Source organism: Carettochelys insculpta, chromosome 3 (assembly GCF_033958435.1).
Source record: "Carettochelys insculpta isolate YL-2023 chromosome 3, ASM3395843v1, whole genome shotgun sequence".
NCBI classification, from domain to species: domain Eukaryota; kingdom Metazoa; phylum Chordata; order Testudines; family Carettochelyidae; genus Carettochelys; species Carettochelys insculpta.
Window position 1 is genome coordinate 56,190,896 of NC_134139.1, and position 246,917 is coordinate 56,437,812.

At 44.0% G+C, this 246,917-nt stretch overlaps 4 protein-coding genes and 1 long non-coding RNA gene across 7 annotated transcripts; 3 read left to right on the forward strand and 2 right to left on the reverse strand.

The window, feature by feature from the left end:
- Positions 1 to 15,479: 15,479 nt before the first annotated feature.
- Positions 15,480 to 41,396, reverse strand: FBXO28 (F-box protein 28). Its single transcript, XM_074989902.1, has 5 exons — positions 41,181 to 41,396; positions 24,574 to 24,683; positions 21,324 to 21,462; positions 18,950 to 19,145; positions 15,480 to 18,210 (listed from the first exon to the last, which is right to left on the reverse strand). Exons 1-5 carry the CDS (start codon positions 41,394 to 41,396, stop codon positions 17,816 to 17,818), a joined length of 1,056 nt encoding a protein of 351 aa, XP_074846003.1. The 3' UTR covers positions 15,480 to 17,815.
- A 96-nt stretch (positions 41,397 to 41,492) lies between these two features.
- Positions 41,493 to 48,582, forward strand: LOC142010290 (uncharacterized). The gene is made up of 3 exons (XR_012644757.1): positions 41,493 to 41,697; positions 42,293 to 42,351; positions 48,388 to 48,582. It is a non-coding gene; the product is annotated as an uncharacterized LOC142010290 (long non-coding RNA).
- A 2,548-nt stretch (positions 48,583 to 51,130) lies between these two features.
- TP53BP2 (tumor protein p53 binding protein 2) lies at positions 51,131 to 113,688 on the forward strand. 3 transcript variants are annotated; one of them, XM_074989903.1, is made up of 18 exons: positions 51,131 to 51,459; positions 69,071 to 69,218; positions 76,009 to 76,122; positions 85,703 to 85,782; positions 86,965 to 87,066; positions 90,888 to 91,062; positions 92,583 to 92,764; positions 93,153 to 93,317; positions 93,693 to 93,930; positions 96,816 to 96,944; positions 97,729 to 97,877; positions 98,997 to 99,486; positions 99,838 to 100,610; positions 102,584 to 102,721; positions 103,407 to 103,540; positions 105,899 to 106,065; positions 108,554 to 108,753; positions 112,830 to 113,688. In XM_074989903.1, exons 1-18 carry the CDS (start codon positions 51,433 to 51,435, stop codon positions 112,869 to 112,871), a joined length of 3,453 nt encoding a protein of 1,150 aa, XP_074846004.1. In that variant the 5' UTR covers positions 51,131 to 51,432; the 3' UTR covers positions 112,872 to 113,688. The 3 variants fall into 3 exon arrangements, with proteins under 3 accessions (XP_074846004.1, XP_074846007.1, XP_074846005.1); XM_074989904.1 differs by lacking the exon at positions 51,131 to 51,459 and adding an exon at positions 51,565 to 51,700; XM_074989906.1 differs by lacking the exon at positions 96,816 to 96,944 and having other exon boundaries at positions 51,132 to 51,459.
- Positions 113,689 to 114,995: 1,307 nt separating this feature from the next.
- On the reverse strand, positions 114,996 to 168,366 carry CAPN2 (calpain 2). Its single transcript, XM_074989907.1, has 21 exons — positions 168,026 to 168,366; positions 162,189 to 162,258; positions 148,472 to 148,590; positions 146,879 to 147,012; positions 145,523 to 145,691; positions 142,230 to 142,313; positions 139,344 to 139,429; positions 138,347 to 138,421; positions 137,778 to 137,938; positions 136,766 to 136,935; positions 135,278 to 135,289; positions 134,067 to 134,278; positions 131,995 to 132,031; positions 130,839 to 130,904; positions 128,610 to 128,667; positions 126,722 to 126,786; positions 125,185 to 125,253; positions 124,275 to 124,353; positions 122,555 to 122,671; positions 121,091 to 121,149; positions 114,996 to 115,870 (listed from the first exon to the last, which is right to left on the reverse strand). The coding sequence occupies exons 1-21, from the start codon at positions 168,260 to 168,262 to the stop codon at positions 115,847 to 115,849; spliced, it is 2,103 nt and encodes a 700-aa protein (XP_074846008.1). The 5' UTR covers positions 168,263 to 168,366; the 3' UTR covers positions 114,996 to 115,846.
- A 26,144-nt stretch (positions 168,367 to 194,510) lies between these two features.
- LOC142011070 (calpain-8-like) lies at positions 194,511 to 239,868 on the forward strand. The gene is made up of 21 exons (XM_074989908.1): positions 194,511 to 194,807; positions 200,393 to 200,462; positions 210,040 to 210,158; positions 211,284 to 211,417; positions 211,734 to 211,902; positions 213,887 to 213,970; positions 214,733 to 214,818; positions 216,908 to 216,982; positions 218,336 to 218,496; positions 219,510 to 219,685; positions 222,793 to 222,804; positions 225,741 to 225,952; positions 227,540 to 227,576; positions 228,391 to 228,456; positions 229,646 to 229,703; positions 230,804 to 230,868; positions 233,805 to 233,873; positions 235,044 to 235,122; positions 235,830 to 235,946; positions 238,642 to 238,700; positions 239,626 to 239,868. Exons 1-21 carry the CDS (start codon positions 194,571 to 194,573, stop codon positions 239,647 to 239,649), a joined length of 2,109 nt encoding a protein of 702 aa, XP_074846009.1. The 5' UTR covers positions 194,511 to 194,570; the 3' UTR covers positions 239,650 to 239,868.
- The last annotated feature ends 7,049 nt before the right edge of the window (positions 239,869 to 246,917 follow it).

Below are 246,917 nucleotides of genomic sequence, written 5' to 3' on the forward strand. Positions count from 1 at the left end.
AGAGTTCATAGGGGCGGTGGAAAAGGTGCCGGAGCAACTGCAAGGGAAAGGGTTCTACTCTCGGTATTTCCTGACGGAGAAAAAGACAGGAGGCTGGAGGCCCATCTTAGACCTTCGTGGCCTCAACAGGTATCTGCGCAAGCAACGTTTTCGGATGATCACTATTGCCTCCATCCTTACAGCACTGGACGATGGAGACTGGTTCGCAGCCCTCGATCTACAAGACGCGTACTTCCACATAACCATTCATCCGGCTCACCGACGTTTTCTCCGGTTCATGGTGGGCAACGAACACTTCCAATACAAGGTCCTACCGTTTGGCCTTTCCTCGGCCCCCAGAGTCTTCACCAAGTCCTTGGCAGTGGTGTCAGCCTACCTGCACAGACAGGGGGTGTTTATTTTCCCGTATCTGGACGACTGCCTGCTCAAAGGGACCTCGAAAAGGGAGGTTCTCCGCATGATACGCGTCACAGCAAACACGTTCTCCGCACTTGGCCTGGTTATCAATATGGCAAAATCAAAGATAGACCCCTCACAGGACATAGAGTTCATAGGGGCTCGCATAAACTCGGTCTCAGCGAGAGTATACCTTCCAGAGGCTCGCTTTCGAGCCATCGGTTCCCTCGTGCAGGTCATCACCTTCAGCCCTACGGTGCCGGTCTTGACGTGCTTGCAGCTGCTGGGCCACATGGCAGCGGCTACGTTTGTGGTACAGAACGCCAGGTTGCACATGCGCGGCATGCAACATTGGCTGGCAAGTGTATACAAGCCGGCAGTACACACCGTTCACAGGGTGGTGTCGCCCCCACCTGGGGTGCGCGAATCCCTGCAATGGTGGGTAAACCCCGGGAACTTGCTAACAGGGGTACCCTTCCATCAGCCGCAAATATCGGTTTTCCTCACTACGGATGCCTCCCTCATAGGGTGGGGAGCGCACATGGGCGAAGAGGTGGCTCAAGGACTGTGGTCACCCACGGAACAGTCTCTGCATATCAATGTTTTAGAGCTCAGAGCAGTGTTCAACGCCTGCAAACACTTTCGAGACCATATACAAGGCAAAGTCGTCGGGATCAGTACAGACAATACCTCCACCATGTTTTACATAAACAGGCAAGGAGGAGCTCGATCCCGTACCTTATGCGCGGAAGCAATCCGCCTATGGAACTGGTGCATCACCCACGATATAATCCTGAGAGCCTCCTACTTGCCGGGCACGCACAACGTGAAGGCAGACCAGTTGAGCAGACGTTTTGCGCTCACCCACGAGTGGCAGATCCGTCCCGATCTACTACGGCCCATTTTCCACGCATGGGGGTTTCCCCAAATAGATCTGTTTGCCACTCAGCACAACAAACAGTGCCCACGATTCTCCTCCAGAGCAGGGCTGGGCCGGGGGTCCCTGGGGGACGCGTTCGCGATCCCGTGGGGAGGCCCCCTGCTTTACGCATTTCCCCCCGCAGTGCTAATCCACAAGGTTCTGCAAAAAGCCAGGAGAGACAAGGCTCGGATGATCCTGATAGTCCCAACATGGGATCGCCAACCATGGTTCCCCCTACTCCTGCGCCTGTCGGACCGCCCACCGATGCCTCTTCCGGTGGCGCCGGACCTGCTCACGCAAGCCCAGGGGTCCATAGTGCATCCGCACCCCCAAAGCCTGCGACTGCAAGCGTGGCTAATCCATGGCTCAGCTCCCTAGAGAGCACATGCACAGTGGAAGTACAGCAAGTCCTAGAAAGTAGCAGGAGGACTTCCACTAGGAAAACCTACAAACAAAAATGGACTCGCTTCATGGCTTGGTGTTCTACCAAGCAGCTGGCCCCCCTTTCGGTGCCTATACCTACAATTCTAGAGTATTTACTGGACCTCAAGAGAGCAGGACTCTCGCTATCCTCGTTAAAGGTCCACCTGGCCGCCATCTCGGCGTTCAGACATGAGGAGGGAGGGCACACGGTGTTCGCCCACCCTATGGTTACCAGGTTCCTCAAAGGGTTGGTAAACCTATACCCCCCTCGGAAACCGATTCCACCTTCGTGGAGCTTGGACCTGGTGCTTACCACACTCATGGGACCACCGTTCGAGCCCTTGGCCACGGTTCCCCTTCGCCTCCTTACAGTAAAGACGACCTTTCTTCTTGCAATTACGTCAGCCCGTCGGGTGAGCGAGCTTGCGGCAGTCATGGCAACGCCACCCTGTACTGTCTTTTCCAAGGAGGCGGTAACCATACGGCTGCATCCAGCCTTTGTTCCCAAAGTTTCTTCCGAGTTTCACATCAATGAACCTATTGTTCTACCCTCGTTCTATCCAAAGCCTCATAACTCCAGCGAAGAGGCGCGCCTACACCTCCTGGATGTGAGGAGGGCGCTAGCCTTCTACGTAGACAGGACCAAGTCCTTCCGAAAAACGGATAGACTCCTGGTCTCCCTCGCTCCCAAATCTAAAGGAGAAGGTCTCTCATCGCAGAGAATCTCAAAGCACATTGTATCCTGCATAAAAATGTGCTACGAGCTCAGAAAGACTCCTTTGTTGGCCACTCCCAGGGCTCATTCCACCAGGGTGGTGGCAGCATCAACAGCCTTTTTCAAGGGCGTTGCATTGAAAGACATTTGCAGAGCGGCGACCTGGTCATCCTACGACACGTTCGCCAAACATTACGCCCTTCACAGGGTATTCCAAGAGGATACCCGTCTCTCTGCAGCGGTCCTCTCGGGGACCAGCTGCACATAATCCGATTACCCACCACCTATCTGGGTTACTGCTGGGTAGTCACCTATGGTGGAGCACCCACGGGGACACTCAAAGAAGAAAGAGAAGTTACTCACCGTAGTAACGGTGGTTCTTCGAGATGTGTCCCCGTGGGTGCTCCACTTCCCGCCCATCCTCCCCGCTTCGGATCTCTGTTAGTGTTTTGCAGGGGCAACCGAGGTGGTTGGTCGAGGAACTGGCGGGGACCGGATCGCGCACATGGCCAGGAGCGCGCCAGGGAGCGGCGCACGCCGGCGCATGCGCGGTCCGGCAGAAACTGCTTGGAAGATCCGATCTGCGGCGCCGGCCAAGCCGTCACCTATGGTGGAGCACCCACGGGGACACATCTCGAAGAGCCACCGTTACTACGGTGAGTAACTTCTCTTTCTTAATAGTTTAAACATAAATGTAAAAATAATTCATAATTCAACCATAATGACAACTGAAGAGACCCTAAAAGCTTTTCAGGTGGGGCAAACTGTGAGGGAAGTCATTCATAAAGCTCAATCATAAAGTAACACATTTTCCATTCTATTTTTTACCTTCTCTAGTCTGAGCCTTTTGGAACATTGTGAACATTAATAAGTAAAAGATATAGGGAAGAAGAGATAAATAAGTAGAAGGACATGATTTCCCAAAATAACATAGCTAAACTTTTTAGAAATCACTACTTGGGACCTTTTCCTGACAAAAGGTACTTATGTGGCAGAATGAAAGCTAGCTTATGGATGAACCTGGGGCAACTTTACAGATCTTCTGTTAGGTTTGCTGTCTCACAATATCATTGTGGAGTTCGTTGAATGCATTCTGATCACTTCTGGGACCAGCTTGTTCTCACCTGTGCACGTTTCAGTGATGCTGAGCCTAAGCCCCCTGCCACTTATAAAGGATTTAGAGTTCAAGCTCAGACTTTTTGTTTTAATTTAGCATAATAGTCAGCTGAGATTGAGAATTGGCCTCCATTGAGATAGGATGGTATAAATATAGAAAGAAGCTGGGTCTACACTAGCAGCAGAAGATCAAATGCTTAGATTCGATCTTCAGGGGTGCCATTTTGAGCATGCACAAAATGTCACGTTCTGCAATCAATGTCAAACCCGGAACTCCTTGTGAGCTGGAAGGATTAAGGAATGTCGGCAGGAGGAGCACTCCTGTTGGCATTCTGCAGCGAGGACAGGGACCAATGTCGACAGCTGCAAAATCAATTTTTGGTATGCAGTTGGAATACCTAAAATAGCGTACCAGCTGTCGGCATTCCTGGTAAGTGTAGACATAGCCTAAGACTGATCCTGCCCCAAAGACAAGAAGTAGAGGGAAAAAAAGATGTATAACATACAAGAACGTGATGACTATAAATGTCATGGAAGTTCCAAATTTATTTTCTTCTGGTATTGAAATGCCTTTAATGGTATTATGTTAGGAGAGGATTAGTTAGCAGAAAAGATGAAGAAAGAGAGGAGAGGATGAAGAAATTGGACATTAAACACGGGTGATGCAATATTCAGAGTTAAAACTGGAATAAAAACAGGCCAGTGACATCATCAGTGGCCATGAGTCCTGCCCAAATGGATTTTTTGAAGTTGTTTTCTGGGGTTCAGTCTCTGGTTGGCTCTTCCTTATAGTTTCTTTCCCAAAAATCATATAGCTGATTTCTCAAAAGAGACCATTTGGGTCCTAGTGCCCTGGAAGGGGCTGGTATTCTTGGACAAGCGCAATTCTGGGTTCAGCGAGTGCTAGGATGTAGAGTGAAATTAAACTAAAAGAAGATGTTTTCCTGAGCTAGTTGCTATATTTTAATTGCAGGTCTCACACATAAAACTGTTAAGACCAGAAACTTCAGAGAGGAAAGAACTCTCACCTCCCTCAACTGTGAAAAGGGAAGTGCTGCCTTAAAGATACTCAATTGCATAAAATAGCTACCCACAAATCCTTTAGTGACTAGCGGGGTTGCCAACTGTCAGTAAATTTACAGACAGTCCATAAAAAATTAGCCAAAATTGGACATATCTGTAAAGCCTGTAAAAAAATTTAGGTGTCCGTAAATTTCATAAAAGTGCAATAAAATTTTAAAAAACAGCAATTATTCTATAGAAATTAAATTACTGCAGAGCAGTGGAAATTGGAAACTTTAGTTGTTTATTTAGCTCAATGACTGAGGTGATATAACATGAATCATGTGATCTATGTGATGTTATCATCTGCAGTTCATCCCACCAAGTTAGCATCAGCACATTGGCAATTTATGTAATTTAAATGAAAGTGAGTTAAATAGTATATTGTTCTTGTGATGTATGAATGACAATTATTATTTTTCACTTTTGGCCATTTATGTTGTCTTAATATAGTATAAAAATTTTGTCCGTAAAAAAAATTGTCTGTAAATTTTTCCCATTTCATCCGTAAATGAAATTTCTGTGGGTTGGCAACCTGGTGATTAGCCATGTGTCTCCCCAGATTTCTGCCTTCTATTTAGCAACAGCTTCTACATAACTTCAAACTGTGGGGCAGGTCTCCTTGGGAGGCACAGACGAATGTTTGGGGGTGGGGGTGAAGCAGCAATGCCAGGCAGCTCAGGGAAAAGTCCCACTTTCACCTCCTGATTCACCTCAATCAGTGGGCCACGCAGTCTGTGAGAGTTCATGGGGGAACGCAACCAAAATTTAACTCAAAGGATTTTCAAACATTTGAGTTGAGTTCCTCACTTGAGTTAGCTTTTGGTTGTGGCATGTCTCCCTGATTGAGACGAACTAAGTGGCCTGCTGAAGTGAGTTGGTGTGGAGCTGGTGCTTCCTCCCCGAAACCTCTCTCTGTGGAGTGCGTGTCCTTGCTCACCTTCCTAAAATTTCCTCTGCATCCCCATTAGAGGAGTGTGGCCCACATTTTGAAAAATCTGTGATTCTGAGCCAAACAGTAGAAAGGAAACAAACAGTGCCACTTCAGTTTTAATTGAAGGGATATTAAATGTCGATCGCTAAATCTTTCTAAACAAAAAGGTGCTGTCTGCTATGACAGGATTTTTCTCATGCACCCCTACAAGAGCACATGTACCTGGCATAGGGGTTCATGTTCCCCAGTTTGAGAACCACTATAGCAATTTCCTTGTTTGTGCACAGTCTAAATGCTTGCAAGCCTGGAAGTTCTATCGGGGGCACCCATGGAGACTGCATTTATTTTACGTAGGCTTATGGGGAAAAAAAACCCCAGTCCTGTAACATCTTAAAGACTAACAATTTTATTTATTAGGTAATGAGATTTCATGGGTAAAATCCACTTCTTCAGATTCTGATCTTATCCATGAAAGCTCATTACCTAATAAATAAAATTGTACTCCTGCTCCCATTTGTATACTGCCATTGAAAACATACTTTCCAATAGTCTCTGTAATATTATTTTCCAGAGCTAGGCCGAGAAAAGTTTTGTCTGCTACTAAAAACACTTTCCCTACATCCAACTTTCATGAAAAGGACAAACATTTAGGTTCAGAGTTTTGAAGGTATTTTGTTGCTCTGCTCAACATTGCAAAGCCTTAAGTGAATTAGTAGTAGTAGGCATCCTTCAGTCTGCATAGACTAGGGATCGCGCCCTTTATAGTTTCAACTGAGGACTTAATTTACAGCGTCTACTGTGACTATGAAGACCCACACGAGAGTGACAGTCCTTGCTGCATCTCTTGCAGATGTGGTGGGTGTCTGGCAAGTCCTTAGTGTGCTTTCTGTGCACTCGCTTCTCCTCTGCTAGCTGTCTGATCCTCATCTTGCCCTTCTGAAGGCCCTTGTATAACCTCTGCCTCCATCTGCTGCAGTCATCTGCTAGTTCTTCCCAGTTGTCCAGCTCAATGTCTACATCTCTGAGGTCTCTCTTGCAGACATCTTTGTAGCGCAACTGGGGGCGTCCGGGAGGTCTTTTGCCAGAGGCTAGCTCACCATACAGGATGTCTTTTGGAATCCTTCCATCATTCATCCTGTGGACGTGGCCAAGCCAGTGGAGCCGACGCTGCCTGAGGAGGGTGTGCATGGTTGGGATTCCAGCTTGATCGAGGACGGCTGTGTTGGTCACTCTGTCCTTCCATGATATTCCAAGGATGCGCCTGAGGCAGCGCAAGTGGAAGACGTTCAGCCTCCTTTCCTGGCGGGCATACAGGGTCCAAGTCTCGCTGCCATAAAGGAGGGTGCTGAGGATGCAGGCTCTGTAGACTTGCATTTTGGTGAGAGTGTACAGCTCTTTGTTATTCCACACTCTCTTGCTGAGTCTGGACAGAGTTGTGGCCGCTTTTCTGATCCTCCTATTTAGCTCAGTGTCCAACGACAGGGTGTCAGTGATGGTGGACCCAAGGTAAACGAACTCGTGGACGACCTCTAACGTATAGTTGTCAATGCTGATTGATGGGGATTCAGCAACATCCTGACCGAGTACGTTTTTCTTCTTTAGGCCGATGGTAAGCCCAAAGTCCTTGCACGCTTTGGAGAACTGATCCAGCAGTTTTTGAAGCTGGTCTTCTGCGTGAGACACTACAGCAGCATCGTCTGCGAACAGCACGTCTCTGATGAGGACTTCCCGCACCTTAGACTTAGCTTTCAGCCTTGCAAGATTAAACAGCTTCCCATCAGATCTTGTGTGCAGCTAGTCCATCTATAATTCAAGATGGACATTTAAATTAGAGCTTGATAAGAAATACCATGCCAGTGCTCACCAAGCTAGTATGCTTAAAACGATTACAGCTGTGATGGGGACAGGCTAGCAGTCTTGGGTATATGCCTAGTGCCTTAGATAGGTACATATTCGGAATAGCTAGCCCCTCACAATCCCATGGCTATACTTTTTTTTAAGCATGTGTAGGTTTGAAGGGCTAAGATCCTGATATTGTATTATGCTGGATTCTGGCCACAGTCTTTGTTCAAAAATCTTTAACACAAAGTGACACAGAACAGGCCCCAAACCTTTAATTCTAAGTGAGCCAGACATGGCACATTTTCACAAAGGCTTGTTGTAGTTACTTAGTGTAAACCTTCAGTGTGAAAGTAGCAATTGGGGCTTACCTTGAATTATAGCATCGTAATTAATTGAAAAGGCACCCAAAAGTCTGCTTACTAATTGAAAAGGCGAGATAATGACTCTTCTTCAGCCCAGTTCAAGAAAAGTTCTAACATGTCAATGTGAACAATAGTGCATACCCTTCACAGACGCCAATCTGAGCCCAGAAAGTGGGGTAGCATTTATAATTGTACCAGTACGTGTATTGCTTATTTGTTCCTTTATGGCTTTATCTACACTAGCACCTGCCTTTCAAAAGGGGGATGCTAATGAGACACGTTGGGGTATGTTAATGAGGCACTGCAATGAATATGCACTGCCTCATTAGCATAATGGAGGCTGCGGCACTTCAAAAGTGCCACTTTCGATCATGCACAGCTTATCTACACAGGGTCCTTTTCGAAAGGACCCTGCACACATTGAAGTCCCCTTATTCCTATAACCAAATAGGAATAAGGGCATTTTGAGATGTGCGGGGGCCGTTCGAAAAGGACCCCATGTAGACAAGTCACGCGATAGAAAGAGGCACTTTTGAAGTGCTGCAGCCGCGATTATGCTAACGAGGTGCTGCATATTCATCTCAGTACCTCATTAGCATATCCCAAAGTGTCTCATTAGCATCCCCCTTTTGAAATGGGGGTGCTAGAGTAGACATAACCTATGTCTTGAGACCAGATAGGAATGTACCTATAGAAAACACCTACTAGAAGGTGCCACCTGACACTCCTAAAGACTGGAAATTGAAATTTAACCTATCTTCTACAAGAGAAAACTTAAGGGATACCTTTGTATTCACTTGTAAACCTGAGCCATGGGCAGAGCACTTAGGTAATCTTTTAGATGATTTGCTTATTTGCACTCATCATGTCTTGTTGCTGGCATCTGTTCAGGGGTCTTGGGGAACACACAGCCCCTTTGCTTCCCTCTGCCCATTGGCATCCTATGTAATTCATTGTAATCAGCTGTTTGTCAGTCTCACTGAACCTAACAAGCAAAGTGACACTCCACCAGCTGTACGTAATAAAGGTCTCGTGCATGAATCTACCTGGTGTCAAACTTCTGTTCCTTCAAGGTTGATCAATGCTGGTGAGGATGTGTTTCCTCAAGCTGGAATTTACACGTCCAACTTGAAATGTAGACTCATTCTAAAACAATTTGCTAAAGTGTCTCTTGAAAATGGGACTCAGCTATCTAAATACTTTGGCCTTGTAAAACCGAGTAGATTAAGGACTATCATGCTGTTAAAAATTGGACCTTAGCACTTTTAATCTAGACATATTCATCCTTCCTGTGATGTACAACAGGATCTAGGTCCCTCAGATCAGTAGTGATGGATGTCTCCAAACAAGGGAGCTGTTGTCAGGAATTTCAAGGCAATGAAGTATTTATAGTTTTGAAAATACAGGAAAGCTTTCTATTTTATAATCCATGATCTCAAAGAAGAGCTCATGTTCATCATTTAGCTGAAAATTTGATTTTACAAGTCCTAATAGTGAAAAAATTTCCGCACATTAAAAAATACAAACAAACAGCTGTTTAAAAATATTCCTGTGTAGTGTTGACTCTGACTCCAAATACAAACGTCATTGTTTTAGTATAGGTGAGCTACAGCCACAATAAAAGCATTAGTGTCTAGTCTAGCTTCAGTGAAAGAGTAATTTAGCATAAATGTTAAAGGTAAAGTACATATTTAAATTGTATCACTAAGAAGTCATAAGTAACATGGATAAACACTTTTTACAGTTCTGATAGTGTGATGTAATTCCTGCTTTTGAAGCGTCCTCCAAGGTACATTGAAATAAATGATGGGAAGCATCTCATTAATTTCAGTGAACTTTTGATAATCCACTTAGAATAGAATAAATAACGCATTGCATCCATTTAAAGTCTTCATAGAAGATTACTAAATGTTAACAACTGTCTTTTACAGCAAAACAAGAATACTGCTTCTATGCTCTCTTATGATTTTGTACTCATAATGAGTGATTTAATTGAAATTTACTGTTTACTAGATACTTTGTTATAGAAAATCAGTAAATTTAGGACTCGCTTCAGTACTAAATGTCATCTTAATTTATGTATTAAGAACTACAATTTCTCCAACCTGGAGTGCCAGATTGATGTATTTTAAAGCCAGACTTGCTAATAAGTCCACTCTAGTGAAGAACTACACATCACAAAGACTACATCTACACTTGAATTCCTCTTTCAAAAGAGGAGTGCAAATGAGGGAAATTGAAAATGCAAATGAGGCACTGATTTACATCTCACTTCACTTGCATAATCTCTTTTAGAAAGAAATTCTTTCAAAAGAAAAAAAGCAGTGTAGATGTGGCTCTTTTGAACATAAACCCCATTTTCGAAAGAACCCTTATTCCTTAAAAAAATAGGAATAAGGGTTCTTTCAAAAATGGGGTTTATTTGCAAAAGAGCCTCATCTACACTCCTTTTTTCTTTTGAAAGAATCTCTTTTCAAAAGATTATGCAAATGAAGCACAATATATGTAAATCAATGCCTCATTTGCATTTTCAATTTTCCTCATTTGCATTCCTCTTTTGAAAGAGGAATGCAAGTACAGATGTAGCCAAAACGTGTAGCATATTAGTGGAGAAGTAAGGGAATATGGGTGTAGGGGTAAGGTGATTGCACGAGTTCAGAGATGTCCAACACATGATCCGCAGACCAGAATCTTGTCTGCGGAGCCTTTTCATCTGGCCCATGGAGCCCGCAGCCAGCTTTCAAAATGGCACTGCTAGGTCGCGGAGAGCCACACGTGGCTCTTTAAGGAGCCATTTGTGGTTCCTGCTGCTGCCGCTGCTCACTCCTCCTCCAGCTCCCTGCCCTGCTGAAAAAAGTAATACTCAGTTTAATTGGTTTAACGGCCATATTCCTCCTGCTGGCTGTTAAACCAATTAAATTGATTCCCATTATTTCAGCACAGTAATGCAGAGTGCCACACGCACTGATGGGGGGAGGAAGTAGGAGGGCTAGGGAGAGCTTCACAGCTGCAGAGAGGAGACGACAGAGGCCTAGTGAAGGTCCAGTGGTGGGCTGCAGCACCTGGAGCTCCTGTTAAGGTAAATTAATCCTGGGTTTGGGGCTGTGTGAGGTTAAGCCTGGGGGACAGGGGTGCAGTGGTTTGGGGTTGCAAGGGGTTTAATCCTGGGGGGCTGGTGTTTGGGGCTATTTTGTGTGGGCCCCAGAACATGTAAAAATTTGCCATGTGGCCCCCCATGAAAAATGGTTGGGCATCCCTGCACTAATTTAACTCGGAATAAAACCAGTCAGTACCACATTAAGCCACATTGACATAAATGTATTTACACTGAAGAGTCTACATGGGCATTTGCACTATTTCAAACTATTTTAACTGGTTTTTACTTAAACCAGTCCAAGGAGAGTGTGTGCGTGAGAGAGAGAGAGTGTAGAGACTAGCCATATAGACTTACGTTGAAAAGACATCTGTTCCATGCATATGCTTTGCCAGATGGTTAAGATTACTGTTTTACTGATGTGAACTCCATTGCCACTGAGTATTTCTCAATTCATCTCATAAAAGTATTATCGTATAATTCCTTTATCATGAAAGTTGGACTTAGAAATATAGAATTATGTACAAAAAATAACTGCAGGCAAAAATAAAACGTAAAACTCTAGAACATATAGGTCCATTCAGTCCTACTTATTGGTCAGCCAATTGCTCACACAGGTTTATTTACAAAAGATGATGCTGCCTGATTCTTGTTTATAATGTCATTTGAAAATGAGACCAGGTATTTTCGTGGACTCTTGTAGCTGATGTCACAAGTTATTTATGTGCCAAATGTGCTAATGATCCATATGTCTCTTTATGGTTCAACCACCATTCCAGAGGATGTGTGTCCAGGCTGATGACTAAATTCTGCTCATTCGCAGTCGAAAGCAGTGCAGATCAATGCATGATCATTTTAATCATCTGAGTCAGATGTCACCAGGAGAAAGCTGATTTTCTGTCTTAGTGATTAGGGGTCTGTAGTTGACACATTGGAGTGTTGCTCTTAAGATTTCTGAAAGCATGCTTCACACTTTGTCCCTCTGATTTGGCAAAACACTTCAGGTTCTTAAACCCTAGGTAGCATGCTATAGCTGTTTTTTAGAAATCTCACACTGGTAACTTCTTTATGTTTTGTCAGATCTGCAGTGAAAGTATTCTTAAAATGAACATGTGTTGGATTATCATCCAAGACTGCCATAACATGTAATATGGCAGAGTATGGGTAAAACATCAGGAGACATACAATTCTCCTCCAAGGAGTTCAGTCACAAAGTTAATTAATGCATCTTTTAAAGCAAGCATCATCAGTATGGAAGTATGTCCTTTGGAATGGTGACCGAAGCATGAAAGGGTATACAGAGGTTTAGTATATATGGTATGTAAATACCTGACAACATTAGCTACAAAAGTGCCATGTGAATGGCTATTCTCACTTTCACCTAACACTGTCAACAAGAAATGTCAGCATTATCTCCTGCAGACTTGTTTGTCTTAGCCATTGGCTGAATAACAAGCATGGCTGAATAACCTTGTAGGTTCTAAAGTTTTACATTGTTTTGTTTTAGTGCAGTTATGTAACAAAAACTTATTTGTAAATTTGTAAATTAGAGAGAGATTGAACTGCAGATTGCAGCTCCCTCATCAGGCACCCTTGGGACCTGAGTGGTCCTGAACAAGGGAATTTGCTAGATGAGGGGATGTCAGGCATCCTCCTTTCCCTGCAGTGGGGGCCTTGCCAGCTTGCTGGCCAGGCTTCCTTTCTGGCCGCTGCAGGTTCCCTGCCCCCAAGCTGCCTGGAAGTAGGGCCCCACACCTGCAGGGCTTCCCCACCATGGCTGGGGTCTCTGATGCTGCTGGCAGAACTCTGTGCCCCAGCTAGCTCCCTGCCATCGTTTGTGGGGTTCCCCCAGCCCTGGCCAGCATACCCCCCCCAGCTGTAGGGCTGACAGCAAGGCTCCATACCCCAGCTAGCTCCCTGCTGCAGGGCTTCCCCTCCCTGGCCAGGGTCCCTGTGGTTGTGGGGCTAATGGTGGGGCTCCATGTCGCAGTCAGGCTCCCCACTGCAGAGCTCCTGACAGGGATCCCAACCAGGGAGGACTTTTAGTGAAAGTTATGGCGTGTTAAACTGAATAATTAGAAACGTTCTTATTTTCAAATAGCAAAGTTGCTTCAACTTTAAGAAGCTACTACGTTCTCTTCACAAATCACTATGGCTATGTCTATACTACAAAAATAACTTCTGAAGGTGCTAACTTGGAAGTAAGCAACTTCGAAGTCAAGCATCTACACACACCCTACTTTGAAGCAGGGCACTACTCTATTTCTGGGAATGGAGTAAGGACTTCAAAGTTGGGCTCCCTTTGAAGTAAGTGAAAATGTGTGTAGATTCTCTACTGGCGACTTCGAAGTAGTGGTTAACTTCAAAGTTAGTTTCTAGTGTAGACACACCCTCTGTGTATTTCTAAAAAGCTATGTAATGAAAATCTGAGGACTACAATGCCTTCAGTTTCCTTCTACTCTGATATGCATTACTGTAGCCCTAGTAGAATTTTTGAGGGTGTCAAAAAGCACCTGGTGGAGAAGGATGATCCACTCAAATATAGTGTACTTGGATTTTCAGAAAGGCTTTCACAAGTTCTCTTGCCAAAAGCTATTAAGAAAACAGTCCTGGGATAAGAGGTAAGATGCTGTCATAGGATGAAGACAGGAAACAAAGGTTAGGAAAAAATGGTCAATTTTCCCAATGAAGTAAGGTAGACAGCAGGGTCCCTGAACCATCTGTACCGGGGCATATGCTGTTCGCTCTTTTCCCCCTTATTAATGAATATGTTAAATAGCAAAGTGGCAAAGTTTTCAGATACCTACCCTAAGTAAGCCCAAAATTGGTGACTGGGCAACAAATTGGCAGATGGGGTGCTAAGTTTTGATAAGTGTTAATTCACAAACACCAGAAAACAATCTCACCTAAACATATATGATGATCATTTTAATTAGTTTTACCATTCAGGAAGGATCTTGAAATCACTATAAATAGTTGTTTGAAAACTTCAGTTCAATATGCGGCAGCAGTCAAAGAGGCTAAGAGAGTGGCATAAACTACTACGGAAGGGACAGAAAATGAGAGAAAATATGATGCCTGGCTTTGTACACTGTGTCTAGTTCTGTCACCCATCTCAAAAAGGATATAGCAGAACCTGCAAAGTTAGAAGAATGGTAACAAAGATTACCAGTGATATGGTCTAGTTAACTTTAGAAAACAGAGGAGGAAAAAGGTGAGAGGATATGATAGAGGAATACTGAATCATGAATGCCACGGAAAAAACGAATAGAGAAGTGGTATTTACCCTCTCCCACAATACCAAAATTAGGGGTTACCTGATTAAATTAATAGGCAGCAGATTTAATACAAACAAGACGAAATATTTTTGCCTCATAACCACGGTTAACCTGAGGAAGAGATCCCTGCAAATCTCTAATTGTGAAAGCAGATATCCACAGCTCATTTTTGCAGATATGGTGTAGATACCAATTTTATATCTAGAATTCTGCAGATTTGCAGATATCCACTTTAAACCATTTTTGCAGCAACAGATATGGATACAAATTTTGTATCTGTGCATGTCTCTACTGAGGAACTCCTTACTATGGAATGTTGTGATGGCCAAAAGTATAATGGTAGTCCAAAAAGAACAAGATAAATTCATGGAAGGTAGGTCCATCAATGGCTATGAGCCAAGATGGTTAGGGATATAACCCCATGGTCAGAGCCACACTAAATCTCTGCCTACCAGAAGCCAGGAGAGGAAGGGAGAGGTGAATTACTCACTCCTCTATTCTTGGCATTTCTTGTGAAGCTCTGGTACTGGCAAATGTCAGAGGCATGCTACTGGACTAGACAGATCTGGGCCATTATGGCTGTCCTTAGAAAAGTAGTCACTAGGAAACCTGAAAGAAATTGAGATTTAGAGAAATATATGCAAATACTTAGCTATAGTGTAACACTCACCTCATGAGAACCTATATTAATATGGCCACTGCTCACTTGTCTTACAGGTTTCAACTTAAGCAGTGTTAAGTAAGTTGGAAAGAAGCTAAGAAACTTGAAAACATCTGGGACTTAGCCTGAAAACAAAAATTGTTTAAGTCTTTCAGGGGAAAATTTCATAGCATGACTTTGATTTGAGAGAAGTATATTAGATTGCTGGTATCATTTATGCCAAATGAAAAAAAATTGGCTAATTCGATAACTACTATAACTTTGCTTACACTAGGAATACCTCCCCTGTACTTCAAGCTTAATTCAGTACCAGCAACAAGATATGAGCGAAGGAATTTATTTTATAGCAACAATTATTTACTTAAAGAAATTAAATACCAAGTAACTAAATGTTTATAGTAAGCTTCCTGATCAGGTATGATTTATGTTTGTTCCAGCTACACAAAATGTATCTCAACATTACTTTTCTTCATTAATGTGATGCAAAACTGTCAAACAAGGAATACACTTAGGCTATCTCTATACTACAGAGATCTTTTGAAAGAAGTCCTTCCAGAAGATCTCTTCCAAAAGAATTTCTCTCGGAAGTCAGTCCACACACAAAAAAGCAGATCCAAAGAGTGATCTGCCCTTTCAAAAGGGAGCATCCACATAGCCCCTGCTATTTTGAAAGAATGGGCCAGGGATCAAAAAATCAGGCCCTGTGAGGACTGCTCTTTCGAAAAAAGGGCACATGGAGTGTCTACACACGTTTTCTTTCGAAAGAAGGCACCCTTCTTGAAAGGGGAGTGGCAGAGTGCTTTTGAAAGGAGCGCTGCATTCTTTCAATTTAATTTTGAAAGAACACTTTTTGTGTGTACGTATTCTGCTGGATATTTCAAAAGAGCCCCTTCTTTTGAAAAATATTTCAAAAGAACTTGCTAGTGTAGACATGGCCTTACTGTACAGGTTATTTAATGATTTCTAAACATGAACCTATTGTAAAGGAATATGCCCATTACGTGAATTAAATCTTATGTATCAAGTCATGATGCATAGAGTAAGTATACCTATTAAATGATAGTCATTTTATAACAAAAACTTTTTTTTAGAAATGAAGGAATATTCAAGTGTTTAGTTGACAACTATTCTCTGCAACAGGCTTTTATCAAAAAACAATGTTATAGCTCAATTTTTTTTCTACAGACTAAAACAGCTAAAAGAAAGGACATCAGCTATTCAGCTTTGTTACAGATTGACATTTGAATGACTACCCGCTGCTAATACATTTTGTTTAAGGAAATAATCCATTGTAAAATATCTTTGAACTAGCCAAAAGAAGTTTATTTAAAAATGAAACACTTGCCAAAAACTGGACATTAAATTGTAATGGTATGGTTCACGGGAAACATTCGATATGAGCTAACTGCGTTTAAAATCTTGGATTAATAAAATTTAAAGAAAAAGTCAACTGTCACAAAAAAAGAGTTGACAGAACAAATTCTGATTTCTGTTTGGTTAACTTGAATACAAGAACCACATTGCATGGACAGGCATAGAAGATATAATAGTGTTGAACTTGCACTTTAACCCATATTACTTTTCAAAACCTTAAGATTATCAGCAGTAAGCAGCATTTTTCAGTGTGATAACCAAATCTGATTGAACCTAAAACCAAGGCAGCAGTTGATTAAAAGACAACGTAAGTCGAATGATAAAGTTACATAGTTTAGTACATTAAAATAAAACAAGGACAGTGATATTTGTATAACGTTCCAAAAATATACAACTGGAAAAAATAATCACTGTACACAACAACTCTGAGGTTGTTAAAGTGACCAATCAAAAGACTGAACAGTGCAAGACATGCTTTTCCAGTTACAAGCTCAAAACAGAAGTGCAAAAGAAATTAAAGCTCTTTTGTCTGAAGTGATTTACTTTTTAGGATAAGGAAAGCTAGACTATAGTTAAGTACTACAGAGAGCTTTTTTCCACAAATTGAATTTTTTTTCATACTACAACATCTCACTCAAACTGTGTCCCACCAAGCCTGTTTTGTTGAAGAAACAGACAACTTTTGTCCAATACTCATTTCATTTTGGCCTATAAACCAGAGAATCCACAGGCAAAAAACAGCTGAAGTCTCACGCTTGGGCTTAGCAGCAACTAAGCTTGCTTAAATATACTTTCCCTTCCTGCCATTGGTTGACAAGTGGTCTCACAAGACTTTCTTGCTCTCAGACAGCAGCTGTGCTGAAAGCAGATGCTAAGCTGTGGCTGAGGGCTAAGAAATTACTCTAAACCTCTGTGAAACTAGAGGTTTTAGAGCAACTCCAGGCAAGTGCTTTTAGCGAGCTGACCAAGCAATGCATGCAGCTATTCATGCAAGTGTAGAATATGGCTCCATAGACTTAGAACTGGGGTAGGTGTATGTGAAAACTGGATAGAAGTCCCTTGCTTATTAGTTTACAAAAATATATAGCCAATATTGTAGCGTAAGAAGTCACTTTTACTCATTACATAGATTCCAAAAAGTATTTACTACTTTTCAGACATTCCCAACAAGGTCACTTGTAACAAAAAAGTCAACTTTTTAAAACTAGAATTAAAAAGTGGGTCTTTTCTTCAAGTGAACAGGACATCTGTTTGTAAGCTTAACTTTCTAATCAGTCAAGACTGGATTGATTTAAGATCTCTTATGTGAATATAAGCATAACACAAATAAGTTTACTTTAACACATATCATTAGCACAGAAAAAATGTTAACTCTTCAAAACATGATAGAGCATGTCTGGTTAGTACAAATCTATTGCAAATTATAGAGATCCTGTGCATTAGACCCACCCACACAGAAGCAGAGGGGGAAAAAAAAGTCTCAATAATGAGAAAAAATTACTGTTCAAGTCTATTGGTGTTTTGAAGAGCCAGCAGCCTAAATGACACCATGCTGCTAATCACAGTATCCAGACAAGCAAGTCTGCTTGGGCTACTAAAGCAGTGTAATCTTCTGGAGGTGTCATTTACTCCAAAGTTATTTTCTGTTTCGAAGGCGTTTAGATTTCCTAGGAGAGTCTATGGATTCGACTGCCTTTCTCCGTTTCCTAAGGGATTCCTCATTTGAGCCAGAACCTGAGGAACTTCCTACTGCACTTTCCATTACTTCTCTAAGTTTACGTTCAAGCTCAGCCAATCGGGCATTCTGTTCACCTATGATCTGCGTTTGCTCTAGCAGTTTCTGGTCTTGGTCTTGAAGTTGTTTCTGTTGTTCTTGCACTTTGGTGCGAAGCTCTGAAATTTCCCGCCTTAGTACAGTCACACCTGCACCATTCGTTTTGACTTGCTGCTGGAGTTTGGTGACTTCCTGCCTTGAAGGGTTTTGCTTGGAGAATAGCTGCATTGTTGTTAGAGCTGCAGAAGGACCTGGAACTTCAGAGAAAGTGATTTTATTTTTTTCTACCTTGTGTTTAAACAAAAAAATGTATCAAACTATGCCCCAATTTATACTCTCTGTTCAATTCTACTGACCAATTCAGAATCAGAATAGTTAGTGGTCTGTAAAATTGTGAACATGCAAATACCATTTACAGATACTCTATAGGAAAATCAATAAGTCTTGCCCCTGGTAAAGGTCAGGGTACAATTAGGCCCAATGTTTAGATTTTAAGAGATCAAAGCGTGAGCTATTTCCACTATTTAACTATAGAAAAGGCTACTTTTTACTTAAAATAGATTATATTCTACACCACTACACTAAGATAGTAAAGATACAAATTGCACAGAGCCAAAAAATTAGCCATCATTGTGACTAGACTTATTGCAGGATATACATCCATCTTGAATTGTGTTTTTGTACCAAATTTCAGCCAAGTCTGAATATACAGTTTCATTCATTAGTGTCACAACAGTGTTTAATGAATATACACTGTCCATAACTATAAAATTCATTCAGGTCTAGGAGAACAAGGCATTCTTAAATTTTCTTTTGGGATGCAAAATTTTCATTGGTAGGTTGTATTATAATGGCATATTCCATTGCTGAGAGATGCAAACAAGGAAGTAAATGCTTTCTAGAAAATGGAATTTTGTGAATTTTCAGACAGACAATCTAATAGATAAAAACAGCTAGATAAAAAAAGTTACAAATACTGGAGGTTGGAAGTAATACCTGGGGCAGCTCCTATGAGACGACCCGATACATCTGAGCCAGGTAATTTTCTTTTTAGAATTGGAACAATCTTCTCATCAAAATATTCCATAGCCATGGACGATATGTCTCTTAACTCCTGAAGGACTTCATGGGCTCTCTGAGGGGCTCTTGTAGAGTTTACATACCTTAGCACACGATAAATTTCGTCAATCACCTAAAACATTTAAGAATCATTAGATGTTCTGTAAGTTCAAGTGAAAAACTGAGAAGATGTTTATTGGTATAGTCTGAAATTATAGCACTGATGGGCAGGTATTTCATATCCATTATACCAGTGGTCATCAACCTTTTCAGTAACATGGCATACTTTAATGAAACAATTACATGGCACACCCACTTTTTCTGGCAGTAGGGAGGGGGGAATTGATGACCTTGCACCAGCTCGGGGCTCAAGCAGCAAAGCTGCCTGAGTCCCAGCTAGCATGGGGTCATCAATTTCCCTCTGGCAGCCCTTTGCAAAGCCTCTGTGAGGGAAAACAGACCACTACCATGGCAGCTGGGAATCAAGCAGCCTTGCTGTTTGAGCCCCCAGCTGGTGCAGGGTTGGTCAGTTTTTTCTCCCCTCAGCTCTTTGCAGAGCAGAGTGGTGGGGGGAACTGAGGACTCAAGTCAGCTGGGGGCTCAAAAAGCAAGGCTGTCTGATTCCCAGCTGGCATGGGATTGGTCAATTTCCCCTCACAGAGGCTTTGCAAAGTGGCTGCAGGAGGGAAGTTGATGACTGTGCCAGCTGGAATTCAGGTAGCCTTGCTGCTCAAGTTCTGAATTGGTGTGGGGGGTCAACTAAGTGTGCTGTGAAATTTCATCAATCCCCTGGAAATTGATGAAATTTCCACAGCACACTTAGGTAGTCCTTGCAGCAGTCCGGCTGAAAACCACTGCATTACACTATTCTGTTGTGCTCCTCCTAATTTTTACTACTCACCTATAATGAAATACTGTATGTTTCAGTAGAGGCAGAGTCTGACTTGTCATTGTATATTAAACTCACTCAGCAAATTTACCGTAGTAGTTATTTTTGAATTTATGAACTAACCTGCATAGCCCCTGCATGAAATTAATGGAACATTCCATAGTAACCTGGACTGCAATGAGCAGCATTTTCTTTTATTACATCAATTGGTACACTTCTTAAAATCTTTTCCATAAAGTTTATACTCAGTACAGTATGCTTAGTTCTTCATGGAGTCTCAAAAGCAAACTATAAGCATATACACTGACCATCTCTGCAAGGCAGTTACATATGGCAAAACCACTCTGTTGTTGTAGCTGCAGCCACACCAGAAATTTTGCTGGCATAGCTAAGTTGACCAAGTGATAATTTTTTTTTCATATACTCTTAGCTGACAGTTATGCCAGCAAAATTTTGTTATGCAGGCTAATCATCGGATATAGTGCTAGGATAAATTGTTTAATGCTTTGCAAGCATTCACATACTATAATGATGTAGAGATTGACACCTGAAGTTGTTTGCCAAAGACAGGCAGATGTGATTATGAATATCATACTAGTGTTTATAATTAGATTAATCTATTGTGTCATATACTTATGAAACACTGTAGTGGATGTAAACAACTAATGTACATGACATTTGGACAAATATGCTTAAAATAGACGTATCACCTTGTTTTATTTAGATCTAACGTATATGTTGGGTGCTACAGTACCACCTATTGCATATGCTAAAATAGCTAAACAAGATATGCCATTGGTATTTCTACTCCGAGGGGAAAAAGTTAAGTGTTCCTCTCATGTTCTAAAAAACCCTTAATTTCAATTTTTCTTTGGCTTAAAACACTTAATATCAACTGATAATCACCAGTTGGTGTTAGGAACACATTAAATATACATTTTTATTACTGATCCATATCAAAACTATTGTACAAGATAGCTCATGGGTGACATGAGTTTGTGGTGGAAAGGACTCCCACTGTTGTTCACAGTTTTTAAGTCTGGACTGCTCAAACTCTTAAAACCAGTATCCACATATTTTTAAAGGAATAAACTGTAAGGCAAGATCTGTCTGTTCAAAAGGTCTCAGACGCAGATACAAACAGCAAAAGTAAACCTGCAATGAACAGTGACTAATTTAAGCATTTTTAACTATTTCTTTAAATGAGCACATTTATTATTAACATACAACCCAAGATTGTATTTCTTTCAACTTTATTCAGCATGCCACAGTTATTTTCTATGGTGGAACATTAATATAAAACCAAAAACAACTAATTCACAGTATATCATTCACAGGTATCCATTTATAGTACATAAGCATCCTATAATATGTTTAGGTACATCCAGAATGCATTCATACAAAGCAATTTTATATTTTTACCTTTCCAGGTATGAAGCAACAGAGATTGGAATCCACATATTTCATGAAAGTCATATTTAACAGAGAGAGCCTCGTTTCTACAGCAGCAAGGATGTCTGCATGGCGAGCTAATGAATGGTTCCTTCTCTCTGACTCTCGCCTAGAAAAAAGCATACAGAAACCATCAGACACACACAGACTTAGCAATTTTAAGCTACCAAAAAATGAAGAAATGAACAGTAGTTATTTTAAATATTCTGCTCTTAAGAGCCCACAGGTGTAACTCAAGATTCAACAGGTAGCATTACTCAGTTTCTGAATCTTGTATTGCTCAGCCATTTACCTCCTGAGACTCAAAGAAATACAACTACTTCTAGTAGTTTTGTTCTTCTCAAGTGATTGCTGCCATTGTCAAGAACCAGTTAGCAACTACTCTGCGTGTTTGCTAAACACTGGAATAATTTTTAGATTTCTCAAATTTGATTCTCCAGGAAAAATTATGTTGTTGTTTTTTCAAATTCAAATTATATGTATTTTTAAACACATCTTAATTTAAAAAAAAATCCAACCAGAAGACTAGTCTTACAGCAATACATCGGGGCAGAGTGCTTGAATGTGGTTTTGTCATCACTACTCATTTGCATTCTGGCAACTGACCTAAAAACCATGACCAACACTGAAACAGCAATCCAGATTTCATATTTGCTCAGTCCCAAGCTTCACATGAGCTGAGAGAACTGATGACTGTCAGTTATTTTGGTGCAGGGTTATAATCATGAAACTATTTAAATCATGACAAATTATGCTAAACTGAAGAGAAGCAGTTGCTCTGATTCACTTAGAGAAAAACATTCTTTTAATCTGAGTTATATTAATGGATACTGTGTCTATGCATTTGCTCATTGGCCTTTAGCTCAAAAGGGAATGTGTAAATTAGATCCTGCCTTTCCAATCTCAGGTTACACGTAAAAGATGCATCACGTCTACCCAATCATTCAGGTAGATAAAAATCCTTTTAACCAAGGCAGGTCAGTTGGAACTCCTTTTGGACCCAGTTATAGCTCCTATATTTGCCAGAGTTGATTTTGAGTAATACTGGCTACCTCCTCCCTCTTCTGAGAGGACTTGAATTCCTGAGAGACTGGGAAACAAAAGAAACAGGATGACAATATAGATAAATGCAAGGAGTTTTCAGGATTGGGCTAAGCATTTTTGCAAGGAAAATAACCTATGGAATTTAACCAACTAAAACCAGATAAGTCCAATAACAGCCAAAATATTGTCAATGATTTCTAAAACATTTTTTATTTAACTGACTAACTGAAGTTAAATTTTTACAGTCTTAGCTTTCAGTACACATAAAAAATAATGTTATTGCATTCTTACATATTTTAAGATACATTCAGCCCTCATTTAACAAGTACTTTACTAATGAATACTCGCTAAAACAAGGAACATATATACCTACCTTTATTCACTATGGCTGTGTCTGCACTAGCCCAAAACTTCGAAATGGCCATACAAATGGCCATTTTGAAGTTTACTAATGAAGTGCTGAAATACATATTCAACGCCTCATTAGCATGCCAGCAGCCGCGACACTTCGAAATTGCCACAGCTCGCCACCGTGCGGCTCATCCTGACGGGGCTCCTTTTCAAAAGGACCCCGACAACTTCAAAATCCCCTTATTCCTATCAGCAGATAGGAGTTGCCAGGGTCCTTTCGAAAAGGAGCCCCATCTGGATGAGCCATGCAGCAGCACGCTGCGGCAATTTCAAAGTGCCGCGGCTGCCAGCATGCTAATGAGGTGCTGAATATGTATTTCAGCGCTTCATTAGTAAACTTCAAACAGCCATGCAGCTAGTGTAGACATACCCTATATGAGTGAACTTCCCCTACTTATATGAGCAGGGTCCCTGGCCGGGGGCAGGGAGACCCGCAGCCCCGTGGCTGGAGCGGAGCCAGCCATGGGCTACCTGACTGGGAGGCTGGGAGACCCGCAGCCCTGTGGCTCGCTCTGCTTCAGCTGTGGGGTCCCTGGCCAGGAGCAGCCCTGCAGCTGGAGCAGAGCCAGCCACGGAATCCCAGGAGGTGGGCAGGGAGACCCACAGCCCTGCAGCTGGAGCGTTCTCCCTCCCTTCCCTCAGACATGCAGCTGTCAGACAGCCCTTGGGCTGGGGGAGGAGAAGGATTAGGCTCTTAGCCTGTTCCCTCCCCTGGAATGGCAGGAACATGAAACCGACCAGCCACGAGCTGATCAGTTTCCCGGCTCCACAAGCCATGGGGAGACTGGAACCAGCCTGCCTCTGGTTCCCAACTCCTGTGACTCTGGAAGCCAGGAAACTGACCACCCTGGTGGTTCCTTGCTCCCCTCCTCTTGCAGGAAAATTTGAGTTATGCAGGGGTTTGCAGGAACAACCCCTGGGTAACTCCAGGGTTTACTGTATTAGACCCCCCCCCCCCCCGCCTGCCCCACAGACCTCACCCTCGGCCAGGTTTTAAGCCCCCCACAAAGGTCCCAAACTGCCACCAGCCTTAAACCTCCCCCAGCAGCCCCAAACCACCTCCAGCCTTAGAGTCCCCCAGCAGCTCCAAACTGCCCCCAGGCTTACACCTCCCCAGCATCCCCAAACTGCCCCCAGCCTTACAACCCTCGTGCAGCCCCAAACTTCCCCCAGTCTTAGACACCTCCCCCGCATCCCTCAACAGCCCCAGCCTTAGACACTCCTCCTCCTCCCACAGCCTCTTCACCAGCACTGCTAGGCTAGGCGACTCGCCCAGCCCTCCTGTTCCCAGCAATTAACTCAAGTGTTAAGGTTTCAGCACGTAGACATAAGGTAATTTTTATCCCTAGTGATAGAGAAAGCTGCCATCTCTATTGACAGATATCTGCCTGAGGCAGCAGTGTTAAGAAACTGCAAATGTCTTCTTTAACAGCCACATGCAGCTCGGAACTGCCCAGCTGGCAACCTTTAACAAATCTAATGGGACCCATAGGTTGGGAATCTCTGCTCTACATACATATACTACATCCTATTTCTGGTGCCATGCTATTCAAATACATCAGAAAAATACCTAAACAACTGGTTTATGTCAAGTTACAAGCCCTTGAAATGAATTGGAAACTTTTACATGTATTTTAAAGGGAATTTAGTGTCACTCTTATGAGTTTTCTCCTACAAGCAGAAATTTGGGAACCAATTGTGCTCGTATAGCGAGGGATGAGCGTATAGTATTTTGAAACCATTGCTGTAACCATTGCTTCCATACCTTGGAAGTTGTGCTTTGACCTGTTTCTGACACAAGTTGTGGTATCTCTCCACTTTCAGAAATCCCTGATTTAACATACGTTGGCAGACCAAGTCCATTCGCTTACAAACCTATTTGTGAAATAAAAAACAAAGAAAAATTTATATCAAACCAAAGTACATGTTGTTTTCATGATTAATCTGTGCTTGTTCAGTGGTGCAAGATAAGCTTTTATTCTTATTTTCAAACTAATCCTTAATTGGATAGAAAGTCAACTAGAATACAAAATAAGTGTTTGCCCATTGCTGATCCTTTCTTATTAAAAAAACAAAACACAACTTCAAAACTTATTCAAATCTATATCACTTCTTCCTTCATGTCAACAAAAGTTAGCAGCAATTCAGTTTAAAAATCATTTAGGTCCACTAATAAGCCTGTCCTCGAAAGACAGGTAGGACCCGATATTTCAAAATGTTGAGACTGTGTTTGATACACCAGTGGAGACAAAAATCCCTATTTGCAGTTAATCTCACATTTGGAAACTTTCTGCCACAGTATTTACTTCCTCAGAGATGTCTAAAGGAATGCAGAGGGACAGAGACTGACCTTGGACTTCTTTGCGAATTATCCCACAATGTGGCAAGGGTTATCATAGGCAAGACTTTCCAACCTTATAGAAAGGTTTTATAAGGTAACTAGATATATTCATTTATCATAAACAATATTTTAAAAAAAATCTGTGTCCCAGCTCATGTAACATATTGCTGTTGACCATCACACTCACTAGTCATGCCAAAGGCAGGATAAGACTAGTGGGTAGCATCTGTCTCCAAGGAAATTGTAGCTCGTTAAGAATGGACCTGGGATGATGTTGGACATCAACCTCATTGCACTCTGATGGTATCCTGATTGAGTATTACTGACTAATTACAGAGGTTTAGAGTCTCACAAAAAGGGGATTCCTTCATACACTCTTAAGGGGCCTTTGTAAGTTGAACTGCAATATTGAGGTACCTGAGGTTGAAAATACAGTTGCATTGGAGTCCAGAGGCCCAAACGTTAAGGTGGCAGGGCAGCTGAGTTTTGTTTTAATTGACACCAAGAAGGCCAAAGTGATTCAGAACCTGTACAGGCCCGTGTTATCTCAGTCCCCTTTGCTGTTCAGCGCTGAGTCCTGATTGGTTTATCACTAGCTTGTCCCGAGATGTTCAGTAGATGTTAACAGAGTAAATACCACTTGGTCTGCTATAAGCATGTTACCCAATGGCTATTGAGAAAAGAGAGACAGTGGACCCCACTCCCATCTTCCTTGGATCTTGTTCAAGTAATTGTCAAAACTACTTATTAAAGGACTAACTATTTAGGGAGCCATGCCTTCCCATTTGTACAGTGTTAAGTGTTTATTATGTTGTGTTAGAAATCAGATACTAGGTTACGCAGCAGAGTTTAGGGTTAAAGTGAATAAAACAGGAATCAGCCAAGACTTCTGGGAATCCTGCTGTGGTTGAGCAAGGTTTCATATGGATGAAGCACAGCCAGACTATTTTTAATAACCCCAAACTGTGGGGTTTGATCATATGTTTAATATAATGATTAATATGTGATACGATTAACATGGAAAGCACATGAAGCAGTGTCAAAAATATCACAGACCTTTAATGCCCATCAGGGGATAAATATTCAAATGGGAACTTTGAAGCAAAGAGAGTACATAAGTGCTGTTTTAAGTGTAACTCTAACTTCCACCGAAGTAGGGCATTAAAAATCCACGAGACTAAATTAAACTATGGAGGAACGGAGGAACAAGGAGTCCCAAGGAAATAAGGGAAAAAAACCCCTCCACTTCCAAAAAAAAAATACCCCAAACTCTGCTCCCCTCCAGGCCTTAAAGACTGCAATCATACATTCTGTGACTCATATTTTGTTTTTAAGGACTCACAGCTTAAATGGTTTATTCCTAAAGTATGAAGTTTGGTTGTTTGATATCAGTCTCTTGCTTTAGCAAACCCTTTCACAGTTGCAAGGTAATAGGTCATTGTAAATGTATAATGAACCTTTTAAGCTACGATAGGTAGCTGTATTAGTCTGTATTCTCACGAAACAAAGAAAGCAGTCCTGTAGCACCTTAAAAGTCTATTGTCTTTAAGGTGCTACAAGATTTCTTTACTTGTCTTTTAAGGTAAGTTATTTGCCACTTAAGGCACATGATGGAAATAAGACTCCTTAGAGAGCATAGGTTTTCAGGGATAGTGAAAGGCATTCATATATTGAGTCAAAAGCTGGTAAATGCCCATAACGCCCAAATGTTGTACCAGGAAAGGGACATGTCTTTACAGGTATTCAGCAATGATACAAAATCCTCAGAGATCCAAGCCAAAACTGACTTTTAGTGCTGGTAGCTTATAGCACTGTTCCTCCATTGCAGCAGCCTGGATGTCCTGATAGTTCCATGAGGCACCTAATGCAGACTTGTGAGTTCCAATATTTGACTACCATATGAAGGAAACTGAGGGAAAAGAAAAAAAGACTTCTCTGACCAACTGTATATGGTGAACTCTACCACTGTGGTAACTGCAGTCTGGAACCAAAAGTGGCGGTCTCTTGTAAGAAGATCCACTGGTGTGCTAGTATCCCCAGATGGCAGTATACTGAATTAGGGAAAAGGTTAATAAGCAAAACATGGGACAGCACCATGTTTACTGTCTAAATTAATGGTGTCAATGTACAAATATATATTAGGAAAAAAATATCTAAAGGGATCCAATGGTCAAATTATTTCCCCAGCTCAGTGGTTAGAGCACTGGCCTTGTAAACACTGGGTTGTGAGTCCAATCTGTCAGGGATGATGATATTCTGCCATGAGGGCACAGGACTGGACTCGATGACTTCTCTAGGTCCCTTTCAGTATCCAAAAAAGAAAAGAAAAAAAGATTCCTGTTGTAGAATCAAGGAAGCCAACTACTAGTAGGTCCTATCAAACTGTATAGTATATTCTAGATGAAAGAATGACCTTCAGTTAGCAGATGTAACCATGCCACTTTCAGTAACAGAGGAAAAGGTCTGTCCTCAATCAATCATTCCAGTGTGGAAAGTGGCTACATCTATACCAGGAATACTAATGATTACAATATACCATAAATCAATTGTGTATACGTTATATAGGCTGAGCACCATGACAATGGGTGTTAGGTAATAATCTATAATTTTAGAAATGGGAAAAGTACCATGCTTAGATCAAGGATAAGCAGTTGCTAAATTATACTGTTAAAACTGTTTTTAAAACATAACAGGAAGAGCCACTTGTTTGATTCTTGTCTGGGTGCCACTGAAAGCAATTCAGGCAAATCTGTGAACAACTTCTTAATTAAGGCTCCTGTTTTTAACTAAGATTACATCATCATGGAAAAACCTTGTATATCTCATCCTTAGTTTTTTTCCCTGTGTGTTTAATCCAGATGAGGATGTGTTCAGTCACCTGACAGCCATCCACTCTAAGTTGCCTTGAAGGCAACATTTATAATGAACACATCAGAGTTACTCTGAAAAGTGGTATCAGTGCATTAGCAGATACCATATATGTGGAAACACACTCCTATGTGGCCAGAACAAAGATACTAACAGAATCCATTGCCACTGGTAGCCTACTAGGCTAACCAAGCCTGGTGCTCTTATGAGAAGGGTGACCGCCAGTACTGTGTAACACCAAAGATCTTTTTATGGTTAACTGGAGTGTAGGACTACAGCATCAAAAATGTTGTTATACCTCAAAGGCACATATACTAATTAGGTGAGTGGTAATTCCCCTTTATGTGCCATCTGTTGTATTATGTAAAAACCACCGTTTTAAGCAAAAGTGTAAGGCCCTAAATGTATATGATAGGGTGATTGTTGAGTCTGTCTTTATTATATTCAACAGTATTGCAAACAAGCTGTAGGGCATGTATCCTAAAATACATTAGCTTCAGTAGTTAACATAAGGCTTTTGAACTTTAGCACAGATAAGCAGCCCAATGGTAATGTCTAAGTTTTGGAGAGCTGGAAATAGATTGTAACAGAGAATTTAATGACATTAGCGGACCACAGCAACATGAGCTAACATAAGCTTTTGAAAACTTCTGGAAAGAACATCCAACCACAAGAGTTCCATGGCAACAAACTGATGTATATGTTAATAAGTTGATATCATTAATACACTAGCCTATAGAAGAAGGGCACCCTGACATTAGTGTCAAGTATCGGAGGGGTAGCCGTGTTAGTCTGGATCTGTAACAGCAATGAAGGGTCCTGTGGCACCTTATAGACCAACAGAAAAGTTCTGAGCATGAGCTTTCGTGAGCACAGACTCACTTCATCAGATGCTAGTCATGGAAATCTGCAGGGCCAGGTATAAATAAGCCAGAGCAAGGCTGGGGATAACAAGGTTAGCTCAGTCAGCAAGGGTGAGGCTTACTACCAGCAGTTGATCTGGAGGTGTGAAGACCAAGGGAGGGGAAGCTGCTTTTGTATTTAGCCAGCCATTCACAGTCTTTGTATAAGCCAGAGCTGAGGGTGTCGAATTTGCAGATGAATTGTAGCTCATCAATTTCTCTTTGGAGTCTGGTCCTGAAATTTTTTTGCTATAGGATAGCTACTTTTAAGTCTGCTATTGTGTGGCCCGGGAGATTGAAGTGCTCTCCTACGGGTTTTTGTATATTGCCATTTCTGATATCTGATTTGTGTGCGTTTATTCTTTTACGTAGAGACTGTCCAGTTTGTCCGATGTATATAGCAGAGGGGCATTGCTAGCACATGATGACATAAATTATATTGGTAGATGTGCAGCTGAATGAACCCACGATGGTGTGGCGGATCTGGTTAGGTCCTGTAGTGGTGTTGCTGGTGTAGATATGTGAGCAGAGCTGGCAACGAGGTTTGTTGCATGGATGGGTCCCTGAGTTAGAGTGACTGTGGTGCAGTGTATAGTTGCTGGTTAAGATTTGCGTCAGGTTGGCAGGTTGTCTGTGGGCAAGGACTGGTCTGCCTCCCAAGGCCTGTGAAAGTGGGGGATCATTGTCCAGGATGGGTTGTAAATCCCTGACGATGCGCTGTAGAGGTTTTAGCTGAGGACTGTAGGTGATGGCTAGTGGTGTTCTGTTGGCTTCTCTCTTGGGCTTGTCCTGTAGTAAGAGGCTTCGTGGCACACGTCTGGCTCTGTTGATCTGTTTTTTCACTTCCTCAGGTGGGTATTGCAGTTTCAAGAATGGTTGGTAGAGATCCTGTAGGTGTTTGTCTCTGTCGGAGGGGTTGGAGTAAATGCGGTTATATCTTAGTGCTTGGCTGTAGACAATGGACTGTGTGGTGTGTCTGGGATGGAAGCTGGAGGCACGAAGGTAGGCGTAGCGGTCAGTGGCTTTACGATACAGGATAGTATTGATGTGGCCATTGTGTATTAGCACCGTGGTGTCCAGGAAGCGGATCTCCTGTGTAGACTGTTCCAGGCTAAGGTTGATGTTGGGGTGAAAGTTGTTGAAGTCCCGGTGGAATTCCTCCAGAGTCTCCTTCCCATGGGTCCAGATGATGAAGATGTCATCAATGTAGCGTAAGTAGAGACGGGGTGTTAGTGGACGAGAGCTAAGGAAGCGCTGTTCCAGGTCAGCCATGAAAATATTGGCATACTGAGGGGCCATGCGGGTACCCATAGCTGTGCCACTGATTTGAAGGTATATATCATTGCCAAATCTGAAATAGTTGTGTGCGAGGATAAAGTTACAGAGCTCAGCTATCAGATGTGCTGTAGCATCATCAGGGATACTGTTCCAAACAGCATTTATTCCATCTTTGTGTGGGATGTTGGTATAGAGAGCCTCTACATCCATGGTGGCTAGGATAGTGTTTTCTGGTAGGTCATCAATGTATTGCAGTTTTCTCAGGAAGTCAGTGGTGTCTTGGAGACAGCTGGGAGTGCTGGTGGCATAGGGTCTGAGGAGAGAGTCCACATAACCAGACAGCCCTTTGGTGAGAGTGCCAGTGCCCGAGATGATGGGGCATCCAGGATTTCCAGGTTTGTGGATCTTGGGTAGTAGGTAGAATAGCCCCGGATGGGGCTCTAGAGGTGTGTTGGTATAAATCTGTTCTTGTGCTTGTGTAGGGAGTGTCCTGAGCAGATGGTGTAGTTTCTTAGTGTATTCCTCAGTGGGATCTGAGGAAAGTAGCCTGTAAAATCTGGTATTGGAGAGTTGTCTGGAAGCCTCCTTCTGGTAGTCAGACCTCTTCATGATGACAGTAGCTCCTCCTTTACCTGCCTCTTTGATTGTAATGTCAGAGTTGTTTCTGAGGCTGTGGATGGCATTGCGTTCCGCACGACTGAGACTGCGAGGCAAACAATGCTGTTTCTCCACAATTTCTGCCTGTGCGCGTTGGCAGAAGCATTCTATGTATAGGTCCAGACTGTTATTTGTACCCTCAGGAGGACATTAGTGCTGAGCATTGCATTTTTTGTGTGTTTAAGAAAAAAAAAAAGGACGTACTCAGCTGGTGTTTCCTCCCCACCGGCTGGTATGCAGTAGGCTAGAGAGAGAGAAAGATGTAGCCAAAATGCAGAGAGGTGCTAGAATGATGGCTTCTGGTGATGAAGAGAAAGTTGACAGGTGAGAAAGAAGATAATGGCTAACATTTTAGATCATTCTGCAAGGGATAGTGTATGGATGTTCTGATGTACTTTCTGTATTATCTCCTTCTACCTTACTGAGTTAGTGTCTGTGATCATCTTAAGTATATTAATAAATTATTCTAACTATAGAATAGTTAGAATTCTATAACTAGTTCTAACTATAGAAGAGTGCTATAGTGTAAGTGTTGCAGCTGTGCACCTCAAGGTTCCCAACTATAAAATAATTTTAACTACTTAAATTAAATTACTTAATTCTTGGGACAAGAACCTGTTAACCTTCAAAGTGATGACTAGGAATTCTTAAGTAATCAATATAGTTAATATAGAATCTACAGGTCGGGCTGCAATCCTGGGAAATGGATGCTTGAGAAAGTCCAGGAATTGCTACTCCCATTATATGGATATTCATTAAGAAATTAAACTGCCACTAGCCATTATCTTGCATCTTTATTCAAAAAATAAAACTGGGCCAAATTTTATCCTGGTGTAAGCAAGAACAATTCCTATTGACTTCAATAGGAGCTGCACCCATTTGTATCTGGGCTGAACTTAATCTTCAGAGAGGTTCCAATGGGTCATATGAGTACTTCAATCTCTCAAAACTGCCAAAGGCCTGAGTCAGAAGTTGAAATTTAAAAAAAAATGTAGACACAGAAATTGTTAAGACAAAAGTAATAAAATGCAGAATTAAAGCATCCCAGATACATTTCTGTACACTTTAAATTGATGACAATCAAAAATGCTTCCTTAAAAGCTTAAGCACATTTATTTTAATCAAAAATATTTCTCTATTTCTAATACAGTCTTTCCTTACAAAGATCAAAGAATACCAAGTATACGACTTAGCAAAAACCATTTACAAAAACAGAAAGATAACATGTTGAAGATTTTCAATATATTATATATTTGTAAACTGAAAAGCCAATCTACAAATTATAACTCGTATATTTTAGCCAGTCATGTTTTCAGCTTGTATGTAATTGATATTGCCCCTTCAAAGGTTGACTACAAGTGGGAGGTAGAGATTTTTTTAAAACTACATGTGCCAAATGCCCCTCCATCCCCCATTCTGGAATGCATTCAACAGCAAAATATATTTTTTTAAAAGAAGATGAATTTTAAAACTAACAGCTCCTCTCTGAAAGTTATTACCAGTCCAATTTACTTGATGTCTGAATATTAATCAGCAGCAGTATGAACTCAATATCTATAACAGACTCACATCATGGAAGGAAAAAAGTGTGTGTGTATGGTAAAGATTTTTAATGAGAAGTTAAAATATATGCACCAAAAGCCCACATAGCGGTTAGTGAAGACATATAACAGCAATGAAGGGTCCTGTGGCACCTTACAGACTAACAGAAAAGTTTTGAGCGTGAGCTTTCGTGAGCAGACTCGCTTCATCAGATGCTGGACATGGAAATCCGCAGGGCCAGGTATAAATAAGCCAGAGCAAGGCTGGGGATAACAAAGTTAGCTCAGTCAGAAGTGACTGACTTCCTGACTGAGCTAACCTTGTTGTCCCCAGCCTTGCTCTGGCTTATTTATACCTGGCCCTGCGGATTTCCATGTCCAGCATCTGAAGAAGCGAGTCTGTGCTCACGAAAGCTCACACTCAAAACTTTTCTGTTAGTCTGTAAGGTGCCACAGGACCCTTCATTGCTGTTACAGATCCAGACTAACAAGGCTACCCCTCCGATACTTGAAGACATGTAGTGCACAAATCTAGGATTAACTCAACTGCATTTCCCATTATATTTATTTCCTAAAGTTGAAACATCAACATTCACTTTGAATTTACTGGTTTGTCACTCTCAGCACTATACTCACTTGGTATTCTCACGAAAAGGAAGCCTCTAGTTAACAAGCTTTGAATAGCTAATCTAGTGTATGAACCTGCAGTCTTAGCTGAAAGACTTGTGCTCCATTTTATTTATCTGAGAAACTACAAGAATGGTGCATAAACACATCTTAAACTTAAGGACGCATTTATCTTCTGGAACACCTCCATATTTGGGTTCAAGATTTTAAAATCAGTATTTAAAATATATTTTGAACAGCTTCTCATTCTCCTAATAACAAGTATATATAGGCCATGGGACAGCTCCAGAAAGATTACAAGGAGTAAAATTTTTCTGTATTTAACAGAATGGGAAAAGCTAGCTGCTAGTCACTAGTATTTTGTCTATGAAAAGAATCATGAGATTGTACCCCAGATTTTACTGGAGAACCAGAAAGTGCAAAATCATAGAGAGTTTAATGCTTTAATAGTTAGTATAAAGTACATCTCCCTCAAGCTCTGTGTCTGATGGCAGTGTTTCTCAACCAGGGGTATGAATACCCTTGGAGATACCCACTGGGAGACCTCAGTGTATGTCAACTCATCTAGATATTTACCTAGTTTTACAACAGGCTATATAAAAACACTAGGGCTACATCTACACTACAGAGATCTGTTGAAAGACGCCCTTCTGGAAGATCTCTTCCAAAAGAACTTCTTTTGAAAGAGCGCATCCACACATAAAAAAGCAGATCAAAAGAGTGATCTGCTCTTTTGAAAGAGAGCATCCACATAGCCCCCACACTTTTGGAAGAACAGGCCAGGGATCAAAACATCAGGTGCCATGAGGACTGCTCTTTCGAAAGAACAGCCCTGCGGAGTGTCTACACACATTTTTTTTGAAAGAAGAAGCTCCTCCTGAAATGGGAGTGGAAGCGCGCTTTCGAAAGGAGTGCTGCATTCTTTGGATTTATGTTTGAAAGAACAATTTTTGCGTGTAGATGATCCACAGGATCTTTCAAAAGAGCCCTCTTTTGAAAAAATCTTTTGAAAGAACTTGCTAGTGTAGGCGCAGACTACGAAAGTCAGTACAATCTAAAAGTTCATTCAGACAATGACTTGCTTCTACTGCTTCATATGCCTTGTACTGAAATGTCAGAACAATATTTCTATTCCAATTCATTTATTTGATAAGATGGTAGAAAGTCAGCAAGTTTTCAGTAGTAGTTTCTGTGATAGTTTTGCATGTTTTTGTAAGTCAGTAGTTTTTAAGTGAGGTGTAACGTGTTGGTATGCAAAACAAATCTGACTCCTGAAAAGGGTACAGTAATTTGGAAAGGTTGAATGGCACTTGTTTCAAGACCTCAGATTACATTAGGACCATGTTTCTCAACCAGTGGTACACGTACCCTTAGGGGTATGCAAGAAAATCTGAGGGTACTTATAATTTCTTTAAAGGGGTACTTGATAAGCAAGGTTGAGAAACACTGTTCTTTAGTGCTTGCTGAAGACTAGGAAGATCCATGGGAGGAGCGGGGAGAATTCCTGAAAGGTAACAAGAACGACCATTGATCTTTAATTCTAGTGCTGCTCTCGCCCACACTCATCAACAGAATGAATTAAGTGGCCAGTTTGATTTTGAGTTTTTTGTTTATCTTTATTTGTTCCAAGAAAAATTATTTTGATCCAGAAGCTGGGTGTAAATCTACATACTGCTGATACAACTAAATACCTAAAGAATTCTGGTTTTAATTCGAAGATGCTTCAATCCTTCTGGTGCCATACCTGGCAAAAGCTAGTATACAAAACATGATTTGTCTAGCCAATATATTGTAAAGTTTGTCATAGATTAATTAAAGTAACACAGTAGACAAATAAGCTTTCTAATTTTTTGTGGCAAGACATGGGGGAATATTCATAATCAAGATACTACTGACATCTAGTGGTATATCTATACAAAAAAAACAACTTTTCAAGTGTGTTCGCCTATCTCCCAGGCAGTAAGCTTCAACAGGCAATACAAACTGTACTCAGAATACATTGAGATATTTAAGTATGGGATTTACTAATCTTACATAGATCAAAATAAGAACAAGCATCTCTCTTTGTGCAGACAGAAAAAAATTCAGCTTTGGCGAACTGAATTCCTGTATATTACTTAGTTTTAGTTGTGACAATAATCACAAGTATGAATCCAAATGCAAATCGGTCAAGAGTGACAACTGCCATAAAGAATGTTTGAATCTATTCAACTGATGCAGCCCACTGTCCATCATTTAAACAAAATTTCTATGCTATAGAGCACAACTGAAAATTTGCATTTCCACTTGGAACTATTAGCCTCCATTCATAAATCATTAGTAAATATGAAATAAAATGCACTCGTAAAAAAGAATCCTCTATTTTGTCAGTTTTATTATTTTCAAAAACCAGTTTTGTGAAACATCATAGGAACATTAGTCTCAAACAGAAGGGTTTTCCTCTGGCGAGCAGCAGCAAGTGAAACAGCATTACTGTACTATGTCTGAAATGGTCTGGGCTGTTTCCTCAAGAGTCAGAGTACTCAAGATTGGTTGATAAACTGGACTCAAAGAAACCATTTCTGTTTTAATGCAGCTAAATGTAAATTTAAATATTTAGTAACAAAGAATGCAGGCCATAGTTAGAGGATGAAGGACTCTGTCCTGGGAAGAAGTAAGTCTGAAAAGGATTTGACCATCATGGTGGATAATCAGCTGAACATGAGCTCCCTAGGTCAAAAGGGCTAATACGATTCTTGAATGTATAAATAAGATTCTCAAATAGGAGTGTTAGTTTACCTCTGTATTTTTCAGAATTTGAACTTTTTCATGATTTTGACAGAGATCAGTATTTTAGTTTTTTTATTTTTATTGGTTTAAATGTTCATAGTTGTGCACAACTAGGGGTTTTAATGTCAGTAGACACATTTAAAAAATTAAAGCTTTATATCTGTTAAAGCACACTGTTAATGACACGTGTCAAAATATACATAACAGATACACTTTGCCTGACTGGAAATTTCATTTATTATCAATGAAAATATTTTTCATTGGTTTGTCTGGGTGTATTCGCAATGACCAACTGAAAAAATCCAATCCTTCCAAGTGTGCTTCTAGTTACCTGTCACCTTCATCACGTATAACTTCCCCAAATTTTTGAGTCATCTGCAACTTTTGAGTCATCAGTGACAATTTTGTTTTCTTTCTGGTAATTGATAAAGAATGTAATAGTATAGATGATTCCTTATTTACAATTTGAGAGCTGTTCACCAGCCACCTTTTAATTCATTTAATAAACGTAATGTTAGTTTTATATTACTCTACTTGCTTAGTCAAAGTGTTGTGCAGTATCAAGTCAAAACCCCTACAGAAGGCTAAGCATACTACATTAACACTATAACTTTTATCAACCAAATCTGTAATCTGATCAAAACAAAATGAAATTAGTTTGACAGGCCCTATCTTCCATAAACCAATACCGATTAGCACTAATTTTATTACCTTCCTTTAATTCTTTATTAAATAATTCAGGTATCAACCACTGTATTGTCAATGCATTTCTACCAGCTTAATTGCTTTCTTGATTGATGTGCAGATGGAGAATCACATATGGGAGTCTATGATCATCTTCAAATGGCATTTTCCTCCTCAGAACCCATCATTACTCTTAGAATATAATATTCTGTAAAAGAGGTAGGCTACTTTGGGTCAAATTTATTATAAATTACATTTATAATACATTTATTATAGATCTGAACATCTCAGATCAACAAATACCATTTGACGTGCTTGCTCCCTGAAGGGTGTATTTATCAAGATGCCACATAGCACCAGACACATTCACTCTTCTCTGTTTAGATATGCAGTTGCAGCTAATAAATATCCAGAAATTTAGGGAGAGCCTTACACTGAAAATGATTCTGTGACTGAGCAAGTTTGAAGAACTTCAGATAGCAGGACCTTGTTAGCCTGTGAATGTTGTATGTCTTAGATGACATCAGTAGGTATTGACACACACTATAAATAAATACTACATGGATGAATATGCCAACTGAATTGCATTGTTCTTCCCAAAATGGTGTTGACTTTTGGCATCCCCCAATACCTACAATGGTACAACTCTGAGTTTTACATAAATGAAAAGGAACACGTCAAATGCAAAATACACTAATAGTCTGCCCTAGTGTAAGTTGGGAAGGTGCATTCATGGAACAGTACTTGGAATGCTAGTATTGGTAAGAATGATAGAGAACAACACACTAAGGAAAAAAGTACAGTGGTGAGGTGGATCTTAAGAGATGCATAAAGTGCTTTCTAATTTATAAGCAACTGTCCTAGAAATTCAAGTGGAATGGGGTGAGGTATACCTCTTAAGCACATTTTCTACGTAAATATCCTACAAGAGCAGAATTAGTTCCTGGAAGATGAGCATGTCCATCTGTGTTTTGTATTGTTTTTGGACAATAAATTTGGGTCAGTTTGGTTAGTTGGTGTCTAAAACATTTTTAGCAGCAAACTGCAACTGTGGGCAAACAATTGGCTACAATATTAATTAGCACCTGATGGGAACACATAAGCCTTTACCAATTCTACTGATGTTATTTAAGGCCACCTCATTCTGAGCTTACATTTGAGCATTTGTTGAAGGGTTTAAAGCAGATTACTACCTGAACTCCACAAGATTTGTAGGGAACTCTGGAACAAAAGATGTAATACAAACATTGAAATCTCACTGTCTAGAACTGGCTCTACAGCTTCCATACAACATTGAAACCCTGCATAATACCTCTTTACTGGATTAGCATGGTTGATGACTGAACGCTTTTAATAAAATATTTTCATTTTCAAGTGATCCCTTTAAATACTCTCAGACAAAGTGAATATGATTATGTATCTCCATTCCTGAAGGAGAGAGGCCAGAAATGTCTACATTGAAATTCTTGATGTCAGTGACTGGTTGGAAGAGAGATGTCCTCCCTTTTTCTTGGAATAATTCTCCTCTGAATCTATCACTAGAGAAACGCCTTATGAGGAACTGATTTGGTGAAAGGATTTATTTTTTGCTTTCTCTGAATCAAAAATTAAAGATGGAATAGACCCATTGAATTATTTTGTTCATCCTTCATCCAGTGCAGTATTGTTCCCTACAGTGTATTTATTAATGGTTTATATAACATTCCACCAATAGGGCTTCCATCACCTCTTCTACTGATAGAAATCGTCCTCAATATTAACCAAGCTTTCAGTGTAGCCAGTAGTTTTGAACCCACAAAAGGAAAATTAATGCCATTTCCCCCTCAATAAAGATAGTCAACCATCATTCAGGTAAATATAACACATTGCTTTCATTCAAGAATCTCAACATGTTTACAAACATTCATGTAGTTTCACAAACAAGTGTCCCCAATTTAGAAGGGAAACAGAGAGAGAGAAGGGTCATATCATTCAGGCACTGTCACACACAAAGGCTGTGGTGGGACTGAAAGCTGAATCCCACAATTCTCAGAACTATAATCAGGTTTCTTTCATAAGAAGGCATTAATGAAGTTTGCCAAAGTAGTTTTGTACATGCAAAGATTATATTTAGGTTTCTTCATAATTGGGAAGGTCTGATATATAGTCTAGTTTCACAACAACACACCCACACCTTAAGTTAGTGATGACTGGTGGACTTCATCCATCCTGCAGGAAAATACTTACTGATAATCAGCATGCTTGGTGCTGTATAAACAGAAACTGAGTCCTTTCTCAAGGAGGTTCAATTTAATATTAGAGCCAAACAAACACTCTTTCGGAATACTGGCAGATTTTATAAAATGTAGTCCAAATATATTGCAGAAATGTTTGCAATATTAGAGTTCTAATATTTATTTTGTTACTCAGCAAGTCTAATTACATGGTTTTAAAATAGAAACAGTAAGGCACACAAATTTAGTGAGGGTTACATAAATTTCCTAATCCTACTTCATTATCACAATTAACTGTAATTTATTGGCTAGATTCAGAGTTTATAGTCCCTCACTATTCAGATACTACAAACATGATGCACACTGATCTCAGTTACATCCCTGCACATTTTTTGCACCTTCACTCTTGACCTATGTCTGAGTGACACTAGGGTTGTGATCCACAGAGATACTCAGGCACTTAAGTCCTGTTTTGAGTCACTAGTGCAATGCATAAAACCTCCATTCAGCTGCCACCTCACCCTGTAGACGCCTGAATTCACTAAGTGGCTAAGTTTTTCCCTTTCGACAAGTGCACCGCAGCTTCACCCTAGGCACCCAAGTGCCCAATACCTACCAAAGCACTAATGTCAGATGCCTATTTCCTGCCAAGCCCCAGAACAATTCACAAGCCAGGAAAGACAAGTGTTCAACTGCTTAAGTCATGGCTAGAGACCTGATCTGGTATGCAACCTGGAGGCATGCCTATCATATTGTGACCCTCAGGCAAGCAGGAGGTAGGAAGAACCTTCCTTAAATCTTTTACCTTAGTGAATACGGTACTCACCTGAGGAAGAAAAGGGGATTTGAACAGCTACCTGACTACTCTCCTATGAGCAGCCTAACTACTTGGCTACAGAATATTTTGACATGGATCTTCCCCAATTTCTCTTACTGAAGTTGTTCTAATTTAATAAAACAATTTAATGATTAAACATTAATTGGGTCAGTGAAAAACTTAAAATGACTCTACAAACCAGTGATTAGACCAATAACCTCATAGAGGCAGACCTCTGTTCAAATCTCTTTCCTAGCAGGAACGAGGGGAACTAGCACCAGGACTCTCACAGATCCTAGGTGAGTGCCCTAACTGTTAAACTAAAGATTATTGGGGAGGACACCCCCAAACCCAGGCTTCTAGTCATTTTGTTTCAAGCCACACAGAACAATTCAGACTGCACAAAAGCCTATGTTCTCCAAGTTGCTAACAGAGCTGGGCATTTCTGTACAGCCTGGACTTAAGTACCTATCTCCGAATGAGGGCGGGGCTTAGCGCCCAGCCCTCTGGTCAGCATCTCCCATTGGCTGTCTTACGCATCTTCCACTCTAGCACACTGCCTTTGTGAATCCTAACAAAACAAACCAGCAGTCATGCAACACTTTAAAAACTAACAAAATAATTTATTAGGTGATGAGCTTTTGAGGGACAGACCCACTTCTTTAGATCAATAGCATTTGCAGTACAGACTGACAGTTATATAGCACAGATGTTATATATATCTATATATCCGTATCTATGTATGTGTAGAGAGAGAGAGTATATGTATATGAAACATATACATGAAATGTGTATATGAAATAAAAACTCACAAATCAGATACATGGAACTGAGTGGGCAGGTGAGGGGGAGAGATAGTGGATCTCAGTCTAAGGTGCCTATTTCTCCCCATTCATTCTATACAGGGAGCCCAGGAAACTAACTTAGGCTTTGTGGATTGGAGTGTAGCTCCTGCATTTTTTGTTAGGTGTTGCAACCCCGATCATTGCAGCACCTAAGTCTCTTAGTGGATGTGAGCCTAAGCTATTTGCAGCAAAGTTCTTGTCTTCCTAGATGTGTTGTATTATGCATCATGAACACTTAATTGTAGTACAGTAAGTGGACATGTGCATTCGGTAAACTACACCCACAAGGAAGCCTCTTGCAAAGGAGAAACAACCTTGGAACACAAGGCTACATTTCTAAAAAACATAAAAATGTACCAATTAAGTAAGGAAACTGAAAAAAATACAATTATACCCTAAGAGGCAAATAAACCAAATGCGTTCAAACACAGGCTTTTGTTCGGGGGGGGGGGGAACAAGATAAATGCATCCCCCAGCCAAGAAGTTACTGAACAGAAGAAGCTAACGTGAGGCGGCAACTGCTCGGCTTTCCCCCAACCGCAGCACAATACTCAGGAGCGGTCGGGCTGCAAGAGAGGGAGATAGGTCGCCCGCCCCCTCCGGACAGACCCGAGTAGCTGCACACAAAACGCGGGGGGTGCGTTACTTCACCCCAACCCTCCCAGCAGCAGAGAGGGACAGGACGGCCTCGGGGGGCGCCAGCTGCAGCACCCGGGGCTCAGCCGGCCCTTGGCTTGAGATTCCCCCTTCCCCTGTGCTGCCGCCGCGGCTCTCGCCCCCCACCAGGCGGAGCTGCCGGCCTAGCCCCGCGCCCCCCGGCCGCCCCTCACCAGGCGGAGCTGGCTAGTCTCGTCGTAGGAGAGGAAGCCGAGGATGCTCTCGATGGCCACAATGGGTAGCCCCACCAGCGTGTTGCTCTGAGGCAGCTGCTCCAAAGGCGCCGGGCCGCCCTGTGGCTGCGGAGCTGGGGGCGGGGAGAGGCGCGGCGAGCCCGCGGCGCTTCCTTCCCCCTCCGACAGAAGCCGTTCCTCCGCCACCGCCGCCATCTTGGGCCCTGTCCCCCTCCTCTTCGCTTGGGGGCGGGGGGACTTCCTGTGACAGTACTTCCGCCCCCGCCAAGCCTGAGCGCCACTAACTGGGAGCCGGCGAGAGGGTGGGTGGGTCGGCTGCTCTACCCCTCCCCCACTCATCCGGCGTGTGTGAGGCCCTGCTCGCCCTACGGACTCTGCGCCGTCGGCGGGATGGGGCTGGAGGGAGGCGCCCTCATGAGTACCCCAGTGTCCCCCTCCCCGGACTGTCCCCTTTCCCCAGTCTCTGGGGCCCAGCGGGGCTCCCCGGGGGCGATAGGTGAGTGAGCGGCCGGGAGCGGGGTGTTCGCCGAGCCGAGCCTCGTGCCAGCCCCTGGGAGCTGCCAGCTCTGGGTGTGGGGTGTCGCCGGTGAAGCGCTGGGCGGCCCCCAACCAGCGCCCAGCGTGGCCCCCCTCCCCCACAGCTGCGGGCGAGGAAGCCGCCTAAGAGTGATGGCGTTGGGAATGGATCCCTCGGCCAGCAGACTTTCCTTGGCTGGCTGAAATACCCCCGGCCGCCCCTCCGCGGTGCCTCCCAGTTGAAGGAGCTTGGAGGGGAGCACTTGAGAGAGCTGCAGGATTGCCCCAAAATTGCCCCATACAAGTCCTAAAGAAAGTGCCCGTCTTCCCTCTGTAGGGCTCTGCTTAACTGTTCGTTCATATTTTCATTTTTTTAACTGTACCATATTTTTTGAATGGCCAGTTCGTAAATGGTCCATAGTTTAGTCTTGAAAACATACCTCATCTTTGAGCAATTGATGTGAACTGCCATAGATAGGGTTAGAAACCTTTCTCCTCCAAGATGAGGTGGGGAGGAGGATACCTGGAACCAAATTTTCTTTGAATTTCTGGCCAAAATTGTTCTCTCTTCTAAGGAGTGTTACTATCAGAGCTGCAGGCCTCCAGACACATAGGCATTGCCTAATGACCACAGGTAAGAACTGCAGTTAAGAGGCATAAAGAGACAATTACAAATAATAGCTGTGTAAATTCTCAGTTGGGTATGTCTTATCTTATCCAAAACTAAGTAGACATTGGTTCGATGCTATTTCAGTGGAGAAGTATCACTTGTAAAATCTCCACGACTTCTGAGATCACCCTGGATGTTCCTTGGAAATCCAAGTTTCTGCAATTCAAGTACGGAGCAGTCCAACCCTAAATCTACTTATTAACTGGATTGGATTTGTGGAGGCACCTTATGGTCAACTTGAAAACTACATGGTGCGAAATCCGATAGAGGGCCACTCCAAGCCTTTTGCACCATTCCAGTTCACTTCCAAATAGGGCCAGTGCTGAGGAATTGGTATGGTAATACCCAAAGGCTGCAGCTGGGACTGAGGCCCTGTTGTGACAGGCACTGCACAAACAATCCCCCCCACCCTCAAAAATGAAAGAAACTGTTCTTGCTCTTCTTTGCTGGGGGAGGGAAGCATGTGATTAGATCATATGTGTGCAGCCAGTCACAATAGAGTGACAAAATACAAGGTTGGGGTAAGCTGTGCCTCTGCATTTTGAGGAGCAGTCTGTTTTCCCCTCTCCCTTGTTTGGGGCTTTTGTTTGTTAATGTTCTGAATTCGGAGAATAAAGTAGTATTTGCAACCTTTCAGTAGGAATATTTTTTTTTTGTAATCTAACACTTCTGTGTGTATGCTATGAAAAATAACAGATTTCACTATATCTTTCTTTCCTTGACTTCAGTGGAATGCTCATGTGAGTTAAGGGAGGTAATTGGTGGTTGGGAATGGGAAAGAATCAGCAGGTAGGGGTCATAGGCAGCCAGTTATATGGACTGTTAGTGCCTCAGCACCATGAATATCCACAACTTGGTGCTAGCTCCAGTAATGTTCAGAGACACAGGTCTGTCAGGCTACAGCACAAAATCAATTTTAAGGCACTTAGCTCAATTTTACAATGTTTTCAGTGTGAATGCCTTTAGGTTGATTTTTAAGGAGCGCTAAGATTGACATTCTTGCATTGACCATCTGAGCTGGCGTAATGCCAATTTTGAATTGGAAAGGTTGAATTAATGCTAGTGTGGAAACAGCATTTCTTTAAATTGATTTTATTGGTCTCCAGAGGCATCCCACAATGCCAAGAATTTGTACGTTCTGTCCACTGTCGCCTCCCCTGCTCTCCAGGTGTGCAGGAAGTAGGAAACGGGAAGCCCAGCATTTTTGAATTAATTTCTTTATGATCATTGTGGTGATTGCATCTAGCCAGGAAAGAGAGCCCCATCAGGGAGCCAGGATCATGGCACAGCAGCTTGGCTGGGGGGACCAGACAGTGGTACCTCAGACATCGGGGTAGGGCATGTCCTGCCCTGCACGGGGTGAAGTCTTCTTCCCTGCATATGAGAGGTTGAGAAACTTCTTTTCTACACTTCATATTTGTATGGGGAGCATCCCTGCACCTCAGAGATGCTATGCAGTTGGTGGTCTAGCCAGTCCCTCCACCCCACCAGTCTCCGTGCTGGTGGAGGCTGGGATGTGGAGGTTGTGCTTGCAAACAGCAGCATGTCCTGCCCTGCAGGGAGTGAATGCTTCCCCCCCGGCACAGGATTTAGCAGGAGAGGCCGAGAAACTTCTTTTCCATGCTTCACATTTGTATGGAGCAGCCCCCCGCTCTTCCACAGGCACCATGTGGCTGGCAGGCTAGCCCCGACCCCACTGCACCACATCTCAGCTGTGCAGTGTGGACCATGCTTTCAGGCAGCAGCATGTCCTGGCCTGTGTGGGGAGAAGGCTTCTGAGCTTCACATTTTCCTGGGGCTTACCAAGAGCTGGGGGGCTGGCTTCTCTGGTGGCAAGTATTTTTGGGGGCTGGCTCCCCGGTGGCAAATATTTTTGGGGGCTTGCTGGCCTCTGAAAGGCAACATGTGCTGGGGAGGGCTGGCTCCTCTGGCAGGAGTCATTTTTGGGGGCTGGCTGGCTGGCTGCCCTGCATAATAAGAAAACCACTGACTGCACCATATCAACTGGTAGTTGTAGATGTGGGATTGACAGTTCCCTGATGCACTGCCTTAATACGGAAGGTGTTTTTTCACCCTGGGAAAAGTAGCTGAACAACCTGTTGACATGGCACAGTCCAGCTGGGTGCTCCCAGAGCCCATATACTGTAGTATGTGGGATTGACAATTTCCTGATGTGCTTCATCTTTACCTTCTGAAGGCAACCTATTTGGTTTTCTTTCACCCGGGATTCCCTGCTTTTCATTCCTTCCTTCTGGAAAGTGTCCATTTGCGTTGAACAGGAGGAGAATGAGGGCAATGCAGTCTGGGAAGATGACGATCAGTGTTCTCAGGACCCATTTGGTTAAAAGGTTCTTAATGCAAACGACTCTAACAGTTTCTCATCTGCAAAAGAGACTTCTGAAAAAATGGCTGTTTGCCCTCATTCCCTTCCCATTGAAAACAATGTGGTTTGGGAAGATGACGTCACACACCCACAACCACTTGTGGGGCATCTTTTTTCCATAACACACCAGCTAAAGAACCCAGCGCAGAATGCTATGGGGCTGAGGGAACTGGGGAATAGGCAGCCACAATGCACTACTGTAACAGTCAAACTTTGGTGACTCAGTGGAGACATATCAAGTCGACTTCGTTTGGAGATGCAGAAACTCAACTTTGACTTTATAAAACCCAGTGTTACAAAGTCGACTTTGATAAATTCAACTTTATTTTGTAGTGTAGATGTAGCCTTAGAGTCTGAAAGCTGCTTCATGAAGAGTTGCAAAGAACTGGCCATTGGGAACCAGCTGCCTCAGACACTGATCAGCAGCTGATCCTTGTCTTCTCTACTTGTGAGTGAGGAGGGAGGAGGATGGGACATGATTGGCAGCCCCCATTTCCCAGCCCCTTTACCCCCAGGGATGACAAGAAGGGTGTTTCTGTAGTGCTGGGGAAGAGGGTAGACTGGGGTCAACTGCCTTTCTGAGGTAAAGCGCTGAAATTTGACGTTTTGAGTTCTATGTATGGTCCGAGTGACAATGATGCTTTTTAAGGTCACTAGCAGTCCTGCTTACAACAGCTTCATTAATAAATAAATGAAGATGCAGGGCTTTAGCATGTAGGTGGTTGTCAGTAGCATTAGGTGGTCTTTTGTTAATCCACAGGTGATGTGGCTTTGAGCAAGCTCCTGGCTGCGTGGGGGAGAATGGTCAGGGCTAAGCTCCCCCTCACATTCTGATGAAAATCAGCTTGCATGCCACTCTTGGCATCCGTGCTGGGGGTTGCTGACTCCTGAGATAGACTTTGCACCTGACCACCTGCTTGCTGCCTGAGGGGGCTTCTTGGGTGAATGTCTTGCACAGGGCTGGCCTTATGGAAAATGATACTCTGGGCAAATGTGCATGTTGGTGTCCCTGTGGTTGTGGTGTCCTCCATTGCCCTTAGTCCCCCATAGGCTCCTCACATTTCCTTCCCCCCAATCCTTGCACTTTCCTCCCTGCATTATGCTACCTTTGCCCTTAATGCCTGCATTCCCTCCTGTGCTCCTAACCCCTGCATTGTGCCCTCTGCACTGTGCCCCTTCACTCCTACCCATTGTACCTCCTGCACTCCCTTCTGCAGCCATGAGGGGAAACTGACCCAGCTGGAAGCACAAAACAGCTGGCTTTGCTGCTTAGTCCTATGCTGGACTGCTGCTTCTTCACCTCAAGCAGCCTAGGGGGTGCATGAGGACAGGGAGGAGAACACAGCTGCTGCTATCTCAGCACAACCCGGGTTGGGAAGTGATCTGACTGTAGGAAGCCTTGGTATTATGTATTGAGGGGATGGGGAGAGACTGTTTCCGGTCCAGCTTTGTTATTTTAAAAAAATATAAATCAACTTACAAGTTAGGTGTGGGGGGAGACTTGTTATCATTCTGTGTAGCATCAAAAATTATACAAACCTGCTGCTCCTGGTTGGGGGAAGGAATAAAGTTTCAGTATTCTTCACCACAAATCTCATGGACACTCAGCTTGGATGAATGTTCAGCACCAGTTTGTGGCCAACTGGTACCTTGGGGCAGGGAGCAGGTTATGTGGGGAGAGGGTGGCAGCCACAGTTTCAGTCACAGGCTGAATAAGGGATGTGGTTACTCAGCACATTCTTCAGATGGCCCAACAACTCACTGGCCAAATGTCAACTCCACTTTTGCAGCCCGTTAGTGCCTCCGGGGAGAAAGGACTTTGTGCTTCCTTGGATTGCTTCAGTTGCTCCAGAGTCCAAACACACACTCTGTTGCACAGGGCTTTCTGCCAGGGTCTGTGCTGACAGAAGCTGGCACAGGCCCCAGACCGAATCTGGTCTAGTGCATACAATTCACTATATGCTGCATATAGGGCATCCATTTGCATCAGATCAACTTTTTTGTGGTGAATACAAGATGTGGTATAGGAAAAATTGGTTTTTCTGTGCCTCATACACATCAGTCTTTTGCTAGCAACATGTTTGGTTTGTGTATTATCTGTCAGAGGAAAAAAAGGCTTTAAATTACAGAGAAGAGTTTATGGGGAGAAAACTAGGATTTTAATCTAACATATTTTGAGCACATTTTCAGAAAAATTGATTCCTGGAAATTCACCCATCTCTTGGTTGGAAGAAGTGAAAAAAAACTATAGTCATTATGAGCACTGTTTGCATGTGGTGGTACTGACAATTCATCCTCCATGTTTGTGGAATCCCCTTTTGGAATCTTCACAAAAATTTCAAACCAAGAACAAAATGCATTATAGTCTAGCCCGATACAAGTATCTGCAGTAGTTTCTGGGTGCCACTGGCTCTTTGCTTGTAAATAATTATTAGCTTACTCATTGCTATGATTTTACATATGTGTATTGCAGCATGGATTCACATGGCATTTTACGGGGATAATTTGGTATGGCATAAATGGTTTAAAATAGGTCTCCAGTGTCTCTTATTGCTGCTTACTTTTCAGATTAAAGATCTAGTGAGTCAGATGCTGCTTCTCCATTCCCTTACGTGAGAACTAGGAAGCCTCTATATAGACTAAATGTGTGTTACAAATGTTCTTTTATTATTTGCTGCACTATATTTTAAATTGGCTAAAATTGGTCAGAGCACTGGGACAGAGTGATAATGCCCATGAAAAGGTTAATACCAGCTTTCAGCAGCTCTAAGGAATTGCTAAGAAACATTGTCACGTGCACTTTCTAGGTCCAGTGAGAGTCTGCATAGATGATGTAATGCTCAAATTATATGTTTCATTGGTTGGCATTGTTGCCATTCAGTACCCTACTGCAGGGTTTTTAGGCTAGAGTACTCTGAAAGCCTGAACTTTTCTCCACCTTCCCCAAATTAGCTAAGCACTTATTAAATAAAGTTGCCAATTATTTTTCTAACTCACCTCTGAACTGTTAATTACTGTTGCTCCAAACAGAGCAGTAGGCCTGTATGAAAGGATGATTTCAGATGAGTGGTAAGTGTATACACCCTTTCTGTGCCTTCCACAGAGGCAATCTGAGTGCCATGAAAAATGCTTTGACGTACAGAAATCTATAACAAACACACATTGGTAAGGTATATTTGACTGTTAAAGGATTGTGGAAAGATATCTGTCCCAGAGTCATTTTGACCCTCCAAGTGACTGATAATTTAGGAAGCATTTTTATAGGATCTTTTGCATCATCTTTTACATCTGTTGACTCTTAAGGACAAATATTTGTGCAGCTCTCTGTTGCCCAGATGATCCTGCAGATGTGTAATGTCCATGTGTCATTGTGTGTAAATTGCTTGACGCAGCAGCAAGCTGGCTGCCCTAGAGAAGATGGCAGAATCGGTGGAGGAGCTTTCCATATGTTCAGTTAATTTCCTGCTGTATGCCAGGGCTCTTCTTTCTCCTGTGCTGGTTTAAGAAAAATCAGGAACAAGTTTCTCAGTATGTAGATTTTTTTTTTTTGTCTTTTTCCTTCAGCACCCTGTGATCTTGTCTTGCCTTCTGTGTTGTATTCTCTTTTTGTTCTACAGAGACAGCACGTTTTAATAGACTGAGCACAGAGCTGGGACTGGAGTCAAGAGTTTGTGAAAACTAATTTCAGTCCTGCCATCACTTATTACATGGATGTAATTTCCAGGACATACTTTGTTACATACATATGTTTAAAGGGGGCTTTGTTAAACAAATTGTAATTTTTAAAATTAATTAAAAGATGAAATAAAGTGAAAATATCCCTTTAAACTCTGTTTGCATCTCAGTTTCTTTGTCTAATTCAGGAATAATAGTGCGTCATTGTCTAACAGGCAGGTTATGAGGATAAATGTTCTAATAATATTGTTACATTTTCTGTGCCACTTAAATATATATTAAATATTCTTATTCTCCTTGCATTTGGGGATTTCCGTCTAAAAATACTTAACATGTTTAATTGCTAGAAATAATAGGTATAAAGAGCACCATTTTTGCAGGGTCCTGAAGGGTGACTGGTTTACCACACCTTCGATTACGGGACTTTCTGGCCTTTAAATTTACACTGCCAAATGATTTGGGCCAATAATTTATGCCCTGTCCTACAGGTTACTCTGTGCAGGTGGACTCCTGTTGTTGTACAGTTTGCAAGGTAGGGCCATTGAATTTTTAAATAAAATAATAAATAATTAAAACAATATGGAAAGACAGTTTCTTTTTTTAAGCATTGCTCTGCAAGAGAATTGGAAAGTAAAAATAACTGGAAACAAGGTAAAGGTAAAATTAACCATTTTAACATCACTAGCCAAATTGAGTAATACGAAAAAGCAAAAGGAGGGAATAGATAAGGGAGACGGTGTGGTCTAGCGATTAAGACACTGCAAAATAGGGCAGCTGCAATGTTACCTCTAATCTTTTCCATCCATGCCTGGATTTTTTTCCATCCACATGCTGAATGAATTTTTAATGTGCGTGGAGGCATATGTGAGTGTACACCACCAATGGAAATTAAAAGCCTAACTGTGAATGCTTTGCTAAATCAGTTGAGCAGCATTTGAATCTCTCCCAAGTGGCTGTACAAGCACACAGCTTACAGGAAACTCTGTTCAGGAGAGAAGCGATCCAGTCTGGTTCTGCTGCTGAAGTGCTCTGTGACTTTGGGTGGTCACTTCACGTTTGTTTTCTCTTTCACCTTTATGTCTTGTCTGTTCAGATTATAAGCTTCTTGGGGACTATTGTGGGTTTGTACAGTTCCTAACAGAACTTGACCCTATCTTAGTTTGGACTGCCTGGTGTTACAGAAATTTAATAACCTAAGGCATTTTTACTATGAGGATTTTTATCATCTTGCCATATCCCTTTAATTTAAGCTTTGATGGCAAAATAAAAAGCATAAAGATTGTTTTAGGGCCCTCCCTCCTTCCACAAAGGGATGTTGCTAGGCTCACATGAACAATGCATCCTGTGGCAACTTAATGACTAACAAATGTATTTAGGCATAAGCTTTCCCTTTATGCCTATAAATTTATTAGTAAGGTGCCAAGGTCCTCCTTGCTTTTGCTAAAAGAGACTAACCCCGCAACCCTTCTGAAACTAGGCTCACGTGGGCTGTGTCTACCCCAGCAAGTTATTTTGGAAAAAATGGGTCTTTTCCAAAAGAATCCATAGAGTGTCTATACACAAAATGCTCCATTTTGCATCTGATGAAGTGGGTCTTTGCCCATGAAAGCTTATGCTCTAAAATATCTGTTAGTCTATAAGGTGCCACAAGACTTTTTGTTTTTTGAAGATACAGACTAACTCAGCTACCTCTCTGATGCTATACACAAGATGCGCTCTTTGGATCTGAAATTGAAAGGATGTAGCACTTTTTTCCAGCTGCCCTCTTCCTCTCCCACAGGAGGAAAAGCATCTTTTTCCACAAGATTCTTATGGGAAAAAAGTGGGTAGGCATCCTGGGGGCCCCTTTTTCTAAAGAGCAGTCTTCATGGCACCAGATTTTTTTGATCCCCAGATCGCTCTTTTGAAAGAGTGGGAGCTGCGTGGATGCTATTGAAAGAGTGGATTCATTAGCTGTGTTGCTTTTGTGTGTGTGGATGCACTCTTGAAAGTCAGTGGGGCTGTGGGAGAAGTTAGGAGTCTCTGCACATGCTGAAATAATCTTGCCCTTCAACTATACTTCAACTTTGGGGACCAGCTAGGCTCTGAAAGTGATCATGAGTGAATTTCCAAGAGTTTGAGATTCTCTGCTATCCTTATATCACAGAGATAAGAGCGTATAAGTACCGACTTTCCTGTTCTTGCCCCAGGGCAGGTTTTGAATTTGATTTATAGATAGCTACCTCTAGGGCGGCGTAGGAATTCGTTGTCTTGTAGATACACCCGAATGGGCCCACTCAAAACACAACGTTAAATGAGAGTGATTATGCCAAAAGGCAAAACGTGTTATCCACTCTGCAGGTGCCCTCAAGAGAAGGAGTAAGTCTGCAGTGCTGGTTCAGCACCTGCTTGTGAAGCCCAAAGCTGGCTGAGCTATTTCTGACCTGACCCAGGGCGTTAGAATGACTCTTTCCATGAGGAGCTCCTGGTGAAAGCCGGGGAGGGAGGCTCACCACACATGCCCAGAGAGTTGGGGGGGAGAGGGTGAACCCCTAGGCAAGTGAACTCAAGATGGGGGGGAATCTCTGTGAAGGCGGAGCCTATAATAGAAGACGCTCCGAGCTGCTCCCCTCCCGCCCTACGCAAGGCAAAGCCCCCGCTGTCGTGCCCGGGGACGGAGCCGAGGAGCTGGCCCGGCCTGCACCAGCCCCTCCTAGAGGTGGGTTAAGGGCGGGGCTGGCTCCGGGCTCCTCCTCGGCAATTGCCGGCGCGGCTGGGGGTCACTCGAGGAGCGGAGCGCTGAGGAGACAAAGCGGCGGCGAAGGAGGAGAGGGCCCGGCGGGGATCGGGCTGAGAGCGGCACAGGCCGGGCTCCGCCTCGCAACAGGTCCCCAGCTCTGCCCGGCCCCCGTGCGCCGCGGCAGGCAGTGCAGGTCGCTCCGCCTCCCCAGGCCCGGCCAGTGGGTCTCCTCGCTCCCGGGCGGGGCTGCCCGGCACCGTCCGCCTCCATGCGGTTCGGCTCCAAGATGATGCCGGTGAGGAGGGGTCCGGGGGGTTGAGGGGAGTCGGACCCTGACCCCGTCCCGCGTGGCATGGGGCCGCCTCGGGTCAACGCCTGGGGGCGCCGCCATCTGCCGCTCTGCCTCTCTGGCCCCGAACACGGCCCTCGGGGCGGGGAGCGGGGCCCGGCCCGGCGCGGGCGGAGGCTGGGCCGGCAGTTTGGCGGAGAAAGTTGGCGGCTGCAGCTGGAAATGGCCGTTGGCGCCTGACCCCGGGGTAACTTGGCGGGTTTCAGAGACTGGGGCGGGGGGGGCGCGCGTGCGTGCGTGCGTGTCTCGCTCCCTCCCCCCGTTCCGGGCGCGCGGCGGGGGCAGGGCTGTGGGAGCAGCCGCTGATCTCGCCAGGAAACGCGGCCAGAGAAAATGGATCCCGCCGTGGTGTGGCGGAGAGGGAGGCGCGGGCGGGGCGGGGCGGGGGCACCATCCCGTTAGCGCGGCGTGCGCTGGTGCTGGGGTCCCAGCTGTGCCGCCCGCTCCCGTGTCCCGCCGGGGTCCGCGGAGCGCGCAGGAAAAGTGCCCCGGGTTAGCCTGCGAAGAGCGGCGGGCGCCGGGCGGTGCCCTAGGGCGCTGTTGAGCTGCGGGGGGTGGGGGACAGGGAGCTCGTTTGGTGAAACGGCAGCGACGGCAACCTTGCACGCGTGTAAAGGGACGGGCAGCTTGGGGCGGGGGTGGGAGAAGGATTTGCTGTACGCCCCCCTTCCGCCGCCGCCCCCCTGCCTGCGTCAGCTAGAGCGCCTTGACTCTAATCCCGAGGAGTTAACCAGCTGTCAGTCCGAGTTCTCTTCAGACGCGCAACGGGCTCCAGCGGTGGAGTTCGTCCCACTCCGAGAATTATAGGCGCCCTGCTGGCGAGGAGGATGGACTGAATAAGCTAAACTGTTTTGTTCTCTCGAGCTTATTCCATGTGTTTGCAGCTACCGAACAATCTCCTTAACAATTCTTGGCAAATTAGAGTTCCTAAATTTATCTAGACAGACACAGGTCCCTGGTGCAGTCTTGAGACTTTCTGTAGCTTTTGAGGGGTGCCCATGTTTACAAAATAAATTGGTCATGGTCAGTTTCAGGATATTTTCCTTGTTTGATACTGAAGTAGGAATGAGCAGGAGGAATATGTAGTTTATTAAAGTTGTGTCCATACTAGGTAAAAAGGGGTGTCTTTTTAATACTTTGATTGACTTTACCAGCCAACTTCTGTTAAAAGTATAAATTGCTTTGGGTACCCTGTGGTTGTAACATGGGTTTGAAAACTCATCTTTCATTCTTAGTGAAGACAAGGCCGAACCCAAATACAAGTTGAATGAAGGGTGGCACAAGACCTCTGAAGGTGGGAAAAGGAAGGTCTTTTATCCCTGTGTAGCAGTTGAGTCAAATGAGAAGTAGTAATACCTCTGAATATTTGGTAATATCAATAACCAGTAGAGCCCCAGATGAGCAAACCGTTGTTGTTTTTTAAAATGACAGATTACAGATAAATAAAATGCTGGGAGCTCTTTTGCTTGTAGGAAGGCCTAAATGGAGATTGCTTTAGGTATTTGTTTGCATGCTGCACGTGTTCTACCTACATATCCTTGCTCAACAAGAGCTGGCAAAATCAGGGCCAACATGATGTCTGTTTCTACACAAGAAGCCTCTGTTGACAAAAGTAACTGTCGGAGGGGATTTCCTGGCGCAACTTTTGTCAAATGTGTCTATGCATAAATGCAGATTGAAAGAGCAATCTGCTCTGTTGACAGAGCAGCCAGACTGCCTGGCCCTCTCTTGACAGTATAGCCGACTGGAAGCTCTGCAAATGGCTGCCTGGTGAACTGGAAGCCCTCTCTCTCAACAGAAGTGTCTCCATGGGGACTCGGTTGGCAAAATGCTGTTGACAAAGCCCCTAAACCTGATCAGTGAGAGGTATAACTTTGCTGGCTGATCAGCTGGATTTTGTCAGCAAACTCCCAATGGCGTGCTTTGGGTGTGTAGAAACTCTGCAGGTTTTGCCAACAAAAGCCTGGTTTTGTCGGGAGAAGCCGCCCATGTACGCATTATTCATGAGTAATTATTCTTTACAAGTATCTTTGTGGAATAGGGGCATTATAGTCTTCTGGTGAAGCATATTGCCAATCTTAAAAACACCTTCCCATTACAAACCCTGGAAACTGAAAGAATCAAGTAGGAATCCATACCCAAGAAGAGAGCCATCATTTATTTGTAGTGACATGGCATTTGATTATCTTGGGCTGAGGAACATGTGCTTATTCTAGGGAAGCCTAATATCTTTTCTCTTTTCCTGTCACGCTTTTCTCCCCATTGAGAAGGCAATAACAAGTGTAAATTTATTCCAGTAGAACAGATCCAGGAAAACAGCTGACTTCTATGGGTGTAATTAAAGCATGGCAATCAATATTTGTCTAAAGTTTAAAGTAATGAAAATTTTGAGACTTGTCATCAGCCCATAAAAATCTGAGGAAAAATAACGAATGTATATAGTAGCAAGGTGTTATGTTCATTGTGATGATCTTTAAATAAACACTTTATCATCACACTGTAAATCTATCCAAGAGATCACTCATCAGCTAACCACTGATCTCTGAAGACCATCTCATAGTATCCCCAAACAGTTCTGTTCTTCTGTTTCAATGCTGCATCTGTTTAAAACCTACTTTTGCCTGCCCTGTGAGTTGTTGGTTGAGTCACGTGCCAGTGCAGGGGTCAGCAACCCCCTCCCCCCCAAGGGTACCAAGTGTGGTGTGTGAACCAATTTTCAAGGGGATGCACAGTGGGAGCTTGACCCCACCCCTCTCCCATGCAGCTGGGAGCTTGCGCAAACCTATGCCACCTGTGGATTAACAAAATATCAGGTCATTCTACCAACTACTACCTACACAGTAAAGCTCTGCATCTTTATTTATTAATGAAGCTGTTGTAAGTAGGACTATTAGTGACTTTAAAAAGTATCACTGGCACTCTGACTGTATGTAAAGGTCAAATTTTGGCACTCCATCTCGGAAGGGTTGTTGACCCCTGTGCTAGTGCATGAATTGCTGTGGGTGCTCAGTCATCTCTTTCATGATGACTCAAATCTTGGCCATTCTACTTTGAATTAAGAAAATAAAGGATCCTTGCAACCTTTACCAGACCATATTTACTGTATAAAGCAATGGATCAGTCTAAATTAGACCAGGTAAATGGTTAAATACCAGAATGCAAATATAGTAGATTTAAAACTCCACATTTTTAAAGCTTATAACATTTTATTGTTCTTCAGGTTTTCATTTCTAATGGTTACATTAATTGGGGGCTGTAGGAGGACATTTTAAAGGGCACAAAGATTAGTTAGCTTCCTACTGGGACTTGGTGTTTAAACAGCCCTTTGACAATCTCTTCTGTTGTAAATATATTTCGAATGGATAAAAACAGGAATGAACTGGAACCCAAAAAGTGCTAAAACCGCCTGGGAAGATAACAGAAAACAAGTCTAAACAATTTCTTGCATCTTTTTTGCAGTTTTTCACCCTTTGTCCTCTTTTGAGGATCAATGCTGTTTTCTGCATGGAAAAAATTATACCTAAATGGTGAAATTTTTGGAGTCTGGCTGAAAGCATAATATTTGATATGTCTAACCAAACATACATCTCCCAGGAATGATATTGAACTAAAATGTACCAAGCTTCAGGAAAGTGATCTACTTCTTGGTGTGATGATGGAACTTAAGGGCATAAATATCTTCATCCATGCTATTGAATGAGGAATAGAAAGATGCTTAAAGACCACTTTACAATCCCCCTGCCTTTTTACATTAATTGTGTAATAGCTATTATATTTTCCTGTGCTGCTTCCCTTTCTTATCTCTTCCTTCCCCAGTACAACAATCTGTCAACTGCTGGGCACCAGTCTCAGCCTCTCTCTTGCCACAGCCAGTGCAATGGATACATATGGTGTTAAATGACAGAGTAACCACTTTGGTCACCAAGGGACATTATAATTGAAGTCTCTCTCGTAGTGATGTGTGGTAACTAGGTTGCTATTGTAACTGTATGCCAGATGAGCATTGTTAAATTCTGCCAGAGTGTAATGATGTACCTTCATATACAGGTAATTTGATGGCACCTTAGAAATGCATGCAGATGTACTGAGTGGGTTAAAGTAAGCAAATCAAGCGACCCATATAAAATTGTCTCACTTTCTATCTGCTGAAGGCATGTGGGAGTGCGATTTGTGCTGTTGCGTAGCGATGAGGAGCTGGCACATTTTCTAAAATAGCGTTATTTTTTTTGCAATGTAATTGGTCTCCTCTGCATGTTTTGCATTGTTACCACACAGATGAGTAGATGTTGGGAAATAATTTGCATCTCTCTGTATGCTGGATAAATAGCGTTGCTGAAAGGGTGAGAGATTTCATGGATGAAGCTAATGCAAACTTTGTCACAGCCAGAGGCTTCAATTCAGTCTGAAATTCTTTAAGTTTTGGATCTGGGTGTTGTGAAGCAGAGCGTTGCAGTGCCTAATGTTCAGGCACCCAGGTAATCAGAAGAACAAAGCTGCTACACAAATCCCGAGGTAGGCACTAGGTTCCGTACATGGTGAATGGGGGCTTCAGAAGCTAGCATACTGGATGGGGAGTTGCCTGTCCCCTAAGCAATCCGGTGGGTGATACCAAAGAGAAGCGTGCGTCTAAAGGTCTACCCTTCTCATGCACCTGTGATCCACAACTGGGATTATCTCTCTTAGTGTCAAGTTGCACCAGTTGGGTCTGTGAGAGAGAGCCTGCTGCCTGCCTCACTCAATGTAAAAAGATGTGTGCCGTGGGGGGGTGGGGAGAAGTGGTGGTGATGGTGTACAGAAGAGGAAGGCAATAGCTCTCCTATGTTAAGTTCTAGCTCTGTGGTTAGAGTCCCAAATCTGGGATTTGGGAGATCCTAATGGAAATCCTTGGTCCCCCTCACACAGAATCTGGATCTCCCACATGTCTGAGTGCTCTACCCTCTAGGCTATGGAATATCCTGATATTGATCTTCTTCATTCTATCCTGTTGAAGATGTTCTGTGCTTTTAAATAACTAGATAAGCAGTGCAGGGTTGCATCCTCTTGCTGTCCATGTCTGTCTTCTGAGGTGGAAGTGATAAGGCTTATCACTAGGTTACAGGTTAGTTCTTCTATGTTTTTATCTGCAGTGGAACACCACCAACACAAGTATCTCATAATCTATTGATCAGTATTCTAAAGAAATAGCATTCAAGAACCCCTGAGTTGTTCAATTGAATAGTAAGGTAGGAATTTCCATATTGGATGGCTACAGTTACACTTCCCTGAATGGCCGGCAGCAATATGCAAGTGGGTGGTCTCGAAAATGCAAATTTGCGTGCTGCTGCCAGTGGTTTGGGTAGCTTAACCATAGTCAATGAAATCAGTGGTCCATTCTAGTCCAACTTCCTTGACTGTAATAATTCCCTCTGTGATACTATGAAAAAGATCTTGTTTTTTAAATACTTGGGGATTTACAGATCCATCTTAATATTTAAAGTGTATCATATAGACATTCATGTTTGATAAGTATTCACTATCTTGATGTCTGCCTGCATTATAATGCAGACAAACAGTTGCTTTTATTATCTTGAACCTTCCTTCATCTGCCTGTTGCTTATGTAGGCTCCAGTCTTCCAAGAGGATCCACACAGACAGAATTGTCTCTGGCACCCAGGTGACTTCAACTGACTTTAGTGTAGATCTGTCTACTGACTTTGCCAGACTGGGGTTACATTGTAAGCACCCCAGGGCCGGAGCCTTGTCTCCTAGTTTGATTAAAGGCTTGGTATATGTTGGCTGCCATATAACAATATAATTCTGCACTTTTTAGCCAATGCAATCCTTAGTAATGTTGCCAGAATATTATCTCAGAAAATCATTTGACACGGTATTCCGGGTGTTAACTTCAGCTTACAATGCTGAATATTTCTGAATATCATATTTTGCTGATATTTTCCTGCGGTCTCTTGGTCTCAGAGGACATTTTAGACCATGAGCTGTCATGATTCAATGTAGTGAATCATGATAATGGAGACTCATTGGGTTCCCTGTACACCTATAGTTCAGCAGTTTTGGTTAAAACAATGTTGTTTTGGTGGGGGGGTTTTGTTTTGTTTTGGTGTGTTTTGTTTTTTTTTTTAAATCCATTGAGCAGTAGCTGCCTATTTAATTTGTGAAAATTTGTATTTAAAATTTTTGTTGTCCGTCTTTGCAAATAAACAACCCTTACCACCCAGAAAAACTCCCCTGAAACTTCTGTTTTTTAGTACCTGTATATTACAATTCATTCAGTATGTCAGTTTCTTTAAGTGCTTTAATCAGAAATGATTTCTCTCCCTGCCCCATACTAGATAAGTCTGCAGAAGTCCTGGGTAACCACTTATTACAGTTTTGATTGATTGGTCTGTTTATCAGTAATTCATTAAGACTGCAAATGCCTTGGGGGTTTCCTATTACTGTTCCATGGATCAGTCCAAAGGAGGATCAAAATGGGGGGAGCATTTTATAGAAGACATTTCCTTTTCCTCCTTGGCTGTCACTAGATGGGATCTCTACCTTATTTATTAAGGGCCTTTCTGGGTTTGTTTTCAGCTCTCTCCTGCCTGGAAGACATCCTTCCCCCACTGTGCATGTCTCTGAACTTGCTGAGCTTGTTCAGTAGGGACAGGGCCTTGTCCCTTTCAAATGGAGGCCCTGTGAATGAAGGGGTGAGAAGCCCTGCAGAAATGACTTGGTTAGAGTAGCTTTCTTGGCTAGGCTGTTACAGCATCAGGAGGAAGGGAAGTAACTTAATTTCCTCATGTTCCTGTCACCTCCCTGGGGAAGAGTCTGGAGGCTCCCTTTGTTCCCCTGGGAATATAACACACATCAGTTTTAGTAGCAAAGAGAGGGTTATTGAATACAAAAGCTAGAAGGTGCTTACATTCATGTGGTCATGAGACCATCAAGTCACCCTGCTCTTTGCTCTGTCACAACATTACTGCCTTTAAAGCCCTGTTGTAAATCTACTTACCTTTTTATTCAGGCAAAACTCTTACTGGGAGTTTTGAGCTCCTGACTCTGTTTTTACCGAGGCAAAACAGCCTTTTGCTGAGCTTTAAGCACTGTATTATCTTGATTTAAAATTGAGTTCTTTGGTGTCCTGTCATGTGACAGTTTCTGTATGATGCTTTTAGCCACTTAGGTTGAACTGCTTTTAGCAACTTGGGTTCAGAAGATTGAGCTTTCGGAATGTGGGAGACTCAAAGAATGGTGGCAGATGGTGTGGGGTTTGTCATTTGGGCTAGAATTTTAGACTACAGGTTGAACTTTTCTAATCCAGAACTCTTGCCCGGCAACATCCGTAATCTGTCTTGATGTTCGTCAGAAAACCACTTGTGAGTATGGCCAAGTTTCCCATGGTTTCATAAGGCTTGTTTCCAGCCACCAGTCCTGGCTCTCAGTGTTCTGTGCTGTTAAGCTTTAATTTCCCCTACATGTCTTCTAAGAGCCCAGTAAGTAGTGGAAGTATTGGTAAATCTGGTGGACAATATTGACCTCCTGTGGTTTGGCAAATTCTCTCATCCGGCACTGGTCAGGTCCCAAGGGTGCCTGATAAGAGATGTTCAATTTGTAGTAATACCCTGCTACAATCCAGGAAGGTGGCTAGATACCAGCAATGATAAAAAGTAGACGAAACCTCTTGCTGTTAACCACTGATATATTTGTTCTGCCTATCAGTCCTGTAATCAGTTTAAAATTAGTTGCACCAAAGACATCACTTGTTTCACAGTTACTAATAGTGTTACAGTAGCATTTAATGCAAAGCTACTGTTGCATATGTTTAGAAATCTCCAGTTTCTGTGTTTAGTGATGTTAGTCTCAGGAATGTTTTCTTTATGTGGCAACTGGATATAAATCATCACTTCCTTTTCTATTTTTAGCAGTCTGAGATATGTGTGCTAGGTATTTGGCATCCATTTGTTCTATATTACAGAATCAGCCAATATGCTGTAAAACTGATTACGACAAAGTGATCCTTTTGAGAGAGGACTATGTGAGTAAATGACAAAACTAGGCTGAGGTAAGTGTGTGGGAGCCATTTAAAAAAGAGGGACAAAGAAGTCTTTGATTTTCTTAGTAGTTGTCTCTGTTTTAATATGTATAAAAAACAATTATCTGAAAATAAAACATGGATTTAGTCCATTCACCTGGCCCCTCTCTCGCCATTTAAAATGCACATCTTAGTTTTGTTATATAAACTAAGAATTAATCTTCAGCCTTAATATTCAGTTCTGTTAGGTTAACTGTTAAACATGATTTGTAATTAAATTTTAAACTATTACTCTGTGTTGTAGTGGTAGAAAGCTAAAGTTAACTCTTTTGAGCTGAGTTTCAAGGGAGAGTGTCTGTCTGGAATTGTATGTCAGTTTCTTTGTGTCACAGTACCTGCTGTGTTGAAGCAATGAGGTAGTGTTTCTTTAGTAAGATCTTATCTGATGAGCTTTATCTTTAATACATTCCTTGGTAACTCTGTTCCCTTTGTTTTTACCCTGGGGCTGGAGGTTCTCAACATTACTCTGAAAATTTCCTTGTGTGTGTGTAATTTTTTTTCCACTGTTTGCAATGCATGACTGTGCCACTGTTGACAAGCCTGTTTTGGTGAAGAGATCTCAAAGCACTCTGAACTGTGTGTGTGTACACATTGATATTTTATAGGTCATACAGCTGAGGTAGACACATCAGAGGGAAGCTGTCCACTTTAAAATTTCATTTCAATTTGAAAACTTTGTAGCTATTGTTTTAGTTTGGTTACGCTGTATTTGACAGCTCCTTCTGTCCCTAAGTTTCATTGACCCAGAAAGACAGGGGTATTCACCTGTACCAATGGAAGAATAGGTGACAAGCAGGCTTTACTGAGAGTGAGGTGAGAGGTGTTGCTGTCAAGTCTGAAAGAGATATTAAAACAGTAAGAAAGCAGAAGAAGAATCCAATTTGTGAAAAAAGGTTATTTAAAAAAAAAGTCCCTTTTTGAGTGGCTTTCACATTGCCAATCATTTTGGTTTCATGAGAGAACTTGGGTAGAGAACTGTGGTCTCCTGATTTTTTTGCCCAGTGTTCTGGTAAATGGTCTGATTGCTCTGTCCTGTAAATCCTGTATTACAAAGTTTTTATTTAAAAAAAAAAAAAAAAAAAAAAAAAAAGGCTGAAATGTGAGTCTTAGGAAAAAGTTGTTGGCTTCACTCCAGTTCGTGGTGGCGGGACTAACAACTTGCTACGGCTGGAGTACCAAATGGTATGTTTTAAACATTAAAAGTGGAATTTATTTGAAAGCACTCAATACTAGCTTTATTCTGCTGTAATTGATATTGTGGGGCTAAGATATATAGACACTGAGCAGTTTTGATTTGTGCCCTGAATCCTTGTTCTCCTAAATGAGAATTTGTCAGTTACTTTTGCCAGTAACTTCTCCCACATGACTCTTGCTATAGCTGTTTAGGTTTCACTAAAAGAGCTATGCTTTTAAAAAAAAAAAAAAAAAATTCAACAATAAATTTTTTGCTACTTGCCTTAGAAAGAGATGCTAAATTCCCCCGAGCACTGGAAATATTTTCCCCTAATTACCAATGGGCCTCTTGAAAGCAAGTTTATGTACAGATCATGGCTGACATGGAGCCTTATTCCTTTGCTATTGACACTGAGAAATATTTAGCTTTTACATTGGGGGAATATATGTGCCTTGAAAGGCCAGTGAGAACAATTGAGATTTTTGCAACAGCATCCCACAGGAACTCTTTGAAATCCTTACTGCTGGCCTGTTGCCATCCAGGAGGCTGCTGACGCAACAGCATCCCGATTCCAGGGCAAGTGGCATGATAGCTGAGTTTCAGGAACAGTTAAATAGATTTCTTTATGGGTTTGTCAGAAAAAAGCAAGACAATTCAGGCTTGAAGTTGTTGCTTTGCTTTCATAACTCTACTCATGCTTACAGGTCATCTCTATCTTTAAACCAGCAGTAGGGAAGCTTTTTTTGGTCGGAGGCCACAGGCCCACAGAAAAATCACTTGAAGGCTGCACACGAGCAAAAACCACATGAATATTCAGGTGCTTCCAAGGGAGAAGCAAAACTACTTCTCACTCATATTTAATCCGATGTGTTGGGGAGGGTGTAGAGCATGGGTGTCCAACCTTTTGGCTTGCCTGGGCCGCATTGAGTGAAGAGGAGTTGTCTTGGGCCGCATATAAAATAGTTAATGTATATAAATCACATAATAATGTTAAAAGTTTACGATCTTGTGTGGCCTCATTACTAGCTGTCCAGGGCCGCGGGTTGGACGCGCCTGGTGTAGAGGCTTGGGGCTCCCCTTCCACCAGCAGAACAAGCTGGCTCTCATGCTCCAGGTGTGTGTGTGTGTGCGCGTGCGTGCGTGTGCGTGCGTGCGCGCGCGCAGCTGGCTCCCAGTGTCCCCCTGCAGTGACTTGCCATTGGCTGGAGGTTCCTCACCCCTTCATTAACCCTTTTGTTCTATGTGCAATATGTTGCTCCACAGGAGGAAAGAGAGCTGCAAACTTCCTTGCTTGTGATATGTTAAATTCTTCTATTTTAGGGTGGAGAATCTGTGGTTAGAAATGGATAGTATTGAGTTGGCATGTCTGAAAATTGTATTAACTGCTCTTCGAACGTTGATTGTGCTCGACCTAGTACGGAACTTAGACTGGGCTGAGCAATGCAGTGTCTGCCAGAAGTGCCACATGACCCAAAGTCCTGATCTGTATTTTGTTGACTTCAGTAGGAGGATTGAGCTCTTATTTAGACAGTGACGGAACTTGATTCAACGAGTGACTGAAGATCAAAGCTTTGTGCATTCTATTTTACTTGTGTTTTTGTTAAGTATTAGTGATATGAAATGGCTGATTAGGTGTCACTGACCAACTGCCCAGTAATAACTTCTGCATGGCTTCTCAGAACATCTGCAAGAGTGGAGTTCTGAGGATAGCTGTTGTTGTGAAAATAAGATTGAAGTTGTATGTTCTGCCATACAATCTCAGGAATGTATTAGGGTTTGTTAACATTTTAGGATTTCTTTTTAGGCACTGATATAATTCAGTTGAAAAACGAATTTAATCAAATTGGTTCAGCTCCTTAAATTGGGTGCAGTTGTATTTATATACAATTTCACTGAAACTATAACAACATAAGACCCTTTATCCCGTGTAGCTTAATCCATATTATGGGAGTGCATTAATTTCCCTAAATCACTTTTTTTGATCAATTTACTTAAAACCATGACAACTGCATATAGAAAAAACACTTGTTCTCTGTGTCATCTAGCCTGTGTAACTCTTAAAATCTGAAAATAAAACACTTCTAAAAAGTGCTTTGCAACAGTTGCAACACCAGTTCTCATGAATCATGTCTTTTGGTACTGGATAAGGGTGTTCTGAAAATTTTATAACCAACCTTAAAAAATGCCCTTGATCCGAGGCATGCTGGGTTGTAAATTCAGATCCAAAACTGAAGTACCATGTTTATGTAGGTGTAACTTCTGGCTAAATACTTGCCATTAGTATTGAGGCAAAATGTTCATGTCCTGTAATTGAAGTTGTAGTTGAGCTGCTCTCTTCCTTATGTCCTGCTTGTGGATAGTCTGGCCTGCGTGTTCTCTGCTTGCACCCAAACTAATAATAGAGTAAGTTTTTAATAACAATAATTGAGTGCTTCTGAGATGCAGATTTTTACATTGCTCAATTCAAGAGCTGACAATAAATGGAAGAATGTCTTTCTCAGTTGTGCTTGGTCATGTGCATCCCATTACTCACATTTGATCTAAGCAGGGCAGTTGAAAATTTTGACCATGGCTTTGGTAAACAGCCCTTTCCGTGGATTCCTTCCTCTTGTCTTTCCTGATGGCACAAATAAAGAATATCGGACCCAAGAAATCAATGGGTTGCATGGATTTTTAAGCAATTCTAGGGTGACATTCTTCAGAAAATTAATATGGCCAAATTAGATGATGCAGAAAGAGCCTGTAATCAACACGGTATCTGAGCTATAATTGAGTGTCACTTCTGTCAGATGTACAACAGACTTGAGATTTCACAAGTGATCTGCTTGAATACTTGCTCAGAAATTGCCATCTGTGAGGTAGGAGGGGTGCAGCCAAACCTAATGTCATTGTGCTCCAATTATAACTGTCTTCACTAGGGAAATTAAGTCCATCAGTTTTGGATTGCACAGTCTCCAAATAGTTCTTGATGCCACTGATGCGGGGGAAGAAAAAACATTAAAATAACAAATATAGTCACAAAATACCTGTTCTGTGTTGTAGTGCTTGAAAATCAGTTTTTGCTCTTGTCGATCCTTAAAAAGTTTCCTCTTAACTGTTTCACTATATGTATATAGGAAACAAACTGTTTTTATATTTTTCAAAATAGAACACGTTTCTCTTTAGGTGAGACTTTTTCTTTAACCCAGTTTAGGCAACGGAAACTTCTGTGTCTTCTGGCATAAAGGCCTAGAATCTTGTATTCTCTTGCAATATAATCAAAGGGAAGAAGACCTGTCCTTTTTAGACCCAGAATAATCTTAACAATTATACAGTACTTCCTACAGTTCCACACCCACCTTGCATCATGGCTTCCTTTCTCATAGCTCTGGCTAAATGCCACTGTAATATAAATTGAGCTGTGTGCGCAGTTGATGAGAAGGAAGGATTGTACTTTGTGTATCAGGTGCGGCTGTAGGTAAATATTAAACTTCTGTACATTTCCATTGAGTCTTTTAAAGTGAACTTGCCAAATATAAAGGGTCCTGTGTTTCTTATAGGAAGGCTCTTAAGTAACCTCTTGCCTTCCTGAACAGTCTGGCTGTGGACAAATTGATACATGTTCTAAAGAACTTGAGATGAAAGGAATGTCTTTATTGATCCAGATTTTGTATAACAACTTTAGATACTGTCTCTCTTGCCTAAAGCTATGTAGCAGGATGATTTCTGTTGACCAGAACATAAGAAGTCTGAACTCTGCCATTGGATCAGCTGCCTTTTGTTTAGACAATTGCATTCAAGTCAGCCAAAGTGTGTGTGATTTTAATAGCTGATATTTTCATTAGTTGGCTTGTGAAGATGAAGCATCAGTGTTTTCTGGGGCTAGGTAAGATCCAGTGCTTGTTTTAAAAAGGAGTTTTTACTTAATCAGTAAAATGTCACTCCAAGCTGAAACTTTGGATGCAAGGTCACTGCTTGGAAATAGTTACATCTATATATTTCTCTCATACATTTTGCTTTTGTAATGTAATAGTGGTTTTTATTCATCTCAAATCATTGTAGGCTGATGTTGGTTTTTTGTACTCTAACTGAAAATAACTTTCCATTTATTTTAGTTCAGGATATAAACCTGGCTCTTGTAATTCTTTCACCTCCCCCACACAGGTTTTTTAAAAAAAAATCTACCGCACCTCTGAAATTATGGCCGTTCAGTATGCAGCTAAAATGTCCTTATTCATTTTCACCATAACATGGAGTCATTGGGGAAAGCAGAGGTCCCATCACTGAAGAACTTGTTCTAATTTAGAAACAATACAGTGCTGAGTGTCTCTTATACATCATTGTTCATCTAAATAGTTTCATTTGTCTGCCTCATTTTGGTGGGCCATTAAATTGTGTGCTGTGAAATATCTCCATCACCGTTTCCTATTGTTGCTATAAAAATACAGGGACTCAAAACTAATTTTTTGAGGGTTAAGTAGATTGATGTTAAGGATGTGTTTTGAATTCACAGAGCGGAGAACTCAGAGTTGGTGCTGAACTGACATCGCTCACTTAGACTCATCCAGGATATTAAAATAGTGCATGTTTTCTTTGGAAGGGCAGTGTTTTCATGGGACAACTTGGTTCTTGTATGTCTGCCGATTAATTGTGTGCTCAGTTTTCCCACTTGTAAAATGAACCTATTATGAGCGTATCTGTTTGTTGGGCTTTTTTTTTTTTTTTTTTTTTTTTTGTAAAGTGCTTAGATGAAAGGTTCTGTCTAAGTGGAGAACATTACCATTTGTGTTGCGTTACACGTGGGCAGAACAGGTTTGGATATTTTTTTACAGAGATCAGTTGTAGGAAGCTTCCTTTGACCGAGTTTTATGTTGATGAAGGAGACAATCTTAAAAGCCCCCAGGTGTGGACTATGGTGGTGGTTGTCCCCTTTAGTGACCAAGACACATTCTCTTGCTCTTGACTGGCTGTCAGCAGGAGGAAATGGTCAGTAATTGAACTGAAAGACCCATCCAGAAGTGACTTGTCTTTGTCTCAAAATCTGGTCTTTCACCAACACACGTATCTTTTGCTGGACTCACGACCTCCCTCACCTTTTCTCTCCCGTAGCCTGGGACCATCATAACTACAACAATTCTGCAAATGTTATTTTTGTAGGGAATGTAAGGCCCTTGATGAACTCTGTATTTGCACATAATATTTTGTGTGTGACTGTGTGTGTATATGATAATTATACAAAGTGTATGTGTGTGTACACACTCATGTCTCTTTGTTTCTGCTAATTAAAAGTTGAACTCCAAAATTTCTGCAGAAAAGTTTTGATTAGAACCTGTGGGAAAGTACACAGTATCCATTTTATTTAGGCAATTCCTTAAATTAACCTAACCTATTCCATCAGAGAAGATGCATAGTGTAAATTAATTGAGCTTTCCAGTCTGCACATAGAAATAGAGGTGACTGTGTAACAAGGGATTTAAAATATTTAGTATAACTGAATGTTTAATTAAAATGTTATGGTGATTAGAAGTTATGTAATTAAACAATTTTTAAGAAATTAGAGATTTTTGCCACCGTCTGGTTTCAAAGGCAGAGGAAAGAAAACCCAGGACCTTAAAAAGGGATGTTGCCAGAGTTAAGAACATACCTTCAGAATGGCTGTACTGGATCAGGCCAATGGTGCTTCTCTATACAAGTTAAAAAGATAAATGTATTCTTTATGGTGACAGAGCTGTAGTTGAAACCTCCTGTGGGTGTGGAGATCTGCATTTTAGCAGAGCTGAGCAAATTTTTTTAATAGAAGTAATTATCTACAAATGTGAGGAAGCTGGGCAGTAAGAATGTACGTGGTATTGAACTACACATAAGAGCTTGCCTGAAATGGTTTTGTCACTCAGCTTTAAAAAAGGGCCAGGTTAGGAGGTAAATCCCAGACAGTTCTTGTGGGTGTATGCTGCATGCTGATGAGACAGAAGAGGGTGAAATTTTAAAGTAGGGTGAGGCCTACTTTAATGTACACCTTCTTATATCCTCTTTATATTTGTTTGTCCTGCCATGCTACCTCCCTTTCCGGCCTCTTGTGTGGGTGTTTATGATTCAGATTTAGTGGGCTGTGTTCAGAGATGATGTGTAAGTTACATGAATTGAAATCAAATGCTGTAACTCGGGAGGGGACACCAAGATGGATGTTTAGATTTGCCTCTGAATCTGCTCCATTCTTTATAGAAAAAAGTTATCTTTGCTAGATACTCCCTTCAGGCTCAGGCAGACCCAGGCAGGCTCTTACCCTTCTCTCCCTGGAGCCTGTCAGGAAATAGAGCAGCTAATGCTGCTTTCTCTTCTGTCCTCTGTGATGGAGTAGGTTGCCTGTGTGGGAGCTGTTGGATAGCTGCAACAGGGAAGGGGGGCTTACATCAGAACAGCAGGTAGTAAGGTGGTCTGTTCCTCCCTCCTCCCCGAGATCCTTCAGGGCTGATCCAAAAACTTGAGTTTAATTGCTGGGTGTTACTCAGAGAGTGTGCTTTTTGTCATTAGGTATTAATATTCTGGACATCATTATCACTACTAGTGTTTAGATACCCTTGTAAAATATTTCATCAGGGGTTTTTCAGGTTATAGATGACAACTTGTGATCTTTTTTCTCAATAGATGCCTCTGTGTGTGTGTAAATGTCAAGATTGACAGTGGGAGTTAAATATGCTCATTTTGAGGACTCTTGTTGGCTGTTTAAAGTTATGAATGATACCCATGTCTATGCTCTGTTTTTAATTTAAAAAAAAAATCCCATCTGAAATTGAATTACTGAAAAGAAATGTTCCCAGATGCAGCACATTTTGCAGATACACAGGACCTGAGAGAGAGTTCGTGTGCTGTGATTTTTAAGTGTGAAGTGGTTGAGGCAGGAGTGAGCTAATTCGTATTCCTGTAAAACTCCAGGTTTTCACTGCAGCTGCAAAGCTGGCTGAGTTTAAAGAAAACAAAACTGTTTTTCCTGTTTTCTGCATCAACTTCTGTGATTACGTGGTAGCTCTGCTTGGTGGAATGTCACTTCCCCACCTCCAAACTTTCCTTAAAATAGTGGCATAAATGTGTGTTTTGTCATGGAGCATTGTTGTAAATTTAAAGTTGAAATTCAGAGCTTCAGTTTGAAAGTTTTAAATAGATTGTCCCCTCTATCGTTGGCATTTCACCGATACTTTCCCGTGAAATGCACAAAGTCAGGTGGCCTTTTCTACTTTAGATAAATATGGAATGCTAACCACCCTAACATAGCTGTAACATACCTCTGGTCTTCATGGAAATCTTCCTTCCCAAAAGCACCCAGTGTTTCAACTAAGTTTTGCTGAGATGTGTGTCTGACATGTAGCATGAACTAGATGCACCTAGTAAATGGCAAGAGTAGGGGCTTCAGGGCTCACAACTACCCCACTCATGATTTTAGTTAGTCGGATGACCACTTGTCATCAGTGTGGCCAAGTTTCCGGTGGTCCCATAAAGTTTGTTTGCAGCCACTGATGCTAGCTCTGTGTTTTGTGCTGTTTAGCTGTAATTTACTTTTAAATGTCTTGTAAGAGCCCAGTGAGCCGTGGAAGTGTTGGTAAGTGTGCTAGAAAATATTGACCTTTTGTCGTCCGGCAAATTCTCTCATCTGGCACTGGTCAGGTATGCAGGGTGCTGCACAAGAGAGCTTCAACCTGTATATAAATCCAAAATGTCACTTCTTGTTCAGTAGAGATGTCTTTTTACCCCACCTGTCCAGTAGGTTTATGTCTCTTACTCCACCCTCACCCATCCAGACTTTAATTACTTTTGTTCTCCCTCATGCAAAGTTGTTTCTGGTTAAGAATACTTCTAAAACTTTGCCGGACTGTTTCTGCTTCTCTGTCAAATGTTTATGCAGTGTGTAGAACCTTCAGAGTGATGCAGAGAGTTTTGGCACTTTCCTTCTCCTCTCCCAGCCTGAAAGAACAGACATCTCCAGGGTTTTTTTTTCTCCAGAACTCTTCTATCTTAGAAAAGGATGGGTGTACAATATATAGTACCAGTTGTTTTAGACATGTAGCTAATGTAAAAAAAACCTGTTTACATGAACTGAGAGTGACTTCTGTAGCATCTAATTTTGCTCATTACTTTACTGTGAATTTTTGTGTCTTAGGACTGCGTACCTATGATGGTCACTAGTTAATGTTGCTGAGTGCTTTAGGTTGAACATGTTGAACTTAGCAATAAGAACATGGCTGTGGCATGCAATTTAGCTTTTGTTTTGTACTGTGTACCTTACTTTTTATTTCTTCCAGATGTTTCTTACTGTGTACCTTACTTTTTATTTCTTCCAGATGTTTCTTACTGTGTACCTCAGTAACAATGAACAACACTTCACTGAGGTGCCAATTACGCCTGAAACCACTTGCAGAGATGTAGTGGAGCTGTGTAAAGAGCCTGGTGAGACTGACTGCCACCTGGTGGAAGTGTGGTTTGGCTCAGGTATGAGAGAGACAGCTTCTGTGATTATTAGATATCCTTTGGTTTGTTTAGTATTTTTATTACCATAGCACTGAAGGGTGAATGTCCCATTGTCATAGGCCCTGTGTAAATATCCAGCAAAGAAGAGTCCATGTCCTGAAGAGTTTACCATCTGCCTTCCTTTCCATATGCTCTACACTGAAAATACTGCTATTTATGCAAGACTGTGTGGTGACTGGAGACTGTGATATCCTTGAGGGTTGAGAGACTGAAGGATGAGCAACTGGGAGGGGATTTTAAACAGATTGTAATTCCAATGCTTAATGAATGTTTTGGAGACAGGATGAAAAGGTTGGGGGGTTTAAATTTTGAAGTCATGGAAATTAACAGTACTCATATTTAGCAAGTGCAAAAAGTTTCTCCAATAGAATGAGCGCAGAGGAGACTTGGCATTCCTGATAATGCCAGATCTTTAGAGCAAAGTATCCATGTTTTTTAAGTTATGTTAAATAAAAAAGCTTTCAGGTTTTCCTAAATAAGCAAGAAAGATACAAATCTAATTATGTTTCCTTCCATGAAAGCATATTTATTACATAACTTCATCGTTATCTTAACCATCACAAAGTCTGGAATGAAAGACAAGTTTTTGGTTCACTTTGCTGCTACTTTTTGAATTCATAATCGCTAAGAATCTGCTCTGATTATCTTTCAAGTAGTGGTGTAATACACTGGAAGAGAACTGTGTATATGTGCTTTAACTAACGAAAGAGAACCTTGAAGTTTGCATGTAAGTTAGGGTCTTGATACAGGCTCTCACCCTGTAAATACTTCTGCACATTAATTTTACTTTTGAGCTCCATAAGACTTCTCCTGTGTGTTTGCAAACACAGGACTGTAAAATATAAGGGGTTTCATTTGTAAAATCCAGTCTTCGGCTGTATCAGTTGTACTCTGGAGAGCAACCCTTTACAAAACAGGTACAGGAAACCAATGCACTTTCCCACAATTGCCTGTGTGTACAGTTTTACATGTTGCCCATCTTTGTGGTGCCTCTAAATGTTTGTACAGCTGTGGTCCTTAGACATATAAAAATAAAGCTGCTATCTCTGAGGTGTTCTGTTTTTTGTAAGGAGAAGCAAAAGAAATTGTTGTTGGCAGGGGGGAAATTGAACTAACACCTGATACTCTTCTTGGAACCCTCTATTTTAACTAATGTAATTTTTATATTCATTTTCAACACAGCGTTTGTTTACCTTTTTGTATAAAACCAGTAGTTTAACAGGTCATAAAAATAATATTTATCTGTATGTTTCAGATCGTATTTCTAACAATGTAAATAAGGTGTACATTTTTAATCGGGGGTCTTGGTGGATTTTATCTCTGACCATTTTAAAATGAAGATGAGAGACCCCCCCCGCCCCAAAAAAAAAAAAAACCTCTAGAAAATGTTTGTGGCACATTCTAGTAACATGTGGTTTGAACCGGGATGGGAATTTTCTAGGTCATTATAGGGGCTCATATGTATACTTGGCTTTGTCTAATTCTTGACTTCCACGCCCCTTCCTTCTGCCCCTCTACTCACTGATTTGCTCACTTTGATATTATTTTTCTGATTTGTCAACCTTGATTACTATTTTTTGGTTCTGTGCCTTAAATATTGAGTCTGTTCTGGTATGGCTATGATCTGAAGTGGATCTGTCCCGCGAAAGCTCATCACCTAATAAATTATTTTGTTAGTCTTTAAAATGCTACTGGACTGCTACTGGACTGCTTCTTTGTTTTGATAGTATACAGACTAGCATGGCTATCTCTCTTACTGTTCAACATATGAGTGAAGATGGTGTAAAGCACCTCCCGAAAAAACAAAAAGACACTTTGGTGCAGTGTGAAGTAGAAACATAGCTCTTGGATCAAATATAATGTTGCCACCAGTAGAAACCACTTGCAGTTATTTTAAGTTCATGGTAGTTTTGTTCTTTGAGAAAATAACTGCTCAAGTCTTTTGACTTTTTAAGATGTGGACTTATTTTGCACAGAGCTTTATTTTACAGCAGTTTTGAAAGCAAATTTTCTAGCTTCTAATGGCAGGTGGCTCTGGAAATGTATAGTTATTAAAACTGTAAAGTGACCTAAACACAGAGACGGGTTCTCCTACTGCTGGCAAAAAGAAACAAAATATCAGGTGCATCTTGGAAAAACAAGGCCTGTCTAATTTGCTGGGATACTCCTTTCAGTCATACTTCTTCCAGCTTTTTGTCTGGTCGCATTTTTCAATCAACTTTTCCCCGGCTTATGTTTCTGCAGCCTCTTGAATCTGCTGTAAGTGCTGGTCAGTGGATTTACTGGAAACTGACATAAGTTCTGCTTTCTGCAGGAGCTAGATGCCTGCTATCTCCACAGTGCCTCCATTCTCATTTGGTTCGAGGAATAGGTAGGCAAAGTGGTGCTCACCTGTGGGCATCATACACTGTGCTCCTAGATCACTGAGTTGCCCATAAAATGGTTCCGACTTCCTTAATTGCCAAGAAAAGTAATTGGAGGAAGGAGTGAAGAGAGGAAACAATTAAAACAGAAGACCTCTGAATGATCCTGTTGGTCCTCTCCATGGTCATCTTGTTTAATGTTTGATTATTTTTATTAGAACTTAGGTTGAAACAGATTTTTTTCCCCATTCGTGAATACATCAGTTGAGCACTGACGGTATACTTGTGTAAAGGCATCTTCTTAAAGTTGATTTACACAGTTCTGATCGAAGTATTGCCTAGTTTTGCTAGGAATGTGCCTCATCAGCCTTTTGTTTGTGAATCTGACAACAGTACTATTTATGCATTGGGGTTTAGCAGCTGAAGAGCTTTTCTAGCTGTCTAGACAAGTAAATGCTGCAAGAATGCTTTTTCTGTAACAGTGACCTAGTTGTTTATACTGTAAATCTAATCTCTTCTGACAATGACTCCAGAAATTTTTCCTCTTGGCTCAACATAGCTGAGGAATTTTCACTTAAAGAAATGCTTTTTCTATTGTGAAAATGCCATTCAAATATTGTGTGTGTTCACTTTCATATTTGTAAGGCAGCATTTGCACTTAACACCATAAATTCCTTTTGGTCTAAAACATAACACTTTTTTATCTCGAAGACCAAGGTTTTGAACAAAAAAGGTCAGTTCAAGATGAAATGCTTTCTGACTTAAATCATTTCCTAAAAAATGGAAGACCCCCAAACCAGAGGCAATAAAAAATGTGCCACCATCATCATGGACATTAACTTGTATATTCAGGGGTGAAAGTAGCTGAAACTTCTGACTTGTGAAGTCCCATTGCAAGTGGGGGGGGGCACTGTATGCAACCCTGTGTGGGGGAGTTCAGGATATGGGGGGGTTGGGTTGTGGGGAGCTGCAGGAGTAAGGGCAGGTGGTTGGAAGATGTGAAGGGCTTGGCTCAGGGCAGTGGGTTTGAGGGGCGCTTGGGTCAGAAAGTGCAGCCTCTAGATCCCTGAGGCTGCAACAGCCAGGCTCTTACACAAAGGTGAAGGTAAGCCTGTGCACCAGTATGTTCTGTCACATCAGTGACCCTTTTATGTACTCTAGCTTTTATTCCAGAAGACTATTCAGATCCAGGACTGTCTTTTTGCCTATCATTTGTACAGAACTCAGTGCAATGTGACCCTGATACATTATTAATTGTGGCAGTCCTTCAGGTTCCACGTATGTGGGATTTACTGTAGTATCTCAGGCATTCACTATGCTCAGAAGAAATCTGTGTGTTTACAAGGCATTAATATGTTGTTTTAAAAAGCCTAGTGTAAACAAGGCAAGTTGTAGCCTCTTGTTGGCAGAGCTGGTCAAGGTAAATCTTAAGCTAAAGTATCAGAGAGGTAGCTGTGTTAGTCTGTAGCTTTGAGAACAGCAAGAAGTCTTGTGGCACCTTATAGGCTAACAGATATTTTGGAGCATATTTTGGGAGATATTTTGCTCCAAAATATCTGTTAGCCTATAAGGTGCCACAAGACTTCTTGTTGTTCCCTAGGCTAAAGTTCACCTCTGATGGCTACACCATGATAAAACTACAGCTTGTTGTGCCTACCCAAGGATTTTACAATATTATTTTATTATAAACCCAAGCCTATTTTTCAGCATGTGAGTGATGCCTCAGACTATGCTGCTGCTGCTGTTTGTTCTTTAATAAAAAACACATGCAGCTAGTTAAGATCTAGGAGATCATGCAAAGATGGAAAGTCTGGAAGTCAGTCTAAGGACTTTCCACCTATAAATCGCCAGTCATGAAAGAATAGAAAAATTGCAGGAGAAGAATATGTAGAGGAGGAAGACAACAGGTAGCTGGAAGTAGAATATGCGAAGGTAATCTACTGGGCCAAAGACTGGTCATGCTAAAAACCCTGCAGGAGTCACAGAACCAAAGAATGACGGACTTAGAACTATTTTTAAAGGCCTGATTGCTGGTTGTGGAAGTGGGGTGCTTGAATGGGAGAATTAATTTATGTATGTAACTTTAAATTAAAGAACCTATATTTTAAAAACATAGAGTAGCAAAATCTTGGATATTTGCCCTATGAGCTCAGACTTCTCATTGTCACCTCCCTCTGTTTTTCTCTCTGAGGCATGAAACTGAGATGTTAAGTGTTTGTCCTTTTCAAAATTCTCAGATATATTAAGCTTGGCATCATCCAAAACGCGTTTGATTTCGCAGGAGATAAAACTGGCAACAAAATCTGCTTTGTGAGGTATTGTGTCAGGTCAGTGCTGATGTAAATCAGCATAATGACGCTGAAGTCAGTGGAGCAAGGCTGACGTATGCTATATGGATATCAGGCCCAACAGCTTTTACAAGAGAGCATGAGCAGCTTGGGGCATGATCAGGAAAAGATGGATGCATTAGTCACTGCAGAAGAGCTTTTTCTCTGTCTGTCTGTCCTTGTTTTTGTTGCAGGATCCTTTTCCCTCTCCCCCTTACCAGATATTGAAGAGGCATCATTAGAATCCAATAATATATGATCTTGTGAATTCTGTGCCATGTGTGCCTTTTGAAATGCAAAGGATATGAGGAAGATGTTTTTAATATGTAAAAGAGGTTCAAAACCTTTCTCTTGTTCATATGAGCTCTTAATGGCTGAATGGTGTTTTTAATAATTTAAATGTATAGTTTTGAGCATACGGTCTTGCAAATTTTGACCTGGATGTCTACAGCGTTAACCTCTCTAATGCGGAACTCTTTTCTGTCCATGTCTGTAATCCAGCATGATTTTAGTTAGCTGTATGACCACGTATCATGGGTGTAGCCAAGTTTCCTGTGGCCCCATAAAGTCTGTTATCAGCCACCAGTCCTCGCTGTCAGTATTCTGTGCTGTTGTTTAGCTGTAATTTACCCCTAAATGTTTTCTGAGAGCCCAGTAAGCAGTGGAAGTGTTGGCAATGCTGCTAGACAATACTGGCCTCCTGTGAGCTGGCAAATTCTGTCATTCAGCACCAGTCAGGTCCCAGGTGTGTGTGCTGGGTTAGAGAGGTTCAACCTGTATACCAAAAGTCTTCAACTGAGCTTAAGTCAAGCAGTGAGTCACCATCTCTTGGTATCATTACAGAAGGAAGAATTCCTTCTTTGGTCACCCTTTCTTTTTTTGTTGCTAACCCTAGTTAACAGTGGTATTGGTTGCAAAAGTTTCTCCACAACATTAGCTTCCTGCCAGTCCTTTCATCATCATCATCGTCAATAACCATGGGCTCAGTGCCTGTTGGTGTCTGATGCCTCTCACTATTTCCTTTCGTCTTTCCCCATCCCATGCAGAATGGCTTTGGTGTGGAGCTAATCTACAGAAACTATCTACTACATCTATCCATTCTCTGTGGGGTCTGCCTCTCCTATTCAAACCATGCATTATGCCAGATACTAGGGTCTTGATTTTTCGTTCGTTCTGCAAATATGTCCAAGTAGTTGTAGCTTCCGTTTTATTACCTTCTGCAGCAGGTTCTCTTTCGGCTGTATCTTCTTATATAATTCCTCATTGGTGACTTTCTGCATCCCTCCTATTCTCAGAATCTTTCTATAACAGCTCCTTTTCAACGCCAATATTCTTTTCGACTCTTTCGTTATCACCCATGTCTCACATCCGTACAACATACTGCTGAATATGCACGTTTTCAAGATGCCCAGCTTTGTTCTTATGCTAATTGCTTTGCTTTTCCGGATCTTACCCATCACCTTCAAACTTGCTCTTGCTTTCACTATTCTCATTGCTATTTCCTTCTTACAGTCTAGATCATATATTATGTTGCTCCCCAGATATGTGAACTTCTCTACATTTTCTAGTTCAATACCATCCACACTGATCTTCCTTCCTATTGGTGGTCAGTCCTTTGGTTGTCCTTTTAAATGCATGAAGAAATAGTCTTATCTGAGGTAACATAGAATTTGGAGGAAAAAGCAAGTTAACATGGTTCTTTGAAATGTTAAAAAAGCTAAAATGATTTTGGAATATAGCACTAGATTGCATTAATTCCAAAGCTGTCCTGCTGGCAACCACTTGAGGCTCATCATTGCTTGGGAGGCCAGTTTGCAAGCTTATCTTTCATAGCATCAGAATTTTGTGGGTTACTTCTTTCTTTTTAAAGGTACATATATGCTGACAGGAAAGCTGGCAATACAACTATGTTTACATGTTATGTCAGTTAATAAAGTTTTGAGGATTTTTCTCCACCCTCTGCCTGCTCCACAATGTTTATGGTGAGCATTTATGTGAGGCATGAAAAGCATTGGATGGATGTGAAAGAGATCTTGCTATGTTGGTGTTGTGCTTTTTCAGAGCGCCCGGTAGCTGATAATGAGCGGATGTTGGATATTCTGCAGCACTTTGGTGCTCAAAGAAATGAGGTTCGTTTCTTCCTTCGCCATGAACGTCCCCCTAGTCGGGATGCAGGTATGTGTGACCTGAATTGCTTAAATCTGACTTAAAAGTTAACAAACTAATTTCAGACCTTTATAAACCTAGGTTCTTCTACGAGTGTCCCTGTGGGTGCTCCACAATAGGTGTTGGGCTCGCCCAGCGCCGCAGATCGGAATTCTTCCAGCAGTTTCTCCTGGATCGCACATGCGCCGGCGCGCGCCGCTCCCTTGCGCATCCCCGGCCACATGCGCGATCCGGTCCCCGCCAGTTCCTTCTCAACCGCCATCGGCTGCAGATGGAATCCACTCAGGCAACGGCCAGAGTCAGATTAGCTAGAGTTTTACGTGTAAATTGTTGTTTTTTTTTCTTTTCTTTCTTAAAAAAAAAAAAGAGAGAGAGAGAGAAAGCAAGAGAGTAAAAAAAAAAATAAATAAAAAAATAAAAATATATAATAAAAAGAGAGAGAGGAGCGGAGAAGACGTGTGGACGTGAAGGCCAGTAGGCCTCCCGCTGCTGCAGGCCGGTGTCCGCGACGGGTAGACAGGCACGAATTAAGTGCTAAGTGCCCTATTAACAACAAAAAGACTCACCGCGATGTCCTCTTCAGGCCTTAGAAAGTGTGAGTCCTGCCGCGAAGCTATGCCGGCCTCTGATGGGCATAGCGAATGCATTCGGTGCCTGGGGAAATCACACATTACCCAGAAGTGTTCCCACTGTGCTAAGCTCACAGCCAGGGCCAGGAGAGACAGAGAAATGCGGCTGAAAATGCTCCTATTCGATAAGGCTCTCCAGCCCAACTTGCCGGAGAGGCCTCAACCAGAGGGGCCCTCTGGGCTCCACAAGAGGAAGGCGGCTTCCCTCACCCCCTCGGTGCAGAAACGGAGGAAGCTCTCCCCAGCCTGATCCCTGCCGGCGGTCTCAGCGAGCAGGACGGGCGGAGCACACAGCCACAAGCAGCAGCGCACGTGGCAGAGGCTGAGCCTCCGATTACCAAATAGCCGGCACGCACGGCACCTAAAGCGGCGGCCAGGTAAGCGCTGGAACCGGCGGCACTGCCACAGGCGGCACCGACCCCTGCGACGCCAGCGGTGCAGGGCCAACAGGCACGGAGCCTTCAGGCACCAGAGGACGTTATCCGTGCGGCACTGCAGCTGAGCGGGCCGAGCGCAGCGCCGACAGCGGGGCCAAGATCACTGGCACGGCAGGGGGCGGTGCCAGCCCCGCAGGGGATGGGAAAGGCAAGAGCAAAAACCCGGCACCGCAGCCCTTCTCCGGACAGGGCTGCAATGCTGCTATCAACAAGCCCTCCCCTTATGCTGCACACGCCACCCAGAAGATCTGGGTCTCCACTGGCCTATCCAGAGCCGCCTCCTCCGTTCCTCCAACCTACGTCACCATGGCTTGGGCCACCTTCGCCCTTTCTGGGATTGGATCCCTTGGAGTACTATCACAAACCAGCTTCACCGTTATCTGTATCATCGCGGAGATCTTGCTCTCCCAGACATCGGGGGTATGCACCCCAAGAGTGGTCCAGGTCTCCATCCCCGGGCCCGTGCTGCCATGGTCGTTCTTATCATGCTGGACACAGACACCCCAGGCCTACACCTAGGGGCAGGTCCCCCCCCGGCCGTCCAATACCCCCGTGGACACTCCCGGCCGGGGACGGAAACACAGCTATCTCAAGGAGAGTTAATTTGAGAACCCCGAGACTTTCCTTCGCAATCCTCCAGCAAATGGGTGTACCATCGGCCACAGGAACCTGAGAGTTCGAGGGAGGTTTACCCTAGTGGTTCCTCCTCGTCCTCCCCTGACAAGGCCACGGCCCCCGGGGACGTTGCTCCCCCGGACGACCTCAAACAGTTTCAGGAGCTGTTTTAAAAGGGCGGCTTTCACGCAAGGCATCCAAACTGCAGAAGTGCAGGAGAAACATCACAAACTCCTGAAAAATTTGAGACCCCCGGCTTCATCCAAAATAGCTATCCCGCTTGACGAAGCCATTATGGAGTCAGCCACTACCATATGGCAGACCCCGGCCTCCGCTCCACCTATGAACAAGCGAGCGGATAAGAAGTACTTCGTCCTGGCAAAGGGCATGGAGTTCCTTGTAGTCACCCACAACCAAATTCATTGGTGGTAGAATCGTCTCAGCAGAGATCAAAGACTTCTTAGTACAAATCGGGGGGTTCAGATAAAGATGCCAAGAAGCTAGAGCTGTTTGGCAGGAAGATATATTCCTCCTCCACCCTGCTATTGAGAATGGCAAACTATGCAGCACATATAGCGAACCATAATTTTGATAATTACTCCAGGCTTACTTCTCTCATGGATTCGCTTCCAGAGATAAGCCGGTGCTAAAGGCAATTGTGCAAGAGAGCTACGCAGCTTCGAGGACGGGAGTCCAGATCGCCCTGGACGTGGTGGACACGGTGGCACGCTCAACGGCTACAGCAGTGGTCATGCGTAGAGAATCCTGGCTCCAGACATCGGGTATCCCGAGGGATCTGCAGGCGAAGATTGTGGATCTTGCCTTTGACACACAAGTTGTTTGCAGACTCAGCCGACTTGGTCCTCCACTCCAGTAACGACTCCAGAGCTACACTTAGAACTCTGGGTATTTATACCCCTCCATATAGGAAGAAAAAGTATTACCCTCAGCAAAGACAATACCCGTACCAACCACAGCGTGCTCAGTACCAACGGGGCTACGACCAAGGGTGACGTCAACAGCAGCAACAGTACAGAACTCCCAGGCGACGTTCTCAACAAAGCCGTGCATCCTTGGGGCAGGCCCAAAGGCAACAAGTTTGACGGGCATGTTGAGGGCTGCACTATTACTACCATTGTGCAATGCCATTCCCAACTCATGTTCCATCATCGCCTCTGACCGTTTCACTCCCAGTGGCAAAAGATCACCCTAGACAAATGGGTACTGGAGATCATAGCCACGGGTTACATGATCCCCTTCCAGTCTCTCCCACCGCCGAAACCTCCTCCCAGGCCCCACCTCAGGGACACTTCCCACAAGGCGAGACTCAAACAGGAGGTGGACCATCTTATGTTCATAGGGGCGGTGGAAAGAGTGCCGGAGCAATTCCAGGGGAAAGGCTTTTATTCACGCTACTTCCTCACAGAGAAGAAAACAGGAGGCTGGAGGCCCATCTTAGATCTTCGGGGCCTCAACCAGTACTTGCGCAAACAACGTTTTCGGATGATCACAGTCGCCTCCATACTCATGGCACTGGATGATGGAGATTGGTTTGCAGCCCTCGACTTACAAGATGCTTACTTTCATATAACGATCCACTCAGCACACAGGCGCTTCCTCCGTTTTATGGTCAGCAAGGAGCATTTCCAGTACAAGGTTCTCCCGTTCGGCCTCTCCTTGGCCCCCAGAGTCTTTACCAAAACCCTGGCAGTGGTGTCAGCCTACCTGCGCAGACAGGGGGTATTTATATTCCCATACCTGGACGACTGCCTATTGAAAGGGGCCTCGAAGGCAGAGGTCCTACGCATGATACGCGTAACAGCAGACACGTTTTCTTCGCTGGGCCTAGTCATCAACCTCGCGAAGTCAAAGACCGACCCCACACAAGACATAGAGTTTATAGGGGCATGTATAAACTCTATTACAGCAAGGGTGTATCTACCCGACGCCCGCTTTCGCGCCATCAGTTCCCTGGTACAAGTCATTACATACAGCCCCACGGTGCCGGTCTTAACGTGCTTGCAGCTGCTGGGCCACATGGCAGCGGCGACATTTGTGGTGCAAAATGCCAGATTGCACATGCGCAGCCTACAACATTGACTGGCGAGCATCTACAAACCGGCATCCCACACTGTCCTCAGGGTGGTATCGCCCACGACAGAGGTGCGCAGATCCCTGCAGTGGTGGGTAAACCCCAAGAACCTGCTAACAGGGGTACCCTTTCACCAACCACAAATCTCTATTTTTCTTACTACCGATGCTTCCCACATAGGATGGGGAGCACACATCGGCGACAAGGTGACGCAAGGACTATGGTACCCTGCGGAACAGTCAATGCACATAAATATACTGGAGCTCAGAGCAGTGTTCAACACCTGCAAACATTTTCGAGACCACATACAGGGCAAAGTAGTCGGGCTCAATACAGACAATACCTCCACTATGTTTTATATAAATCGACAAGGGGGAGCCCGATCCCGTGCCCTATGTGCGGAAGCAGTCCGGCTGTGGAACTGGTGCATCACCAACAATATAACGTTGAAAGCCTCGTATTTGCCGGGCGCTCACAATGTGAAAGCAGACTAGCTGAGCAGGCGCTTCGCACTCGCGCACAAATGGCAGATCCGCTCCGATCTGCTACGTCCGATCTTTCACACATGGGGGTTTCCCCAGATCGACCTGTTTTCCACTCAGCACAACAAGCAGTGCCCCCAGTACTGCTCCAGGGCAGCATTGGGGCGGGGGTCCCTGGGGGACGCATTCACGATTTCATGGAAGGGTCCCCTACTTACATAAGAACATAAGAATGGCCATACTGGGTCAGACCAAAGGTCCATCCAGCCCAGCATCCCATCTGCCGACGGTGGCCAATGCCAGGTGCCCCAGAGAAGGAGAACAGAAGACAATGATCAAGTGATTTATCTCCTGCCATCCATCTCCTGCCCTTGTTCTGAAGGCTAGGGCACCATACTTTATCCCTGGCTAATAGCCATTTATGGACCTAACCTGCAAAAATTTATCAAGCTCTTTTTTAAACCCTAATAGAGTCCTGGCCTTCACAGCCTCCTCGGGCACGGAGTTCCACAGGTTGACTGTGCGCTGTGTGAAGAAAAATTTCCTTTTATTAGTTTTGAACCTACTACCCATCAATTTCATTTGGTGTCCCCTAGTTCTTGTATTATGGGAAAAGGTAAATAATTTTTCTATATTCACTTTCTCCACACCATTCATGATTTTATATACCTCTATCATATCGCCCCTCAATCGCCTCTTTTCCAAACTGAAAAGTCCCAGTCTCTCTAGCCTCTCCCCATATGGGACCCTTTCCAAGCCCCTAATCATCTTAGTCGCCCTTTTCTGAACCTTTTCTAATGCCAATATATCTTTTTTGAGGTGAGGAGACCACATCTGCACGCAGTACTCAAGATGTGGGCGTACCATAGTTTTATATAGGGGAAGTATGATATCTTTTGTCTTATTATCGATCCCTTTTTTAATAATTCCTAACATCCTATTTGCCTTACTAACTGCCGCTGCACACTGCGTGGATGTCTTCAGAGAACTATCCACTATAACTCCAAGATCCCTTTCCTGATCTGTCGTAGCTAAATTTGACCCCATCATGTAGTACGTGTAATTTGGGTTATTTTTTCCAACATGCATTACCTTACACTTACCCACATTAAATTTCATTTGCCATTTTGCTGCCCAATCACTCAGTTTGCTGAGATCTTTTTGTAGTTCTTCACAATCCCTTTTGCTTTTGACTGTCCTGAACAACTTGGTGTCATCTGCAAACTTTGCCACCTCACTGCTTACCTCATTTTCTAGATCATTGATGAACAAGTTGAACAGGATCGGTCCCAGGACTGACCCCTGGGGAACACCACTAGTTACCCTCCTCCATTGTGAAAATTTACCATTTATTCCCACCCTTTGTTTTCTGTCTTTTAACCAATTCCCAATCCATGAAAGGATCTTTCCTCCTATCCCATGACCTCCTAATTTACATAAAAGCCTTTGGTGTGGGACCGTGTCAAAGGCTTTCTGGAAATCTAGGTATATTATGTCCACTGGGTGCCCCTTGTCCGCATGTTTATTAACCCCTTCAAAGAATTCTAATAGATTAGTTAGACACGACTTCCCTCTGCAGAAACCATGCTGACTTTTGCCCAACAATTCGTGCTCTTCTACATGCCTTGCAATTTTATTCTTTACTAGTGTTTCTACTAATTTGCCTGGTACTGATGTTAAACTTATCGGTCTATAATTGCCAGGGTCTCCTCTAGAGCCTTTTTTAAATATTGGCGTTATATTGGCCGTCTTCCAGTCATTTGGTACCAAAGTGGATTTAAAGGATAGGTTACAAACCACTGTTAATAACTCCGCAATTTCACATTTGAGTTCTTTCAGAACCCTTGGGTGAATGCCGTCTGGTCCTGGAGACTTGTTACTATTCAGCCTATCAATTAACTCCAAAACCTCCTCTAATGTCACTTCAATCTGAGTGAGTTCCTCAGATTTGTCACCTAAAAAGGCTGGCTCAGATTTAGGAACCTCTGTAACATCCTCAGCCGTGAAGACTGAAGCAAAGAAATCATTTAATCGCTCCGCAATGGCACTGTCTTCCTTGATCGCTCCTTTTATCTCTGTCGTCCAAGGGCCCCACTGCTTTTTTAGCTTTATGCGTTTCCCCCCACAGTGCTCATCCACAAGGTGTTGCAGAAAGCCAGAAGGGAGAGAGCCCGCATGATTCTAGTAGTCCCATCGTGGGATCGACAGCAATGGTTCCCCTTGCTTCTGTGCATGTCGGACCGCCCACCGCTCCCCCTTCCAGTGGCGCCGGACCTACTCATGCAGGCCCAGGGGTCCATAGTGCACCCACACCCGCAAGGTCTGCGCCTACAAGCATGGCTAATCCATGGCTCAGCTCCCTAGAAAGCACATGTACGGAGGGAGTACAACAAGTCCTGGAAAGTTAGCCGAAGGACCTCCACCAGGAAGACCTAGAAGCAGAAATGGACTCAGTTCACTGCCTGGTGTTCCGCCAAGCAGTCAGCTCCCCTTGACGTTCCTATACCTATAATACTAGAATACTTATTGGACCTCGAGGGGCGGGCTTTCCCTGTCCTCGCTAAAAGTCCACCTCGCCGCTATATCTGCTTTTCGGCATGCAGAGGAGGGGCCCACGGTGTTTGCCCATCCTATTGTTACCAGGTTCCTGAAGGGGCTGGTAAACCTGTACCCCACCTTGGAAACCGCTGCCACCATCGTGGAACTTGGACCTGGTGTTCAGCACGCTAACGGGCCCACCGTTTGAACCCTTAGCCACGGTTCCCCTACGTCTCCTTACGATAAAAATAACCTTCCTCCTTGCAATTACATCAGCTCGCAGGGTGAGTGAGCTCGCAGCAGTTATGGCAACGCCGCCCTGCACAGTGTTCTCAAAGGAGGCGGTAACTTTATGGCTGCACCCAGCCTTTGTTCTGAAAGTTTCTTCAGAGTTCTACCTTAACGAACCAATAGTTTTACCCTCGTTTTACCCGAAGCCTCACAGCTCCAGCAAGGAGGCACACCTACATCTCTTGGACATGAGGAGGGCGTTGGCCTTCTACATAGACAGAACTAAGTCCTTCCGGAAAACGGACAGACTTCTAGTCTCTCTCGCTCTCAGGTCAAAAGGAGAGGGTCTCTCTTCACAGAGAATCTCAAAGCACATTGTGTCCTGCATAAAAATGTGCTATGAACTTCGAAAGATTCCTTTGCTGGCCCCTCCTAGGGCTCACTCCACCAGGGCGGTGGCGGCGTCAACAGCCTTCTTCAAGGGCATCACGTTAAAGGACATCTGTAGAGCGGCGACCTGGTCATCCTATGACACCTTCGCCAAACATTATGCACTACATCGGGTATACCAAGAGGACACCCGTCTATCGACAGCCGTCCTTTGGGGGACAAGCTACACATAAACCGATTACCCACCTCCTTACTTGGGTTACTGCTGGGTAGTCACCTATTGTGGAGCACCCACAGGGACGCTCGTAGAAGAAAGAGAAGTTACTCACCGTAGTAACGGTGGTTCTTCGAGATGTGTCCCTGTGGGTGCTCCACCACCCGCCCATCCTCCCCGCTTCGTATCTCTGTTTAGTGTTTTTCAGGAGCATCCGAGGCAGTTGGTCAAGGAACTGGTGGGGACCGGATCGCGCACGTGGCTGGGGACGCGCAAGGGAGTGGCGCGCGCCGGCGCATGCGCGATCCAGGAGAAACTGCTGGAAGAATTCCGATCTGCGGCGCCAGGCGAGCCCAACACCTATTGTGGAGCACCCACGGGGACACATCTCGAAGAACCACCGTTACTATGGTGAGTAACTTCTCTTTAGCTGTTGAACGTGTTTATGTTTACAGTCTCTGTGACAAAGAGTTAGGGTCTGTTTGGTCTGACCTTCATTTTGCCCACAAGAGAATGCTACGACCAAAAAAACCCTAGGCTTGCTGCGTACACTCAATATGACTTCTGTCAAATTTCAAGTAGAATTGGAATGGTTTAATTTCCCTCCCCCACACCCCAGCCCTTCTTGCATGATCTACAGTAACCCATATTTCCCAAACTACTTCCTCTCTCTGTGGGTTTTGTACAGCTGTCCATGACCATGGTGTATGAGAAGATTTCTCTGTCCAGTAGATTGGTAGTAGTGAAATCCCATTAGGACTTTGATATTCCTCTCAAGAAGTATCTATCTTTTTGCTTTGTTGTAGTGACTCTGACTATTGCCTATTTTAGCCTCTGTCGGCTTATAATCTGTTCTGTGCGTTTTACATTGAGAATATTTTACTGCTGTGTTGCAGAATCAGTAAATGTTGTTTGGACAATTTAAAAGATGTAATAGTTTACCCTTTTCCAATGGCTTATAAACCTGTACGTATTTTGGTGTTCAAATGAAATTCACATGCTTAGAATGTGACAATAAAATTGCTTTGAGTCTAACTGATAAAACACACCAGCACATATTTTGTTTGTAAATGTTCATAATTATCTGAATTCTACTTTACAGTACATTTAAAAGTAAATGTGTAAGGCAATGGTTTGGGGGTGGGATTTTTTTTCTTGTGATACTGTCTTTCATTCAAGTTTTGTATGTACATATAAAGTCAATATGCTATGAAATAGGTAAGCAAATATTGAAGCTCAAGCAATTTCAATTTGATGGTAGAGGAGAATGATAAGCTTATTAGGTAAGACTTCTGAGTTATTCTTTTGAAAATATTGTATGTGTATTCAGAAATGTCACTTGGACTATTAAATGATCTGAAATAACTTTTTTTTTTTTTTTTCAGGGAGTAGATGACTTCTTGTTCACTATGTGACCTTGTGGCTTTTTTCAGTTTTTGCCAAGCCAAACCACTAGGTGTACATATATTTGCATCAGAGTAGAGAATAAACTCCCTCTTGTTGTTTTGGCTCATTGGGCTGCGTTTTCAAATTCTTATCTGTCTGCCCATATGAAATATAGATTTCTCGTAATGAGAATACATGGTCATTTTACTGTTGAAACATCAGATCCTTTTTTGCTTATGTGATGAGGAGGGTGAGTTCATGGCTTGGTGCTAGATCTCCTCATTTTCATTTAGCATTGTCTACTTGAATTTCCATGGAGAAGTAAGGCATCTATTTTGCTACACTCCATGTCATACAAGCTTATTTTAGTTCAATTTTTAAAAAAAAATCTATGATCTGCTAGTACTTTACTTTTTTAGTGTTGATAAACCTAGGGAGAAAGCTAGTCAGTCCCACCAAATCTAAGCTGGAAGTAAATTCACTTTCTTTCCTTTGCGAAGAATGTCGTGTTTTAGAGATCGGTAGAAATATTTCCAGGGCTGCATTCTCCTTAACTGTTCTGTGCGTTAACCTAGGGAGTGGACAGAGGTCACAGGATCTGAGCCTAAAGAGAAATGGTGTAAAAGTGCCTGGTGATCGACGTCTAGAGAACGGGGTAAGCATTCAGTTTAATGCAGCTCTAATGCCATTAAGTAGAGCCTTACATTCTGAATTAGTGGTGCTGATCCAAACCTGGCAGACAAAAGGGAATGGATCTCTGATGATTGCTCTGAAATATGCAGTCAGTCTATACTCCGCCAAAACACTGTATCAATTGGCCCGTTTGTTGGCAGTCTCTGCAGGAATACTACAAGGTGGAAAGGAAGAAATGGAACTGCAGAGTGCCCTCAGATCATCTCCACCAGATTGCACTGCAGTGGTGAAGGCACTGAAGGGAGATGTGGGCTAGAGCTGTACCCATTCTGTGGCCAGTCAGAGCATTTCACTCAGAACTGTTCATCAGATTGCTGTCACCAGCATTAGATCTGCAGCATGATGGTTCTCTTCATGAACACTCAATAAGCAGAAGGAAAGGATAAATTTCATTCTGTCCCTTTGTTCGGTTTTTTGCTTATTTTTTTACCAAATAGTGCCATAAATATTGTTCATCTTCATCCTATGCTACAGAACAAGCTCAGTTGATCAGTTTTAAGAAACCACTTAGTGTTGAATCCATTGCAATCTTAGCTGCTTGCAAGCAAGGAGGTCTTAATTGCTAAATCCAGGTTTAGTGTATGCTAGTTACATAATATGAGGGCTGGGCTAATTTCAAATGGTGTCCTAAATGCTGATTCCAGAAAACAAATTGGTCTTAAGCTGCTTTGTATATTAATGACTTCTGTATTCTCAGGGATCCGTCCTACAAGATGCTGTGCATTGTGGCCTCAGTCCATCAAAGCATTTAATTTATGCAGAACTCAATCCAGATAGGTTGTTACAAAATCATGCTATTTTGATTTCAATGGGCTATTCACCCAGTGATTTGCTAGGTTGGGGCTTGTACAATGCCTTTGTGTGCTCTTTTGAAAGATGACCAGACAGGCCAGATATTTCATAACAGATTCACGTGGCATTGGTGGTGGTGGTTGGTTTTTCTTTTTTTTTTTTTTTTAAAAGTAAAAAGTTGCTTAAAGCTTTTAAGGAGATCATCATCTGGCACTAATTGTAAATACATAACACTGGTAGATTAAAAGGAATATATTGCAGTCAAATTTAAGTCCTTACTTTTGTGATAACTGAAGAGAAGACACATTGTTTGAAAACATTAGCTATAGAGTATTCTGATTTTCCTCTGCAGATCAGCGTCCCCAGAATGGATATGACTCTGGCTGAATTGCAGGAAATGGCGTCGCGCCAACAGCAACAAATAGAGGCTCAACAACAAATGTTGGCTAACAAGGTAAACTTTTGAAATGCTTTTGCTTACAGTCCATGAACAAAAGATCAGAGGAGTCCTTTTTTCCTTTACTGAATGCTCTCAGTACTTTGTCTCTCTTTTAGACCTTTACCTGAGCAAGTGTTGCATTCCTACCAGTATTTTCTGTTCACAGGCTTAACTACAACATTTTAGAGAGCCACCTGATTTAAAATAAATTGCTGATTAAATCAATCACACTGGTTGCTCACATGATTGAGCACAACATCAGTGTTGTAATTTATTTTGATGGCTCTGCCAACCCTGTTTTGCTCTGTATATTTACTAGCTATTCACTCGATTTCATCAGTGAGCTGTGCTTTGTCTCTTGGTGTAATGCTCTCCTTTAGTGACCTGGGTTTTTCATTGTATAGTTTAACACGTCTGGCTTCCTGGGGCCGACATCTGGAAAAGACACACTGTCATTCCTAAAAAAAGGAATTAGAAGAGTCTTTACAGAATAAATCTTCAGCACAGCTAGTGATGGAACAAGGGGTACTTGTGACTCAACAAAAATAGTTCTGAACACTTCTGCAAAAATCAGAGCACTAATTTTGAATTTGATTCTGGGATTGCTAATACATGCTGTTCTAGAGACTGCCCCTCATCAGCTGATGAGCAGTCACCTATAAATCTATGACATGCTGGCCTATCCTGACATACTTCCTGTTATCAGGTTTGGTCAATGTTCTGTGCTTTGGAGTATACTGTATTGGTGCTCCTGGGCAGAATCAGTCTCATCCCACCTTTCCTTTCTGCTAATAACCCTGCTTCACTCTGCTACCAGGTCCCACCACTGGCCTGTCTGTCTGTGCTGGCTGTGATTGGAGTTAGGATGAACATTCTGCAGAGAACAGTGTTGGGTGGGGGGCAGTTCAGGTGGGGACAGGGTGGGATGCTTCTGGGAGGGGGAATGAAGAGTGGACAATGACTATAGGCAGGGAAGGCTGGAGAGCAGAGAGTTTCCTGGGTTTATAGCCCTCATTTTATTATCTGCATCCAGTTGGTCTGTAGAATTCAAAGGGTTAACACATGAAAAGCTTAAATATAGGTATTGAAACTCTTGGCTGTCATGCCAGTTTTAAGGTTACTGGAATTTCAGGAAGTCGTCTTCTATTGGGTCGTAGAAGCCATATTTCAGAACTCAGCTGTAACAAACACGAAGTGCTTATATAACCCACATAGCTAGAAGTGTGGTTCACGATCCTCTGTAGTGAAACCTAAAGCACTGATGGAGAGAAAAGTTTCTTCTACAGCCTTAGCTGAGAGCCAGTGGGCTTCTGGCTCAAACTGTAGAGGCTCTTGTACAGAGCACCAGAGGTCTCCAGTTCAAGTCCACCTGTGGGCAGTTATGCTATAATGGCTTTTAATACCAAATCTTGCACATTTTAAAAACATCCACTGAGACTTAGACTAACTTTGTTTTTTTGTTTGCATTTGGCAGTGCAGGATGGCAGGAATAATCATATGTAAGCATCTTGCAGGATATAGTGATTGGAAGCATTACATCATTACATCACTCCTGACTGAATCTGACTTTCTTGAAAAGTGATTGGGGTTTTCTCTTGGAAGTTAACACTCCTTTGTCTGGCTGAATTAGTCAGGGGCAAAGCTTTAAATCTGTAAATCTTCCAGATTAGAGAGAAGGCTGTCATGGGTTATCAAGGATCAATCACTGTTAAACTCAACTCACCTGGTTATATAACCCGTAAGTTTTAATAACTAGCCAAAATAATGGGCACTAGCAAGCGGTATTTGAAATAGCAGTACATTTAAATCAGCATGTCTTCTGTAATTCACAAGGTTTATATATTTGTTTACTCATTGCAAAGGAAATCAAACAGGAAAAACTGGATTTACAGTTTTTCAGTCTGCCTGCCCTGTAGTTGTCCTGCAATTTCTGCGTAAATAATCTGGATGACCATCCATCAGGCAGGTTGCTCTGTGACCCGCACCATGTAAATAAGTTGCCTATTGGATGTCCTGCAGAAGAACTTGTTTCAGCTGGGATGCCCCTCTCTCTTTCTTGGAGGATTATTAGGAAGTCCACGCTGTTCCCACACCCAGTCTTGCCAAGCTATTCCTTTCATTTGCACACAAGGCCACTTTCTAGCTGTATCCCTGTCAGAGCATCTATGAAGAAAATAAACCAACCTCTGCTATTTACAGCAGTGGTTTTTCAGATGAGGTTCTGCAGCCTAAGATTATCCAAGGCATCCATAGCTCCGTTTTGGAAAAAAAAGATTGAACTGCATTGTTCTAGAGTGGCACTGGGATATCACTAGTTGGTATTCCCAAGCACAGGGGCAACACACATCACGTGACTGGATTTTATGAGGTCTGGAAGATATTTTAATGCCCAGTGTGGCTATTGGCCCCAAATATAGTGTTAAGGGGGTCATGTGAGGTGTCTAATGAAAACTGATTATGCCCTGAATCTATGTATGCTACTCATATGTCTCTATCATGTATGAAGGTAGAGTTATAGATTTTAGCTACATAGCTGTGTTAGAAATGTTGAGTGCTAAGCTTCACAATAGGAGGTGTAAACTCAGCTCTAGCCAGGATGAATGGACTATAAACAAGGCTCAGACAGTCAAATCCACATCCCAGATGCTTGGGACTTGTCAATGGCATGCAGCTCACTGGTCAAGTGACCTGAACTGAAACAAAGGAACAGGTCCATTTCAGAAATTTGAGACTGTCTCCTGGGATTTGTACAATGGCAGTTTGCGACAACAGCTCACCTGAGTCAGGTGAGGGTAGACCCACAAGGGGAAGAAAAAGGGACTTGGTCCCTGAACACAAAGGAGAAATAAAGGAGAGACCAGTGGTGTGGACTTAGCAGTGTCCATCTTGGATCCTTTGTCTTTTGGCCTCCAAGGTCCACGTCCCAGAATGTGAACCCCAGCGGGCCAGATTTACAATGTCCCAATATCTAAATCTATGTAACCTGAAATGAACTTTCAGAGACTTTCAAGAATCCACAAATAAGACTGCTGGCCTGCACCAGTAGTTACGACTGTGTGTAAACTGTTACTTTAACAATTCTTCTCTCTAACCCTGTTTTTCTTTAATTAATAAATCTTAGATCTAAAGAATTAGTGAGCATCTTTTGGGTAAGGTCCAAATATATATTGATAGGGGACTAGGGCTGGGCCATTTGGGGTCTGTGTGGTTTTTGGTGAAACAGGCTTAAGAGCCCTTCACCTGAATTTGGGGGTTGTTGGTCTGGGCTGGTATAGCAGCTGAGAAGTCTGTGGGTTTGCTTTTGTGGCTTCTTGCTGGCCAAGGGGCTAGCAGAAGTGCTGTAGTGACTGGTTAGATTTGCCTTAGTGAGAAGGAAATCCCAGCCTGAGGCTATAAGTAGCCCGAATTTTAAGCAAAGATACCTTGGATTGATTTCTCTAGCTGTGCCCATAAATTGTATTTTCTAGTGCAGCACCAAGCATACTATGGTTTATATCTCTTGGAGAGACACATGCACCTTTCCTGCCAAGGCTGCGACTGGAACACAGATGTAGCCAGTTCAACACATGGACCCTCCGTGTGCTTCTCTCTTGGTTGGAAAGTCTTTCCTCCTTTTTTTATAATCATACCAAATCACTTTTGTTGTAGTAGCTCTGATAGTTACTTTCCTGATCTGAGAGGTCTGTCCCACAGTGGCCAGAACCTTACTATACAATATGTGACATGCTACTTTGTCTCAAGACTAATACATCTGAGATGATATGTATCAATATGATACCATGGTGGAGCATGTTGTCTATTCAAAATATTATATTGCTTCCTGTCTCTACCTGCAGGAACAGCGTCTGAAATTCCTGAAGCAGCAAGATCAGCGACAGCAGCATCAAGCTGCTGAAAAGGAGAAACTTAAGCGACTAAAGGAAATTGCTGAGAATCAAGAAGCTAAGTTGAAGAAAGTGAGAGCGCTCAAAGGCCATGTGGAGCAGAAAAGACTCAGCAATGGAAAACTAGGTGAGCAGCTCCCAGGAGCTCTAGAGAGGACATACTGGAGGGAGGTGGGGGTTGCTATCTGACTTAGCTCAAACATTCTTGGAATGTGGAAGTCTCATTTTAAAATTGAAAGTTAAAATGTTCCTGTGCCATGTCAATCACCGTTTTAAAATCTGAGAAGTAGTTTTGAAATATCTATTAGATCATCTGCCTGCAAATGGTAAAATGATGCTTAAAGTACGTTTTGTCGTCTTTCCCAATTTAATTTTAAATGACCAAGTGATGTTTCCACTGTATCTCTGGTAGTGTATTTTCTTTAAGCTTCCTTTATTATACTCTTTGAATCGCATTCAGTATGTTTTTCCATCCTTGATATTAATATCCTTTAAATATTTACATTGTTACATTCTCCTCCATTAGTCATCCCTGAACAAAGCTCTACATGGTGGAATGGCATACGATCCTTTTGAACCAGAGCTAGCTTCTTAGCCACAGGGGATATTTATTGTTATAGTCTAGTTTATTTTTTACACTTTTCACCAAACAACTTTTCGGGGTGGCACATTTTTGGGCTATTGATTGTAGTATCACCTGCCGATTTCAGATTCCATATAGGTTCAGACAGTTTCTTTCCCCTTCTATGTGTAATGCCGTGCAGTGAGACTACAGCAAAGCTAAAAGAAAAATACCATCTTAATACTGTCAGAAATATGCATGATGCTTTACAGATTTTTAAAAAAGCAAGGTCCTGGTCTTGAAGAGTTCATGGTACAATTCATACGAGTTAGACATCAGATAATGGGTATGGAAGGCAGTAATTGAGTGACAAAACAAGGAAAGCTGGGAAAAACTGCTGGAAGAATATATTTAATATATTATGGGTGATGATCCATTTTGAGTTGTCATGTCTCATTTAGCTACTTATACCACATACAGAAGTTACACGCAATACGTTCAGACAATGGACGTTCATGATTAGCATCTCTTGGTAGGAAGCTGTTTGCATAAGCTTGTAAGTCCCTTCAGAGATCCCAAGAGACTTGCTTACACACTGAGTAACTTTATACTCCAAACTCATACAGACTACCTAAAGTTAAGACTTTGCATGTCTCAAAATCACCTATGAGTGTTATGGGGTTAGTTTTCTTTGAGCCATTCTTGAATTATGCTGGCTTTTGCTTCCTCCTGATAACTCAGTCTGATCAGTTTGTACTTCATATGATCAAAGCAGTATTTCTTTTTGTTGTTTTTATGTGCATTGGCTTCAAAGAATTAATGTTAGATTTGGAATTTACTGGGAGTAACTTTCCTTGCTGTATATTTTTTTCAAAGACCCAGAAAACAGATAAACTTTAGTCTATGAAGGGCCTCCTAAAGGATTTGTGTGTCCAGTTGATTTGTAACTATCTGTTGTAGACACAATTCCAGCACTGGTATGAAGAACTGCAGGGCATTCTCTGTTCCCTTAACTGCTACCTTGGACACAACCCACACTTTTGGTTCTTTTTCAGCCACATCTATTGTGCTCTCTTCCTTTCTAGTGGAGGAAATTGAACAGATGAACAGTTTGTTCCAGCAAAAGCAGCGAGAGCTGGTACTGGCTGCCTCAAAGGTGGAGGAACTTACCAGACAACTGGAGATGCTGAAGAATGGCCGGATTGATGGTTACCATGACAACCAGTCTGCTGTAGCTGAGCTTGATCGATTGTACAAGGAGCTACAGGTAATGACAGATCTGCTTTGCAAATAAGAACTTCCACTAATAGCTAAAAGTTGGTAGGTCCAGCTCTTATCTGAGAAATAAAGCACCTTTCCATTCTTCCCAAAGCCATAGAGCTGCCTGAGAGGTATGTAGTCTTCAGTATTGTGAGGGCAGCATGTCTGTCATATATTCAGGCTAGCTGCTGGAATATTCTGGATTGAACAGGCTGTATATAGTAAAGCAAAATTGATTGATCAACATATTGTAAGGTAAAAGTAACTCTGTTTGTATGTGAGACTTTACATTTTAAAATTGTGTTTATTTCCTCAAGTGCCTCCTGGTCTTACTCCTGACCGCTGATCAGTTTTTTTTGTTCTTGATTTGTTTCCCCCCTTTTGAATATATTCAGTTGAGGAACAAACTGAACCAGGAGCAGAATGCCAAGCTGCAACAACAGAGGGAGTGTTTAAACAAGCACAACTCAGAAGTGGCAGTTATGGATAAGCGTGTTAATGAGCTGAGAGATCGACTGTGGAAGAAGAAGGCAGCACTGCAGCAGAAGGAGAATGTACTGGTAAGGGCTGGAGAGTTCGTCATAATCCTGTTTAGACTGCTGCCCAAACAATATTAACGTAAGAACGCTGCTTGTGGGGAAGGTTGTCAGTCTGTATTCCATGGTGGTTGTAGTCTTGTGTTATTAAAGTGCTTTTTATGCTTTGTCAGTGCTAGACTACTTAATGCTCACAGGCAAGAGGTCTTTTGTACTGCCTTCAGATTTTTCAGATTAGCCTTGCTCTTTTACGAAACTGGTACATTTACTTGGATTGTAAAGAAACTTTACTTTTAAAAACAGAATGCTACTGCTTTTCTGTTTTTTCCCCCCCCTCCCCTTGACTCCTGTGCTGAACATTGTCATATTAAGTTATTTTTATTTGCATTCTTTATTTAGGTTTCCCCAGATGGTAATCTATCCCAGCAAGTGGCATCTGCCCCAAGTCGAGTGGCAGCGGTAGGTCCATATATCCAGTCCTCCACCATGCCACGGGTTGCCTCCAGGCCTGAACTTCTAGTGAAACCTGCATTTCCTGAGGGGACCCCAGCTTTGCAAGCACCCGATGGTCCACTGAAAACACAAACTCTGCCGAACATGAGAGCTGTTGGTGTTTCTCAAGCTAAAGCTCCTGGCGGTAATTTTATCCAGTGCTCAGTTTCCATTAAATTTTCACAATTGTTTAACTTTCCTCTTCTAATATTAATGTCTTTACATTGGTATCTCCAAACAGTATTATAACTAGACTAAAAATGTTTCTGCCGTATTTTTAATCTTGTATTTTCTCTGGAAGTTGAGACATTTAATGTTGACAGGTAGTAGTCTGTTTATAAAAAAAACAAATATTTTTAGACACAATTTCATCCCCTACCTCCCCCTTCCCCTGCAGGGGGAAGGGGTTATAACAGATGTTGCCAGGAAGTAGTTTCTATTAATAACAAATAACTCACCATGTAACACTGCCAGATTCTTCCTTAAACTACATGATAAATTTTAAACTAATAATGGCATGTAGCAGATACAGTGAGTGCTTGTTCTAATTTTTTTTTTTTTAGTGGTGGTTAGCAATTATACTCTCCTTACAAAGGAGGAGACCAATTCAGCATCCATGTAACCTAGCAGGTAGGGAGGAATCCTGAAGATGTTAAATTGATCATCAAACAATCCACTATCCTTTGTCACTCATTCTAGGAATAACATATGTAACATTGGCTGGTTGTTTAGTTGACTCATTAGGGGTAAAGCAAAGTGGGGGACATAAAACATCTGTGTTTCTGCATGGACTGACGACCCCCAAGAGAAATGCATAAGAAAAAAACAACATATCATGAAAGGGGGGAAACTGCAGTAGTCATTGCATGGCAATGGTGTTGGTGGCCTTAGCTGTTGGAGTGGAACTCAAGGCTTGGTGTAATGGGGCAATCACTTTTTGAGTGCCGCCTTCTGCTGTCTCCAGTACTGCAGGTTCTTTTTCTCCCTCTCCTGAACCCTTCACAGTGTGGTTGCCAGCCTAACTGGGGTGCAGTGCCTTGGCCCTCTGGCGCCAAAAAAAAAAAAAAGTGGGGGGTGCAGGAGGGGGCATTTCTAGGGTAACGGAAGTCCAGCAATGCTGTTTACCTGCCATCACCAGCCCTAGCTCTGAAGCCTTTAAATTTGGCTCTCTGTTGGGCCTTCCACACAAGCCTTGTCTCCTTCTGAGGTTTAAAGCACTTCTACCAGTGGGGGGACTTGAGCCTATCTACCATTCTGGGCTCCAAACAGCTTACAAACAGCAGCCACGTACTGCTCACTTCAGTTTGTTACTGCTACTTACCTGAGCCTTTTCCTACATGGCCTCTTTATCTTCACCCCTTAACTTAGGGTTAAAGTTTCAGGACCTCTCACTCCAAATCTAAGCAAATGCAAATACTGCCAAATTCTGGCAGTCCCTCCAGTGCCTGCGCCTGCTTTGTCTCTTGGATTCCAGCACAGACCTGACTCACTAAAGCCCTGCAGCTCCATTTTTCTTACCCTGCTGAGGGTCTGACTGGCTATTTCTGTCCAGGCTCTCTAGGCAAGCCTGGAGGACCCACCTTGGTTGCTCTGACTTCCAGCAGTAGGCCACCAAGGGTCTAATACAGAGCATCCCACTTTAACCACTGTGGGGTTCTAAATTTTAGTTGCCAGGGTTCTTTGTCCTGCATCTCTCTTTGATTCCCTTCTCTTGAACCCATGACCTCACACCTGCTCTTGTTTCCTCATTTGTTGTACAGATTGAACCTCTGAAGTCAGGGACTTTCTTGTGCAGCAGCATCCATGGTCCTGCTGGACCATGGATATTGCTGGACTAGAGAGTTCCAGCAGCTGGGAGCCCAGTGACTGGGAGTTGAGATGGGGCAGCTACAGCTGGGACTGGACTGGCAGGAGCTGAGAAGTGGGGGGTGGGGGTGGGGCTTGAAGCCACCACCTCAGCTGTTGGCCCAGAGGGGAGCCCAGGAGTGGGGCCAGCAGGGGAGCATTGACCTCCCCTGGTCCAGCAAAATTCCTGGTTTGGAACCACTCTCGTCTCAAGAGTGCTGGACAAGGGAGGTCCAGCCTGTACTCGGTTTTGAGCTGATGGATGCTTCTGTGGCTCCTTGATTGAAGGGGAGAGGGCTTATAGTTTTAGGCATTAAACAGGCTGCTAACCTTGCTTTCAGTAGTGAAAGTTTGCTGCGTGTTAGTGCTGTGCTGCTTCTGCACAACATGGATTCAAATTCTAGTTATTTCTAGCATAGTCACTGGTTATCCATAGGTACAACGTTTGATACGTTTTTGTTTAGGACAAAATTTGTCATAAGTTTGTCCTCTGTTAATATTTGAACTGGCTTTCAATTGCATTAGCAGGGTTATCTTGCACGTACTACGAAACTCTGCATTTCTCCGATAATACTGAAACTGAGAACAAGGTGTGCATTGACTCAATTTATTTCTGAAGCAGACTTTTTATTTCTGCTTCAGTGAATTTAAAGATCATCCCTCTCTAATTCAGTGCCTGTCTGCGCATTGAACATATGGATCATTTTTCTGCTGGTTTTGAATGTCTCTAGCTGGATGTGCTGCTGATTTAATGCATCCTATTTTTCATGGGTTTGCATGAAATGTTTCTCCCCATCACCTGTTTTACAGACTATATTTTATTAGCCAAGGAAAGTTTTTAATACCAACCAGGAGAAGGCCAGTGAAAACGCTAGTCTAGGGGATTTTGCCAAAAATGAAAATTGCAATCTCAGCATTTTGGCAAAGGCTGACATTAGTGAGCTTCACTGCTCTGGGAAATATAAAATATTTTGTTTTTTATATTAAAGTTTAGATGCAAAATGTGTCCAAGCTGGGCAACAGCGTCTTTGAAAAGCATGAGAAATCTAGAGTGACACTGCTCTTCAGTTCTAAACTGTATGCTGGATGAATCCCATTTAACTCAGGGTCTAATGAAAAATGGTCAATAGATTAAAGTGGTTGATTTAAAACTTTTTTCCCCACCCTCCTCTCTGTCTGTGCCAGGTCCTACAATCCCAGGTTCAAAACCTCCACCATCTGTCCCTGAATGGTGTAATTCAAATGCAGACAACTTTATTAGCCAAGGACTAGTCTCTTCCTCAGCAAAAGGAAGTATGACTAATGAAGGGCAAGGTGAATTCTTACTTGTCTTGTACAAAAGTGTTGATTCTTATTTACTAATCTATATGCCAGTGAGAAACCAGTTCATGATAAACATTTACAAGCGGATGTCAGTGTTCCCTCTAATTTTCTATTAATCCATAGGCAGAGTAACTTTTATGTGCGCCAAGGCATGGGCAGATGTGGACTGCCAGTAGAAACACAGGTTGTCAGTGGCTGTGGGCACTCTGCTAATCAGCTGGGTGGCACCTGAATCTCTCCTGCCTGGACTGCCTATAAGCACTCAGCTTACAGGGAACACTGGTTTGATGTCTGTAGTTCAAGTTTAGTAATAAAAATGAAGAAAGTTTTTTTGTGCAGGTAGCAAAGTTATTAACAATCTGCTGGTTTTTGCTTTTAAAGCCCCTAGTTTTGGGTGGTGGTGGTATAGTAGAGAATATTGTTGGGAGACATGCTTTGTTTTGGTTTGCATCTGATCATGTCCAACTTTTCTGGGGGGGCAGGCAGTAGAGTCGTGGTATCCAACCAGTTCTGAAGCAGTATCTGCTATAGTGACTACTGCTATAGCAAACTAATCACATTATTCTGAAAATATGTTTAGTATTCAAGCCAATTAGCTATACTCAACTGACCAGGTAGCCACGTGCGCTAGTGTGTAGGACAATACAGGGATGGGGGCAGGATGATGTAAATGTTTCCCTATACGAGTTCATTCTTCCATCACTTTATAGAATAGGCCTCTTATTGATGCAAATGGATTTTAGATGTTTGAGTTAATTCTGCCCTTCTCCGTCAGCTGGCGATGGAGAGACTCCACTGAGAGAGAAAGAGAAGAAAGTACGTCCTTTTTCAATGTTTGATTCTGTGGATCAGTCCACTGGAGTGCCAGCACTGGGCTCGCTGCGAAAAAACCAGAGCAGCGAAGATCTCCTGCGAGATGCTCAGGTATGCAGAAAACGTGCAGTCCTCTTCTAGTTGTACACTTACTTGTTTTGCTGCATTCCAGGAAATCCTCCTCCTAATGACTGCTGCACAGCTTCACAAACATAGCCATAAAAATGAGAAAAGGGTTCTGGTTCTTTTAAGGAAACAGCAGAGGAAAGGAATTGTATGTTTGTTTGTTTGAGTTGGTAGCTCTCAAAATCAACACCTAGCTAATCTGCATGTTTTATCATGTGCAAGTATTTGTGCTATTCACATTTGTCTGCATGCAATCAATATTTTCTTGCTTAGATGCTGTACAGAACCTGTGCTTTAAAACAAACCATTTAGGTTTGAGTATGTGTTTATAATCAATGCTTGAACCTTTAATGTGGCAACCCTGGGAAACAGTATGCCAGATTAAGGAAGTTTGCCAGCCAGGGAGGTGGGAGGGTGCATGAGGGGAAGTGGAGTAGGGGACTTACCTGATGATCTGTTCCCAGGGGTACATTTGACTCTGTGCCCCATGCTGCTATGGGAATAGTGGGGAAAAGACTCCACTACCACTTCCTTCCCTCCCACCTCCCCCCTGTGTGTGTGTGCGCGTTTGTGTAGGGAGAGGGGCAGTACACAGTCGCTACTTCCTCCCCCTGTCAGGGTCTGTACTGGGGTGTGCCTGGATCAGGGACCCAAGAGTACAGAGATTCATGTGTATTAATACAATTCGGTAGCATCTTTCAGATCAAATCAGAGTAATTTTGTTACTAAAAATTTAAGTGCTACACGTGTACATAGAAAGGACACAAAAGTAGTAAATACTCCATCTGGCTTTACAGAACTGTGGTTCCTATGTAATTTGACCACTTTTTTAACAGAGCCTTTCCATTGCCAGATATTTAAAACTTTATGTAGCCCATTTAGGAATAGTGTATAGCAACTGTGATTCTAATGCAGATCTTTATATTTTTGTTTAGTCTTATGAGTAACACTAAAAACCATTAACAGCACTGCAGAAATGATCACATCTGTTGCTATTGTGCTGTCTATGCAGTATCTTTCCTGTCAGATCTGTTAAAATGTCCCTTTTTAACACACACAACAAGATTACGCATTCATTGATTTAGCTGTATTTTTGTCTTGCAGATTGCTAATAAAAATGTGACGAAATTACCACCTCCTGTTCCCACTAAACCAAAACAGATAAACTTGCCTTACTTTGGTCAGGCCAGTCAGCTGCCTCCCCCTGATACAAAACCTGAGGGAAATGCACAAAAGCTGCCTTTGGCTAGTGTAACTATGGGGAACAAACAGAAATCGACAACCCAGCAGCTACCCCATACTTCCCAGCCAATCCAGCAACGAATCACTATGCCTCCTGGTGGCCCATCCACTAGCCAGGACCCAATTCTTGCCACATCCAAACAGGAGAGCCCACCTGCAGCAGCTGTGAGACCTTTCACCCCTCAACCATCCAAAGAAACCCCACTTCCATCATTTCGAAAGCCACAGACCGTGGCTGCAAGTTCAATATATAGCATGTACACACAGCAGCAGACGCCGGGGAAGAATTTTCAGCAGGCAGTGCAGAGTGCTTTGACAAGGGCACAAACCAGAGGCCCACACTTCCCAAGTGGTAAGGATGTGGAGCTGTCTCTTTCCTTCATAAAGTTACATGGGATCTGTAATATCATTGTGTCCTTTTTTTTTTTTTTTTTTTTTTCCCCCCCCCCCCTCTCTGCCCCCTGGGGCATCCGAGAGGGATATGAGCATGGTTATATGTGTGTGTTCTTGTATCCTCATCTCTAAAACAATACCTTTTTTGCTAACATTTGGGCAAGGGGAGGAGGTGTTAAATATCTAAAGGATGAGACTGGCTCAAAGGATACAATTATTCAACTTTATTACTGTAGTGTAGAGGGTTCAAGGCACCTACTGCTTTTTGTTGGTTAGATACTTAGTTTTTTCTTTCTAAATTGCTCATCAGTATATGGCAAGCCTGTGATTGCTGGAACTGGCACACCAACTCAGCCCCAGCAGACAGAGAACGTCTACTCCAATAGCCAAAGCAGCGTGGAGCCTGAAATGGAGACAACAGCTTCTGCCCATGAGAATCACGAAACTGAGCGAATTCCTCGCCCGCTCAGCCCAACCAAACTGTTGCCTTTCTTATCTAACCCTTACCGAAATCAGAGTGATGCTGATTTGGAGGCCCTAAGGAAGAAGCTGTCTAATGCCCCAAGGCCACTGAAAAAGCGTAGCTCTATTACTGAGCCAGAAGGTCCGAATGGGCCGAACATTCAGAAGCTTTTATATCAGAGAACCACTCTGGCTGCCATGGAGACTATTTCAACCCCCTCATATCCATCTAAACAAACCTCTGCATCTGCCAGTCCTGAGAGCCCAACAGAAGTCCAGAACCCTTATCTAAGCACAGAATCTGAGAAAGAAGTGGTTCCTTCCACACCTGAGCCAGCCATCACAGAGGAAGCAGAAGACACAAGCACAGATCAGAATGAAGCATCTGTGCCTTCAGCAGGACTAGATAGTGTGCCTGAAGTAACATCAGATAATGATGCACGTGTGCAGTCTGAAATGGAAGAACCAAGTCTAGAGTCATCAGAACCACTGGAACTATACATGGAGGAATATCCTCCATATCCACCACCTCCATACCCTTCAGGAGAACCAGAGGGACTGGGAGAGGACTCATTCAGTATGAGACCACCTGAAGTCACTGGACAGTTTTCCTTACCTCCTGTAAGTACCAGCACCTCTAGTTAGCTTACGATTTGGCTGCTTCATGGGTCATTTTAGGTTTTACCAATAAAAGCTGTGCACTGAACTGTGGTTCTCCTGCCAGCATGTGGGAGAACATTCACCTTAATAAGCTAGAGATCCCTCTCTGTCCGTGTCCAAACTAGCTCTACTGATATATCCTGTTTTCTCTAAAAGTAGTTACACTGGTTAAAAACCTTTAAATGTCATTCAGTGCATAACAGGCCTAGATCGACCGTCTTAAAAACTTTAAGAGGTACTCTTGTTTCATTCCAGTCACATCTAATTTCATCTTGGAGGTAATTTATTTTTGAAATGGTAAATCCTTTTGAAATATGTACTTGTTGTTATTGGTAGAGACTAATATGTGTGGTCCTAGATCATGCCATATATTAGAAGCTTAATGTCCAAACAACTTGTTAGTGCTAAAGGCTATTGTCAACTTTTGTTCTAAATTTGGTATCCACTAATTGCATCCATTTTACTGAACTTCAGATGGCTTCTCCAGAAATTGGATTCCAGCTGATTAGGCATCCATCTGTGTAGGTTACCTTAAAACAAAATTCATATGGGTTAATGGTTTCACTTATGAACTACTAAAATAAACTATAAGAAAAGTGAGATGACAAAAACATGCCTCACAACCACTGATTTAAAACAGAAATGAGTCATGTATTCTTTTTAGTAGATCAGTGCGTTGTCCAGGCCTGAAACAAATGCACTGAATAGATTTGTACAAAAGTGGGGGAATTGCACCACGTCAGCTGAAAAGCAGAGGAGCTAATACATTTCAGTCAGGTTCACTTTCCATTGTCTGTTGCATGAAGTACCAGTTACATTCACTCCTTCTTCTTCGCCGCCCCCACCGCCCTCCATTTGAAACAAAATTTGCAGGTGTGAACAACTTGAACAATTGGAATTTCGTATATCCCTAGAGCATGATTCAGTTGATCACCTTTTGAAGACATTTTGTGTGTGTTCTGGGAGTTTTTCTCTTTGCAATACTGATTCTAGTTTGATGTGAAGGAACGAGGCAAGATGTTGAGCCCACATTTGGGTTTCCTTGACAAGGCTTTTTTTTTTTTTTCCTTGAAAAATACCAAACCTGTTTTTCTGGAACCACCAAGTAATGTCAGTTTACTTGCAAATCCTAGATTGGTTCTTTTCATCTGCTTCATGTTTTGATTTTGTTTTTCCTTGTGTTTTTAAACACACAGACACCAACATGACTCATTTCTGTTTACATCTTCGCACTGACGTATGTCAGTAGAAATTTAAATAGCCTTATGAATAGCGACCATTGCTGCTGCACAAGCAGCTGGAGATATCACCCTTTTAACATATACATGCTCTCAACAAGAGACTGTACAAATACAACATGCAATTGTTTCTAACCCAGCTGTAAAAATGTTAATTTTAGATCTAAATTTGCATCCACAAAAATCCCTCAAATTACTTTTAACATAGTTTGCTTCCATAACACCTGTTCTTACTAATGAGTTTTTAATAATTTGTGGAAATTCAGAAGGACTATAACTAATGCTGTTTGGTGGGGGTGTGCGTGCGTGCGCGCCTAATTTTTCATCCTCATTTCATGATAGAGCAGTGAATACAAAAAAGTCCTCATTTAGCCTGGTTAGTATTTTTACTGAATATTTGTTGGCTTTTGGTTGTATGACTTTGCTACGTTAGGGCCATAGGAATTACTTTAGTAGACTGGATCATCAGTCCAGTCTCTAAGCTCCAACTGTTCCCTTTATCTGAGGCTTCAGAGAGACAAATCTCTCATTGTGCATCTATCTGTGCAATAATATCTCGCCATACCACCACTCTTCAGTCTAGGTTTCACGTACTAGCTCAGTCACAAGTTTCTGCAATTGTGCTCAGTGTATTGGTTTTGTATTCTTGTTCTACCTAGGCAAGAATTCTTATTGTCTGGGTTGTTTTTTTCCCAGGGGAAGAGGACAAACTTACGCAAAACTGGCTCTGACAGGATTGCTCATGGAATGAGAGTGAAATTCAACCCTCTAGCACTACTTTTAGATTCATCTTTGGAGGGAGAATTTGACCTTGTGCAGAGAATCATTTATGAGGTAAAAATATTATTAGAGAAGGAATTAACATTGAAGTTCACATTTTAAAAGGCGAAACTGACAGCTAGAGAGGTCAATGTTCTTTCATACTTAATGTTGATTTTGATAATGGGTCCTTGAGAGGTGGTGCTACTTGTAGGCCATTTCAGATGGCAACATATCGACAGTGTTGGTTATGGATGTTCAATATTAAGTCATCTTTAGGAATAATTTTGCTATGTTATCATCAATGTGTTGATCTCTTCTAGTGTATAATCTATAATGTACCAAATGACTTGATATTACATAAGTACAAATCACTTACATTTCAAAGTGGAAATATTCAGGAATCCTGACTTTCTGTCCCCAAAGGCTGCCATGCCATGTGTCTATAAAACTTAGCTCTGATCACTTCTGCAATGCTGCTTTTTAGCTAAATTGTCTGGACACTGCAAATATTCCCTGTAAATCATTTTCAGTGTTGAAGTGTTACAGTGAATTAAAGTGTACATGTGAGACTTTTGTGGGGGATATATTCATTTTGTGGCTGGTAATGGCCAGTGTTTTTCACAGAAGCCTCACGTTTTAAAAAAATCTTTCAAATCGGATGACAGCCTGCCCATTTTTCTGTATGGTGCTATCTGGTTAGTAATGCTGAAGACAAAACCATTTGCATGTGATTAACTTCTCATTCTGTACCATATAGGTTGAAGATCCCAGCCTGCCCAATGATGAAGGAATTACGGCACTTCACAATGCCGTGTGTGCTGGTCACACTGAGATTGTAAAGTTTCTAGTACAGTTTGGTGTGAATGTAAATGCTGCAGATAGTGATGGATGGTAAGGGATAGTCTTCAGTTTCCTATTATTGATATTAATGTGAAAACTGATTTCCAAAGAACTGCTCCAACTGGGCTGCCCCAGATTAATCTAAGTTTGATGTTCCAACTCGGAACCCTACTACTTGAACAGACAGACAGAAACTGGAAGTATTCCATTCACGAAGCTCTGAGGTCTGGCCAGGTGGGATTTCAACTGTTGCAGTACGAGATGGTAATGGAGAGAATGTGCTGATGTATTACAGAACTAAGTAATGATGGTTTTTCTTGCTGGAGAACCTGGTTGGTCAGAAGCAATTCCTGGTAAGGTATCAAGTAGGGAAATAGGGTGAAAATGTGTCTTATTGATGAAGCCCTGCAGTTGATGCTTCTGAATCGTGCTAGATCAGTTTTCCTCACCCAATTTTGGTGACCATCTTGAATACGACAGGAGGAGGAAGCAATGGGGCAGCTAGGTAGACAAAATCCTGATTAGGAAGAGGATGTGGCTCAAAAAGACGCTGGTTATAATGCTTCTGAGTTAGTCAGTAGTTGGTATTGGCCAATGTCCCCCACAGAAACTTCTAATAATCTAATAATGCTATGCTTTGTGTAGAAAACATGTTCCAGTTTCTTGTTTGAAAAGGAATATTTTCTAACAACTGTCAGGGAGGATCCGTGTGCTCTTTAAGTGAATGTTGAATGTTTCTTTAAAACTTTTAGCTAAAGCTACTTATTGTATGAGGAACAGTTTGTTTGGTAACTGTTCTGTACAAAAGTGAAAGCCTAATTCTTGCACTTACTGTCCTGTGCACAGGGTGGGCCTTGAAGGGTTTTGTCAATCTTCTACTCGAGTGACTGTTCAGGACGAAATCTTTCATGCATCAAACAATGAAGACTGCTTTATAGGGGAGAAGAATTTCTTACTAGTAAAGGCCCAATCATAGGCTGCTGGCTTTACTGTTGTTGTTCTTCTAATAATATCAAAAGTGCCTGGAATCCAGGAATAGTAAGTCCAAACACCCAAAGTAAAATAATTAAGAAAGACCAGAGGAATTTGTAGTTCGGTGAGTCAGGCTCTAGTGCTAGTTGTCTGTGTCCTTGAGGCATGTATTCAGTAGGATTAATGAGGTGGTTTGATTTTCCCTTAATGAACATTCTTGTGATTTTTGACAGAGCGGAAAAAGCATCATTACAAATTAGACTTTTCTATTGGGCAGCAGAACTGCTAGTGCCACCTGCAGGCAACTTGATGCCTTCTAAGAAATGCAGTTACTGTTGACTCTAGGAATTAATTTTTTCACATGTGGGGTACCACATCTAAGCTGTGTCTACACGTGCACGCTACTTCGAAGTAGCGGCACTAACTTCGAAATAGCACCCGTCACGGCTACACGTGTTGGGCGCTATTTCGATGTTAACATCAACGTTAGGCGGCGAGACGTCGAAGCCGCTAACCCCATGAGGGGATGGGAATAGCGCCCTACTTTGAAGTTGAACGTCAAAGTAGGGCACGTGTAGACGATCCGCGTCCCGCAACATCGAAATAGCGGGGTCCGCCATGGTGGCCATCAGCTGAGGGGTTGAGAGACGCTCTCTCCAGCCCCTGTGGGGCTCTATGGTCACCGTGTGCAGCAGCCCTTAGCCCAGGGCTTCTGGCTGCTGCTGCTGCAGCTGGGGATCCATGCTGCATGCACAGGGTCTGCAACCAGTTGTCGGCTCTGTGGATCTTGTGTTGTTTAGTGCAACTGTGTCTGGGAGGGGCCCTTTAAGGGAGCAGCTTGCTGTTGAGTCCGCCCTGTGACCCTGTCTGCAGCTGTTCCTGGCACCCTTATTTCGATGTGTGCTACTTTGGCGTGTAGACGTTCCCTTGCAGCGCCTATTTCGATGTGGTGCTGCGCAACGTCGATGTTGAACATCGACGTTGCCAGCCCTGGAGGACGTGTAGACGTTATTCATCGAAATAGCCTATTTCGATGTCACTACATCGAAATAAGCTATTCGATGTAGGCTTCACGTGTAGACATAGCTGTATTGTTGTATCATGCATAAAAGCTGTCTTGTCTACATTGCATCTGGGAGCAAGTCTCCCAGCCTGGCTCGTGTGCTAGAAAGATCTGTGATGATATTGCTTCGGTGCAGACTTATGCTCTAAAGCCCCCTTCCTTTCTGGGGTTCAGAGCTTAAGTTCCAGCCTTAACCACTACATCTATACAACTACTTAGCGTCTTCCAGCATGAGCCCAACTGGCAAAAGTCTTGCCTGCCTAGTGGGTGACCCTCTACTAGACACAGGGTAAACCTACCCAATAAGTACTACTGTCAGTAAAACACCTAAAAAGTTGTCTTGAATCTTAAGTCATTTTTCTCCCAATTTATAGGACCCCTTTACACTGTGCAGCATCTTGCAATAATGTCCAGGTGTGCAAATTCCTAGTGGAATCAGGTGCTGCTGTGTTTGCCATGACCTACAGTGACATGCAGACGGCTGCAGACAAATGTGAAGAAATGGAAGAAGGCTACACCCAGTGCTCTCAGTTTCTGTATGGTACGTGTTAAGAGTTCACTCCTGTAAAATATCCGCTGTTCCAGCAGGTTTTTAAACATGTTTGGGTTCAATTACTGAAACGAACAAAGTCTGAAATGAGCAGAGGATACCTTGATTTAATTGAAGAAACTGAGTTAGCTCACTGGGAAAAGTCCACCTGAATTCACTAATGTGTGGTGACTGAAGCAGGCACAGAATTCTCCTCTTTGGGTTGTAGTACTTGTTGAAAGGTTACTCTCCCTGCTGGCTTCCTTCTGGGGCCTTCCGTGAGCCCCTGCTCCCTAGCAGCTCTTGCCTGCCTTTGCTGACTTGTCTGCTCTGTCTCACTGGGATGCTTTCCTGGTTCCCTTCATGGACTTCCTTTGAATGGGTCCTTCTCTGATCCGTTACGGCACTCCTCCCCATGATCTCCTGCCCTCTTATTTGGCAAATGGGAGCACCCGTTCTGGCATAAGGGAGCTGGGTCTGCTAAATTCACTGGGGCCAGCCACCCAGTGACAGGTTCCTTTTGTGTAACTTGAGAGGTTTGTGCAATAGTTGGTGTCCTGCCCTACTGCAGTGCACCATCACACATCTGTCCCCCAGCTGTGCCTAAGAGGTACTTATACACAACATAAATGTTGTTGCTACAAATTCAAATCTCCCTCTGGGGTCTGGCTTACTGCATTTTTTTTAAAAGGCACCCAACGCTTCACCCTTGTATTCAGGCTCCCTGTATTCTTGTGTTAGGGCGTCTGGATAATCTTGCTCTTGAGGTCCTGCCCGAGCTCCTTCTATGCCAGGAGCTTTGCTGGCCCTTTGGATGTCCTGGCTCTTTCCAGTCAAACTGTCCTTTGGAGTGCTCTGGAGAAACCCACACCAGTGCTTTCTTTGTCCTGCTCTCTGAAATGTGTCTGGAGCTTAATTAGGCACTGGGGTAGTCACCTAACTTCCCAGGTCACAAGACATGATCTCTTTCATCAGATTCTTCACCAGTCCTACCTGAAGGAGCTTTGCTACCCAGAATTCCATCTTTTCAAGGGCCAATAGCCTCAATAGGCATATTGGTTATTCCTGTTCAAACACTGAAAGAAGCTTTCCATTAACAAAAGGATGGGTCTTTATTCCCCACACTGTGCTTTCTGTCTCTGGACACTAGAGGTGTTTTGACTGAAATTCTACATAACCTGAATTGTGTTTTTTTATTTTTTATTTTTTATTTTAAAAAAAGAGCATTCCCTACCTCCCTTTGACATTTGACTGACTGGAATCTGACTTTTCCTGAACTGCTCTTGTTCCAAAGGTGTACAGCATTTACATTAGATTTACGTTAGCATGTCTCTGTAGCTGTATGGAAGCAGGGAGGGAGGTGATAGTTTCAGGATTCCACAGCTTTCACTTGAGGTCTTTGACCAACCCAGAAGATGTTGGGTCAGCTAACATGTTAAGGCTGCTAACACTTCAGATTCTTTCATGTGGGGAGAGTGAGATATGCACGCCACATCAACCAGTACAATTCTGTAAAAGCTAGGGCTTGTCCTTTTAAGTAGAATAAGTAAGAGGAGGTCTGCATATACAGTATTTAGTTTGTCTACTCCAGTTAAAATTCTACTTTGGTTTCCAGTCTGGAAATGGAAGAATGCATAGAGGAGACATTCTGATGTCGCCAGCTAAAAAATTAACTATGCTAACTTATGAGGGTAATAACACACAGACCCTAAGAAACAGCTGTAATTACCTAAATCTAGATAAAAATAATGGTGCAAGTTTAGGAACTTGGGGGGGGGGGGGGGGGGAGAGAAAGATGTATGATAATACAAAGAAAACATGCAGTTACTTAAAGATCAAGCAGAGAGGGCCAGCCACATGCTTAGACAGAGGATAGAGCGTGAGTCTGAGAATCAGGTCACCCCTCTATTCTTAGTTCTGATATTAAGTGAAATTGCAGAAAATCACTTAATCTTTCAGTACCTTCCTTTTTCTTTCTCTCCCCAATGTGGATAATAGTTCTTACTTGAATACCATTTTCACTTTGCTACTGCTGAATAAAAACATAATTCTTCTTGTTGCAAATAGTTAATAATCACTCTTTTTAAAAATAGCCACTAGTAGTTCTGCAAATATTCACTTGATAAATGTTATTGTAGTGCCCTGGTTTCTTATGTTTACCTTTAGTATTAAAACACTCTCTCATTGTATTGTCTTTACAATATGTCCATTTCTTGGGCTTTTCCGTTCTACTTAGTCCGTGCTGCTTGTGCATAATGAAGTAGGATATTCTGTGTTTTAAAATTTCTGGAAGCTTTCTAATGCCTCTTGCTCCTTTAATAGCTTTTTGGGAATGCATGATTTGTTTGCTGATTTGTCTCGGTAGTTAATGTGATGACTCCTGACTTCCTTGTGCACATCCCTTGTTTAGCTGCCAGATATGGCCATGTGGGAACTGTTGTACCATGGCACTGAGATACAATTTAGTTTGAACAGCTTTGTTTTGTCTTCCGTGTTCCAGGAGTGCAGGAGAAAATGGGCATAATGAACAAAGGGATAATCTATGCACTCTGGGATTATGAAGCACAAAATGATGATGAGCTGCCCATGAAAGAGGGAGACTGCATGACAGTGTTACGCCGGGAAGATGAAGATGAAGTTGAGTGGTGGTGGGCCCGGCTAAACGACAAGGAAGGATATGTACCACGCAACCTGCTTGGGGTGAGTTGCTGTTGATGTTTAGCCTGCTAACCCTTGAAGTACAAACTGCATGTATGTACAAGCTATCACGTAACCAACATGGCAGCGTTGGCTTCTACAGTCATGTACAATCTTTTTTTTTTAAATCATATCAAATAATTTGCAACTAATGAACATGTGACTTTTTTTTACTCTTTTTAAGCTCTGCTGTGACCAGTGTCCGTTTTGTTGCTATAGGGAAAGCAGGTGTTAGTGTTTTTCTTTACTGATAGTGATACTCTCTCTGGAAAAAGGCATCTTTAAATACAGCCATTTTATAAGCTTAATGAGCAGCAAATTTGATACTTCGTTTAAGGATGTCATCTATTTTGGCTCCTGTGACAATGCCTAGGGCATGTCATCAGCCCTTCTACATCCCTCCAGGGACAACGGGGGGGTGGGGGGGCGTGTCTAGAATCTGGATACGCAAATTGCAGGACAGAGCATGTCGCAAAATTCTACATTCTAAAATAATTCCAGTATTGAAGAGTGTGGTCATGAAGTCAAAAAGCCACACCTGTAAGATTCTTCTTGTATTCCTTGTATTTTTCAGTTAGGCTACGTTTACACTAGAAGCATCTGTCTACAGAAGTTGCTGTCAGAAGAGATGTTCTAACAAAACTTCTGTCAATAGATCGCATCTACACATATATCCACTTTTATCTTTTGATCTGCTTTGTTGACAAAGGGCCCCCCAGAGTGTCTACGCAAGTTTTGTCAACAGAAACTTTTGACAAAATACATTTTTGTGTGTAGATACTCCGAGTTTTGTTGACACAACCCCTTTTTTCAACAAAACCATTCTAGTGTAGACATAGCATTAGTGTCCAGCTATATCATGAAACTTCTTGTGCTAGCGCAGAACTTAAAAAAGGCCAGTTCTCTACACAGTGAACTTTCAGTAGGGGACCTTGTAATTCATACCTTGTGACAACTTAAGCCTTGCCCATGCAATTTGTTTTAGTAAGAAATTGGCAAGTTTGAGATTAAGATGTCTGTCCTGGGATGGGATGTGATGTGTATATACACACACTTGCCTCCTGTGGATCAGAGACGCTGCCATTCAGTCTTGTAGGTTAACTCATTTCCCCACGTGTACGTTTTGAGCCTGGAAAAATACTTCATTTTCTACTGGAGCCGCAATTGTTAGATAAAGTGAAGCATATCGCTGAAATCCTGTTCTTTACCACACTGTTTAATGGGGAAAGAGGGAAGATCTCTTGACAACATTGTCTCGTCTTTCCCTTATTCCACGAATACTCAGATTCCCAGGGAATGGTAGCAGATAGATAATTGCATTTCTGTATTTAAAATGTTTCCCTGTCAGGCTTTTCATATGCGTCCAGTATCCCTTGCTGCAGAAGATAATCCTTCAGTGTTGGCGGAACTTCTTAACTGTTCTGAATTTCATCTGATTTGATTGGCTTATGCTTTAAAGAGCCTGTATTTCCTTCTTTGTGCATACAATCCATGCACACAAGATGGCTATGATGTCAAGTGATAGTTTCACAAATGGATGGGGGTGAAGACTGGATTTCTATGCCTTTTCAGAACAGGCCTGCTTGTAACACTTTAAATTCATCTTCTCATGATGTACCTTCTTTGCATGGCCTTGTATTTCATAGAAAAATCTCTTCTTGCTTCCAGTCCTTTCTCAAATAGCCTTAATATCTTGGAATCTGTAGGCTGTATTTGTGGCATACAATCAAAAAGAGAGAGGATCTTAAGTACGGAAAATTTTTTTTCTGATCCATCTACTCTTTGCTCGTACACTAATATTGAATAATCAGGCACCTGGAAAAGCGCTCTTGCCAAATGGTGTTTTAAAAAAACAGTTGGGGATTTAATTTCTTGGTGGTGGTGGTCCCTTCCTATCATCCCATTTAGTTTTTTAAAATGGGCTAAGGAGAGGAGGGTTTGATTTCTGTTACTAGTGAAACAGGTGAATGGGAGGAGACTTTTTTTTTTTTTTCTTCATCCATTCAAGGTTGTTGCAGTTTGTCTGGTGTGTGTTTCTGTGCTAATGTTAAATCCTTTAAAGCAATAAACCTTTGCAAGTTTGTTAGCTATTTTGAGTCTAACCACAGTGGCATTCCTGTCTCCTGCTCTGGAGAGACTAAAAGATCTAGCATTTAAACATGCTAGCCATTAAATTTTTAGTGCTGCATATTCAGTCTTCTTTTGATAAAATATTCATTAGTCAAGTGAGCCTTCCTTAACCTCTTGAAAAGGTTAGACACTGGATTTGCCTAGGGCGTTGGTTGAAACTCAGGCCCAGGTATTCAGCCAGAGAAAAATGTTCAGGAGTTTGACACATTCTCTCTCTCATTTGTAGCACTTCAAAGACTAGCAATATAGTTTGCCATCTTGTGCCAGCAATGCCCCTCTGCTATGTATATTAATAGGACAAACTGGACAATCACTTTGCCAAAGAATAAATGGACAAAAATCAGCCATTAGGAATCTGAATGCACAGAAACCAGTCAGTGAGCATTTCAATCTAGCAGGTTGGCACATCCAAAACTTAAGTCCTGCATTCTCTAAAACAAAGACTTCAACACCAGATTACAAAAGGAAACGTCTGAATTGGAGTCCATTCTCAAGTTGGATAATTTTCACCTTAGGCTCAAAGATATCAAGTACCTTACTCATTACAAGGACAGTTTCCCCACCGTGGATATTTGTAGTGATCGCAGGCAGCCCACTTAACTTAAAAGACACTCGCAGAAACTATTTCCCTGCAATGCCCTTTTGTCCTGTCTCGCTGACTCGTCAGATTTTGTTTTGTTTTTACTTCCCCATCTGTTATCGTTTATCAGGATTTTCCAGGTCTGAAGAAGTGGGTCTGTCCAACAGAGCTCATCACCCAGTAAACTAATGTCAGTCTTTAAAGTGCTACAGGACTGCTTTTATGTTTTGTGATACAGACTTTGAGATTATTCTGTCATTTGTATGATATCATAGCTGCTTTCCCCTTTAAAGTTAAGTGTTTTCAGTGAGGCTAGGATAAATGATCAATTGCCTCAATACTTTAATCTTGCAGATAGATCCTTGCCTCTCATGTTAGTGAAACTTACCATGCTATGTGAGAACTCTGCTGAATCCTATGTGAATGGGATGAGACTGGCAAAACAGTCTACAAGTTGTAATTTATAATACAGATGCTGACTAGGTCTATGCAAAATAAACTTTTTGTGGTGGTGTCAGACTGTTTAATGTACAGTCTGTTGGTAGATTTAATATCTGATTTTACACCTGAGCTGATGGTGAAAAAGGGCCAAGTGGATTTGAGAGTTCTGGTGGCTGTCTCTGGTTCTTCTCTTCAGATGCATTTACTCACTGTGAGGGAACTTCCTATATTCACACACTGAGACAGTTTTATTTATAATATTATGTGATTGAGATCTTCCACAATCCAAAACCTTAAACTATTTCAGGGCCTGGCAATTTAAAGGGGTCTTATTGACCAATATTCAGTGATCAAAGTAGGGAAAAATTCATACTCTCTCCTCACAGAACTAGACAATGGGTAGAGAGATCTATAACATAGGGGTAGATTTCTTCAGATTACTTGTTGCCCGTCAAAAACTGTTTGTGCACAGAGACTAATGAATGTGGATAGACCTTAGACTATGACCTCTTCTCTTGTTTATAAAATAGAATAGAAATACTGTCTGAAGTTCACGGCGCAGTAGCAATCACTCTAGGCTGTCATGCAATACGAAAAGCTTTGGAGATCTATCTCACTAGGGCTGGCTGTTTCTAATGGCTGATAATTTAGAATTGTTTTGCTTTTCAATTTATTGCTTTTTGACATTCATATGACTGTTACCATTGATACATCCTTGTAGTAGTTTTATGCTTGCCGGGAAAACTTAGAAATGTTTGCAATTGCTACTTTTTTGGTTTTAATTGCCTCTGGGAATTTTATCTACATACTATATAATTAGATCCTGGTGGTACTTTGTAATCATGATTTGAAATACTTGTCTATATTTAAGAATTTCTGTCCCTTTATGATTCTTTTTTTTTTCCCTTCCTCTCTTTCCCTCTCTCAGCTATACCCACGGATTAAACCAAGGCAAAGAAGCTTGGCATGAAATTTCACAGAATCCTCAATTTATGAAGTTCTAATCATGGGTAGTTCATCACGCCTATAAAAAATTCATTTTGTGTTAATCCGTGTCATGAGACTTATTAAAATAATGTAACTTGAACACAATGAAGAATGCGCTTAAAAACAAATGAAGGATTAATGGATTTGCAAATGGAGGAGGGCATTGATAAGCTGAAATGCTGCTGATAAGCAAACAGAACTGTGCTACATCTGGCTTAAGTAACCCTAACATTGAACTAGTGCCCACTTTGCTTTTTGGTCTTTCTCCAATGGCACAGATGTACGCAGGAACAGAATTCACGTTTTATTTCCTGCATGAAATGCAATGAACTTTTCAGTTGGTCAGTGAGGGAGTTCATGTTCCATACAACTGGCTTTCTCCAAATCTCTTTGGCTTTGTTCCTAGTGGAGGAAATTAGTCATCTGAGCTACCTACAGAACCTGAAAGCACATTTCTATAAGCAGAGTATTTGTTACAGTAGTATGAAGATAAGTGTGTAACAGTGAAGGACGTTTTGACCAGTTCATTGAGCAATAACTATAAAATGCTGTAGCATCTTAGGAATTTCATGTATTCAAAATACTTTGTGCTATATCAGAGGTAATGTAGTTTTAGAATTTCTTGTTTTTACAAAAAAAAAACTTGTATTTATTTTGTTTTGTAACTGAAAATTAAGCTTAAACTTTCTGTAGCCTTTAAAACTCACAAACTTTGTTATAATCGTATGTTTTTATTTTTTGTTAATTGTGATATGATTAAAATGGCGTCTCCTCTAAGTTTTAATGCTTTGGTGTTCTAGTGTCAAACTCTATCCCTGACATCATCCATGTGAGCACACGACTGAGAAACCTCAGCCTGCTATGCAGATACATAACACAATGTTGTAATATCCTGGCATATGTCAGTATTCACCTATTACATTATCAGCATGGAAAACATTCTTTGACTTACAATTTTTATGTAAAAAACTGTGCATGTGATATGCAAACTATCCATTTATTAGCTCAAGCTTATCAGTGAAGGTTATAAGTGACAAGCTCTGTTTAATTTCATGGAGCTATGCTGTACAATATTTTTAAAGGGAAATCTTTACAGGAGAACTACTTCTAACTAGCCTTCTCTACCAGGGTAATCTTATAGGAGATACTATTGTACTAGTCATAACTGTTAACGACATCAGTAAAACTTGAAAATCCTTGTAGGAAAGGAGTCTCAGGGCATAAACTGAATGTATAATTACAGTCTACAACTACCAAGTTCTTAGGTCACAGTGCAGTATGATCCTTCTGCAGTTAAGGGTTTGGGAATTGTTCTGACAAGGCTCTGTGAATGTGTGATATCTCAGTGAGCTCAGTTTACTGCAAAGATCTGTCAGACTGATACAAGCATGTGGAATTGAGTAGCTCAGGGGATTGGCAGGGGGTAAAAGTGTTTGTCATCCATAGGACCAGGAAGGGATGGCAGTGAGAGAGTAAGTAACCATTTAGTTTGTGTGGTGTTCATGTGCATTCCAGCTGGGTGTCAGCTGGACAATTTATTTTTCCCCTAGCAGCTATCCATGGTGTCGGCCTGGGCACCTCTCTGGAGTTGTGCTTCCATGGTGCCCAACATAGGGCCCTGCCCTCCTCTGTCCCCTTTAGGTCCAGCTAACCATTACTGGCAGATTAGAAAGGGGTGGGGGCCACTAAATCGATCAAAAAGACACACCAACATATGGGGGCTTTCAGTGGAAAAGTCACATGCAGCAATGGAGCAATCGCTCCACTGCCCTACAGTTCCTCAGCTAGTTTAGATGACAGTAAATGCTACTTGGTGATGATGCTGAAATCTGTTCATGTTCATAATCTCATGCTTTTTTAAAAGGGGGACATGCCCTGGATATTTGTTCATTTCCATGTGTTCAGTGTGCAAGGTAGTAGTTTTCTGGCCTTACAGGTGCCTTTCCTATATTTCAGTTATCAGCACTGTTTTCTACAGCAGCCTTCAAAGAACATGTAACGTGATGACCGGACAAACACACACAGCATATATGGAAAATGTGTTGCAGCCAAGCACAGCTTTATCCACCCAACTGACCCCATTACAAAGAAACACCTACTACCTGGGCCAGGCCTAACTGTCTTTATTTAAAACAGTATTTGAAGTGAAGGCAAGAATCGAAATATTTTGTTATTCTTTACATTCCTTTTGTAAAGTTTAAGCAATTTTATTTTATTTTTTTTTAAGTTCATAACCAGTGATAGTCCCTACCATGCATGGCAGCAGTTGTCTTGATGTCTTTGGTTGCTGACACAGATCTTGCTAGTAGCTATACTTGCAAGATTGCAATGTCAGCTTACTCATTGTATTGCTTATTTTAAAGGCCATATTGCCCATACTTAAGAGAACATTGTTCTAATTTCAAAAGACACTATGTTTAAGAGGTGATAAACTGAAGGGCAATGAGCCTCTACTGCACCTTGTCCATTCAGCTCATTTATTTAAATGAGGGCCACCCCTCCCTAGCAGTTTAAAAAAAAAAACTGGCAATGAATTTACAATTTTAAAATACATTTCCTTCTAATTTACAGTGAAACTGTTCCTCAGAACAGTGATATTTAATTGCACTTTAAGTAGCTCCTTGATTAATTGTTAAACAGATCACTTAAGCAAAGTTGTCAAAAGTAGCACTAAAGAATTATACAAAATTAGAACTTTCATGCTGAGATTATAAAGGTAATCAAAACTATCCTGTCAGTGTGCATCTATAAGACTGCAAGCTTTCATATTCATATTTCAGATACTTAAATATTTTACCTATACCCTCCTACACATTGTTTTAAGCATCCATTCATAGACACACGGATCAGGCTGATGTTGGGGATACAGTTGTGTCCCTATGTTCTTGCAAGTTGTATGAAAATTTTTGCATTATCTTGATTCCAGGGGCCATCTTCAGGTTGAGGTCAGTTATTGCTTCAAATGCAAGTAAAACACAACCACTAGTGGAGAGAAGGAAGAACATGAGTTAAGGACTGTCCTCACCTGCCATACAACGTGAAGCATATTGAAAATTTAGGAAGATGACTTATTACATCAAGTTTAATAGTAAGAGAGAGCCGTGCTAGTCTATATACTATCAAAACAAAAAAGCAGTCAAGTAGCACGTTAAAAAGACTAACAAAACAATTATTAGGTGAGCTTTCGTGGACCAGACCCACATCAGACCAGACCAGACCAGACCCAATATATAAGGCACAGAGAACCAAAAACAGTAATCAAGGAGGACAAATCAGGAAAAAAAAATGATCAAGGTGAGCAAACCAGAGAGTAAAGGGTGGGGGTCAAGAATTAGATTAAGCCAAGTATGCAAACGAGCCCCTATAGTGACTCAAACCATGTGTTAATGTGCTGAATTTGTATTGGGCACATTAACACATGGCTTGAACCCGGATGGGAATTTTCTGAGTCCACTATAGGGGCTCGTTTGCATACTTGGCTTAATCTAATTCTTGACCTCCCCCACCCCTCCCTTCTACTCTGATTTACTCACCTTGATCATTTTTTTTCTGATTTGTCCTCCTTGATTACCGTTTTTGGTTCTCTGTACCCCTTAAATATTGAGTCTGTTCTGGTATGGCTATGGTCTGAAGAAGTGGGTCTGGTCCACGAAAGCTCACCTAATAAATTATTTTGTTCATCTTTTTCAAGTGCTACTTGACTGCTTTTTTTGTTTTTATCAAGTTTGTGAGATGATGGGATCTAGACAAGAACCTATCTAGTGCAAAGGAGGACAAATCTGTCTGTTCTTACAGAAGACATTGTGAGAGAATATTTCCTGAATGCCTGACCGTTGTAGACTTGGTTTAGGTTACAAATACATACAAAATGTAGAAGATTATCTGCATCCTTATGTGCTGAAGTATATGAAAACATTCTCGTAACATTAAGATCTGAATTAACTTTTTCATAATAACCAACTTCAGCAATTCTCTAGTAGTCGTGTAACTGGATTATGCCAACACCAGAATCCTACTCCAAGTATAATTCAAATTACTTGGAGCAACATTCTCTTATTTCAGACATTGTGGATTTGATCCCTGCAGGGATGATGTTAATTCATCTTAACTAGACTTGTGAAGCACAATAAACCCATGTGTGCACTCTCCTTCAGAGGTAAAGTGGCCTGACTTGACAGTTGTTGAATCCCTTTTTGAAGAATAGAAGTAGTAAAAGGATAAAATTAAAGTTCTCCTTTATTCCCTGCCCCTATATGGGAAGATGGGATGTACAGCCATTGATGGGAAAGACTAAAATGGGAGAGCTAGTAGTAGTAGCATCCTTCAGTCGATGTAGACTATGGAACGCGCCCTTCGTAGTTCCGTTTGGCATCCTCATTTGCAGCATCGGCTGTGACTGTGAAGACCCACACAAGAGTGACAGTCCTTGCTGCATCTGTTGCATATGTAATGGGTGTCTAGCAGGTCCTTGCTGTGCTTTCTGTGGGCTCGCTTCTCCTTTGCTAGCTGTCTGATCTTCAACTCGCCCTTCTGAAGGCCCTTGTATAGTTCCTTCCATGATATTCCAAAGATGCGCCTGAGGCAGCGCAAGTGGAAGGCATTCAGCCTCTTTTCCTGGCAGGCATACAGGGTCCAAGTCTCACTGCTGTAAAGGAGGGTGCTGAGGATGCAGGCTCTGTAGACTTGCATTTTGGTGTGAGTGTACAGCTGCTTGTTCCACACTCTCTTGCTGAGTCTGGACAGAGTTGTGGCTGCTTTACTGATCCTCCTATTTAGCTCAGCCTCCAAGGACAGGGGGTCAGTGATGGTGGACCCGAGGTAAACTAACTCGTGGACAACCTCTAACGTATAGCTGTCAATGCTGATTGATGGAGAATCAGCAATGTCCTGAGCAAGTACATTTGTCTTCTTTAGGCTGATGGAGAGCCCAAAGTCCTTGCATGCTTTGGAGAACTGATCCAGCAGCTTCTGAAGCTGGTCTTCTGTGTGTGACACGACAGCAGTGTCATCTGCGAACAGCATATCTCTGATGAGGACTTCCTGCACCTTAGATTTAGCTTTCAGCCTTGCAAGATTAAACAGTTTCCTGTCAGATCTTGTGTGCAAAAAGATGCCCTCTGTGGAAGATCCAAAGGCGTGTTTAAGGAGGAGTGTGAAGAAGATCCCGAACAATGTTGGAGCAAGGACACATCCTTGTTTGACGCCGCTCCTGATGCTGAAAGCATCCGATAATGTGCCATCGTATTGGACGGTTCCTCTCATGTCTTTGTGGAAAGACTGGATCATCTTGAGTAACCATGGCGGACAACCTATCTTGTGGAGCAGTTTTGAACAGTCCATCCCTGCTGACCAAGTTGAAGGCCTTGGTTAGGTCGATGAAGGCAATATAGAGTGGCTTCTTCTGCTCCCTGCATTTCTCCTGCAGCTGCCTCAGAGAGAAGACCATGTTGACAGTAGATCGCTACGGGCAGAATCCGCACTGTGATTCAGGATACACCCTCTCAGCAATCTTCTGGAGTCTCCTGAGGATGATGTGAGCAAACAGTTTTTACCAGTGATGCTTAGGAGGGAGATTCCACAGTAATTGTTGCAGTCGCTTCTGTCTCCTTTGTTTTTATACAATGTTATGATGTTAGCGTTGCGCATGTCCTGTGGAACCTCTCCCTCTCTCCAGCACAGACACAGTAGCTCATGTAGGGGTTCCAGGAGAGTGTCCGTGGCACACTTGATTACCTCTGGGGGTATACCATCCTGGCCCGGGGCCTTTCCTACTGCAGTGTTGTCAATGGCTTTCTTCAGTTCATCCACAGTTGGTTCCTGGTCCAGTTCGTCGGCATCGAGGGCTGAGTCGACCACAATGTTCTCACGTGAGTACAGTTCGGAGTAGTGCTCGACCCAGCGCTCCATCTGTTTTGGCTTTGTCAGTGATGACTTCACCAGATTTGGATTTCAGAGGTGCCATCTTGTTCTGGGTGGGTCCTAATGCCTTCTTGATGCTCTTGTACATTCCCCTGAGGTTAACAAAGTCAGCACTGGTCTGGATGCTGCTGCATAGCTTGAGCCAGTAGTTGTTGGCACAGCGCCTGGCCATCTGCTGTGCTGTTTTTCTGGCTGGTCTGAGCGCCTGCAGGGTATTCTGGCTCGGCGAATGTTTGTACTCCAGGAGCGCAGCGTGCTTTTTTCGATGGCTGGAATCATCTCATCGGAGTTAGCTTCGAACCAGTCATTTGTGTTTCTAGCTCTTCTTCCAAGCACTGACAAGGCCGTGTTGTACGTTGTATTCCTCAGATGCTGCCATCTGGTGGTCACATCAGCACCCCCAGGGTTGCTGCGCAGATTCTCCTCGAGGGTCGCTCTGAACTTTTCAGCTCTCTCTGAGTTAGCCGTCTTTATGGCATCGATGCGGGGCTCTCCAGTTGGTTTAGAGTGGTGCAGCTTCTTGGGAATCACCCTGAGTTTGGAGCAAACTAATGAGTGATCTGTATCACAGTCAGCACTCTGATAGCTGCATGTCAGAAGGACGTTTTTGAGGTTATGTCTAGCGATGACCACGTCTAGTGGATGCCAGTGTTCTGAGCGTGGGTGTCTCCATGACACACTGTGCTGTGGCTTGGTTTGGAAAAATGTGTTTGTGATGCACAGATTGTGGTACGTGCAAAGTTCAAGAAGACTCTGACCATTTTCATTCATTTTTCCCACACCAAAGTGGCCTAAGCAGGAAGGCCACGAGTCACGATCAGCTCCAACTCTCACACTGAAGTCACCCAGAATGTACAGTTGTTTGCGAGCAGGTGTTTGCACTATGGCAGCACTAAGCACGTCATAAAACTTGTCTTCTACTTCCGGTGCAGCATACAGGGTTGGGGCATAAGTGCTGATCAGGCGGACAGGACTGGCATGAGTTTGAAGTATGACCTGAAGGAGTCTCTGATCCACCCATGACTAATTCCACCATTTGTAGAAGGGTGTTTCTGATGGTAAAGCCAACACCATGATCCCTGGGTTCTTCTCGGGGTTTACCCTGCCAGAAAAAGGTGTAGTCCTTTTCCTTTAGAGATCCCGAATCTGCGAGATGTGTCTCTTGCAGAGCAGCTATGTCAACTTGGAGCCTCTTCAGTTCCTCATCGATGACAGCGGTCTTTTGGGTGTCGCTGGTGTCCTGAAAATCTTCAGTCAGACCTGTCAGCGTGGTCTGCACATTCCAGCAAGCAAGCTTAAAACTTTGATGGTTTCCTTTTCTTGTTGATTTTCTTATTGGTTTGCCTGGTGCTCCAATTTCAGGTTACTTGTCAGGTTTGGGAACCTTAAGCCTCATGCACCCCGTGAGGCAGGTGACCTGTGGCGGGACAGTACCCTACTGGCTGGGGGCTACCCAGCTTGAGTGACTGTCCAGTGAGATGCGACGATCCCTCCCACCGTTGGAGGCAACCCCTGGCACTCGTTCTCTATGCCAATCGAGCAGGAGCTTATAACCAGTATCTGTTACCTCCCATGTTGGTTCAACACTGTTAGCGATGCTGGAGTATCTCTCCAGGTGCGAACTTGGGCGATTATTGGGACCCTGGGCTACCCAGATGCCAGTGTCCCCCTCTCGGCTTTACTGCTATAGTCCAAAGGAGAGGATAACCTCTATGTCTGGTACCAGCTCAGCTGCAGGAGTTGCCGGGTCAATGCCAGAAGTTGGCACAGAACTGCCTTAGGACTCCCCTCCGGATTTTCTGTCAGGGTTTACTCCCTTAGCCTTGCTCCTTTCCAGGATAATCCACAAGGCAGTGGGGTAAAAATGGGAGAGCTAGGTAAGCTGGAATTGACATTAACCCCAGTAGAATATAAGGTTATCTAACTAGAATGCAGGTGCTCTGGGTGCAGCCACACACTGTAGCTTGAAGTGATTTCCATTATATGCAGAGTTTACACACTGGTTCACTGGCTCTCAGCATCCCTGACTGCAAGGTTAATATGAGGAAGCAGACAGTGATTTGCCTTCTTAAATCACAAGAACAGAGAACTGTAGCCACAGAAAACACCAGTATCTTACTTGTGCTTAAATTCCCATCACAGTGTGAAACTGGAAAACAGAGTGCACCAGCCATCCCTACTGCATAGAATCTAGTAGTACCAGGGTAAACTGCTTTTAGAACTGAATCACAATTTTCTCCAGCAAGCCACAGTTCTGTTGATCTTAAGCAGACATTAACTTACAGCATTCAGGTTCAGCTCCACTGTCCCACTCTTCTCAACATCCAGTTTCTTAAATATTTCTGTGGTGGAGGGGAGGGAGAGAGAGAAATAAGGTGTGTATGAAGAAAGCAGCAAAAACCAGAATCTGATTTATCCCTTTTGTCTTTGATTATGAATATTTTGTTTCAGATTTAAAAAGGGGGAAATTTAGGGTTTATGAAAAACAATTTATAAAACCAAACCAAGAGGAATTGCATCAAAGCTGCTTCCTCTTTTAAAAACAGTCCACTATTAGCAAAAACAGCAGCTTTGTACTAGTGCATCAAAACTAGTGGCTGTTTAAGCTGAGCGACATTAAAAAAAACTAAGCAACATTTAGACAGTAATGTTGAGTTGTCTGAATAACTTTTATGGTCCATTGTATATTTAGAACAGTGATAAGTTCAGCAAAAGTAATTTTTTAAACCTGTCACTGTGTGAAATGCTTTCTATTTTTGTCATGTTAATACTGGAGGTGCCCCGCTACCACTTCAGGCACATGATGCCAATACTAATCACTACAGGCATTCAGAAAACCTGCGCTCAGCTACCACTTCACCCTGGGGGCACCTAAAGGCCCACATTGGCTAAATGGAAAGCTCCGATTTGTGCCTCACTGGCACAGGTGAGCACGTGCAAAACCAGGTAAGTCCTGACACTACTGAACAACTGGGTACCTAATTCAGGCCACAAGAATTCACAAGCTAGGCATTCTCATGCCTAGGTTGCCTGCAGTCCTTGACTCTAAGCACACTCATGTTAGCATCTAAGAACCACATCTACTAGACTGAGCCCTGCACAAAACACAGTGGAGGTAGTACCCCTCCTCTCCCTGCCCTGCTCCCAAAATTAAGTTTAAAGCATTCATCCAAGAGTTGTGAGAGAAGAATTTAAATCTTCAGGCTGGCTGGTTCATTGCTGGGACAAACCCTTACCAGGTGCAACCACTAACTAAAGAGTCACTCGTACTCTGTCCCAATGACTATTCATAATAAGCAGAACAATTTCAACAGATGAACGTGATAGATCCTGCTCAGCATGCCAGCTTCTGTAAGTCCTATTTTTAAGGCATTAATTCTCCCTCTTCACCATCTGCGAAGACTGGGCACTTAACTTGGGGTTGTAAATTCCACTAGAAAGGGGGAAGGCTAGATGTTAAATGTTTTAATGCTCAAATCCCCCTTATGAATTTAGCTTTTGAATGTGGGCAAAAAGAGACGCAAACAAAATGGTCTAAGCCCAATCCTGTAGTCTGACCCACCCACACTCACTTGCATCCTCAGCCAAAATTCAGCGGGCTTTCTGCACAGATCAGAGCGTAAAAACTTGTTCCTTTACTACTTACTCTGGTGCAAAGCAGAGAGCCTTGCATTAAAATAAGCTGGATCTTAAACAGTGAGGCAACAGGCTGCTCACAATGGAAAGCTTTACTAAGAATATACTCACTGAACAAAGTTTCCAGCCGAATCAAGCACCTGACAAAATTATCAAAGTCAATGATAAGCTGCTCATCTGCAAAACGAGCCACAATGACTTGGTGCAGCTGGCAAGTCAGCTTAAACCCTGTAGAGCAAGATGAAAGGCGAAAACATTTGGTCAGCTAACAATGTAGCCAGATGGTGGTGAACTAACAGAAACAATGTGACTGGTTTGGTTTGAAGATGACAAATGTTCGCACTATCGGAGCAAAGGTAGGAAATTTTCATATCTATATTGGTCACATTTGTGTCTTTCAGTTTTTTTAAACTATTGAGCTGGGTCATTTGTGATGGGTCACATCTTTAACATTATCTGTGGGTATGTCTAAGTTGTTTGGTAATAGTGCAGCGTGCTGAACCACTCCATGGGCTCAGGAGGGCTAGCAGAGTTCATTTGTAGAGGGAGCGACTCATCTAGGGAGACGTCAGAGAAAACTGGTGGTGAGGTGTAACTGTACTGTAGCGAGTTTGTGGGCAGGCTTATCCAAAAACCACTCAGAGTATGAGGGGTACAGAAGTGCTGCCTGTTGGTTCCACCAAAGAAGCCAAACTATATCAGGTCTTACCCACACACAAACAAAAGCCAGTGGGGATGATCGGAGTTGTTCCGGCAGTGTGCTGTGGGGATCGTTGTCAAGACCTGTGGCTTTGCAGAACTGCAGCCCTGTGAAGCTTTCCAGCAGTTTAGATTGGTGTCCAAACTCTGACACTTGAACCAGCCACAGTATGTATTTAAACATCGTTGAAGCTGGGTTATAGGATAACTTTGCGCTGATGCTCGTTTCTAGCATGCAGCGTAGTATGGAGAACTTGCGTGGATATTGTGCTTTTATGAGGAGCTTTGTCTGGGCAGTGGTTCTTCTATGGGATTTTCTTACTGGGAGCCTACATTCGTAGTGGACTCATGAATTTATTTTACTTCCCTTGTAGTCACTGTGCAGCAGTACTAAGAATCAAGTATACAAAGCACTGGCCTGTGTCTCAGGAGATCTGGTTTCTATTCCCAGTTCTGCCCGTGAGCTGCTAGGTGACCTAGAGCAAATTTTTCCCTTGATGTGCCCCAGTTTCCCCCTCCATAAAATGGGGATGATGATACTGCTCGTGCATATTGAGATCTACTGCTGAGAAGTGCTACAGAAGAGCAGAGTATATTTATTGAATGGTGATTCAGAGGAAGTGCTTGCACTGATTCCTTGTCTCTTCCCCCAGGCAACCTGACCAACTCTATCGCTAAAGGATGCTGGTGTGTGGATCCCAGCTGTTAATAGTGCATTCATCACCCTATTGTGTCAAGTCCTAAGTGAGAGTAACCCCCAACAGGAAGCCACTTCTCTGAGCTGGTTTTAATGTGCCTGCTCAGCTGCATATAACTAGATACCATGGCTAGCCAATGAGGACAGAATCCATGACCTTTTAGCACCAGTAGCCCAAGACTCCTTTAACAAGACATAAAAAGCCATTCATCCCTGTGGCCAGCCACAACAGGGAGATATGATTGTATGTGCTAAATACAGCATAACCATGTCAGTGATCTTTACACTGGCTTAGATCACTGAAATAGTTCCCCTGTATCTTTTACCAGTGCCTACTGACTTTGATTCTTGGTCTAAATGAGGGACTTGAAATGTCCTAACTCTATATGTGGGCAGATAAATGTTGGGAATACAGCAAGTGAGGAACAGAAGTACCTGCTGCTTCTAATGCTCGCCGCATCTCGTAGGAGTTCATGGTACCAGAGCGATCAACATCTATTTCCCTATAGATTTTCTGTAAAACAAAAGCCACTGTTGGAGCTCATTGGTCATGCAGGGCTGGTTATTGTGGCTTCAGCTGGAAGTCAGATAAGTGCCTGTGGAAAGCAATGTCTGTTTTTCATGAAGAAAGGGAGCAACCTTTACTAGCACCTATAATGGATTTTGGATTGATTTTAATTAGGGTCAGTCACACAGCTCCTCAAGGGGTCTTGTCTTCACATACAGCACTACAGTCGCTCAGCCCCTCACAAGAGACATGCAGCATCTTACAGGAGGAGGATCGCTGCCCTTGTACTGCCCCAGGCTGCTCTAGTCCCAGTGAGCCGCCTCCTGTAAGATGCTGCGTATCTCTTGAGTGGCTCCAGCTCCTACTGATTAAGTGGGAATGAAGGCAGTTCAGAGCCTCAAGTAACTGGACAGGGAAGCGGGTTTTAGTGGCGAACACAACCTTTTAGTTTAACAGCAGGCAGTCCTGAGATACCTGAGAAACTAAAATATATTAGGTCATGAGCTTCTGTGGGTTAAACCCACTTCCTCATATGGGTTGGGGTGCAAACAACAGAATCCACTCCAATCCATCTCTTACCCATAAAAGCTCATGACCTGATGAATTTGCTAGTTTCTAAAATGTCACAGAACTGCTGGCTGTTTTTGAAGTTACAGACTAATAGGGCTGCCCCTTGGAGATTTTTAATACTGTGTACTCAGAAGTGCCCCTAGAGATAGTGCCCATAATATACATATGGAGTTATACCCCACAGCCATATATTATAGGGAACAGATCCAGTCTACATCCATATGAATAGTACACTGTGTGCTCCCTTACACTGAGGTTATATCTTACTTGATATTTCTGGATCTTTCCCCAAAGTATGTGGAACTCCTTCAGTCCCAGTTTACCGCTTCCATCAGACTGCAGGATGAGTTAAGGCAATGTCTTCAGACAGCAGGAAGGAAAAGGTTTTCCCTCTCCTACATTTGGTTTGCTTTAGTATAAACTCAACCTCATTTTCTGACACCCATTTTAGAGAAGGCTTACTAGCTCACCCTGGAGGATACAGGAACCCTTTTGTTTCTTTGGGCAGTGTTTGAAGTTCTGAATCAGTGAGGCTGGATGAATTTAAGTTGAACCTCTGAATACTTTTCCAAGCCTTTTCAGTTCTTCCCATGGACAATCGCTAGCTAGTCAGCCTGTGTACAGGGGATGCCATTCTGTTCCACATGCAGGACTCACCTATTGATGGGAATCTGGGTCATAACAGGTTTGGATTTCTAAGCAAACACAACCAAAAGTAAGAGCTGCTGTTTACAGAATTTTTAGTGCTTCAGAAACCCCTTAACAAAAGCACTCCAACATCACAGTCTTACCCTGACAGCAGCAGTGGAATTCTGGGCTCAACCACATTTCACAACAAACAAGCAGTGACAAGTGGGAGAGTCAAGAGCAGCCCTCTACCCCTCCTCAGATACCTGGGGGGGAGGCACATTCAAGGAGCAGAACATGGGTTCTCTCCCTCTGACACAGTTGTACCACCCCCTGGCCTTTCTTCAGAGTTGTCTCCTGGTGTGTCTAAAGCCCACCATCGGACAGGGCTGGGGACAGTACAGCTACAGCTGTGTCCAAGCAGGTGCCAGCCTGGAGTGCTGGCTCAAGGGAGCGGTTGCGCTTCAGTTCCTTCCTCTGCTCCTGGGAACCACTAGAGGGAAAGCAGCAGAAAGGAACAGCCCTAGACCCCACTTCCCTTGAGCCAGGAGCTCTTACTCCGCCTCTGGCTCTACCTCCCACGTGTGAAGAGGCAGCTATCGTTACTAGAGATTTCCTCAGAGGGGACTGGGCTCAGAAAAACCTGTGAGATCTGGGGAGTAGAATTTCTGGGGTTGTGCTTCTAGTTTGTTTCTAACTGTGAAATCTTTGGTTTTTTTACATACCTACTGAACCTGGCATGGGTGGAGTCTGTAAACGCACAAGATTTCACGTACTCACTTTGGCACTTTTGATACACATGTTTAGGTCCTCAATGAGCTATGCTATTGATACCATGTTGGGAATCAATCTTTTCATAGGCATATTCACTGCTGCCAGCTGGACGAAGCAACAAAGATGAAATTCAGACAGGATCTTTGAGCTCTAAGATGACAGGCTTGTACTGCTAGAGATACTACAGATTCATCATCAGCTGGTGGTACTATTAATATGTATGGTCTCTGTGCAAGAGAGCCTTTAAAGGGCAGTAGCCACAAGCAGAACTAGCTTCCCCCCCCCAACCCCGCAGGGCTTGCTGGAAGGAAAGGACAGATGGATAGGAGCACCCCATTCCCCTAGCAGATCCACTGCAGCATGACTAGAGGAGCAGAGACCAGCTCATACACCTGTAGGATACATCTAGCAGATCAACCATGATTTTGCACGTCTCAATACTGAAGCCATCTGATTTAATATCTTGGCCTGTAAGGAAAGCAGAAAAAAGGCAGGTTTGGTACACATTGAAGTGTATAGGAGTAGGATCATAACTCTTCAGTGTGGGAGTCTCCAATGGGCCTTCCTGTCTTCAAGCACAGAAACTATCAGACCATAGCAGGCTCATCAGTGTAGCCATTTTGTAGGTTTGCATAGCAGGCTAGTGACCAGCGCTTTGGAGCCTCGGTGTCTTTTTAATGCTGCCTAGAGCACCAATTCATGCTAATAAAGCTCAGATTTATATGGGCTTTTCTACTACCTGTAATGTTCATTAACCAGTAATTCTGTGTCTGTGGAGTAGTCATGTTAGTCTGTAGCTGCTAAAACGACAAGAAGTTCTGTGGCACACAAGACTTATTGTTTTTGCAGTAATTCAGAGTGTGTTTGTGACCCTCTCTGTCAGAGATGCCCTAGACAGTTGGCTGTGCTTTCACTGACCTTGGAGGCTTAAAATGGGCAGCCTGATGGGATAAGTAGCTCCCTCTCTAACCGAAAGAGAGGAACTGAAAGTGTCCTAATGTTTCCTTTCATTCAGTGATTCACATTAGTCCCCTTCTCTTACACTTTCCCAAACCAAACCAAGTTCTCTCAGATGCTGGTTCATCATCAGAGCAACAGATTCACTTTTAAGTAAGTCTTATGGCCAGTAACTTCTCAGGTGGACCAGTCCCCCTTAAGAACAGCAGCATTGTCTTCCACGTCCACCTCCACTATGAGAACCTGAAGCCAGTTAGTACCCCAGGCTGATTTGTGACTGATTCAGGTACAGAGAAAAGTGGATATTTTTTCCCCCTATCAGTTGGGCAAGCCATGACCTCATTTGTTTCATGAAGAACTTGCCACAGCAGTTTATGCTCTTGTGGCCCTTGACGGCCAACCCTGATTATTGTAATTCACTCATAAGGTTTCTGTAGGGCTTCCTGGTATTTGCATCTTGATCAGAATACAGAACCATTTTTGCTCATTGGTGTGTGTAGAGTGATCACATAATCTGATTATTTCACATCATTATCAATCTAGGATGGAGTCAAACCACTAGAGCATAGCAACACTTGTCCGTTAAGCTAACCGAGGTGGGGGTGGGGACACTTTAACCTCCCACAACACTCAAAGGATTTAAAAGTAACCATCCTTCTTAAACAAAAAAACACCAAACCCTTGAACTCAATGATGAAGGAAAACAGTTGAATTGGAGTTCATTTGCGAAGTCACAACTATATCATTAGGACTCAGTATGGTTAACACTGAACAGAAGCAGCTTCCCGTGGATGGACATTCACATTTTCTCATCAGCTACACTGAATGGCCACAATCACCCTGACTGATCACCCTAATTCATAATGGACTGTAACTTTCTTTTGCAGTAATTTTCTTATATGCACACACTCCTGATTTTTGTATTGCCACTCCAGTCCAGCCAATGAAGTGGGTTTTACCCACAAAAGCTTATGTCCTTATCAGTCTGTTAGTCTCTAAGGTGTGTCAGGATTCCTCATTGTTTTTAAGCTAACTAGTTTGACATGCTTCCACCTGACTGGTGAGACCCATTAACACTTGTGCACAGACACACACGTGCTTCATTCAAGTAGGTGTGGTGTTGAGCACTTTGGTGCTCAGAGGGCTAAGAGAGTCCTCTGGAGTGTGCAGTCTCACCAAGCAGGGGCACAGGTAGTTTAAGATCTCTATGAAGCACAGGACTGGGATTGAGGTCTGCCCCTTTGACTTTTCAAGGGGGTTGTGAGTGCTTTGTGCCTTTAACCAGCTGGTGGCCATCAGAGAAAATGTATTCTCAGAGAAGAGAAGACACTTACGTTTAGCAATGATTTTTCTCAGAATATTGCATAATTCAAAAGCAGAGATCTCTGCATCCTGTGGAAATGTAACACACCGTTGTAACAAAATACGAACTGTAAGTCAAGCCAGCTACGGAAGCTACATAGCAGGGAAGGGAGCTAGACGGTTAGCAAGAAGATCTGTTGCATTTATCATGACTAAATGTTTGAAAAAAATGAAATCAAAAGCTCTGCAATGCTTAGAAAATGCAGACAGCTTAAATGTGGCTAGCACGTAACTAACACAAGCAGTTCCAGGGTATGCTCTGGACTCCTTCTGATGAGTTTACCAAGTCTAGCTTTTACCCTATTGCCTCTTGCGCTCTAAGCCCACTCTGCCTTGGACTTTGTCTCTCCAGAAAATCCACCCCTCCTGTGAGACTTCTCTGCACTGATCTCACTGGGCAGTTCTGGATTCCTTTTCAGATTACTGTACACCTTTCAGGAGTCTGATGCATCTTGGGGACCCCCAAGTTTCACTTCACTTAAATTCCTTGCTTACAACATCAGACATCAAAACAAAGTATCAGAGCACACTATTACTGAAAAATGACTCAGCTGCTCTTTCCAACATAAATCAAATATAATTATTGTATTTATATTTCAGCATGCAACCTATAGAGCAATATTAACAAGCCATTGTCAGTATGAAATTTTGGCCTGTAGTGACTTTGCTACTGCTTTTTATGTTACCTGTTGTAAAACTAGGCAAATCACTAGTTGGGATGATGTAACCCTGGAAGACCTATGTTTATCCACAGGAGTATGTGTTCCCTGGGTTGGGAACCATTAAGCTAGAGGACAGATTCAGCAGAAACAACCACTGGTGCAGACACCATAGGAATTAACTGGTGTAAGTCTACACAAGATATCCTAACAAGAGTAACAGTAGTTCTCCCTGCCTGGGGTTCTCTCCACTCATAGGAGCTCTATGTCAGGAAGCTTTCCTTTGAGCACCCATGCAAGAGGCAAAGGGGAGGCTCAGCTGAGCCTTGTTTTGTGGGGATCAGATACTGACCCTGTGCTTTGTCAAACTCAGTTATTCTTTAAGCCAGATTTTCAAAAGGATGTGCTCAGCAGGTATACAGAAGTGCACGTCCGACTGGCATATCCGAAGGCATGAATCTAAAAAGCTAAGTTCTTTAGCTGGAGGCTATATGAGGCATCCACTGGCATGTAAGGGGTTAACGGAGCCCTCAGGAGACCGTGGGGTATGCGGCCAATCAGAAAGGGGCTGTGAGGAAACAGAGGTTGTGTACGAGCAGCCAATCAGGACTGAGCTGGCCTATATAAGAAGAGCTGCAGGTCAGAGAAGAGGCAGTAGCTGCCTGGAATTTTGGGGTGGCAGGGAGATTGGGCTCTGAGCAGGAGGCAAGCATGCCAGCACTTTGTACAGAGCAGTGCTGCCCGCAGGGACCAGGAAAGCTAGTAAGAGCTCCTGGCTAGTGGCTATGGCTGGCAGAAGCAAGGTAAAGAAGGTGCTGGAGGCCACATGGAAATGCCCTTTGGAAATTAACTGAGGAGTTGAAGAGAATGCAGCAAGTGGTGACTATCGACAGGGTCTCTGGGCTAGGACCCAGAACTGTGGGTGGGCTTAGGTTCCTGCTGCCCCTGTTCATCACAGAGGAAGTGTTTGGACTGAAGGACTGCAATACTGTCCCTCAAAAGGAGGGGCACAGCCAGAGGCTCATGTCAAAGATGATGATGCCTGGTGGTGGTGTGGGTCCTGGAACAAAAGTGACTGTGACAAGCAGGGGGTTCCCCCTAATTTTTTCCATCCCTGGGCAGAATAAGTTGTCATGTGCCCCACCACATACGGGAATGTGCACCACCAAAACACATGTTGCTGGCTGTGGGCGGTCTGCTAATCGGCCGGACGGCACCTGCCTCTCTATTGGGATGGCCACCCAAGAGCTCAGCTTACAGAGACACTGCTGGCAAGAGGAGGATGCACTGGCTATGAGAACTAGTCCCTGCCTCAGCCATAAGGAGGCACCAGAGTGGTGAGAACCCCATTACAGAGACCCATTGCCTGTGGTAAGTAGGCACACAACTGAACATTTTGGCATGCACAATGTTGCAGATACGTTTTGCAAATCTGGCCAGCCCATCAGAGTTCAACTGCTCTTTGGCACAGAAGTCTGTGTTTTATGGAGACCCAGTGCTAACAATAATGGGCCAGAGTAAGTAAGTAAGAGAAACACCCACCACTCCAGCCAACTGCCCAAAAAGTTTTTTGAAACTAGGTTCAATGTCCTCTTCCCGGATGTCATTCTAGAAAAGAGTACAAACGATAAAAATTACCCTGTTATAAGGAGGGACATTTTGTCAGAAATGCGGTTTCATGAGCACAGTTAAACAAATGCATTTCCTTAGCTATTGTGTAACCCTGCAGATTATTGCAATGGAAAGAATTTTTTAAAATCCACATTCTTCTGTTGATTGTTTTTTTAAAAACAAATTTTGGACCAAACTGAATCTGATAATGTCCCTTTAATTAACAAAACAAAAGTAAAACAGTAAGATCCCAACTCTGCAAAGATTTACATATATGCTAATTAAGTAATCCTCTTTCAACTACTAAGACAAGCTTTTGCTAGCAAAACTACATATCGTATCATTTACCCCTTATACAAATAGTCTCATGATGTCCATGAAACAGCTCATGACTACAGGTTGCCCCCATATTCAAATATGGGATTAATGGGGGAGTCAAATTTACATTGAAACATGCCCCTTTGATTGGGGGGCAGCTGCCTGGGGCCTAGCGATTCAAAAGGACCCAGAGTTTCTAGCTGCTGCTACAGCAGCACCAATGGCCACCAGAGCCCCAGGACCTTTAAATCACCATTGGAGTGCTGTGGGGCACATGCCAGGCGGCTCTGAAGGTTAGCTGGCTTGCGGGGGTGTGGAAGCAGGTGCTGAGCTGAGGGCTGGCTGCTCCATCCCTTTCACCGGAGGCCCCACCCCTTCTGTGAGAGATAAATCCCCCCACCTTGCCCAGGGACCCAGCACTTCTGTCAGGACCCCCTGCATTCAGATAAATGGGAAAAAAAGTATGATCAATCAATAAGGGTAAGATTCTGTCACCGGCATTTTTCGTAAATGAGGGACAAATTCCAGCCTGGCGCCACTCCTACAGCAGGGGCTGACTGCCACAACCTCAGGTGCTGCTTCAGCCCTGAGGCTGCTGCTCTGGCAGTCCTGGGTCCAACAGCTGCTCCAGCCCTTCCCCAGAATTAGTCCTGGAAAGTCACAGAATCTCTGACCTCTGTGACAGAAATATACGCTTAATTATTAAGTTCTGTCCGTGATAGGCTCACCGCAGTTAGCAAGATTAAGGGGGAGGAAGGAAAAGATATACCTCATCAATGTTGGCCTCAATTTCATCGTCAACGATCCTAGAGAGATAAGGACTGATGTTAAAACAAAAACAAAACATAAACCAGCATGCTTAAGCAGAAGCTTTACGTCATTACTCGTTTTGACTCCTGTAATATGGCTTTACAAAATACTAGAAAAACCTATTCAAATATTAACTGAAAATGAACAACAACAATAGAGGCCAAGGCTCAGTGAATTTTGTGGATGACCACCCACAGAAATTGACTTTCAAGCACACCAGTGCCATTAACATTATGTTGTCATAACTGGAATAGTTTTTAGATCATTCCATGTCACAAAACACTTTACTTTTACAAGCCATGTAATGCCCATGTTGGTCTTATAGATTCAGAGAGGTTCATTTTTAAGGGCAGAATAAACCAGTCTGATCCTCCAGTCTGATCTCCAACATAGATTTTATCTCCTGGTAATGTCGCATCAGATTCATATCTATTAACTTCCTTATCTCAGAGATATTACTGGGTGATAAAATCTGTGTTGGAGGTGCATGGCTTAGAGAAGTAAAGTGAGATGATTTAGTTGGGTGTTGGTCTTGCTTTGAGCACGGGGTTGAACAGGTGGCCATGTAATATACATGTCTCAAATAAAAACAAAAACAGTGGTCATGTAGCACTTTAAATACTAACAAAATAATTTATTTGTGGGACAGACCCACTGCTTCAGATCATAGCCTACTATGTCTAGAATAATCAGCCTTCTGGGCTAGTTCCTTGGGCCTCTTCTCAGCAAGACTGCAAAGGTGTGAGCTCATGACTAATTGTATCCATTTGTGGGCACTAGTCCTGCAACTGGGCTTTAAGATTTAACATTTTCATGTGTCAGAGTCTAGCTTGCTATTATCTGGTGCTTTCTTTAACACTTAAGACTCAGAGGGTTACTGCTTGATACGCAGTGCCTACACTGCCTGGCACAACACAAAGTCTACCCATCACCTTCCACTATGCTTAATTAGACCTCTCATCTCTGGTGGACAGAAGTAATTGGCAATGGGTTGCATTCAATCCTGTGCTAAAGAGGAAAATGGAATTCAGGTGATGCTCTGTCTTCCCAGACTCTCATCTGGATGGTTAAGTGCAGCACTAGCTCCAGACCTGAAGAAGTGGGTCTGTCCCATGAAAGCTCATCACCTAATAAATTATTTTGTTCGTCTTTAAAGTGCTACAGGATTGCTGGTTTGTTTTGTTAAGTGCATGGTTTGCGTGAAGGACAAAGATAGTCTTGCATTAGCTAGGCCCTGTTGGTTTCAGTAAGACATGGGTGGTTTGGTTAGGAGGTGAATTTAACAGACAGCCATGGAAACTGAAGACTCATCCAGTGCAAGAGAAGGGGAATCCATACACACTTCACCTCAGTCTTCACATCCGCCCTAGAGCTCTCTTCCTCATCTCATCAGCTCTCTGCCCCTCGCCACTCCCTTTCCATGTCTTTCCATTGAGCTAACTAAGCTGCCTTTGCAAACCGTGGAACTCATGTGGCATTGGCAACAATCACACTGATCTCTCTGCTTGCATGGGTATGTTACTTCCCTTTCCCTTACAGGTTGTCTGCCTCGACTATTTGAGGGCAAAGCTGTACACTATTTTGCTTTGATAGCACCAGGTGCAGTGGGGCTGATGCTGGTAGGACCCTGGCTGCTGTGATAAATACGATTAACAACAAGAAGAATCTTCTGCATGCTGCCCAGCAAATAGTCCTACCTCCTTACCAGAAGGAACCACCACTAGAGATTGGAGGGTAATTCAGATGCCCTGGTGCCTTTGACCCTGGCCTCCCAGAAAAGGACTTCAGTGGTTGTGAGATTTTTCCTTTAATGTGGATACCTGCCCCCAGGGAAATGGAATTACGCCACAAGCTCCTTTGACATGGGCCACAGCGGAGTTGTTGCATGAGCAATTTTTTTATCATTCTAAATTTAAGGGGATCCCATTAGCAATCCTCAGGTCCATCCTGTCCCTCAGAGACATCAGATGTATTGGGGTCATACTTCTGGATTACCATAAAGAGGTGAAAGAAGGTGCAGTGGCTACGTACTGTGAATCTGCATTCTTTTCAGAGAAGACTCGGAGGCAGAAATCTCCATCCTTGTTGGGTTCAAAAGTGGATGGAACAATGACATATTCTCCTGGTGGCAGTTTGAATCGATTTAGCACCTCTCGGAGGTTGATGAAGGTGTTCGATCTTTCTTTGGTTCTGCTCGTCAGGAAGAAGTTTTTGCTCAGATGAACATTTGTCTGGCCAGAAAACTTATTCAAACAAACAGAGTTATTTCAGTTCAGAGAGAAGCCAAACACAGAACAGTAACATGTTACCCTTCTTCACTTGGGTAAAGAGCAATACTACAGAATTAGAAGAGAGAAGAAACAACAGAATGGTATATTGTAACAGAGAGGGAGCCGTGCTAGTCTATACACTATCAAAACAAAAAGCAGTCAAGTAGCACTTTAAAGACTAGCAAAATGGTTTATTATTTATTATCTAATAAATCATTTTGCTAGTCTTTAAAGTGCTACTTGACTGCTTTCAGAATGGTATATGGGTGCCATTAGTGTGAGCTTGCAATTGTCATCTCACACAGGAGTTTCAGGGCTGGTGCACATTACACAGGTCATCCCAAATGAGGATCAATAAAACCTTTGGGCTGCCAAGTTCTATAGATGTTACATAGTTTGGGAGAAATCTGGCAAAATATTTAGAACATTAAAGCAAAGTGCTACGTCCTTTTCTTCACATTCACTGCCACCTGGAAAGCCAGGGATGTCTAAGGGTCTCTTTCTCTGGTAATGTGGTGTGTATATCTTAATATTATCCAAGTTACGGTGTACACTGATTTAGGACAACACAGCCTAACCTTAGGAGCTGTTTGATCCCCTGGACACTATCCTGTTACAACTACCCTCAAATACGGTCTTAATATAAAAAAGCCCAGGCTTGTATTAATTAGATGCAATTGACAAAGAGAGAGAAACAAAGACAGACAATAAGAAATTTTTATTTGGAATATTTTTGTACCAAATCTGAATCCTGTACAACCCTGAGAAAATAGAAATAGAAACAAAAATGGTATACAAGTGCAGAGCAGCAATACAACAGAAACAAATAAATTGGGGCCTCAAACATTTGCTTATACACTTAGCAAGATCAACATTGTCTGTCCAGTGGCCTTTCTTCAGTCATCCCATTAAACCCCATCAGTGAACATTAACCATCGAGAATGGAGGAAAGAAAAAATGTTCATTACATACCTGTGAGGGGAGCTGCAGAAAAAGCAGAAAGAGACACAAGTTACTCATTCATTCTCTGTATGAAAACCAGCAAAGCTGTTCGTTGATACTTATATTACTATTATCCAAAATCATGACATTTTTCTGCTGACACTCCCCGCTACATAGCTGGTATAACACACGTCAAGAGACAGGACTATGCACATTACTGATAGCTGAGGTATATTCTTTGTGGTTTTGTATTAAAGTGGAGCACCTAAGCTTTATCTAACTGAGGGCTGTGTGGCAACTTGCCAGGACCCTGAGATCTGCACATAATCTGTATATAATGGAGCCATTAGGAGTCACCACCTTCTTCAAAAGGCAATACATCTTTCGGAGACTACAGATGCCATCATGCAGTGCTGTTACGATTTGAGCGGAGGACCTCTCACATCGCGTTGGGTACTGTATTCTCTGTAAGCTGACGCATTACATCAAAGGTGAGCAAGTGCTGGCTCCATTGTAGGTATCCATGGGACACACTCAGTTTGCACATCCAACCTGGGTCATTTCATCTCCTTGTTCCCCATGTTACTGAAAGGAATCAGGAATACTGCTGGTTTTGGCTCCCTTGCCTTGGCATGAAACTGCCAAGGATTCAACCTTCTCAAACAGTGGGAGGTTCCAAGCTGCACCCAGGTCAATGTTCTTCCTCTGGGATTTGCACACAAATCTGTAGAACAGCTGCTTGCTATCCCCCACAAAACATTCAGGAGTGGGTCCAGGCTGTTCGTTGACTGGCATTACAATAATTAGTACAATCCTGCACTCAGTCTAGCAACTTTCTTAAGAGAATTTCAACTTGCTTTATGCCTCACAAGACCCAGAGGGAGCCCATGTGTGACATCTATTTTCCAGCCTTGGAAGTGGAGGCAGAAAGCAGTTAAGTTACTTGCCCAAGCCCATACAGCAGACTTGGTGCACACCTGGGACTAGAATTTGGGGAACTAAGCCCTGGATGAGACTACTATGCCTAAAATAAGTACCAGTGAGCCTGTGTGTGTTCCTTAGGAAACAGATGCTAGCCACTTTGTGTACAGTCCTTCACTCCAGCGAGTCTTACACATACTTGTAGTGATTTTGCTCCTGGGCTGATCTTTATCACAACAGCCCTGATGCCTGACAAATGGTTTATCCCGTGACAAAAATCACTGCCAGCCTGTCACCACACACCCTGATTTGATCAACTGAAAGGCTGACATGAGTGGAAGCCAGAATGGATTTCTGCTTTTAAGTGCTCAACCCCTTTCCTGCTCCTGTACACCAAAGGTGTTCAGCAACTGGCACTCAGAATGGATGAGACCGGTACTGGATGGGCACTGCAGCAAACGACTGTGTGTCCTGATCCTGAAGCAATAGCAAGTAGGGAAAAAGACAACAATCTTCCCCTTTTGTGACGTTCTGGGAACATTTTCTATTTTCTTCTCCTCAAAAAACTTGCGTGTACATGTGCATTGATCTCCTTGCCTCATAGATTCCAAAGCCGATGGTGTGCATATCTTCTCCCATCTTCCTCTGCCTCCTGCGGTGCTTCTGCATCAGGCCAACCAAGAAGGTGCAGCCCTTCTCAGGATCATCAGGATCCTCATCTTCTTCCTCCAGCTTAATCAAATACTGCGGATTCATCCAGAAAGTATCTGAGAGAGAGAGTTTGGGATAGAAATCACTCAGAGCCTTCCTGAAACCATCCCATTCTGACTTTTCTCTGCACACACTCTAGTGTGGACCTGTGCTTAAAGATCTACAGCTAAAGTTTCAAACCTGGGTGCATAAAGAACAGCCACAATGTCCTGATTTATGCCCCTGTACAAGTGGTCTGAGTTGCAGAGACAATCAGCACCTACAGCTCCCACTGAGCCCAATTTCCTATGAATTCAGTGGGAGTTCTGGAGGACTCAGCACCTCTGGAAAAAAAAATCAGGTTCTAGGTGTCTTAAGATGAGCACTCCATCGCTGGGGTGCCCCTGCTTGGTGGATACCTGAAAACATTGGTTGAAGGGATTTGCCCAAAGTCACAAAATAAGTCAGTGTGAGAACCAGGATGACCCTACCCCAACTCCCTGGGGGCCAGTACTGTGCTTAGACCATTAGTTCATAGCTCCCTGTCTAGACAACGCCCTGGAGAAAGAATCTAGCAGCTGTTTGGCAGGGGCTATTTCCAGGCCCACTGAGGGAGCATGTGTGTGTGTGGGGGGGTGACATCGTTGACTACTACTAAGCCCCACCCCCGACTTCCAGGGGTGAGATGATGGGCCCCCCTCCTACTGTGCCCCTAGGCCTGCGCCCTCCTTGAGAGTTTTAAACAAGGAATGAACTAAGACAAGAGCAACTATCCAGATTAAATGGGTGTTTAGTGGAAGCTATGACTGCCTCAACCGAGGGGATTTTATGGCACTCCACATGCCCTAAGGAGATCCTAGCTAGGATAAGTCCACGTCTATTTTCTGTGAATGCAGAAGTGGCACGTCAGAGGTCTTACTTGGGTAATTCCTGCAACCCCCAGCAGTGGAACCACGCCTCCAACTCCCATCTAGCTTGGTCAGGCTCCACTTCTTGTATATTTCATTCATCAGCGTGTCCGGAGTCAGGTTACAGATCTCCACGCGGGAGTAATGTCTCAGGAAATCACTGAATGACATCCTGTGAAGGGCAATGCCACAGACAAACCCTGCTTAGAATGGGAAACTTTTCCACATGCTGCTTATCCTAATCCTCCCTCTCATAACTTTAGTTATGACCTGACGCTACAATTGTTGAGCAAGGTGTTGAGGTGCTCTATCCAGCATTATATTATTAAAACTGCTCCCCCACTGATTATAGCGCCACTTCACCAATCCATCAAATTTCTGATGATCTGGATCCGGGGCCCCACATCCAATGGGATAGGTTACATCTCTGCCAGGTTTGCAGATAGCAGTGAGCTTCCATGTTATCCCCAAGCCCATTTATCCAGGTCACTGTTTGTTGGCTACAGGTACTTCATGTTCAAAAATGAAGGAAAACAATCAGTCCATCTCCCCTGCTGTTAAAAACCCCACGGCTTCTTACCAAAATTCTCCATCCTCATGTCTCCTGGTCAATCGGTCTCTCACCTCGGGAGCGACGCTATTCCAGTTTGGGCAGCTAGAACATACACGTGGGAGTTTACTTAATTGTCAAAGGGTAGTTCAAAGCCCATCCTTAATGCAGTGACTTTGATGATGTCTCTTAGCTCTCTGGGGTGCCGTGTGATTAAAATATGCAACTGTGCCCAGCTCAGCAGAATACCCAAACTCTGTGGAGCATGGTAACAATTTAGATCACTTACCTGTACAAATTTTCATAAGTAACTAGTGATTTGGGGTGTCTCACTACACCAGCTTGCCATGACTTAAAGGTGCCTGAATTCAAGAAAATGGAAGTACCTGCCTGTCCCCTGCAAATCAGGCTCCTGTGTGGTGTCTCACGTCTGGACATAAAAATGGAGGTACCTAAACTCAATAGGTACTTTTGAAAAACTTAGCACAGTGTTTTTAAGAATGACAGTTAATTTAAACTGTCCTATGAGTGGACTAACTTTAGGAAAACGAGGAACTGGCACACAGAAGATACCCTCAAAATACAGAGATGCTATCTGCAAATGTTAAGTTCCTTGTAAAGTTATTAAATTCTTGACAAATAGGGGGTTTCCTGAAAATAGAGCATCTTCTCTGTGGAAGACCATATTGGGATCTAAGGCTTTAGAGATTTATGTGAGGTAGAAGTGACACACGGATTTATAGAGTAGGCAAAATACTATCATGTACCTGAAAGTGTGTTACAACAGGCTTTATAAAGAGAGCAGAACATACTGTAACGTCTGGGTGAGAAATGCTATGGTCCTTTTGAACAGCACAAAGCAACACCACACCACACAACAGTTTAGGATAGAAAGCATGGAGAACAGGGTCCAATTTTCACTTCGGGGTAATGTCAGGTAGATAGAATGCAGTTCCCAGGGGGAATTTAGCCATCACCAGATGAACACCCTTTTACAATGTAAAAGTCCTCTACATCTTTAACTCACTTATCATTCCATTTTCCAGTCCACTCCACTTCCCCCCAGGGATTTCGGATTCTGATCAGCTTTTGCATGCTTCCTCGGCAGTTCACCTGATGGGATTAGAAATGCAGAAGGAGCTAAGTTACAGAGGAACCTGTTTTGCAATTGAATATGGCAGAAAGCACAGTGGTTGAAATACTTGCACCCCATTCCTTAGCAATATAATTTTGTACCTGGTTATGTAAGCAGAGGTATAAAGACACATTAACTTTGGATAAACTCTGATTACCTAATGGAAACAGACAGGAGATTTAAAGTGCATGCACATCAAATATTTGAACGCTTGGGAGCAACCAAAATAATTTTTGTGCTGGAAGAATGACACATCTAACAGGTTTAGTGACAAGTGGAGCTGCAGAGGCAACCTGTGGTTATTCACTACACAGACCAATCCCTACCATGTGGTTTTACTCTAAAATGCACCTGAATACGAATGGCACATTCCAACCCCACCCATCTGAGCCCCACATCCAGAGACAGACTTGCAACTGACTAGACAGAGGACACTGGGGTGAGCATTCCTGTTCTTGTAAAAAAATGCCACATGCTCTTTCCTTACCACACATGCTGTGGGCCTTGGCAGTGCCAACACCAACACTGCAGTGCCTGGTGGAGGCTTCCTAACCCTGCACACTTATCAGGGTTAGGAACCCTTGGAACTTTTAAAATCCCAACGGGAAACCAAGGTTATTTTGGGGCAGCCCAGGAGTCACCGGAACTAGGAAATTATAGGGTGTGTCACCTTGAAGCTGAGAACATGGACATGCTTTCTCTCGAGCACCGTGCATGCAGTAGGTGAAACAGTACAGAGAAGCACATGGGGCTTACTGGTGTGAGGGAGGCCCGAGACGGGTAAGGGGGCTGGTCTGAAATGAAACACCCAGTAGGAAATCTGCACAGATTTCTGAAGCCTGGCTCAGCATTTTTAACGTGAGAGTCAGGAAAGGAACAACTCTCCACTGACTCCCTTCACTGGGAGAGAGAGAGCCAACTGTCGAAGGCTAGCTGCAATCCCACTTGCTGCCAATTCCCATTTAGCTTCATCAGCCTGGCTGCAGCTTGGCAGGGAGCATCAGCACTTTCATTTGAGGGGCAGGAGCATTTCAGGAGCCGTGTTCCCTGTCAGCTGAGTGCTTGTGCGGCTGCTCAGGAGAGATTCCAGTGCCGCCCAGCGGATTAGCAGAGCACCCACAGCTGGCTTTTTGTTTCCACTGGTGGTGCACATGCACATGCCTTGGTGCACACAAATTTATTCCCCACACAGATGGAAAAATCCACACATGGGTGGAAAAGATTAAAGGGAACATTGTTCAGGAGTAATTAATAGAAGCCTGACCCTTTCAGTGGAAAGGCGCCCCGTGTTTCCATGATCTGTCTGCTTCTTTTCTATTCTCTTCCATCTTTCCTTTACTGAGCCAGGCAGTTCCACCTTCTCTTACACAGATAAATATCTCTCACAGAGTGAGATCATCAGTCCCTCCAGTGGACAGCTATTCCCCGAGATGCAGAGGCCATTCCCTGGTGTGTGCATTCTTCTCTCTCACCTGCACATCCTGCTGCTCTCTGAACTGCCTCATTACTCCAGGTATGGTAATAATCACACCCAGTACAGAGTGCTAGGCTTAAAACGCCCATTGGGAACTCTCAATATTGCCAGTTCGCCATGTCAGGCCCCAAGATTATCAAGAGGCAACAGGACAATGTAGCATAACACTTTCAAAATGTAAATCCCAAAGGCTGTAAGTCAGTAAGCCTAAAACAAAGGGAAAGTTCTCCTGCATGATGACTGGGGAGAACGCGCCTTTCTGTCCCCAGTCCGTTAACATTGCATTGGAAAACAACCCAGCTGTTTGCAGATGGTGCATTTGAGGTTCTGTGTGAGGCTCTGCATATCATCTGAGTGATGCCAATCCAGGGAGAATAGTAACTGAGAGAGAACCATGGTAGTCTGTATTCTACCAAAACAAAAAAAGCAGTCATGTAGCACTCTAAAGACTAATAAAATAATTTATTAGGTGATGAGCTTTTGTGGGACAGACCCACTTCTTCAGATATGAAGAACTGAGTCTGTCCCACAAAAGCTCATCACCTAAAAAGTAATTCTGTTAGTCTTTAAAGTCCTACATGACTGCGTTTTTGTTCCAATCCATGGAGGAACAGAACAATGCAGAATGGCTAATAGCTTCAAAGGCAGAGAGAATGCAACAGCTTTATCCTCTGCACCCAGTTTTGTGCACTGCACATTGTTTTAGTATTTTTCTTTAATAAGAAGAGCATTCAGTTAATAAGGGATGTTAAAAGTTTTGCATACTGTAAACGTCTGAGAGGTAATTTAACCACAAGAGAACAACAAGAAGTCTTGTGGCACCTTAGAGACTAACAGATATTTTGGAGCATAAGCTTTCGTGGGCAAAGGCTCGCTTCATCAGATGCCACAAGACTTCTTGTTATTCTTGAAGCTACAGACTAACACAGCTACCTCTCTGATACTTAACCACAAGAGGGCAGTGGAGCCACCAGTTTTCAGTACTGGGCACTCACTGCAAAGGTAGTAATGGGAAGAAAATGGGAGGGAGTTGGTATAAAATATTTCTTGCCAAATTTTTCCTTTCAGCTGTAAAGTTTTCTGTTTTTTCAACAAAATGCTGAAGGTTGCCACGGAAAACAGACATGTTTGTGAAAATTGCCACAAAATCAAACCCAATTTTCCATCAAAAGAACAGCTGACAGAAAACGTTCAACCTATCTAAAAGGTTAAAACAAACAAACAAACCAACCAGGAGTGAGCTATGACACAAGCAAGCAGGGCAGCAGACAAATACAAGCTGTGAACAATGTGAGCAAGGTTACCTCTTCAGCTCCTGTTACAGAGTATGCATGGCCTTTGACTAGCTTCTGAGAAGTGACTGCCTCTGTCTCAGCGGCACTTGTGATCTGAAAGCACAGAGCAATTCAGGGGTGCTTAGCTGCCTGCAAGTCTGAGGACATGAGAAGTTACAGCAGCAGACAGCAACCTTTCCAAGGTGGAGTGCCGAAATCTGACCTTTTGTCCTCTATGTACAATCTGAGTGCCAGTGATACTTTTAAAAGTCACTAAATACCTGTACTTAACAACAGATTCATTAATAAACTAAGATGCAGAGCTTTACTGTTTAGGTGGTGGTTGGTACCATTCATAGAAACATAGATTCCTCAGAAGCACTAGCCAATCTTTGGTTAATCTGCGGCCGACGTGGCTTTGAGCAAGCTCCTGGATGCATGGGAGAGGAGGGGCAGGGCTGAGCTTCTGTCTTGAATGCCGATAAAAATCAGCTTGTGTGCCACTCTAGGCACCTGTGCCGGGGGTTGCTGACCCTTGAGTTACTGCTTTCATAAAGCCCCTGTGGAGGAATAGTTTAGCTGCTGCACCGGAATACTAGGAGGACCAATTGGGTGTGTCTAACCAGAGCTTTTAATGTATGTGTGTCCCAGAGCATTCTAGTAAATGAAATCTAAACTCAGTGTGCCATATAGTGGACATCTGACACACATTCTCCAGGAGATTGCAGAAAGCTTCTGTTGCAGGGAAAGAGTTTACTTCTAGACGTGACATGAAGTTCCCAGTGCCCACAGGTGTGCATAGGCACAAACAAAGGTATGACTGGCCACTGATTTGCTACAGAATCACAGGTCATGGTATATGCTATGAATATCACAGATGTACATTTCAGTGCAATGCAGCGTAACACAGGTTTTGCAGAGGTAGCATTTGGAACCTTGATTGTCAAAATGGCAAGGCTTAGAAGAACCACGGAGGCAAGAGTTTGCATTCCAGGATACAGTGCAACTTGCTGCGCACAATGAACATTCATTCTCATTCAAAAGCTGTTTATACACAAGCTATGTGGTCTTAAAAGGGCTTGGCTGCAAATCTCTTATTTTTTGTTTAAGGTACCTAATCTAGTGTGCTCCTCAGAGCACTGAAATCAGGATTCCTGGGTTCTGATTTGTGCTCTGCAACCAATTTGCTGCATAATCTTGGGTACGTTGTTTAGCATCAGATTCCTACTCTGTACAATGCAGAGAATGTTTCCCTATCTCTCAGGGCTTTCTGAGGCTGAACTAATTGAAGTATTTAAGAAACTTTACACTTCTCTAGCACCTTTTAACAAAAGGAGCTCAGTTTATAGATTCTCTCTCTTCCCAGCTACGAGACTAGAAAACCTAGATCATTCTGGGGCAGAAACCCAGATGCTTATCAGGCTGCATGCTAGAAAAACAGGACCTAGACAATGCAGGGAAATTCTTTGTAGGGAAGTGCACCGCCATGAGTAAGCTATTTTCCCCCTTTTGAAGTTCCCCTCCTTTCTTATGTGTCTTTAACTAAAATTTGGAGGAAATATTTGGGATTTATGTTGTGAATGCAGGTTTTAAAACTATTTACCCTCCCACTTAAACCCCGCATCATGATCCCTAAGGCTACATCTACACTACCATGGAAGACTGACCTGCTCAGGGTCAATCTTCCACGGTTTAATTTTACGCATCTATTATGCACAAACAAAATCGAATTCTCAAGGGGTCACAGTCGATCCATGTACTCCTCATGGGACATCTCCCTGTACTGTCTCATGAGGAGTAAGGGAGGTCAAAGGGGAAACTCTTCCATTGACCTTCCCAGTACACACAGACAAGTTAGCCGAGTGAAGATACGTCGATTTTAGCTATGCAATTGGCATAGCCAAAATTGCGTAGAATCACAGAACACTAGAACTGGACGGGACCTCTAGAGGTCATACAGTCCAGTTCCCTGCCCTCTCAGAAGGGCCAAGCACCATTCTAGACCATCCCCAACAAGTGTATACCTATCTAACCAGCTCTTAAAAATCTCCAGTGATGGAGATTCCACCACCTCCCTAGGTAATTTATTCCAGTGTTTAACCACCCTGATTGTTAAGAAGTTTTTCCTAATGTCTAATCTAAACCTCCCTTGCTGCAGTTTAAGCCCATTGCTCCTTGTCCTATTCTCAGAGGCCAAGGAGAACAATTTTTCTCCTTCCTCCTTGTAACCCTCTTTAAGGTACTTGAAAACCACTGTCATGTCACATCCCCTCTTCTCTTTTCTAAACTAAACAAGCCCAGTTCTTTCAGTCTTCCCACACAGTTCATGTTCTCGAGACTTCCTCTATTTGTGGTCAGCTTTCTTAGCCTAGTATAGACATAGCCTAAAAGAATTGATGGCCACCAAACTGTCAACACATAGTAGGCATACAGTTCTTCACACTTAGACAATCAATCAATCTAGGATACTTAAGATACATATTCCAGCTCAATCCTCCTCGTCTTTAGGGCTTTTTCTACTGGACTATATCCTTTAGATATTCTTTACTTAGTGTTAATTAGGGGTGTATGTTTTAGGCAGCACTGAAGCTCTCTCTTTTGTTTATATACAGCTAAAATGCACGATGACAGATATGGCAGTGGGTGTACTCTATTAAAGCTATATTTGAAATACTGTCAATGTATCTTGCTTCCTTTTTTTTTAGCCTAGATTTCATGCACCACTTAGGAATGATTTCTGCAGCAATAAGGTAGAGATTTCTGCAATGCTAATGGCTGTAGTCCCATCTCTGCAATAATCATTGCTAGCAGCACAATTCTGGGATCCCTGCCTAAGTATTCTGACATTTCTTTTTTCCCAAAATCCAGGGACAGGAATAACTTTCTGCCAGCTCAGGAGGATTTATTTAACCTGTTCAGGGCATTGATGCACAGTGGAAAGCAAGGATGCAGAATACTCAATACCATTATATCCAATTCCCATGCAATCTGAGAATATCAGAAGAGTTAATACATTATTCTTCTAGCTGCAGAGAAAAAAAATGAACTCTGGCTTTTCTTAAAACTAAAACACTGATCAATAATGGCTGAGTTTTGCATATTCTGTGATCTGAACCCCACAGCATTTATTGCATTGCCTGCAATACTCCTGTGCCAATCATTTAGTTATCAAATAGAGGACATGAGGCCTCCCTGAGCTAACTGCAGGAGTAGAAAATTCCCAGAGCTGTGTAGTGACTGAGCATAGCAATATGCTGATAGCTACCTATCTACTCCTGCCAAAAAGGATCTTGACCATCAGGTAGAGAGCTGGACTGACTTACATCAATAGAGCATCCAAGTAAGGAACCTCTTAGAAGAGCTTTCTGAATGATTTTGAACAGGTCGGGTGGTGCCTTTTGTAGCTCGTACCATTCTGCAATCCCACCAGTGAAATCCTCAAAGCCTTCAGTGGTAGTTCCCCCAGAGAGAGCTTCATAGGATCCATTCACCCTGCACAAAAGGGCATTAGGACAATTACTTTTATTTTTTCTGAGTCTGCTCCTCATCAGTTATAAATTATCATTAGTAAACTGAAGTTAAGGGAGTTCCACTGATGTCAATGCAGCTATAACAATTTAGAACAGCTGAGAATTCATTCTATATCTTTCCCACTTCTTCATGACATTAAAGTCCAACACAGGAACCAACATGCTGAATGTCACGAACATGTGTTGCAATGCCAAAACATGCAAGTTACATAAGCTCAAGATGCATGCAGAAATCTCACACTCCCTCTGCTTCCAAGTTTGATATAGAAACTAGACCTCAAGGACAGTGACCTTGATTCTTAACTGAAATCAACTATCTGGCTCTGTAAATTCAGGCTAAGGTTCCCAATAACAGATGCAAGAATTTCTTTCTGTCCTTCCTGAGACTGGTACATCAGACTTTGGTGTCTTCACCATGAATCAGAAGTTTGTACACGCTGGACCGGAACACTATGCGTTCCCCAGAGCCACCAGAAACAAGGTACAGTAGTCCCTTGAGTTATGTGAGGGTTGCATTCCTACACACCCTCGCATAACTCAAATTCTGCATAACTGGGGTGGGGGGGGCACATTTCTACCCCCCCGTAGAACACATGCTTCATGGCTGGGGAAGCAGCAGGAGCACCTGGATCTCCTTTTGTAAGGTAAGTCCTGGGGTTTTGGGGGGCAATTGGGAAGGATTAAGCCTGGCAGTGGGCCAGGGCTATGTGACCCTGCGGGGGTTGAGCTGGAGCTGTGCTGGGGTAAGGGGGTATGAGAGCCAGAGCCGCACATGGGGGATTAAACCAGGACTGCAGGGAGCAGGATTTTGAGTTGCACTTAACTCGCATTAATGTGAGTTAAGTGCTACTCAAAATCGTGCATTTTGAGGGATCGCTGTACAGAGAAAAGCTTGGGTCTCAGAATAATTCACCAATATTAGCATTTTCAGCTACAGCTTATAGCATCTGTCACAAACACACCTTATACAATCAATAGACAGAGTCCATGTAGAAGTTTTAGAAGACTAATTAGTTTGACTCCATCTCCGGATAGTTCCAGCTATAAGACAGATACTCTACCAGATACTAAAATGGGCATGAGGAGGTCACAAAAGTGAAGCAGAAAGGAAGAAGTCTCTTTTGATTTAAAAATTGGCTCTTCACTTACTTGGCATAGGCCTTCTCCAGCAGAGCACTCCAAAACTCGCTCCCCTCTGCCGAGTGAACGAAGAGCAGCTCCCCATTTTTGGAAGGCAGCCTGTCGTCAACAACAACATCCACCCACTCTCCATACTGCCAGAACTGAAAGAGAGAGAATAAAAAGGAGCTGGTTGCTGATGACTGTCCTGTGCATGGGTTACACAGCCATGCCCTGGACAGAACCTATCTTGCTGCATGTCCTCTCTCACATTCTCTTCTATTCTCCTTGGTTTTGTCTCCCCGTTCTCTGCCTGGCTATTCATTAACAGCTTTCTTGAGCTTTTAACTCATTTTAACAGTCTTGCATGGCTTTTTGTCCTTTGAGCATGTAGAGTATGTATTGTTATATGGCTGACTACATAGCACAAATACTACGAATCATGGAACTTAGCAACTGCATGTGGGCTTTAGGGTTATTTTGTTAGCTCTTCTTGCTTCATTTCCAGCAGAGATGGATAAACTAGTTTGCATACATTTAAGAGTCAAGCAGATCCTTCATTCGAGCCTCAGCCTGAACAAGGGTGGGACTTTTCAGAAGTTCAAAATGATGTGGATAACTCACACAGCTGGGCTCTCTTGGGAAAAGAGGAGTCAGAGCCAAAACAGTGCACAAAAAAACATTTTCCTGGTATTTCCGGATCCACTGGTAGGAGGAAGTTCTGGCAAGTTTGTTTTTATCAGATTAACAGCTCAGAATGGAAACTTTGAGTCCCTAACCCCAGTTTTACACCAATGAGATTCTATTGAATTCACTGGATTTACTCCAGATTTACATCAGTGTCAGAGAGAGCAGAATAAGCTGCAAAAAGTTTGGAAAGTTCGGGGTTTGGGTAAGCATGAGCTTTCAGGTAGTTTGTGAAAAACTGGCATGCTCGGATCTTTTGACATTTGTTTGCCACAAGCCTGCGGTTCTCTGCCATGGACACCGAGGGATATGTCAGTTACCACAAACAGTGTTAATTCAGGTTGCATTACGATAAGCAGTGAGAGGGCTGTTGGCTGAGTATTTAGAAGGACATGCTTAGGACAACAGTACTAACTTAGCAAGCACTCCACCCCCATCACAAGGGGAAACTTCCCATCAGAGCCCTGGTTTGCTAATGCCTTTATCCTAGTGTGAGGAAATCTAAATTTTTCTGCAACTCTCCAGCTGGTCAACTCATGCTGATGATCTTGGCTGGAAGTACCTCCTTCTGTTTTACTCTCCAAGCAGATAATCGTGTCCATGTCCAGGATCAGTCTGGTGGGGTCCCTGGAAGACTCCTATCTTATTCTGAGGCACTTCTCTTCTTTGGAGTCAGACTCATGAGAGTAACTCTTTGTGGGAGTTACACAATGGATCTGGAGAACACTACAGGACTGAAATGTAAACCTCGCTCTACTCTGACAGACACCACTGAGTTTTTAAGAGACAAAATAACCAAAATATACTGTTTCAGTTCTTCAGCTAGTATAAAATTGGTGCAGTTTCATTAACAATGGAACTATATCAATTTACACTAGGCAATTCCCTCCATTCTGACAGTGTTTGACTCTTTAGCAAAAGGCAAAAGCCAAGTACCTGGAAATGGAAGATTCCTGCATATTTATCCTGGAAGCTCTGATCTTTGGGAACAACTCTGGCCAGAATCTCTTCATTGAGGGTGAGAGACGCAATGGCTGCTAGCAGCCAGCAGTCACCTGCAAATACATCAAAGTGTTATCTCTCAGTTCTTGTACCATGAAGGAATTTTGTGCTTCTCTCAAGCTTAGAGACAGGAAAGGATATCACCTCTACTTCATTTGATGCTTTTACTTCTCTTAGGAGCTTAGGGACTCAACATAACCGATCAGACCTTCAAGGCTCTACACAGGCGGTCAAGTCCTGGGTCTGACAGAAAATCTTACTTCATTTCTTAATGAAAGGGAGGTGTACTATAATAAATAGCCAACATGCACAGCCCTGCTCAGCCCAAGATTTTAATAATGCGTTTGACAAATTTTACAAATAATTGCAAACTTTCTGCACCAACATTGCTTGATCCATCACTGAAATGCAAATTGGATGCTAGCTCTTATCAAGGCTTTAGGCTTCAGCTGAGCACTCACAGATTCATTACTGGAAACCAGCCTGTTTCCCCAAGTGTTAGTACAGTTCAGATGAGTATTGAATTTATGTTTAGACTTTATGAAATGCTTGTAAGTTGCTGCGTGCTTTGCTCTCATTTGTAATAGCTTTATCACATGCTATTAGGTAATATTTAAATTATTGCTTTATAACTGTAAAAAAAATATAATGTTTGGCCTGACACTGTCAGAAGGGATCAGCTTTTGCCCATCAGGAATACCTAAATGGGCCATTGTAAGACACCACAGTACAAAGACTATTAAATCACCCCTTCACAGCCATAAAGACACAATGGCCGTGTCTACACTAGCCCCAAACTTCGAAATGGCCATGCAAATGGCCATTTCGAAGTTTACTAATGAAGCACTGAAATACATATTCAGCGCTTCATTAGCATGCGGGCGGCCGCGGCACTTCGAAATTGACGCACCTCGCCGCCACGCGGCTCGTCCCGATGGGGCTCCTTTTCGAAAGGACCCCCCCTACTTCGAAGTCCCCTTATTCCCATCTGCTCATGGGAATAAGGGGACTTCGAAGTAGGGGGGGTCCTTTCGAAAAGGAGCCCCATCGGGACGAGCCGCGTGGCGGCGAGGTGCGTCAATTTCGAAGTGCCGCGGCCGCCCGCATGCTAATGAAGCGCTGAATATGTATTTCAGTGCTTCATTAGTAAACTTCGAAATGGCCATTTGCATGGCCATTTCAAAGTTTGAGGCTAGTGTAGACGTAGCCTATGTGTCAAAGGGCTCATCCCAGCAGTTTGAATGGTGGCAGAAAGAAACTGAGAAAGCAAATGAGGAAATTTTTAGGTCTCATGCTGTTGGACTCTCACAGGGCTGGAGCTGAGATACGGAAACAGATCCCCTTGGTCCAACTGGGTAAGCCTGAAGAGGCATTCAGTGCTGACAGATTACTATAGCTCTGTCACCTTTTGGAACCATAGGCTGTTTCTCATTTGTGTATGTACATTTGCCTGCTTTAACCACTAAATAACTTTCTTTTTCCTAGGTAATAAAACCTGTTTACTCTAGGGTCAGCTACCAGTGTTGCCTTTGGTGGGAGATCTGAGGTACCAGTTGATCTGGGGCAAGTGATTAGTCTTTTGGGACTGGAAGCAACATGAATCTCTTGTGATCTCTGTTGCATAGCAACCAGCTAACACTAAGTTCAGCTTGCTGGGTGGCAAGACACACAATCCCCCTGGGCACACCAGTCTGTGACTCCATGGTAAAGCTGTTACAGTGCTTCAGGAGTTCACTTTTGTTACTGGGTTTGGGAAGTCCAATTGTAGAATATAAAATTAGTTTGAGGTGTCTGCTCCATTTTTTGATGGTCTGCCTAGAGGTTGGCACCCGCAGACATGAACCAGTCCCAACAGCATGACAGCAGCCACCACAGAGGCCTTTACAAAACCCTCTGATGAAAGATGCTGGATTGCCAGTCCCAACAAGCGAAGTTCTGTCAGTCAGTCAATCCACAGCACAGGTAGTAGCACTTCAAATATCTGCACTCACTGCCCTGCCACTGTGCCTCAGTCCTGATCTGGAGACACATCTTCTGGGAGTGGGAAAGTAATTCCCAGTCCAGAGCTCATTCGATTCTACACCTCTCCACTGAGATTGCCAGTTCAGGGAGACTTTTAAACAGCAGCCAGGAGTACATTATGCAACGCCTTCAGTGAGGCTCAGCCTAGTGTTGACGAAAACAGCAATGAATGAAGCTGGCTTCAAAATACACATTTAAAAAGAAGATGCAGTCAGAGCTGGGATCACAAGCACCCTGCATCTTTCCGCTACAAAGATAATGCTGGTTCACCTTGCTGAGTCAGCAAGAAGATTCCTTGGCTCCTCCAGGCCTGCAGGGCTCCCTCTCCTTTCAGCAACTTTGATGCCTGACTTATTCAGGAATGAAGAGCCACCTCCCCTGTTCTAAGCCATCATTTTTGCCTGTAGGCACAACTGACAAATAAGCCTAACTGTAGGCCATTTCCACACAAATGCTGCATCATATCCCAGAAAAGGTGGAAAAAGGCTGTTTGCGATTCTTTAATACTGTTGTCTACACTGGGGATGGACGCCTTTTCCACTGCTTCTGGAAGAAACGCAGAAGCCCAGCGGGAGTTCCATTAGTTTGAAAAAAGTTAGCTATCATCTCTGTAGCCCTTGGAATAGTTTGTTGTAAACCCTGTAGTGGGACGCACAGTCTTCTGTGTTCGTGGATATTTACAGAACTCTGTTTTTAAGGACCCAACTTGTGCCCAGGTTTCCTCTTCATTTGTTTGTTCTGTGTAAGGCAGCATGTACGTGAGCTCCACTGCAGAAATGCACTTTATAGAAAATGAGATACTCTGTGGTGACCTACACATTAGGGGACAGAACTGCACAGGGAGGAAAAAGTGTGGTGGCTCTGGATACATGCTGCAGCTCCAGGTATGTTCCCCATTTGTAGGGCCACTGCCTGCTACGACAAGCAGAGGACATATCCCACATAGCCTCGCACACACACACTCTTCTCCAGATTTGAGCTCAGGAGCAACTGCAGATTTGCTCTTGCAAGGATATACCCTAGAGACTGAAGCTCTCACAAATCCCCATGTCCAGCACCCTTCTAGATGATATTTATAAACCAAGGTCTTTCCATCACTAACCCTTCCTTATTTGTCTCTGTGCAAATTCACTGGAGCCCTTCTTATCCGGCCCAAAGTTCCAGCCTCAGAGATTTGCCCGGCCCAAGTCAGGAAAGATCTGAAGGCCAGTACTGTTTTGTAGCATGGTATGTCCTTCTGCCCTCTCTGGGATAAAGCCAACATACACACTGGCTGTATGATGCAGCCTCACATTCAGTACCATCAATGCTGTACTTTTCCAACAGACAGGCAGGCAAACATGCTTTTGCAGTGGGGAGGGAAAGGTGACAAATGCCATGAAACAGCAAATTTATTTTTTGTCGTTATTCTGGGAAAACAATGAACAGGGTCCAGTAGCGAAAGATTATCTCTATATGCAATGACGGACCCTTTGAGGTGACTTGGGCTTTTAAGGAGCTCGATGATTCCATGAGCCCAGAAAGCTGAGTTCCAGGACTTGGGAAATGCACAATATTCTCTTTTTACTGTACTTCTCTAACTAATTTTTTCCTCCTATAGCCTGTGACAGAAGGGTCTGGTGATTAGAGCAGGAAGCTAAGAGTTAGGAGTCCTGGATTCCACTTCTGCTATTGCCTTGTTCTATGACCCTGTGAGAGATACAATGTCTATGCCTCAGTTTCCGCCATTGCTAAATTATGTAGTGTTCCTCATCTTCCTCATCTTTGCTATGCACCCCAAAATATAGCAGACAGCCTTGAGATGAGGCACGAGAGAACAAAGGACAGTTGGGATTGTGGAGGTCTAGACTCAGAGCAGTAGGGGGCTGGGTGGAGCAGCAGATGAAAGGCCCAATAACCGATGCCAGTTGCCAACATCAGAAAGAAGAGCAAAGACTTGTGAATGGGAGGAAAAGAAGGGCTCATATGGGTGGCTGGTAAGAAGTATGGAGTGGGTCATTTAACCTCAATCCACCAATGAGTGTTGCCACAGGCTTAACTTTTATAGCACAAGCAGCATTCTTCAGAGAATTAGAGGAATCCTGTAATCTCCTTGCATGTCAGGTCAGTAGAACACAGTGACAGGATTTATCCCTCAATATATTTTGGGAAGAGCTGGAAGAGCTGTATTTTTCAAATAATTCACAGACCTGAGTCACTCTTTTACCATTTTCTATACCACTCTGCATGAAATGTAAATAAACCTTGAAACCTTAAATAAACAAACCTTAGCCCAGCCCCAATGGCTGACTCTATTGCTATAGAGGAGTCCCTGCTAGTTGGGATATTATTTTTCCAGAAAACAAAGCCCAAGAACATCCTTCCAGTTGGAATGATTCTAGCTATAGCTTTAAAGGACAAAGAGCAGAAGTCAATTTCCCATGAGAGAGCACAGTGTGTGCGTCTCCTCTGCCTCACAAAATGACATTGCCCTTGCAGACTCCTTAAAAGTATAATGGTAAAGTACAAGGGAAAATCATAATAGGAACAGAGTTCTGTACACTCTAGATCCATTCAGAAACACTATAGTGCTCTAGAAATGGGCAGAGAATATGGCCACAAGACATGGTGGGTGGGGGTGGAAATACTTTCTTACAAGCTAGTCACATGCCTTATAGGGATAGATTGAGCTCCATGAATCTATTTAGATTAACAAAGAAAAGAAAAGAAAAAGGGGTGACAATTTCCATCTATATGTATCTATACGAGGAACAAATATTTAATAATAAGCTCTTCAGCCTAGCAGAGAAAGTCATGTGTTTTAATTCTCTTTCTTCTTTTAAGGCTTCCATTGCTCTCTTTCTGCCAGGATGTGACAGGTCATCTTTATCACAGTACGCAACCAGCCCAGGAGTGGCTTTCCCCTCCATTTGCAACACAAAGTACTGAAAGCAGCACTTGGACACAGCAAACATCCCATCCTTGGCCGAGGAATTTGGAGCTTTCACCTCAAGTTGCCCAGGACAAAGCCGACGCAGTTTGGCAGTGACTGAAGGGCAGTGACTGTCTGATTGGCATCCTGACCTGAGCTGATTAGTCCACAGGAATGAAACACTCTGGGCTTGACACAGACCCACCATTACACTGATTGGCCCAACAACCTCCACAGAGAGGCCAGACACGGAATGGGTCCTGGAGTCTCACCCACCTCCTGCTTAGGGTTAAGGTTTATGAGCAGACCCATGCGTGGGAGCCACACACAGACTAGATTCCAGCCTCTAGGACTGTCAGTTGGCCAGACACCTTCTACCAGCTCTTAGTTCACGGCCAATGGCTCTGTGCCAATCGTGAGGTCAGCCTGAACAGGAAGATGAATACCGGGGCTGATCCGGACAAGCGTAGTGCCTGGTAGGAGCGGTGGATAAAGCTGCATGTGTCTGTGAGTGGAGGCCTGTAGGTTGGGTGGGGCTGGCTGGTGGCAGGTTCTACTGTCTTAGCTTGTGGAGGTTTTGGTTAGGAAGCATTTTTCTTCTTCATAGCTCAACCCACAATGTAGTGGGGTGCTCTGCATTATAACAGCTTGGGGGTGAGCTCACTTCTCTGAGTCTACCTGCTGTGGCTCATACTGCCTTCCCCCCCGGGCTTGGTGGGGCTGGTCTTGGGTCTGACATAGCTTGGAGCTGGTACCTATGGATCTTCTGTATGGGGGTTTCTCAGACTCTAGGGGTATACCAGGCAGGCAACACTTTCCCATTTCACACCCTGAAGCCCAAAAGTGAAGGGTAGCAGGAGCCAGACAGTTCCAATATGAGGAAGGATATGATCACTGGGACCACCTTGGGCAAGAAATTGTTACTGGACATTTGGCCCAGTAAGTTATAGTAACTTGAAGGCAGTACAAGAGACAGTGATTTTAGCCACATGCCAAGAAAAACCGGTGCTGAAGGGAGACAAGGATGACAAGCAGCTGCATTACCCCTGGAATCCAGGGACTGGCCTCGTTACATGCTTAGCTACCTGACAAATTTGGATAGATGGGTGTGGCACTCCTGTCTCTGCCCAAAGACAAAGGAGGTGGTGGAGACTTTGCATAGAAGAACAAACTGTCAAACAGACCCCTGGGAAAGAAGGGGTGGGTTACAGAAACCCTGCTGGGATTCCACCAAGAGTAACCCTGCAGCTGAGGTGCGCGGACCAAGCCTACACTAGGAACAAACTGGGGATGCACAGCTCATGTGGGAAAGTGCTGGAGCACAGGGAGACCAGGTTGCTGTCTATGCACGCTCTGCACAGAGCTTCCTCTTAGCTAAGCACGAGGAACTGGTTATTTTTGTCATCTTGCTGCTGCGTATAAGGTAAAGATAAGATGAGGTACACAGCTCTGAATGCATTAATTCATGGCTATTAGAAATATTAAACACAAGACTGATTGTTCATTAATAATTAGAAGGGTTTAGTGACCCATTAAATATGGACAGAGGAGGGAGTCTGTGCTCCCCCACGAGTCATTTGCAGGTGTTCAGTGGCAGCATGTATTTAAACTTCCCTCTAAGGAAATGCAAATAAGTCAGCACAGCTGGTATTGGCTAGAAGGAAGCAGCTAATTACCTGCCACAAGATCTCAAGAATCTGGGAGCATTTCTTTGGGTAAAGAAAGAGACAAGCAGAGGGGTAATGGGCGAGGTCCTAGTGTTGCAGTACCATGGGCTTCTGACTGACTGGATCACAGATCTGAAATGTCTTCACCCTGTACTGCAGGGGGCCTAATGCACAGCAGCCCGGCACATGCCTCTGATGCTAATGACTCAAAGTGAACATGAAAACTGCTAGTGCCTTTATGGGTCTGAGCACAAACTTTTACGAAATTGTGTCTGTGTTACAAGAGACTCAGAGCAAAAAAAGACACCCAAGGTAGTATCACTGTGAGCAGATGGGGAAATTAGTGTGTCAGAAGGTCCCCTTTTACTTTGCAAACAATTCACCACACCAATTACATGCCTTGTGGTATATTTATCCATTAGGGTAATGTGTGAGGTAGCTACAGAAAGCTCACAACACAGCAAGACTAAATCATTGTGAAATGTGTGTATTGGTAATATTTAAGGAATAATGCAACTATACTGAAAATGTTTTATGGGCTTCAGGAAAAAGGGAGACCATGACATAATGGCTGTATGCCAAGACCAGTATTTCCTAATTTTATTTGGCCACAGAACCCTTTTAAACTCAAAAGAATTTTGTGGAACCCCTAATAACAGTCTTATATATGGCTTAACCCCTCTCAGCCCCAAACTCACCCCTCCCATTCCCACAATTAACCCACCTCAGCCCCAAACCAACTCCTGGGACTAACCCTTCCACTCAAAGAGGCCCCCGGCCTAACCTCACCAGAACAAACTCTGCCAACGTTAGCTCCTCCCATTACCTCACCCAACATGGTGGATGAACCTACCTTAGCCACCATTGCTCCTCCGACACTAGTCCCCATTTCATTGTCCACCCTATGGCAACTCGAGAGGCCAGTTGCAGCCAATGAAAGGTGAGGATGATGCAGGAACTGCAAGACCCACCTGGCTCCCCTTCAGGAGAGCCACTGGCTTCCTTAGCCCTGCCCCCATTGTGCACACGTTGGCTACTTTGCATGCGAGGGGCTCTCTGCAGCTCCCTGCCCTGCTGCCGCAGAAATAACGGAACTAAATTCAGTTGGTTTAATGGCAGGAACCCTCCCACTGGCTGTTAAATCAATTACATTTAGTTCGACTGGGTAGGAAGCCGCAGAGGAGTCAGCAGCAAATGACTCACTCCAGAGCCACATCTAGCTCCAGAGCCACAGGTTGCTGACCTCTCACCATTTTCTCACAGAACACTTTCTCTCTCTTTGTGGAACCCCAGAACACCATTTGGTGAAATACTGCCCAAGACTAACAATGGAAAACCATCTGAGACAACAACTGCAAACAACAGAAGCCATCTGGAGGTATAAAAAGAACATTACAACAAAAGAGATGGAATTGCCTAAGAAGAAGGACAAAAGACCTTCTTGGCACAACAGGAGTTGGGGAGAGGCACTCTGTAACCATTCAGAGTGTGCAGGATGCCTGATATTTGAGAAAGTTTGGATGCTGGTTTCTGTGGAGCCAGCCAGCTCTGCAAGAGACTGAATTTTGCAGGGGAAACCCATGTTATGAGAGAGGAAAGGTAACTGTTAATAAATGTAGGCCCTTGCTCACATTTTCTGATATTTGGTTTTGTTTCACCATTTTATCTCTGCCATGCTGCTGCTTTCAGCTGAAGCTCCATTTTTTTTTTTTTTTTGTAGTGAACGAAGAGGAGGTTTATTTCAGTGGTGTACACTGGTAACCTGGGGCACATGGCTCCTTTAGGGCAGACGATCTGGAATTTCTGTGAGTAGTAGTATCAGGCGCTAGACATCACAGGAAAATGCTTTAAGGGGGACTCAGTGACCAGAGTGCACCTAGTGTTAGCCTGCATGGCACAGACCGGACTAGTGTAGCCTAGAGGAGAATCTGTTAGGGAGTAGATACCCGGCTATCACCAGAAAGATTCTCTCACACTGCAGACAGGAGTTTATAAGGTGACGCCGAGAAATTATAACACCATACTAGTGCTAACTTGGCACCTAAAATGTTTATGGGCTTTACAGAAACAAATGAAGGCAAGGGCCAAGTTCTAGCCCCCTCCCCCATGGCACTTTTATGTCATTCTTGTGCTATGAAGAGATCCCTCTACATCAGCGTTTCTCAACTTATTTTTTAAAGTACCCTCAGTATCCACAATTTTCAGACATATATAATTTATACATTTTACACACACACACAAATATGCAGTACATGGTTCATTGTCCTCCTCCTCCTCCAGAGCCAGGCACTCCCAGCCCTCCCTCCACTCTAACCCTATGCCTGGGATTCACTGGAGCTGCTGCCCCACGCCTATTTCTCCAGGTGCTCAGGCCCATGCACAGAGCAGTGGTAAGCACTCCCACTGTGAGGCTCAAAGTAGGAGCTGCATTTCATTGCTCAAAAAGCTGCATATCGCTGCCCACCGAATTCTCATGGATCCCTAAGGAGATGCCTATCACAGGTTGAGAAACACTGCTCTAGAAGATATCCTCACAGCGGAGCAGTGTAGGAATGGCATACAAATTCCTAGCCCAACTCCTTCCTGTTCTGACCTAGGAGCAGGGGATGGGATGGACCAGGAGCATGGGAAGAGAAGCAGCCAGTGGGCTTTGGGCTCTAGCTGTTCTCAGCTGTGGAGCAGTACATGGGCCAGAGAACAAGGCCATAGTAAATTAAGCAGCCACTGGGGCTGCTCTAACTTACCCCAAGGGCTCTCTCTCTAAACCACGCAAAGACATCATAGGGCTGCAATGCAGTCCTTTCCCAGTCATTCTTCCAGTCTGGAGACTGGAACGGCTGTTGTTCCTGGTGTTCTCTATATGCACGTTATTGGTTACTGGAAGAACTCCATGGAGCACTTAATTATGGTGCCTTGTGTGAGTCCTCTACACTTGGTTCAAACATGGCATTTCAATTAGTCACAGAGAATGACTCTTGCTGTTTCTGCAACTGCTGCTTTCTTGTGAATTCACTTACATCTTTCAAGATATTGTCTGATTGCTCATATTTGTGTATGGTCCTTTCTGAATCCTGATGCATTTAGCCTTTTAACTTACTCCCCAGCATACCAGCTGCACCCACACATATGCTCCTGAACATACCGGCATACTGCCACAGGGCAACAGAACCTTCCCAAAAGTGGGGGGTGGGCCAGGGACTCCTCAGCCATCTGGCCTCCAGCTGTCAGTCTGTATGAGGAGGGGCAGAGCCTCAGGGGAAGAAGATGGGGCCTGTGACAAAGAGGGGATGGGTTGGTCCATCCCTGTTCAAAGAGAGAGCACCATGGCCCCTTAATTCCCCCTATTCTGACACTCCTGGGCATGCAGCAAACCAGGAGCTAAAGGTGAGGTGCAGTGTAGTGTGGTAAAGGGGATACTTCTGAGAACTTCCCCAACCCCTGCCATGGTCAAAAAAAAAAAAAAAAAAAAACCCACCCACAAACCACCCAGCCATCAAAGACAGGATACAGCTGATCAAGTAAAGATAATGTGATACACACACAGCACAGAGGTGAACTGCACTATGATGTCCACCATTATACTCCTCTTTCTGTAGAGGAGCTTTCCTTTGGAAGCATCTAGCAGACATGATCATTATGTGAAGCACGGTGACTTTTTTTTTTTTTTTTTTTTTAAAATAAGGCAGTACCATATTTTTAATATATAAAATTAAAACCAGGAAATCGTAAAGTTTAGCTGAGGCACAGAGAGGAGTGAATGGTTTACTCACCCTCTAGTAATCCTAATGTAGGAAAACATTTAGGTTTTGTGACTTTGCCCTACCCAAATTTTTGTTATGTTTCTCAAAACGTTTTCTCTAGGGAGGAAACATTTGTGTCTAAAAACAGATGAACGATCCTGTGTTGTGTATGCTCCAGTGTTGTGACACCATGGTGACTTCCTCTTGAAAAAGTGTAAAGCATGAATAAGTTTCCTCTATGCGATTGCCACTGTTTCCTCTCTTCTGCCACCATGAGTCACAACATCCATGGGTTTTCCAGCCATATACTACAGCTGAGTAATGTTACATTTGATGTTGCTGATCTAAATACAATAACATGGTACCACAACTGTTAAGTGTGGGGTAATAAGTAATAAGCACCTCTCCTGAAGAGACACAGCAACCCTGAGAGGGGAGATAGTTGGTACTTTTGAGAACATAAAGTAGTATATATTTTTACACTGTAATGAATGGCTAGAATGTTGCCTATCACTGCCCTGTACTGGATAAAATTAAAACTAACTATCAACAGGTCCATACGCTGAACAAATAAGCTGAAGGAGAGAATCTCCTTTAAGCAATAGGATCTGGTGCTTTTGGAGTTCTCTATTTCTGCAGCAACAGCAACATTTTGGGTGGTTATGATATTCAGAATAACAATGCTGGAGCCATGGGCGGCCACAGGTTTGTCACAAAGCAATTAGGGTTTCTGGTTTTCAGAGCTTTTCACAGATATCACCCCTTACAACGTTTTGAGCAGGAAGCGCTTTGATTGTCACGTATAACAGGTTTCCTTTCTGAAATGAACCAAAACCCAAAGTTTCCTCACTAGTGCAAAAATTGTAACCATAAATTGAAAACAGCAGCAGTAGGATCTGAAACTAACCACAAAGCACATCTCGCCTGCAAGTTTTTCTGAGGGAAAGAAATCATCCCAGCTTTTAGCTTTTGTTTGCTAATTCCAATTGAAAAAAACAAAACAAAACACAGTAATGAAAGCAAGATATTGGGAATGTCCATCCCTTTATTCATATTTCGTACTAAACACCGAGCCTCTGTGTTTTCCTTCAGTAACTTGCATTCAATCAATCAATCTATAGAGAGCTTTTACAGCTGAGTAACGGGGTGGGAATTGTTTTCCTGCACTTCTGACCTTACATTCACTGTACTTGCCAGATCATGCCACGGAGACTGCACCTTGTACACAGAAACACACGCGGGGGAGGAGACACACTGCTCAGGGCAGAGTACCTGTACTTCAAAAAATGATATAAATAATAAATATCAGAACTATACCCCAGAGCCTCATCTACTTCAGAGGTCCTCCAAACTGTGCCCCACTGCAACCAATAGGGCATGCAAAGGAACTTGTGCTCTAGGGATGAGAGCACAAAGTTTGATGCTACGATTGACTGAGGCAGAGGATCTCTCTCATCGCACCAAGAGTGGAGCAAAGTTGTCAGGAGCCTGGCAGATGAAGACAAGGAGCTTGAACTTGTTGCAGTGCAACAGGAAGTCAGGGAGGAGTTCAGATGTGTGTCTGGGAGTGGTGCAACTGTAGTACCCAGAGGCACTGAGACCTCATACTAGAGTGAGTGAAGTCTCTGCTCTACAGCCTCAGCTGAGTGCCAGCTGGCCTTTAGCTCACGCGGCAGAGCACAGGGCTTTAGCCCCTACAAATGCAGGTTCAGTCCCTGGTACTGGCAACCCAGGTCTATCACCACAACAGACAAACAAGATGACTCCGGTTGTGTGCACGTGACACAGGAGTTAGGTGGTAGAACAGAAGGAATTAAGCTTTTCAGGGTAAAGGCCATCATTTGGTTCTGGGTATCCACAGTGCTATGTATGCTGGGCTCCTCGGTGCTATGGCAAGGCATGTAGTAAGAAGACAGTCATGAGATGCTGGAGGAGAAGAGGGCTGAGAGTTCAGACAGAAAGAAAAAAAAAAAAAGAATTTTAAATATATTGTGAAGGAAGAAGCGTCAAGATGAGACCAAGCTATTCCCAAAGGCCTTCATGTCACTGAGCCCCACTCTAACTGTTTTAAAATAAAAATGGGCCAATGCAGCAACAGGTGAATTATGAGCTAGTTCCCCAGAGAATGCTCAGAAGTGCTCCTTTACCCAATACAACTGCTTGATTTTTTTTTAAAAACTGCAGGACTAGCGGATTCACTTGGTACAGTTGTATTTTAATTAAGACAAAAACAAAAACATTCCACTGCACATTGGAGAGGATGACAGAACAACCCCTATACAACAGCTGTTAGTCATATCACTTAATGCACTATGGGGAATGTGCTCACACTAGAGCCACTACCAAAACAAAAAAGCAGTCCAGTAGCACTTTAAAGGCTAACAAAATAATTTATTAGGTTATGAGCTTTCGTGGGACAGACCCACGTCTTCAGATTATAGCCATACCAGAAGAGACTCAATATTTAAAGCGCAGAGAACCAAAAATAGTAATCAAGGTTGACAAATCAGAAAAATATTATCGAGGTGAGCAAATCAGAGAGCGGGGTGTGTGTGTGTAGAATTAGATAAAGCCAAGTATGCAAAAGAGCCCCTACAATGAGCTACAGCCCCCAACTCAAACCACTGCAACGCATTACTACAGACCTAGAACCTAATGTGTTGCAGTGGTTTGAGTTGGGGGCTGTAGCTCATTATAGGGGCTCTTTTGCCTACTTGGCTTTATCTAATTCTTCACACACACACACACCCCTCTGCTGTCTGATTTGCTCACCTCGATAATATTTTTTCTGATTTGTCAACCTTGATTACTATTTTTGGTTCTCTGAGCCTTAAATATTGAGTCTCTTCTGGTCTGGCTATAATCTGAAGTGGGTCTGTCCCAGGAAAGCTCATCACCTAATAAATTATTTTCTTAGCCTTTAAAGTGCTACTGGACTGCTTTTTTGTTTTGATAGTATATAGACTAGCACGGCTTTCTCTCTGTTACTATTCTACAGATGCTACAATGAGGAGAGTGGTACAGAACTGATATAGAACATTAACTGTGGTGTTGTCATTAATTCAGACAGTGGTGTTGTATACACTGGACAAAGAAAACACAGTGCCAATGTGGAGGAGCTTTCAATGAAGGTCAGATAAAACATGATCATCAGTGGCACAAGAAGAGATGGCGAAAGGCAAGGGGAAGGAAACCAGAGAGAATATTAAAACATGAAAGTAAGAGTCTATCATGAAATGCTAACCATATGGGACTTGTAGCAGCATAAAAGGATGTCCAACTGAAAATTGAGCAAGTGATCTCTGTCTTACCCAAAGCTCCTTGGCAGATATCTGTGCGGGTGGCACCTCCAACAATAAACTGAGGATTGGAACACAGCTCCTGAAATTAAAAACAAAGTAAAAATAGATAGTGTATTTAAAAACAGAGATCCAAAGTGCGATCCTTACCAACAACCTTAGTGTCGGTATGAGTGTAGCTGGAGTGTTACGATGGCCCCTCCTGTACAAAGCTGAAGGGATGGGGTTGGAGCCAGACAGCTCTCAGCACTCCCCTTCTTCCAGCCAGCCCTTAGCGTTGCCTGGAGTGCATCACATGGTGCTCCAGTGGCAATTTAAAGGTCTCTTGGTTCTAGCTGCCACTTCTGTTGCAGTAGCAATGGCTGGGGAGTCCTGGCCCCTGCCCTCTTTGCCACCCCATGGCAGTGAGTCTGACTGAAGGTCTACTCACTTTAGTTTGAGACAAAGGTTTTACCTGCAACAGCGTTTGAGAGTAATATAGAGGAGTTCAGAAACTGGGATCAGCACAGCCTTTGGGGTAGGGAGTTTCTTTATAAATTAAAGTAAATTAAGGATCCTTAGATGATCCTAAAAGCATTGACAGGCATTCCACTTAAAAAATAGGAAATAAAAAGGTAGAAATAAATAGCGAGAATAGAGATCTAAATGGTCTCTCTCCACGGCTGTTCGACATATTCATAAATAAAAATTATCTAGAAAATGGGGTATGCAGTAAGGTGGCAAAATTTACAGGTGATACAAAATTAAAAGTCCAAAGAGCTACAAAAGGATCTCACAAAACTGGGTGACTGGTGAACACCATGACAGACGAGAGTCAATGTTCATAAATGCAAAGTAATGCACATGTCAAAATATATTTTCAACTATACATACAAAATGATGGGGTCTAAATTAGCTGAACCTATAAATAAAGAGATATTGGAGTCACTGTGGTTCTCTGTAAACATCTACTCAATCAAAATAACTAACAGAATATTGGGAACCAGTAGGAAAGGGATAGAGAATAAAAATCAGAAAAATATATTGCCACTACATAAATCCATGGAATAGCCACATTTAAATACTGCATGCAGATTGGTCACCCCATCTCTAAAAGGATATTGGATTTGGAAATGGTACAGAGATGAATAACAGAAACTTATTAATGCCTTCTCTGTGATGAGAGATTAAAAAGACTGGAATGTTTCAGCTTGGAAGAGATGACTGGGGTGTGGAGGGATATAATAGAGGTCTACAAAATCATGAACGCTGTGGAAGGATTGAATGAGGATTTATTCCTTTGCATAAAACACAAGAGTCAGGCTCACCAATTACTTTTTGTTAGTTTTAAATCTTCTGCCTATTAAATTATTTCTTCATAGTCAGCCTGCAGAACTGTTTGCCAAGGGATGTCGTAAAGGCCAAAACCATAATAGCAGTTCAGTAAGAACTAGGCAATTTCATTGAAGATAGGTCCCTCAATTAGCCAGGGTAAGCTGGGATCCACCACCACATTCTGTGTGTCTCTTGCCCATTTGCCAGTAGCTGGGGATGGATGATTGATCACTTGATGATTACCTGTACCGTTCATTCCCTCTGGAATACTCGGCATTGGCCACTGGTGGAAGACAGGATACTGGGGTAGATGGATCTTTGGTCTGATCCAGTATGGGCAGTCTGATGTGCTTATAAAAGCCCCTACTGTACCTACATCTACTGTAACCCACTAGACTGTAACCAGGAATCCTGACAGGACCTCTCTCTCCACTGAGTTAGTAACAAGATAAGAATGTACATTAACTTTTAAAACCCAACCAGTGTCCTTTAAGTGACTTGCCACAAGATCTCAGAAAATATTAGAGCAGAATGGGTTTAATATTTATTTTTCTTTTATAATCAGAGTAAGATGTAGCGGTCCTGTCCGCCGCTTGCAAGCGGCCTGCCAAAAAAAGAGTGTTTTGAAATGCCTAAGTACCCACTGGAATCACAGTTAAAGTTGCCTCCTCCCCAAATCTGAAATGGCTCCATGGTCCAGAAATGTTTCCTGAGTAAACAGAGGCTGGGAGAGCAGCCCCTTCATAAAACAGCACATTGACTGGGCTCTAGTTTTCTGGCACTTACCCCGAAGGAATTTTCCATTTGTTCTTGGCACTGCTTTAATGCTCTTTGGGGCCACTTGGAGCCAAATCCCTTCGTAATGTAGTTTCTAGTATGCCAAGGATGAATGCAGCCTTTTGCAAAGCATGCAGAATTCAGAGTAAAGAAAGCTTTGACCAGCTTTATTAATTTGTAGCTCTGCAAAAGGTAGGCACTAAACAGAGTGGTAAGGGATGCTAGACTGTTGGCAGAAAAAACATACCCTCACTGTACCAACTAGGGTACAGGAAAAGGCATATGGTGGGGGAGGTGCAAATGTGGAAACTGAAGTGGGAAAGAATCACACTGATTTGTAAAATGAAGAGTGAAGCAAGCAATGTTAGGATGAAAATAATAAGAAAAATAGGAGATGATGGGGACACAGTCCTCTAAACTTGACAGGTATGTTTCATCAGAGAGTTGTGTAGCTGTAGGGAGTGGATCTCAGGGTGGGGATGGTGTGGGAGTTGGGATGTGGATTCATACCTGTCCACACCTGTTCAATATGAAAAACCATGCTGAATTAGTTTTGTAGCTTGGGAATGCAAACAAATGGAGTTAACAGAAGAGAACAACCCACCGGCACTAACTGTTACTTATAAAAAAAACCTGTCTGCAGCTGAACATAACATAGGAGGGCAGGGGAATATAAATGAGGATTGCTATGAATCTTTCCCTTCATGGAGCTTTGCACTGAAAAACCACCCATGGCACTGGTTGGCTTCAAATACTCCCAACTTTAAAGTAAAACAAATATTTACTGTATTGAACTTAAGATGCACAAGAACAAGATATCTAGAACAAACATCAAATGTACCTGAGAGGAAGCTCAGGGCCCAAATTTTTTCCAATATAACTCCTCTGACTTCTGTGGGGGTACTCTTGCCGCTCACCAGGGTAAGTGAGAGTGATTCAGACCATTGAAGTGAATCTCTTTCAGGTTCACAGACTTAACCTTCATGTTTATTCTTTGGGCATCAGCATTGCAAGCCCATAAACTCACATAATTCCCACAAACTTTCCAGATAGTTTTCTTAAGAGTAAAATTTTCTATAACTTAGGTACATCTACACTCATCAGCAATGCTGACAGCTGCTACACAATTTTAGATATGCCAACTGCATACCGAAAATTAATTTTGCAGCCATCGACATTGGTCCCTGTCTTCATTGCAGAATGTCCATGGGAGCTCTCCTCCCACTGACATCCCCTAATCCTTGAGGCTCACAAAGAGTTGAACGCACCATTTCCCTACATGCATCAAACAGCACCTTGGAAGATTGAGCCTAAGCATTCGATCTTCTGCGGCTAGTGTAGACCTAGCCCAAGTCAGGGATAAAATAACCTCCTCCAGCTGGTGATGGGCTCAAGCCAATAAACATGGAGTCTCCCGAGCCAAAATCCTCAGCCTCTTTGGGGTGGTCACATCCCAGAGGTTGGGTTTGGCTCATTAGTAAAGAGAAGGCCCTAACGCAAAATTCAGAGCAGATTCTCCCCACATCCTCCCCAGTACATTGCCCCAAGATTCAAAGGTTAGGACAGGGGTCTACAACATGTAGCTCTGAAGCCGCATGGGACTCTTTAAGTACTTTTTACAGCTCCCAATGCTATAATTGCAAAGTTAATCAAAAAAGCCTGATTATTTTATTATTAACATTTAATATTAATATAATAAAATATTAATAATTTAATCAATTACATAGCACATTCTCTGTATCTGTATTGGTACTCCACGTAAGTGGAAGCATTGTTATTTCTCATGTAGTTGCTAAGAACAAAATGCCTGCATGTACTTATTTTCTATGTCTTATCTCAGACCTCCAGGGAGAAATCACAGCCAGTGTGGCCACAGGCTGTCCAGCACCGTCCCTGATTTGGTGGGCGTGTCACGATTATGAGGGTTAGCCAGCAGCCTAGGAGCAAAAGGGTTAACCTCCTTAGCCAGGTGGGGTTGGCCTATAGGAATGTAGGTAACAACTGAATTTATAACAGCAATGAAGGGTCCTGTGGCACCTTATAGACTAACAAAAGTTTTGAGCATGAGCTTTCATGAGCACAGACTCACTTCATCAGATGCTGGTCTTGGAAATCTGCAGGGCCAGGTATAAATAAGCCAGAGCAAGCGTGGAGATAACAAGGTTAGCTCAAGTATTGGAGGGGTAGCCGTGTTAGTCTGGATCTGTAACGGCAACGAAGGGTCCTGTGGCACCTTACAGACTAACAGAAAAGTTTTGAGCATGAGCTTTCGTGAGCACAGACTCTGATGAAGTGAGTCTGTGCTCACGAAAGCTCATGCTCAAAACTTTTCTGTTAGTCTGTAAGGTGCCACAGGACCCTTCGTTGCCGTTACAGATCCAGACTAACACGGCTACCCCTCCTCATCATTGAATTTATGGCTCCTCCCTCTTCTGTTCTCTGCCTTTTCTTCTTCTTTCCAGCCATGAGGGAGACAGACACACAGAATATCTCCCTCCAAGAACAGGCCCTCCAATCTTCTGTAAGTAGGGTAAAGTTTAGATAGATCCGTTCGGCTTTATTATTTTATGGTTTGGGAAGTGGAATTTAAATAACTAAATATTTTATTATTTTAGATAGATGCTGAATGTCTAAGAGCCCAAAAATGAACAAGTCATATCTAAATAGCAAAGGATGTGATCTCAAAACGTTGTATAACTCTCCCAGCATCCTCCAGAGAGCAAGAGAGAGAGGTTTGGAAGTGGTCAGGAAGACAGTGGTACAAAACACATAGGTAAATGGTGAGGAAATAGAACATCCCACAGTAAACATGTATCATGTTACAAATCATGTTACAAGTCAACCTCTGGAACTCCTTGCCCGAGGAGGCTGTGAAGGCCAGGACTCTATTAGGGTTTAAAAAAGAGCTTGATAAATTTTTGCAGGTTAGGTCCATAAATGGCTATTAGCCAGGGATAAAGTACGGTGCCCTAGCCTTCAGAACAAGGGCAGGAGATGGATGGCAGGAGATAAATCACTTGATCATTGTCTTCTGTTCTCCTTCTCTGGGGCACCTGGCATTGGCCACCGTCGGCAGATGGGATGCTGGGCTGGATGGACCTTTGGTCTGACCCAGTATGGCCATTCTTATGTTCTTATGTTAAATCAATGGTGTGTTGTTCTTAAAATAAGGGGTTACAAAAAGCATAGTTTGTCCTTAATAAATAAGGTCAGTCTCATATCCCCATGTACTGCAGCTCTTGAATTACTGAGTTTATTACCAAATTGGAAAAAAAATGGCTCTTCTTGCTAGTTTGGTTGCCGACCCCAGGGTTAGGCAGTATTTCCTGTAAACTGAGTGCTTGGATACCCACCCAGGAGAGAGACAAGTGCCACCCAGCTGATTAGCAGAGCCCCCACCTGTGTTTCTATTAGTGGTGCACCTCTGCACATACCTCAGTGCCCATGATTTCCCCTCCCCCCATCCAAGGGCAGACTAAAATTAGAGGGAGCAGTAATTAGGGGTTACGATCAGGGGTGGGGCCCATCTACACTTCCCCATAGGTCATGCTGCACTGAGAAGTCCAGCTGCTGTTACAGGAGGTATCTTCCTGACCCTACCAACCCACCTGAGACTGGGGGGGAAGGTGGGACAAGTGCTCTCGAGTATCTCTGCCCTAGCCACTCCCGACCATGCCATGGGTTTGCCCTGCCCTTCACACTGACCCCCCCACTCCTTTCTCTCTCCCTCCTCCCCACCCATCACGCCGCTCTCCTACCGTCGGTCTCTTCCACGTGATGCCCTGAGTTTTGTAGGAGTTTGGTCCCAGCTCCTTGTACCCCAGGGAAGAGGCACTAGCTGGGAAGGAAGAATCTTGGAAGAGCTTCCCAGCCTGCAGGCACTCGCTCCTCAGCGTCTCAAACTCCTGATTGAGGTACTTAAACGCCTGGGCGTTGGAGCCTAAGCCCCTAGCTGTTTCCCGCTCCTTGGCCAATTTAGCTGCAATCCCAGACATGTTTGTCTTCTCCCGCAGCTGCGGATGGGTCGCTGCCGTCTGCTCTCCGTTGGTTAAAGCAGAAATGCAGCTGCTCAGCAAAAACGTAGGAACCTGAAGTAAACAGCGACTAGAACAGCTGGTGAATCAGCCTCAGAGGAGAGAGAATTTGCAGCAAAAACTGGGTGTGGCAATGCTCGTGCTTAAAGCTGCAGCCTCCTTCTAGTGTCTCTCTGAGGCTGTTTACCAGCATTGCACGTGTTGGCTTCTCTGTCTTGCTGGTTTCCTAAGGTGGAATAGTAGCTGCGATGTATCTGTCCCAGGCGACCTTTTCTCGGTCTGTGGTTTTGAACAGCTTCCCTAGAAGTCTGCAACAACTGGCCTCCAGCACGGGGGCAGAAGCTGGGACCTTTTGGTTCTAAAGCACAGACCTGTGCCATTGGAACTGAAGGAGTGACTTTGAGCTGGCAGGAATCTGCTCTGAACTGCCGTGGGGACCAGCCTTTAGAGAGAGACATGACACACCTGTCCACTGCATTACACGCTCCCACTATCAGGCAGAGCTCCTTCTGAACAGCTGAAAGTCTGCAGGAGTGAAAATCCCATATGGGCTATGGCTTTTTCTTGGTCACTGGCCTGTGTTATCAGCGTGAATAAAACTCAGACCTCTGGCCTCTACCACTTCAGCTGAAGGGATAAGTGTCCTGACTATAAGGCTCCTTCTATTTGTTGTATTTCCTCTTCAGTGCCTCCCCTCCAAAAGTGGATGTGCTGTGTTTGAAAGCGATGGGGACTGTGCTGCTTATATTTTGTAACATGCTTTGGGAGCATCTGGAATTTAAGGCTCTGGATGATTATTATCATCTTTCCCTTTGACAAGGTAGGCTTCACTTTGAGGGGCTCTTTAAATCCTGAAACATTTTCTACAGGTACTGCACAAAGTACCTAGGAAAAGGAGCAAACTGCACAGTAGCTGTTGAAATGCCATGCAAGGTTCTTCCCCCTTTGCATTCTTCTGTTGCCTTTCCTGGAACTGCAGGTAGTTAGTGTCATCTGCAGTTACCTCTATTACTGTTCATTATTTATACTTAAGTGCCACTTAGTGATCCCAACAGAGGCCCTCTTGTGCTAGGCACTGTACAGGTGCAGAGTAAGTCCTTGGCTGAACAGCCTACAGCCTAAACAGACCAGACAGGAACAGGATGCATTGTTCTAAATCCATTGCAGAGGTCAGGGGTGGAGGCACAGGGAAAATAAGTAATTTGCCCAGGATCCTACAAAACATCTGTGGCAGAGGCTAGGAAAGGAACCTAGTCCATCTGATTCCTAGTAAAAGAGCTTACCCACAGTCCAGGCTTCCACACAGCTAGTCTCCTGCAGAGTGTGGTTATAAGTAAAGGGTTCTGGCACTTAGACTCACCAGATGGTGCTGCCATCTGACATGGCACATTAGCTGAAAATTCACCCCCACTCCCCACCAAGCAAGTTATTTATGACAACCTAACACGAGCAACATAGCTACCACTTCTTGGGGAGAAGTTCACCCCTCATCATAGACAGGGTCTTCGGTATATGCTCAAGCTTTGGCTTTCGGTCCTGGGCCCCAGCCAGTCTTACATCACCAAGTCCTCTCTGGTTTATTTTGGTGAATCCCCAGAAATGTGCTTGCTGTACCCCAGGGGGTGCTGGCTCTCTAGAGCAGTATAAAATCAGCACAAAGAAGATGCTACTTCTGCACAGTGTGTATTGTAGCTATTGTCCTATTCTAAACAGCTGATTGGCCAATGTGCTGAAGGCAGCTCCCTGCCCAATATTTCAGCCTTGTGTATTGGGAGTAGGTCCCCCTACCTTTGTGTACCTGTGATGGCATGTCACTCTCAGGGTTCTGTGTGGATTTACGGCATGTGCAACCTCAACTGGGACTGCACACGGTGTGTGCCAGCAGCACAGAAGTTAGCCCAAAGTATGGTAAGGGGTGCAGTGATGGGGTGTTCAGCTGACGTTGCCACTGAAAGGGTTACCAGGGCTCAGACTAGGCAGTGTATTTGTCAGAATGGGCTATTCAGCCTCAGCCAAACTGACCCAGCTGGGCTCCTATAAAACCAGAGAGGGGCAAGTAAGAAGGGGCCTCTGCAGTGGAAGAGAAGCAACAATTCATGAGAGAATCAGCAATAGGAAGAAGCTGAGGGACTAATCAAAAGCAAAGAGCCCTTACAGCTATTTTCCCCAGGCTTTTTTCTCCTTGCTTGCTCTCAGTGTTCAATAACCACTGCTGACTTTCTCCCCCTGCAGCAGCCTCTTTCTGGCTGCATTGGAGTCCAGCCCCTTCCTGCCTGTTGCATTAGGTTTAGTTCAAGCTGTATAGCTGGCTTCCACTTCACTTTGTGCAGCCCATCCTGCCAAGTAGCATCTTGTGAGGCATTGTAACCCTTTCAGGGGTGGTGTGGGCTGACCACCCTGCCATAGCACAGTTCTTGTCGCAGACTGAAGTGTGATAAAGATACCACACCACACCTATCTCTAAGCAGATCCGCCTTGCTGGTGTTGCTTTGTTTACTTCTACAGCCTGAACCACAAGTGCAATCCCAGGTTGGGCAGATGAGCTGTAGGGTTTTATTTAGCTCAAGAGCTACTTTGATATGTTCACATTCAGGGCCCAAAAATAAATGAAAACAGTGATTTTTTTTTCAGCTGGTTGTTTGTCTTGCAGAAACAGCAAAAACAAATCCCTGATTGCTTCAGCCAGCCCTTTCCCATTTGGAAGTCTCCCCTTGCCAGCTCCCTGGGCTGCTCCCACCCACTCCCTGGCAGCCAAACCTTAACCCTCACACGCATCACCCTGCACGTAGGAGCCTGTGCTCCAAACTTCTGTTGGGGTGAAAGGAAATTTTGCATGACTAAGAGTTGGGCCATCCTGAGGTTGGGTGGGGCTCGAGGCAACACCTCCTCAGTCCCCCAGGCACAGCCCCTGGGGGAACCCCTCCCCTCGTGACACATGCCCTGCCCATTCCCTGCTCTGCCCTCACCCTGACCCCGAGCCCGTCCCCAGCCAGCCTGGCCAGGGATTAACTGGGGCAGGGGGTGAGCAACAGATGACAGCAACAACCACAGGCGGTTGCCTCCCTCTGCCCCCGCCCCTCACCATGTGGCGCTGCACCGCTGCCTCCCATCTGCCTGAGCCCCACTTGTCTGTGGGCAGCTGCAAGCAGAGGCCCCCAAGCCACCCCCGCGGGAGAGTGGCTTAGTGGGCTGGGGGAGGTGCCATTCTCTTCGCGGGGTGAGTGCAGAGCAGGGCCGGGGGAGGTGACTCTCTGTGGCTGCGGCTTCTTCTGGTTGCCCCGGTGCCTGTGCCCTGTTCCAGGTAAGCCACCCTCCCAGCGCGGCCCCCAATGTACAGGGCCTGGGATGGCCTACCCCTCTTCAACCTATGGCTCTGCTAAGACTACAGCATTGTCCAGCACTTTCGGCAGTCACAGTACAAACAGCCTGTAGAGAGGGAGTAGACTACTCAGAGAAACACAAGCCTTTTAGGATGAGTTGGATTCTTTATTTGATGATTCGAGCCATTTTGGAGAGTAACTACTTTGTAATCCTGTATTAGTCTCTGCTCTCAAGTCGACATTAATCCGGTTTGTATCAATCACTCACATGCTTGCAAATTCCTTTCACGGCTTTGCAAAGGAGCTATTAATAACCAGCCCTACAGCTAGTGAGGTGAAGCCCAAAGCCTTGTGCCCATGGGCTGCTGGTGATGGGAGCTCACTGAGTAGAAGGGAAGGGAGGAGTGACTGAATTCCAGGGTTGTTTTCCTTAGTCATGAGATTGCAGGGATTCACTTTTTCCGTGTGATTGCACCACAGCTGGCCAGTTCAAGTAACTTTTTCTAGAGAAGGGATTAGCTGCTTGCTGAAGGAAATGGAGAAGCTTGTGCTACAGGCTGTTGTTAGTCTGTAAGCAGGGCATGTATCATGGAGGGGTAACATTTTCTTATGTGCTGGCTCTATAATGTGGCAAACCAACTTCCTGTCTTCCAACAGAAGGTCTGTTGTGTCTCCTGATTCCCACCTCTTTTGCTGCTGAGTGCTGTGAAAGCTCAGGGAGAGGGGATAGTTTATAGTTTCCATTGTACAGGGATGAATCATAAACCCCCTATATAAGCTCAGTTAAGTGAATTTCTCCTTCCAGAAGGACTTTGTGTCTAAGTCCTTGAGAATCCGTTTCTGAATGGTGCGTGGTTTCTAGGAGCTAGGTCTTCGCCTCTCCCATGCAGATGAGGAGCAAGATTTAGCTTAGAGAAGTCTTTGCCTTTAAACTCTGACTGTGAGAAGCTCCTTCCTTTTGATGTATTTAAATCCAGAGCCTATGGGTGGTTCTCCAGGGGTGTTTGGCTCAACTGATGTGCCACACATGGACAAGTAAAAATCTTGCTTACTGAAATAGGAAGTGGCCATTTCCACATCCCAGGCAGAAGAATCACAACTCTTAGGCAAAAAGAGTCACAGCTGATAATTGCCATTATCTCCACGGACAAAAGATATACAATCAAACCAAAGAAAAAGTAAATGACAAATAATAAGAAATTAAAAAATATACTGACCAGACTAGATTAGAGATCTTGCTCAAGACGATGGAGGTGCATATTCATGCCATAACAAATCCTTGGGTGGACTTTCAAGTTGTCACTGCATTGCACACCATAGCCTTGGAGATGTTCAACAACAGGAGAACTCAGATCCACCTGTTCCAAAGTTACAGGCTGTGACCACTTTCTCTCCAGAGAATTTTCTTTGGACAGATGCATTATAGGGCCTTTGGCCTTGTCTATACTTTCCACAGCACGTAGGGAATACATAGCTATATACTGCAGTGAAAATCAGGTTGTGTCCACACTGCAGCGTGCAGCTACCTCTGGCAGCGAAAGGCTTTAGTATGATGGCGGCAAGGGGAAAGGCTCTGGCAGAGAGACACCAGAGCTGTGAAAAGAGCAGTGGAGACGGGACTGTGCTTGGGCATTTAGATATTTGTGTAGGGTACGTACTCTAAGATTCTGGCATGTCTTTAATCGACTCACCAAAGCCAAAGCAGTGCCTCATGGTCTCCACTGCTATTTGTACCTGTGCTAGGTGGGTGCATGGTGTCAGGTTTCTGTAAGTGTCCGTAAGCATGGAAGATATGCCTGTGACGTGCAGTCGAGCAATTCTCTTTCCATCCGGCAGAGAGCAGCAATACACATACACAATATCCAGTTCATTACTCTGTGGATATATCTAAACTTGCTGGGAGATTGATGTAGTCAGGGTCGATCTTCCGTGGTTTGATTTTGCATGCCTAGTGGGGAGGATAAAATTGAATATCAGGGCTCGGCAATCAACCCCTGTACTCATTATCATAAGGAGCAAGGGAGATGGACAGGAGTGTTTCTCCTGTCAACTGCCTTTAGTGAGGATGGCCAGATAAGTTTATCCTAGATAAACCATTTCCAGCTATGCAATTGTCATAGCTGTAATTGCATATCTAGGACCAACTTTCAGGTCTAGTAAAAACAACAAGAAGTCCTGTGGCACCTGATGGACTAACAGATATTTTGGAGCATAAGCTCTTGTGGGCAAAAACCCGCTTTGTCAGGTGCATGGGCGGGGGGCATTTTCAGAGGAGGGTTTAAAGAAGGAGTCTCAGTCCAGGGGTGGGCCAGAGTTGACAAGGTCTGTTCAGTCACAGAGGATGTGGCCCATTATCATCAGTTAATGTGGAGTTGTGAACATCAAAAGAGGAGAAAGACCTGCTCTATCTAAACAAAAAACAGTCAAGTAGCACTTTAAAGACTTGCAAAATTTTCACACCACTCTTCAAAGAGAAGCAACCGAGCTGGCTTTTATATTCAAATTCAGCACATTAACACGTGGTTTGAACCGGGATGTGAACTTTCAGAGTCACTACAGGGGCTCATCTGCATACTTGGCTTAATCTAATTCTTGACCTTCCTCCCCCACCCCTCTACTCTCTGATTTGCTCACCTTGATTTTTTTTCTGATTTGTCTTCCTTGATTACTGTTTTTGGTTCTCTGTGCCTTAAATGTTGAGTTTGTTCTGGTCTGGCTATGGTCTGAAGAAGTGGGTCTGTCCCACGAAAGCTCACCTAATAAATTATTTTGCTAGTCTTTAAAGTGCTACTTGACTGCTTTTTGTTTTGATAGTGTACAGACTAGCACGGCTCCATCTCTGTTTCTGCTCTATCTAGTGTCTCCTTCTGAAGGTGAAATAATAAGCAATTCATACCTTGAATAATTATATTGATGTTTGCACAATCTGAGTTCAGTCACCTTACACCCTCTGCAATTTCCTGCTTTCTCCCTGGTAACTGTTTGCCTCCTCTCTGACCTTTTCTTATATGACCACAGACATAAATTACTGTCATGACTGGAGTTGCTCTTGGTGGCGAAACAAGATCTACCACTGCCATTGTTTGTATTAATCCACCCTCTCCCCTTTGTGCTTCAAAACAACATGGTGCTAATTCCCCACCAAACGCATGCTTTGAGTGTACTCTGAATTAGACAGACAAGATGGGCAAGGTAATATCTTTTATTGGACCAACTTTTGTTGGTGAGAGAGACAAGCTTTCCAACTTACACAGAGCTTTTCTTCAGACCTGGGAAACTCAGAGAATCACAGCTAAATATAAGACGGAGAAAATTGTTTAGGATAAGTGGTTAATTCATATTCAGGCAGTTTCTTCATTTGAGCAACATGCTAACATGCCACTTGCTGCCAAGGTAATATTGTTTTCTATTGTTTTCTAAGGCTAAATTAAAACCATTTGTTACATATTTTCCTGTCTGAGTCATGGATTATTTGAAGCCAATCACATTGCACTTTCTAGTGAAGAATATTAATATTCTGTGCACTGAATGTACTCTAACAATCTGCATGGCTTCCATGATATGTGTTCAGTGATCATCTGTCCTGCATTTTAAAAGATTGATATACTTTAGTACTTAAATGTCCCAGGACATGTATCCTCTAAGGATCTGTTCAGAACTATATGATCAGATAAAAATATTTTCAAGCAGTAATAATGCAAAGGATCATAAAATGGTTCATTTGTACAACTAATGAAACATTGCAGGCTGGTTTCCTTGAAAAATAAGAGGAAAAGTTTTTTTTCGTATTGTTGCCCTCGGTTGTCTGTGTGCTTGGTGAAGCCCTTATATCTTCAGGAATCGAAACATCTCTATCTATACTACATGCACATTTATCATTCATTTAAGATAGTGTACGCCAGAACTACTACCAAATGCGGAAATCATATTATACATTATGCATTCATTAAACTCTTTATCAGATGAAGTTTCAGAACCGTGGCTGGCTTGCCTTTGACTCAAACTATGTGTGTGCAGTCTCAGAGGGGTAGCCACGTTAGTCTGTAGCTTTAAAAACAACAAACGGTCCTGTGGCACCTTAGAGACCAACAAATTTATTAGGTCATGAGCTTTTGTGGGAAAAACCTTCTTCAAAATGAGGCAACACTGAAGCTCTGATGGGTTTTGCTTTTGCTTTGTAGCAAGCACAATTAAACAATATAGAAAAATTGACCAGATGAAGATACAAACCTGTTATTAATTCATCTTTGTCTCTGAACATATTCTATCAAACTGCAGAACTCTCCAAATTCCTTTGGGTCACATGCCATGGCAGCAGAGGCAGCTGTAAGCCTTTATGGCCACACAAAAGGCCTCTTCTCTGAGAATCCTTGAGTTGCATGTTTGTATTCAGCTGGCCAGCCTCCTGATTTCTCATCTGACTCAGTAGCAAGCTGCTTACTGACTTTCCAAATTCTCTCCCTGTCCCTGCTCCCCTGAGCGTCAAAAGTTTCTGCTTTCTCTCCTGGCTTGCAGGAGATGAATAAAAACACAGCTCTTTACAGTTTTTTTGAGGATCATTATATTTTAAACAGGATGCATAGGTGCGGAAGGAATAAGCCCGACAGGAGGAGGAGGATTTCCTAATGTTAACTTGCATAAGGTCTCACAGAACACAGGACCAGCAGCAGTCTGCTGTGTTCATACATGGTGATAGTCCATTCCACGTTGACAGCTGCGTAAGTACACACTAGGTGTAGTGAGACACCACAGGTACCTGTATTAGAAGCAGGGTTAGCTCCACAAATCTGGCTCATTAGGCAGCACTGAACTATTTGAACAACTCCTTTGTGAAAGACTAGGGTCACCGGTGCAAGAAGTTCATCTGCTTAAGGGGGAAAGGAAGGCAAGATGACCTCCAGCTAGCTTAGAATTTAACTATGCTAGAGCATGGCTCATCTGCAACCATTGTAGAACTGTGTTTTATACTATTGGCTTGGCTTTACTTAGTGGTGAACCTGTGCCACAAATGAGCACTTTATGCTGTTCAGCAAAAAACCCAGTGATTTCTACGGATTAAAAACTCGCTGGTTCAATGGCCTTTTCAAGTGCTATTTCCACATTTCACAATATCAAAAATATATTGGATTATAACAGACTACAGTGGAAAAACTTTCAGAGCCATACTCTGGATCATTCAGGACCTTTTTAATTCTCCTTGTGCTGCTTACTATGGGCCATTTAGAATTTTGCAGTGATAGTGAGATGCATCTTACCTATTGTTGGTCCCTACCACTCAAGATAAATGACACCACTGCTAAACTGCTGAGATTCTCTCCAGCAGAGAGCTGTGTTACCCATTGTGATTTCACTGCAATTAAATCTCCCTGTATAGGACACATTTAGAACTGGTTTTAATAAATGACAATTTCTACCTACAATGTAAAAGAAAATTAAACAAGTTAAATTCCATTCTAAACAGTTGATAGAATTTTTTAAAATATTTGCTTAAATAATTATTTTGTTTCATGATAGAATTTCTTTCTTCCTCATCTTTTCACTGTTCTTATTCCCCCTGGAAAAGAGGATAGGCTAATAATAATAATAATTAATAATAATAATCCTACAAAACAGATTCAAAGCATTTTTTTTTACTTTGATAAGATCCTGAAAGATTTTGAATGATACTACCCGAACACATTTGCTTTTCTCTCACACCTGTAAAGCCATTTTTCAGTGAAGATGTTTCAACCAGCTCTAGATATATCCATTATTAAACTGGTATTACACTTGATCTCATTTTTCACTAGACTAGTGTGATGATATCTGGAGGTTTGTGATTACATATTTTGCAAGACCGGTTTTCCCAGAAGGCTGGCACACAGGCTGAGATTTTGGAAAACACAGAAGGTATTTAGGTGCTTAAGTCCAGTTGAAATTCAGTGCATTTTTTGCTCTTTAAATGTCTTTGGGGCTTCTGAAATTTTCCCCTGGAGGTTTAGTGTTGAGTCTTGCAATCCACCTTCACTGACTTTTGACTTCATAGCACTCTTGGTAGATGCTTGTGGGCGAGAGTCATGCACAGTGCAATGCAACCGACCTCGCCTGAGTTACCTCTGGGGTTAATAAAGCCACACGTGAAAACTAGCAAAACACATCCCCAAAGGGTAAAGAATTAGTTGACTGACAACCACAGAACATGACTATGAAATCGTGGGGATGGCATGAGGTCTTGTTGCCTCTAGGTGGTGCTTGTGTATCACTTTCTGCTTGCTAGTTTGCCAATAGATAGTGCTGCTCACACGGATCAGTCCTGCAGGGGGATTAGAAGTGCAGAATTTATGATTTATCACTAGAATCAGCAGCCTGAAGTAGAAACAAAATGATTAGGCCACCAAGTCCTTCTCCCTGTCAATGCTGGATTGTTCAGTATGGGAGTCGCGGTGGGGCTTTTACTACTTCCCTGGTAAACCACATTTTTGTCTTACAGATCTGCCTGAGGGAAGTTTTCCTTCAGTAAGCAATTGATTAATTTCACCCTGTGACTCCAGGTTCAACCATAACCAGTTCCTCTTCCCCTTCTAGCCTGCCTCAGCTGACCCATCTTTACCAAATCGAAAAGGTGCCCAGTGGCAGAAATACTCAGACTTCAGGCACAGTAGTTAGAGGGGTCTCCTTCATACCAACCAAATCCCCATTAAATCACCAGGCTCCAAAGGTCTCCTTTCCCTGCACGTCTACTAACATAATACGTGCTATCATGTGCCAGCAATGCCCCACTGCAATTTACATTGGCCAAACTGGACAGTCCCTACGTAAAAGAATAAATGGGCATAAATCAGACATCAGGAATGGTAATGTACAGAAGCCTGTGGGAGAGCATTTCAATCTCCCTGGACACTCAGTAACAGATTTAAGAGTAGCAGTCCTAAAACAAAGAAATGTCAAAAATCAAATGGAGAGAGAAATTTCTGAGCTGCAATTTATTTGCAAATTTGACTCCATCAACCAAGGATTAAACAGAGACTGGGAGTGGCTGGCCCCTTACAAAAGCAGCTTCTCTGCTGTGGGTGTTAACATCTCCACATTAGATTCTGACAATGGGCCACATCCCCCTGTCTGATCTGACTTGTTTTCTCCTCTTTTGATACATACTACTGATAATGGGCCATTTCCACCTTGACTGAATAGACCTTGTTAGCTCTGGCCCTCCCTTTTACTGAGACCCCACTCTTTAAATACCCCTCTGAAACCCACTCCACCCCCAACTCGTGCATCTGATGAAGTGGGTCTTTGCCCATGAAAGCTTGTGCTCCAAAATATCTGTTAGTCTATAAGGTGCCACAGGACTTCTTGTTGTTCTCCAGGGTCCAAAGGGAAATCTACAATAAGATTGAAAGGGGAAGCAGGAAATGGAACTTAGTCTTAGGCCAGGTCTATGTTATGGGGAAAAAATCGATTTAAGATACACAACTCCAGCTATGTGAAGTTCACAACTGAAGTCAATATATCCGCCACTGATTTTTCCTACTGTCCCCACAGTGAGAGGTCAATGGGAGAAACTCCCCTGTCGACTTCCCTTACTCATCACAACTGCAAGGAATCCCAGATGTCAACAGTGGAGTCCTGATCATTCAATTTAGTGTGGCTCCACTAGGCACTCTAAATCAAACCCTGGAAGATTAACCACCACCACATTGATCTTCTGGTAAGTGTAGATGTACCCTTAGGCCAGGGTGAGAAAAGTGGGATTGGGCCCCTTGGGGTGGGGGGCATGAAATTTCAAAATGGGGGAACAGCATGATTGGCTGCTATGTGTCAGGCTCAGCCTTCTCATTAAGTTAAAATATGTTATTGTTTTCATGTATGTGTAGTCACATTTATATACCGATTTATAAAGTTTTTACATTCTACCTACTTATTTCCTTCCACAGGCTGAACGGAGTTTTTTCATATTAAGATAACTGAAAATTCTGTCAAATTAGATTAGATTGGACAGGTTGCGGGGGCAGGGCTGCTTATTGTAGGGATAGGAAGTGGAGCCCAATATAAAAAAGTTTACTCACCCCCTTAGGCTAAGAGAGCAGGCAGCCGAGGATTCCTGATCTTACAATCCTCAGAGGATTGCAGGGCGAACCCTGCAAACATGCTTCTGTTTGGCTGGTTGAGATAGGCAAATTTAACCAGCCCCTGAGCAGTTTCACTGCTAGTGAATTATTGTGGGAAGTGCAGGAGGTTTGTGTTGGGATGAAGTAATTGATCATTCCAGATAGAAGAGGGATGCCAAAGAGGTACTGAGCAGAAAATGTTTGATTATTAACCTGCCCTGTTTTGCTCACACAACAGTTCCTTCTGGCTGCAGCCCAATGAGGCAAGGTGCAGTGTCTGTATCTGTGTTGCATTTCCTAGCTTCTGTCCATTAAAGCAATGAGAATTCAGCAGGATGGTTTGTATTTCACATACAGTGAATGTACCACAATGAGGAAATGTTTCAGCCAGCAAAAGATCATGAACTTTATCATTTGCTGCAAAGGTTAAGACATCTAACCGTTCATGTCTAAAGCATCCCTTTGCATGTTAATAATATGTCAGAATTGCATGAAGACTGCAACAAGTCCAGGAAACTGTCTCTGTGGTCAGGGTACTCTTTCTCCTATAAACATTTTTAATGATATATATTCTAGGTGATAATTTTAAATTATGATTTTAAATCTATGTATATAGTCAATTATTTTAGAATATTTGCTGGCATGATATCGCAAGAGTGCATGTGCATCACTTCTCTCCACTGAATGGAATCAAAAATGCTCAACTGTATCATAGACCCTGTACTTCTAACTGATTGTGGAGATTCTCCATTTGCAGAAGTAGGACGGGGGAAGGCATTTGGATATATGATGATCTGAGTTCTATCTCTGCTGTGTCCATGAAGTTCTGAGGGTTCCCAGTCAGTGTTCTTGCTAATTTTTTCCATCCAAGTGCAGAATAAATTCTGTTCTGTGCACTGAGGCATGTGCTGATGTGCACCATTCACAGAAACTCATGCTGCTGGCTGCAGGTGCTCTGCTACTCAGCTGGGCGGCACCTGAATCTCTCCTGAGTGGTTGCCAAAGTGCTCAGGTTACAGGAAACACTGGCCTCAGTATGTAGCATGGTCACAACCAGGAAATCCCATGGGTTTGTTAGAATACATTTTAAAAACAAAATATTTGACAATGTACGTAACCTGCCCTGCCTCTAGTTCGGGATCCACTATTTCCATTTTAAGAGCTGATAATGTCACAACAAGCACTTTAATCAGAGGGGCAAACAGAAGAACATGCTCTGTTTTCTCAGCTTGCAACATTCAGGTGATCATATTTAAGGTGCTGTCTCCTTGGTAGAAACAACAATAGTGATGGATCTGTTGCAATACGGTAACGCACTGAGATGAGGAAACTACAGTTCAGTATGGAAGTGCAGATGGGGAAAAAATAAGTTTTTATCATGCTGTGCCTTTACAACTGAGTCCCCCAGCTGGTAGGAGTTACAGTGTAGAGTGGATGTAATAAAAGTGACATAAGCTGATATATGTACAGTGCAGAGCTGCCTGTTTGCCAAAGACCACATAAGAAGTGACAGTTTCTCAACCTAAATGATGGTTCACACATCCCAGAGTGCGCTGCATTTCAATGAACTGTGGAGCTGAGATGTGCAGCCTGGAACGACCAATGAGTTTCCAATACCCCTCAAAACAGAATGTAAGAAGAGAAAATCTACAGTATATAGCCTAGTGTAGACAATACATAGGAAGAAGTTCCCAGCCTGGCATCAACAGGATATTTCCACACAGCCTACAGCAGCAAGTCTTGGATGCCTGGTCAACAGATTTAGGGCCTTGCACTACAGCAGGGATGGGGAACTCGTGGCCTGTAGTCTGGATTCAGACCATGGCTTGTCTGGATCTGGACCCTGAGGCTCCCCTCTGTAGCATATGGCCTGCAGCAGGGCTGGAGGTACAGAGCTCTGAGCCTTGTGGGCCAGATCAGGCTAGCTGGGGCCAGATCCAGATGAAGACTGGGTCAGAGAGTGGGTGAGGGTGCAGGAAGTGGTTTGGCTTGGTGCCACTGCCGCTTGCTGACAGAAGGGGAAGGTGAGCAGCAGAGGCTTCATCCTGGTGCTCTGATTGGCTGGAATTCCAGACAATAAGCACAGCAGAGAGAAGTGCCTGGGAACAGAGAGAGAGGGTGCAGAGCCATGTGTGCCTGGGGATAAGCGGGTAAGTGCACCTCCATTTTCCAGACTCCACGCTCCTCGACCGCTTCTGCACCGCTGCCATCCAGACCCCACCCCCTTCCTGCACCTTCTCTCCCAGACCTCAGCCCTACCCAGACCCCTCCCTTCCAGACCCCATACCGTCGCCCTCTCCTACACAACCTCCCACCCAGATCCCCACCCACAGCCCACTCCTGTACCCTACCTCCCAGCCGGAACCCCCCCCCCAATTCCCAGTCTGCTCGGCTTGGAGGAAGGGGCAGGCCCACTCACCAGTGGGAAGCAGAGTGACCCAGGGAGCTGGGGGAGTGGGGTGGGCTGGGCCTGTGTCATTCTGCTTACCACCGCTGCTGGTGAGTGCAGGGACAGGTCCGACTTCTGCTGCTGGTGCTAGTTAGCTCCCTGGGATATGTCACTCGGGGAGGGTCTTGAGGATAAGGATGGTATTGGGGCAGGGAGGAGTTGGAGCAGGGGTGGGCAGGAGTGGGGTGGAGGCAAAGCTGGGGCAGGGACTTAGGGTTGGGGTGGAGTGGGGGTGGGGCAGGGTTGGAGCAGTGCAGGCATTGTCCTGGGCTCGGCTCCTCCATAGGCATAGCCTGGAGGTGGGTGGTCAGGGGATGGGTGGTCACTGAAGCCAGTGTCTGCAGGCAGCACGCATCTGCTTGGGGCAGTCTTGACTTCCCCCCTGCCCACCGCCCCTCTGCTCTTCTGATTTGCCCAGCTTGATTACATTTTTCTGATTTGTCAACTTTGATTACTATTTTTGGTTCTCTGTGCCTTAAATATTGAGTCTTTTCTGTATGCCTATGATCTGAAGAGGTGGGTCTGTCCCACGAAAGCTCATCACCTAATAAATCATTTTGTTAGTCTTTAAACTACTACTGGACTGCTTTTTTGTTTTGATAGTATATAGACTAACACGGTGTGGAAGTATAACATTGTATAAGTATAACATTGTATAAGTATAACGTTGTATAAGGGGACATGCTGGATACATTGTATATGAGAGGGCATGCCAAAACATGTTACAAAGTATCTGAGGGAGCACACGTAGGGACAGTTAGCTTTTGAATGGAGAAGCAATTAAGATGGAGCCAGCACGTCTAAGAAGCAGGCATCAGAATGGAAGGTGTGAAGGGCAATTAGTTAAGTTAACTGGAAGCTGTTAAAGGAGATTGTTAAGGGTGGCAGGTAATTGAAGATACGTGACTGGTCTCAGGGATCTCGAAGGGTGGTGACTAAAATCTTTTCTTCTTTTGTCTGTAACTTCTCTGTAACTTGTTCTCCAAAAACAACTGTATAAATTAAGAGACACAAGCCCCACTCAGGGGGCTCACTTCTAAATGTATTAGCAGAGCGGCTTTGCTAATAAAACAGAGTGGTCTGATAAATTGTGAGTCTGAGTCAAACTTTGACAATTTGGAGGTTCCACCGAGATGGCAAGCGGCTTCACTGAGGCTGTGTGATCCCTGACTGCCTTGCAGGACGATCGTGGCAGCCGGCGCCTGGACGCTTAGTCCAAGCGATCCTCCACAAGACAGAAAGGTACACAGCAGCAGCGCAGTCTACGCCATTGAACTTGTTGGTTCCCACTCTGTTCTGGTAGGGGTCTTTGGATCCAGCTTCTGGAATCAGACGTCTCAGGTAATTATTATTTTTGTGCTTTAACCGGTTTGAGGACTGTCTTGTCTTTGTGTCTATCCGTCTTCCCTGTGGTGTGTGTGTGAATCTGGGAGCCATCTCTGTCCGGAGACTGGCTGACCAAGGGGTCCCTGTCCCCATGGTCTGAATAAGTGGAATCTGCACAGCTGCAGCCGCACCACGCCTTGGGTATAACCCCTGGTGTGAAAGCAAGGGCAGTTGAGGCAGTAGCCTGTGGGCTCCTTTCTGTGTGTTGCACCGGGTACCGCTCTGCCGAGCCCGAATTTCCTTCTTGTGTGAGTGCTGTGTGAAGTCCTCCTGGATGGGTAATCAGAAGTCTAAGGTAGAACAGTTCCCTAAGGGAACTCCGGCTTATTTTATGTATTTTAGGAGGGGTCCGGACTCTTGTAGGTTTCTTGAAAAATGGTCCAAATTAGCTCTAGAGAACCCCAAATTACAGTGGCCACTGTTAGGTTCTTGGGACAAGGATCGAGTGGACGCTTTAAAAAGCAAACTCGTCCTCCCAAAAACCAAATTGGAGAGAGGAGAAGTAGACTGCTTCATGCAGTGGTGGGAAGAGGCAAATCGTAGATGGACTGAGTCAAAACTCACCTCTCTTAAAAATTCTATCAAAAAACTAACAGTTCAATTGGATGCAGTCTCTCCCACCACTAGTCCGAGCGCTCCCCTTTGCCCAGTCCTGTGCAATGATCCGGATCAAACCCGACCCCCACCATACTCCTGCGCAAATAAGAAATCAGAAAAAGAAAAATCTTCAGTGACTACAGATAATGAAAGTGAAGAAGATACCCCCATTGGCCTCGCAGCTCTGCAAAATATAATGAAGAAGAAATCCAAAGCAGACTGCAAAGATTCTCTTGACATCTCTTCTTGGAAAAGAGAACCTGATGGGAGGTTAATGAGAGACTCTGATCAAACTGTTGTGGCACCCTTACGAGTCCTTAAGATGGGAGAAAGTGAGTCCATATGGGATTATAAGCCCTGGACTCGTACGGAACTTTTATCTATAGTTAAAGGTTTTCCCAAACCACAGGAAAACTCTGTCAAATTTGCTGAGGAGTTTCTGTTAATCTGTGAAACCTATGAACCCTCTGAGACAGATCTCCTCCAACTGTGTAAATTGTTAGCTCCTGCCAGTTATTATGAAAAATGGTTGGCTGCCGCAGACTGGCCAGCTGAGGCACGCCACTCAACCATAAAAAGTACTGGCCCAGATTCGGCATACAGAGACCGGTGTATGGCTCTTTGGAAGCGCCTGCATCAAGCCATTCCCAAAGTGTGGTCTCCTAAAACAAACTGGACAGCAATACGTTGCTGTAAGCAAGGGCAAGGAGAAAGCCCAGGCGACTATAGGTCCCGGCTAACTGATATTTTCCTACAACATTCAGGAATACAAGAGCCCGATGTAAATGGGCAGGGGGCCTTGGCACATGCATTTGTTGATGGTCTTCTCCCTGCCACAGGCAGCATGTTAAAACAAATAAGTGTGGGATGGGAGACTGAAACCATGGACAAATTGCTGGCAGTGGCAGAGCATTGCCACCGCACTTTAAAAGGAAAGGAGGAACAGTCCTCCCAAAAGTTAATGGCTCTGCAGATACAGCATTATTCAGGACTAAGCAGACCACACCGGGGACAGGGACGGGGTTGCGGAAGGGGGCGGGGGGCTGGATTAACTGGGGTTTGTAACTACTGTAAACAGACTGGACACTGGAAAAAAGAGTGTCCAAGACGACCTAATAATTGTATGGGAAATCAAGTGAACCCCCCGCTGGTTCCTCCAGCTGATCCCCAACCCTATTTTTCACCCCAACAATGACGGGATGCTGGGGAACCTCAGAAAGTTTTAGCTCCCTTATTACCTCTGTCCCCTACTGGAGAATGTGTCCTGACTGTAAATGATCTCTCTCTCCCTTTCCTTGTTGATACTGGAGCTTCTCTTTCTACAATCCGCACCACTGACTTGCCTGTGGTTCCCCGATCTGGAAAATCTGTGTCTGCTGTTGGCATTACAGGGATCCCTACCTCTTTTCCCCTCTCAAAACCTTTGTCTGTTCAGGTCGGTCCCCTCTCTGAGGAGCATGCATTCCTCCTCTCTGATTCCACCCCTGCAAACCTTCTGGGACGGGACTTGCTATGCAAACTTGGCTGTTCTATTTACTGCTCCCCAGATGGTGTCTATCTGCAAATCCCTCAGTCTTCCTTATGTGATTCTGTAGCCTCCCTGCTGTCTGAAACTTCCCTCTCCACTCCGGTCCCTTGCTGTCCCTTAACTCCGTCCCTAGAGCACCTAATCTCTCAGGTTCCTTCCTCCCTATGGCCATCTCACCCATCTGAAGTGGGCCGATTAAATACTGACCCAGTTCGGATTACTGTAGACAATTCCAAACCTCTGCCTCGCCTGTCTCAGTATCCTTTGAATCCTGAGGCAGAGGCTGGGATTGCTCCAGTTATATCTGCATTAAAAGAACAAGGAATTATTGTCCCTTGTTCCAGCCCCTGTAACACCGCTATCCTCCCAGTTCAAAAGGCTGATGGCAAATCGTGGCGATTTGTTCAAGACCTTCGAGCTATTAACCGTATTGTCATACCTTCTTTTCCAGTGGTCCCTAACCCCGCTACAATACTAGCGTCTATTCCTCCAAATGCAACCCACTTTACTGTTGTAGATTTGTGCTCCGCTTTCTTCTCTGTCCCAGTTCACCCTGAATCCCAGTATCTCTTTGCCTTCTCCTACAAGGGTCAGCAATATACATGGACTACCCTTCCCCAGGGGTATACAGAGAGTCCATCCTATTTTTCTCAAGCCCTAGCCAGGGATCTCGCTGATCTGGTTTTCCCATCAGGATCCACACTGATCCAATATGTGGACGACTTACTCCTGTGCTCCCCCTCTCTGTCTGCCTCAGAAACTGATTCACTAACACTTCTCACAGCTTTAGCGAACAAGGGTCATAAGGCTTCTCGCACAAAATTGCAGCTCTGCCAAACCTCTGTCACATACCTAGGCTTCCTTCGCTCCCAGGGCTCCCGTACACTCTCTCCAGCCCGGGTACAAGCCATCCTTAGCTTTCCCCAGCCTTGCTCTCCACGCCAGGTCAGAAAATTCTTACGCATGACAGGGTTCTGTAGGCAATGGATTCCCCAATATGCTTCTCTGGCTAAACCACTCCAAGAACTCACTCGATCCTCTGTACCTAACCCCATGCCATGGCCATTTGAAGCAAATGCTGCTTTCATCTCCCTTAAGCAGAATTTAGCCTCTGCCCCTGCCTTAGGGTTACCTAACTATGACAAACCTTTTGCCCTTTTCTGTCACGAACAATCTGCTTGTGCCCTCGGGGTTCTTACTCAGGAGCACGGTGACAGAAATCGCCCGGTGGCTTATTTTTCTGCAACCTTGGACCCTGTAGCCCAGGGTTTGCCCCCTTGCCTACGCGCTGTAGCTGCTGCAGCGCGCCTGGTCGAGATGTCTGAGTCCCTTGTCCTCCGCTCTCCTCTCACTCTCATGGTTCCCCATTCTGTGGAAACTCTCCTTCTGCAACGCAACACTGCTCACCTCTCCCCTGCTCGCCTCACTAGGTATGAACTTTTGCTGCTTTCAGCCTCACATATCACTATTAAGCGCTGCTCCCGGTTAAACCCTGCTACCCTCCTTCCTTTACCTAGTGATGGTGAACCCCATGACTGCCTTGCAACTGTCTCCGCTATCACTGTCCCGCGCCCCGACCTTTCAGATGTACCTCTCCCTAACTCTGACTTGGTATTATTCACTGATGGGTCCTGTTATAGAAATGACCAAGGCCACCTTCTTGCAGGGTACGCTGTGGTCTCTCTCTCTGAGACCATAGAAGCTGCGCCCTTACCCTCTGTGACCTCTGCCCAGGTGGCTGAACTGATTGCTCTAACCCGTGCCTGCTTTCTAGCCGAGGGGCTCTCTGCCACTATTTTTACTGATTCTCGGTATGCCTTTGGGGTTGTGCATGACTTTGGCACCCTCTGGCAGGCTCGAGGTTTTCTTACCTCTACTGGTACCCCTATCAAGAATGGCCCCTACATTGCCGCCCTCCTGTATGCAGTTTTACTACCGTCTGCCTTGGCAATTGTTAAGTGTACTGGCCACTCAGCGGCAGACACCGAGGTGGCAAAAGGTAATGCACTTGCTGATGCTGCTGCAAAACATGCCGCCACTATAAAACCTTCACCAGAAGCGTTTCTTGGTCCCCTCTCTGTCTCTGTAACGCCACCATCCCTGTCTCATCTCGCTCAGCTCCAGGATTCTGCCCCAGAAACAGAGAAAGACTCCTGGAGTGCTTTGGGTTGCTCTTTGCATTCTGATTCCCTTTGGCGATTGCCCACCGGTACCTTTGTAGCCCCCCTCTCACTCTACCCGTCTCTAGCCGCCCTGCTACATGGTGTTTCGCATGTCGGCAAGGAGGGGATGGTCTCTGCTATGAGTAAGGCGGGGTGGTGGGCTCCCCATTTCAGCTCCTTTGCAACCCGCCACTGTGCCGCTTGTGTTACTTGTCAAAGCCACAATGTAGGCAAATCTGTAAAAGTAACACAAGGGTTCCGGGGTTTGCCTCAAGCACCTTTCCTACACTGGCAACTTGATTTTGTACAAATGCCAAAGTGTCAGAAATATGAATTAATTTTAGTTATAATATGTCTGTTTTCGGGTTGGATTGAAGCCTTTCCCTGTCGCAAAGCTGATTCATTGTCTGTTGCAAAATGTCTGTTAAACCACATTATCCCTACCAAGGGAATTCCTGCCACTTTGTCTAGTGACCGGGGAACACATTTTACTGGAAAAATTGTTCAACATCTAAACCAGGTATTACATGTCACCCACCTGTTGCACTGCCCTTACCATCCACAGAGTGCAGGGGCAGTTGAAAGGCGAAATGGTGTGCTTAAAAATAAGCTGGCAAAAATCTGTAGTTCCACAGGGTTAAACTGGCCAGCTGCTTTACCACTGGCCCTTATGGAAATTTGGTCATCCCCATCCCAGAGACACAAATTGAGTCCATTTGAAATCATCATGGGACGCCCTATGCGAACAATGGCTACTATTACCCCAGCCCCAGACCTAAACCTAACTCACAGCACGCTCCTCCAGTACTGCAAAGGGTTAATGCAAGCTGTGAGCTCCTTCCATTTGCAGGTGCGAGCAGCTTGGCTGACGGAACCCACCTCTGCTGCCTGTCACACTCTTGAGCCTGGTGATTGGGTCTACCTGCGGCACCACCTTCGGAAGCACGCCTTGGAACCCTGGTGGAAGGGTCCATACCAGGTACTGCTCACCACCCAGACAGCAGTGAAATTATCCGGCATCGCTGCATGGATCCACGCCTCACAGTGTAAGCCAGCACCACCTCCAGGGGACCAAGCACCTCTGCAAGACCACGCAGAACCAGCTTCAACCCCAGAAGACAAAGAGGAACAGCCTGCAATACCTTACAATCTGCGCTCTCGTAAGGGTTGCCAGAAGCAGAGGGTAAGCAGACAGCAGGACCCAACAAACAAGAAGCAGTAGTGAGCCTAGCGCCTGCTGCCTGGTGGACGTAAAACCGTGACTGCGGTTCCCTCGAAAGGGGTTGTCAGAACCAGAAAGGGTCCTGCTTCCAACATGTGTCCTTTGAGAAGCTTAATCCTCAGCTACTGTGTCCTGAGGGTCTGGGGAGTCCAGAGTGACAGTGACAATTCTTTCATCCAACAACAGGTGCAGATAGCCCAGATCCTGAATATTTCTAATTGCTGGGTCTGCAGCCACATCCCAGCTCACTCACAAGCTAGTATCCCCACCATGGCAATCCCTTTGAATTCCTCAGAGCTTGCTGGAGAACCCTATCCACTTAAAAGGACATGGAAGGAAAATGACACTTGGGGGCTGGGAAAAACATATGTTCCTAAACTTATAAGTGTGGTGAAAGGAAAGGGCCACTGGTGCTGGGTGTGTAATGGGACAGGGCTAAATCTAGGGAGGAGCAGCTGTCTCCAATACATCGTGTCCCATGGTGTATGGGACTATTCAAACAAGGTTGGAGAATGGCGAACCGGGTATGGAAAGATAAACTTCCTCTCAACCTGGGATCAAACCAAAGATTCAATCTCTTGCTCCCCCTACAGCCTCCCTGAGAAAAACAGCACCATCTACAAATGTCATGTAAATGCTACCTCTTCTCCCAGTGAAAATCATCCTGTGCCCTTTGGGGGATACTATTCCTCCTTTGTAAATTCTTACATGTCAAAGGGTTGCAGTCAACCCTTCCCAGCTTTAATGGGACATCATTGGGTTTGTGGGGAAAATGCTTACACTGTGTTACCAGCAAATTGGTCAGGTGTCTGTTATCCTGCTCAGCTTTTCCCACAATTCCGGGTGCTTCAATCCCTCCCACGAAATCGCCTCCGCAATTTCAGGCGAAAAAGGAGGGACTTGCCAGATGCTAAATGGTATGTGGATAACATAAGCCCCCTAACTTGGGAAGAAGCTGTTGGCATTTCTTTAGTCCCAGTAGGGGGGGTAATCCACCATGCAAAAAGGCTTTTAAGGTTACAAGCGGTGGTTGAGATCATGGCCAATGAAACAGGAGAGAGCTTAAAAGCTCTAGCCAAAGAAGCAGGAGCGGTCCGACAAGTGGCCCTCCAAAACCGTCGGGCATTAGATATAATACTGGCAGCCAAAGGAGGGACCTGTGCTCTAATTGGAACAGAATGCTGCGTATACATACCTGATAATACTAATGAGGTAATAAATCGTGCTAGCCATCTGGAGCAAATTGCATACCTTCCCCACGAAGAACCAAGTTCCTTGTGGAAATGGATAAGTAACTTATTCAATTTCTCTAGTCTGGGAAACTGGTTGTTTCAAGGAATCCTGACTATCCTATTTGGAATTCTAATAATCTTTGTGTGTTTTCAATTGATTTCTTGTTGTATCCAAAACTGCACAAGACACACCATCCATCAGGTTACCCCTAACCAGAGTGCTAATCTAATGTTGTTAAATGTCACCAGTGAAAGTAATGAAAAAGAACGATTGATGTATGGAATCCAGTAAGTCGTTGGTCATGGGCGTAGCCTTGACCAAAAGGGGGGATTGTGGAAGTATAACATTGTATAAGTATAACATTGTATAAGTATAACGTTGTATAAGGGGACATGCTGGATACATTGTATATGAGAGGGCATGCCAAAACATGTTACAAAGTATCTGAGGGAGCACACGTAGGGACAGTTAGCTTTTGAATGGAGAAGCAATTAAGATGGAGCCAGCACGTCTAAGAAGCAGGCATCAGAATGGAAGGTGTGAAGGGCAATTAGTTAAGTTAACTGGAAGCTGTTAAAGGAGATTGTTAAGGGTGGCAGGTAATTGAAGATATGTGACTGGTCTCAGGGATCTCGAAGGGTGGTGACTAAAATCTTTTCTTCTTTTGTCTGTAACTTCTCTGTAACTTGTTCTCCAAAAACAACTGTATAAATTAAGAGACACAAGCCCCACTCAGGGGGCTCACTTCTAAATGTATTAGCAGAGCGGCTTTGCTAATAAAACAGAGTGGTCTGATAAATTGTGAGTCTGAGTCAAACTTTGACAACGGCTATCTCTCTGTTACTACCTAGCACAGTGTTTGCTTCAACCTACTGTTGTTCAGGCTTGAGGTCTTTAGCTTTGCTGTATGTTAACAAAGCATTGACTGTTGTCCTCGGCCTGTAGCTTTACACCAAGCCTATCATTACTACAGTGAGTGGCTATTTCAGACTGTAGCTTGCACTTGAGACAGGGGTTAGATCAGTGGTGTCCAAAAGCAGCTCACCCAATCACCACATGCCCACCCCCCAACCCTGGTGCAACCCCCTCCAACCAGGCACCCTCTCCCCGAGTGACTCATCAGAGCCATTCCGCCAGAGCTGCACTGCCAGAGCTGCCCAGCCCCAAGTCAGACAAGCCCCCCAAGCTGCATTCGCCACAATACGCTTCTCTGTTTGACATGTAGGACACAGGGAGCATATTGGACACCACGGGGCTAGACGATGACTGGCAGTGGGTCACTGGGGCAAGGTGGGTATAGGAGCTTGGGGTTCCCTGAGGATGAGGACCCCAGAAAGTGAGGGCACTGCAGCAGGGCAGTACCCGGAGGGAAGGGCTTTGGGGGCTGGGAGAGACGCAGGTCCGTTATGAATGGTGGAGAACAAACAGGTACCATGGGCAAGACACTGGCAGGAAGAGGGTGCTCTGGACTGAGCTAATTCCTGAGTGACCATCAGGAGGCACTGTAATGGTGAGTCACACCCAGGTAAATGCCTTGAGAGCCTTGTGGGGAAAAGAGGCAAAATATTGCCTCTCTGAACAAATATCCCTGGGATGGAAGTTTCTCTTTACGTCAGATATTGAAGCTTGAAAGTAGCAGCTCTGGTTCGTCTCTGTGAAAGGTCTATGGCTTTTTGTAGGCTCGTGACCGAAGCAGGGCTTAGTACAAACTGGATAATATACCTTTGCCCTTCTGCTTTATCTTACAATGCTCAGGTGTTCTCAGGTACAGCTTGCTTTTGAACCACTACAGGCAAGTGTAAATAAGGGCTTTATTTACAGAGGATGTAAAGAAGTTGAGGCAGCAGGGTTGAATAGGGAAAGGTGGTTTGGTTTTGTTGTGGGGAGAAAACATCTTTTGGGAAAGGGGAACCTGCTGAAAATTAATCAGGTCTACAAGTGTTTGGTGGGTGTAAGTGTAGGGAATGTGGCAGAAGGAATGCAGTGCTGCTGAAGGCTGGGAGGAATGAGTCTGCCAGAGGTCATCTGCATGAGAATGCAAAAGGTGTGCATGTGTGATACCTTTTCAGGCAAAGCCTAATGGGTAGCAAGTAAGCCATGAGATTTGGTCTATTGTAAACATGTAGTTGTAAAATCACAATTTAAGCTGACACTTAAGGTGGGAGTTGTGAGATCTCACCAATGCTCTGGGTTGTTGTGGGGGACAGGGCAGTCGCCTTAGCTGTGTAAGACATTGATTACACAGGGCTCCCTGGTTTAAAGCATTGTGAGAGAGCAAGGGGAGGGGTATGGGTTGAGCCAGCTTGCTGAGTGCCTTGGCCCTACCTATGCCTTGGCCATATAGCTATAAGCCTGGCTTGACTAACCCTCCCCACCTGTTAAAAGATAGAGCTGGATACTAGGGTGTTTGTGAAACCCCACACTAGAGATACCAAGAGCTGAAATCACAGAGTGGCATCTGAGGCCACACAGAGCTGAAATCACTGGGTTCTGCCTTAGGGCAGTCCCAAGCAGTGGGGTTAGGACTGGCGGACAACAGCAGGACCAGCGGCCGGCCGGTAGGAGCAGCGGCGGTAGACGACGGCGGACGGCTGGTGACAGCAAGGGGGGGTTACAGACAAGTGGACAGCTAGTTTTGCCCTGGTGATGTGTCTGTGGGCTTTGAGTTTGGGACTGCACCACAGAGGGTACACCCTGTAACTGTGTGTGTGTGGAAAAGGGCCAAGAGCCCCAGCAAGAGACTGGGTTCTACTGCATATGGGGATGGTATCTGGGTAAAAGGAGTGTTGTCTCTTCTGTGCTGAGATATACTGCATCTGTCGCTGTAACCTTGGAATAGGTTACGGTCATTAAACAAGCCATTTCTATCTCAGACTCTGTGCTTGCGAGGGTGGGGAGAACCGCCTTACAGGCACCCAGCACGGGGGTGAAATTGTCCCAGGCCACTGGGTGGGGGCTCGAGCCGGTTGATTGTATCCTTGATAGGAAAACCCCACAAGAGTTGAACCCGGCCCTTCTGGCAGGCATCTGGCGTTAACAGAAGGGTTACATAAGTATAAAAAAGAGAGCAGAATGATTTGGAATGGTCCAGATAGGCGAAATGGGATGAAAGTGACAAAGGAAACCTTATGCTTATTGTGAAGGCAAGTATTTAACAGCAAGCTTTATTAGCATTAAAGCTTAGTGAAAATCAAAACTGCCAGCAAGCGTGATGTTCTGATAGCTCAACATCGTTTTTTTTGCTATTTCAACATTCTTGAACTGAAATATTTCAATTTGTTGAGCCAAATCAAAGGTGTTGGTATTCACTTTGATGTTAAACTGTACCTGCACCTGGTGCTGCAGTGCCTCAAAGGAGATATAGTTTGGATGCCGGACCTGCAGCCTGGACTCCTCAGCCAGACTGCTGCTCCCATGATTCACCTGATGTCATGGGGCTCCCATGATGCATCAGATGGCTTGGTCAGAGGTGACTGCAGTGCATCAAGGCAGATGTCGTTTGGCTAAGGAGCCTGCCGAAAAGCAGAGAATCAGGCCATGAAACACTGCTGTATCTAGGCAGATGCAGCTGAATTGACTCCAAACAAAATGTATTGGTTCAGTTCAGCAAACCAAAATATTTCCACTCGGGTCAAACTGGCCTCAAATATCACTTAAGGCAGATTTCTCTGACTGTAAAGCATCGTAAACATCAATGAGGCCCTGAGTCTGAGAACCCCATACCTTTGGTGGTGGAGGAGGAAATCCAGGTCTGTGTTTTGTGGTTGGCCCCCGTTTCTCTAATAATGTACCCTTGAGCTGAACATCCCTGAGCTTTGAGGCAGAGAAAGATATCAGAGTCCGAACTGTGATCCTGTTCTGTCCTCTGTAAAAGGTTGAACAGTAGCCAGAAAGCCAAACACCCTTGAAGGCTCAGAATTGATTTGAATTTTGTGAGTTGGGATCATCTTTAGTGTTAAAATATTTTACCCCTTGTTCCCTGCCCTCAGAAAAATATAGAGACGTGGCAGTCTCAGGCTATAATACAAATACAGAATGTAATATGAACCAGAATCTACAGAGTTCTTAGTACAGGTTCTTTGTCTCCTCCCAGGATCTCCTTTCTTTTGAGTACATATTTGCACTTTCATTGTGCCTCCTCCCTCTAATGGTGCCGGGGTAATGTGTAATATATTCACTCGCTCCACCCCGCCTGGCAGTTCTCTCACTTATATTCATTCCCCTCTTGCTCATGAGATAGGAGCTGTCCTGTTCTCATACAGCACCACGGTGAAGGCAAAGGGTGATGGCAGGAGTTGCAGCTAAATTGTCCAAAGAGAGAGCCGTATTAGAAGGGTTTGGCTCCAATGAGAAGGCACTGAAGTACTTAAATCAGGATTATGAAGCTCTGAGGCAGCAGTGCTTGCAGTCTGGCACTCTGTTTAAAGATGAAGAATTCCCAGCCTGTCCTCCTTCCCTGGGCTATAGGGACCTGGGGCTGTATTCCCCCAAAACGCAGGGTATTGTCTGGAAGAGACCTACGGTAAGAGAGCTTTATTGTTACATGTTTTACTCGGTTCAGATCAAAACAGATTCAAGCAGAACTTTCACTTCAGATCCAAACTGAATCTGAGCTGGAACTTTCTTTAAGTATAGAAAAGGCCTAGATTATCCTTTCCTTTCATACTTTCATCTTTCCTCATCTCCCTGTTTCTAACCCAGGGTCAGCAACCTTTCTGAAGCAGCGCTGAAATTTGACCTTTTGACTTCTACGTATGGTTGGACTGCTGGTGATACTTTTTAAAGTCACTAATAGTCCTATTTACAAAAGCTTCATTAATAAATAAATTAAGAGGCGGAGGTTTACTGTTTATATGGTGTTTCATAGCATTAGCTGCTCTTTTGTTAATCCACAGGCAGGCCTGCCTGGTGTTCTGTTGCCTTAAACAACCAGTTTACATCCTTCAAAAAACCTCTTCCTTATTACAAAGCCTGGCATTTTTGGAACAGCCCCAAAATGGTTGCTTGGTGTTTCATGCTAGAAGTGGGTGAAAGTACTGGGGAGGCAGCAAGGTAAAGAGAAAAGAGCTCCTAAAATCTGACCTACCATTGAATTCTCTCCCTGCCACTGACTTGCTGCATCCACTGGCCAGTCACTGGAAAGTGTTGGGTTTGGGGGCAGAGGTTCAAAGAAGCCTTGGGAAGCTAGGGCCCTCATTTTCAAAGATATTTAGACACCTGATCTCTTCTGAAACTTAATGGGAGCTGGGCATAGAACTCCTGTAGGCACTTCTGAGAACCTCAGACCTGGTGCCTTCCAGAAAGTGAACGGTCCCAGTGAATGGGAGTCAGTCAAAGGGAATGAGCCTCTGCTCCCCTCTCTCTGAGTGTAGAATTTACATATCCTATTTTTATATATGTATCATTCTTGTATGTGAAGTTAGAAATATGAAGTGTAGATCTGTTTGTAATTCTAAATGCACTAATGTTGGCCATTACTGATGCTCTGAAACTTAATGGTTCAGTGATCAAGTCAATGACCTGCAAATAGTCATATTTATCCTGTAAGCCCAGACTGTGGATGGTCCGAGAAGTACATGTGGTCAGGTCACCTGCTGCTGAAACCCATTTTGGATCTGGTACTTTACACTCAAAGTAAGACAAGTTTGAAGAAAGCACAAAAAATTCCCACCTTGAGCTAAAGGGGGAGAGCCAAACAATGAAGGCAGTGACAAGATGCTAGAAGACCCTCTCACTTGCCCCCTGTTCAGTCTTAGATGTTTCCAGTAGGTATTTTAGGTGGTAAGAGTTGAAGCCAAGCTAGGAGGCTGCTTGGCTTGAAAACGAGATGTTTAAATCGACTCTTTAGGGTAAGAATTGACATGTAACCAGTTTCTTAGTACATTAGAATTAGCTAATGTCCTTTTGTTTGTTTTAATTTAGGGCTTGTCTAAACTAAGCAGATCAACCCGGAGTTCGATTTTGCATGTCTGATGATGATGCAGCAAAATTGATCTCTCTAGGTTCAGCAGTCAACCCCTGTACTCCACGCTATTGTGTGGTGTATGGGAGGTCAAAGTGAGAGTATGGAGACTAGGTCTTCACTAGGGAAATCACTCGACTCCGACACGTCGATTCTCGCTATATAAATGCCATAGGTAGAATTGCGTATCTGAAATCAACTTATTTCCTTTGTATAGACTTAGCCTTAGTAATGCACTTTAGCTGACAGTTTTCACCTGCAACCACTTGAATCCTAGTTTTTGTATGTTATAAAAACACTTGTGAGTTAAGCTTAGTGTAAAATAATTGTTACTTGGGGAAGGGGGTGGAGCAACCAGTGTGCATATCTCCCTTTCATAGTTAAAAGGGGCAGACTTTGACCTTTATCTGTGTAAAATAAGATGACTGAGAAAAGCATCTGAACTTTTGATTCTTAGCCAAATGGACCTTTCAAAGCATTTGGATGTTGTGTCACCAGTTAACACTTACTAATGGCATCACGTGCTGCCCGATATTATTCCAGGAAAATTTGTCTTGTATTAAAATAAAAAATTAAAAATCCCAACCCCCTCTCAAAAAAACACCATCATTTGAAGATCTTGTTGAAAAGTTTGGAATTAACTTTATTTCTAAGTTTTAAAAATGAGCTTTTTCATGGAATAAAATAATGTTGATTAAAATGAAAAATATAGGCCATGTCTACACTAGCCCCTTCCTTTCAGAAGGGGCATGGTAACGAGCCACATTGGCTGATGCTAATAAGGTGCTGCCATGAATATGCAGCACCTCATTAGCGTAATGCTGGCTGCGCACAATTCGAAAGTGCCGCTTTCGAATTGTGCTCTGCCTGTGTGGACAGGGGCCTTTCAGAAGTACTCCCCAGACTTTTAAAGCCCCTTCTTCTTCTTTGGTTTTAGGAATAAGGGGCTTTCGAAGTCTGGGAGGTCCTTTTGAAAGGCCCCCATCCACATGGGCAGCGTGCGATTCAAAAACACACAGCTGGCATTATGCTAATGAGGCACTACATATTCATGGCAGTGCCTCATTAGCATCTTCTGATGTGTCTCGTTACCATGCCCCTGCCAAAAGGAAGGGGCTAGTGTAGACATAACCATAGGGTTTTGGGGCTTTTTAAAAAGTTTATTGGGTTTCCTTTTTCCCTGGTTTCTCTCCCTTTTCCTCTCTCTTTCTTCAGTGAGAAATGGAAAATTTGATTTTGAAAAGAGGAGAAAAGAACATGGGGTGGGGTCATGGTTGCCTGTAAGCTGAGCACTTAGGCAGCCACCCAGAAGAGATTCAGGTGCCAGTCAGCTGATATGCAGAGCACCCACAGCTGACAATGTTTCTTTTGGTGGTGAACATCTGCGAATGACTTGGTGCACATAACAAAATGTATTCACACATGGATGAAATGACTTTGTGAACACTGGGTGAGGGTGGGAGAAACACATATCCTCCAAGATGAAAGAATTTGTAAAAGAAATATTCAAAGTGCAAAATATTGCAAAAATTTTCAAATTAATTAAAAATTGAAACTTGCAGCATTAAAAAAAATGCTTTTCTTGCACTTCTCCCGTTCCTAATTTGGCTCTTGAATACTTACTGCATGAGGGCTAGGGAAAACTCAGTCCTGTATATGTCCACATTTGGCATTGGATGAGAGAACATTTTAACTCACCCATTTGAATTAACATGCTGTTAAACACCACTCAGTGCCTAGCCTAGACAAGGAACCTTGATTACCTTCCTCTTAGCTGGCCATGGACAACCTTAGGCTTAACATTGAAGATTAATAGGAAGGCTAAATCCTGTAGCCTTGAATGATGCAAAACCAGCCTGGGCAGGGATGGGAACTCTGTGTCCCCTGCACCATGCAGCAAAATGAAGGGGAAGGGAGCTTGGGGGAGGAATGGCATTGTAGACAATCTACAACTACGAAGCTCCGCTGGACTATGCCCTATGTAGAGCGCTTGCCTAGACAGGCCTGCCAGTGGGGGGACTCAGGGGACAGTTGCCCTGGGGCCTGGTGGTTTAAAGGGGCCCAGGGCTCTTGGCTGCTGATGCTGCTACATGTGTGGCTCTGATGACTGTGGGGGTGGGCACTGCACTCTGGCTGGTGTGGCAGGCTGTCTGTCTTGCCCCTCCCCTTCTTCTTGATGCCCCATCCCTTCTGGGAGCGTGGAGCTACCCCAACACACTTTGCCCAGGGGCCTGCAGAGGTTGTTGGCTCCCTTGTTTGTAGAACATTATCGAAGCTTCAAGGATGCTGTAGCAACCACTAGGGCAGCTTGAGTGCTCTGTGCTCCGCCACAGGTTGTGGCAAAGGATCCCAACCTGCCACTTATTAGTTCACCTGAGAAAGACCAGGATCTGTTTCTGACGGTTTGAAGAGTTCCTTTCCTTCCGTGACAAGTAACGTGCTTCTCCCCTGGATTCTTTGTTCTCCAAGGCGTTTTCGTGCTGTAAGCTCCACTCTGGGGGAAGGGAATTGTCTTTCCTCTGCGGATGTCTGAACTGGGTGGTGGTGTCTCAAAGTCCGTAAGTCCCTGCTGGGAAAATGGCCAGTCATGAAACAAACACTCAGTGATAATGTACCCCTGCCCCCGCATCGCTCCGAGTACATAAAGCACCGCCATTTTATGGACAGTGGTGGACAGATAACTTTCACCACAGGCCTCTTTACTGCGCTTAGTAGACTATGCCTAAGGAGACATTTACTGTCTAGTCACTTGGCTGAGATTCAGAAATGAGAAGTACCTAGAGGTATGTCATCACCACAATTAAAAATCCATGGTGGCTGGTGCCAGTTAATTTAGGCTTGCAGGGCTCAGGCTAAGGTGTGGGTTAATTGTGAGGTAGATGGTTAGCTCTAAGCTCTGCCCCACACCCCGGGTCCCAGCCTGAATGCCTGCATTGCAGTTAAACAGCTAGTTAGCTGAGCAGTGAGAGACCAGGTTAGCTGGCACAAGCCACCCCAGGTTTTTAAGTGCACTGTACACATATTCTAGCTGAAAATGAGTGACACTGGTCTATTTACCACCAGGCGCTGCTATATCAGAGAGCCAAGTATGTGGGCAGTTGTGGGGAGGGGCTGGTCAGAGCCCTCAGCCCCTTCCTACAGACTATCCACCCAGAGTGGGACAAGGCAGGACGGGCAGAGAGCTTAAAAGTGGGCCAAAAGCAGGCATAAGGAAAACAAGCAGCGGCTCAGAGAGCTTTATCTCAGACACACCGGTTGATCCACCTTCCTCTGCCACACCAGGACTCAAGGGAGACCCAGCTCCAGGACTAATTTCTCTCAGGCATTGCGAGAATTTCCGTTGCTGGGGAACCAGAAATCTTAAGGGCCTCCCCACCCTCTGGGGCCACCACCACCCACAAACAGGCATTCTGAAGCAGCGCTCTGTTGCCACTGGGAATCTCACATATCTACACCTCCAAAACTTCTGCATGCTGCCTATCACTGTCATTTAGAAATGTGTGTGAAGTGTTCAGAGCAAGTGAAACTTGCCCATGGAGAGAGAGGGGAGATTTAAATCATGTCCTAGCTTTAAAATAATGGGAGGATTTTATTCAGACTTTGCAAACAGTTGCACCTTTGAGCAAGTCTTGAGTATGGACAACTTCACCTCTAGTTGTAGATGGAAGGTATAGGACTTGCAGTGGAGACAGCTGACATTCTAGCTTAAAATACCTGGCTAGCCCCAAAATAAGAGTCTGAAAAAGTGGGAGAATGTTAAAAGCGAATAGGAACAGAAATGTTTGCATGTATATCCTTTCAGTTTAATGACAATAGTTGCGGGGAGTTCAAACACTAGTCTACATAAAAGCAACATGCTACTCTCTGAGAATCAAAATGCAAAAGTGACCAACCTCCTTTAATTGACTGAGCCCAGTGAACTGCAGACTAAATAAAAGGGTTAAATCCCAAAATTGCTAATAAAACAGGCAAAGAACATCTTTCCAGTGTGGTTTTTTACTCTCGATCTTTTAAATATATTGGAAAGTATACATTTGCATTTCTTCTCCTTCTGGATTTTGCACTGAAATAATATGAGTCAGAAACAAACTGCAGCTTTTGTCAAACCACCAAGAATAAAATAAATTTAACTCAATTATTTTCAGGAGTTTTGTGCCAATCCTCAGTTTATAGTTGGAGGAGCCACTCGGACAGACATTCGCCAAGGAGCCTTGGGTGAGTAGAGTAACTGATCAAAATTTTGCTTGTTTTGGAGAAAGAAAAATACTTTTTGCTATTTGAAAAGCCATTTAAAACACTAGCTAAGAATATTATATTTCATTCAGTGCTACATAGAGGCTAAAGGGCAAGAACCTATGACCACTACCAGGTAATGGAGCTAGTCTTTTAGCTCAGATAATTGAAGTCCTTGCTGAAGGTCTCAAGTTTAAACCCTACTGATGATCTACAAGGAGGGGTTTTATATCATTTCCCTCTACCTCCAACTCAGCATCACACATACTGCTCATTCATTCCTATTTACATAGGAAGATTGAGGTTTAGCTATTTTTGAGTTATCACTTTAAAAAAATATCAGAGATGTAGCTGCAGTAGTCTGTTTCTGCAAAAAAAACAAGAAGTCCTGTGGCACCTTATGGACTAACGTATTTTGAGGCATAAACTTTCATGGGTAAAGACCTGCCCATGAAAGCTTATGCTCCAAAATATCCGTTAGCCATAAGGTGCCACAGAACTTCTTGTCTAGTAAAAAAAAATGTATTTTTTTAAAGTGAGAAAAACGTAATCTTGTGGGATTTTTTTAAACCCCACCATAACTTTACAATAATAATGTATTGTTTTTTAAAAACCCTGTCACATTTTTATAATGGGGCATTTTATTTAGACTTTCTAACCAATTTCACTTTAGAGCAGGTGGCGAGCTTAGACAATTTCAGCCCAGAAGCTCAATATTTCAGAAAGGTGTGAGTGTGTGAAACCAAGGGTAAAATGGAAATTCTTTTACAACCTTAACAGTGGTCCGTGGTGCTATCCGCCACCCCAGCCTAAGGAGGACCACCCTCTGGTCATGGCCGCAGTCCATGAGTTAGGAATGCTGACCACATTGTTAAGAAATTAATGGAGCACGTCAACTTAGCAGGGCCCTCCTTAACAAGTATTTTGTTCCAACTCCATGTTGAACATTCTTTCCCCATTATTCTCTCACTGTTCTGCACCAAATGCTGCAAAAATAGAAAGGGGAAACCATGCATTGGGCACATAGTTTAAATAGATCAGGGTAAGGTGGCATTGTCCATTGCTCCTTGAAGGGCAAAGCAACACGGATGCATGTTTGGAGGTTGTTTTATCATCCATCACAGCAAAGCAAACCCTTACTTTCTTTTCTAATCCTGCTTTACATAGAACTTTAGCAGGGGCTTTCACTATTTTTTTAATTCCTATTTAAGGCCTTATTCTCACCCAACACCTGCCTTCTTTCCTTTCTACCCAATTGATAAGATCCCTCACTGGAAAACAACGGCCACAGCAGCATTACAGGCTTTCCTGCCAACACAAAGCCTAGAATACTGAAAGCCCTGCAATAGGAACTTGATAGATTAGTTACATGACATCTGAGCTCCCTCCCCTCCAAGGCACTTAATGCACTAGTTCTAACCTCACTGCAGTCTCATCAATTGTGCAAATAAGATTTATGCCATTCCTGCCAGTCACTTGACAGTAAATGACACACATTCTGCCCCAGGAAACACAGCTCCATTAAAGCAACTACTAGAAAATCTCTCCGTGTGTGTGTTCCACTTGCTAAAAATAGGTGGCACAATCATGTCCTTGAACCAGAATATTTACTCACATAATGCTGGATCTGGGCATAGGAGATCACTTACTGCATTTTAGGAGGATTGTGCTGTAAGCATAGTAAAGGCTCCGTTTTTTACCAGCATCAAAGTTTGAGGTTTCTGTAATGGATGTGGGTTGTTTTATATGCCTAGAATACAAACTTCTTTTCTGTGGCAGCTCACAAGCTAAGGGACTGAAGCAGACTTCCAGCCTTGTCCACTGTGGCATACAAACATGAGCAACATCATTTTAGATAATGCCATAAATAGAATGAGACTCCCTCTGGGCCTGTAAGTCCAGCTCCTTCTTAACCTTCTTCCTTTCAGTCCCTGGTGTGCAATCTGACAGCTTTGCTGTATTTTGTAAACAGAGATTTTCACCATAGACTAATGCCAAAGTAAATCATATAACAGGAATAACACGGATGGGCTAAAAATCATCCCCCGTCTCTGAACTAGGGGTGGGGCATTTGTCTGAGATCTCCTAACAGAGTCCTGGGGGCTGATCACCCCATAACCTTTGGGGAGAGTCTTGAAATAGGAATCAAAATTGTCTGGCTTGAGACTATCTCTCAAAACAATCCTCTTTGTCCTCTGCGAAGAGTAGACAGTCAGGCTGATGATATAATGAGAGGCTATTTGCAGCCCTTGAAAAGCCTATCACCGTATTCTGTAATCTGTCCCTTTATAAAAGTACACACATACATAAAATCAATGGGGGTGAACACTGTAACCAGGGAGTTTATCTTTGAATGTTCTGGTCATAACCACTTTACGCTGCCAAGGCCACAGTGGGCCTTTTGTTATATGAGCTCATAGTTTGTGTGTCAAAGTTCTGATTATTATGCTCTCCATGTGCATGTAAAATGCTTTTATTGAAACAAACCTTGGTTACATATTTACACGAGTCAATTGTGTGACCCACTGAGTAGTCCCTTAAGGGACTAAATGCCATATTTGATTCTTCACTGTAACATGACCACCACAGGTCTGAGCTTCCAGGAGCAAAAGCAGGAAATCCAGAGTTACTCCATTAAAATTCACTTCTTTCACAACAGCATAAGTTAGATGAATATCAGCGTGGTGAGTCTGATGGGAACTTGAAAGCTTGGAAATATTTTAAATGCACTCTTTGAACCACTTCTTTTTGATGGCCTCATTAAAACTTAAAATGCAGAGTCACATACTATATTAGCTACAGGTCACCTGTGAAGTTTCATAACAACTATCCAAGTAAGTTAACCCTAAAATTATTTGCTGAAGACCTCAGATAGAAGTGGCAAAGATTTTTAAAAAAATAAATATTTTACACCCTCTGGGATAGAAAATACCCTTAAAATAGTTTTCCAGATCCATTTCATTTGCATTTATAAAGTGTCGGTCATTCTGAAGGCACCTGAAGTGCTGTACACCCCTTAGAAACAGAGGGACAGCTTTGCTGGTGTACATGGGTGTCGTTTCATGGAAGCCAGTGGAACTATGCCTATTTGCAGCAGTTGAAGATCTGTCCCATACACACACTGTCTATATGTGTGCATATATCATCTTTATGCAAACTGCTCATTCAGGCAAAAAAATCTAGCTGTGAGAAATGTCTTCTAATAAAGGTAGACCTGAGCTTTACTCGATATGTTTGGGGATTTTTTTTTTGGCATCTTAACATAGGCATTCGCTTACTATTTGCAGTTTCTGTGAAAAAGTTTCACTGTATAATATCTTTATAACTAGGGTCCTACCAAATTCACAGTCCATTTTGGTCAATTTCTTGGTCATATGATTTCTAAAATGGTAAATTTCAACATTTCAGGTATTTAAATCTGAAATGTGACAGTGTTGTAACTATAGGGTCCTGCCCCATGAAGAAGTTGTGTGGGGATCACAAGGTTCTTATATGGGGGTTACAGTGCTGCTACCCTTACTTCTGCACAGCTGCTAGCAGAAGCACTGCCTTTGGAGCTGGCCACCCAGCTCTGAAAGCAGCCGTGCAGAAGTGAGGGCAACATGAGTATGGTATTGCCGCCCTAACTTCTGCACTGCAGCTGGCAGAGTGCTATCCTCAGAGCTGGACTGTAGCTAGGTGCTGTGGCCTCCCACTGACTCAGAGGCAGAGGAGGCCACTCAGAGACCCTGGTGGGCAGACCCAGAGCTGGAACACCTGTGCCTCGCCCCGCAGAGGGCAGCGCCTAGAGCCAGAAGGGCCGGTGCAGGGCTTGAGGCCCATTAAGGTCCAGGCCTCCAAGCAGGGCGGGGGGCTCTGACCAGGCTCCTGGGCACCAGGAGCAGGGGACCTGCCACTGACCAGCCTGCCAATGGGAGTTGCCCCCTCACCCCCCACCAGTGGCCAAGACCAGCCTGGGCAGCCGCAGCCAAGCCTGCTGTTGGGCCACTACCCCAACTTCCCAGATCTACCGGGGCCCTTGCGCAGGTGGAGGTCCCCCTCCCGCAAGGCCCTGCCAGGCCTGGAGAGACTGCCCATGGCTAATTACCCTGGGGTTCCAGAAGAGCACAGTCCTGGAGTCGTGCCTGACGCCTGCAGCGCTGAGGCCGCCGATTGTCAGGAGCCCACAGTCCTGCCACCAGTGGACTACTTGAACGACATGGAGATGTCCAACTGGCTAGATCTACTGAGGGCGACCTACCCAGAGGAGACCCACCAGCCTGGACCAGCGGACCAAGCCGACTAGGACTCAGGGCCGATGGAAGTTGAGCCCATGGTGGTGTGTTGCGGCCTGGATCCCCACTACCAAGCTCAGGATGTGAGTGATCAGTAGGGCCCTGGGCCAGGACACAGTGGAGTGGGAGGGCCTGTGTCCCCCTACCCAACCTCCCTGGAGGGGCAACCCCTCGCCTCTCCAAAGCCCCCCTGTTTGGTGGATAGCAGCATACCTGCAGCCCTGCCCTGAACTGAGGGCTGGGCTTCCAAACTGTTTGCTTGCCTCCAGCCGTCCCTTAAAGAGGACAAGGCCCCAGGGTCGGCTGGACATGGATGGGCGATCTGTGTTGGCCCATGCCGCCTAGAGGGGGCGACTGCCATGGGCCAAGGACATTCACTTGGACACACAGCCATCATTACAGCCACTGCTCTCCAGTTCCCCAGCTCTGAAGACAGCATGAATGCAGAATTAAGGTTGCCAATAACGTGATACTCCTAAAATAACCTTTTAAGCTCCTTGCAACTCTCTTTTGGGTCAGGACTTCCAGTCGGAGACCCGCTGGTCTGCCCCCATTAAGTCTCTATTGTATCAGGTAAAAGCACACAAAAAGTAAGATTTCATGGAAAGAACCAGATTTCATAGTCTGCGAGGTGTTTTGTATGTCTCTGAATTGGTAGGGTGCTATTTATATCCCTCTTAAAGACCATGTCCATAGGCTGTAGCATTTCTGATAGCTTCTCTATCACATATCAATGCGTTCTGGGGATCAGGGGATCTGAAGCTGAGGGGTCATCTTTGAAGAACCTAAAAGCTTATTTCTATGTTGGACATCTGTCAGAGCTCATCCCCACTTTGACAATCCGAGTGCAGTAGGTGGGAGCCTTTAAAAGACCTTAAAAATACCTTTCCTCCATAAGCTCTACTTAAAACACTTCCCAAGGTTACAGATTCTCTGACCGTGGGAGGTAGCTGCCACCACCCAGGTGAGAACACTGCTCCCTTTGAAACCCAGGTAGACACACTTGGGATGTCTTTCTGTGGGGTAACCCCAGCTTTTACCCTTCCCTTAGGAGAGAATTTGGAAACAAAGATTAAAAATTAAACTGCAATCTGACAGCTTTCCTGTTTGGTCCGGGGATGAATATACACAGACCTTTCTTTAGAACACGGGAATCAAATCATGGCCTTAAAAAGAAGTAATTTATTAACAAAACAAAAGACAAAATATACCAAGAAAGTGATAAAGCATATTTGGTTACTAGGTGTTACAAAGCAACTAAAAACAAGGTTAGAGAGCAGAGAATCACTTTCCTGGGATTCAGTAGCTAGAATTGCTGAAATAACAAGAAATGTTGAATATAGAGATGCCCCTGAGCAGCAAAATTCAGATCTGAGTTTAAAAACTTTAAATTTGAGGAGTTTCTTTCTTTCCTCCCTCACCGAATTTGGGTTTTCAATTTGGGTCCATCTCTAGTTGAGTAGATAATTGTCCAGAGAATTAAATTCTTTTAAGATTAGACACTTTTAGTATTAGTGAAAGAGATGTTGTCGTGTGTGATGCTGAGTAAAAATTTCTATGCATTTTCCTCTATAGTCTCCATGAGCGTTGAGCAGGTGAGCAAATGTTGTATAATTATACAGGAATATGAGAGTTCCAGGGTTACCACAGATTCAGCATTCAATGGGATAATTTTAGCAAACCAGGAATCTGAGGGCACAGCTCTCAGACAACATTAATTAGTGCCTTGCAGTTCTGAAGAAAGAACAATTTAGTTTACATTTAGGGTGTAGACAGTAAAATAACTCTAAAAATGACATTGTAGGATTTCATGTTTATTTCTTCTCACAAATTCCAGCTCATTTTTTTCATATTGCAAGTAAACTGTTGCATATTGCCTGCATCACAAACTCACCCTGGCGTCCGAGAGTCAAGCAGGATTCCTTTTGGTTCATTTGTGACCAGTAATAAAGGTCCTGTGTTGGCCCTTGTCCTTGTGGATAGAGGGCAACTAGTCTCTCTAGAGAGAGAGAAGAGAAGTTGGGGCAGAGCCTATAGAAGAGCAGAAGTGAGCAGGTGGGTCCTGCAGGGGACCCTTAACCAGGAAGGAAGATTTGGGCCTGGAGAAGAAAAAAAAAAACACGCAAGCTAGGAAGGGCTGAGAGCCTGAACCAGAAGAGAAGCCCAGGAAGAGCTGCTGTGAGAAGACTCCACATAGGAAGACCTGAAAGAGCAGATGCTCAGAGAAGAACAGGGAGTGCTTAAACAGTCCCAGGGTAGGCTGAAGGGAGAGATTGAGCTCAGACTGGAACGGATCAAAAAGCTCCAACGTAAAAACCCAAAGATGGACAGACCTGAGGGAGGGCAGAGGCCACGGTGAGATGGGTGGGGGCTGGGAGGGTGAGAGAGAGAAGAGCTTTTGAGTTTATTTTATGTTCATAAACCAGACCCAGTGAAGGGACATTGTCCTTAGCCTTTGCAGAGTTACTGAGAAGCCTGAGTGCAGGGGAAACGGAGGCAGGATGCGTGCAGAGCTGGGAAAATCCCCATCTGGTAGGATTGGCAAAATGGCTTTGTCAGCCTGTTTAAAACCAGATCGCTCCCATTTTCATTTGTTGTATTTTGATAACTAAGAGTATATTGTTGTTTATTGCAGTAGTGCTTAACAACCCCAGTCATGGACTGGGACACAAGTGAGTAGGCCCTGTGCAAACAGGAATTATCTCTACCCCAAAATCTTACATTCTAAGAGAGCCTAGATTTTTGCTCTAAGTAATTTAGACCCAATCCTGAAAATGCGTTGACTCAGCACAGACTCTGGCACCTTCACTGAGCCACAGTCGAGTCTACAGGGCCTGGCAGAGTGAGAAGAGCCTGATGCGCAGGACTGAAGTACCAGCGTTGAATCATGATTCCGTATTTGAAGCTAGCCACAGACCTGTACCAAAATAACTCAGTTGGTTTTGATTCATCTTGTTTGTTTGTTTCAGTGCCAGGCTATGCATGGATATGCCACTTTCATTTTAAATAGGACACTTCTATTCTGAAATAAGAATATACACAGACTTGCATGGAAATAACAAACAGTGCCACTTAAAAGCAACGTAGTTCCTTCTGTGTTAGCTGTGGGTGGCTACACCAGCCCTTACTGCCTAGCTAAAATATAGCTATAGTTTGGATTAGAGCTCATGATGCATGCTGGTGGGTGTAACTGCTACCTTTCGCTTAAGATAACAGACACCATTAAGTTTCATCGTGAAAGAATAGTGGTCAACCAGTGAAAGCACAGGCACATGGCACTGCTTAAAAAAAAAGAAGATTTGCTGGCACTGGGATTTTTGGGGGTGCAGGGCGGTGGAAGGGAGAAGCAGAAAATCACACATACAGAGAGAGAATGAATCTCCATGCAGTCTAGACCAGCCTGATGCATAGCCCCGAGAAAAGCCTAGAAAGACGGATCTGGAGTCTGGTGCTGGCTAAAAGAGGGTTAGAGCTGTGAGCAAGGAAACTATTGTTTGGTTCCATCTGTGTTCAGAGAACCAGGACTTCATACTCTCCATGTGAACAAACAAGATACATCGAAGTTTCCTCACTCCACCAATTTGCCCTCCTACCTGAAATAACATGCCCGATCCCTCGTGTTTTGGTGATACAACTTCTTTTGAAGGAAGCAGAAATGAACGCGTGTTGGAATTGCTGACACTGGCCTAAATGGGAGGACACAGAGACTTCCCCATGGGACTTCACTCTGTTCATGCATACTGTCCTAGTGGAACAGGATCTTAAATTATTAGCGTAAGACTCAGCATTAGCATAGTAAATACTCTCCAAAGTGGCTATCCTGGAGGTTAAGCAAATTCCAGCTGCTGACGCACAATTGTTAATGGCAGGTTCTATTTCAGTACACAATGGCAGGCTCTATTTCAGTACACTCATCCCTCGTTAAACGAGTACTTTCCTTACGAGTACTTGCTTAAATGAGGGACACATATACTCACCTTAGTTCACTAGATGAGTGAACTCCCCCTGCTAATATGAGCCTAATCCCCTCCCCACAGCTCCAACCTGCCACAGTCTGACCCCCACCTGCCAGTCCCGCACACCCAACCCGCCACAATCTGACCCCCCCGCCAGCCCCGCAGCCCCAACCCACTGCAGTGTGACCCCCTCCACTGGCCCCATGGTCCCAACTGTGGCAGCCTGAACCCTCCGAGTCTGACCCCCCGCCAGCCCTGCAGCCCCAAACCATGGCAGCCTGAACCCCCCACCAGCCCGCACACCCAACCTGCCGCAGCATGACCCCCCCCACCAACCTGCACACCCCACCTGCTGCAGCCTGACCACCCACTTCCGGCCCCGCAGCCCCAAACCGCAGCAGCATGACCCCCCCACCAGCCCCGCAGCCTGACACCCCCATCACCAGCTCTGCGCAACCAAACTGCCACTGCCTTAACTCCCCTGTTGGCCCCCAGACCCCAAACCACTGCAGCCTTAATCCCCCCAGCTGTCCACCCAGCCCCCCATGGACCCAACCCGTCACCAGGTTTTAACCCTCCCTCCTGCTCATGGCTCCAAACTGCCCTCGGCCTTTAACCCTCCCCAACCCACCCCCCAACCCAAGGTTCACTTACCCTTCAAAAGCAGCACCACCTGCTGCCGCTCCTTCACGAGCTCTAGGAACCAATCAGAGACTTTTCTGTGTATGCCAATGGGAATTTAGTGTCCCTCTTACAAGTTTTTGCCTATGAGCAGAAAGTTGGGAACCAGTTGTGCTCATAGAGCGAGGGATGAGTGTAGTTGCAACAGCCTCTCCCATAACACAAATCTGGTATTTCCAGCTGTCACGTACAGGGAGAACTCTACCAAAGGACAGTGTCTGTTGTGTGGTGGATACTGTTATAGCAGGAACACGGCTCCACCAATCTCCTCCAAGCTAGCAATGCGTGGCTCAGAGTAGGCCAGCAGCTGCAGGGAAATACAGACACACAAACTCGAACATCAAATCCACCACCATCATCAGCCCTGGGAACTTTGGCAGAATTTAAATCAAGATTTGGACCTAGCTGTGTTGTTAATGCAAAAGACAGAATCTGCCCAGCTGCTCCCTCGGAAAAATAAGTAAATATATTTAAAAGCAAAGAAACAAAACAACCCAGGCAGTAGACTTTCAAGAGGAGCCCACTGGGCACTCTACTTTGGCATTTTATTCAAGGGTATTTCAAGGAGTGGCGGGGAGTGAAATGAGGATACTGCAAGGCCCTATTGTATTCATGCACATTTCTATCTTGAAACTCACATGTTCCCAGGTGACTGTTGGCTCCTAGCAGCCATTGCATCTCTTACCTTGGATCAAGAAATCTTACATCGAATTGTTCCCAAAGATCAGAGCTTCCAGAAGAACTATGCTGGGATCTTTCATTTCCAGGTAACGCTTGCTAATCCATCACACATGACCAAGGTGTGAGGAGTAAAAGAAAGATCCAGTATATTGGTAAATGTAGTATGTTTCATTTCTGATGACGTTAGTTATTCAGCAATTAAATTGTGCAAGTGAGATAGGGAGAGGGAGAACAGAGGAGACTATAACAAAATCCAGGTTTACATACTTAGAGGGGTAGACTTCATCTCTTACACCAGTATAAACCCAGTCCTGTGCAAAACATAGCAAAAAAGTCAATTCAGATTAACTCCCCTGTGATGCAAAGCAGAATGTTCTTGACCAGATACCTGCCCAACTTTTTCACAGTGTAGGCCCCATCTTATCTCAGCAGAGAGATTGTCTTGTGGATTTGCCTGCCTCCCCCAGTCCATTCTTTGTCAAGTAGTCCATCATACCTCTCCTTTATGACTATATAAGATCCTGGTGGCAACTGCAGCAGTTGTTCACACAGAGGAATAATATTAACTCAGTATGCTGGCCTACATTTTCAAAAGTGACTAGTATTTTGGGTGCCCCAACTTGGAGTACTTTTTAAGGGGGCATAATAGTTTCTGTAGATGGGTGTGCAGCACTTTCTGAAAATGAGGCCTCTTCAGGGTGTGTCAGATTGGGCATCCAAAAATGCTTTTGAAAATTTAGACTCTAATGCATTCCAGCTGTCAGTCAGCTCTTTATGGACAACAAAAGTACTTCATGGACTACATGATGAGAATGTTCTAAATGTTCTTTCCAAGGCCACATTAATATTACTTATTAATAGACCTTAACATAGTGTTTGCGAAAGTACCAAAGCCTGACAGAAAAGCAGAGCATAGAACAGCACAGCTTTCTGTCCCAAATTATGTAATACAAATGAGACAAAACACAACAGTCCAGATATGGGAGACTGAGGAGAAATCAGTAGGTAGCAGTCCTGTGTAGGACTGTTTCCTCAAAATGGTGTCCGTGAAGGATGTGAAGGTGGAGAAGAGAAGATAAATGGCCAACAGGAAGTGGGAGTTTGTTCCATCAAACATGGGGCAATGTGATGAAGAGATGGGCAATCGGATTTTAGAAGGGAAGTAACTAGCATCACAGCTCTAATGACCCTATCTCTCTTTCTTTCCTTAGTTCTGGCAGTTTGGAGAGTGGGTGGATGTTGTTGTTGACGACAGGCTGCCCACCAAAAATGGGGAGCTGCTCTTCCTTCACTCCGAGGAAGGCAATGAGTTCTGGAGCGCCCTGCTGGAGAAGGCCTATGCGAAGTAAGTGGGGCTAACTGTGAGAGAAGCCATCAGAAGTGTGAGGAACATGGTATCTCAACTGTGCTGGTACAAAGCCCAAATGCATTCTTCCCTAGTGTCCGTCTCTTCCTCTCTCCATGCCCTTTCTTGTTTCCCTGCCAGCCTCCTCAATATGTTTTACTTATTACTGATACAAGTAACACCTGCATGTACAGTAAGAGAGACTGGGTTCTACATGGTTATGTCTGTAATGCAAATGTGATTTGTGTGTGTGCGGATGTGTAAACTGGCTGGATGCTCCTTAGTAGCCTCTGTTCTTTTGTTTTCTTCACCATAGATTAAACGGCTCTTATGAGGCTCTCACAGGAGGCTCCACTATAGAAGGGTTCGAGGATTTCACTGGAGGCATTGCGGAGTCTTATGATCTGAGGAAGGCACCACCCAACCTATATCAGATCATTCAGAAGGCCTTGCAAGCTGGGTCACTGCTTGGCTGCTCCATTGATGTGAGATGCTGAGAGTATTTTTTTACTCTTTCACCTTCTGAACGCTGATCTGTGTAGTAAGGAAAGTTCAGGTCATTAGCAGGAATTAAAGTCGGTGGGGACTTTCTACTAATTCCAGTGGGCCTTGGAGCAGATCCTACATGTGCAACTGCCCCCATCATGTCTTCTTAATCAGAAAAGAGCCTAACAATTAGAGCTGGACACTAGAAACATTATTTCTGGGTTCTATTCCTGGCCATGCCTCTGATTACCACTTCGTTTTACTGATCTGTAAAACGGGCACAGGTTAGCACTGCTGTGTCACAGGAATTGTGTGAGGTTTTATTAATTCCAGGCTATTGTGATCCTTGGATTAAGTGGGCTAGAGAGGTATGCAGTGCCATTATCTGCACAAATATCTTGAGAAATTTTTGGTTAATGTTGTCTCCCTGACTTTCTAGTTAGCCCTGATGTTTGACACGACCTCACATGTACTGGGGATGGCATGAATCTCTTGCAGAGGTGCAGCAGTTTGCCCCAAGCTTAATTAACTCTACTGTAAGCATCTCACAGCAGATGCTTATATATATATGGAAATACACATCTCATAGAGCTGGAAGGGACCTCACTGAGTCCAGTCCCCTCCCTGCTTGGCAGGGCCAAGCACCATTCCTGGCAGATTTTTTTTTTAATCTATTTGCCCCGGACCTCTAAATGGCCTCCTCAAGGACTGAGGTCACAACCCAGGGTTTAGCAGGCTAAAGCTCAAACCGCTGAGCTATCTGCCCCCACATTATGTTTCCATTATATTTCCTCTCAGACCACATTCCTTTGATGTTGGAGAAGAAACAAGTGATTTGTCTGCATGTGGCTCTTTGAGCAATGAAATGTGGCTCCTGCTCAGAGCGTGTGCCAGGAGTACTTTCCTCCTCTCTTCACATGCACCCCAGCTCTTGGTGGGAGAAGTGCATGGCAGTGGCTCTGCTGAGTTCCAGGCACCGGGTTAGAGCCAGGGGAAGGGAAGGGGCTGGGGGTGCCCAGCTCTGGGGCTGGGGAGGGCATTGAGCCATTTACATATTTTATATCTCTTGCTTTCTCTATATGTAGATTATATATTATAGACAGATAAAAATAAATATATATTATGTGGCTATTTGCACTCTATCCACAGCTATTCTGGCTGTTAGTGTCTAATTGGTTGGCCACCCCTGGTCTGGGTCATCCAGCTTCTAAAAGGCTATTACTGCTAGAATTCCAGTGCCATCTGCCTACAGCCCCAGACACCAAAAGGAGGAGAAAGAGACAAACACAAACTCTTTGAGAATGCCTTACATTTGCTCTCTGTCTTTTAAGCATGCTTTCTTATGAGGTCATTTAAGACCCACACTCACCTTTTTCTCCACACACACCCTGGAGTTGGCACTCTTTCCCAATCCTGTAAATCACTGAACTTTGTGATTGGAAGCCTCTGCTGTTTAAAGAAATGTTAAAAGAAGCCTACAACTTTCAACTTCTTTTCTTGTGTCTGAACATATTTTTTTGGAAGTTACTCATTAAAAAGATCAGTGTTGCATATCTGAATCTCAGCATATTTGTATTCACCAAAGGCTCAATTTAGCATTGACTTCCTGGAGTCTGACCAAAACAATAGATCTGGGCTCTGGATGTGAGTTCAGAGAAGAGTTTATAACTGCAACTTATCTCTATAACAGACTGGACCTGAATATCAAAAGGTGGGAAAATTTGGATGTGAATCCAGGTTTCATCCCCCCCCACCTCAATTCTCAGCTGTGTTGGGAACTGGGGTTTTGGAGAAGCAAAGCTGAGCAGTAGAGTTTGGGTCCATTTCTGTTTAATACAGTTTGTGTGTTTGGGGTTTTCATATTTTTATTTTACCATTTAGATATTGGCAAGTGTATTACTTTAAAACGTTATTATACCATTTAGATATTGGCAACTTTAGAACCATGCGTGTGCGATATATAACAGTATTCTTATTCCCTAGATCTCTAGTGCAGCTGAAACAGAGGCAGTCACAAGCAAGAAACTGGTAAAGGGACATGCTTATTCTCTCACTGGAGCAGAAGAGGTAAATTCATACTTAATGGCTAAACCTATTGGCTCACCTATGAGAAACGTGACCTACATAGTATGGATAACCCTTGTGTATTTGCCATCACACAGAATGATTTACTAGAGTAACTCAGAACATCATTTTGGGTTTGTGATACTACACTCTATGACAACTTGCTGATGGCTCTCCTTGTCTGACCTATACGAAAATGTTGCTGATATTTTCGTTGCCACAGAGACAGACTGGCTGTTACAGTTGCTTAGCTTGAAATCTCTCCTGCTGGAAATAGCCTCTCAGAGACCTTATTCCAACTCAGAAAATGACCATAGCCTGCCCCTGCACTGTATTAACAGACTATATTATCAAGTCACTTACACTTTACATTTCACAAGCTTTCCCTCCATACCACAAGCTATCATGAGTACAGTGATGGTCCTGCTAAATAATTTGGTACCAATTACGCATCTGTACTATTTTCTGAAATATCACATGCTGTGAAGAAGGCAGATCTTGTGTTGTGGCTGATGCTTATCCTTGCATGTTCCCCATATGTTGTATGACTCACCACTGCGCCTGTAAGTAAGGCTATTTTTGCAGCTCGTGATGAAGGGGAGAGTGAAATAAAGGGTGAGAGAGGGAGATGTTTGGTGTTTTTTTAATCTCTGACCATCCCATGAGAGTACAAATTGTATTTTTCTCCAGATGTAAAAGCAAATACTACATGATAATGATTAAATTAACAAAGTGCTCAGGTTCTGCTTGTTGTGGATCCTACAGGTGAATTACCGTGGGCGCCTGGAGAAGCTGGTCAGGATCAGAAATCCCTGGGGTGAAGTGGAGTGGACTGGAGCCTGGAGTGATAAGTAGGTTATTGTAGATTGTGGCATCCCTGTCATCACTGTGTGGTCCGATTGTTTTTTAAAAATTGAACTGGTTCTGTCTACCATTATTGAGCCACACAGCACATTTGGAAAAGGTGCCAACTCAATTAATGCTTCTCAGAAATAATCCTGGCTGGGACTCCAATGACGTTTCTGTGTGAATTTGCTCCAAAGTAGAAGCATGGCGTTTCTCACACAGACACACCTTCGGAGCCCCGGCCATCATTATTCTGTCTGCTACCCAAGATCCATAAACCTGGAGACCCCGGACGTCCTGTCAGAAATAAAAATCAATATTAATAAAGTAGCCATGCTGGCAATTGATCTGTTCTGATCTCAGGAGGATTTCTTCTTACTATTGGAAGGATTCTCAATTTGTGGGAAGTGCTCTGTATTTCTCACTACGAATGAGGCCAAATAAATCAGATTCATGTCATTCTGCAAGGTGGCTCTCCTCATGCCTGTATTGTTGCTGAGATATTAGTGTAGCACCCTGGCAATTTCACGATTAGAAAACGCAGTAGGGTCCAATTGCTGTATGGGACTGCAAGGCCTAAGACAGGGCAATGTTTGACTACTGCTAGAGCTCAAAATGCTCTGAGTGGATTCAGCTAAGCACCCCAAAGTTTGAATACCCTGAACCTCTCTAGTCTGGAAGCTGGGCTTGAAATATCACAAGAGCAATGGTCCCGACATTTCTAAGATTTGCTTGGATTTGATCAGGTTAGAAAATAATTTATCATGCAGTATTTTGATATATCTGCTTCTTTTCCTGGCTGGTTGAAACAATAGCATTCTGCTTGTGTGCCACTTGAGCAAAGTTTTATCAAGAATTTTCTTTTTATCAAACCTGGCTTGCTCTCCCTAAAAGTAATGTGCTTCATACAAACTTACAGGGCTATAATCTGACTTCAGTTATACCAGTTTAAATGTGGATCATCTACATTCAGATCAGTTGTTATTCCAGATTTAGATGGGATAAGATCAGAATCAGAATGATAGAGCTGGAATAAGCTTTAAATCACCTAGTCCTTCTCCATGACCAGTGCAGAATTGTTCCCCACAGTATAGTCTCTTTCTCCATTCTTCTTTTAAAATGTCCCAACTACTGGAGGTTTCACCATTCTCTTTGGGAGACTATTAAAAATTAGAATAGATCTCACACTGAGAAACATTTCCTGATAGTCCTTTCTTAACACTATAGACTTAGTCCTTGTAATGTTCATACATTCTCGCATCTTGTAATTATGATTAAATGTAAGGTTCATTTGCTACAAATATAGTTAAATATGGACCCCAATGCTTTGACCATATTGTCTAAACAATTTCCAACTGTATATAGAGTTAATCTGCATTTTACACTGCCCTTGGGAAGAGTGAAGGATCTGGCGATGGAAGGAAGTAAGTACTTACAATAGCTGTAACTATAGAAAGATTCTAACTCCATAAAATTGTTATAAAGTAAAATATAACTACAGTAGAACCCTGAGATAAGTGCAACTCAAGTGTCCATATATCGAACGAATGTGACTCTGAGTGATGGGGAGCTGGTGCCTGGTTCTGGGTTGCCTGCCACTCAGGGGAGCTGAGAAACTGATTTGTGCATGGCAGGCAGCCCGGAGCCAGGCTCCAGCTCCCCGCCACAAACAGGAGCAGGGAAACTGACCAGTACTACTGCACTGGTCAGTTTCCTGGCTTCTGTCAGGGGCAGTAGCCTGTCTCACTGCCCCGACAGGAGCAGTTTCCCCACTTCTGTCAAGGGCAGCAGCCTCCCTGCTCCTGTCAGAGGTGGTGAGAATCAGGCTGCCACCCCTGACAGAAGCAGTTTGCCAGACCCTGCCAGGGATGGCAGCCTGACTGTTGGCTCTCACCACTGACAGGAACGGGGAAACTAACCAGTGTAGCAGCACTGGTCAGTTTCCCCTCTTCCTGTGAATGGCGGGCAGCCCAGAGCCTGGCTGTTCTGAGTTGCATAACCCCGCATAAATCAAATTTCATGTAAGAACTCAACCTCCGCATAAATTGGGGCTCTACTGTACTATGCTTATTGCTATTTATGTTTTGCCTGCAGTGCTCCGGAATGGAGTTATGTTGACCCCAAACAAAAACAAGCTCTGGATAAGCAATCAGATGATGGAGAGTTTTGGTAAGAATTATTTAGTGGGATTAATTCTTTGGAAACTGTAGACGTAGATATGCTGTTCAGCATTCCTTTGGATGGTGGTTGAGAAAATACCACTATCCAAAGGGTTAATAACAAATCCATGATTAGTCTGTTGGTTATCTCCCTTCCTATTCAAACAGCATCTTTATATGAGGATTTCTATAGAGGAATGAAATGGCAAAGACAAAGCTCAGATGTTCAATACTTTGAAGCTTGGCTTTTCCCTAAATAGCAGTAAGAAGTTCAGGTTTATAGATCAGGTCACCTCTGTTTACCGAGAATGAGTGGAAAATCCAGGACTGTATTTGCTTTCTTTGTTAATATTGAATCAATCTTTGTAGAACTCTGTCCCAAATTAGAATGACAGTTGTTCTTTTTGCACAAACGGAAGCAGGTATGCAGGGCGCCAGGCAGTGGAGAACCAGGGACAAAGCTATGAGTGCTGGATCTGATTCAGGTTTTCTTTGCTGTACATTTATTCAGAAGCAGTTTCACTAATATTGTTGAAGTTGTGGTTGATTTATGCCAGTGGAAGTGGAATCAGAGTAAGTCTCTAAGTGTAAGGAGTGTGTCAGTCCTCGGGAGAGTGCATGGACTTCTGTTGACAGTGTTTCCTGCCCTCCTGGGAAGCTGACAAGATGCCCTGATTGTCTTCTGTGTGATGAGATATGTGTCACCCTAGCTGAGATACTGGGAAACATCAACAGCGGAGGAATAGCCAATTAAAAAAAAATCTGGTTGTGTCTACACCTGCTCCCAACTTTGAAGGGGGCATGTAGCTACGGGCACTTCAGAGTGCCCGTGCTACTTCAAAGTCCCTTTACTCCTCAAGTTTGGCACTTCAAAGTTGCCTCAGGGGAAAATTAACCTAACGAAGTGCTGCATATTCACCACAGCACTTTATTAGTACTCTCCCGTGGCTCTGATTACCATGTCCCCTTCAAAGTTGGGGGCAAGCATAGACACAGCCTCTCTGTAGGTTATTTGGATGTGTAGCTCTCTCATGAGGTCCTATTGTGTAACCATTGAGTAGTATCTCTTGTCCACACAACTGCACTGATTTCAGTGAAATTACTAGGGTACTAAAGTATGACTCGGCATGAGTAAACGTGGCACAATTGACTTCTTAATGAATGCTAGCCATTGAGAACTGTTGACCTGAAGAGGTGGGTTGGGGTTCCAAGAAGCCAATTTTGGTTTCAAAGTTCAGTTAGATTGAATTTCAATGGTTCTGCCATTTTCCGCCTCCTCAGAAAAGGGACCAGTTCACAGTGGGTTTGGCCAGGTATCAAATTCATGAATTCACTGTGGACTCTTTGCATTCTTTAATGTCAGGATGGCATTCTCAGATTTTCAAAGACAGTTTACACGGCTTGAAATCTGCAACTTGACTCCTGACACCCTGACAAGTGATAAGGTCAATAAATGGGGTTTCACCTTGTTCAGTGGACAGTGGAGACGAGGTGCTACTGCTGGTGGATGCCAGAATTATCCAGGTAAAGGCTCAGGTGAAATGTATATAATTTCTTCCAGTACTGATTCCATGTTGCACCACTGTTTCATCATTAGTGTGGGTTGTTCTGTGGTGTGTCATTCAGGCATTTTTATAACTGAGGCAAAGAGGAGAAGCAAAGATCTGGATTGGGTTTAGTCCATGGTGTAGGCTCAAGGCTTGTTTGGGTTAATGAAGTTGAATCTTAAAAGTGCTCTCATGAGATTTCAGCCCCAAAAGGCAGAAATTTCATGAGATCAGTTGGTATTAAGAGATTCCAATGATCAGAACTGATTGGGAATCTTGTGAGGTGAATGATTTTTATGAGATTTCTGCCCTCTTGGGCTGTATCTGTGCTTTGATTTAGAACATTGGTCCTTTCTCTCTAATCTGGACTGAGAAGCTTAGAAATGAATGAAGAGTCAGAATGGTTTGGATCTGAAGTTTCTTCTGTAGGTTTTCTACCCATTTTCCACGTTTTGGTTTTAACCCAAGCCTTCTCATTTTCTCATCAGGGTTTCTTCCCCACTTGTGCAGTTAATTCATTGCACAGTCTCTTTTTCTTTGAGCACTTTCCCTGCTTGTGTTTCTTGTGCTTTTGGCTGGACTAATCTCTTGGGGACTTTGTAGGCCACAATACAGTCACAGTTCAACACCTCAAAGACAAAGACTATTGTAATTTGGCATTCATTGTGAGGTCAAACTTGAAGAGATCCCTTCTGGGATCTGGCCCTGTAACAACAACAGTCTCAACAGAGGACATTCCCTGGGGCTAAATGTCTTTCATGGCATCAGCTCCTCCCAGTTGGTCATTACTTCTTGGGAGATGTCTTTGTAATTTGTTATTATTGCTTAAATAAATACAGAGCACCTGACTTCATACAATACAATGGAAAGGTTTGACCGAACCCCAAAGAACGTCTCTCCAAAGCACTATTTCTGTACCTCTCAGGACAGTGATCTCAGAGGCAGAGAAAGCAAAAGCTCTTTCCTTTCATTTTCCTTTGGGATTTTTAGGGACATACTGGATCAATCCCCAGTTTAAAATCAGGCTGGATGAGCCAGATGATGAAGAGGAAGGAAGTACGAGTGAGCCATGCTGCACGGTGATGGTGGGCCTGATGCAGAAGAACCGCAGGAGACAGAAGAAGATGGGGGAATCTCTACTCAGTATTGGCTATTCTCTCTATCAGGTACAGTAAGTTCTCTTTAAGGGGTTTCTCAGTGCTCACCTTAAGCAAGTGGCAACACTCAGGGAGGTTTCTCACTTTTCAGCATCATATCATATGAGATGGCTGAAACCCTTGTCTAGTTGGATTGAACACCATAGCATTGAAGTGTTCAGATAAATGGTTCAGGGTTTTTACCATTCTAACAGAAAGAGCTGCAAAAGTGTAGGTGGCTAATTTAACACTAAAGTCATTCAGATCTTTTCTCTTGCAAAGCCTAAAGAATGATAGTCTATAGTGGATGGAGAGTCCAGAAAAATGGTTCAGTCTTGGGCCAGTGACTACTTTCTGCTGCTTGCTTGAATTATTTTTCTTTGAATATGCAAATTCTTCATTACCTACCATAATACTGTTGTGTCGGTTTCTGAGTTTATATAACGTTTATTACCAATGTCTGTGCAAACAGTTGGAAAATATACTGAAGGGGACAATCCTGCAGTAGTATGAGCTGGGAGTAGGACTTACCCATCTCTAAGTACTGTGATGCCTTGGAAACAAAACCAAAACATCAAATTCCAATGGATACTATCATTCATTGTTTTCCTGCAGATATGATGTCATGAAGTGTAGCATAGACTCATGTGGCCAAAGGTCATTCATAGCCACAGTTGAGAGCAAATGGGAATGATTAACTTTTGCTAATGTGGCTTGTACGTTGTTCTTTCCTGCTCTTCTGGGTGTGTTGTATAGTTTTTTTTTCAGAGCTGAAAATGTTGCTATGATATAACTAGCAACGGGTTTTCCTCTGCCATAGTATCTGTTCACACAGCTCTCAGAGTTTGCCATGCCATCTGTTTGACACCAAGCAACCCAATCCATTTGCACTGTAGAATTTGCACATTAAAGAATGTCTGTCTCTACTTATTTAGCATCACAGAGAGACCAAAGCACAATGTTTCTGCCTTCGTATCTTCCAACCTTCCAAAATAACTCACTCATCTGCCCACTTCATAATCTTTTACATGTCCGGGTGGATTTAGTTTAACAAATGAACTCTGTATCTTGAAAGGAAGGTCTACTAAATCCTCTAACACTCATCCATGATACAAGCTACCACTGATACTTTTGCCTGTGGATGGATAGTATTTCAGCTGGGACCTATGACTAAGGAAGACCTCCTCTAGCTGGGAAAATATCTGAGCAGATATGTGGATAACACAAAAAGAGAATATGTATACAGAAGTTTGTCTGCAGCACTGAATTTTATATACATCATGTCAATGAAGCTAAATCAAAGACAATTATATTAGTAATAACTGCTACAAGTAACTCAGAGGGGTAGCTGTGTTAGTCTGTATCTGCAAAAACCAAATTTATTAGGGCATAAGCTTTTGTGGGTAAAACCCACTTCATCAGATGAGCTGGAGTGAAAATTACAGAGACAGGGATATATATAAGAACACAAGGAGTACTTGTCAAGTGTAGGACCAGTGTTAATGAGTCTAATCAAGTCAGTGTGGGTGTGTCTAATTCTCAACATTTGTTGTGGGATGTGACTATGAAGAAAGCGGAAATTGCCTTTATTGTGTGTTAACCAGTTAATCATTTTAGATCGAATCAGGTCTTAACTAGCTAATGCACTAAAAAGGCAATTTCCCCTCTCTTGATAGAGACTCAATTAGCCCCATTAATACTTCCTCTGAAATTTCCACACCAGCTCATTTTATGAAGTGGGTTTTACCCACAACAACTTATGCCCTAATAAATCTGTTAGTCTCTAAGCGTAGTCTACACGGCTTACTTATTTTGAAATAACAGCTGTTATTCTGAAATAACTTTGCTGTTGTCTACACTATGCACACATTATTTCAAAATAAATTTGAAATAGCAGGTATGTTATTTTCAAATGGGTAAACCTTATTACAGGAGGAATACCGCCTATTTTGAAATAGGTGCTGTTAAGGGCCGTGTCTACACGTGCACGCTACTTCGAAGTAGTGGTGCCAACTTCGAAATAGCGCCCGTCACGGCTACACGTGTTGGGCGCTATTTCGAAGTTGAAATCGACGTTAGGTGGCGAGATGTCGAAGTCGCTAACCCCATGAGGGGATGGGAATAGCTCCCTACTTCGAAGTTGAACGTCAAAGTAGGGCACGTGTAGACGATCTGCGTCCCGCAACATCGAAATAGCGGGGTCCGCCATGGCAGCCATCAGCTGAGGGGGTGAGAGACGCTCTCTCTCCAGCCCCTGCGGGGCTCTATGGTCATCGTGTGCAGCAGCCCTTAGCCCAGGGTTTCTGGCTGCTGCTGCTGCAGCTGGGGATCCATGCTGCATGCACAGGGTCTTCAACCAGTTGTCGGCTCAGTGGATCTTGTGTTGTTTAGTGCAACTGTGTCTGGGAGGGGCCCTTTAAGGGAGTGGCTTGCTGTTGAGTCTGCCCTGTGACCCTGTCTGCAGCTGTTCCTGGCACCCTTATTTCGATGTGTGCTACTTTGGCATGTAGACGTTCCCTCTCAGCTCCTGTTTCGATGTGGTGCTGCCCAACGTCAAAGTTGAACGTCGACGTTGCCAGCCCTGGAGGACGTGTAGACGTTATTCATCGAAATAGACTATTTCGATGTAGCGTGCACGTGTAGACATAGCCAAGGTGTGCGGTAGTGCTTATTTTGAAATACGCTTCTGTGTGTATCAGTGTTATTTCAAAACAGCTGTTTCAGAATAGCTATTCCGGAATAGTTTATTCAAAATAGGGCTGCTGTGTAGACTTACTTTAAGGTGCCATATGATCCCTTGTTTCTGCAATTGAGTGCACAGTCTTGTACTTTTATATGGTGTGAGTCTCCAAGCAGCACACTCCTGTGTAAACCAGACATAAAAGACATTCTATAAGACGCGGCTATGGGAGAAGTTTTCAAAAAATGCTCAAGTGACTTGGGAGCACAAGTCCTATTCAAATTTATGCTTCCAAATCACTTGGGTGCTTTTGAAAATTCTGTCCTATATTCACAAGTACAAATTATGGTACTTCTAAGCTATTCTATTAACTCATCAAGGCCTTAATTACACAGATTAAAACTGCCTTGCAAAACTCTATTTGCCACCTTTCATTATTGACTTATCTCTTTTGCAGGTCCCTAAAGAGGTATGTACATTGTACTGGAGACTTCCAACCTTCAGCTGACCACCTACTATTGGGATTGAGATTTTAATATAACCGTTGCTTGAAGCATGATGCCTTCTAAATTGAAAACAAACCTTTTGGAAACTTTTGACTGGGGTCTTTTTATTCACTAAATTGTTATTTGAAGACAAACGTTGCACCTTCAGTATAGCAACTTGAAAGGAACTGCAAGGTGAGGTTTCATCCGGGTCAGATTCTGATCTCATTTACACTAATCTCCACTGATTTCTATTGATCTCAGTGTAACTAAGATCACATTTGGATCATTGTGGCTAGTAAAGATTATGGCAGAATAGGGTCCATATTGAGACGGTACATTGTATTTTCCCTTTCCTGCTTTAAGGAAAACCCATTTTATATTATTTAAAGAAATATCAAATTCTGTGGATCCCTCTCTCTTTATAATGCTGTGCAAGAGTCCCATGTCATCAATTTATCCATCTTTACCTCCCCAATCCTCAGTCAAGTGTTACAATAAAGAGGTGTTTCGTTTCTAAAATATGGACCACAAAAGAGTGTTTGGAGCTAGACGGGGTCATACTCATTACTAGAGTGCATCATTTTGTGTTGTCAGCTGGGCTGCATTTTTCGTGCCTTTGTTCTTGCCTAATAACCTAATGTGCAGCTGTGTGCCATTTATCTGCTCTCTGTTTACAGTTTCAGACATAAAGGCCATTTCGAAGTTTACTAATGAAGCGCTGAAATACATATTGAGAGCCTCATTAGCATGTGGGCGGCTGCGGCACTTCGAAATTGCCACGGCTCACCGCCACACAGCTCATCCAGACGGGGCTCCCTTTCGAAAGGACCCCAGCAACTTCGAAATCCCCTTATTCCCATCTGCTGATGGCCATGGATTTGCTGATGGCCATTTGCATGGCCATTTCCAAGTTTTGGGCTAGTGTAGATGTAGCCAAAGAGAAATAGAACTTACACATTGAAAGTATATTGGATCTGATTTCTTAACTTTGGGTTGCAGCATAGTTTAGCTTCAGACTAGGGGAAGAGAAAGAATTGATCTAGTTGTTTGAATAGTGGATTATATAAAATCCCGTGTTTACTTTTAAAAAGAGAAAAGCTATCCTATTATTCTACAGTTTGACAGTGGTGCTATAGTGTTTAGGGCTATTATTGTAAAATGTATATATTTATGGAGGAAGTCACAGCTGATCACCCTTCTGAATAAGTTTAGCAAATTTACATAGCCAAGCCAGAAACACTATCAGTATGTCTTTCTACACACCCTATATCAAACATACTCAATCTTTCTTTTATCGTTGACTTGATGAATCATGCATTTTGAAGGAAATTTTATGGAGTAAAGGTGTGTTGAATGGGATTTCTAAAAGGTGTGTTTAACCATTGAGTTAAACCACTGAGTCTTGTTTAATTCTGATGATCAGGTATAAGTAGCTGATTTGCTTGCACACTATGTAAAATGTAACCAGATTATTATTCATGGAAAGGTTGAGAGGCATTTTCAAAACCACGAAAGGATTAGCTACACATTTCCCACTGAAATTAATGGGAGTTTTGTGGCTGAATCCTGTGGTTGGCTTTGAAAACCACAAACCATTCTACCTCTTATGTCTACTGCTTGAAGTTTGCAAGGCAGCAGCTCAGAATTCACATAACATATCCAATAAAAAGAATATTTCCAAGATACATCTTGCATCCATTCATAGTTCTGGTCTATAGATACCGTAAGAAGTGAGGAATAAATGATAGTCTGTGAGGCTGGTGAAACAGATTATTGGAGAAATAGTGCTAGAGCTGCAATGTCAGCAAACAACTTGTGTGGCCAGTTGGTTTGTTCATATTTGAGCCCCTTGGTCCTATATATGTGAACGTGTTCATGACGGGCGGGGGGCAGTGTTGTCCTCTGGAATGTTTTGTGTTCATGAATGCCACAGTCATATGGAAACAAGGGTGTGTGTTGTTCTCTCTTTTCCCATTTAAAAAAAAAAAATCAGTTTTCCAAACAGGGAGCAGAAACGACAGCATGTGACTTCGGCTGTGAATAGTCAAAGTGAACAGTTTGGCTGGGTCTACACGTGCCCCTTCCTTTTGAAAGGGGCATGTTAATGAGCAGGTTCGAAATATGCTAATGAGGCACTGCAATGAATATGCAGCAGCTCATTAGCATAATGGCAGCTGTGGCGATTCGAAAGTGCGGCTTTTCGAATCGCACGCCGCCCATGGAGACGGGACTTTCCGAAAGGACCCCCCCCAGTTTTCGAAAGCCCTTCTTCCTATCTGTGATCGGAAGAACAGCTTTCGAAAACTGGGGGGGTCCTTTCGGAAGGTCCCACCTCCACGGGCGGCGCGCGATTCGAAAAGCCGCACTTTCGAATCGCCGCAGCTGCCATTATGCTAATGAGGTGCTACATATTCATTGAAGCACCTCATTAGCATATTTCGAACCTGCTCATTAACATTCCCCTTTCGAAAGGAAGGGGCACGTGTAGACCCAGCCTTTGAGTTTTACAAATTTATTCAGCCTGGTGCCTGTTTGTGAAGTGTGTTCATGAACAATTTGTGCGGGAAAATAAAGTGCTAAGTTCATGGAACAACTTATTCATAACAAACAACCTGTCCAGTGGTAAGTGCACGTTAACATGGAACTACTATTTATTGTCTCACTGACATTATAGAGACATGTAAAAAGTTTGGTCCTGCTAGAGTTAAGGACTGTCTCCTTTCTGTTCAGACTGTTCTGCTGGATCTGATTTTATATTGCAATGTTTGTCTTCCTCACCTGTACTCAGTGGATATATTACTTCTAGCTAGCATGAAATTCTGAGGATGGCTTTTAAACAATGAAACAGAATCAGGGAACTTTAGGCTTCCTGGTGATGTTAGCCAATTGATTTTTTAAGAGAACATTATTTCTGCAGCTGCAAAATAACACAGATGTCCATCTGAGCCGAGATTTCTTCACAACCAACCGACCAGTAGCTCGGTCTGACACCTATGTTAACCTGCGTGAAGTCTCCGGACGTATCAAACTGCCCCAAGGAGAGTACATCATTGTGCCATCTACATTTGAGCCTTTTAAAAATGGAGAGTTCTGCCTTCGAGTTTTCTCCGAGAAACAGGCTAAAGCTCAGTATGTATCTTCATAAGGCTCCCTCTGCTCAAGGTGGGGCATGCAAGGAAAGAGGTAGAATATTCCACGCTCTGTGGCAGACTTGAGAGCTGTGCCCTGCCCTGTCCCTGAGCCATTATGGCACCCAAAGGCTGCTTGTGTCCCAAAATCAATACATCCATACATGGGTGCCAGCTGTCTCATTTCCCTCAGGGTGCTTGCCCCCAGACCCTCACTTCAGCCCTTTCCTCAAGGCCCTGCCCCTATCCCGGTTCTTTCTGCTCCTTGCTCTGCCCCATCTCTTGCCTGCTGCTAAACAGCAAATGCACAATCGGTGGGGGGGCTCTGGGGGAGGGTGAGGAGAGGAGCTGATCAGCAGGGCTGCTTGGTGGGTGCTGAGAGCACCCACTATGTTTTTCTATGGGTGTGCTAGCCCTGGAGCACCCACAGAGTTGGCACCTATGCATCTACGCATTATAGAGCAATGGTGTATCAGCTACGTTCTAGTGCACCCACTACTGTAGTACCTGAACATGCCTCGGGGTCTAGAGGATGAAAGCTCTTTGTCAGCAAGTGCTCTGAGGAAATGTAAGGACATAAGAACAATAACACTGTGTCAGATCCAATCCATTCCCTGTCTTCTGACCATGGCCAGTGCCAGCTGCTTCTAAGTCAATGAGCAGAATAGGAAATTACCAAGGGATGCAGTCCCCCGTTGTCGTCCACTTCCAGCTTCCGGCAATCAGATATTTGGGGCTCACAGTACATGGAGATGCATCCTGACTATTGTGGCTAAAAGACATTTTGGCTTTTATAACATCCCCTAGCAACAAATTCCACAGGCTGACTTTTTGTGACATGAAAAGGTACTTCCTTGGGTTTGTTTTAAACCCACTGCCCATTAATTTCATTGGGTGACCTTAGTTCTTGTGTTATGTGAAGGAGTAAATAACACTTTGTTATTTACTTTCTCCACAGCACTCATGATTTTATTGACCTCTATCAAATCCTCTATTAATTTTCTCTTTTCCAAGCTGGAAAGTCAGTCTTTTTAATCTCTCTTTATACAGAAGCTGTTCCATACCCTTAACCAATTTTGTTGCACTTCTCTGTACATTTTCCAGCTCTAAGATATCTTTTTTGAGATGGGGTGATAGGAACTGCATGCAATAGTCAAGGTGTGGGTGTACCATGGATTTCTATAGTGGCATTATGATATTTTCTTTTATTATCTATTCCTTTCCTAATGATTCCTAACATTCTGTTGGCTTTTTTTGACTGCTGCTGCTGACTGAGCAGATGTTTTCTGAGATGAGAACAGAAGTGGGGGGAAGGGGATGGCCATCAAGTGTAATTATTATACCAAGTGGCCAGGAGAAGGAAAAAAGCTGGAGAAGCTGAATACACAGCAAGAGAACCAACTAGCGCTTTTAAGCCTAGGTAATCTGGTGGACATGGCAGCAGTGCTAGATTTAAAAATGTAGTGATATTATGTGGGCTGAGGTAGGATTATTGCTCAAGTTACCATGTTAGGGACCACAGTTCTATACAATAATCTATTGTTTTATACAATATATTATTGGTCCTTTCTGTATTTTTGTCCCCCAGGGAAATTGGTGACGTAGTGGCTGCGAAACCATATGAGGTAAATACCAAAGTTTGATCTAAATGAACAGCTTCTTGGGCAAGCAGACATTTAATTTGGAATTTTGCTGAAGCTGGCATGAGCAGAAATCAGGGTAGCCCACCTTACTCATGTAGAGAAGTCCTGAAATTGAAAACCTCCTTTTCCAAACAGGTTCTATGTGCATTTTGAGGCAAAATTTTGCCCATGGGATTCCATAACTGAGCCATAATGTGTCAATTCAGAATACATACATGTAAGGGCAATATAATACTGGCGGGGGTAGCATGATCCTTTCCATAAAGAAAAAGAATCTCAAAGTACATCTCAAAAGCAGGCCTCCAACAGATTGTACAGTTGATGTGGGCTGGCTCAAGACAATCTTCTTCACATCTGTTTTGTGATCCTAATTTAAAAACAAAAGAGTCTTTTCTAAACAGGCTCTGACTACACAGCAGTTAAACATCTGCAGCTGGCTGAAGATTGCTGTTTAGACATTCAGGGTCAGGCTTTAATCTGAGCCCTGGGATCCTGAAGGACAGGAAGGTCCCAGAGCTCACGGTTGAATCCAAGTCTCAAAAATCTATACAGCCATTTTACAGCTGCGCACTCTGAGCCCTGTGAGCCCAGGCTGGCTGAGCAGAGCCAGCTGCAGCCAGGTGTGTCTTTTATTTCAGTATAGACATACCCTCAGTCTCAGAAACCAGATGGAGCTGGTCTTCCAAATGGAATTAAAGCATTTGTTTAGGAAATTGTTCTGTTTAGCAATTTCAAACAGATCCACTCATTTCTTGACACCTGTGTCACCACATTATCATTTGTTTCTGCCCTTTAGCCTCATGTTGATGATGAGAGCATAGATGTTGAATTCAAGAGCTTGTTTGAGAAGCTTTCTGGAGAGGTGAGTGGACTAAAAATAATAATAAAAAAGACAGTGGCATCTTGGTACAGAGTTGGAAAACTATTTTGAGTAGCATATCTCTTGTTTATCCAGTCTTCCAGAGTATAAAATGGATTCGCCCATTTATTAACTCACTGGCTACCATTTTGGTCCAATTTAATGCACCTTACAATCGCCCTTTCTACATTCTTACTGAGGCAGAATGTGATTCTCTCAAGGTGTAGCTTTACTTTAAAAGACTGTGGAAGAGAGTGATGTAAATTACCTGAGGGTTGGGGAGGGTCTGCTGCTTGGTGTTTGTACTCATGGCCATTGTGTCAGTGTTCCTTGTTGTTGGTTAGAAGCTATTGAACTCAGGAATCTGTTGCTGGAGGGTACTGTTGCAGTCACTCCTAATTACTTCGTAGGAGACCTTAGAGCTGGCAAAATCCAGCTGCACAAACTGGCTTGTAGCTGTCAAACTGGATTAGCTCCTAAGGAGCAAATACCTGGAGCCAGTTTGAAGTGTGAGAACACCACTTATAGCTGCAGAGACTTGTTTGAGTTGTTGTCCTGGGTTCCTTCAGCCAGTTCCCTTTCAGTTTCCGTAAGTCTGGAAAAGCTCAGATGCATTTCTGAATCTCTTTATTTGAGGCACTGTGCCAATGGAAGTCATCTGGGGTTGCTTGTAGAAATTAAATTTGTCGTGGGCTGCCACACTGAGATACCAGACATTTTATTTGCATTCTAAACATGAGGGAATATCTGTGATAGGTCTTAGGCTTTGTTTACACTAGCACTTTTGTCAGCAAAACTTTTGTGGGTCAGGGTGTGACAACTCCTCCCCACCCAACCAACAAATATTTAACAGATAAAAGTGGTGCTGGTGTGGAGAGTAATGTGTGGGAGGGAGAGCACCTCCTATTGACATAACTACTACCACACAGGGGTGGTTTAATTGTGCTGGCAGATAGGCTCTTTTCCACCTGCATATAGCAGCTACAAAGGAGACCTTACAGTGGCACAGCTGTAGCAATACAGCTGTGTTCCTGGGGGGTCTGGAGTGTAAACAAAGCACTGGATTATCAGGCCTTAAAATAAGGGTTAGAAGTGGAATTGTCTGTAGCAGTGTTGCAATGAACAAACACACAACTGGTTTGTTCCAAACGCTTATGTTATCCCCTGAAATATGTTTGTCTTCTGTTTCCAGGACTGTGAAATGACAGCAGATGAACTTCAAACTGTTCTGAATAGGGTGTTGGCAAAGAGTAAGTGATGTTAGATGTTGCACCCACATAGGCAGATGCTTCCATCAGACAGACAGGATCTCTGGATCACAATGAATTTCTGTGCAAGGGTCACTTCTGAAAGCTTGTGAACAAGAAGTAATGTTTAAGAAAAACAGCTGTGATTGGTATGAGTAGTGAATATTTCTATAAGATATTTGTCACTTCAAAATAGCAGGGCTGGAATGTGGAATCTGAACAGACAGGTTAGGGCTCACCCTGGGAGAAGTGACTGAGTCTCACTGTATTTCTACACTTATATCCAGACAAAAAAACTGGTCAAGTATTTATTTGAAATCCATCCCTAAGATTCTCCATGAGGCACACAGGGGCTTCTGGAACCCTCTAGTGATAACAAAGACGTAACTCAGGTCCCCCCACTCCCAAAGCACAATCTTCTATCATATGAGCTAAGGAGAAGCTCCATGAGCTATTATTAAGCAGCACAGAATTTATGACAGAATTGTGCAACCTCAGTTCTAACAGTAGAGGGCACCTGCTTATACTCCTTACCCCGTTCATAAGTCTGTATTCTGTGTAACCTACACTGATGACAAATGGATCAGTTTTGTTCAGTGCAAACACAGAAAATCTCTCTTTCTTTAGATGAAACGTAGGTCATTGGCAGAACAGTTTGGGAAGAGCTTGTACTGCAGCTGGCCATGCTATATGTGTTCTGTGGATAAACAGGCCTTTCCTCTCCAACACTTTTAATCCAAATCTTTTCACCTGCACTAAATATTCACTTTCTTCTTTGACAAGTTGAGCAAGGAGATGGATATGTAAGGTCAATGGACCCAGGTCATCCACAGGAGGAAATGAACCTGTGACCTTAGGGGCTAAACACATGTGCTCCACTGCATGAGCTAAAAACCACCTGGCTGTCAGCAAAGGCTCTAGAGCAGAAACTTTACTGTCCCTCATTTGTGTCTCAGAGTCTCTGGGGTTACACACGGAATCAGTATTAGTAGCAATGAAAGTATATTTCTCGTAGTAGCAGATGCTGACTGTGGATGGACTGTATTTCTGTGGGCTGCAGAAAATATTTGTTTAAAGTATTTCTGACTTTATTTTTTGTTTAGGGGCAGACATTAAAAGTGATGGATTCAACATAAACACCTGCAGGGAGATGATCAGTCTCTTAGATGTATCCTTTAAATGTCAGTTCACTGTTCTCTTCAGTCCCCGGATCTCCCTTGCAAGGAATTCTGACTAGATAAGGCCAGATTTACACTTCCCATTTTCCCAGTGCATCTGTCTTCACTCGCTGTAGGCATCAAACTCAGAAAAGTAGCAATGTCAGGGGGATTCTATTACATCTAGTGCAACAATGGGAGCTCAGGGTAGACACTCCCAGCATTCTTGGGAGCTGTGCGATGATGGATATACACAATGTCAACTTCCTTCTGCAGAGCTGTAGGACCTTCTTTATTTACAAAGGGTAGCCCTAAAGGGGCAGAGAAAGATCAGAGGAATTGTGTGATGGGGAAAGGCTGACGTGGCTTTGCCTGGTCCTGTCCTATTGCCCCCTGTGGGAAATGAGCTTCCCACGGCCAGAGGACTAGGGTCCAGGAGGATGGGGAGAAGGGTACCGAGAATCAGTGGCTATGCAAGGCGTGTTCCTCTCCCACTAAGAAGGTCTACAGACTGGCTGGCAGGACACTTGCCTTGGTAGCATGACTGAGATAAGAACCAAGCTGTCAGAGCAGCAGAGGTGGACGTGTGCTTGATGAAAACATGCTATGATCTGCGGGGGTTAGCCGTGTTCTAGTGACATCCTTGCATCTAGGAGGAGTGGCAGGCATTCCTCCTCCTTGCCCCACTCTCCAGCAAACCCCAAGTCCAGCACAGCACAGAACACACAATCATGCGGGTCAGTGCTCCGCTTCTGCCTGGTTTTCCATAGGAAGGGTTGTATGCAGCCCCTGAGGATGGAGAAGATGATTCATAGGGTTCCAAGACAAGACGGGACCATTGTGATCATCTAGCCTGTATAATACAGGTCAGAAACTTCCCCCAAATAATTCCTAGGGCTTGGCCTAGTCCAGGCCATGTTTTAGGAAAAAAAAAAATCCAGTCTCCATTTAGAAATGGTCAGTGATGGAGAAGCCACACAAGGCTTTTTCCAGCAGTTAATTAATCTCACCAGTGAAAATGTACCTCTCATTTCCAGTCTAAATTTGTCTAGTTTCAACCCTTCGGAGAAAGGTATAACACAGTCCAATGGCTGGAAGCTGAAGAGCCCATTATTAAGTATTTGTTTCCCAAATAGACTGTGATGGAGTTACTCCTTAGCCTTCATGTTGTTATGCTCAACTGAGTGAGCCCCTCCCTGCTGTGGCTGTGAGGCAGGTTTTATAACCCTTTAATTGTTCTCCTGGCTCTTCTCCCAATCCTCTTCAATTTACCAACATCCTTCATGAATTGGGGGAGCCAGAACTGGATGAAATAGTCCAGCAGGGGTCATAACAGTGCCATAGACAGAGGTAAAGTAATCTCTACTCCTCTTGGTTTATGAAGAACACAGTCTCACTGGCTCCTTTGGCCACAGCAACACATTGGGAGTTCCTGTTAGCTGAACTTACCATAACCTCAAACCCTTTTTCACAATCACCACGCCCAGTTGGAGTCCCCACCCTGTAAATAAGCCCACAGCTTTTACATATAGCTGTATTTAAACACCTATTTGCTCACGCCCTGTTTACTAATAACAGAGAGGAAGCCGTGCCTTTTTCGGTCACTTTCTCATGCTCCTGTACTAACATCATATATGCCATCATGTGCCAACAATGCCAGATGCTTTGTATATTGGACAGACTTCTAACTCCCTTAGACAATGGGCACAAAACAGACATCAAAACACTCCAGATCCACAAACCAGTTAGTCAACATTTTAATGGCATGGGGCATTCTGTCAATGACCTAAAGGTATGTGTGTTACTGAAGAAGAATTATCGCTCCGTTCTGGAAAGGGAAACAGCCGAGCTGACTTTTATATTCAAATTCGGCACATTAACACATGGTTTAAATCATGATGGGAACTTTCTGAGTCACTATAGGAGCTCGTCTGCATACTTGGCTCAATCTAATTCTTGACCTTCCCCCCCACCCCTCCACTCTCTGATTTGCTCACCTTGATTATCTTTTTCTGATTTGTCCTCCTTGCTTACTGTTTTTGGTTCTCTGTGCCTTGAATATTGAGTCTGTTCTGGTCTGGCTATGGTCTGAAGAAGTGGGTCTGTCCCACGAAAGCTCACCTAATAAACTATTTTGCTAGTCTTTAAAGTGCTACTTGACTGCTTTTTGTTTTGATAGTGTATAGACTAGCACGACTTCCTGTCTGTTACTAAAGGTATATGTGTTACTGAAAAAGAACTTTCGCACTGTTCTTCAAAGAGAAACAGCCGAGCTGGCTTTTATATTCAAATTCGGCACATTAACACATGGTTTAAACCGGGACGGGAACTTTCTGAGTCACTATAGGGGCTCGTCTGCATACTTGGCTTAATCTAATTCTTGACCTCCCCCCACCCGTTTACTAAGTGATCCTGATTTCTCTGAAACAGTGACCTTCCCTCTTCATTGCTCCACTTTTTCTGTCACCTACAAACAGTAATTTAATTCAAAATCTCTTGTTAGCAGAAACCTCTTCATTCTTTTTCTCAGTCAGAAGTTCTCGTCTCGAACAGGTGTAATCAGCATAGAACAGGGTAGCCTCTCATCCTAATAGCTAATGAGTGTCTAACATAAGGCCAATCACACTTTATCTGTGTAAAAACAAGCAATAAGTGGTAGGGTGCTCTTCTCTGTATGAAATGGGAGTGTAATCTCATGGGTCTAGTCCCTTTTAACAATCCAGTACAGTCCTACAGACAGCCCAGGAACTCTTGGTGCACTCTTAGCTAAGCAAACTTAAAGCTGCAAATGTCTTTCCATTGGGTGAATTACAAATGAAAACCCCTGTGAATAGTAGACTACATCGCAATGAGTCATTATGTATATCTGCTCTAGTTACTCTTCCTCTTTTGATATGGGTGCAAACTGACCCATTCTGAATTTGGACTGGGCCTTAACATACCACAGACCAATGGGACTGGCACCTTGGGACTTGTGGAATTCAAGATACTTTGGATGGAGATTCAGAAATATTTGGTAACTAGCTTATTTCATTGTCTCCCTGCCCCCCAGTTAGCACTGTGAGATACAGATTTTACCAGAGATGTGTCCAAACCAGCTGGGTCAGAAACCCAATGTCCTCTTATGTTTGGAGGGTTGATCAGGGGCCTAGTTCAGATGCATGTCATTTGGATTTAAAGAGACATGGTCAATTGTTCTGCCACCCTAGGTCCCCACCCCCTTTCTATATTTTGTAACACCTTCTCCAAAGCTTGAACAATTTCCTTTGCTTGGTAACTCATTCCTACTGGCTAGACAAACATGGTTTCACTCCTCCAACTCTTTTATTTTAATACAGCTGAAATGAATATGGCACTGTTTTGCTGTGTCACATAATTGTTTGTGCACCAAAGTCACTATTACTTGCTTTGGAATTAGACTTTGTTAGTTAACTACCACAGCAGAATGCAAGGCACTTACATTTTTGCAGGACCTACAAAAATTGGTATTGTTTGGAGATGGGTGGGGGTTAAATGTCTCTGGGAAAGTAAATTTTTTTTCTTACAGGATTTAATATCCAGAGATTTTTCCCCAGAGTCAGTTCAAAGAAGGGCAAAGTTTGGACCTAATCTACTTGACAATGCCCTGTTTAGATAAGCTTCTGGAATGATACACATTTCAGGCCTGCTCTGGTGATCTCCAGAGCTCCCTCTGTTCCCAGTGAAGCCAAGGATGAGATGCTCAGCTTCTCAGCATTAGGATACAGTCAGCTTACCAGTATGCAAAGGTTAGGTGGCCTGCCTCAATACAAACAGGCCCCAAGAGCAGGTTTCCCTCTGTGCTGCAGAGAAGAATGGTTTCCAATTGATCTGCTAGATCTGGGTAGAGCTGTGGGAACTGTCTGTGTTTCTTTTGAAGTGCTAGCCAAAATGGGAGTTGTGTATTACAATGTTTGCTGAGCGAGAGAGGTAGTCCTCAAAGGTCTATTTGCCACAGCCCAACATTTCAATGGGCAAGTTGCCAGCCCACCAGGAATGGTTTCCCAGGGGCTCTGCACATTGGCTAGTTGCATTTTTTTTTCAGTCATTAACACTTTGAGAGAGGAGATGTATTGGGTGGCAATAGCCATTCAGTTCCCAGTCAATCAGACAGAGCTCCTAACAAAGTAATGGCAGACTTCAGTACTTCCTCTTTCTTCTGCTGCAGACGATCTATAAGAAAGTGGATGCTGACTATTCTGGTACCATAGATGCTCATGAGATGCGAAATGCCTTCAGGGAAGCAGGTAAATATCCTGTGTAGAAGGGATGTGCTAATGTGGTATTCTGTAGTTTAAAAAATTAAAGTATTGAGGCATTCTGATGACTCCACTATCCTGTCTTTTTCCTAAGCCTCAAAATTGTGCTGACACCATAGCTTGTCTCTGTCCTGGTCCTTTTATATATCCCCTGGCCATGTCTCTTCCTTGACTGTACTGTCCACTTCTGCAGCGGCACTAGCGAGCCCTGGACCTTTTATGTGGGTGACTTGTAGCTTTGCAAGCTCCTTTTTAGTGGGCTTTCTGCTGGTGGGTCCCTGCATGCTGAATTAGGCCAGCAGATATCACATTAACATAGGCCTAAATCAAACCTTAAAACTCAACTCCAGGCTGTTATGTGGGTAATGGATTCTGCTGCAATTGCTGCTGTTTGGCTGGAGCCCCAGGAGTGCAGTAAGTCTTATTAATTAGGTGCTTATCTCAGGAATATAGGCCTGCGGAACTCTGCAGAACAAGTGGAACATATGCAACTTGTCAAGGCTTTGGAAAGGAGAATTATGCCTGTTTCCACCATAGCCCAACAGGCTACAGAAAAGACAATACACAGTAGAGATAATGGAGACCAGCCCTTCATAATTCTCCAGGCACACCTTTCTTCAGCTGCAAAATTCCATGTTTCAGGCTGCATTAGAGAGAGTTTGTAACTACTGTGTGAGCGATTTCTGTGTTTTCAGGTTTCGCTGTCAACAACCAGGTGCAGCACCTCATTGCCCTCCGCTACGCCAGCAGCAAGCTCACCATTGACTTTGATGGTTTTGTGGCCTGCATGGTCCGCCTGGAGACCCTCTTCAGTAAGTTCCTCCACTTACAGCCACTGAGCAGAACTGCTGTGCATTGGGAGAAGGAGGGAGGAGAGAGAGGCTCTTCAGTGACTGGTGTTTTTATTTAAATACAAGTGCTGAACACTGTGTGGATATGTAAGGGAGCCAGCAAAACCGTCTCTGCTTCACAAACCAATAGAGAATGGTCCAGATTAAATAGGCAGCAAGAGAGTGCGGGGAAGGAAATTCAGTCCAGATCCAAACCTTAATCCTCAGTGCTTACTGATGGTGGAAAACACTTCAGCTATGTCTACACTAGAGGGTTTTGTCCAGATTCCCAAGGCGTTGTGTCGACAGTAAATCGATAGAATACAGCACTTTTGTCAACAATCTTATCCTGCTCCCCAGCAGGCAGAACGCCTCTGTCAACAGAAATCTGTTGACAGAAAGCCGGTCTCGACATTCCACAGGGTTCTCTGTCAACAGACAGGGCTTCCGGGACACTGGGCAGCCCTGTCTGCTGTGCTCCCAGTTGGCCATTTTGTTGAGAGAGCGTCTGGGCAGTCCGGCTGCTTTCTGTCAGCAGAGTGGATCAGTCTTGAGATCCACTTGGTAATTTGGCCATGATCTGTAGACAGAAGTATTGCTGGAAGATATCTTCCCACAAAAACTTCTGCCAACAGGTCACTGTCATCTAGACGTAGCCTTCCACTCGTGCTTGTAGGCTCCTGGCTTCACCGAGACTATTTGTGTTAGAACTGGGAATTGGAGTTAGGAGCTCAGCTAACCAAATGTAGCCATATTGGAGTCTTTCCACCCTGGCACATCCTTTCCTCAGTTCTAGTCCAGACTGAATCGAATCACTCCAGTGAGTTCTGAGAATAGCAGAACTCCAAAATGGAGAAGGTGAAAGCTGGTCTGGTCAAAATAAGAAGTAACCCAAGTCACCTGAAAGTCTAACCGAAACCAAACTGACTTCTCTAACTTGGGGAAAGGATTTCTGTGTGCCTTTTATCTCTGATGAACCTCCAAACCCTTTCAGGGTTTGCCCAATACTAGTTCAATGTCCTTAGTCTGTAACAATGTCAAGGATGCAGATTATTCTTTTATATGAAGGCTTGGTTCATTACAAACAAAATCTTCTCACACTGAGAAGATGGTGGAAATCTTTGTTTGGGGGGCAGTGAAGGAGTTTCATAGGCTTGAATGGCTGTAAAATGAAATGAATCTAATCAGCCACTTAGCAATCTGTTGTACTATAGGATTCTGGGAGAGAGGACAAGCAGTTGCCATCTCATCTCTGGTTGTACTTTCTGAAGAGATACCTGGTGTAATGGTGGAGCAAGTACACTCTGATTTTTGTGGGGGATTGCTAATAGAGATGGCTGGCAAAACTAGAGAATTCATGTTTTTTTAATGAATGTGGTCTAATGGTAACTGTTCGACAGAGCCCTGGGGAGGCTCCCAAGATGGAGAAATGTTTGCTTTAGTCCTCCTATGACTTACAATCACATGCACAGATCTTTGCCCCCACACTAATCATCTCATACTACTGATATAGTTTACCGTCTGTAGGCCTGACTCAGATCACAGATTCAGGGGTGCAGCCCTCCATCTCATGTGAAATGGCCAGTGCTTGAGTAATTTAGGATGTTTTGTGGCTGTCCTGTACTGAACATAGAATGTGTCCAGGTGGGTCCCACATGATATCTGCCATATGCGGTGACTTATGAATGATCCTTGAAAGGAAGTGTAATGGGGCATGACTCATTGCTGTGGCACCTCCTGCTGTTCATTCAGGAATTAGCTCTTTCAGCCTCCAGAGTACCCTCTTCTAACCAGTATCTCACCTGCCATTGCCTACAGGTTTGTTCTCCACATTATATCAGGACCCACATCTCTCCCTGACCACTGAGCCATTCTCTCAGGGTACTGTCCTGCCACTGTGCCTCACACTCTGGGGTTCTCGCCTCCTAGGAGAGGAGAAACTCTTTGTACCCCCTTGCGTCAGTGACCCACTATCAAGTGTTTATGGGCAAACTGCAGTCTGAAACAGCTGCTCATCATTGGCAAGGAGCTGGGACCTGCTGCCTCTCTGCTATCCTACTACCCTCAGGCCTTGTCTCAGGCCCTGCCAGCCTGTGACTTGCCTTGCCAGGGTCCCCTGGCTCACCCTGCCTTTCCCCAGCACGGCTCTGTCTGTGTACCCAACTCTAGCAGGCAACTAGGTCCTTCTGCCTCCGGGGCTTGAACGGGAGTGTGCTCACTCTTTTATACAACTCTCTTTTATACAGCCCACCTAGGCTCTGATTGGCTGCCACAGTCCTTCCCCCGATTGGCTCCCTGTGTCAGGGCTGTTCTAACCCTTTCTAGGTCAGTGTGGGGCAACTGCCCTGCTCAAGAAAGGGGGAAATAATCTCTATTGCTCCTATGCAATTGTGAGTAAAGATTTGCACTAGAATCCAGACTTATCTCCTAGAACTGGAAGGGACCTTGCGAAGTCATTGAGTCCAGTCCCCTGCACCCACAGCAGGCCCAAGCACCACCCCAACAGATGTTTTTTTAATCTCTTTCGCCCCAGACCTCTAAATGACGTCCTCAAGGATTGACCTCACAACGTTGGGTTTACAAGGCTAATGCTCACATCACTGAGATGGAAGGCCTCCCTATTGTGTCAGATATTGTGTTACTGATATTTTATTTCTCCCCTTCTTTTGTTCTTCAGAAATGTTCCAGCTCCTAGACAAAGACAAGAATGGAGTTGTCCAGCTCTCTTTGGCTGAGGTAAGGCTGGTTACATCAGACTACCCTTTCGTTAAACTGTTGTAATGACTGGTCACACTTAATGGTTTTACCAAGGAAATGTGCTTTTATCAGTTTTATAAGCAAATGAAATATCTGTTCAAATGGGAGACCTACTGGAGATTCAGCATCAGAAGAGAGATTTTCATACAAAAACTCCTGTCCATAAGCCAGGAGTAGTTCTTCCCACGAATGAACACTTATCACATGAACAGTGAGAGAGAATGAATCCAGACTGCATCCATTTGTCTAGGAGATGAGATCCTTATGGGTATTTTCATTCTCTTTCAAAGTGGAGCAGACAAAGCACTAGAAAATGCACAGCAGGGAACAATTCTTGTGCAGGCAGAGAGTGAACTAAAGGACCTACAAGAACCTGGAAAAGACCTTTTAAGATTTCATGTTTCTTTTTATGAAGGGTTTCATTGTTCCAAGTTGTGCAAAAATAATGAGTCCCGGTCCTTCCTTGGCACGGCAAAATGCATTTTTGGGGTGGGAGTGGGGGTGGGGAGAAATACAGCAAAATGCAGAGAAACTCCAAATGGAGGAATGAATAGGATGCCCCCACTGTTATTTCATATCCTGTTAAGATGTGGGAGGACTCTGGCTCCAAGATTTTTTTTTGAAGCTCATGTGTCTCTTTTGGTAGCTTTCTCTGATCCCCAGAGAGAGGCTCATTTGTGAAGTTTGAAGTCAGCTCCAGCTCTGAACTTCCCCAAAGTTCAAGAGTGGCTGGATCTGTGGTTTTTGCTTCACCCCATGAAAGAGATTAGATGGTGATTCAATCTTCCCCAAAGCCCAGTGAAGTTTGGATCCTTAGTTTACTTTCAGGGCATGTGTGTAGTTCCACTACAGACATGTAATGAACCTTCCAGACAGTCCAACTCCTTTTTGCTTCCTCCCACAGTGGCTGTGCTGCACAATGGTTTGAGCTGTCGCATCTGAAAGTAGCTGAGATCCCCATGACTCTTGCAAACGTGTTATGACTTTCATATGCCTGGAAGCTTTTTGGAAGAGATTTATTTCCTGTGTATCTGCATGACTCTCAATCTACTACTCCTCTCTTAGGAGGAGGAAAAAATCCTGTTTCAATCTCCAGCAACATATTTTAAACCAAAATAAAATGATCCCCTGCTATTTAAAAAGCAAACACTGCCATGATAATTAATACACAAAAAAAACCTCCTATTTTTTCTGTCTGGGGAATATTTTTGTGTTATGCTGAAATGAAAAGATGGGTGGTACTGACTGACCCTGAGTACTACACTGACAAGAGAACAAACAAGCTGACAACAGGGATAATGCAATCAGCTCGCTTCCCCGGCTTCATGACTGTAGCCGGACACACTGGACCTGCTATGTCTTGGCTTCCTCTGCAACTCTTCACCTGTGTGAGTTCACTTGTGTGAGTGTTTGAGTGTGTGTGGGTGTGTGATTGAAAGGTAGTTCCCCTTTTTCCTTTAATCCAATACAGTAAATCCTTGAGATATGCACAATCAAGTTGCGCTTGTCTCGGGTTAACGCAACTGCCACCCCTGACAGGAGCGGGAAATTGCCCTGTCAGGGGCAGCAGCTGAGAGTCGGGAGCAACTGGTCAGTTCCCGGGTCCCGCAAGCAGCAAGGAGATGGGAACCAGGCTGCCCCCTGGTTCCTGTCTCCCTGCATTCTGGGAGCCTGGAAACCAGCCAGTTTCCTGGCTCCTGCGAGCCTGGTTTGCATCTCCCCTCGACTTGTGCGAAAATTTGAGTTAAGCGGGGGTTGCATGCAACCCCTATGTAACTTGAGGGTTTACTGTAGTGTAATTTAATAAAATCCATATCAGTGTAATACTGGGGTGTTTTCTAGTGTAAAATAAGGTAACAACTTTGATTCAAATTCCAGCTCCACATCGATATTCAGCAGCGTTCAGAGCCAGTTAAAATAGAAAGAGTCAGCTACAAAATTTGTATCGTATTCAGACACCCCCCCCATACCCTGCATTTGAATCAAGCAATTTGGTTTATTCTATCCAATTTAAGCCGCGTCTACATGTGCCAGCTACTTCGAAGTAGCCGCGCCAACTTCGAGATAGCGCCCGCCAGTTGTGGCGGGCGCTATTTCGAAGTTGACATGGACGTAAGGCGGCGAGACGTCAAAGTCGCTAACCCCATGAGGAGATGGGAATAGCGCCCTACTTCGACGTTGAATGTCAAAGTAGGGCACGTGTAGCCGATGCGTGTCCCGCAACATCGAAATAGTGAGGTCTGCCATGGCGGCCATCAGCTGAGGGGGTTGAGAGACACTCTCTCCAGCCCCTGAGCTCGATGGTCGCCGCGGGCAGCGGCCCCTTAAAGGTCCCTGCCCCCTGCCTTCCTGTGCAGGAAGCTGAGAGAGTGTGCAGGCGGCAGCACAGCTACATGGCCAGCCTGCACGCCTCACAGCAGCCCACAGACACCGCCCCCCCCGCTGCGATGGCCGCCCGCCAGCCCCCCAAGCGACCCCAGGGCACCCCCCCAAAGGGGAGCCAGGGCTCACAGGCTGGCAGTCAGCCCGGGAAGAGGCAGCGGGGCCCCTCCTGGACGGAGGCCGAGATCCGGGATCTGCTGGGGCTCTGGAGCGAGGAGGAGGTGCTCCAGGTAATGGGGAGCAAGAGGTGGAAAGCGGATGCGTTCGCTCGGCTGGCCGAGGGCCTGGCCGCCCGGGGTCACCCTGCCCGCATTCCTGACCACGTCAGGAGTAAGGTTAAGGAGCTGCAGCAGGGTTATGCCCCGGCCCGGGATGCGGCCAGCCGATCTGGGGCCGCCCCCATCACTTGCCCCTTTTACAGGGAGCTCAGGGAAATCCTGGGCCCCCGGCACACCTCCTCTCCTCCGGCCACTCTTGATACATCGGCCGACGAGCCCCAGCAGGCCCCGGAGGCGGAATCCGCCCTGGAGGTAAGCCCCGCACCCCAGGGGCCCCCCCAGGAGCCCACCCCTGGGGCACCGGAGGAGGAGGGAGGATCCTTCTCCAGCGATGGGGGGGCTACACATCGCGCTGCCGTCCCGGAGCTCCAGCAGGGCGTCCGCCCACCGGGTGTCCCCCGACCGTGGGAGCGGACCATCAGGTATGTACCGCCCCCGGTGCACACCCCCGGGGTTGAGGGGCGGGGACAACAGACATGATCAGGGCCCTCCACATGCCCAGATGACCATGGCCCCAAGGACAGCAGTGGCATGTCCCTCATAAGAGTGCATCAGCCCCTGCGCCCCCCAACATGACAGTGCCATGCCCCATCCCTGGGGATGGGGGGAGCGGAACCTAGGGTCCCCCAGGGGGAGGGGGTGGGACACCCATCATCATCATCAGCAGCAGCATCTCCTGGGGACAGGGATGGGGAACCAGCAGCAGAGGGGTGAGGGGACAAGGGCCATGGCTCGGGGCCCACACTGACGGCTGTCTCCACTCTTCTTCCCCCCTTGTGTTCCACAGCTGCACCATCGGAGGGACTGGAGAGCGCCGGTGAGGTGTCAGTGGTCCCGGAGATCCCACCGGGGCCATCACTCCAGGCCAGCCCCTCGGCGGAGCACCGACCAGCCCCAGGGCGGGGCCGAAGGTGGAGCCAGCACTCCCGGACGGTGACGGACCCCCAGCTGCTGCCGATCCTCTGGCGGCAGCTGGAGGTCTCAGAGCAGCGACTGCGGGTGGAGGAGCGGCACCTCCAACTGCAGGAGCGGGCGCTGACCTGGCGCCAGGAGGCATGGGGGGCCTTTATGCGGACATTCGAGTGCATCGCGGACTACCTGGCCCCACATGCCGCGCCGGCCGCTGCTCTGCCCACCCTGCCTGCTCCACCCGCTGCTCCACCCGCCGTCGCACCTCTGTCCGCCACCAAGGGCCCTTCCTCCAAGGGGGACCTGGGGCCTGCTGACACCCGCCGGCCATATCTCCCGGTCCGCCTGGCCCCCAGCCAGCCCCAGCCAGGGCTGAGGCCGAAGTGTGGGTCGCGGCCGCCCACCCCCAGCGCTGGACATTAGGGGGTGCGGGGCCCAGGACGTGCCCCCCCGCTTTGTACATATCCCCTTTACTTGTGTTTTGTAAATTGTTTGTATTAGACCCCTGTTATTTTATGATACCTGCCCCCCCATGTAACTAGTTCTCCCCTTCCTTGTCTTCCCTTTTTTTTTGCTTTTCATCATATAATACATATATAATATTTATGTTTGTTGTAAATAATATAATAATAAGAAGAAAACAACTTTTGGTGGTTTCACGAACAATTGGTCTATTTTTCTTTGCAAGAAAAGTGGGGGGGTGTGCTCTTGGGTGCTCTGTGGTGTGGGCGTAGAGGCAGGGAGTGTTGTGGAGGAAGCGGGGCGTGCAGTGGGGGGCCTGCCAGTGTTCACCCCACGGCCTCATCGAAATGGGCCCTCAGGGCCTCCCGGACCCGGATCCCTTTGGGGTCCACCTGGCAACTGGGGGCAGCAGGTGGCTGCACATCGGCCTTGCCGGCCTCCACAGCCCAGCCCTGAAAGAATGCCTCCCCCTTGCTCTCGACCAGGTTGTGGAGGGCGCTGCACGCGCCCACAATCTGGGAGATGTTGGGGCCCGCATCCAGGCGGGTGAGGAGACACCTCCAGAGCCCTTTGAGGTGGCCAAATGTGCACTCCACCACCTGGCGTGCGTGGTTCAGGTGCATGTTGAAGCGCTCCTGGCTGGCTGACAGGTGGCACGTGTAAGGGTACATGAGCCAGGGCCGGAGGGGGTATGCCGCATCTGCGATGACGCAGAGGGGCATGGTGGTGTCCCCCACAGGGATCTCCCGCTGGGGGATGTAGGTCCCCGCCTTCAGCCGGCGACACAGACCCGAATTCCGGAATACCCGGGCGTCGTGGGTGCTGCCAGGCCAGCCCACATATATGTCCAGGAAGCGGCCCCGGCTGTCCACCAAGGCCTGGAGGACCACTGAGTGGTAGCCCTTCCTGTTTAAGAAGTGTCCTCCACTGTGCTCCGGGGCACGGATGGGGATATGGGTCCCATCCAGAGCCCCGAAGCAATTGGGGAAGCCCAGGGTGTCAAAGCCCGCGATGGCGGCATCCGGGTCCCCAAGCCACACGAGCCTGTGGAGGAGCAGGGCGTTGATGGCGCGGATGACCTGCAGGGGAAGGACATGGGAGAGCACCAATGAGGGGTGTGCAGGGTGTGTCTGGCCCTCCCCTGCCAGAGCTCCCCTCCCCTGCCAGGGCTGCCTCCTCCTCCCCGTGGGTCCTCTTACCTCCATGAGGACAGCCCCGATGGTGGCCTTGCCGACGCCAAACTGCTGGCCCACGGATCGGTATCTGTCTGGAGTGGCCAGCTTCCAGACAGCGATGCCGACCCGTTTCTTGACGCTGAGGGCACGCCGCATGGCAGTGTCCTGGTGCCTCAGTGCGGGGGTGAGCCACTGGCATAGCTCCAGAAATGTCTGCCGGCTCATGCGAAAGTTCTGGAGCCAGCGGTCATCATCCCACTCTCCAAGCACCAGCCACTCCCAACAGTCGGTGCTTGTGGGGTAGCTCCACAGCCGACGGCGTGTGCGGCAGGGGGTGGGGGGGCGGCGGGGTGCTGCAGGGTCTGGGTTGCTTCCTCCTCCCAGCTCCTCTTCTGTGGCTAGAATATGATCAGCTGCCTCCTTCATGGCATTGAGCAGGGCGAGTGCTGCTCCTACAGGGGCGGCTGGGCGGACCTCTGGCTGCTGCTGCTGGGGGTCCATGACTGCATCGCCAAGGTGTGCGTGCCTATGGCTCTGCAGACCGCGTGGTGTGCAGGCTGTGTGTGTCTGGGAGGGGCCCTTTAAGGGAGCGGCTAGCTGTTGCCCCGGAAGTGCTAGTCCGCCCTGTGACCCTGTCTGCAGCTGTTCCTGGCACCCTTATTTTGATGTATGCTGCTTTGGCGTGTAGACGCTCCCCCGCAGTGCCTACTTCGATGTGGTGCTGCCCAACGTCGACGTTGAACATCGACGGCACCAGCCCTGGAGGACGTGTAGACGTTATTCATCAAAATAGCTTATTTCGATGTTGCTACATCGAAATAATCTATTTCGATGTAGCATACACGTGTAGATGTAGCCTTAGAGTCTTACACCACAATACCCCAGCACCTTCAAGACTGAAAATAAACAAGGAAGCCAACAGCAGTCATTTGAGTGTTAATGGGCAAGTGAAGGAGGAGGGACTCTGATGCCCCTTTGTTTTATTAATAGCTCTTTTGTGTGTTTTGAAGGAGGAGATGGCAAGGTGATAAGGAAAGAATACAATTAGTGCTATCAGTAGGAACCCTGCTTGATAACAAATTTTTATATTTGTTTTTGGAGCTGTGTGAGATTTAAGAGATAATAAAGTGAAGTGTGGTGCCTGGGAAGGAGATGGTTTTCTCTGCACAATAGAAGCCAGAAAAAGCCTGCAGTGCCAGCCAGAGGAACAGTTTCCAAACATGGAATTGACTGGAGGTGGTAGTTTAAGACTGAAACCTGCAACCCACACAGAAGCAGATGCAGCAAGTGAAAGAAGATGCAGTTTTTTTGGAACCGGTAGAGTTGTTCCTGCTTAGAACTGTGCGAGTTTGGCTCTGGGTTGCTAAATTAAAGATCCCCTGAAAGGCAGAATGTAATTATTCAAACTAAAACTTGGCCAGGACACTGGAGCTAACTGACTTCTCCAAATGAAACTGCAGAATACAGTCATGTTTCCATTCCTGGTCTTAATTGGCATCATAAATCTGAGCTGTAGTTGGGCTTGCTCAGAATAGCTGCCATGGTCAATCCTGGGGTGGCTGTGTTTCAGTGATGAGGAAGAACTGTGTATAGTAGGTACAGGACAAAATTCTTCTCTCCCTGAAGAGGGGATTTCTGCTGCCTGCAGGTAGCCAGGCTTTGTCTGACACGGGGGCAAAATGTGCATTTAGCGAGCAGCTTGGCATGTAAGAATGGAACATTTTTACTCTCGGTTTATAGAATGTTCAGGGATCCTTGTGTATAAAATGGGTCATGTAGAGTGAAACTTGTGCTCATGGTCAACTGCTAAGAGTGGGCACCTTCCCTTTGATCTGCTACAGTCTCTGGCTTTGAGAGAGTGCCTTTGTACTAACTGCAGTGTGTTATGCACAGTAGCTGCCTTTTTGTAACCACCAGATAATCTAGCAGAGCCTTTGGCAATTAAGGGGTCTCCCTATAACTACAGAGGTTGTAATGACCTGGCTTGTATATGTGTCCATGACAAGCTCCCACCTTGGTGCAGAGGGAATGGGAGCTCCTGCCCAACCACTACTGGGCAATCCAGCTTTGGGCCTTGCCAAAGAAGCTGAAGACTGGATAAAGGCTCGAGCCCTCTCATCTTTCTTGTCCCAAGGCTGCTTCCTTCACCTTTTCCCAGGATACTTCCCTCACGAGCCAGCAGGATTTACAGTCCGTTGTGTGTCAGCATCTGTCTCTCCAGCCAAATGACTCATCCATGGGCTACGTCTACACATGCACTCTACATCGAAATAGCTTATTTCGATGTAGCGACATCGAAATAGTGTATTTCGATGAATAACGTCTACATGTCCTCCAGGGCTGGCAACGTCGACGTTCAACTTCGATGTTGGGCAGCACCACATCGAAATAGGCGCTGCGAGGGAACGTCTACACGCCAAAGTAGCACACATCGAAATAAGGGTGCCAGGAACAGCTGCAGACAGGGTCACAGGGCAGACTCAACAGCAAGCCCCTCCCTTAAAGGGCCCCTCCCAGACACAGTTGCACTAAACAACACAAGATCCACAGAGCTAATAACTGGTTGCAGACCCTGTGCATGCTGCATGGATCCCCAGTTGCAGCAGCAGCAGCCAGAAGCCCTGGGCTAAGGGCTGCTGCACACGATGACCATAGAGCCCTGCAGGGGCTGGAGAGAGAGCGTCTCTCAACCCCTCAGCTGATGGCCACCATGGCGGACCCCGCTATTTCGATGGTGCGGGACGCGGATCGTCTACATGTGCCCTACTTCGACGTTCAACTTCGAAGTGGGGCGCTATTCCCATCCCCTCATGGGGTTAGCGACTTCGACGTCTCGCCGCCTAACATCGATTTCAACTTCGAAATAGTGCCCAACAAGTGTAGCCGTGACGGGCGCTATTTCGAAGTTGGCGCCACTACTTCGAAGTAGCGTGCACGTGTAGACACAGCCATGGAGTGCTATCTTCAGTGCTACTTGGAAGGCAGTAATA

What these genes read in the sequence shown, in the direction of transcription:
- LOC142011070 (XM_074989908.1), top strand. Translation starts at nt 194,571, where the DNA reads ATGGCAGGAGTTGCAGCTAAATTGTCCAAAGAGAGAGCCGTATTAGAA. An exon ending in ACTGGAGCCTGGAGTGATAA is followed by an intron (nt 214,819 to 216,907) that starts GTAGGTTATTGT and finishes TTTTGCCTGCAG; the next exon opens with TGCTCCGGAATGGAGTTATG. An exon ending in TCAGATGATGGAGAGTTTTG is followed by an intron (nt 216,983 to 218,335) that starts GTAAGAATTATT and finishes CTTTAATGTCAG; the next exon opens with GATGGCATTCTCAGATTTTC.
- TP53BP2 (XM_074989903.1), top strand. Translation starts at nt 51,433, where the DNA reads ATGCGGTTCGGCTCCAAGATGATGCCG. An exon ending in ATCGACGTCTAGAGAACGGG is followed by an intron (nt 85,783 to 86,964) that starts GTAAGCATTCAG and finishes TTTCCTCTGCAG; the next exon opens with ATCAGCGTCCCCAGAATGGA. An exon ending in AGCAGAAGGAGAATGTACTG is followed by an intron (nt 93,318 to 93,692) that starts GTAAGGGCTGGA and finishes TTCTTTATTTAG; the next exon opens with GTTTCCCCAGATGGTAATCT.
- CAPN2 (XM_074989907.1), bottom strand. Translation starts at nt 168,262, where the DNA reads ATGTCTGGGATTGCAGCTAAATTGGCCAAGGAGCGGGAAACAGCTAGG. An exon ending in TCACGTGGAAGAGACCGACG is followed by an intron (nt 162,259 to 168,025) that starts GTAGGAGAGCGG and finishes TTTTAATTTCAG; the next exon opens with GAGCTGTGTTCCAATCCTCA. An exon ending in TTGGGCAGTTGGCTGGAGTG is followed by an intron (nt 128,668 to 130,838) that starts GTGGGTGTTTCT and finishes ACATTTCCACAG; the next exon opens with GATGCAGAGATCTCTGCTTT.
- FBXO28 (XM_074989902.1), bottom strand. Translation starts at nt 41,396, where the DNA reads ATGGCGGCGGTGGCGGAGGAACGGCTTCTGTCGGAGGGGGAAGGAAGC. An exon ending in GTCAAAGCACAACTTCCAAG is followed by an intron (nt 21,463 to 24,573) that starts GTATGGAAGCAA and finishes GCTTTTTTCTAG; the next exon opens with GCGAGAGTCAGAGAGAAGGA. An exon ending in TCTCATAGGAGCTGCCCCAG is followed by an intron (nt 18,211 to 18,949) that starts GTATTACTTCCA and finishes CTTTCTCTGAAG; the next exon opens with TTCCAGGTCCTTCTGCAGCT.